At 35.3% G+C, this 288,358-nt stretch overlaps 6 protein-coding genes across 8 annotated transcripts; 4 read left to right on the top strand and 2 right to left on the bottom strand.

The window, feature by feature from the left end:
• Positions 1 to 13,404: 13,404 nt before the first annotated feature.
• On the top strand, positions 13,405 to 42,103 carry LOC123680421. The gene is made up of 27 exons (XM_045618316.1): positions 13,405 to 13,599; positions 13,652 to 13,767; positions 14,115 to 14,251; positions 14,437 to 14,644; positions 15,515 to 15,662; positions 17,217 to 17,461; positions 19,728 to 19,904; positions 21,039 to 21,178; positions 21,234 to 21,446; positions 25,024 to 25,226; positions 25,350 to 25,524; positions 26,772 to 27,008; positions 27,677 to 27,994; positions 28,548 to 28,700; positions 29,307 to 29,405; positions 29,463 to 29,678; positions 32,195 to 32,344; positions 32,402 to 32,547; positions 32,823 to 33,035; positions 33,128 to 33,355; positions 33,417 to 33,494; positions 33,780 to 33,960; positions 35,455 to 35,601; positions 35,656 to 35,864; positions 37,831 to 38,171; positions 39,388 to 39,614; positions 40,653 to 42,103. Exons 1-27 carry the CDS (start codon positions 13,430 to 13,432, stop codon positions 42,000 to 42,002), a joined length of 6,225 nt encoding a protein of 2,074 aa, XP_045474272.1. The 5' UTR covers positions 13,405 to 13,429; the 3' UTR covers positions 42,003 to 42,103.
• Positions 42,104 to 43,933: 1,830 nt separating this feature from the next.
• On the top strand, positions 43,934 to 90,318 carry LOC123680420. 3 transcript variants are annotated; one of them, XM_045618313.1, is made up of 27 exons: positions 43,941 to 44,144; positions 44,197 to 44,312; positions 46,926 to 47,062; positions 47,263 to 47,470; positions 48,920 to 49,067; positions 52,087 to 52,331; positions 54,001 to 54,177; positions 56,600 to 56,733; positions 56,797 to 57,009; positions 57,962 to 58,164; positions 58,881 to 59,055; positions 59,317 to 59,553; positions 64,318 to 64,635; positions 66,721 to 66,873; positions 72,036 to 72,134; positions 72,192 to 72,407; positions 75,154 to 75,303; positions 75,361 to 75,506; positions 78,233 to 78,445; positions 80,037 to 80,264; positions 80,325 to 80,402; positions 81,665 to 81,845; positions 83,657 to 83,803; positions 83,862 to 84,070; positions 86,044 to 86,384; positions 87,614 to 87,840; positions 88,878 to 90,318. In XM_045618313.1, the coding sequence occupies exons 1-27, from the start codon at positions 43,969 to 43,971 to the stop codon at positions 90,225 to 90,227; spliced, it is 6,225 nt and encodes a 2,074-aa protein (XP_045474269.1). In that variant the 5' UTR covers positions 43,941 to 43,968; the 3' UTR covers positions 90,228 to 90,318. The 3 variants fall into 3 exon arrangements, with proteins under 3 accessions (XP_045474271.1, XP_045474269.1, XP_045474270.1); XM_045618315.1 differs by lacking the exons at positions 87,614 to 87,840; positions 88,878 to 90,318 and having other exon boundaries at positions 43,934 to 44,144; positions 83,862 to 84,106; positions 86,044 to 86,175; XM_045618314.1 differs by lacking the exons at positions 43,941 to 44,144; positions 46,926 to 47,062 and having other exon boundaries at positions 44,227 to 44,312.
• A 1,738-nt stretch (positions 90,319 to 92,056) lies between these two features.
• On the top strand, positions 92,057 to 102,518 carry LOC123680423 (exosome RNA helicase MTR4-like). Its single transcript, XM_045618318.1, has 13 exons — positions 92,057 to 92,395; positions 92,720 to 92,962; positions 93,062 to 93,236; positions 93,846 to 94,160; positions 94,704 to 94,950; positions 95,147 to 95,439; positions 96,496 to 96,772; positions 98,287 to 98,459; positions 98,525 to 98,686; positions 99,218 to 99,459; positions 99,617 to 99,853; positions 101,527 to 101,689; positions 101,996 to 102,518. Exons 1-13 carry the CDS (start codon positions 92,223 to 92,225, stop codon positions 102,311 to 102,313), a joined length of 3,018 nt encoding a protein of 1,005 aa, XP_045474274.1. The 5' UTR covers positions 92,057 to 92,222; the 3' UTR covers positions 102,314 to 102,518.
• A 1,818-nt stretch (positions 102,519 to 104,336) lies between these two features.
• On the bottom strand, positions 104,337 to 105,488 carry LOC123680424 (ribosome biogenesis protein BRX1 homolog). The gene is made up of 3 exons (XM_045618319.1): positions 105,287 to 105,488; positions 104,906 to 105,182; positions 104,337 to 104,806 (listed from the first exon to the last, which is right to left on the bottom strand). Exons 1-3 carry the CDS (start codon positions 105,392 to 105,394, stop codon positions 104,412 to 104,414), a joined length of 780 nt encoding a protein of 259 aa, XP_045474275.1. The 5' UTR covers positions 105,395 to 105,488; the 3' UTR covers positions 104,337 to 104,411.
• Positions 105,489 to 107,381: 1,893 nt separating this feature from the next.
• LOC123680425 (exosome RNA helicase MTR4) lies at positions 107,382 to 134,642 on the top strand. The gene is made up of 13 exons (XM_045618320.1): positions 107,382 to 107,593; positions 107,674 to 107,781; positions 107,877 to 108,119; positions 111,897 to 112,386; positions 114,602 to 114,848; positions 114,979 to 115,271; positions 121,031 to 121,307; positions 121,366 to 121,538; positions 121,602 to 121,772; positions 121,829 to 122,070; positions 124,238 to 124,474; positions 129,068 to 129,221; positions 133,307 to 134,642. The coding sequence occupies exons 1-13, from the start codon at positions 107,511 to 107,513 to the stop codon at positions 133,625 to 133,627; spliced, it is 3,039 nt and encodes a 1,012-aa protein (XP_045474276.1). The 5' UTR covers positions 107,382 to 107,510; the 3' UTR covers positions 133,628 to 134,642.
• Positions 134,643 to 138,628: 3,986 nt separating this feature from the next.
• On the bottom strand, positions 138,629 to 205,312 carry LOC123680213. The gene is made up of 20 exons (XM_045618004.1): positions 205,040 to 205,312; positions 167,606 to 167,752; positions 165,958 to 166,126; positions 162,568 to 162,852; positions 160,224 to 160,702; positions 154,817 to 155,001; positions 153,037 to 153,232; positions 150,891 to 151,103; positions 150,440 to 150,833; positions 149,465 to 149,475; positions 149,360 to 149,394; positions 149,091 to 149,286; positions 146,725 to 146,937; positions 145,567 to 145,797; positions 144,511 to 144,691; positions 144,142 to 144,151; positions 143,523 to 143,718; positions 140,443 to 140,655; positions 140,160 to 140,390; positions 138,629 to 139,052 (listed from the first exon to the last, which is right to left on the bottom strand). Exons 1-20 carry the CDS (start codon positions 205,146 to 205,148, stop codon positions 138,874 to 138,876), a joined length of 3,873 nt encoding a protein of 1,290 aa, XP_045473960.1. The 5' UTR covers positions 205,149 to 205,312; the 3' UTR covers positions 138,629 to 138,873.
• Between the last annotated feature and the right edge of the window lie 83,046 nt (positions 205,313 to 288,358).

The raw sequence follows: 288,358 nt of genomic DNA on the forward strand, positions 1-288,358 counted from the left end.
ATATTCGATAAAGTTAGATTTTTCTCATTTTCCCTATTTTTTTTCATTCTGCCTGAAGCAAAGGGTAACAAACAAAGATTTCCTGTCAAAAATATTGCAGTTCAAATAAAGGAAAATATTTGTCTCATTTCCAGAACATAAATTGTTCTTTTCTTGAGAAACCTAGAGGGGCCAAGACTTTTGACGATGTGTGTATAGCAATGAGCATTTGATGGGGAATACATAGACACATACATAGTAGATATGCCAGTTCAATTCAGAAGTTAACAACATCAAGTGAGGTGGGAAATTGAAGGCGAGCAAAGAAAAGTCACTTCTCCGGAAGCATTTTTTTTCAAACGTTTTGAAATTCATAAGACTCTAGAGATCCAACTTCAAATAAGATTTATATTAACAATCAATAGAATTGATTAATCAGTGGAAAATTTTTCTAGTTACAATTGCCATACTAATTAATTTTGACAGATTTGAAGTAAAAAAGTTGATTGTTACCATTGCTAGGCTATACTTTTCCTCCGGCAGATGGAAAATTAATTCATCGTTGACATGGCAACACTTTCCGATGATCTTGTCAGTAAAAATATGGCGTTGTTATTGTACGTTTGAAAAAAAATCATTTTCGATGTAGATTTCATTTGTACGTATTCTCCGATTTGCAAAATTTCTATACTCCCTCCTCCTGTAATTTTATCCAAAGCTACAATGGAAATTTACCACATTGTCGAAGTTCAACTTTTCCAAGCAAAGGTTCTTAAGTTGGTGTGTGCAATCAATATTATTTCCACCTCAGTGCATTTTCAGTATGTTGAGCGGCTTTTTGATATTTCTTTTGAAATACGCTAAAGGTTGAAATCACGAAGCTCCTTTCGAAGTCGAGTAAGCGTTAAGAACAAAATTGGAATTCTTCCTTAGTTCGATCGAAATCGAATTTGATTTTCTTCCCAAATTTTTCAATCAGTAGATATGCTTTTCCGGAGTGAATCATATGTGAAATCGAATCAGGAGATCATTCTATACTCGAGAAATTATGCCATAAATAGGATATCGTCGTTTCCGCAGAATTTCTGACGACATTTTCGAGTCTGTGGATATTTTCCTAGGTCCCTATTTATCAGTCAGCATACAGGTGACCAGAAAGTAAACCACCACACGTTCACCATGAATTCACAATCGAAACATAACTCTATTTGTGGTAATAATTTCTGGAAAAAAAATTAATCTGGAAAATCAAAAAGAAACACCAACTAATTTTTAATGATATTCAATACAATAGTCATATTCACAATAATTGATCGAAATTTCGTCCTTGATTTTAGTTCTGAGCCATTAATTTTAATGCCTATTGTAATTTTTACTGTAATTGGATTTTTCAACCTTTAGAAATTATTTAATAATGATATGATCAATTCAATTTTCAATTCATTGTTGAAAAAGTACCGTTTTTTTAAATTGGATTTTCAATTGTTTTTCAACACCCGCAACGTAGCCTTTTTGACCCCTTGTTTATTAGGAAATCTAGGGATATTTTTCAATTATAAAATCCATAGTTAACATATAGCGGTTTACTTTTTGTTATTGTAGAAACAGTTATTTATGGTTAGAAGTTGTCATATTTTCTTTGTATTTTTGTAACGTTTTTTTTTTCAATCAGTATAAATATATGGGAGATGATTCCCCAATATAAGCGGCCTGTAGCGATCCTGGTACACCTGAGGATTCGAAAAATCATCACTTGGAGAATCGGTCTTGGTTAAATAAACCCTCCCGATTTTGGAGCAAATTTGGTAGCATTTACTTGAATATTGAAGGGATTTCTAAGAACAGGAGTGATTTATTTTGTCGACATTGGTCTTAGACAATTACGCGGCGGTCATCCTTCTTCAAGAAACCCGCAACTGAACATCAACTCCGTGAAAGAGGATTTTTGGCAGGTTATGTATTGATATATTGCCTATTGAGTTCTGTTTGTTCTCTGGCTTATTGTTGGAAAATCATTGGTTAGTTTGTGGCCTATAAATTTCGATATGACTCTTTCTTATCCTTCAATTTATTGTGGTGATTTCAATTGTCATCATTCAATGTTGTATATGATGGAAATTATAACATTTATTGCTCCTTTCTAGTTCTTTTCCTTTTTGTTTTCAGATTTAATTACAATATATGCGTGAAGAAGGATGAAAGAGTTTTCTTTTAATGAAGAAGCCCTTGAATATAAATGTCAGCTTATTTCGTAAACAAACACATAAACCAATCACCACACCTATACGGGGAGACAGAGTTTTTGCTGAGGTTTTCATCTGTTCTCTTGTATCATACGTTGAAATGTATGATGCCTCGTTACATTTCCTCTACTAATACTGAGATTCATAGACACATATGCTTCAATGTTTGAAATTAATAATTTGGATTGCTCTTTCTCGAAAGAATATATATAAATATATATGGTTATTATAATGACAGTTCCATCATTTTTTGCATAGTCATCTAGTTTCGTTTCCCTGAACTGATCAATCAATTATTTCTACACGATGTCTGTTATTCTTGAAATAGAAGAAAAAGAACTGAAAAAATAAAAGAGAATGAAATAACTCATTAAATTTTCGACAGAAATTAGAAAACAACTAGGACAGCACTCAAATCGAATAACTACGATCAACTGGCCTTTTTTTAAATGATCCGAGAAATCTGTTATTTTCGTTTGTACCTTCAATTTAGGTACACCCTGTAAAAAAATCTAATGATGTAGAAACAAATGGTGAGAATTCACAATACAAATGACTGGAATCACGAAAAAAATGAAGTATCTAAATCTTCCCAGAAATCATAGTATTATTTTCCTTCAGATGCCATCGTGGTTATTTCACCAGCATTCGTTCCCTTTTCTCCTTCCCTTTCTGATGATAAATGAGAAAATATTTTCTACTAATTAAAACAATGAATTCGTTTGCCATATTTTCCCAGTAGATATTGTGACTGGCACAACCAATTCTTCCTCCATTGTCTAGAATGATTGATGGTGGTTGGAAAGATGAGAGAGCCAGAAGTCCTAACTAAATGTTGCTAGTTAGGTAATTCCTTCATTTCATTGGAACAAAATATTTTTCGACTGAAGTATGGTGGGAAGAAAGTAAAAATAAGTTTGAGAAAAATACATAGGGTGTGTTATAAATTATTGGCAATATTTCAACTGTAGAAATATTGAGCCCAAAATATGAAGATATATAATATATAATGGATTTGGTCCTTACTTGACATTGAAATTCATTATGATTAAAATGAAAAAATATTTATAAATGAAATAAAACCAAATTAATGATATCCCATCGAATATTTTTCTGCCAACGTCGAATTTTTGTTCCTATATAAGTTTCCGGATAGCTCTGTACAGTGCATCCCATTTTGGGTGAGACAGCCAGGTTTCTCGCTTGTTATTTAAGATAGAGCCTTGCGGTTTTCACGTTCCTGTCCTACTTTTTCGTGAAACTCAAGTTGGTCTAATCAGATTTTGCATAACTGTTTCCGTTCAAGAGATACAGGGCGATTTTGGAAATTGATACTTTTCGGACCCCTCCTTTATCTCCGTAGATATTAGAAATAATGCTGAGGTAAAAACTACGTCATCATTATTTGATGTTTTAGTGTTTTTTTAAAATTTTTGAACATCCTACCTACATAGTATCATACATAATTTTGGAGGGAAAAAAATAACGAATTCAACGAAGTAATGATATATAGGGTGTTCCATTAAAAAAAATATAGGTTTGTGTTGAATCTTCAAAACCATACCCCGAAAAAAAAATTGAGTATGCCACTAGATTCTACGCAGAATTCTGATTCAGACGTAGTTTTTACCTCAGCATTATTTCTAATAACTTCGGAGATAAAGGAGGGGTCCGAAAAGTATCAATTTCCGAAATCGCCCTGTATCTCTTGAACGGAAACCGTTGTGCAAAATCTGATTAGACCAACTTGAGTTTCACGAAAAAGTAGGAACGGAACGTGAAAACCGCAAGGCTCCATCTTAAATAACAAGCGAGAAACCTGGTTGTCTCACCCACAATGGGATGCACTGTACTATTATCAGTCAGAAATGTAACCTGATGAAGCCACAGTGTGGCGAAACAACTGTTGCTAACAATTAATTAATTCAGTGGAAATTATTTCATTTTATTTATAAAATACCCCAAATTCCATTTCGTGTGTGACAATTCATTGAAATCGCTGAAATTAACTACAAAAATGATGAAAATTTTGCAATCACAACTTTTGGGTGGTGAATCACCTTCTCGGACGGCAATAGTGAGACTGGTGAAAAAATTTGAGCTGTTGTGACTTGTGACACGTTAGAGATGTGAAAAATCGAAGCCGTGTGCGTCGCTCAAGAATATTTCTGCTGTAGTCCGTTAGTTTTTACGAAAACCCAGGTTTGTCTCCTGTGGCGACAAAAAGCAATTAGACATAATGCCTGTGTCTAGCCGAAATTGTCGTCACAATACTTAATATAAATATACCTGCATTAGTGTAACGATGGTCTTTTCTGGTACTTGTGCACACAACTCTCTCATTCATAAGGTTCTCAGAAAAATACAATAGAGAATATATTTCCCCTACCCTTATTAGTGTACAGGTACCATGACATCATTGCGCAGGCATACGACTTAGAGAATAAGAAAAGGAAGAAGAAATTCACGGTGTACAATATGATTTTATGTACAAAACTAGGGAAATGAGAGTGATGAGGTGACGAGCTGTTGGGTTAATAGAGTGTTCAAGGGCGTTTCTAAGTACTGTACCACAATAAAGTTCACGTCTGTCGTCCATCAGTGTTTTAATAATCCCCACGAAAATGCGATAACCCAGACTTCGATCTAAGGCATTCCACAAACGACATTACACCGTATTTTGTATAAAGTCTTAGATCTTCACTGATTGTGTCCTTGAAATAATCCGAATTTTCGGCGAAGAATCTTCTTCAGCGATGGAGCCAATGATAAACTCAAAGGTGACACACAAGGAACGAAATGATCGCATTTTAAAAAAGTTTTGTGGTTATTTCTCCAAATGGAGATAACAGTTGGCAACCGAGATCTTGTGATTCAACATCTTCAGGCTTTTTAATGAACGAGTGTGAGAATTAGCCTTCTGTAGTTGTACGTATTATACATTATTTTCTCGAATGAATTGAATTGCTATAGTTAATTATTAATGAAATATTTCCATGAATAACTTTTTTTGACTTTTGTCTTGAAATATGTTGGTTGGTAAAGCTGACAGATAATAGACAAATCCTTGACAAGAGAGATCCGGATACCAACAAATAATAATAAATATTATTATGAAATCTGTGTGAATTTGAGGTATTCCCTCACGATTTTGTTCTACAAGGTATGGCAGAATGAACGGATTCACCACAGAATTAGAGAAAGCGTTTTCTATGACTCGAAACATTCTAAACTAGTCTATCGCTACTCACCTTCGATGACAGCACGTTTCTCCCGTGGTTAGCTTTTAGGTTAAATTGTTTGTCCGAATTTCTTATTCTTTTCCTTAGAAGTGTTATCCTTTCGGTATATTATCTTGGAAATTATTGTCCCAAATGAACCCTTACTACCAAAAAATTTCCTATTCATGTTTATCCACTCTATCAACGAGTGAATATGTCTCCCTTCAAATGAAACTCGATCTGCCAATTCAACAAATTTATTCGAGCAAAAAAAATGTCCAAGAACGAAATTGTCCCCATGAGGTCGTGGGTAATCAACGTAACTTCTTCGGCCAACAAAGCGAACTCCGTCGGCAGTATTCTGAGAGAAATCAGCGATATAATGAGGAACAATTTCTGGTCTGTTATTGAGTTAAATCTATTCAGGATTCGTCTTCGAATATGTGGTTGAATGGCATGTTCATCCAGAAATAATTGGAGTACGGTTTAACTGCAAACATATCGAGAAATCGTTCTTACACAATTGATGAATAAACCAGATTAAGTATATTTAGATGCAATTATTACAATCTTTTATTCCATACAATTTTTCAATCTTGAATAAAATAAAATCAGAAAGGAAGTAGGAAGGGAATTATTGAATTGAGTTCGTCATTTGATTCGAACAGATTTCTTTTTTTCGTAGATACATTTATGAAAGGAATTTAATTCAATATGTTTGTGAATTCATTCTGTTTGCTCTGAATGAATCCGAATAGGTGGGTCCAAGGGGAACAAGATACAGGGTGTCCTATATTAGTTGCTCACTGAAACCATCTCGAGATCCATTAGACTTGTAGACATGGAGAAGAAATCTTCAAGGACAGCCAATCTCTTTTTTTTAAATTATAAGACGTCAGAAAGCAGATCATAGAAATCTTGATTCGTTTTCAAATTACAGGACGTTCCTAAAAAATAATTGTTTCCAATATCGCGCTATATCTTGGTTGTTCGAGATATTCGAAAAATTCTAAAACGTTGTTTTCAGTAATTTTCATAATATATCATAGGAATCAATCGCCGTTTTACATATATGAAGATGAGTTGATGTTTTTGAATGAGACACCCTACATTTTTCATAATTATCCTATATATTAGGTGCTTCCGCTGGTTTTGCAATCGATGGCTGTAGCGGTAGGTAGTAGTCGAAATAGATAAATCGTAGAGGTCATACAATAAGCTTAGGTATCTGTAAACATATCGCCATCGAAATATTAGACGATTTGTGTCTGAATCATAAAGTTTTTCTCGATTAAATATGTCAGCTTACGAGCCTAATTCTCATCATTTTTTTATTTTAATGAGAAGAATTATGTGGCTGAGGCTCATAGAATGCTCTCATTTACCTTTGGTGACGCTATTAGTGAAAGAATGTGCCGAGAGTGGTTTCAACGCTTTAATACCGGTGATTTTGACGTCGAAGACCAGCATAACGATGAAGGAGAGCAGGTTTACGGAGATGCAGAATTAGAGCCTTTACTTGATCAAGACTCGTGTCAAACGCAGCAGGAATTGGCAGGATCATTGGGAGTGACGCAACGAGCCATATCAAAACGCCTGAAAGTTATGGGAATTATTCAGAAACGAGGAATTTGGGTACCGTACGAGTTGAAGTCGGGGGATGTTGAACGGCGTTTGATTGCTTGTGAACAGCTGTTGGCAAGGCAAAGAAGGAAGGAATTTCTGCATCGCATTGTGACTGAACACGAAAAAAATGGGTTCATTACGATAATCCCAAGCGTAGAAAATCATGGGGATATCCCGGCCATGCTTCCACGTCGACAGCTAAACCGAATATTCACTATTCCGAAGTCATGCTCAGTATTTGGTGGGACCAGCTCGGCGTAGTACATTATGAGTTGCTACAACCGACTCAAACAATCACAGGCGATCGTTATCGAACTCAATTAATGCGTTTGAGCCGAGAATTGTGAGACAATGGCACACGGCCTGTCTGACCATCACTTCCTATCTCATGAACAAGTAAAAATTGGATCGATTCGTGGATTGTTTCAAAAGATGACCAGTTTTTTCAACGCGGGATTCGCACGCTGCCCGATAGATGGGAGAAAGTAATGACCAACGTTGGACAATACTTTGAATCATAAATGTATAACCATTTTTTTACCATAAAACCTCGAATTCACGAAAAAACTGCGAAAGCAGCTTATGTATCTAGTATCTACTCTCAATTATATATTTTAAATCATGAAAATAATTGAATAAGGATGAATACTAAAACACTGAAGAAATCGTTGTTTCGTTCTCCAGAATAGGAGACTTAGTTTATTTCTCGCTTTCAAGAGTTCCAAGTATTTTTCAACCAATATTATCATGTCACTTTCCTGAATTCCGAACAGGTGTAGAGCCACCAGAATATAGAATAAACTCAAGATCTCGTCCCTGAAGAACATAATTTCCAACTAAGAGAACAGTTTAGTTAAATGTTGTCTGAAGGGTTCTCTCATTTTTACTCTCCGCACGTTGTGTCTGAAACTTTCCCAATATAGTTTTTGTAAGAAAGGATCTTCACTTGAATGAATATACGATAACTGAGGGAATTCCAGAAATGACAAAACGAAAAAACGAATCATTTTTCGATTACTGTACATTCCGTTTAACTAGGTTTTTCCCGTTGAACATTATTTTATGATTGCCTGTGGTTCTCGCTAGTTTATTTCTGTGTTTGTCTGTTTGACGTCTTTTTTGAACACTCGTTCCGTGAACAGAATGCTAATTTCATTACGAAGTCACTAATTATCAAATTTTTGGCCGGAAATGTCCACAAACGATAGTGTTCGACCCATTGATGACGAATCCGTCCTCGAATTCAACTCTGTCTGTCCGTCCACACAATGTTTTCGCACCCTTGATGATGCAGACTCACGAAATTTCAAATTTTGCCTTTATTTCTTTTTTCTATGGATTTCGATTTATCAATTCAAATAATAACACATGAAATCAAAATATCCGTCTATCGGATGCCTCAGTACCTATAATTGGAATGAATGTGTTGAAGAAGAACTTACCAAAGAAACTATACTCCTGCTTATCATTTTAATGAGGAATTTTGAATTTTTATGAATAAATTAATGTGATGAATCCAGTTTCATTAGAATTTTCAGCATTATACTGAATGACATTTTGGGTTGAATCTATTAAATTTTTGGTTTGTTTATAAGGCGTATGGTATTTGATGGAACACATTTTTCTCAATAAAGAATGAGTGATATTGTTAGATTTTTTTTCTATTTTCTTTATATTTCATTTCAAATTATTATAATGAAGAGCCTTTGCAGGTAACAATTATTTTCAATTAGTTTTTCCATATTTCTGTGATAATCTTGATGCATATATTGAGCGAAATGTTGATAGATCAATAATCATTGAAGGCTTCAAAAAAATTGTTCGAAAATAGTCGAGAATCGTGTATTCAAATCTGAAGTATACGAATTACATATATGTAGAATTTTTAGCTTTGAATAATATAGACTTCAAATTGCTAATGTAAACTTCACTTCTCAGACTAACTGATGAAAAAAATTCATTAAGGTCGAATTCGGAGCGTGAGGTAGCCAATAAATGATATCTTAATTTTAGGCATAGGAATTCCTGTAATGCTGGTGCGAAAAAATTTTCTTGAAATGCATTTTATCGCTTCATATTTATTGAAAGTTATTGGGTATATCAGCAGCGATCTCAAGTTTATCATCGATCTCCTGAAAATTTTTTTAGTTAATTTTTGATAGACTTGCAAAAAAGCTTGAACATTTTGATTTTCAAATTTTCTGGCTATTTTTGTGTTATAGTTTTCATTGAATCTTGACAGATCACTCGATAAAAAACAGGCCTATAATTTTCGAATAATGACTGAAACTATATTTATTTGTTGAAGTTGCTTTTCGTTGCTTATATTCAATTCTAGTCTCCAATCCTTCTGCTGAAATGAAAGCCTTGAAAATTCACGTATCCGAATGAATGAGGAACCAATTTAGGGACTTAATTTTCTATGCAATTACAGGGATCAAAAAAGAAGTTTCCTTCAGTGGTCCAATAACTTCAACGCTGTGTGATGGAAGATTTTAAATTTTCCACCATTCTGCTCGTTTGCCTCCTTTCGGGATATACTATGTTTATATAAAAATCTCCCAATTATTTTCATTCCCAATTTTTGATTGATAAGTTTTTCATTCGTTCCGTTTTCAACAATCAACTATCATTCAACTATTTTCAGCATTGAGGTTAACAGAACCAATATAGGTTCTATATTTGATGTGGTGAAAAATGATATCATAAATTGGAAATTATTCAAAAATATTCGAACTATTTTTATATACGTAATATCCTGTTTGAAAATGTAAAGAGTTTTTTATTAAGAGGTTTCATTTTGAATAACCTACTATCTGGGTAGCTGTCATTTTTGAAGCTGTTATCTTTTGACATTAGACAAGTGAAATCTACGCCATTACTAGAACTGGATTGATACATCGCAATTTCATAAGAATCGTTTCCTGGCAGTGATATTATTTTTTCTTACACCGGTAAGAAATAGGTTTTTGAAATTTACAGGATTGCTCAACCTACATCATTTTCAAAAAACCGTTTGGAAAATGATGAACGTTGATCTCTGCCTTCATTATGGATATTTTTGTACTTCTAGAAATTATCAAGAAAAATAACACATGATGAAAGGTTAGTTAAATCTTCGTCAACCAACAACTTCATTCGAGTATCTCCAACGTAGAACCCCTTCATATTTCTCATTATTCATATCGTTTCAATTTATCATTTGAGAAGAGAGTAATACCTATTAATAACACAATAAGTGGCATATTTTGAAGTCATCCCATTCAATAAGACTGATCTGAAGAGATGCATTATTTCTTCAGTAGAGACCACCCGCTATGAACGCCTCACTAGGCAATTATCAATTAGGACCATAGAATTATGAATTAAAATCGTCTATAAAGTTTAGAGAGCGGTAAATTAACGAACTACATGCAGCGGAGTTAATTCATGCGCATCCCTCCCTTCGCATGGATTCCTGCAGGGAAAACAGGATGACGTCCTGCGGTCAAAGTAACAACAGATCTGAATTAACTAAGCAGCTGGCCACGATATTCTGGTCGCAATGGTGAACAATTTGTTTTATACACTGTGTCTGTAAAATATGGAACGAATTCATTTTTAGCTAAACAGACCATTTTAAAGAAATAATCCTGAAACACGTCGATTTGTTATTTTAATTTACCCTATTTTAAAATAATAATCTAATATACAGGGTGAATTACTTTCGAGTAATGACGTCACCGTAATTTTTTTAAATGGAACACCACCATTTTGTCTCAATTTTCTGATTACTCTAGCTGAGCTGATTCAAAAAATGTATCACATGTTGATTCCAATTGGTACAGGTGGACAAAAATAATAAATTAAATCTGAGCAATAATTAAAATATTCACGAATACCAAAGATATTGTAGTACTAAACTTCCATTGAACACCAATAAATTACTAAACAAATCATGACGTTTCACAAAAAACTAGAAGACTATGTTTTTTTTTTTAAATTGATAAGAAATAATTTCTTTCATATATTGTCTGCTAATCCACAAGTACCAAACATATTTGGAAACAGCTCATTTATATTAATCTAAAAATGTAACAAACTACAGGGTGTTACATTCAAACCAATTGCCGCTAGACAATAAGTATTTTTGATAATATTGTTAATTTAACTAATGAAGAATGTTACGCGTTACTTTATGAGCACACACACAACTATTGTATATTTTCCACCCTGTACCAATTGGAATCAACATGTGATACATTTTTGGAATCAGCTCAGCTAGAGTAATCGGAAAATTGAGACAAAATGGGGGTGTTTCATTTGAAAAACATGATGGTGACGTCTTTACTCGAAAGTAAATCACCCTATATATTAGATTATTATTTTAAAATACGGTAAAAAATGAAAAATCGACGTGTTTCAGGATTATTTCTTAAAATTTCTGTTTAGCTAGAAACGAATTTGTTCCATACTTTACGGACACAGGGTATATTATTGGAACGTTCTCAGCCGTTACTATTTTGTAGTTCATAATTGTTCATCATGTTTAAAATGGGTTTTATACTTTCTATGTCTTTTTTACAAAAAATATGATAACAATTTCGGAAATACAGCCAGAGTTGTGCCTGAAGGTTTGAGGCATTGAATATTGTTTCTATGGCAATACATAACTGGTTGATTAGTTTAATCAAAGTAGTTTGGGAAAAAAAGCTCAAGACAAATCTAGGTGGATCCATTGACAAATACAAAGCACGTTTGATAATCAAGGGGTAATCCAAGAAAAAAGGGGAAGATTATGACCAAACATATATCCCATTGGCCAAAGGTGGGTCTATAAGGTCATTGTTTAGTATTGCTGCTAACAAAATATTCAATGTGTGTACAGCTTTTCTATATGGTGAACTGAGTGAGGAGGTACACATGAAGCAACCTCAAGGTTAAGAAGATGGAAGCAACCAAGTATGTACCAGGCACCAAAGTGTTAGAATCAAAGATTCAGTGATTTTATTCAAAAAGTTAACTTCAATAGATCCGATGTTGTTCCCTGCTTATTCATAAAAAAGAATGGGTAAGACAAGCTGTTACTGGCCCTTTATGTTGATGATGGGTTATAAGGTTCTACCAATGCAACAATTAAAGAACAATTCTTACTCAGTTTAAAGAAAGCATTCAAGATTATTACAAAACCAGCATCTTATTTTCTTGGCATATAAATAAAAAGGGGCTAGAATTATCCAAGCGAATCAATCAGCTTACACTAAGAAGATACTGAAGTGATTTGGTATGCAGGACTGTAAACCTGTTTCAACGACTATAGTCGAAGAAAACATTCAATTAGGGAAGGAAGACGAGGATGAATTGAATGGCACTTCTCCCTATAGAGAATCAGTCGGTGATTCAATGTATCTGATGACCGGCGCAGAAAACTTGAAAATCCTTCCAATTTTGACTATTCGAAAGTAAAAAGGATAATCCGCTACTTGAAAGGCTGAGTCAAGCTTGGAATAACCCACAAAGCAGGTAGCAAGATCAGTTGAAGGACTACAGTGAGGCAGATCATGTTGGCGATAATTCTACGGGTCGATCAACAACAGTTGTCTGAAGTATATACAGATGGAGCTATATTCTTGTAGAGCCAGCGACAAACTTCAGTAGCAATTTCTACCACAGAAGCAGAAATAGTTGCTGCTAGTGAAGCCGCTAAACTTGCTGAAGAAATTGTTTGGTTCAAGCGTCTATTCGAAGAAATATTCGATGTGAGATCAAGCCAACATTGATGCTTGATAGCGTCTAATGGATCTTTTGACCAAATTTATTCATGTATGAATATTGATGATTGTTTCACCGAATTTTTAATAATATTAATTATTGTCTGAAACTAACATACCCTATGAGTTGAGCAAAAGCATGAGTTAAGGAACAATAACAATACAGACCTTCTATTAGTCAGCAAATAGTTAATAATTCAGGATGGTAAAATAGATTTGAAAAACTTAAATCTTTTGACATCTGAAAGAAAGCCAAATTGAATTCAGAAAAATACTGAAAGAACTGAGTTCCTATTATGTCAACTACTGAAGGTTATTCTTCTTCTTCCTCAAACAGCAAACAGACCAATCTGCAGCCAGTATTGCCTCTGGTTGAGAGAGTCTGAATATGGGCTCAGCCTGAGAGACTATGTACACCATTTCGATAGCGTGAATGTCAGTCTTGATCCTGGGTCCTGGGACAACAGGAGTCTTGGGGATCCAATCCCAGGGTTGGTTATGAAATATAAAAAATCAATCAAATACTTACAATTCTTTATGGTCCATCAAATCAAATATTCGGAAATGCCAAATCATAATCATTTCGCTTGTCACAATATACAATGAATAAATGACATATTGCCTATTGAGTATGAGTATTTTTCAAAAATTCATTACATTATCCCTTCTGATTTTCAATATTTTGTTCACCTGTGAAATGTCATTAACAGATACAAATGAAAATACAAAATCGTTGAGGAATACACCGAAATGTGTAGAAACGTTAGAATTTACGAATTGGTAGATAATACCTCTGATAACAAGAAAACACAATTGATGAGAAATGTTTCAGCAAAAATGGGAGTAAATTAATTTATCGAAACGAAAATTTGAAAATAGTAGCCGAATTGAAGAGGTGCAACGATAAAAAATACAAGTTTGATTATAGATTGGTCAACATTAAAACTGGTAATACGTTCATATTCATAAAACATTATCAAGGCCTTTTGAAATGATAGCATTTTCTTGCAATATCAAGAGTAGTTGGTTATTGTTTTCAAAGAATTATCACTATCCACAGGAGTTTATTATACATAATCTTTATTGATTGTATTTTTTAATTTATAGACACAGGTATAGTTTATATTATGAGAGGAGTAATGGTATCTTTGAATGAGAAAGTAGAGCAATAATGTCAAATTACGGTGTGAGTTATTGATTACTTCAATATAATTTATGCAATTAGCAAGAAACTGGTATCAAAGAAATTGGCTTCAGAGCATCTTAGCTCAAATATAATTTTTTTGTTATTCAAGGACGGGCGAGAGAATATCATAATAATCCCTCCGGAGCAACTCTATTTATAAATAAATATGTTCTGGACGGAGGAGTATATAGAGTTGTTCTCAATGTTTATACTGTGAAGAAGGATCTGTCAATTTACAAAGATGATGTGAGAGTTTTATTGATGTTTCAGCAGATTTTCTACTTCACAATACCCTTTAATGCTCTTGTCAATGTTTTTCTTTCAAAATATTCATGTTTCCACATGAATTCCTTTTCAAAATTATTATTCACAGTCTGAATTTTTTTTTCATTATTTCTACTACAGACTTTTATACCAATATTACATTTCAGTGTAACTTGACTGTGAAAGTTTCTCCACCATTTCCAATGATACAGGGTGGATTTCAACGTTATATTGGAGAGGGGAGGGATCTGCTTCTGAATGCATCTGGTTGTGTGGACTTCAATAGTAAAAATCCTCATGATGTAAAAAACTTCGAGTATAGCTGGATATATGACTGCGATAGCTGTGGAGGATTTATAACATCGAAAGAGAAAGGTGTGAAAGTTTATCTTTTGCTCAAGCTGATATGTCAAGGAAATGATAACTATGTTGTCAGACATATTGTCAATTTGCAAGATAATAGTTTTAAACCTATTGTTGTTCTGAGCGTCTCCCTCTTACTACTTGATATTTTTCACATCTTCCAAACCGTATTCAAATAACACAAGACATTATTGACTATGAACAAAAATCTGATCTTATTGGACAATAGTTGTTGGTTTTACTAGGCAGCAAAATAGTAGATTGATTACCGCGGCTATAGTTCTAGCCGAGCGTTGCGAGGCTGAAAATTCAGCCAAGGCAGTCAATCTACATTGCTGCCGAGTTGAACATATAATATTTTCTCCGATTGTTTATAATGATATATGTAGGATATTGCATTTGCAAATTATTACAATTCCCACAATTTTTTATTTTTCCTGTAGTGATAAATTAAAACGAAATTTGATGGAAATCGCAATTAGAGGGTGCTATGGAAATGCATATGTCCATGATAATTATAATTTGACAACTCATGAAATATCTGACAGTTTTCTGGAAAAATATCGGATATATTTATATTATGGAGAGTGATAGTGACTTAGACTTATTCTTCCAGAAATGAGGAATGTGGCCAAAATATTGATTGTCAGGAAATGTCGAATGTTTTATTCGCATTTAGAATAATTACTTTGCTGCCTAGGAAGGAAAAGTAATTCTCTGCTGATTGATATGTGACTGCAAAATCAATATTTGCTGTCAATCGGAGAAAAAAACAAATATTTGCTATAAAACTTGACGAAGCAACTGATGCCCATTTGATTTAATTGAAAACATAAAAATAAAAATTGAATGTTTTTTTTATATGTGAAATATAATCTGCAGGTCCTATTCTTGTTATTCCTGGTTCAGCACATAGAAAAGAGATGAAGTATTTAATCAAACTAGGAATTCGGACCAAATGGTGGAAGGAAATGATTTTCACCAGACAATTGGTGTATGTACGGAAAGAAACTCCTGGAATAGAAATCAAGTGAGAATATATTTCATGAAGAATCTTTATATATATTTTTTTTTATTAACTTTATAGGGTAATCAGTATTGTGCTCCCTGAGTTTGTGAACCACAAAATAATGCATTCGAGTCTGTCCGTTCATCCAGCCGACCATCTGATAACTTCCAAACAGAAGGACCTAAACTCTTGAAATTTTCAGGATAGGTTCAAATCTCTGACTAAGTTCGTTTATGGGCATAATTTCATGTATGAATTTCATGTTGAAATCGTGATCAGAATCATTGGGATATAAGTCCCAAGGCCTCCCCAGCTGAGTTAATAGAACAATGTTGGCGAAAAAAATCAAATTTCCAAGAAAAAATGTGTTTTTACTGGCTGGGCCGGGAGTTAGTGAGTGAAGTGTTATATATACGTATATACAGTTATGTGGTTTCCACGAGTGCAGTTGGCGAATTAATGAATGAGCGCTCAAAAGCTCCTGTCTTCAAGTCAGTGCTTTCCTCATTTTTGATCGATTATTCTCACACTTCTCTTACAAAATTTAATATATCATTGAAAGAAAATTCAATTTGACAACCGTTATAAATATCCTTTATTCTAAAATTGTCATTCTAAAATGACTTTATCATGTCTCTCGATGTATTGCTGCCGTTTTTCGTTCAATGCTCGGCTCGAACAAATTAATTGCGATCGATTACGATCTCCTGTGATTTTTTCAGTCGGTTTCAACAACTCATATTACACTTCGCCGAGCTGGTCCCACCAAATAACTGAGCAAGACCTTGGAACTGTGGATATTCGGTTTGGCCGTCGACATTTAAGCATGGCCGGGATATACCCATGATTTTCTGATCTTGGGATTATCGTAATAAACCCATTTTTCGTCTCCAGTCACAATTCGATGCAAAAATTCCTTCCGTCTTTGCCTTGCAAGCCGCTGTTGACAAGCAAATAAACGCCTTTCAACTTCTCTCGGCTTCAACTTATACGGCACTCAATTTCCTTGTGTCTGAATCATTTCCATGCCTTTCAGGCATTTTGTAATTGTTTGTTGAGCCACTCCCAATGATTCTGCCAATTTTTGCGTTTGACACGAGTCTTGATCAAGTAATGCCTCCAATTCTACTTCTTCGAAAACCTTCTCTCTTCCACCGTTATGCTGGTCTTCGACGTCAGAATCACCTTCTTGAAACCACTCTCGCACCTACTTTCACTAATAGCGACCTAAACATTAGAGGTCATTCGATGAGCCTCAGCCACAGATTTCTTCATAATGAAGCACAAAATCAAAATCGAGAGATTAATCAAGAATAACTTTATGATGCAGACACAAATCGACTAATGTTTAGATGCCGTTATGTTTACAAACACCTGAGCTTATTGTATGACATCTACGATTCATTCATTTCGACTACCACTTACCGTTACAGCCATCTATTGCAATCTATTGCAAAACGGTGGAAGCAAAATTGTACACCTAATGCATAAAATAATCATTGCGTTTTTTCTTTAGTTATTACATCAATATTGTTCTCAACTCATTCATCATTTTGTTTATATTTTTATCCTTAGATGCGTTGACAATTGTAACACAGGAAGGAGTGATCTAACATTGCTAGTTTTTTGCACCTACCGTTGTCCAACGAACCACTCTTGGACATGGAACATCTACAAGGTTCCGAAAGATGACGAAGCTATCATAGATGGCAAAGAAGACTGGAAATTGGTGAACTCTCATACCAGCGCTATGAATATATTAGAGATTGATCGAGATGATAAGGATCCTGATACTGGCTATATGGTGACAGTGTTCTTGAGTAAGTGAAGATAATTCCCAATCCATAATAGACGTAGCCTTGATTATCATTCTGAAGACTTTCATGGCCGAATTGTTCAACACAATTATAGGAGAATTGAATTTTCATCGTGAGATCACCAATAGCCCTACCGAATAACTTTTATAAAAATTGTTGGTGATCCCTCAACATATGTATCACTTATATGAAATAATGAAATCCAGACACAATTTTGTTAGGTACAAACATTGAATCCTTTCTAGAAAACTACCGTTTTTCGTATCGTCATTTCAACCTTTCTTTCCCTCTAACTCATCACTATTTCAAGCACAAATCTGGAGTCAAAAGAAATCATGGAAAAAGTAATACACAATATCATTTATAATGTTCATGCGAGAAAAATAAATGTAAAGGTTATAAAGGCATGACAATCTCGAGCTACTTAAACAGCCCTTTTCAGGAAATATAGCACTACCACCGCGCTCGCTAAAATTATGGATGACATATGTAGGTCATGCTATGGGCAATACTAGTACTTTTGGACAGGTTGCGTGTGGTGGGGTTTTCTAAGCATTCCTTGAGTTTTTTCATCTCTTATCTCAGGTGACGTGAGATACCATTGATTGTAAAACGAAACTCCACTGATTAGGTGAAGACTGTGGCGGGAGTTCCACAGGGCAGAGTTTTTGGCCCGCCCCTCTTCTGCCTTTATGTCTCCCCTTTGACCCATAAAATAAGCTGTAGTTATCACCTCTTCAGTGACTATTTTCAAATCTATCTATATAACAGGATTGAGGAGTTGACTCAGTCTTTTCTGATTTTAAACGAAGATCTTTCAACTATTGCCACCACTCCTCCCCATATAGGTCTCATTTTGAATACATCCAAAACACAATCCTTCGTCATTGGTACTGAAAGATGTTTGGGTAAGGTAAATAGACATGATCATGAAAGGAGGAGAAGATTCCCAACTCGTCAGAGGTGAAAAGTTTGGGTTTAATTATAGATGAGACGCTTTCTTGGAATCCTCATATTACCACCATGAGTGTTCATGTCTACATCAGATCCGATTTTTGAAGAATTTTCTACCTTTTCAGACGCGAAACATTCTTTTCTTCACACTGTTGCTCCCTACTCTGGTCTATGCTGACATGACCTTCTTGGGTCTAACGGTTAGACAGTTGCGACAACTCGACCGCTTACAGAATGTAGGTATTAAATTCGTTTATAACTTGAGAAAATTTGACCACTTCAGCAGGTTCAGAGATGCTCTCAGCCTACTGCCCATTGGGTAGAGTCGTAATTAGCATACTCTGCTTCTGGGCTATAGTGTTTTAAAATATCGCATACCATCTGATCTGCACTGCGATATTCGACCTCTCGGAGATGACGATCGTCATACGAGGACACTTGGTAATCTCATCTTAAGAATAAACGCTCATTCCATCAATTATGTTCGTAACTGTTTCTCAGTAAGATTTCGTCAACCTTGGAATCGCATCCACGTAGAAATATCTCATAAGCCTACCTCAGGTAATTTAAGATGAGCTTAAAAAGATTCTTAAAATATTCCATCGGTCGAAAGATGATGATAGGTGACAGATGATAGTTGTGCTCATTCTGAATCTTTTATAACGTAGATTCTTGTTCGACTCAAGAGTAGGCTGACTAAAAAAAATACCAATTGAAATGACAAGTAGATTTTTATCGATGGTTACTTCAACATCATGCACAAAATAATAGATTCATTTTGCTTGTCATGTGATCTCACGAAGCTCATTTCATCAAGGATGATATCAACTTCATACATAATGAACAGTGTTCGAGCACTTTAAAATTTTTAAGTCAAACGTTTCACCATCACCGTTTGAGGTGGGATTAACATCAAACATCAATGTTTATATGTCATTAGATGTTATAAATGATCGTTTAAATGCAGATTCATATGAATATTTCTTGGAGCACAAAGTTTTTGGCTTCATTGATGATCTACACTAGACCTCAACATTGTTTGAACTTCGAAACAAAAAAGAATCAGACCTAGAATATAAGAAAAAACATGTTCAGATTGATTGCAGCTATCATCTTAAATAATGTATTGCTTCAAAGTACACATCTGTAATTGTTGTGGTGGGTTTCATCAAACTTTTATCGTGGTGATTTGCTCGATCAAATAATTCCTGTGTTCAATTTCAGTTCATTTTTGACACTTCCATACAGTTGAAACTACAATCAACGAGTTGATCGTACAATCAAAGTTTAATGAAACCCGTTGTTAAACTTTCAGATGAATTCAAGAATATTAGAGCTTCATTCAAGTTCATTACGATGCCACCAGTGCCCTTTGATTGTAATATAGATCCTAATGCTGGATACATTTTAGAAACAAAATTCAAATTCAAATGTCATGGTAATTGTTCGGAAACACATTTTTGGGTCACACTAACAGTCGATGAAGTGAAAGGTAATATATAATATGTTTGTTTTGGTATTTCAACTTCCAGGATTTGCTACAGACAAACTTAGCTAAAGAAAATCACAAGTAACTGCTTTTGGTTTATTATTTCAAATAATAGAACATTCGCAACCAATCAATAATAATTTATTGACCACCAATGAATTAGACATTTCCATTTGAGTTCATCATCGCAAAAACAAGTTTTAGGAAATTGATCGGGCCTAAATTACAAAATGTATATTCCTGATCACCCTCATACTGAAGATAAAAATATAAGACACACTTGAGGTATGTAGCTATTGGAATAACATTTTGGGAGACAGAAAATGTACAGATAGATCTAAATGGAATCTTTCAGTTTGCACTTTAACAATCAAAAATGAACTACTACAATACATTTTAGTTGGAAAACACATTTGTGAATCTTTCGGTCAAGTTATACTCTTTTTCCCATATTGTATTAGCAGTACCATCAGCATATAACACTATATTGCAATTTGGTATTACGCTGCCAATTTGATTTATATACGCTAGGAAAATTATAGGACCTAATACCGTGCCCTGCAGTACCCCCGTGATAGTGGATGCATAGTTACTGAATGTATTATCTATTTTCACTTTTTGCCTTCGACCCGTTAAATGTCCCCCCGTTTACCCAATTTTTCCTGCCTTTTCAAAAGAATGCTGTGATCAACAGTGTCGGACGAAAAAGACCATACAATCTTTTTTGTTAATTGAATTATGTATGTAAACATCTATTATTGATTCGAATATTGCATCTTACGTAGATCTTTTCTTTCAAAGTCGAATTGATTGGTGAACAAAATGTTATACCTCTTTGTTTTATGCATTTTTCAAATATGTTGGCTGAGAAACTTATAACCTATATGCGCCATTTTGAAACAAAGTTATCGGAATTCTGTCTTCGCCAGATGCTGAATGAGCTTTCAAAGATATTCTATCACCATTTTTCACCTGAACAAGTGAATTTTTCAATTATAGAGCACCTACTCAATGAAAACCTTGATTGGTCAATGATTTTCAGTTCTCATTATTGACAAAACTGTCTGTAACAAATACTCGTGGGAATGATATTTGTCTCAAAGCAATTGTTATTTACCTAATGTCTGTTTTCTCTAGAACAAATTCTGCAATACGATTCTTCATGGGAATACTTGTTATTTACCGTTCCTCGCATTGGAACAGTTTCTTTACATTTGACAGATTATTCTGGTAATGATATATATTTTGAGTATAAAGCGTCAAATAAATTATTCACGGTGAGTTAATTTAACGTTACTTACTAAATCTTGTATGAACTTCTTTGCATTTCAGCAACCTGGACTGAAGGGTCCTGACGAACTCGACGCTTTGTACCACAAAGGCGAAGAATCTTTGGATAATCTATTAGCCGAAAAGGATTATAAAGCTGCATTTGACAGAATGACTTTAATTTCTAAAAGTGTTGCTGACCATCGGGACCATGGTTCTGGCGATCCTCATAAAATTCAATCGATAGCTGAAAAACTCATCGCTGATTTGAAAAAAGTAACTCATCCGTTCATTGGCGCAGCTGGGTTGGGGAGGCTCTGGAGCTGCAGCCCCAAACCTGGTGAAATATGTTATCACAGAAATACTTTTCTCAATAATATACCTTCAGAATCGTGCGAAGGAAAAATTTCACCTAAATTGCGCACAATCAGTTTCATAGGAATTAAACCGTATAATAACGTTTTGGTTAGCCCAACGCGCACAAGTACATTGATATAATGTTGTGAAAAGGTTGGGTAACTAACCGTTTCTTATCAGTTAAAATGTCACAGTAAATAACGTTTATTTGCTTGAAGTATTATAACAATATTGAACGTTATTTTTGAACGTTCAAAAATGGTTTTATTATGATATCAATAAAAACGTCGATCGAAAACTGAAATACATATTGAGAATTTTACATTACAAAAAATAGATACGTATGAATTATTCTGGTTATATTTCTGGTACATTCTGAATATTCCAAATACAATGTTTCGCGAGACTTACTCGACCCAAGCTAATTTTTGTGGGAATTGCATTGTTTCATCCTCAGATCACTAATATGCGAAAGCCCATCCAAGTCCTAACTGCACTTGAAGCTGCTTGACCTCAGTATTCTAACATGAACTGACAATTTCAGCGTGTTATGGGTGACGTTGCTTTACTAGCAAATAGTCACTACAAATGTTTAATATAGTACCAACCGCTAAGTGAATGTGAATCCAAGTCCTAACTGCACTCGGCGCTGCTTGACTTCAGTATTCTAGCATGAACTGACAATTTCAGCGTGTTATGGGTGACGTTGCTTTACTAGCAAAGTCACTAAAAATGTATAATATAGTAACAACCGCAAAGTGTAGGTGAATCCAAGTTCTAACTGCACTCGGCGCTGCTTGACTTCAGTATTCCAACGTGAACTGATAATTTCAGCGTGTTATGGGTGACGTTGCTTTACTAGCAAATAGTCACTACAAATTTATAATATAGTAACAACCGCTAAGTGAATGTAAATCCAAGTTCTAACTGCACTCGATGCTGCTTGACTTCAGTATTCTAACATGAACTGACAATTTCAGCGTGTTATGGGTGACGTTGCTTTACTAGCAAATAGTCACTACAAATGTTTAATATAGTAACAACCGCTGAGTGAATGTGAATCCAAGTCCTAACTGCACTCGGCACTGCTTGAACTCAGTATTCTAAAATGAACTGACAATTCAAGCGTGTTATGGGGGACGTTGCTTTACTAGCAAATAGTCACTACAAATGTATAATTTAGTAACAACCGCTGAGTGAATGTGAATCCAAGTCCTCACTGCACTCGGCACTGCTTGACTTCAGTATTCTAACATGAACTGACAATTTCAGCGTGTTGTGGGTGACGTTGCTTCACTAGCAAGTAGTCACTACAAATGTATAATAGAGTAACAACCGCTAAGTGAATGTGAATCCAAGTCCTAACTGCACTCGGCGCAGCTTGACTTCAGTATTCTAACATGAACTGACAATTCAAGCGTGTTATGGGTGACGTTGCTCTACTAGCAAATGTATCATATAATATAGTAACAATCGCTAAGTGAATGTATTGATGTTTAAAAATTACATATAAATATAAATAAATATCATTTTTGGACTTCCACGTTATCAAAAATAGCTCTTTGTATTATAGATCTTTTTCCTTATGATAAACATAACAAAAATTCAAATTTTGTACGAGGTGATCCACATCAACGTGTCACTGGATTTTGTGTTATGTGGTAATTCTTTGAGCAGTTGTGTGGTAAATTTTTGAGCAGAATAGAAAAGTTACCCATCAATATGATTAAAATTTTGTACGGGCTATCCAAATATGTTATCGGGAAAACTATCGAACACAGGCATGGAATGTTATCAAGAAATACCGGTTTCTCGAAAAAAAAAAATGTTTTGCAATTTCGACCGATTTTCAAAATTAAATGGTTTAGAAACAATTTCTGGCCAATGTTTTGTTCATTTGAACTTCCGGTTTTCTTATAAATGGAGAATTTGTCAAAAGTTTCTGAGACAATGAGGTAATAACATTGCTTGATAATGTACAAAGAACTTAGGATAATAGCGCATATTTCAACTTGATATAGTAACATGATAAGATCGTAGTTTCATCATCAATTTGAAACGGATATTCCAGTATCACTATCAACAATTTCAATCAAAAAACGGTTGATAGGTTCGATTAAAAGATATATTCAACATGAACGATGATATAATGTTGAACACAAACGTATATGGTAACGAAAAAACCACAGATAGTATAATAAGTCTATATCACTTTGAATGGAAACGTTATTTGATATAGTTATTAGAGAACGTAGAATAAACGTGTTCTATAGATAAGTTACTGGATGGTTTCAATGCAATGTTGAAAGAACGTTCAATATTAGCATATAAATAGTATATACAAAATATACTTCTAAAAAACTAGTTTTAAAAATGAGCTTCGAAAAAATACGTTAAATATTCACCTTTGTTGCTTGCTAATAAAATCAGGTTTCGTTCTGAAATGCACCATGTTAATATTCGTTCAAAGGACACGATTTCTATTCCCAAACACTTCACCGCGCTATTTACTAGATCGTTTTCCTATCAAGTTCCGTATCTTATGAATGGGTTGGGATTTGTATACAAGGGCTTAACTTTAGATAAATTCAAACTACACATATTAAACAACTTTCGTAATGACCCATTGTATTTATAGTAAATCAATTTAATTATTTCAACTAACTAATATATTATGTTTTTTTTTTGTTGTGCTATGGCTGTATCTAGTGAATATTCTACAAATATTTGCTTGTTTTGCTGCATTGGTGAGCTCATTGGATTTAAGTTAGTGGCTTATGTTCGAACATATTTTTCTTTCTTTTTTTATCTTGTTTCTGGTTCAATTACAGAGGGTTAGGTGGAAGAATAGACGTGAGGTCTCGGGACTTTTAGTAGGTTTTATTTTCAAGTTATAATACCTGAGACAGCGCGAACTAAATCTCGCTCTCAATTCTGTTGAATTTTTGTATCAAAATTTCTATAAATAAAGGCCTTTATTATTATTATTATTATTATTAATATAACTTTATGTACACATATCTGAAAAACGTTAGATTCTGAAACCAAAATGACAACGTTGAAAATTCAATCAGTAACGATAATTTCAACGATACAACGGTAAATAATTGTTGAATCGATATACGTGTTTTGTTTTCATTAATTTTAAAGATATTTATTTTATTTATTTATTAAACGGCAAGCCAATTTACAATTGAACAGAAAGATACAAAGTAAAATACACGTGCACACATTAATGTAATCATAGGATGAAAAGAAAAAAAAAACAACAATTACAGCCTTCCAACAGCTCTTCTAAAGGAATTGAAATATTGAATATTGAAGTAGATAATCACATGATTAACGAAATTATCCAATTTTCGCCTATATTCCCAGTGAACTTTCACTATACAGAATTATACAGATTAAATGCTAAAAATATTTTTAGACATCATAAGATTTTATGGGAAATACTTCATGACTATGCTCAAATATAATCGAATTGGTACTTTTTCAGATTCCAATGACGAACACTGTACACATAGAACAAGCTATAAGCATAATGGATGATTTGACACGTACGAAAGTTGCCTTCACACCAGATTATGTGTCAACTGCCACATCGTTTTGCAGGAAGCTTGCATCGAAATATAGGAAATTGGTAAAAGATACTTTCAAAAGTGGTGCAATGACTGATTTGTGGGTACATACAACTGTGAGGTAAGTACCTCAATCGATGAGATCCATAATATCATCACAAAATCCAAGTTTTACTTCTTACAGAATTCACTAAGAACAGGTGGTCCAGAACTTTAACACTGTATATAAATGCTATTTTTACAGTGAGCTGATGGAATGTACCTCTGCAGGTAATCTGCCCAATATGTCAGCAATTGAAGCGAAATATGCAAAGATAGAAGTGACTACCGTCATGTATATCATTGAGGAGGGAAATGTGAATACAGAAGTCTATGATGAATATAAAGACGAAGCTCAAGCTGTTCGGAATAAAGAAATGGTAAGTGTTAAAATCCGTTAACCATGAATACCAGATTGGTACTGACACTTTTATTTTAATTCAAAAGTTTATCGCAAAAATATGCATAAGTTGACCAACCTGCATCGACAAATTGAAAATCAATAAGTCGAAGAATAGACAATCATGCCTACACCATAATCCTTGTTTTATCAAATAAATCGCATGTGAAATCTCAACTGGAACACGACGAATTTGAAGGTTTGTTTAGTCACAAAACCAAGTCTATAACCTTTTTATATTCAGTCTGTTTTTGGTGAATCTGGAATGCCAACCATAGAAATGCACACAAATTGAGCAATATCCTAAGTTTATGTTGTGAATCCTTTACTATGTTGGCGATTCACTTACGTATCTATTGTGCGTTCTGATTGTTCACGATTTAATATCCATCTGCTATATAGTCCGGGAGCCAGTACCAGATATACATGACCAAGTTCCTCTCAAACGGTAATTAGTAGAATGCATCAGGTAATAGTGATAAAAAGCCTCGTGAACGTCAGCTGCGACTCTGCTGGGGGAGAGAGCGGCGGCAGCCCCCCAAACACGAAGAAAAAAATAATAAATTCAGTCATTTCCTCCCAACTGAAAATTTGTCAAATTGTAGCTAACCCAATATCTAGACGAAAAAATACAATCAGCTGGCTATAGCATGGTGGATTATACGTCAGCTGGTGCCTGAAACATGAAAAAAAAATTATATTTTCAATGACAGCTCTGACAGCGACTCTGATACTGAATCAGAGAGTGGAAGTAACTAAATATTATTGTGCAACATGTGGAGAACGTCCTTTTCTCGCGAGTGTGGCACTCTCTGATTCATTATCAGAGTCGCTGTCTGAGCTGTCATTGAAAATATAATTTTTTTTTTCATGTTTCAGGCATCAGCTGACTGTATTTTTTCGTCTAGATATTGGGTTAGCTACAATTTGACAAATTTTCAGTTGGGAGGAAATGACTGAATGTATTTTTTTTATCACTATTATCTGATGCATCTCACCAAGTATCTCTCGAGAGGAAATAATCAACCAAATTTGCACCTGGCTCCCGGACTAATACCCATGTCTGCCATATTTGCTTTGTAAGCAATAAAATGATTGTTTTTGACAGTCCGGCAACGACATTTTACTTTGATCCCTGACGTAATACCGTTGCTAAAATGAATGGAGTATAATACACATATTCTTAATGCTCGAAGGGTTGATATTCACTATAATTTCTTTATATAGTATAAAACCGTATCCAAAAATTTTGTGGATGTATGCAACTACAATGGAAGAATTCTCATAAGAAGAATGAAAGGTACTGATAAAAAAGCCGTAGATATGGTGAGAAATGAGAATTATACCATCTTGGCAGGGTTGAACACAGGTTATGAATTGGAAGAGGCACTCGTGCAAGTACAAAGGGTGAAAATAAGAATGTCACAGGACCTGGTTGATAGCGATGATATTCATGCGATGATCGTGAGTACAAGTTGCATTTATTTTCATCAGACAAACTTACCTATTTTATTATTTATGCAATTTTCAGGTAACTGTAACGGTACACTATAAGGAAGAAATATTTCTTCTTTCAAGTATTTTATGAATTAGACATTTCACGTCCTCCTTGTAAAATATGTATATAGGTTAACAGGGTTAATGGGACTTTCGGTGACAGAAACACTTTTCTAACTTAGCCAACGTTTCGTGGACATATTTTAACTTCCTCAGGGCTGCCTTCTGGGCAGATTGAAAACGGTATCTTTCTTGGGTGAGGTTTAACGTGCCGATGATAATTGTTGGCGTATGATATTTTTCGTGAGACTTTGTGTGTTGGTATGCATGCATTCATGTCTTATATTTTGCGAAAAATATGGAACGATAGTAAGAAAAATATTGATAAACAAACCAACAAAAAAAAATTGTATTGATAGTTATGTGTTTATTATTTACTTCTTTGAATTGAACCTTATTATTTGAAAATATTCTTGGCTCAAATTAGAAAGAACAGATATCGTAATATCTGGGGAAATAGCGTCTAGACCAAAGGAAATTTTGAATTTGTAGGCATCATTGATATATGTATTTCTAACATTTTCAGACCGTTGCCAAAGCAATTATTTAGTTTCGCTAAGCACAACTTATTTCAGCTATGTGCAACCAATGAGAATGTTTTCTGGTGGCAAAATGAAGTAGAAATTTTGAGTGACATCTTAATTTTTTCCATCAGAACGGAAACAACGAAAACTTTCAACAAATTCCATAAACCATTTGAACTTACATTTGAGCTGACTAAATTACCCACAATGGTACATTCCCCCTTAGAAACATCTGTACAAGTGAAAAATCTCTGGAGAGCAGCTACAGATGCTAGTGAGGAACAATTGTCCATTTACATGATAGCATTAGAGGCTGGATATTCTTTTTTTGTTAATTTCATAGATTTTGATAGCGAACTCATGCTGAATGTAAGTATTTTCTTTTATTCCTCAATTTCTGAAAGAAACAAATATATACGGGGTAGAATAATGGGTCTATCAGTATTTAAAGAAGTCCCTGGTTGAAAAGACTGAAAGTATCGGAATTTTCTGTGGAAATCTGTGGTGTGATTACGCTGTTAGAGGTAAGAGGCACTTCAAGTGTTAACAGGAACTTATACTAACTGAAAAAGAAACTGCAACACCCAGAAGGAGCTGTTCAATTTTCCAATTTTGTTTTGGTAAAACATAGATATTATAGCAAGAAGTAAATGATTGAAATTTGAAAAAAAAAACGAAGGGTTTACAATTTTTTATAACAAAATTGTTATTAATGTGCTCGTTCATCGCGACTATCTAAAGACTCTCTAACAGTTTTTTCTACCACAACGGTTCTTACAAAGATCATCGCCTTCAATATGCCGATTCTAAAACTGCAGATTTTCAAGAAGAAATTTTCCCTAGATAACGTATGAATAAAATTTCCATAATTATAACCGATGAGAAACAATAACATTTCCTAAACCAAAACATTCAATTCTAGGTTGTATCGACGACATTCAGAAGGCCCTTTCTGTCTGATTTCAAAGACCACATGCAGATAATTACTGAAGAGAGGAGTTACTACGTGAACAAGGAAGTTTACAATTATGATACTTTTCGTTTACTCGCAGTTATACCAACACCTCCAAATGAGGTTTGTATAAAAACCCGACCTTTAAAGTTAAGTTACACTTAAGAGAGATTACCACCTCGTGGCTTTCCGCAAATAAGTCAGACATTTGGTACCTACTCATTTATATCTCCTCTGGCGCTCTTGCGATGACCAAACTCTGTACGGTGTGAGAAGTTGTACATTGACTTTATCTTCTTTCTCTGTACGGAGCATATGAGTAGAATACAGCAGTAATGATTTTTTTGCAGTTTTTTTTTAAGAATATTTCATAAATATATCAGTGCTTTGTACATAGAACATATCATCAATTATTTCGCGAGTTGAGTGATGCTACATTTGTTATTATTAGATGCGACACAATAACAGAGCCTACACAGAACACACCAGGTTATGCCAAATCTAGAAGAGTCTCGATAGACAACATAAACCATTTCAATATTATGAGGGAAAAACAAATGTTACATTTGTTTTCTTCTCCTTGAAATTTCGTATCAATTTCCAAAGATTCGCTTGAATCTATTAGGATGTTTTTCTGCATTTTTCTTTTTCTTTTTTTATTTGTTAGAGGTTTATACTGCATGTGATATAGTAATACACTATGCCATAATAATCTTGTATTTGATTTAGGATCGAAGAAACGAAACTTTCGAATTTAAAATAAATGCATACGCAGGAACATGTGTAAAATGGGCAGAAGAGCAAGATAAGTGGCTTCCTAAATGCAAGGTAAAATAATTGATATCACAATGTTATATATTCGCTTACTTATCTTGTTGTCCTCAGCCTGAATTTGTTGATATTGAATCAATTACTTGCAAATGCAAAAGTTTATCAACAATAACTTCAAGTGTCAAAAATATTCCTACAAAGCAATTTGGAGAATATATTCCATTACCTGTAGTATTGGAAGAAAAGCTTTTTTACGGAACTTGTATTATTATTGGATTGATATTCTTGGTGTATTGCATATCAATATGTTTCGCAATTAAAGAAGAAGATGTGAGTATTGAAGACTAAGTTGTAACTAAAAAAATTTCAAACCTATATCCTGGAAAATATATACCTAAAAAGTTATGGAGAAAATCGTTTTATATACAGGGTGTCATATTTAAAAGAGTCCACCCACAATAACTCAACAACGAATCAGAATTCGTGAAAACACTCAGACAGGTCGACTTTTTATAACAGGAGGACATGATCTTGGATACAAAGCTTGTTTCTACTAGTAACCTCCTGGAAAGAGGTTGCAACCCCTTCAGGAATTTGAATAGGGAAAGTGAATAGTTTTGTAAGCATGGATTCAAATTTATATGGATCTGCATTTTTCGTTCTATGAAGTGAATTTATAGTAAATTTTTACCAATACTGTTACTGTTTAAAATATGTTGCTTTCAATTAGAAATCATACGATCAATTAGAACATCTCTGGTTCATTTAGTTTTATCGTACCATAACTCCATAAAACACCCTGTAACTTTGTGAATATTCACTTTATAGAACACAAACTGCAGGTTCATACAAATTTGAATCCATGCTTATATTTGTGCTACAAAACTACCCACATTCCCTGTTCAAATTCCTGAAGGGGTTGCAACCCTCTCCAGGGTATCCCAGATCATGTGACCCTGTAATCAAAAATCTGTCTGAGTGTCTTCACAAATTCTGATTCGTTGTTGAGTAATTGGGGGTGGACACTTTTAAATAAGATAACCTGTATAGTATCATTGAAATCAGTAATATATAGAGAATACATTCCATCATCATTTACGCCCTACAAGTGAATTTTGAAACTCAAATTTCTGAGTTCTTCATTTATTTATAAACTTAAAAATCATTTCTGAGAAGAGTACTTTCAAATGAAAATTTTTACAGGAAGAATTAACCTATTTTCACGATGAAAACCAAAAATTAGAAAAGAACTGAAGTGAAGTCAGGAGCTTTCGCTGCTCATTCTTTCATGTGCCAAATACTTCCTTGGGGAGCATATAATATTATAGTCTCCAAGGGCGTTTTCTGTTAATCACATTTTCATGAGTTGCTTTCTGTGGTGGCAATGCTCTGTAAGAAAGACTGGTTCTTTCTTATAGGAGGTTTTGTATATTCTTGCTAAGATATAGATACATCTTAGATCTCACAGTATCAAACTTTCGATCAGATCTTTTGAAATAATCCAACCCAGGAAGATTTCGCTCTTTCTGATTTTTCTTCTCCTGAAACTTTAAGACACATTCAAATATACCACAGAAATGTTGTGGGCCAATGAAAGGCCAGACCTTGTTATTCTTGCCTTTTTCATCGAGTTTCCTCCAAATCATCTTAGAAATGATATATGAGCTCAATGCTTTGATGATCGCCAGAATGTACCACTATATCACATTTCTGATAGTTTCTCAACAGATTAATTTCCACACCTCTTTCGATTGCAAGTATCTCTGACTGAAAAATACTCAGACAGCGGCCTAAAGATAGTGAGTATTTGGTGCCAGTCCCAAATACTCCAGCTACTGTCACCGTCGTAGTTTAAGAACCATCATTAGATTGTATTTTTTTTTAGAACTGGTATTGTAGACTGCCTTTTCCAATCTCATTTTCTACATAGCATTGTAGTGAAGGTTTTTTCGATGATAGTTTTTTGTTTTTGAGAACTAGGATTGTAGACTGCCTTTTCCAATCTCATTTTCTACATAACATTGTAGTGAAGGTTTTCTCGATGATAGTTTTTTTTTTTGAGAACTAGGATTGTAGACTGCCTTTTCCAATCTCATTTTCTACATAGCATTGTTGTGAAGGTTTCCTCGATGATAGTTTTTTTTTTGAGAACTAGGATTGTAGACTGCCTTTTCCAATCTCATTTTCTACATAGCATTGTGGTGAAAGTTTTCTCGAGGATGGTTTTCTCCATCAACTCGTCTCTGTGAAAGCTTGTTGCATGTAATTGGTCAGGGAGGACCAGTCTGTCTAATTCCTAATTCCCTCATTGGCGGTACCTTCCCTAGATAGTCTTAGAGTGGCCTCATGGGCTAATCTATCCATCACAAGGAGAAGAGGTGAGAGATTTGCTCTCCAATGCCCTAATTGGGCACGTTCTCATAGCTCCAGTCATGAGAACAGACTCAACTTTGTATTTGTATCTAGGGGTCTTCTCGTACTGTTCTGACTGGCTTTGTCTAGACTATTGCCCCTCAATTAATTGAGTGGTAAGTAGTTTTCCTCCTGATTGACCATCTACTACAGCTTTCTTTGATTTTGTTATTGATCATGGTTGGGAAGTGGTATGTGTGAGTTAATCCCAAAATTTAAAATTCTCACCTACCGTTTTCCTAAGCTACGAGTAGTGACCAAAAGACAGAATACCAACCGAACAAGTACCAAAAAAATTTTGACTGAGTGTTTAACTAGCACCTGTTGGATTAAATTCATATTATTTAGAGATATTTATAATAAATGAAAGTTGATTGGTGAACCCTATCTTGAATTTTTCCACCAAAAATATTCATTTTTCCAAACTTTTGTAGTACACACAGCAAGCCATATATCTCCTCAGTGATGTGGTACGTGATGACAGATATGGATATCTAATCATAATAAACACTTCATTTCGACTTGGTGCAGGAACCACTTCTAATGTGATGATAAGACTGAAAGGAGTTAGAGGTGACAGCGAAGTAAAAAACACTTTGAAAGAACCTAATTTAAAAAATAATAAAGTTGCATTATTTTAGCCTCATGTGCTCAACTATCCCGATCCACTCATGTATATCTTACAAAGGCATGGAGAAGACTGGTTCCTCCTAGCCACTAGAGATAATCTAGGTAAAATAACAGAAATTGAACTCTGGATTGATGGAGTTGGATCATCGCCATCTTGGTTCGTATGCAATCCGATTTTGTCAGTTTCGAATGGGAAGGACCTAGAATTTAATAAGTAAAATTTGACTAAGGATTCCGAGAAAACCGCTATTCGAAATTTTGTAATCCTGATCATTTAAAAAAAAACTGCTGTGCCTATAAAAAGGAATACTAGCTTTTGTATTACGGCTTAACTTTTCTGACGCATTCTGCATTTCGTTGTGAAAACCTATTCTTCCAAAATTTTCTGGAATTAAGCCGTATTATAAGGCTTAATTCCATTATTATTATCAGGACCTGCAGCACCGTAGCGATTCTAGATCTTCAACATAAGATATGGTACCACTTCAGGATTTCACAAACATTCAATATATACCCTAAGCCGAAAATTTACTTGAAATCACAATCCAACGATGAAACAATGGACCACAGTTCATCTATAAAAGTTATAATAGATCTACTCAAGAAATGCCTGCCTAGTTTCAAATTATTCAATTTCAGCTTAAGGTATGTAAAATTTGCTCTGTTTTTATGTCCAATGAACATCGTTTTTAGAAAGATTGAAGTCACGCCTAACTTACCAATATCTTTTTTTGCAGACAAACAGATGAAACATTGTCATATATTAAGAGACTAACTTTGATGTTATCTATTTTAACTTCTATAGCTTTATGGTGCATAGTCATTGAAGGTGTTCCAGAAAGAAATGCAACTGACACAATTATGAAAACTTGTACTTATACAATCAGCATTTCTGTACTAATAAATGGGATTAGTGCAAGTATTACAACTGCTTTTTATTTTATTCCAATCAAATATCTCTTTATGTGAGTCTCTTAACTCAAGGGTTAATATTTTATGTAAGTCTGATATTCATGTTTTTTCCAGGTCGTCTCGAGTGCAAATTCCCTTCCATTATACTTCACAGAGATCTAAAAAATCTTTAATATTCACTATAGTCTGTTGGTAAGTATCAAGAAAATGAAAATTGGGTCATCCTTTTTAATACAATCCTTATGTTAATTGAAATATGAAACTTTTCAGGTTGATACCGATATTTTTTAATAGTTAGTTATCTAAGAACTATTACCAAATGAATTCTTCAACAATATCTACTCCACAAACCAAGAAAATTTTTCCTAGAATATCCATATCCAAAACATGCAGAGCTTTTTTTATAGTTTGTTTGCAATAATGATGTTTCTTTCAGATTTTCATATGATAATAAATATAATAGTCTTTCATTTTCAGGTTGGTAACAATACTAGTGATTACTTTCAACTTAACTTATATAACGATCTACTCAGTCTGGATTCCAGATATTAGAGCAATGTTATGGATTACTGAAATTGCCATCGGGATGTTTTTTTTCATTTTTGTAATTGACATGATCTATAGCTGCGTTGAGAAGATACTATATGGTGGTAATCGAGTGAGTTTTGAGAAATAATTCTATTATTAAGAAAGTCCGCGGCCGCCTGCTTTCTTGGATTGAAGCATTTCTTACCGATCGAACCTTCCAGGTTCGAGTCGATAAATCTCTCTCTTCGGCGAGACCTGTTGGAAGTGGAGTTCCACAGGGTTCTGTTTTGGGTCCACTACTTTTTCTCCTCTACATCTCTGATTTACCCAAGATCTTCAACTCTCAGTGCTCCCAATTTGCCGACGATACCAAATTATTCGGTAACCCCAACGTGGCAGCTCATCTGATTCAGGAAGACATGGAGAAATTGAACCATTGGTGCCAGGATTGGAGGTTGCCTCTGAACTACGAGAAGTGTGTTGTTCTACACTTGGGTGCTCGAAACCCCCATCGTCAGTACTATATAAACAACAACCCCATCGCTACTTGTAGTAGTCATGCTGACCTTGGTGTAATTGTGTCAGAGAATCTAAGCTGGTCCGACCACATTCTTCAGGCGGTAAACAAGGCCAAAAGAACTTTATTTATGGTTCAGAAAGCTTTTGGTAGATGTGATCCCTCGACCTGTGCTTTCCTCTACAAACTTTACGTGAGACCCATACTGGAGTTTGCTGGCCCTGTGTGGAGTCCATCATTGAGTAGAGCCTCGGCATTGTTGGAGAGCGTCCAGCGACGGGCAACTCGTTTGCCCTACGGCATCTTACGTCCCAGTTATGGTGAAAGACTGTCCATCATGAATCTGTCCACGTTTGATGACAGGAGGCTGCGTGGTGATCTCATCATAACTTTTCGTGCTCTCCACAACTTTTTTGGAGTTGACCTCAGTGGTCTCTTCAAGTTGAACCTGGACGACCGTCTGCGAGGTCACGCTTTCAAGCTGAGGAAGGAAAGTTTCAAAACTTACCCCGTCCACTCTGAAAATCCTTCCCTCCTTCCGGCTTGACCACACCCTCAGGGAAAGTACTATCCCCTAGTCCAATAAGAATTTTGCCGTACCGCCCACAAAGATCTTCGCGGATTCCTAGAAATCGAATATTCTCGAAGGATTAGAACCTGATACACAGATGTGACACATCTGGTAGGACCGTGTTGTCTTCGAACTATCCTGACCCCCCAGTAAATCTCTTCAAGATTAACAACTCCATGACATATCTTCGACACCTCGAAGAATAACACATCCTTTTCACATTATATGTACAATAACAATTCGTTCCCTGTAAATTTATTGAAACTGTCATGCCCTCGACACTTGAAGAAAGTAATAGGTCTCCAAGCATCCGGTTGATCAACTCAATTATTTACAGGGTACAATAACTGGATCCTACATATATGCTTGTCCAGTTTATGATGAACACCCAGTATTTGTCATCAGCGAATCAAACCATATCGTTTGAAATCATTTCTCGGCTCAAAATCCAAAATAATAAAGACATTGTAAAGGTGTTCATAGAACGAGCAATCAAATGAAAAATTTCCAAATAATTCACTAGACTTATTTTGCAGATCAATAAATACCTCAAAAGAGCATTCAGATTGATGCTTGATGATATAGAGAACCAACGGACATTATTGTATGAAGTGTACGGAAAATACCTTCTTAGACCTTACCTGCGTCATTTGTACACCCCAGTACATGGAATGGCACTGAGGGTAAAATAAATATTTGGTTGAAATAGGTAAGCTCAATTCCAAATCATGTTTCAGATTTTATGGCACACTGAGAAGTTGAAATATGAGATAAAAGAGTTGATCGAACATTTGATTATGTTTGTTATGTATACGAGCCTGATGTACATGGTCCTCATGGCCAATAGGGACTACCGAAGTGTATATAGTAACAAACATGTTAAAAAACTTGTTGATGGTTCCGCTTCCAAATCATTTCCATTCACTGATGTGGTCTCTATCAAAACGTGAGTTCTTCATCTCTACAAATTGATCTAATTCATATAAGTTTCATCCCTTACAACTTCATAAGGGATAATTATTTTCAAACTGACAACAGAAACAAAGATGTGGGCAGCCATGGCAAAAGATTTACATGGTTCGCTTCGAAAAAGCTTACACTAACTCTGTCAACATGATTTCATTCCACATTCCAATGTTGACGTTCTCTGCACCATTGTAATCGTTGCCGGCGGTGCTCAACCGTCAGAGGTAACACAATATGGGGTCGATAATGCTGCAGTCCAAAAGACCTTATCCGGCGGTAAACCATTCGGACAGCTACAAATACCTTGGCGTGGTGGTTGACTCTGGCCTGACTTTTATTCCTCACACTACGGCCTTGCATCAGAAGGCCAAGGTGGTGTCTTCCGGGCTGTTTCGTCTTCGACGAGCACTAGGAGGTGATCAGGTTCGGTCTCTGATCATCTTCTATAAAGGTATTTTTCTGCCAATAATTCCTTATTGCGCCTCCACATGGTATCATCGCCTGGGTCATTCCCATGTCCGACGGGTCATTCTGTCGGCTCAGCGGCATTTCCTCCTCCTTATTTCTCCTTCTAATCGAACTGCAGCCTTATCTTCTCTTCAAGTTATGACGCACAATATTACGTCGTTCATCGGGCTACAGCTTATTTTCTGAGGAGAGGATTTGAATTTCGTTTCGGAGAGCTCCATATTCCATCCGCGTCCTTGGACGACCCTGGTAGGGCCTCTGCGATCCGTCGGTCCATGGATGTTTCACTGCGCCATTTCTCTTCTTGTTGGCAGTCGGACTGGGAGACGTCTGACTCGGGTCGTTGTGCCTTCGACTAGATCCCCTCTGGTAATTTTATTTCCAACAACCCTTGGTTTCGCCCAAGTTTCCCTCTGGCCTGTTTTATTTCAGGCCATGGTCCTTTCAAAGGTAATCTGTTCTGGCTGGGTCTAATCGAGGAGCAACATTGTCCATGTGGTCGCTCACAGTTCAGCGACCACATCCTTAGAAACTGTCCCTTGTTCAGTGACCTTAGGGTCATTTACGGTCTATCTATTATGGAGACTCCGGATCTCAAATTGTTCATCTCGAAATCATTTTGGCCCTTTATCTGCATTCGCGGCTGACGCTATATGTCGCCTCAACTCCTGGCATTCGGCCTAATCTGATATTCTTCCCGGACAGCAATGATGTGAATGTGCTTAAGCGTAGTGACGAGCACTGCTCATGTACTACTTTTGCACTGCTGAGCTTAGTTACAGGATGGCCTTGTTCTCCTAACCACTCATCAGCCAAAGATCGAGTTATCGCAAATTGGTCTCTAAAAGCCATAAGTGTTAGTCGTCGATAGTTCGTACGGTTAGCGATTTCTCGAAATGACAATTCCGCCTCTCGTAGACCAATAATTCGACCTCTTTCATTTCCACTTAGCTGGCGATAAATTCCACGTACACGTTCCTCGAACAGCTGGTTTGTTGTAAAATTTAAAATACTTTAAAAAAACTACTACAATATTTAAGTGAGAAAAATTGTTTACATGAAAAAACTTTCACGATTTTTTTCTCCAAATTCAATCATTTACAAAAAAATAATTAAAACTTGAACTGCTCCTTCTGGGTGTTGCATTATCTTCGTCAGTATAAAAAGTGAAATATGCAAAATGGTTAATGATCTGGTTCGCTGGGTACTCTACAATTTTTCGTTTGAATATCAACGGGGGTCATAACATAATAGTACTATTCTGAGTTCATTTTTGTTTGTACTTTTTCACTGGTTTTGTGACTGATGAATAACGATTATAGTAGTAATTCATGTAAAGTGGATCAATACCAGAAACTATACTTGTTTTTTTAGTACAATCCTTTCTCTTCCTGAAAAACACTCTTTACATACCTATCAGTCAATCAGTTTTTACCAATTTTGACATTTCTGTTTAATATTTCCTGTGAAACTATTAGCTTTGATGAATATGTGGAAGCAACCCTGATAGAAGCAACACAATCGAAAGTATGGTATGGTACTTACGCAGTAAAAGATCCAGGAATGACAGTGGATTACACAAATAAAGTGTTGGGCGTAGTTCGCTTGAGGCAGCACAGATCAAAGGACGACAGCTGTGAAATACCAGAAGAAATGCAATTCCTAAAATTATCCTGCATAGCTGACTACTTCACAAGTCAATCTTTGAAGAGTTTCGGCGAGATGTGGAGTGAGAAAAAACCTCCACCAAAGGAAGGAAGAATGAAGAATGTATGGCGGTTCTCTACAAGTAACGATACTGGTTCGTCCACATACATTGGTGAGCGTCTGCTAATGTTTTAGTGCGTTTTATTATTATTATTATTTGAACTGGGGTAGTCGTAAGCCTTCCAGGAACTGCGATCATGTAGATCTTTATTTGTTCTTTACCCTACTCATTCATGGAAAGCCAAGGAGGTCCTAAGGGGCCTTGGACCTTACCTCTCGGGTATTCAGGACCGGCTTCCCCATATGAATGATTCTTAGGCCAGCCAGCTCTGGACATTTGCATACCATGTGTTCAGCTGTTTCTGCTCCTGATCCACAGAGCCTGCAAATCTCATCTGACTTTCCCTTATGGTAAAAATGATGTTTGTGCCGACAGTGCCCCTCAGCAGTCCCACCATTTAGTGCATACTAGAAATAGATAATTTATTATTTTCATTTATATCACTAGAGTCAGACCACGATGAGGTTCCTAGAATCCCATATCTAGGGGTCTCTGCTGACATGGAATTGTCATAATACCAAAAAGCAAGTGGCCATAAGCAATAAAGTGAATTGACTATGGGTACTTGGGCATTGTGGTATCGAAAAAAAAAAAAGAGCCAATGAACTTGGGAAAAGATCATCTGTTAGCTCAAAGCTTTTCTTTGGTCTTAGAAAAGTCCAATATAAGGTGGCGGTTCAACGATAGGAGTTGCAGAATAAAATAAACCTCTGGTTTAACACTCTTGGTCTTGCTCAGGCAAAAAATTTGTTGTGGTTACACCGATCTCCTTAAATTTTGTATGATTCTGATGACGCTATCTGGACGAAATTTTGCAAAAGGCTGAAATAATATTTCCGTGGCAATATGCACGTAGGTTGGGAAGATTAATGAAGCAACAGATAAGAACCTCGTATGACAATGACTTGCAGAATGTTCAATCGATGATTTATACTGATGATAAAATATTTTGGTCTTTTGTTCACTCTTAGGCACGAGTTTCTAGGATTCTAGATCAAATAAACTCTAAGGGCATGAAACTCAGCGAGCCGCAGGAGATTTTTATTGTTAGCAGTGAGTCGAACCTCATCATCTAAGAGCATTCTTGGCTCAAAACTCGATCGTTACAGTCATTTTGATGGAATGATAATACATAGTTTTCTACCAAAGTACATTAATGCCTCAAAGTAACACTTTACCGAACCCCGTTAAAACACTTACTTAAGTGACGTACTATTTAATAATACATTTCAGTAGTAGGAAGATAAATTTGGAAAATATTTTCCAGGAAAACTAGGAATATATCCTGGTGGGGGATATGTCGCATTTTTGGGGAGAGGTATGAAGAACTCACTCATCAACCTAGAATATTTGAAAGATACTGGATGGTTGGATAGTAGAACAAGAAGTATATTCATAGAATTTTTTTTATACAATGCAAATTTCAATATCTTCAACGCAGTACAATATACAATTGAAAAAAGTGCTTTGGGATACTTGAAAAAAGAAGTTAAGGTACAGTATCTATCGATTCATGTCGGGTTTTCAATAACTTTCTGAAAAGGGTGTTTTTTTTAGAGCTATAGAACTTTAAATTGCAATAAAACATCGATGGATTATTCGATTGACATGAATTTTATTTATCCGCAAGAGAATCTTGTGGCATTACATTTTAAATATGATTTCTGGCATATGACCGTCACGGCTGGCTCGGATGTAGTCCACTCTGGACGTCCAGTTTTCGATGACTTTTTCCAACATTTGTTGCCGTATATCGGCAATCACACGGCGAATGTTGTCTTCCAAATGGTCCAGAGTTTGTAGCTTATCCGCATAGATCAATGACTTTACATAGCCCCACAGAAAGTAGTCTAGCGGTGTTAAAGCACAAGATCTTGGAGGCCAATTCACAGGTCCAAAACGTGAAATTAGGCGGTCACCAAACGTGTCTTTCAATAAATCGATTGTGGCACAAGCTGTGTAACATGTTGTGCCGTCTTGTTGGAACCACAGCTCCTGGACATCATGGTTGTTCAATTCAAGAATGAAAAAGTTAGTGATCATGGCTCTATACCGATCACCATTGACTGTAACGTTGTGGCCATCATCGTTTTTGAAGAAGTACGGACCAATGATTCCACCAGCCCATAAAGCGAACCAAACAGTCAGTTTTTCTGGATGTAACGGTGTTTCCACATTCACTTGAGTATTAGCTTCACTCCAAATGCGGCAGTTTTGTTTGTTGACGTAGCCATTCAACCAGAAGTGCGCTTCATCGCTAATGGACGTAGTGCGCGATACGTATTCCGCACAGAACCATTTATTTCGAAATGAAATTGCACTATTTGCAAGCGTTTTTCAGGCGTGAGTCTATTCATGATGAATTACCAAACCAAACTGAGAATAAATCACTTGACAGCTGTTAAATCGGTTGCCATCTTGAACAGTAATGCCAACTTAAAGTTATATACCTCGAAAAAAAAAACCCTTTATATTCTGTATATCCTTCAAAATACGATGTTTGAACATTTTTCATAAAAACTATTTTTTCAGGTTGAAACGTCGAAAATGTTACTCATGTCGAATGAAAACATCATCGCTGTTCCTATACTTTTTGGGCTCTTCATAATTCTCGTATTAATATTCTCGACAAGAACCGCAATGAGAATCAAGAAAACTGGAGTGTGGTATTTTAAAGATTTATGGCATTTGGTAGATATTGCACTAATAATTCTCAGTTTGGGATGTGTGTGTATGTTCTATAGAAGAGAGTCAGAGATCGGACGTCTACTAGCGTCTTTGGAAGGCATAGATCCCAAAGAATTCGTCAATTATTTCTCCCTCCTGGAACTAGAGAGTCTTTTCACCGTTTTATGCACTATTTTAATAGCCGTGACCACTATAAAACTCTGGGGTCTCTTCCGGTTCATTACAATATTCAAGATAGTTGAGAGGACTCTCAAAACATCATTTCTGCCACTTTGTGCGTTATTCTTATACAACGCCATCGTGATCGTAGCTTTTGCCTTCTTTGGGTTTCTCCTGTTTGTCGACCACTCATATAGATTCGAAGGTTATTTCAATACCGTAGAATTTTTGATTCTTCTCAATTTCAAACCTTTCGAAGGCGAGGAGTTGAAGATGCTGGTAGAGCCTAAACTTGGTTTCGGTTATGTCTTCTACGTATTATACGCATTAGCAGTGCAACTTTTCAACTGTATCTTTGCAGCACTCATTATTATTTATTATTCGAAAGCTCAAGAGTTTTATTCGAATTATTCAACAGTATATTCTGTCCGGACTCATATCAAAGATCAATCTGCCTTTTACTACAATTTTTGGAAAACGAGATTTAAGTCTTTAAGACTTGGTGGTGGTGGTGGAGATGAAGCTGAAAAGCATTCTCTGCCAATTTATCCGAAGGCCGATGAAGCCATGTATGCCGAATCAATGACACTTAGCATAGATAAACTGAAAGCAATGGCCTTTATAAGTTTGAGCGTCATCAGAAATTCAAATCCAAAACGAAAACCTCTTACTCAAAAAGATATTCGTATTATGACATACGCTTTATACTACTTGAAAAAGAGTAAAGGCCCTTGCTTTGATGAAGAAGAGACCGAAAGATTCTTCAAAGGCCATATGGGAGGGAATAAAGTGAAATTAATTCACGAGAGTGTTCTCAAGAAAGTTGAAGTAGCAACTTCACTATTATTAGGGAAGAGTCTATCGCATACTCTCAAAGAGCTGAATATCAATAGTAATAAGATTCTAATGGAAGAAAATACTCTTCAGTTGAAAAGAATGCAGGAAAATTTATCACATATGTTGGAAACTGTAAATAAAATCAATGTAAAAGAAATTTTTCCTAAACATGAATCAAATGATTTGGAGGATGTATAACTGATATTCTCAAATATTACAAACAGAAATAAGTGTATTATATATTTTTAAAGAAAGGCAAATGTGTAGGTTAAATCTATCCAATAAATTATTTAAGTTTATATATGTTTTCAATTAGGTGTTAAACTATCAGGAATATTTTTCAAAAGAGAGCCAGTGGCGGCATATGGCGTCAGCGATATCGTCAAGCTTCGAAGGCCTCGAGCCTGAGATAGTCTTTCAAATATTCGAAGAATACTATTGAGGATAGTTACATTAGGTGAATCAAATCAACTTGAGTCTCAGTTGTTTACTTACTAATAAAACGATAAGATAATTGGTACTGATGATCCCTAACAAGGGTGAAATCGGTATATCGCTACTCTCCCTCGATGACATGCATTCTCCTTGGTTTACTTTCGATTATGATTCCTATGTAATAGCGTGGAAATCTTCTGTTTGACAATGGTTATGTTGATGGCATTTTTGTTGATACATTAACCAGATAGATAATATATATAATATCGTATGATATTACACACTTGGAAATCGTACTTCTTTTTCTTTACCAAGTATCAACCATTTTATTTATTAATTGGTTTATATTACGCTGTAGTTACCCCTTTTAGGGAAGATCAAAAAATGTTTCAATTCATGGTTCCTTAGTCTTGAGGGAGCAGCGAATGCAGATATCAAAGTGACCTTGTAATTTTTTATGCTTATGATGAGAATCTACACACAAATTACTGCATATTCGCAGAAGTGAATAGATATCCATGAAAAAACAAATAATAGGTGTACAACTTTGCTTCCACCGTTTTGCAATAGATGGCTGTAGCGGTAAGTGGTAGTCGAAATAAATAGTTCGCAGATGTCATACAATAAGCTTAGGTATTTGTTAACATAAGGCCATCGAAATATTAGTCGAATTGTTTCTACATCATGAAGTTATCCTCGATTAAACATGTCAGCCTACGTACCAAATTCTAGTCATTTGCGAGAGGTTTTAATTTATTGTTCTTATATGAAGAAATCTGCGGCTGAGGCTCATTGAATGCTCTCAAATACCGATGGTGAGACCGCTATTAGTGAAAGAACCTGCCGAGAGTGATTTCAACGCTTCAAGAACGGTGATTTTGACGTCGAAGACCAGCATGGCGGTGGAAGATGCAGAATTGGAATTGGTTTTTCTCTCAAAATTACAATCATTTACTTCTTGCTATACAATCTATGTTTACCAAAAAAACAAATTAAAATTTAAACAGCTCCTTCTGTGTGTTTTAGTTTCTTTGTGATTTAGTATATATTGCTTCAAAATAAACGAACAATAACACTTTGACTTAATGAACTCTTTCAACGTTTTGGATCCTAAATCAGACACATTTATCAAACAAACTCTTAAAAGATTCAGAATTTGTCAATTGGCATTTGTCAACACACATAGACGTTGATCTACATATTTCATTTTGAAATTATCTATTGTCAGCTCATTTTTCAGAAAATGCATCCAAATACCTACGATCTACCCCCATTATAGAGAATAAATATCACTATTCTCTACCTGTATAATACTTATTTTCATTTGTTTTTTGAGCAAGTTCTGCACCTTACTTAGAATAATATATATTGAGTTATTGGGTATAGGTGACCAAATTTATTCCAGCAATGACGACGTTTCGGCTATTGTTTGTAGCCATTCTCAAGTCTGAAAAAATTATCCTACTTTAGATTTTAATAATAAATACTATAATATTTCAAATACTCTTTAAAGCACAAAAAAATTAATACAATAAATACTATACAATTTTAAATACTAAGACCGAGAGTCCAATGTACCAAAAAAAAATTACGTTCCTATTATGTCAACTACTGAAAGTTATTAAATATAATCAATCAATCAAATACTTTCAATTCTTTATATTGCTCCATCAATATTAGGAAATGCCAAATCATAATTTTTTCGCTTGTCACAATATACGATGAATGAATGACATATTGTGTATTGAGTATGAGTATTTTTCAAAAATTCATTACATTATCCCTTCTGATTATCAATATTTTGTTCACCTATGAAATATCATTGACAGATACAGATACGAATGAAAATTCAAGATCGTTGAGACAAACACCTAGATGTGAAGAAAAGTTAGAATTTAAAAATTGGTAAATAATACTTGGGATAAGAAGGAAACACGGTTAATGAGAAATGTTTCAGCGAAAATGGGAATAAAGTAATTTATCGAAACGAAAATTTGAGAATATATGGCAGATTGACGAGATGCAGAGACAAGGAATACAGAATTGATTGGAAATTGGTGGATATTAAAACTGGTAATTCATTCATACTCATAATACATTATCAAGGCCTTTTGAAATGATACCATTTTGTTGCACATTTAAGAGCAATAGGTAACTGAAAATAATAAATCTTTTTTTTTTAATTACCATTATTACACGCGTATATCATACATAAATGCAAATTTTGAAATGAAAAATTATTTTCAAGTTACATCAAGTCAACTGCAGCTCTTCTCGTCGCCTACTGATATTAAAAATAAGTCAAAAACTGAATTTGAAAGGTACCGATAATGCACATAGTTTTGTATCTGGAATTCTCGATAATTCCTTCTACCACATCGCGAATTCACATTCTAGGATTATTTCAATGGCTGTTTGTAAATCCATTTCTCATATTTTTGTTAATTTTTTGATTCAGTCGAAGAGTCACTACTCTGATCAATCAAACACGTGAATGATGATAATACGAATTGATTTTTGAGAAATCTATTACTCAATCGAAAATTTTGAGGCCATATGTTCCCATTGCTCCGGAACCTTTTCCTAGTTGCATGTTTCTTCAAGACCGAGCAATCCCAGCATCCATCGGCATCTTCGGTTTTATGCACGCCACTCAAGAGGCGTTTTTTCGAGCGTTTGGAGTCCAGGCTTCCAAATGGCTGGCTTCCAAATGGCAGCCAGTCTACACTGTCTGCCATCCCAGGCTGCCATCGGAACCTGGTCACAGACAGCCGACAATTTATCAGGTACCGCCGGAACTTCGTAGCGTACCAAATTTTTGTGCAAAATGAAAGAATTTTTGATAGGTTTCATCGAAATATTTACGCAGAAAACCCGTCGATGGAAAATAAAAAGTTCAGCATACGCAAACAGGAATATTAATAATAAAGCCTATGAGAAACTAGTACCAAAATACAAAGGAAAATTACAGAATGAAAGAGTAGATGTGAATGTGAATTTCTATTTGGCTGATATCGTTTTCCATCGTTATTGTCATATCTTCCTCTTTACATTGAAATAAACATTCATTAATTTGAGATCTTTCTCCCCTGAAATGTCCCATTTGAAGGAAGTCTTCCTAGTCAATCAGTATTTTTACCGATTTGAAAACCGTAATCGAAAATTTTTACCCATATCTGTAATGTGAGAAAATGAGCTTTGATAAGTTCGAACCAAATTACTCGAAATAATTTTTTTCATTTCCAATTGTTCTTATTTAATACTCTGGATTTTCTTAAAATGGAGTTTGTAACTTTACAATTGCCCATGAGACTCTAAAGACTAATTTCTAAGGGTGGTTTGGCTTATTTGGCAACAAAACTCCTACACAGGTTTTTACAAATTTAATAAAATTAAAATATACAATGATCGATCCCTTTCACTACAAACAAATAATGGAATAAAAACTTAACTTAAATCGGTTTTGAATGAGTTACTCTGCTATTAGGATGGAACCTTTTCTGTAAATTATTTTCAGCCTTCTGAACACCAGATCTTATCAGGAAGCTATAGTACTCCAATCCCCATTCAACGAAGTTGATGTGATAATGACAGGTATTACGCAGGTATTCTTTCAGATTCAGGAACTAAAGTGGTCTAACATACGTACTATTCCAAATTCTGTATATCAAGGAAGTACTTCTTGATATTTTTCAATCCCAAGAAAGGTTTCTGTTGTTCCACGGGAGGTGCTTTGAGAAAATGAACAACGATATTAGAATATGTTAACTGAATTTACAACTCCTTCTCGGATTTCTAACCAAGAAATTATAAAAAAAATCATTACACTCATTATCAAATAAACCTGAGAAGGAGTTTTGTTGAAATTGTTTGACACAAAAAGAATCCTATCAAACCTGAAATACGTGTCGACAAGATGGATAACTCAAAAAAAAAACGACTGTTTCAAATTAAATTATTTCGTCTGGTGAGATTATTACTTGTTGAATACAAATATTCATGTCACCACTTGCCGAGAACCCCGACACAATTCTTGCCGATAAATTAGATTCCAAATCACAAATTAAATTAATAATGACTGAAATCTAAATCTTAGGTACGTATCCTTGCTGAAGTCTCGACAACTATTGAAAATCTTCCAGAAGATTCTCTCTAGATCCGCGCATCCGCGCTCCGACCGATGGTACACGATCAACTGACAAATTACCGCGTCTTCGAAAATTCCAGTAGCGTAACATGGACCGAAGCGTGCAAAATCGTTGCAAGTTACGAATGAAAATGAGAGATTCCTGGGATAATTTTAAGAATAAACATAAGCTCGCTGATGCATGCATTAGCGAGCTTGTTTCGACGTGTTTCAGGATTATTCCTCAAAATGGTCTGTTCGGCTAAAAATGAATTTGTTACATACTTTACGGAAACAGTGTATAACACGGTACACTCCTTGCACATACTGCTGTGAAAGATGAACGAATAATGTTGTCCTCAGCGAGTTGTGTGACGTACGTGTGTAATTTTTCTCTATGAACTAAGTAGAGTTGAGAATAGAAATGTAGGGCAACAATGTGAAACGGCAATTCAAATCATTGATTACTTCAATTATTATATGCAATAAGTAAGGAAGTGGTATCAAAGAAATTGGCTTTATAATACCTCATCTCTAATATGATTTTTTTGTCATTTAAGGAGAGGCGCAATTATTTACTGATAATCCCTCAGAAGGAGAACTATTTATAGATAAATACCAATTGAACGAAGGCAAATATAGAGTTGTTATCAATGCTTATACTGTGAAGAAGGATCTGTCAATTTACAAGGATGATGTGAGAGTTTTGTTGATGTGTTGGCCAATTCTCTCCTTCACTATCACGATTGGACAATTTCATATAATGCTTTTGTTAATGTTTTCCTTCAAAATATTCATGTTTTGACATGAATTCCTCTTCAAAATTATTATTCACAGCTCTGAATATGTTTTCTTACTATTCCTACTACAGAGTTTTATACCTATATCACATTTCAGTGTAACTTGACTGTGAAAGTTTCTCCACCATTTGCAATGATACAGGGTGGATTCCAACGTTATATTGGAGAGGGGAGGGATCTGCTTTTGAATGCATCTGGTTGTATGGACTACAATAGTAAATATCCCCGTGATACAAACAACTTTGAGTATAGCTGGATCTATGACTGCGATACTTGTGGAGGATTCATAACATCGAGAGAGAAAGGTAAAAATTTGGTTATTTTTTCGATTAGATATGATGATGTGTTGACTGATAACCAAAACAGATATATTGTCAATTCGTAAGATAAAGGTTTTCAAATATTAGGCCAAATGAAGAGTCCCCGGTTTGATACACCGGATGATAGTATTAAATCCATATGATTTTTAGTTAGTACCAACCTTCAAACGATAAGTGTCAAAATTTGACAGCAGTACGACCATTAGTTTGTGAGATATTGCGTTGTGAGTGTAGCTACTTTTGTTATATGATAAAAGATGGAGAAAAAGAATTCGAGTGCTGATAAAATATTGCTTTTTAAAGGGAAAAAATACAGTTGAAGCATTATCTTGGCTTGATGAAGAGTTTCCGGGGTCTGCACCAGGAAAATCAACCATCATTGGTTGGTATGCTAAGTTTAAACGAAGTGAAATGAGCACCGAAGACGGCGAACGCAGTGGACGCCCAAAAGAGGCTGTCACCGACGAATAAATCAAAAAAGTTCACAAAATAATTTTGAATAATCGTGAAGTTGATCGACATTGTGAAGATATCATCTGAATGTATACATCATATCATTGACGAATATTTGTACATGGGAAAGCTGTGTGCAAAATGGGTGCCGCGCGAGCTCACAAAGCAACAACGTGTTAATGATTCTGAGCAGTGTTTGAAGCTGTTTAAGTGTAATAAACCTGAATTTTTGCGTCGATATATGACAATGGATGAAACATGGTTCCATCATTTCACTCCGGAGTCCAATCGACAGTCAGCTGAGTGGACTGCACACGATGAACCGAAGCTGGCAAGGTTATGCCATCATTCTGGAATGCGCAAAGTATAATACTCTTTGATTTGATTACCTCCAAAAGGGTCAGACCATCAACTGCGATGATTATATAGCGTTATTGGATCGTTTGAAGGTTGAAATAATTAAAGAACCCACCTATTTGAAGAATAAAAGGTACTGTTTCATCAAGACAATGCGCCGTATCAAAAATCAATAAAAACAATGGCAAAATTGCATGAATTGGGCTTCGAATTGCTTCTGCAACCACCGTATTCGCTAGATCTGGCACCCAGTGACTTTTTTCTGTTCTCAGATCTCAAATTTATTTTCATTATTAACATTATTAATAAATTTATTTGAAAAAATTGTAAACCCTTCGTGTTTTTTTTCCATACCTTGCTGTACTATCTATGTTTTACCAAAAAAAAAATAAAATTTAAAGAGCTCCTTTTGGGTGTTGCAGTTTCTTTGTCAATTAGTATAATAATAGTAGCAGCTCTTGACTCCTCTTCAAAGCTTGCCTCATTTTTTTGAACATTCCCACGACCTCCTTTCACATTTCAATCTTCTCGTAATATTTTATTGAAAATTTTAATTGTCTTTATTTAATTCGAATACGAAAATAGAGTTGACTGCATTTTTAATCTGTGAAATATAATCTGCAGGTCCCATTCTTGTTATTCCTGGTTCGGCACATAGAAAAGAGATGAAGTATTTAATCAAACTAGGAGTTCGGACTAAATATTGGCAGGAAATGACCTTCGCCAGACAGTTAGTGTATGTAAGGAAAGACACTCCTGGAATAGAAATCAAGTGAGAATATATTTTATTAATTAATATCAATTACTAAGAATAATTATACATATATACATAATTATTTTTTCTGATGAATTTATAGGTTAATCAGTAACAAGCACCTTGAGTTTGTGAATCACAAAATAATACATTCGATTCTGTCCGTCCATCCGTCCGGTCTAAAGATACATTCAAGTCGCATTTTAAAGGCCAAAATTATGAATGCTTTATTGAAATTCTCTGCCTGGTCTAGTGATCAATCTTTGTTATTCAATACCGCTAAAACGAATTTCATCCTCGCCAAAAAACTTTTTCCCCTAACTTTGATATATTGGTTAACAACTCAAACATAACAAAACCTGAAAATGTGAAATTTCTGGGAGAGTTTTTTGATTCGGATTTGTCCTTCAAAACTCACTGTCTAAGTTTATCAAAGTTGTTAAATTCGAAATGTTTTCAAATTAGAAATTTGAGGGAAACACTCAATGTAGATCACATTCGTTTACTTTATTTCAGTGAAATACAATCTAGGATTAGTTATGGGATTCGTATTTGGGGGAGTTCTCCTCAAGTTAAAAATGTGTTTTTGTCACAGAAAAGAATTCTCAGGTGTATTTCAAATGACTCATTTTTACACTCCTGTCGACCTGTTTTTGTCAACCTGAAAATTTTAACTATGTATGGCATTTATATATTGGATTTGATCACATCGGTGCATATCAATAAGAACAGCTATTTATAGTGATATTCATGCTCATGACACAAGATATAAATCAAACGAATAGAAATATGTAAGAAATTACATTTAGTAATGGGAATTAAACTCAAAATACAATGTTTTGAAGGTATTACCTTAGTGCATAAATTTAAAAAAGAAATAAAGAACTATCTTGTTGACATGTGTCCCTATTCTGTTGAGAAATATTTTTAAAAAACTCATTGAACTATGTCCGGACTGCAACATTCACTTTGCTTGATTTTAAATATTGAATTACCTGTGTGTTTCTAGTGATTTTTAGTATTTTCTATATGTTTATTTATTGTGTTACTGTATTTATTCATTAAAATCATTGCTTAGTTCTTGTATTTTAAGGTGATTTCTGGTTTTAGTTTTTAATTTGTTCCTATTCTGACTTCTCTTATGTCATTTGATATTATGAGACCAATAAATTCTCTCTATCTATCTATCTACTCGCAGTTTGATTTTATTCACAAACTTGACTTGACTTGAAAAACAAACTTTTATGTAAAAAAAAGTTAAACTTGACTTAATTTCTGTATCTTTAGTTTGGCTTGAAATTAAACTTCTTCAAACAGTTTGAAGTTTGAATATCGAATTGCGCAACGTGTCTGAACCTGTATTCTGTCATTCCGCAAATTAGTTCATATTTCATGTGTTGTGCGTTGTGTCTGAACTCGAAATGTCTAAACCTGAACTTTTTTCATGTAGCTCATGCAGCTCGGAAAACGTACCAGAACAAAATGGGTGATTTTGAAGATGCCCCCTCCTGAAAAAACTATAAGAAAAAAACAGTAGGCCAGTCAAAATTAATCAACAAGAAAAAGAAATATACAGATTTTTTTTATGTTACGGCAGGCGATTTCAAAACAATGAAAATTGCAAAGTGCAAATTATTTAAAAATAAAGAACAGCGGTATATAATGCCAATAGTGAAACTAGTTATTTAACGACATTTGATAAAGAGCCACAAAAAATTGTATGAAGAAGAATTTCCGCAGGAAGCAACACTTTCTGGTTCAAATAGTATTTGTGGTAGTAACAAGATCAAACGTTGGATCCAAAATTGTCAAAATAGTTTTTGGACATTGAAAATATGCGGTTTCTTTTATTGTACTTGTAAGAAGTACTGAAGTGATAACTTCACTTTTCACGAATAATTTTAAAGTGACAAGTTGATTTAAAAGAATAGTTTAAAATAATGTATTTCTTTCGTTTCAAAAAATGTGTTTCTACTGGTTGGAACCGAGACTTATTGAGTGAAGTGTTAAATACGGTTATGTGATCTCCAAGAATCCCATTTCGCATCAATGAAAGGGCACTCAAGAGCTCCTGACTTTCATTTCAGTGCTTCTCTCATTTTGGAATAACCAATTATCACACTTTCCTTAAAATACGAGGCGTGTATTTAAAGTAAGGTCTCCATTTATCATATTTTTTTCACATTAAATAACATCTATTTAATTTAAGTTTTGTACATTGCTGTGAAGCTTGAAATCTAAGCTATTTTTCTACGTAATCGCCATTCCCTTCGATGAGTTTCCTCATTCGTACGACAAACTTTTGTATCCCCTCCTCGAACCACGATCCCATCGCCTCGCGCAAGAACGAAATGACCGCTTCATGAACTTCTTCATCGTTCGCAAATTTCATGATGAATAGAGTCTCTACTGCACACATCTTGGAGTTTTTCGGCCAACTCATTGAGAGTCAACTTTCCGCACTGTTTTGTCCGAGTGTGACGGCCTGCCGCTGGGATCCTTGTCGTGAACGTTTAGTCGGCCAGCAGAAAATTCTCTACACCTTTTTCGAACGTTTTTCACGTCCATACATTTCTCACCATACACTCCTTCGAATTGACGATGAATTTCTATAGGTGGAAATTTTTTTTCAAAAACTTAATGACTGAACGTAACTGTCGCACCTGGCGGGAGCGACAACCAGCACTTCCATTGAAAATGGCTGCTACGTCAAGACTGAGCGTCCTAATGAGCTCCACCAGGTGTCGATTGGTGTAGGGGAGCCTAACGTATACAACAGTGTTGCCGGATTTCATCTAGCGCTACTTGCGGCGATACAATGGCCTTGGAGACCTTACTTTAAATACACGCCTCGTATTTAATGTATAAAAAAACTAAATTTAATTTGACAGAACTGAAAACCCATTATTTTTTTCAATACCAACCGTCATAAAACAAACCTTCATTTTATATAGATTAAATAATCTTTTTTTCTTTAGTTATTACTTCAACATTTTTCGAAGTTCATTCATAATTTTGTTTGATTTTTTATCCTTAGGTGCGTACAAAATTGTAACCCTGGACGAGATGTTAAAACATTGCTGGCTTTTTGCACCTACCACTGTCCAGCACCCTACAATTGGACATGGAGCGTGTACAAGGTTCCAAAAGATGACCAGGCTATCATAGATGGCAAGGAAGAGTGGACATTTGTGAACTCTCGTACAAACAATACGAATATGTTCGAGATCAATCCAGATATTCAGGTTCCTGATACGGGCTACATGGTGACAGTTCACTTGAGTGAGTGAAGCTAATTCCGAATTCATAATATACATAGCCCTGAGTATAATTCTGAAGGCTTCACGGCCACATATATGTAGCAGAATCGAATTTTTATCATTAGATCACCAATGTTGTAGGTACATGTTGACAGTTTTCTTGAGTGAGTGAATAATAATAATAGATATTAGGCCAATTGAAAAGTCCCTAATCTGATGCACAGATAGCGGTGCTAGTAACGGGTGTTTTTTTTCGAGGTATATAACTTTAAGTTGGCATTACTGTTCGAGATGGCGACCGATTCAACAGTTGTCAAGTGATTTATTCTCAGTTTGGGTTGGCAATTCATCGTGAATAAACTCACGCCTGAAAAACGCTTGCAAATAGTGCAATTTCATTTCGAAAATAATGGTTCTGTGCGGAATACGTATCGCGCACTACGTCCATTTTATTTAGTTTAGCGATGAAGCGCACTTCTGGTTGAACGGCTACGTCAACAAACAAAACTGCCGCATTTGGAGTGAAGCTAATCCTCAAGTTTATGTCGAAACACCGTTACATCCAGAAAAACTGACTGATTGGTGCGCTTTATGGGCTGATGGAATCATTGGTGCGTACTTCTTCAAAAACGATGATGGCCAGAACGTTACAGTCAATGGTGATCGGTATAGAGCCATGATTACCAACTTTTTCATTCCTGAATTGAACAACCATGATGTCCAGGAGCTGTGGTTCCAACAAGACGACGCAGCATGTCACACAGCTCGTGCCAAAATCGATTTATTGAAAGACACGTTTGGTGACCGCCTAATTTCACGTTTTGGACCTGTGAATTGGCCTCCAAGATCTTGTGATTTAACACCGCTAGACTACTTTCTGTGGGGCTATGTAGAGTCATTGGTCTATGTGGATAAGCCACAAACCCTTGACCATTTGGAAGACAACATTCGCCGTGTTATTGCCGATATACGGCCTCAAATGTTGGAAAAAGTCATCGAAAATTGGACGTCCAGATTGGAATACATCCGAGCCAGCCGTGGTGGCCATATACCAGACATCATATTTAAAATGTTTTGTCACAAGATTATCTTGCGGATAAATAAAATTCATGTCAATCGAATAATCCATCGTTGTTTTATTGCAATTTAAAGTTCTATAGCTCTAAAAAAAAACACCCTTTATGTAGGAGAATCGAATTTTTATCATTAGATCACCAATGTTGTAGGTACAGGTAGACAGTTTTCTTAAGTGAGTGAATAATAATAATAGATATTAGGCCAATTGAAAAGTCCCCAGTCTGATGCTCAGATAGCGGTGCTAGTATTAAATCCATATGATTTTTAGTTGGTACCAACTTTCAAACGATAAGTGTGATAAGTGTACGGCACTGACTGCCGTTTACTTCGACACTGTCCTCCTCCGCGGCATCAATTGGTTATATACCGCTGGCATCTCTCTTAGAAGGGACTTGATCTTTTTTTCGAGCTCTCGATGCGCCCGGTACCTTCTAGAAAGAGGCAGTGGCGTAGGGCTTGCGAAATCGTTACAGTATAAATGATAATGTCACACTGTTTCATTTCGTGATGTTATTAATGGTTATCTCTGACTTCATTGTTGACTCGAAATAATTTTGTGCAATTTCAATACCCTACTGTTTTGAAGTGCACATCTATGATTCTTAAACTTTCAGATGAATATAAGAATACTACAGCCTCATTTAAGTTCATAACGACGCCAAAGAATACTCATTCTTGTAGTTTATCACCTGGTCGTGGAACCACTTTACTACAAAAATTTACCATCAATTGTGATCGTGACTTCAAGGAAACATATTTTTGGGTCTCAGTAGCAATCACGGAAAATAAAGGTAATAAAAATATTCATTTGTTCATATATTCAAACTTCAAAGATTTGCTACAGACAAACTCAGCTAAAGAGAATCTTCGGAACCATTCTATGTAAAAAGATGTTCGGTTTACATTTTTAAATGTATCTGAAAATTGAATAAAAATAATAATCTTTCCGGTCACCGACCAGAGCTCCAGAGCTTTTCTCGGAAACTATAAGGAGGCAATTTTTTTTATGAATTTTCGGCATCAACTATTGAGAAGAGAACTGGTATCATAAAATTTGCTACAAACATGGATTGCTGTATCGGATTGATTTTACTAGCTCTATAGAAAACGATTCATTAATTTTCGAAGGAATAAATAATAAAAACGAATTTTTGAATATTCATTTTTCAGAAAATTAACTACATTTAATCATCAAATTGAACACACACAGGGTGTCCCGGAAGTAACTGTACACACTCTTATCAGAGGTAGAGTAGGACTAGGACATTACAAATTGACTTTAAAAAAATTATTTCTTCCTTTCCTCAAAATGACATTTGGAGAAAAAAACGAAGGGTTCACAATTTTTTTTCAAAGAATTTGTTAATAAAGTGTTTTTGTCGACTCTCCAACACGTCTCGGCATTGATGCAATAAGATGGTCTATTTCTTCTTGAGGGATTCTATCACAAGCTACCTGTACTTCATATCTCAGAGATGCCAAAGTTAATGGGGGTTGGTGTAAATTTCCAAGCTTTCTACCCATGATGTCCCAAACATGCTCTATGGGCGAAAGATCGGGGGATCTGGGCGACCATGGCAAAAGATTCACATGGGTCGCTTCGAAAAAGTTCAAACTAACTCTGGCAACATGAGGTCGGTCATTATCTTGATGAAATATTGGATTCTCGAGCCGGTTGATGTATGGGAGAACATATAGCGTCACTATTTCTTGAAGGTAATGCAGCGCTGTGATGTTACCTTCAATAAAGACTAAAGGTGACCTACTTGCATGTGCAAAAGCATCCAATAAAATAACGCCTACTGTCCGGTATACATGAGGTTCAACATCAAACTGAGGTTCACGTCTTTCTGTCCGACGTCGTCTAACCCTTCTTCGGCCATCGTGTGCACCTAAGGATAATCGAGATTCATCATAAAAGACGGCTTGATGCCATTCCACATTCCAATTTTGACGATCTCTGCCCCACTGTAATCGTTGCCGGTGATGCTCAACTGTCAGAGGTAATCCAAGATGGGGTGGATCGATAATGCTGCAGTCCCAAAAACCTTAACTGGCGGTGAATCGTTCGGACTGTTACCGTATGGCCTTGTTCTCCTAACCGATCATCAGCCAACGATCAAGTTGTCGCAAATCGGTCTCTAATGGCCATAAGTCTGAGACTTCGATCTTGAACTTCAATTGTACCCCTTGGACGTCCGGTGCCTACTCTTCTTCGATTTTGGGCATTATCAAACCACGCTTGACAACAAAGACAACATCGCACAACAGTAGTTGGATTTCTGTTGGTATGGTTAACGATTTCGCGAAATGACAAACCCGCCTCCTGTAGACCAATAATTCGACCTCTTCCAAATTCACTTAGCTGGCGATAAATTCCGCGTACACGTGCTCTAGGCATTTCACCAACAACTAACCATTGACTTTGTATCTACTCGAATAGGTGGTTTGATGTAAAATTTCAAAAACTAGCAGAAAACGACTACAATATTTGAGTAATATTGAGTAACGATTTTTTTCTCCAAATTCAATCATTTACTCCTTGCTATATTATCTATGTTTCACCAAGAAAAATTGTAAATTTGAACAGCTCCTTCTGGGTGTTGCAGTTCTCTTTTCAGTTAGTAAATGTTCCATTTAAAATAAGGAAGTCTGTTTCCGGTATAGCCGGAAGTTGTAGATATCTGAAAATATTGTAAGAAACTAGGAAGAAATATCATTGTCTGAAACCCCAACATGCAAATTATCAGCAAAAAATTATGATTAGTTTTCCATAAACGTCTAAAAGGCCATCGCGGTGAATCACTCTGTATATTTTCATCAAAGCCTAATAGGAAAAAATGGTGAAGTAAAAAGTGTTCCTTTATTTGACAGGAAAGGCTCTGTGGATTCTACAATTCCAAAACCTAAACCGTGAAAATTCCAGGGGTGTTTTTCTACAGATTTTCCAGCATCTGTTTTTTTTTTAATGAACAATTACGCTCAAATTTCGTGGGTAGCTTGATTTTTTTAAGTCTATTCTTTACCTGGACGAGTGATTTTTTTTTCTCAAATGTAGATAACTCACTCAATAAGAAAACCTTGATAAGTGGGCAAAAAAATTGCCTTTCAATTCCCATTATTGACAAAAATGTCTGTATCAAATTTTTGTAGGAAAGAAATTTTTGTTAAATCCAATTGTATTGTTATTTAACTTATGTCTGTTTTCTCCAGAACAAGTTCTGCAATTCGATTCTTCATGGGAATACTTTTCATTTATCGTTCCTTACGTTGGGCCTCTTACTTTACATTGGACAGATTATGCTGGTGTTGAAAATGTTAAAATATGGGGTGCTTCAACTTTCTCGGTACGTTAATTTACCGTTATTCGAATAAATACTAAATCTTGCATGATATTTTTTGCATTTCAGGAAATGGGAATGAACACTCCTGATGACATCGTAGCCTTTTATCACGAGGGCGAAGACTGTTTGGATAATCTATTACTCGAAAAGGATTATATCGCTGCATTCGACAAAATGACTTTAATAGCTAGAAGCATCTCTATGCATCGGAGTCATCAGTGTGCGGATGTTGATAAAATTCAAATGCTAGCTGATTGTCTGCTCTATGATATTCGACAAGTAATTCACAATTTCACAAGTAACTAACGCAGAGGGAGGTGGCTTTGGGGCAGCAGCTCCAAACCCGTTGGGATTGCAGTGACTCAATAAGACACAGTGGCGACAATCATGGGCGCCGGCAGGGGGGGGTTGTGCCTCATTTTTCAGCACAACACCCTCAATATTACTCAATCCTAAGGACATGGAAAAAAGGAAATTGATGGATTTACAAAAATTTTCCGGTTTTCAATGACAATCATGGACGCCTTATCGTTTTTCAGTAATTTTCATTTTGCCCCCCCTGAGAAAAATTTCTGCGGGCGCCCATGACGACAATACGTTCAAATTGAACCTAAAAATGGCGAATAGACCTACACTTTGTCCGTAAAGCATGGAACAAATTCATTTTTAGCTAAACAGACCTTTTTAAGAAATAATCCTGAAACACGTCGATTTTTTATTTTTATTATTACAGTGACTTGATAAAATGGGCCTTACATTTCGAATAAATCCCAAAAATCAGGTAAACGGAGAATGTGAACAAAAAGCCGCCATATTTAGGCTCCGAAACCGGTAGCCAATCGGAAACGAAACCACTCGTGTGTTTTATTGAGTAACTATAGGTGAGATCTGTTGTCTCAGGAAAATTATTTTCAATAATAAACCTTCAGTCGTTCGAGGAGAAAATTTTTACCTACACGCAACAAGTTTGGATGTTACCGCCCTTATAGAAAGAGTCATTGATGTCGACTACAAGAGCAACTGACTAAAACCTTAATATTACAAATAGTTGAAAAGATATTGATCGAAATCAAATCTTTAAGTTATTCAATTTTTGCCTAGATTCCCAGAGAAATTTCACTTTAGAGAATTATACAGATCGAATGCTAAGGATATTTCTAGACAATACAAGATTTTGTGGAGGAAGATTTCAAAAATATGTTCAAATATTACAAAATCAGTATTTCTTCAGCTTCCAATAACTGATGCTATGTACGTAGAACAAGCTATGAGCATTATGGAAGATTTGACAAGTGGGATAGTTGTTTTCACACCAGAGTATATATCAACATCTACAGCGTTTTGCAAGGAACTTTCATTGAAATATAGGAAACTGGTAAAAGATAATTTTATACCTGGTAATAAGGAAGATATGTCGTTACATGCATCTGTGAGGTAAGTACATCAAGATTCATTATTATGAATGAAACAAGGATTTTATGATGAAATCTCATCACAAAATCCTAGTTTCAATTTTTACACTATTCACTGTATACCCATATAGCACCCGATGTCCATATCAGGTCCAGTTTAGGTCCTGGACCTATTTCGATAACGTCCATTTCTGGACATACTGAGTACTTACTAATTCATACGTACTAGTTACGTTCGATTCTGGTCAATTATAATAATAATAATAATTGGGGCCGGCGTTAGGGGTGGAACAGTGAAGCGAGTGTTTCAGGCTTCTTTTTTCGATGGGCGGCAATTCAGCCCAGTTTTTGGCCGCCCTTTCATATTTCTGAAAAAATATAGTCAAGATACTTGAAAACAACATGAGGTTGGTCCGCTTTGCTGCGTTTATTAACATTCCCTGCAATAAAAATGTCCAAATCGTCTTTACTAAGCCGCCTGTTCAATAAATAGCACATGGCAACCGAAGGTAAGGTAAGCAGCATTACCTATTACCCTGATTGAATGAGAGATGGAATGTATTTCACAAAGACGAAAAACAACACTTCGAATTACGTGGAAGTTGTTTACACATTCAACATATGGAAAATTCCTACGATTCTAAATTCGAAACTAGTAACTGATAAATGCTAAATCAGATTTATTTTTCACGCAAATATCCCTAATGAAAAAAGAAATTTGAAATGTTATTTTTACAGTCAGTTGATGGTGTGCACCTCTGCAGGTAATCGTGCCAATTTTTCAGCAATTGCAACGAAAGAAGCAATTGTAGAAATGACTACCGTCATGTATATCATTGAAGAGGATAATGTGAATACAGAATTTTATGATGAATATAGGGATGAAGCTTACTCTCTTCATAACAAAGAAATGGTAAGTGTTGAAATCCGTTAACCATGTAGGTATACAATAGTGAAAAATACTGACACTTTTATTCTTATTAAGAAGTTCATCGCAAATTTATGAGTTGTCTAACCTGCATCGACAACTAGAAACTCAATAGTCAAAAAATGGACAATTGTTTTCATCATGCCTACACCATAATCCTTGTTCTATTAACTGAACCGCATGCACAATTTCTCACATTCTCAATACAAAAGGAATAGATATTCACTATTTAATTTTTTTATATAGTATAGAAACGTCTCACAAGATTTCTTGGATATATGCAACTACAATGGAAGAGTTCTCATAAGAGGACTTAAAGGTCACAAAAAAAAATCGGTAGATACGGTGGATAATGGAAATTACACCATAATCGTGGGCATGAAAAAAGGTTATGAAATGGTAGAAACACTTATCCGTATACAAAAAGTTCAAATAAGAATTTCAAAGGATCTAGTTGATAGCGATCATATGTATACGATGATCGTGAGTACAATTTCTATTCATCTTTCATTAGATAAACCTAACAATGGACTAGTTTTCATTTTTTTGTTAAGGATTAATTCTAAAAATTTAAGTAAAATGAAACAAAAATGTGGAAGAATCATTGAAATATCTCTAGAAATGAAAAAGTTATGCAACTTTGAAGTTGTGCTTGGAAGAATAATTTCATAGTACGTGTAAGTGGCGTGACGTCACACACTAGACGACTGGTATTCGCAGAGTGCTTACGAATTCATTGGTGTACAATCACTTGTGCCGTTCGTGTCGTGTTTTGTTCGTTACACGATGGCTGAATTAACTTACTATATACATACATATAAATTACTTTTTTCTCTTTTTACTTTTTACTCCTCACATAAATATGTTTTGCCATTGATAGACTTCAACAACCAGTACTCAACTACAAACTGTTCCTGAAACATTTTTCAAATAAATCATCGTTATAAGTTGAACCATGATGAAGCAAACTCAAAAGTAGATACTTACTTGAAAAGTTTAACTTTTATTTCAGCACTGACATAAGATGGATTTGAAGAAAAAAACTCCATCACTGCGAATATATCTATTTTAGGCAACTTGTCACTTTGTCCTTTCACGAAGCCTTCTTCCATATGACATATGGTGACATAAAAACAAAACTCGAGTTAAAACTACACTGTACAACTACAAACGGCGCGAGAGCCTTGGCGCGGCTAAGTATTTAAACGTAATTTATGGTGTAGCGATCACAGGCAAGTGCCAAAGACGTTCCGCGCTAAAATACGTAAATTTAAATAATCTATTTCTCAGTCATTTATTGATGGATTTTCAAAATTTTTTTATTGATTTATCAGTTTTGCTCTATAGCTTAATTCTATCGTGTCAAATATAGTATTATCAACATCACTAAACTAGTCCATTGTTTGTTTTTTTCTTGTTATTTTCAGGAAAATGTAAACGTACACTATATGGCAGAACTATTTCTTATTTCGATTTATCCTCTTTTTGAGCATTCGTGCCTCAAAAAATGCACTTTGTTATTATGTCACGGTGTCTGTATTTTATAAGGTTCAATTCACTGATGAAGAATCCTTGGTTCAATTCGATGATATTCGTCCGGCTAGCTGTCCAATTGAAACATCTACCTAATAACTTTTCATGGTAGTTTCGGATCTCGAATGCCGCGGTTGATTTCGCTAATGGGCTGAAACTAACTTGAGATTACAAAAATATCGACAACAGTGGAGGCTTGTGCTATGGGCAAGTGAGGCAGTGCCTAAATAAATAAATTCTGGAAATTGCACGTATCAATCTAAAATTAATTGAATATTTTGTTACATATTCGTACAGGCTCTAAAGCCTCTGCGATTAATATTTATGTAGGATCCAGTTATTGTTCCCTGTAAATAATTGAGATGGTCGACAGGATGCTTGGAGACCTATTAGTTTCTTCAAGTGTCGAGGGCGTGACAGTTTCAATGAATTTACAGGGAACGAATTGTTATTGTATATATAATGTAAAAAGGATGTGTAATTCTTCGAGGTGTCGAAGATATGTCATGGAGTTGTAAATCTTGAAGAGATATAGTGGAAGGTTGTGAAAGTTCGAAGACAATACGGTCGTACCAGATGTGTCACATCTGTGTATCAGGTTCTAGTCCTTCGAGACTATTCGATTTCCAGGAATCCGCGAAGATCTTTGTGGGCAGTACGGCAAAGCTCTTATTGGACTAGGGGACGGTACTTTCCCTAAGGGTGTGGTCAAGCCAAAAGAAGGGAGGTCGATATTCGAGTCAGGGTAAGTTCCAATCGGCAGAGAGACAGTTCAAGTTCGAGTCGAGAGACAGTTCAAGGCAAGTCTAAGACGAGTCAAGTTCGGTCGGTCAACTTAAGACGTAAGACGAAAAGACGGTTCGCGGACTAAATTAAGACGAGTCGCGAACGAGTTAGAGACGAGACGACCGAAAACTTGAAGTACGACGAAGACGTGATAAACGAAGACGTTTCGAGTAATCAACAAACGAGTTGAAGACGAAATTCAGTACCGTAGTGAGAAACTTGTAATTAAGACGTAATTAGGATCTTCTCAATACTGAGTTTGTACTGTATAAGTGTGGCTTTGTAAATAGAAGTAAATAATTCAAAAGAGTTCAATTATTACAAATCCAACAAAGTCACGGAGAAAAAGACGAAAGACCAGGTAATCGAATCATACCTCTAGACGATCGATTAACCAAGCCTACATTTATGCTACAATAAACTACATCATTATTATTATTATATTATTATTCCCGACTTTTGCCTACACGCTTAGGATTTCTCCTCGCCGTCGGCTTCACACTCACTGAATCCCAGATTTTTAAAATATCAGAAGGGTAGAGCTCGGTCCCCTTGGTTCTCGTCGAACTTCTGGTCCCCTTACACGTGGTCCTTGGACCTGTCCTTCGCTTCCTAGGAATTTTCTCACCGTCCTTGCAGTACCTAAAAGAACAGCTTTTTGCATTATATTACATATATACTCAGTCCCAGTTGCTTGATATTACTCTTGAGATTTTAGGGCACTATTCCAGTTGTTGAGATGATAATTGGAATAGTTTTCGTTGATATCATTCCCCACTGACGCTTTATCTGAAATTCGAGGTCCCTATATTTTGAAATTTTTTCGACCTCTTTTTGACGCATCAGGTTGTTGTTATTTGGTATTGCTACGTCGATGAGTATTGCTGTCTTTTGATGTTCATCGACTAGCAGTATATCTGGCCTGTTGTGAGGAACTGTTTTATCAGTCAAAACTGTACGATCCCAGTACAGTTTATAGCGTTCGTTTTCCAGTATGGTTTCCGGTTGGTACTTGTAGTATGATACTTTTTCAGAATGAATTAGTTTTAATTTGGTTGCCATTTCTTGGTGTAGTATCTTTCCTACTGCATCATGTCTCTCTTTATATTTTTTTCCTGCAAACATTTGACATCTTCCCGTGATATGTTGGATTGTCTCATTCGTTGGACACCCATAACGGCATCGATCGTCAGTAATAGTTCGATCCTTTATGATATGCTTGCAGTAATTTCTCGTTGAGATCACTTGATCTTGGATGGCTAAAAGAAATCCTTCCGTTTCAGGATACATCGCACCTGATGTAAGCCAATAGTTCGACGCTTCAATGTCAACATGATCCTGGTGCACCTCGTTGGAATGTCGTCCATGTAGGGGCTTTTCCCTCCATCTTTGCAGTTTTTCTTGGATTGTCTGGTGGTTGTATGACAATTGCTCCTTGTGCAGTTGTAAAGGTGTTGATTCGTCTGCTTCACACAGTGCTTTGTAGACCTCTGACGTGTCTGAATTGTCTTTGAAGTATGTTCGTAGGCATTCAATTTGCCCACGGGCAAGTTCCATATTGTCTAGCAGACCTCTGCCTCCTTTATGCCTCGGCAGTGACGTACTCTCAATGATACTTTTCGGATGGTGCTTGTGTGCTTTTGTCATCAAGGTTCTCATTTTGCGTTGCAGGTTTTCTATATCTGTTTTGCTCCACCATGCAATCTGTGCATCAGACCGGGGACTTTTCAATTGGCCTAATATGTTATTCATTTTTTTGAATTGAACCACCGATTCGTCCTCAGTGATCAACCTTATTGTTCGAAAACATTTCCGCCTCGAATTAGCAAAAACAGACTTCGTGAAGATACATTCGGGAAACGAGCGCCGAAAAAGGAAACCAAGGAAAATTTTGAATTTGTAGGCATTATCGTTAATATCGATATAACGGGTGTTTTTTTTTCGAGGTATATAACTTTAAGATGGCATTTCTGTTCAAGATGGCGACAGATTCAACAGCTGTCAAGTGATTTATTCTCAGTTTGGTTTGGCAATTCATCATGAATAGACTCACGCCTGAACAACGCTTGCAAATAGTGCAATATCATTTCGAAAATAATGGTTCTGTGCGGAATACGTATCGCGCAATACGTCCATTTTATCTTTTATCACTTCTGGTTGAATGACTACGTCAACAAACAAAACTGCCGCATTTGGAGTGAAGCTAATCCTCAAGTGTATGTCGAAACACCGTTACATCCAGAAAAACTGACTGTTTGTTGCGCTTTATGGGCTGGTGGAATCATTGGTCCGTACTTCTTCAAAAACGATGATGGCCAGAACGTTACAGTCAATGCTGATCGATATAGAACCATGATTACTAACTTTTTCATTCCTGAATTGACTTACCATGATGTCCAGGAGCTGTGGTTCCAACAAGACGAAGCAACATGTCACACAGCTCGTGCCACAATCGATTTATTGAAAGACATGTTTGGTGACCGCCTAATTCCACGTTTTGGACCTGTGAATTGGCCTCCAAGATCTTGTGATTTAAAACCGCTAGACTACTTTCTGTGGGGCTATGTAAAGTCAATGGTCTATGCGGATAAGCCACAAACCCTTGACCATTTGGAAGACAACATTCGCCGTGTTATTGCCGATATACGGCCAAAAATGTTTGAAAAGTCATCGAAAATTGGACGTCCAGATTGGACTACATCCGAGCCAGCCGTGGCGGTCATAAGCCAGAAATCATATTTAAAATGTAATGCCACAAGATTATCTTGCGGATATATAAAATTCATGTCAATCGAATAATCTAGCGTTGTTTTATTGCAATTTAAAGTTCTATAGCTCTAGAAAAAAACACCCTTCAATAGTATATCTTACATTTTCCTACCCTTGACCAAGCAATTTTGTAGTTTCGCTAAGCACAAATTATTTCAGCTATGTGCGACCAATGAAAATGTTTTCTGGTGGCAAAATGAAGTAGAAATTTTGAGTGACATCGTAATTTTTTCCATTAGAATGGATTCAATGGTAACCGTCACCCAATTTCGCAAACCATTTGAAATGACATTTGCGCTGCATAGATTTGCCACAAAAGTACACTCATCGTTAGAATCGTCTGTACGAGCGAAACATCTCTTGAGAGAACCGAAAGATCCTTATGAGGAACAGTTGTCCATTTACAAGATATTATTAGAGGCTGGATACTCTTTCGTTGTTGATTTCATGGATTATGATAAAGGCGTTTCGCTGAATGTAAGTATTTTCTTTTCTTCCTCAATATCTCAGAATACAAATAGACAGGGCCGTCGCTAGCCAAACTGGCGCCCTAGGCAGAGACCCATGTTGCCGCCCTAACCGAAACTTACTCTGAAGAATGTTAAAAATTAATATTGGATAATCGATGTCCAGTGCCCGCAAAAATACATATCGGAACCCTTTCATGTTCAATTCAAATTTTAATCCAATAGATGATTTAGGATAAATGGAATGCAATAAAGAATTAAAGTGCTCAACTGAATTCTAATTAATAAATTCAGGTTCCTTCTGCTGAGTTTTGTCTACATATAACGCTAGAACATTTCGTTTTTTTCTTTGATATGATTGAATTAAACAACCGGATGATGCGAATGAACAATTATTTTAAAATTCGAATAGAAGTTACTGATATTCACGATGCAAAGATGTTTAATATTAGTGAATTGAAATGGAAAATTATTAGTAAAATTCGTTTGAATCAAAAAAAAAATTTAATTCGTTCTTCCAGTAATCCAGATTTCCCAGAAAAAGTAGATAATGCCCCTCCCATTATTTGCCGCCCCTCTAGAGTGGGCCCTGCAGTTTCAGGTTCCTAGCTCAGTTTCGATTTTAGAAAAAGCTTGGAAATTTGTTTTTTTTTTGTTTAAGATTATCGAGTAAAATAATCGGATGATGCGGATGAACCATTATTTCATTCGAATGCGCCCACGCCCAACACAAGATAATTTGATATAAAAAATGAAGAATATTATAATATCATGGAATCTGGTATCAAATAATAAAACTTCTTATATTTCTTCACAAGGATCAGTTGGAAGTGATGAAATGGAATTGTTTTCTTATATTTTGCATTTCATTCTGAGGAATCAACATTCTGATAAGATAATTGAAAAGAAAATAATCCAGAACCCCAAGTGGCAATAAAATTCGGCAGTATAAAGCGAACGCCGACAAGCCTGATGAGTGCATGTGTTTTTTTGGTGTCAATAACTCGTAAACAGCACTATGAGGGGATTTTGCCACATCTGGATATTTAGGAGTATAATGTATAATCCGGCATCTTTGATGATTTTTTATGTTAATTAGTATTCCTTCCTGTTGTTGATGACTGAATCAAATCTCATTTGGTACTCTGAGTTTCTACACATGTATTTTTTGTTGATCAAGCTTGAAATGCCGCCCTTGAATTTTGCCGCCCTAGGCGACCGCCTACCCTGCCTACCTCCTAGCGACGGCCTTGCAATAGGTAAGGGGTAGAATAAATGGTTTATCAGAAAGAGTATTACAAGAAGTCTCCGAATAAAAAGGCTGAAAGTATCGTAATCCTCTGTGGAAATCTGTGGTGTACGGTATTTTAAGTATTCACAGAACTTTATGCGTTAACATTCAGCGTTTCTTCCTTGGTGTTTTGTTCCTTGTTCAACGAAAGTTAATTTAAATTTTTTGTGTGGTGGTCTGAATATTGTTTAATAAATGGTATTCAAATCTCATCCTTGTAATCAATCAACACAATAGGTCATCACAGCTTGAAGACCGGTGAACAGCAAAGAAGAAAAAAAAACCTTTATTAAATTTTTCAACGTTTCGAATATTTATCAGGGCTCTTTATAAGGTTTTATAGATCTCTCCACCAAATATCATCTCAGACTTCTTTAGACCATAAGTCTGAGATGATATTAGGTCAAATTTTCTGTTTCAGTTACTGATTTTTCATTATTATTGTATTCATAACTATTTTCTGACCTTTTCTATTCAGTCTGTTTTAAAGAAAGAATGGCATATTATTATTATTATTAGGAATTATTTTTTTATCTTTTTCTCTTACTTCCTTTTACTTCAATTCAATGGTACTCGAATCTTCATGATTTTGTTTCGAATTGTAAAGAATTCCTATGAATTTTCTCAAAACATTTCTACCTTAACGGTTCCTACTAAGATCGTCTGCTTCAAAATGCCGAATCTAGCACTGCAGATTTCCACGAAGAAATTTTCTCTAGATAACGTATGATGGTGATTTGTATATCTATTTATAACCGACGAGGAAAGAGATAACCTTGCTGTATCCAATACTTTCAATTCCAGGTAGTATCGGCGACATTTAGAAGACCACAACTATCTGATTTCACACACCACATGCAGATAATTACTAAACAGAGGAGTTACTACGTGAACGATGAAGTCTACGATTATGATACCTTTCGTTTACTCGCAGTAATTCCAACTCCTCCGAATGAGGTTCGTATGAGTGATATTTCACGAAAGCCAGCTTTAAGATGGTTTAGTTACACTTATAGCTTATTAAGTATTATTTGGTAAGAGCCTCCCTCAAACAAATTAACCCAGCGAATAACGATATTCGTTTAGTGATAACATATTGTCCTTCAATGAAAAATTAATGTGCAAGCAAAGCAAAGGCTCAATAAGTGTTCTTCAGGCTCTGCTCCATCGACAACAACGTCCAAGAGGTGGTAAATTGACTTTTAACGTCTGGTCTGGTTGAATGATCGTAAATTGAAGATATCAGAAGGCAGTGCATCCACTATTTTTCGTGAACATTCGGGGATGAGAAGGCTTTGCTCTAAATGGGTGCCTTGCTTGCTCATCTATGATCAAAAGCAACAAAGCATCCTCGATTCCAAACGCTGTTTGAACGATATCAACAAAATTTTTTGCGTTCATATGTAACAGAGAATGCTACATAGATTCATCACTACACACCTGAATCAAAAAGAACGTCATCTGAGTGGAAAGCAGTCAGTGAAGGCCGTCCGAAGCCACCAAAATCTCAAATACCAGTCAAGAGTTGGGAAGAGTTGGATTTGGGGGACTGACACTGTTTGGTAAAAAATTAACAGTTGTGTGCCTGAAGTGGCGATGCGACACAGCAATAAAACCTAGACAGAACACAACTGGTTCTACCAACTCTTAGATCTAGGCTTCTGAGAGGCATCACAGAGCATGGAAGAGTTGTGGTAGAAACCATAAACCATTCCAACATTATGTAATTCAGTACCTACATTAGATTTCCCGCAATGGAAATCCTTGTCCGGGAAACTGGATTAAACAAATGGGGATATTGAATCAATTAGATTCAAACCTCTTGGCAAAACCCTCGGATGTGATACCAACTATATTCGATTTCGAAGTACCCTTTGAAATGGTCATTGATGAAGGTATCAGTGCAATAGACTTCAAAATTGGCTTGTACAAAAACTCTTCCATATGGTGTACCGATGAATCAAAATCTGAAAGAAGAACAGGTATTGGGGTATACGGGCCCTACACAAGGATCTCTAGATCCCTGAAAAGTGATCTTGCAAACTGAAACACTAACTGTCTTTACTTGCGCCCAAGTGTGTCTCAAAAGAAACCTCAAAAGGGAGCGTATTCACATCACTACGGATAGCTAGGCCACGCTGAGATCCCTGGAATCATATAGCCAGGGGTCTCTACTGACATGGGAGTGCCGTAATACCATTAAGCAACTGAGCAGGGGGAATAAAGTAACTCTTCTATGAATATCAGGGGTTTGTGGTATTGATGGAAACTAAAAAGCCGATGAACTTGCAAAAAGAGCATCAAGGGTAACACCTATTGGTCCTGATTCCTTCTGTGGACTGGGAAAAGACCAATATATCAAGCTGAAAACTAAATCGCTACCCACGAGAGGTTTGCCGTATGGACCCCGTGAATCCAGGATGTGCAGAGCTGGTTGCGGTAAGGTGGAGTCCCATTCCCACATGCTCCAGCAATGTCCACTTGGTCATACCAAGCGGATCAACAGACACAATTTTGTCGTGAAGAAGATCGTCGAGGCTGCCTGAAAGAAGGGATTGGAGGTTGTCGATGAGCCTCACATCAGAGACACCAGGGGCAGGCTCAACAATATGGTCTGCACTAAAGGTACGGATGTGATAGTTGCAGACGTGGGGGTGTCATGGGAGGCCACTAGGTTGTTCTCTGAAACATATCATCTGAAGAGAGCGACATTTGATCAGCTAGAGCTGTTGGAGGTGATGGCAGCAAGGAATCCGGGCAGGAGCATCCGAGTCCTACCCTTCATCATCGGAGCAAGGGGGTTCTGGTGCCGAGGAAGCAGTGCCCTTCTGCAAGCCCTCTCAATAGACACCATGCAAATTAGAAGGGACCTCGTGATGACAACTCTACGAGGAGGATGTTCCATCCACAAAAATGTCAGTCGCAGAGCGTGGAATTAGCATTTCATTTTTAGCTACCTCTGGCAAGATCCACAGAGCGTAATTGATCTTTTGTGCGTGTTGCATGTGTTCGTGTTCGGGATTATGGCATTTTCCGCTCTAAGTGAGTGAACGGTTGAGCGTTATCAGAAACAATTTTTGATTTTCACTTATACCATTGTTCACTGCCTACATTCCATTTGTTACCTTGTGATATATACTTATATGAACCATTGAATTGTGTCCTATATACGCTTGCACTATTTGTAATTCACACTGTTCACTTGAATAAAGATCTTTAACAGCAGTCCAACAATGGGAGTGGGATAATTGCAAAACCCTCTGGAGAAACTCCCCAGTTTTTGTGGTGCTTTCACCGACCTATACCAGGAAGCTCCTGAAGCTACCACGAGCTGATCTTCGGGTAATGGTTGGATTGCTGACAGAACACTGTAGGTGCAAATATCTTTTGTAACGCATGGGTTAGTCAGCAGATGAGATCTGCAGGCTCTGTGGAAAGGAGGTAAAAAGAGCCGAACACATAGTGTGCAAATGAGGGACTGACTGGCCAAAGAATCACTCACAAGGGAAAGTCATATCTGGATACTCACGAAGTAATAGCCAAGTCTCCTAAGGATGTCGTCGGATTCGTTAACCGTATCGACGGCCGCCCTGGGTTTGTATGAATAGGTAGATTAGAGAACAAAAAAACAAATTGGTCGCATTGCGGCTAACGGTATGTACAGGGTGGGCAAATTTCGATGTTTTAGCACTACAACTTTTGAACCAGAGGAGATAGACAAAATCTGATACCCACTTCTCGATCCCTTTTTCTGAGAAACTAACAAGGGTAGTATTCATTTTTGGCCACCTTCTTTTGTTTTCGAGTTATAAGCGAAAATTGGAAAAATGGCGATATCGAAAAACATTTATATCTCCGCTAATACTGACGATAGAGCTCTGAAATTAAGACATTATACAGGCACTTTTTTACGTAGAATCCAGTGGCGTGCTCGTATTTTCAAAAGGGTTTTTAATTACGAAGCTATGACCCAAAGTTATGTTTTTTTAAATAGGAACACTAGATTTTTGTGCCATTTTCTGAAAGCTTAATTTTTCCTGATTTCAAAAATATATAACATCGTATGATTCGTATCAAAATGAATAACAGAAAATGGTCAAAAACCTTTTTTTCCTTAAGAGTCTCAATATTTCTATGGTTTCAACTGTTGATGAGCCTTCCTATAACAAGAGCAGTGTCCTTCCGTCAATCTGATTATTTCTATGCTTTTCACTCATTTCTACCAAATTCGAATCTATATTCATTTTATACAAATAGTTTCGAAAAGATAAACGAACTTGGAAAAAGGTTCCTAGGTAGCTTGAACACAGTTTCAAATATTCATCTATTGAAATATCGAGAAGATGTGTCGACTGTGCATTGTGCAATTGTTGTCATTATTAGGTTAAATATTATTTCTTGTTTGTCCCTTCGTAATTAAAATGTTGAGTTCAATCAGATATGCATTGTTTCATATGCTGTTTAAAATGGATTGGTACTTGTGCGTATTGATTCTGGAGTCCTATGTAAATAATCTCCTGATACATGCATCTCATTACAACTCTTTCGATTGAAAAATTCGAGCTTGTGGTTTCTCCGTTATTTCCAAATCAATTTTTAGATAAAAAATTTATAAAACATATCTAGATTCGAATTTTGTAGAAATAAGTGAAAAGCATAGAAATAATCAGATTGACGGAAGGACACTGCTCTTGTTATAGAAAGCTCAATTTTTCTGTGTTCATCAACAGTTAAAACAATAGAAATATTGAGACTCTTAGGTGAAAAGAGGTTTTTGGCCATTTTCTATTATTTATATTGATCCGAATCATACGATGTTATATATTTTTGAAATCAGGAAAAATTAAGCTTTCAGAAAATGGCACAAAAATCTAGTGTTCCCATTTAAAAAAACATAACTTTGGGTCATAGCTTCGTAATCAAAAACCCTTTTGAAAATACAAGCACGCCACTGGATTCTACGTAAAAAAGTGCCTGTATAATGTTTTAATTTCAGAGCGCTATCATGAGTATTAGCGGAGATATAACTGTTTTTCGTTTTCGCCATTTTTCCAATTTTCGCTTATAACTCGAAAACAAAAGAAGGTGGCCAAAAACGAAAACTACCCTTTTTAGTTTCTCAGAAAAAGAGATCGAGAAGTGGGTATCAGATTTTGTCTATCTCCTCTGGTTCAAAAGTTGTAGTGCTAAAACATCGAAATTTGCCCACCCTGTACATTGATAGTGGCCTAAATAGGATGAAACATATTGAAGAGTTAATTAAGAAGCGTACCTCCGCAATTTTCAGCCTAAGAACCATCAAGACGGTTGTCACTTTGGAGGCTCTTCATAGTCACGCCAACTATGGCATAATGTTCTGAGTGACGACATCGGGGTCTCAAAGCATTTTCATCCTGCAAACAAGAGCCATCAGAGTTATGTTTAACTTGGGTTATAATGAATCCTGCCGAAAGGCATTCAAAGATCATGGAATACTTACAGTTCCATCACTTTTCATATACAACTCACTGTGTTATGTGCCTCAGAACTGGAAGGGTATTCCGACCAATTCTGTAAATCATGAATATCAAACAAGAAATGAAAACTCCTTGCAGATTCCAATGCATCGTCTGAAGCGCACACAACGGGGCATTGATTTCTGGGGCCCCAAACTATATAATAAAATTCCTTCTGAGTTTTATGACAGGCTCCTGATGAACGTCAAGAGGAAGGTAAAAAGGTTGCTTTTGGATTAAACTATATATTCCATAAAGGAGTTCTTGTTAAGAAAGAAAATGTGATACCTAATGAATGTTTTTTTGGTTTATTGTGTTTGTTTGTATATTGTTACCTTGTTACTACTGTAATAGTTTATATTTATCACTGTTGACACCATTTGTAATTTTTATTGCAAATAAAAATCCATCTTATCTAAGCAGAGCTGAAACTATTCTGTGAAGTTGATAAAATAATATTTTAGATGTCTTCTCATAAAATTTCATATCAATTTCCAAAGCTGCGCTTGAATTCTATTTGGAGATTCTTCGACATTTTTCTATATCTTGTTGCATTTTTCGATTGTTATACTGCAGGAAATACAGTAATAGACTATGCCATAATAATCTCTTTATTTGATTTAGAAACGAAGAAACGATAGTTTCCGATTTAAAATGGATACATATGCAGGAACATGTGTAAAATGGCATGAAGATGTAGAAAAGTTTTATCCTCACTGCAAGGTAAAATAATTGATATGACAATGTTATAGATTCGCTGACGTACCTTGTTGTCTTCAGTCTGAATTTCTAGATATGGCAACAGTTAAATGTAGATGCAAAAGATTATCAACAATAACTGCTAGTGTCAAAAATATTCCTATAAAGGAATTAGAAAAATATATGCCATTACCTGTAGCGTTAGAAGAAGGGCTCTTCTACGGAGTTTGTATTATTATTGGATTAATATTCTTGGTGTATTGCATATTAATATGTTTTGCAGTTAAAGAAGAAGATGTGAGTATTGAATACTTTGTTGTATCTAGACAAATTTCAAAACTATGTCCCGGAAGATACAGAGGTACCTAAAAAGTTATATAAAAACTTCGACTGAACTCGATGATCCTTGTTGAACCAAAAATCGTTTCAACATCATAATTTCCTGCCCACTAGTGTTTTTTGAGACTCAAAATGAGTTTTTTAATTTGTTTATAAACTTGTTTGTATGAAAAATCAGTGACAAAGTTGAGTATATTCAAATGAAATTTTTCACAAAAAGAGTTAATCATGATAAAAACAAAAAATGAGAAAAGAACTGAAGTAAAGTCAGGAGCATTTGAGTTCTTATTCTTTCATGTGGCAATTGCATCCTTGGGGACCACATAATCTTATATAATATTATATGGTCTCCAAAGGAGAAAATGGCGTATAAATTAATGAACACTTATCGTTTTCTGTAAGACACATTCTCATGAGATGCTTTCTGAGCCAGCAATACTCTGTGAAAAAGTGTCATTAGGAGGTATATCATATTATTGCTAAGTCCTAGATACCTCTCAAATCTCGCAGTAACAAAGTTTTGAAGAAAATTTTTGGAAGAATCCAACCCAGAAAGATTCTGCCAGAGAGATTCTCTTTTGGTTTTTTCCTTCTCCCGAAACTCTTTCTTGTAGGTACATTTACCAATACCACAGAAAGGTTCTGGGTCAATGATAGGAGTTTGTGCTCCTTCTTTGACAATTATGTTGGCCTCTTCATTTCCTTTAATTCCCATGTGATCGGGAACCGAGGCTGAATGAACTTTGTTATTCCTGCTTATTTCATTGAGTTTTCTTCGGCACTCCAATACATCTTAGAATGGATGGATATGAGCTCATTTTTCTGATTGCCCTTACTGTCAGAATATATCGCTATATCATATTTCTGATATTTCTAGGTTCATTTCCAGACATCTTCCGATTGCAAGAATCGGAGTTTTAGTTTTACAACCATCTGTGTACCATTTGATGGTATTCTTTTTGAGGAAGGGATTGTGGACTGTCTTTCTCAATCTTCTTCTCAATGAAGGTTTTCTCGAGTTAGTTCTCTTTATAATCTCATCACTAGGAAATCCCGCTGATGGTATATAGTTGGATATAGGCTCTCTGATCCATAATTCCTTCATTGTCAGTAGATTCCCTGGATAGTCTTAGAATGGCCTTATGGGCTAATCTATCCATCACAAGATGAATAGGTGGGAGATCTGCTCCCCAATACCTGTATAGAGCACGTTCTCATAGCTACAGTGATAAAGACAGGCTTATCTTTGTATTGTATCTAGGGGTCTTCTCTTACTGTTCCGACTCGTCTTGGCCACTTAATTTATTAAGTGGCAAGTAGTTTTCCTACATATTGATCATCTACTACAACTTTCTTAGATTTTGTCGTTTTTCATGGTTGGGAAGTGGTATTCGTGAGTTAATCTTAAAGTTTAACATTCGCACCTACCGTTTTCCCAAGCTGCTGATGGTGGTGACCTAAAGACAGAAAACCGACCGAACAAGTACCAAAAAAATTTTGCCTGAGTGTTGAACTAGCAGCTGTTGGAATGAATTCATATCATTTAAAGATTCAACCATTCTTACAAATTGGGGATATTCCCGTCCAACTGGAAAGTTGCAAGAGTACAACCAGTCCCCAAAAAAGGCAAAAAGACCCTACCTAGCAATTACAGACCTATCGCACTGCTGTCTGTTATTTCAAAAGTCATGGAAAAAACTATCAACATCGAGCTCATGAAATATCTGGAATACTCACGAATTATCAACGATAGGCAATATGGTTTCCGTCAACAAAGATCAACTGGTGACCTGCTCGCTTACGTCTGACATTTATGGCAACTATCTATTGAAAAATATGGTGAAACCTTAGCCGTGGCACTAGATATCTTCAAGGCATTCGATCGAGTCTGGCACTAGGGACTCCTCGCCAAACTTCCATCTTATGGCTTGCCTCCTTAGCTTTGTTTTCTGCTAGCTAGTTTTCTCTCAGGCAGATCTCTTCATGTGGTTGTCGATGGAGTTTCATCTGACTCTCTTATCATAAATTCTGGTGTTCCGCAGGGATCAATTCTAGCACCAACAATATTTCTACTTCATATCAATGATCTGTTGGGAGCAACTTCATGTCCAGTAAACAGTTTTGGAATACTGTTCTCATGTTTGGAGTGCGGCACCTAAGCATATTCTGAAACTGCTGAATTCTGTCCAAAAAAGGGCAATTCGTCTCGTCGGTGATGCCTCGCTTACAAACTCGCTCACCACTTTGGAACACCGTAGAAAAGTTAGCGATCTGTTTCTATTTTATAGATATTTTCATGGGCGACGCTCTTCTGAAATATCAACAATAGTTCCTCCTTTGGCAGTCTCTTCTAGGTTAACCCATCAAGTTCAGTCTTCACACCACTCTGTGGTGTGAAGACTGACAGGTTGGAGACCTGCAGAACATCTATTTTCAAAGACTCGTTCATCCAACGAACAGCAACGCTCTGGAACACATTGCCTAGGGAGGTGTTCCCCAAGGCATATAACCTTCATAAATTCAAAAAGAACACCAATTCCTACCTTCTTTCCCTTGGTTCTCACAATGTTCTTTGAACATTACAGGATATTTCCTTTCGTGGGAACCAGAACAAAAAAAAGATACATACAATAAATGAAAGTTGATTGGTGAACCCTATCTTGAATTTCTCCACCAAAAATATTAATTTTCCCAACTTTTATAGTGTACACAGCAAGCCATATATTTACTCAGCGATGTGATACGTGATAACAGATATGGATATCTGATCATAATAAACACTTCATTACGTCTTGGTGCAGGGACCACTTCCAATGTGATGATAAGACTGAAAGGAGTTAGAGGTGACAGCGAAGTACGAAATACTTTGGAAGAACCTAATTTAAAAAATAATCAAGTTGCATTATTTCAGCCCCATGTTCTCAACTATCCCGATCCACTCATGTTTATCTTGCAAAGGCATGGAGAAGACTGGTTCCTCCTAGCCACTAGAGATAATCTAGGCAGAATAAAAGAAATTGAACTTTGGATTGATGGTGTTGGATCATCGCCATCTTGGTTCGTATGCAATTTATGAAATAATTTAGTGCATTTGAAGCAATGATAAAGTAAATGCCGATGAAATTTTAAAAACTAGAGCTCGAATAGAAATTCGAATAGTCGGTTATGAAAATTACTAAGGATTTTCCAATAAGATGTTTCAATTTGATTTTGAAAAATGAGTATATTTTGAGAGAAATGAATAGATATTTATTTCATTGTGAAGAGAAAGGTAGGCCTTTAACGATGGAAAACAACATCAGCCAAATAGCCTATGGTTGCAACACCATATACTTATTCATGAAATTTTCCATGACTAATTCGCACATTTGCGGTTATATGTCCTCGATAACTTCACGAATTCCAACATCAAGATATTGAATCGATTGTAGAGCAATGGCATAGACCATTTCTTTCACATGAAAAAGTCTAAAGATGCTGAACCACAAGATCACGGTTGCTAATTTTTTTTTTATGTTTTGGTTCCCACGAAAGGAGATATCCTGTAATATTCAGAGAACATCGTGAGAACCAAGGAAAAGAAGGTAGGAATTGGTGTTCTTTTTGAATTTATGAAGGTTATATGCCTCGGGGAACACCTCCCTAGGCAATGTGTTCCAGAGCCTTGCTGTTTGTTGTATGAACGAGTCTTTGAAAAGAGATGTTCTGCAGGTCTTCAACGCGACCACAAAGGGGTGTGAAGACTGAACTTGACGGGTTAAACTCGAAGAGACTGCCAAAAGAGGAACGATTGTTGACATTTCAGAAGAGCATCGCCCATGAAAATATCTATAAAATAGAGACAGATCGCTAACTTTTCTACGGTGTTGCAAAGTGGTGAGCGAGTTTGTAAGCGAGGCATCACCGACGAGACGAATTGCCCTTTTTTGGACAGAATCCAGCAGTTTCAGAATATGTTTAGGTGCCGCACTCCAAACATGGGAACAGTACTCCAGGACAGGTCGGATCTGTGCTTTATAAATCATAAGTAGCTGACTGGGAGTGAAATAGCTCCTAGCACGAAACAGAAAACCAAGTTTTTGGGATGCACTTTTGGCAATTGATCTCACGTGATCTTCCCAAGAAAGGTTTTGCTGATAGTAATAACAAGCATCGAGATGGATGACTTCAAAGGTATAGTTACTTCCGACCAGCTTATGTTGGGCATACTGAGATCGGCCTCTCTAGAGAAAAGACATGCTTGTGTTTTGTTTGCATTGAAATCCACCAAGTTATTGGATCCCCATTCAAGAATTATTGCCAAGTCCATATTTATGTTATTAACATTTCTTCCTCGTTCGTTACTGATTTGGCGGGCTGGTATTGGAGCCCTGGAAGAGAAGGCGGTATGGGGGGTACTATCATCCGCAAAACTGTGTACCGGACATGAAGTTGCTCCCAACAGATCATTGATGTGTAGTAGAAATAGTGTTGGTGCTATAACTATAACTTCGAGGAATAACACGATCAGGAATCTTTTTTTAAATTGCTATCGTTTCGTTCCTTTTGTGACACGTAGCGCCGTCTTGCTGAAAATAAACGTCATCCACATCAATATCTAGTTGTTTTTCCTGATAATCCGGCTATAGCGGTAAGTGGTTAATGCCCTCAAATACCTATGGTGAGGCCGCTATTAGTGGAAGAACGTGCTGAGAGTGGTTTCAACGCTTCAAGATCGGTGATTTTGACGTCGAAAACCAGCATGGCGTTGGAAGTGAGAAGGTTTTCGAAGATGCAGAATTGGAGGCATTACTTGATCAAGACTCGTGTCAAACGCAACAAGAATTGGCAGGATCGTTGGTAGTGACGCAACAAGCCAATTCAAAACGCCTAAAAGTCATGGGAATGATTCAGAAACAAGGAAATTGGGTGCCGTACGATTTGGAGCCGAGAGATGTTTGCTTGTGAATAGCAGCTTGCATGGCAAAAACGGAAGGGATTTCTGCATCGCATTGTGATTGGACTGATTGGAGACGAAAAATGGGTCATAAAGATAATCCCAAGCGCAGAAAATCATCGGGATATCCCAGCCATGCTTCCACGTCGACTTCCAAGTTGAATATTCACAGTTCCTAGGTCATACTCAGTATTTGGTGGGACCAGCTCAGCATAGTGCTTTACGAATTGTTAAAACCGACTGAAACAATAACAGGTGATTGTTATCGACCGCAATTCATGCGTTTGAGCCGATCATTGAAATACAAACGGCCGAAAAACAACGAGAGACATGATAAAATGATTTTACAGCATGAATATGCTCGGTCCCATGTTGCGAAAGTGGTCAAGACATAACTGGAAACTTTGAAATGGGAAGTCCTACTTCACTCTCCGTATTCTAAAGACGTTGTTCTCTTAGACTATCCCTCGTTTCGATCGATAGCACACGGTCTAGCTGACCAGAACTTCGGATCTTATGAAGAAGTAAAAAATTGGACCGATTCGTGGATTGCTTCGAAAGATGACCAGTTTTTTTAAACGCAGGATTCGTTCGCTGCCCGAAAAATGGGAGAAAATAGTGGCCAGCGATAGACAATACTTTGAATCATAAATGTATAACCAGTTTTTCACAATAAAGCCTCGAATTTCGGTAAAAACGCCTAAAAAAAAGTTGTACACCTATTTCAAATAATGAAAAATACTGTCATTTCATAAAGGCTCAACTTTTTCGCCGCATTCTGTATTTCGTTGCGGAAATCTATTTTTCCTAAATTTTCTTCAGCCTTATAATACCTAATTGTTATTAGGTCTTGCAGCAGCGTAGCGATTCTAGATCTTCAACATAAGATATGGTACCACTTCAGGGTCTCACAAACATTCAATATATACCCTAAGCCGAAAATTTATCTGAAATCGAAACCCAATGACGACAGAAAAGACCACAATACAAATATGAGAGTTATATTAGATCTACTCAAGAAGTGCCTGCCTAGTTTTAAATTATTCAATTTCAGCTTAAAGTGAGTTGAATTTGATCTACACTGCGCAAAAGAATAAACGCACATTATGGAAATCTCAAATTTATTCTACAACTGAAGGAGTTCTCAATGATAATTATTTTTATCAGAATTATGCATGCATATGTTATCCACTTTCAACGTTTTTCTTCAATGCATATGTTTTTTCCCAGCAGGAATAAAAAAAGATGAGATTATCATATTTTGAATGTATTGGCTCCATTCTGAAATCAGTTGTTCTCGATCAATTCTAGTGATCAATAGTTTTTCTTTCGTTTGATTTTCTACACTCGATCGCTATGCAACGCGAAACACTCAATTTGACCCAAGAGTAATGTGTCCAAGCGGTAGTTTTGCGAGAAGAAGGGTGGACATACACAAGAATTGCAGAAAGGTTTGGAGTTTCCCATACAAGTGTGTCCAGAATGTTGCAGCGATTCAGGGAGACAGGTATGAATGTCCGAAGACCAGGACAGGGTAGACCACGGGTAACAACTGCCATTCAAGAACGTTACTTGAGAGTTTCTTCGTTGAGACAACGGTTTGCAACCGCTCGCCTCCTTCAAAATCAGCTTGAGCAAACTCATGGGGTGCAAATTAGCACTCAGACAATAAGAAATCGCCTCAGAGAATATGATTTAAGGCCTCGTGTCGCGGCAAGAGGCCCAGCTCTTACCCCAGCCCATCGAAGGGCGCGTTTGGATTTTGCGAGAGAGCATATCCATTGGGAAGAGGCTGATTGGGAAAGAGTTCTCTTCACAGATGAGTCTAGATTCTGCCTCTACCATTGTGATCGACGTTCCCTTGTATACAGACGTCCACATGAAAGATATGCTCAGTGCAATTTCCTGAATACTACTGATTTCGGGGGAGGACCGATTATGATATGGGGTGGAATATCTTTGACTGCTCGCACAGACCTAGCGGTCGTTGATAATGGAGCTATGAATGCTGATTGGTATATAAGGAACATTCTTGAAAAGCATGTAGTGCCATTTGCCTCATACATTGGTGAAAAGTTCATTTTTATGGACGATAATGCCAGACCCCATCGTGCGCGCATCGTTCAGGAGAACCTTGAAGAGGTTGAAGTCTCTCGAATGGAAAGGCCAGCAAGAAATCCAGATCTCAATCCGATTGAGCAGGTTTGGGACAACCTCAATAGAAGGTTGAGAAGTTCAGAAAATCATCCAGTTACTCTTAATGACTTAGGAATCCAACTCAGAGAAATCTGGGAAGGATTAGATCAGAACATTTTAAGATCACTCATTTTGAGTGCCGAGCTGTAATTAACGCAAGGGGTGGAAATACCAAGTATTAAATCACTTATCAGCATTCCAGTATTTTGAAAATTGTTTATTTCTCTTCTTTCACATAAAATTCGGTGAAATCCTGAATTTTTCTTCCATTTAATGTGTCTTGTTTCGTTCAAAACCTTCCCCAGAGAACATAAAAAATAAGTTATAAAGTCAATGTAGAGTTAACTTTCATTGAAATTGAGATGTTCAGAATGTGCGTTAATTTTTTTGCGCAGTGTATTTGCATGTCTGTCTGAGTTCACACCTAACTCCCTATCATCCTAATTTTTTTGCAGACAAACAGATGAAACATTGTCATATATTAAGAGACTAACTTTCATGTTATCCATTGTAACTTCTATAGCTGTATGGTGCATAGTCATTGAAGGTGTTCCAGAAAGAAATGCAACTGACACAATCACGAAACATTGTTCATATACACTCACCAATTCTGTGCTAATGAACGGAATTGGTGCAAGTATTACAACTGCTTTTTATCATCTTTTAATCAAATACCTCTTTATGTAAGTCTTCTAACTCGATGGATAATATTTTATGTAAGTCTGATATTCATATTTTTCCAGGTCGTCTCGAGTGCAAATTCCTTTTCATTCTATCTCACAGAGATCTAAGAAATCTTTGATATTTACTGTAATCTGTTGGTAAGTATATAGAGAAAATTAAAATTGGTTCATTCTAACTTAATAAAGGGTGTTTTTTTTGAGCTATAGAACTTTAAATTGCAATAAAACAACGATGAATTATTCGATTGACATGAATTTTATTTATCCGCAAGATAATATTGTGGCATTACATTTTGAATATGATTTCTGGCATATGACCGCCACGGCTGGCTCGGATGTAGTCCAATCTGGACGTCCAATTTTCGATGACTTTTTCCAACATTTGTGGCCGTATATCGGCAATAACAAGGCCAATGTTGTATTCCAAATGGTCAATGGTTTGTGGCTTATCCGCATAGACCAATGACTTTACATAGCTCCACAGAAAGTAGTCTAGCGGTGTTAAATCACAAGATCTTGGAGGACAATTCACAGGTCCAAAACGTGAAATTAGGCGGTCACCAAACGTGTCTTTCAATAAATTGATTGTGGCACGAGCTGTGTGACATATTGCGCCGTCTTGTTGGAACCACAGCTCCTGGACATCATGGTTGTTCAATTCGAGAATGAAAAAGTTAGTAATCATGGCTCTATACCGATCACAATTGACTGTAACGTTCTGGCCATCATCGTTTTTGAAGAAGTACGGACCAATGATTCCACCAGCCCATAAAGCGCACCAAACAGTCAGTTTTTCTGGATGTACCGGTGTTTCGACATACACTTGAGGATTAGCTTCACTCCAAATGCGGCAGTTTTGTTTGTTGACGTAGCCATTCAACCAGAAGTGATGAAAGATAAAATGGACGTAGCGCGCGATACGTATTCCGCACAGAACCATTATTTTCGAAATAAAATTGCACTATTTGCAAAAGTTGTTAAGGCGTAAGTCTATTCATGATGAATTGCCAAACCCAACTGGGAATAAATCACTTGACAGATGTTAAATCGATCGCCATCTTGAACAGTAATGCCAACTTAAAGTTATATACCTCGAAAAAAACACCCTATACAATCTTGATGCTTATTGAAATGAAAAACGTTTCAAGTTTATACTGATATTTTTCATTTTTTTCAAAAAACAGATATTGGTAATCTAAGACTTTTCACCAAAAGATTTCTACAACTACATCAATTCCACTGACCCACACACTCCTTATAAGGCATTCCTAGAAAATTATCCAAAACATGCAGAGCAATCTTCATAGCTTGGTTTTGCAACTTAAAAAATTCTTTTGAAACCTTTTATAATGATTAGCGCGTTTCATTCAGATTTTCATATTACATTCTATTATTTTCAGGTTGGCTATAATACTACTGATTACTTTCAACATAACTTATATAATGATCTACTCAGTTTGGATTCCAGATATTAGAGCAATGTTGTGGTTCACTGAAATTGTCGTCGGGATCATTTTTTTCATTTTCGTGCTAGACGTGATCTACAGCAGCATTGAGAAGATGCTATTTAGTGATAATCGAGTGAGTTTTGAGTTATATTAATAATGTATGTTGAAATAGGTTATAGTCTCGTGATAAATATGTACTTACACTTACTATGGACATCCTATATACTTACTGACAAAGAAACTGCAACACCCAGAAGGAGCTGTTTCAATTTCAATTTTTTTTTTTTTTTTGGTAGAACAGATATTATAGCAAGGGGTAAATGATTGAAATTTGGAGAAAAAAAAGGGTTTACAATTTTTTTCAATAAATTTGTTAATAATGTGTTGGTCCACCGCGATTATTTATACACCCCCCAACACTTCTCGGTATCGATGCAATAAGATGGTCTATTTCTTCTTGAGGGATACTATCCCAAGTTACATATACTTCATGTCTCAGAGCCGCTCAAGTCAGTGGGGGCTGGGGTAAATTTCTAAGCCTTCTACTCATGATGTCCCAAACATGCTCTATGGGCGAAAGATCGGAGGATTTTGGTGGCCAAAGCAAAAGATTCACATGGGTCGCTTCGAAAAAGTTTAAACTAACTCTGGCAGCATGAGGTCGGGCAATTTCTTGCTGAAATATTGGATTCTCGAGCCGGTTGAGGTAAGGAAGAACATATGGCTCCACTATTTCTTGAAGGCAACGCAGCGCTGTCATGTTACCTCGAACAAAGACTAAAGGTGGCCTACTTGCATGTGTAATAGCTCGCCATACCATAACGCCTATTGTCCGGTGTACATGAAGCTCAACATCAAACTGATGTTCAGGTCTTTCTTTCCGACGTCGTCTAACCCTACTTCGGCCATCATATGCACCCAAGGAGAATCGAGATTCATCAGAAAAGACGACCTGATGCCATTCCACATTCCAATGTTGAACCACATCGTTACCGGCGATGCTCAACCGTCCGGGGTAACACAAAATGGGGTCGATAATGCTGCAGTCCAAAAAACCTTATCCGGCGGTAAACCTTTCGGACAGTTACAGGATGGTCATGTACTCCTAATCACTCAGCAGCCAAAGATCGAGTTGTTGCAAATCGGTCTCTAATAGCTATAAATCTTATACGTCGGTCTTGAATTTCATTTGTTCCCCTTAGACGTCCGGTGCTTACTCTTCTTCGATTTTGGGCATTAGCAAATCACACTTGACACATCTCATAACAGTAGTTGGATTCCTGTTCGTACGGTTAGCGATTTCTCGTAATGACAACCCCGCCTTCCGTAGACCAATAATTCGACCCCTTTCAAATTCACTTAGCTGGCGCGTACACGTGCTCTAGGCATTTTAACGACAACTAAACATCGACTTTGGATCTCCTCGATCAGGTTTGTTGTAAAATTTGAAAAACTTGCAAAAAACGACTACAATATTCGAGTAACAAAAATTGTTCACATGAAAAAACCTCCACTCTTCATCATATTAAATTAAGCGATCGCATAACTTCATGAGTTACTTTTGAAAATTTGGTTCAAAAGTAACTCATAACAAAAAAATGAAAAGATTAAATTTATGTATGTATTGTGGGCATATAGCAAGAATATATGATTTGAAATGTTTCGTTTGTTGTTAAAAAAATTGTTTATTGTAATTGAGATGATATACATATGTTGTTCAGCTTTAGCTAAATCCAACAAAAATTTCTCTTTACTTCTCCAAAGCGAAAAAACACTTTCACCCGAAACGAAATTACTGAAATGTTCTACGATTGAACTTGTTTTATGCCTAACACCAATATGAAAACAGAATCGAAGAATATAATAGATAATAGAGTGAATCTGATCCTAGAATAAGCAATCAAATGAAAAATTTCCAAATAATTCACTAAACTTATTTTGTAGATCAACAAATACCTCAAAAGAGCATTCAGAATGATACTTGAGGATATAGAAAACCAACGGATATTGTTGTATACAGTGTACGGAAAATACCTTCTAAGACCTTACCTGCGTCATCTGTACAAACCTTTATATGGAGTTGCACTGAGGGTAAGATAAATAATTAATTCGTTGGAATAAGTAAGTTCAATTCCAAATCATATTTCAGATTTTATGGCACACTGAAAAGTTGAAATATGAAATGAAAGAGTTGATCGAACATTTGATTATGTTTCTTATGTATATGTGCCTGATGTACATGGTCATCATGGCAGATAGGGACTACCGAAGCATATATAGTAACAAACAAGTTAAAAAACTTATTAATGGTTCCTCTTGCAAAACATTTCGATTCACTGATGTGATCAATCTCAGAACGTGAGTTCATAATTTCAACAGATTAAGCCTATTCATGTAAGTTTCATTACAAAAAAGTTCATAAACTATTACTATACTTCGCCAATAAATCAACACACCACTAAAAATTAGGCAGAAATTTAAGATAAATGTTAGACAAAACAGGTTATTTTTTCTAGATCGTTAGTGTGTAAACCTTATACGCATAGAAACCTCTATTTTACAAATACCGGGTGTCGCAATTATAGCCTGCTTTGTTTTTGTAACAGTTACATTATCAAGTTGGAATTGAACGTTCTCTTCGGGCCTTCGGCCATATCGTTTTTCCACATTTTGTTTTTATTCACTTCATTATCTCTCTTATTACTCGAGAAACATCATATTATATCATGACATTTTATTGAATTTAATTATTATTATCAGCATGGAAGTAGAAGGATGTAGCTAAACTTCTAGACCTAGTAGCACGATATGGAAAAGCACACACCGCCATTTTTGGTTCTCCTGTCAGTATTCGGAATCCAAACAAATAAATTGTCATTCAAATTAGTACGGTGTCGTTGAAGGAATTCGCTTATTTTCATAAATAAGAGTATTTGAGGAAAGATTTCAGTATTAATTGAAAGACAGAAGGAACAAGGTTAATACCAGTAAGTTTAAATCCTGTATCATTCCCCAGATTTTGTAAAAAGCCGTGTTTATTAGTTGAACTACAAGTTCGAACTTACTGGCATTAATCTCGTGCCTTCTGTCTATCAACTAATAGTAAAATCGTTCCTTAAATAATCTTATTTATCAAAATAAGCCAATTTCTTCAAAGACGACGTACTAATTTGAATGACAATTTGTTTGTTTGGATTCCGAACACTGACAGAAGAACTAAAATGGCGGTGTGTGACGTCATCACTAATAGAGCGTATTGTCGAATGTAAATTCTTAGGGTTAGTGTAGTATTTTTTGCAAATTCTTCTATAAACGAATATGCAACGAGAAACACAGAAATCTTATATACGAAGAATGTGCTCAAAACAGTAATATGTAACTTAATTATGTTACTGTAACAGTCTACAGAGAATTACAAATTTCATGAAAAAATCAGGCTATAATTCCAACCCCCGGTATTTATTAAGTAGAGTATTTATATTATACTCGAGAACAATGAGACTTTTATAGTGGACATTTTTCGCTTCAATGAGGGTCATTTCTGCATAATGAGCAGTAAATTATTTTAAGACATAAAAATTATCTTCTTCTTCTATTCAGAAATGAACATGTCGCTTAAATAAAAAGTGAGGTATACAATGGCCCTCAGAACATTAATAAGAGGAATGAAAATCGCCTTGTAACTGATGCATTTGTTTTGATGCCAACATTCGTCACTGCTTGTCTGACGGGACACTATAGCAGTAGCGTAACATAATTTGATTAATTTCGAAATGATCAATTGAAAATAATAGTTTACAATGCGATTTATTCATAAAAATTCTTTCTTGTTTCAAAAGTGTCAATGTGTTTCTCCGTTTAATGATTTAGCTATTGTGAAATTATGAAAAAAGGATTACTGATAAAGCATTGAACAATCAAATCAGGATTCTCCACGCTTGTGGCTCGCACACACAATCGGCTAGCTCGATTGTGATTGGCGACACTAAACTTCCATCTCTCTTGTATTCGGGATCGAGCTCAAATGTTCACTTTCCGTTCCTTCTATCTATATTCTAAGACAATGGCCAATGATCTATTTGCTGCAATTTTTCAATGGAGTGCTCAAAAGTACGATTCTGAGATCATTTTTAGCTGTTTCTTAATCATTGGTTTTGAAATTGATAAATTAATAACGATTAAAGTAGTATGTGAAGTGGATCGAGGCCAGAACCTATACTTGTTCTTCGTCGTAGAATCGAACCTCTTCTTAAAAACATCGTTCAGACCTATCTGCCATTCAGTTTTAAAAATTTCGAGATATCTGTTTGAATTTCCTGTGAATTTATTAGCTTTGATGAATATGTGGAAGCAACTCTGATAGAAGCAACACAATCGAAAAAATGGTATGGTAAATTCGCAGTAAAAGATCCAGGAATGTCAGCGGATTACTCAAATAAGGTATTAGGGGTAGTTCGCTTGAGGCAGCACAGATCAAAGAACAAGAGCTGCGAAATACCAGGTCAAATGCAATTCCTAAAATTACCCTGCATAGCTGACTCCTTCAAAATTCAAACCACGAAGACTTATGGCGAGAAATGGAATGAAACAAAACGTCCACCAAGGGAAGGAAGAATGAAGGATGTATGGAAGTTCACAAACAGTAAGGAGACAGGTTCGTCCACATACTTTGGTAAGTGTCCGCTAATGTATCAGTTTGTACTGAAAGTAGATAATTTATTATTATTATTAATTCATGTGATAGTTAACAGGCCAATTGAAAAGTCCCCGATCTACCATAGTAAAACACATTTTTTTGGCAAAAAAATACAACATAGTTGCCTTCGAGGGACATACAGCGATTATAGCGATCTTCCAACTTTTCGATACCATTTTTGTGGTACGATTCGTCTTTCGCTTCAAAATAGATCTCAGTTTCGGCGATTACTTCTTCATTGGCGCTAAATTTCTTTCCAGCGAGCATTCTTTTGAGGTTTGTGAACAGGAAAAAGTCGCTGGGAGCCAGATCTGGCGAATACGGTGGATGCAGAAGCAATTCGAAGCCCAATTCACGCAATTTTGCCATTGTTTTCATTGATTTGTGACACGGCGCATCGTCTTGATGAAACAGCACCTTTTTTCTTAAAATAGGGCCGTTTTTTAAAGATTTCATTCTTTAAACGATCCAATATCGCTATATAATAATCGCTGTTGATGGTCTGGCCCTTTTGGAAGTAATAAATGAATATTAACCTTGCGCATCCCAGAATACAGACGCCAAAACCTTGCCAGCTGACTGTTGTGTTTTACTCGCTTTGGATTCGGTTCATCGTATGCAGTCCACTCAGCTGACTGTCGATTTGACTCCGGAGTGAAATGATGGAGCCATGTTTCATCCATTGTCACAAAAATTCAACCATTTTGCACACACCTTTCGGTACATACTTGGAAGCTGTTTACAACTCCGATCCTCGACTTAATTTCCACCAATCACAAAAGCTCAATTTTGAATAAGAAATGGTTTCTAGTTGGAAAAACTGTGAGACAGCACTTGTCGGCAGATTTTTCGAGTTTACCTGCGGCAAAACTTGACAGCTGTTTCCATGAAATAAACACTTTTTTTAATAGCATAAGACCTTTTTATGAGCATATTTGATAGGTTGAGTACAAAGAGTATAGATATTGTTAACAATCCCGCATTCTAGCGGATCCGCGAGATTGATAATTTTTATCCCACGACTTCGCGGGATTGATATTTTGGTGCGTGATTGGATTCCTTAATTGTGAAGGAATAATAGAGAAAAATTAGTTTTTCTACCTCTGTTCATTTGGGCTATAAAACCCCATTAAAACACTTCAGTGATGTACTATCTAATAATGCATGTCAGTAGTGGGAAAATAAATTTGGAAAATATTTTCCAGGAAAACTAGGAATATATCCCGGTGGAGGATATGTCGCATATTTGGGGAGAGGTATGAAAAACTCACTCATCAACCTACAATATTTGCGAGAAAATGGATGGTTGGATAAATATACAAGAAGTATATTCATAGAATTTATTTTATACAATGCAAATTCTAATATCTTCAACTCAGTGCAAATTATAATTGAAAAAAGTGCTTACGGATACTTGAGGAAAGAAGTTAAGGTATAGTATCTATCGATTCATGTCGGGTTTTCAATTAAAGGGTGTTTTTTTTTAAGCTATAGAACTTTAAATTGCAATAAAACAACGATGGATTATTCGATTGACATGAATTTTATTTATCCGCAAGATAATCTTGTGGCATTACATTTTAATTACGATTTCTGGCATATGACCGCCACGGCTGGCTCGGATGTAGTCCAATCTGGACGTCCAATTTTCGATGACGTTTTCCAACATTTGTGGCCGTATATCGGCAATAACACAGCGAATGTTGTCTTCCAAATGGTCAAGGGTTTGTGGCTTATCCGCATAGACCAATGACTTTACATAGCCCCACAGAAAGTAGTCTAGCGGTGTTAAATCACAAGATCTTGGAGGCAAATTCACAGGTCCAAAACGTGAAATTAGGCGGTCACCGAACGTGTCATTCAATAAATCGATTGTGGCACGAGCTGTGTGACATGTTGCACCGTCTTGTTGGAACCACAGCTCCTGGAAATCATCGTTGTTCAATTCAGGAATGAAAATGTTAGTAATCATGGCTCTATACCGAACACCATTGACTGTAACGTTCTGGCCATTATCGTTTTTCAAGAAGTACGGACCAATGATTCCACCAGCCCATAAAGCGCACCAAACAGTCAGTTTTTCTGGATGTAACGGTGTTTTGACATACACTTGAGGATTAGCTTCACTCCAAACGCGGCAGTTTTGTTTGTTGACGTAGCCATTCAACCAGAAGTGCGCTTCATTGCTAAACAAAATAAAATGGACGTAGTGCGCGATACGTATTCCGCACAGAACCATTATTTTCGAAATGAAATTGCACTATTTACAAGCGTTATTCAGGCGTGAGTCTATTCATGATGAATTGCCAAACCAAACTGAGAATAAATCACTTGACAGCTGTTAAATCGGTCGCCATCTTGAATAGTAATGCCAACTTAAAGTTATATACCTCGAAAAAAACACCCGTTACTATCTGCGTATTCTGTATGTCCTTCTTGTAAACATTTTTCATGAATACTTTTTTTCAGGTTATAACGTCGAAAATGTTACTGATGTCAAAAGAAAAAATCATCGCTGTGCCTATACTTTTTGGGCTCTTCATATTTCTCGTAATAATATTGTCGACAAGAACCGCAATAAGAATTAAAAAAACTGGAGTGTGGTTTTTTAAAGATTTATGGCATGTGGTAGATATTGCACTTATAATTCTCAGTTTGGGATGTGTCTGTGTGTTTTATTGGAGAGAGTTAGAGATCAAACGCTTACTAGATTCTTTGGAAGGCATGGATCCCAAAAGATTCCCAAAAACTTATTTCCCTCTCCTGGACCTAGAGAATATTTTTCTCGTGTTATGCACTATTTTGATAGCCGTGGCCACTATAAAACTCTGGTATCTCTTTCGGTTCATTAAAATAATCAAGATAGTAGAAAGGACTATCAAAACAGCTTTTCTGCCACTTTGTGCGTTATTCTTTTATAACGCCATCGTGATCTTAGGTTTTGCCTCCTTTGCTTTTCCCATGTTTGTCGACCGCTCGCTCAAATACGAAGGTTTTCTTATTACCTTGGAACGTTTGATTCTTCTCAATTTCAGAGCTTTGCGAGGTGAAGAGTTGAAGATGTTGAAAGAGCCTAAAGTTGGATTAGGTTATGTCTTTTACGTATCATACATATTAGCAGTGCTATTTTTCGACTGTTTCTATGCAGTAATCATCATTGTTTATTATTCGAAAGCTCAAAATTTTTATTCAAATTATTCAGCAATATATTCGGTTCGGAATCATATCAAAGACCAATCTGCTTTTTACTACAACGTTTGGAAAATGAGATTCAAGTCTTTTAGACTTGGTGGTGGTAGAGATAGAGCTAAAAAGCCTGCCCTGCCAATTTCTCCAAAGGCTGATGGAAGCATGTATGCTGAATCATCAACTCTCTGCGTAAATAAACTGAAAGCAATGGCCTTGATAAGTTTGAGCGCCATCAGAAATTCGAATCCAAAACGGAAACCTCTTACTCAAAAAGATATTCGTATTATGACATACGCTTTGTACTACTTGAGAAAATGTAAAAGACCTTGTTTGGATGATGAAGAAGCCGAAAGGTACTATAAAGGCCATATGGGAAGACATAAAGTGAAAGTAATGCACGACTGTGAAATCAAGAAAGTTGGAGTAGCAACTTCAATATTATTAGGGGAGGGCCTAGCACATACTCTCAAAGAGCTGAATATTAATATTAATAATATTCTAATGGAAGAAAATATTATTCAGATGAAAAGAATGCAGAACCATTTATCACTTATGTGGGAAACTGTTAATAAAATCAGTGTGAAAGTAATTTTTCCTGAAAATAAAGCAAGTGATGTGGAGGATATATAACTGATATTTACAAACGGAAATGAGTATATTATATATTTTTAAAGAGGCAAATGTATTCGTTAAATCTATTCAATATATTATATTCAACGTTGATATATGTTTTCAATTAATTGTTAAACTATCAATCAGGAATAGAATAGAATATAAAGAATAATATCAAAGAAATTTGTCTCAAATTGCGCCCAATCTGATATTCACAATTAAGGACCAAGGCATCTGTTTGCAGTAGAAAAAATTTCAAAATTCGGCCTGCTGTTAGACTATTTTATCGTGGTGTCAACTTATCATGGGCGTAGCCAGGTTTCAGTTTCGGAAATGGGGGAGGTGGTTTCTAGATTCAGATTACCGACTGCGGCTGCGCAGAGATTGGTCGACAGTTATCCTGCATACCAACTCGCTTCTTTTTATTTTAATAAATGGAGAAATCTTCACATTTCGAGGGTGTTTGAACCCCCTAAACTCCCCTTGGCTATACGCCCGTGCAACTTATGTATGCGGTTTGAAAAGAAATTCAGAAAATATGTTCCTATGGAATACAAAAACAAATAATTTCATGAGAAATAATTCTGAAGTACCATGACCATCTCTTATGTTATATGTATATGAAATACTTCATATCTCCAGAAAAAATCTTTTTATGGTAAAAACGAAAGAGACAAAATGTTTTGTAGTTTTTTCGAGAAGATTAATATTCTGCAACGAAAAATGTTTATTCCCTTCTAAAAAATTGTACTCGACCTTGAAAGTAAACTCCAAGGTCACATTGAATGTCTCCCTGAATACTAAGAAACTCGTTTGAAACACTTTTTGAATTTTTGATCCAGGCTCTTCTCAACTAATTATTCCAATCGACCTTCAAACGTGGGTCACCCTGTATAGATATACATATTCAGGATTTACCACCTGTTTTGAAGGTGTCAAAATAGGAAATAATATTTGTTGCATTAATACATTGAAATTTTCCAACTTCACTGAAAACTTTCCTACTTGCGATTTACAAAAGTTGTACAAAAACTTCACTGCGACCTGCTTCACCATAGGTATTTGAGAACATTCAATGAGCCTCAGCCGCAGATTTATTCATATTGGAGCAGAAAATTGAAACCTCACGCAAATGACGAGAATTTGGCTCGTAAGTTGACATGTTTAATCGAGAATAACTTTATGATGTATACACAAATCGACTAATATTTCGATGGCGTTATGTTTACAAATACGTAAGCTTATTGTATGACATCTACGAACAAGAAATGTTTTCAATCTGGGTTTAATAATGTGCATTAACATTTCCATTTCAACTCTCCAAGAGTGCAATCCTACAAATATTTTGTTTTTATTGTAATAAACTGTTGGAATTATATGTCTTGTAATTTTTTTACCTGCATCAGAAAAAAGTCTGTTCAGGACAAGAATTCCAATATTTCATTATCTTTTCGAATATTGCGCCTTCGCTATTGATTTTCTAGATTCAAAATCCTGTAACACACAATCCACCTACATGTATTACAGGAACCTACAGGCAAACCATTTCGTTAAATATTAACGCTAGATGGCAGCCCCAGCGAAACCATATTGCAAATGTTAAATTGGGCGTTCGTTGTCAACCAGAAAGAGCCAGTCAGTGTTTACTTTAACTTGACCGGAAAATATCCAATTTTTTGAGTTTTTTTAAATAATATATTGTTCTATGAACTAGCGGGTTTTTTTCGGATTTTTTTTCGGATGGCGCGGATTTTTTCGGATTTTTCAGTGAAGTAGCATTGGTAACACTCACTGCCTACTTTTTAAAGAAGAAATTTTTTTTGTGCGATATCGTTTGACGTTCTATGACTTAACCTAAATATGCTGCACCTAACCTAAAATTAAAATCGTTCAACTTTTATTTTTATTATGTTCTAAAGTTTATTTAATGAATTATTGTTCGACAGTTTTAGTAAGACATTTATTGTGACTTATCTTTATTTTAAATATTAATATCGAAGGGATCAATTTGAAATGGATATTGATGATCTTTTCGACTGTTTTAACCAAGTGACAAAACTTGAGGTTGCAAAAAAATCGAAAGGTGTTAAACGATCGAAAACCAATAATTCAGATGACCATAATACCTCTAAAAAAACAAAATTAGATAATGACGAGGAAGAACTGGAACAATTCAAGCAGAGCATGTAAGTATAAATGTTGATATAGATAAAATAGGAAATAAGAGTGAATAAGAAAAATCAAATAGTGGGGACGAATAAGACTAACATAAGCAATTTTCGGAAAGGACTTCATACCACAGGATGTGAAAGACCAGACATGAAAAAATCTGAAGAAGGGATGAGAAAATATAATAATTATCGAAGAAAAGGCAATAACATGCTACCATATATTTACCTTATGATTGTTGGGAAATTGAATTTCATACATATGTATACTTAAATAATTAATTTTTCCTTCTGCAGTTCCTTTAGCGGACACCGTCCTAATTATATATCATTTTGTTTCAGTACTGAGGATTTGAAAAATAGGATACTGGTATACTCAATTGATACTATTGAGTCTTGCTCACATGAAGCAGCTTATCCTTCCAATCAGGCAATCAGTCCCCTTGTGCCAGCTCAAGGGGAACCAGCTAAGAAGTATAAATTTGTTTTAGATCCATTTCAGAAAGAATCTATTTTATGTATTGAAAACAATCAATCAGTTCTAGTTTCCGCTCATACTTCTGCAGGAAAAACAGTTATTGCTGAGTGAGTACCTCCATTTTATTAGTAAACATTGGTTGTTTCAGTTTTCTATCAGACTTGAAAATTATATTTTGAGAGTATTTTCAAATAACTTTTTTATAGGTATGCTATTGCATTATGCTTGAAAAATAAACAGAGAGTTATATATACAAGCCCAATTAAAGCATTATCTAACCAGAAGTACAGAGAATTTAACGATGAATTTGGTGATGTAGGACTAATGACTGGAGACGTTACAATCAATCCAACAGCATCATGTTTGATCATGACCACAGAGGTTAGTTTGAATTATGTGATACCTGTTATTTGATTTGAAAGGTCTTTGTTTAGTGTGAAGGTTCACCCTCACTTAGGGGATTAGTCAAAAAGTGAAGATTTTCAAAGCATATTGCTCTTTTGTCTAATGAATTTGAAATTCTAGCTCTTTTTTGATATTCTCAATTTCCATTTTTGATTGGAGATCAAGCATTAAAAATTGTCACAGTATAAAGGCATACTATACTGTGATCATTGTTTCGACAGAAATACCAACAAGCACGCGAAAATCTCTAGAACTGTGCAGTGTTGCCAGTTATAATAGAGCATTCAATAACCTTCCACATGGAATGCTCGTTGCACATGAAATGAAATGAATCTCAGAAAAATATTTAACCTGGTTTTACTTAACCCAGTATTAATAAACAAGTCAGTTCACACGGCTGTCTAACTTCTTTGTGATATCTCGGAGTTGGTGCAAATTAAGAGATTTATTTGTGTTCTATCAGCTTGACTTCGCTGAGGTTGAAATAAAGACCTCTTATTATTATTATTATGATATTTCCACAAAAGTTTATTTAGAACCACAATGAAGATAATAAATATTGAATTGTATTGGATATTGTTTCAGATTCTAAGAAATATGTTATATAAAGGCTCTGATGTGATAAGAGAAGTTGCTTGGATAATTTTCGATGAAATACATTACATGAGAGATAAAAATAGAGGAGTAGTCTGGGAAGAGACATTGATTATGTTACCAGATAATGCACATTTTGTTTTTCTTTCTGCCACAATTCCCAATGCTAAACAATTCATTCAGTGGATAGCACATATTCATAAACAGCCTTGTCATGCAGTATATACAGATTATAGACCAACACCACTACAACACTACTTATTTCCAGCAGGTGGTTGTGGAATTCACATGATTGTCGATGAGAACGTAAGTATAAAATTACTCAGAATGAAATATTTAAGAAGGAACTCCACCACGTGACGTGACGTTAGTTCAAAATGGAGATATTTCTTGAAACAATACTCTACATTGTAGTATTTCAATATTTTCAATTTGTGAATAAAAAAATAATTATAATATTACTAACTTTTCGTGTTTTGCGAAAGAAACATTTTTTTTGTGAAATAAAGACGTCATTTATTTATTAATTGGTGATATGATATCCTTACAAAGCACTGATGTATTTTAAAATTATTTGTAAAAAAAATCTTTACAAAATCGGCAAAATTCTAAATTTGTGAATATTCATAAGAAGATTCGTTAAGTAGACTTCCTTTGGACGAAAGTTGGAACCATTGTAATATTTTTAACTTCTTCTGATCATCCAATCATTCTGGCAACACCGCCCATTATTTTTCTCCCTCCTACTCTGGGCAGATATTGACAGATCCTGAGAATGTCACATAGTGGTGTTCCCTTTTAACAATAGTTTGGTGTATTATCAATTAATACAATCCTTATTCCCTGTAGGGCACTTTCCAAGAAGATAATTTCAATGGAGCTATGGCTGAGTTGCAAAATGCTGGTGATGCAGCAAAAGGTGATCAAAAAGGAAGAAGAGGTGGGGTTAGAGATAAGGATCCCACGCAAACAGACATTTATAAGATGATAAAAATGACTGTTGAAAGAAATTTTGCGCCTGTTATTGTTTTTAGTTTTTCAAAAAAAGACTGTGAGCTTTATGCTAAACAAATGACTAAAATGGATTTCAACACCAGTGAGTATGATTAACTATTTTAGTTTAATTCACATTAGGAATAATTTTGTTGAATTCTCCGAGTTGGTTTGGGGTCAACTTGTTTAAAATTTTCAGTTTTTTTTTTTTGGTTTTCTGGCTTTTCTTGGAAACTATTAGTGTGTTCTTGAGAATATTTGACAATATAGCTTTTTCTATCATATATCGTTATTTTCAGCAACTGAAAAACTAGCTGTTGATGAGGTTTTCAATAATGCTATTCAAGTTCTGTCAGAAGAAGACCAAGATCTGCCATATATCAAGCATATGATACCTCTTCTCAGAAGAGGTATAGGTGTTCATCATGGAGGGTTGCTTCCAGTTATCAAAGAAACTGTTGAGATATTATTTGGAGAGGGTCTTATCAAAGTGTTATTCGCAACTGAGACTTTTTCCATGGGTTTAAACATGCCTGCAAGAACAGTCATCTTTACTGATATGAGAAAGTACGATGGACAGCGACATAGATGGGTAAGAGAAGTAGTTTATGTCTAAATATAGATTAGCCCGTTAACAGGCCAATTGAAAACTCCCCGGTCTACCATAGTAAAACACATTTTTTTTATTATAGCGATTATTGTCTTTCGCTTCAAAATAGGCCTAAGTTTCGGCGTTTACTTCTTCATTAGCGCTAAAATTTCTTCCAGCGATCATTCTTTTGAGGTCTGAGAACAGGAAAAAGTCGCTGGGGGCCAGATCTAGCGAATACGGTGGCCCAATTCATGCAATTTTGCCATTGTTTTCATTGATTTGTCACGGCGCGTTGTCTTGATGGAACAGCTCCTTTTTTTTCTTCAAATGGGGCCGTTTTTTAAAGATTTCATCCTTTAAACGATCCAATAACGCTATATAATAATCGCTATTGATGGTCTGGTCCTTTTGGAGGTAATCAATGAATATTATATCTTGCTGATCTCAGAATACTGATGTCATAACCTTGCCAGCTGACTGTTGTGTTTTTCCTCGTTTTGGATTCGGTTCATCGTGTGCAGTCCACTCAGCTAAGTGTCGATTGGACTCGGGAGTGAAATGATGGAGCCACTTTTGGACGTCCACTGCGTTCGCCGTCTTCGGGGCTCATTTCACCACGTTTAAACTTAGCATACAAATCAATGATGGTTGATTTTCCTGGTCCAGACCCGGGAAACTCTTCATCAAGCCAAGAATTTGCTTCAACTCTATTTTTTCCCTTCAAAAAGCAATATTTTATCAGCACACGAAATTATTTTTTTCCATCTTTTCAAATAACGAAAGTACTAATGGTCGGACTGCTGTCAAATTTTGACACGTATCGTTTGAAGGTTGGTACTAAGATGCACAGAAAACCGTTGGTACTAACTAAAAAATCATATAGATTTAATACTAGCACCACCATCTGTGCATCAGACCTGAGACTTTTCAATTGGCCTAATATAAGCTCATTAAGCAAATCATGGCTGGTATTTCATGAATAATTCAGTAGAACAAATTAACTATTTAACTTCTAGAATAATATTTATATTAACATGAAAATGGATATTTTTTCAGGTAACTTCTGGTGAATACATCCAGATGGCAGGTAGAGCAGGTAGAAGAGGTTTGGATGATAAAGGTATTGTCATATCTATGATAAACGAGAAAGTGCCTTCAGCAGCCTGTCGTGATATAATCAAGGGTTCACCAGATCCACTGAATTCGGCATTTCATTTATCCTATAATATGGTGCTTAATCTTCTAAGAGTTGAAGTAATTAATCCAGATTATATGTTGGAGAAATCATTCTTTCAGTTTCAACACCAAACTGATGTTCCACGATTATTTGAAGGTAAATATTATAAAGTTCAATTGAATTTTCAAGCATTTTATATTTTATCTTTGTATGGATACTGCCCCAAGAAATAAGCACTTCACAATTTGATTCCAGAATGAAAATATTCTTGAAACAAACTACTTATAGGTGTCCCAAATTGTAGTGTCTAATAGGCATTATGCGGAACTGACCCTATTTGAATTCTGAAAATTAGGATTATGATATTATTCGTATTTTCTATCAGGTGTGTGAATAAGTCTTTCCCGTTTTTTTTCAAATTTTGAGCCTTTATTGTGAAAAAATGGTTACAAATGAATTATTGAAAGTATTGGCCATCGCTAGCTACAACTTTTCCCCATCTTTCTGGCAACATACGAATCCCGTTGCGAAAAAATTCGACCCGGTTTGGCCTCTATCCAGTCATCCACCCATTTTTTGGATTCCTCGTAGGAATGGAAGTGCTGGTCAGCCAGGCCATGCGTCATCGATCTGAAGAGATGGTAATCAGACGGAGCAATGTCTGGACTATACGGCGGGTGGGGTAGGACTTCCCATTTGAGCGTTTCTAAGTATGTTTTCACCGGCTGTGCAACATGTGGGCGAGCATTGTCATGTTGCAAAATAACTTTGTCGTGCCTGTCGGAGTATTGTGGCCGTTTTTCTAGCAGTGCGCGGCTCAAACGCATCAATTGTCGTCGATAGACCTCGCCTGTGATCCTTTCATTCGGTTTCAGAAGCTCATAGTAAACCACACCTAGCTGGTCCCACCATATACAGAGCATGAGCTTGGCGCCATGAATATTTGGCTTGGCCGTCGATGATGATGCATGGCCGGGTAGTCCCCATGATTTTCTTCGCTTCGGATTATCGTAACGGATCCACTTTTCATCGCCAGTCACGATACGATGCAGAAAACCCTTTCTTTTATGTCGCTGAAGCAGCTGTTCGCAAGTGAAAAAACGCCGTTCTCGCCGTAGTCGATCTCCAATCGTGGGATGGTTTGTAAGACCATATCAATTGAAAATAACACGACAATTTTATTGCATTTTATGCAAGGAATTCATTTGCGACAACGAAAGACACAAATTATTCCCTCTGTGAAAATAAGTACTTAGGTTCTTTTTCGCCATAACTGGTTTAAAAATACAACAAATTTTATTTAATTAAAGAATCTAATGGAAAACAGAAACGATTTCGGAAAATTTAAATTATAAAATGGTACTTTGGTGGTCTTTGAAGATAGATCGATACCTTCAAGTTTTGCTATTTCTGGAATAATTACAAAATTCGAGAAATGTGGGTATCAACATGCAGTAATTGGAAGATTGTTAACCCACCAAAAATCATTAGTGAAAATCGTCTGAAAAAAAATAGATGAGTGTTAACACCAGCCCGAACCTTCGATTAAACAAATTGATGAACAAGCTTAAGTAATTTCAATAAAAGAATGATTTTTGTATTAGTATGTTGTTCTTGAAATTTTGTTTATTTGATAATAGCATATTTTCATGATAAATTATCTTTCACAGAATATGAAGCTAAGTTGAAACATTATAATGAAGTGGAAATTGAAAATGAAGAAGAAATTTCTTCATACCACGAATTGAAACAACAGGTGGAAGCATTGTACGTTCAAACCAGAAAATTCATACAAGAACCAAAAGTACTAGGACGTTTCCTGAAAGAAGGAAGGGTCATGAAGGTAAAATTGACATAATTGAATTTACACACTCATTTTACTCAATTGAAATTTTTCTATTTTTCCAGGTATCAACTCCTGATGGTGAATATGATTGGGGTGTAGTTGTTGGTTGTAGATGGGTTAAAAGCCTCAAAAAGAAGGATAAAAAGGTTGAAATTGATATGCTTCTCAATGTAATTCGAGAGAATGAAAATGACGTGGCAAAACCAGCTCTTTTGGAACATAAGGTAAATGAAATTTTTTTCACTACAAAAGAAAACAGTAAAAATTATAACTATATTTCATTGAAGGGTTTACTCTTATATCTTACAAGATTTTTTTTTTGAAAGCATAAGAAGGGTTTTTCAATAAGATGTTTCATTTTTATATTAAAAAAAGAGTATATTTTAAGAGAAATCAATGGATGTTTATTTCATTGTAAAGAGGAATGATGAGAAAAGATATCAGCCAAATGGCTACCATGGGTACGGTTGAACTTCACGAAGTTCAAGATCTTGAAAAGATTGATCTTTTCTTTCACGTGGTCCCAAAGGAAAAAGTCAAAAGGTGTTAAATCACAAGATCTCGGTGGTAATTATGATTACCTCTTCATGAAATGACATAGTTAGGAAAGTTTGGCAAAGTTGCAATTATATTATACGGTGTAATGTTCGTGCACAGATAGCGGATGTTCAAAATGAAACTTCTTATTGAAAAATCTTTTATTTATTGTTGGTGATAAAAAAACATTGTCATTAATCATAATATTTGTTTCACAGGAAGGTCAAATGGAAGTTATTCCCATAGACTCAACCTGTGTCACCCATATTTCATCAGGTAGATGTAATTTCTCAGGCGACTGGAAGAGTAAAGAAATTAAAAAAATGATCAAACCGTGGCTGCTGAAACTAAAAGAAAACCATCCCGATGGTATTCCTTTACTTGATCCTGTTAAGGCTATGAAGATCAATGATCCTCAACTGAAAGAAATTATGGATCAGATTGCAAATATAGAAGCAGAGTAGGTTGATTGTTATATTACTAGGTTTTTTCTATCTTACAATAACTTTTAATTTATTTATTTCATATTCTAAAGTATCTACGACCAATCTCTCTTCTTAAGCCTAAATTGATATATTTTCCTTAGTTGTAAATATAAATCTAATTTTTTTTTCTAGGATTAAAGCACATCCATTTCAAAAAAATCCATCGGTGAAAGAAATATATGAAAAATATAAGGATAAAATGAATTGCCAATCAGATTTGGAAAGACTCAAAAGTAAATTGCTGGAGGCTAAAAAAATTTTACAAATGGACGAACTCAAATGTAGAAAAAGGGTACTAAGGAGGCTTGCGTATTGTACAAGTGCCGATGTAATCGAGTTGAAGGGCCGAGTCGCTTGTGAATTGAGCAGGTAGATTTTTTTAAATAAACACTCCAACTAATTTTTAGATTCATCTCTAATGTTGAATACCAGAGACTGGATTAAATAAATCATAAAAACTGTCGAAATGTTCAAAATATGCCTTTTAAAATTCATTTTTCAATAATATAGCGGGTATTTAAAAATACTTAGAAATTGTCACTTCGTGTAAATGAAAATAATCAGGTATGATTCCAAGTACTCAAGTGTCTTTTACGTTATTGTATGTATAGAATAGTTATTTATAATACAAGTGCAGAAGGCATTGATATTCTTCCACGAGTTCAAAATTCAAAAACGAGCCACGAAGTGGCGAGTTTTGAATGAACGAGTGTTAGAATGAGCCTTCTGTACGAGTATTATACATTATTTTCTCTAATTCCTTGCATTTTTATTGAAATTAATGAAATATTTCCATAAATACCATTTAGTGATTTTTGCATTGAAAAATGTTGGTTGGCAGAACTGATTTCTTCAAGGCAAATTGATGAATTGACAGATAAAGCCGTGGCGGAAAGTTCGGAGTACCAACATATAATATAAAATATAACTATGAAAACTGTGCGTTTCTGATATATTCTTGCACGATTTTGTTCTACAAGATGTGGAAGAATGAACGGAATAATCACAGAATTAGAGAAAGACTGTTCTACATCCACTGAAATATCTGGCCGCCAACTTTTCCTGGAAAAATCTCTTATTTTCTTAGGAATGGTTATTTATAATACAAGTGCAGAAGGCATTAATATCATTCCATGAGTACATGAAGTTGTGTGTTTTTGAATGGACAAGTTTTAAAATGAGTATTATATATTATCTCTAATACGCTCTATTAGTGATGACGTCACACACCGCCATTTTAGTTCTCCTGTCAGTGTTCGGAATCCAAACAAACAAATTGTCATTCAAATTAGTACATTGTCGTTGAAGAAATTGGCTTATTTTGATAAATAAGATTATTTGAGGAACGATTTTACCATTAATTGATAGACAGAAGGAACGAGATTAATGCCAGTAAGTTCGAACTTGTAGTTCAACTAATAAACACGGCTTTTTACAAAATCTGGGGAATGATACAGGATTCAAACTTACTGGTATTAACCTCGTTCCTTCTGTCTATCAATTAATACTGAAATCGTTCCTCAAATACTCTTATTTATGAAAATAAGCCAATTCCTTCAATAACACCATACTAATTTGAATGACAATTTATTTGTTTGGTTTCCAAACACTCACAGGAGAACCAAAAATGGCGGTGTGTGACGTCACACTAATAGGGCGTATTCACTGAATTTTTATTGAAATCAATGGGATATTTCCATAAATATTATTTAGTGATTTTTGCATTGGAAAATGTTGGTTGGCAGAACTGTTTTCTGTATCACAAATTTGACAGATAATTGATCAATCTGTGACAGGAGAGTTCTGAGTACCAACATATCATAGTAATGAAAGATACCAATGAAATCTGTGTGAAACTGAGATATTTCCTTAGCATTTTGTTCTACTGGGTTTTATAGTGAAAAATATTGTTAATACTGCAATAATCTCTAGATTTTCGATGGAATTTTCAATAACTGGGGAGGGTTAGCAGAATGCAGTCTCCATTGATTACCTAAAGATTTCCGAACCCCTAATTATTTATTTCTTTTGTTATTTTACAGTGCAGATGAGTTACTTCTAACAGAATTACTTTTTAACGGCTTATTCAACAACCTCAGCCCAGCGGAGGCAACTGCTCTATTGAGCTGTTTTGTGTGCACAGAAAAATCCGATAAACCGCCCAAGATTAATGATGCTTTAAAAGGTCCTTTCAGACAGATGCAGGCAAGTTATTCATTTTCAATAATTCTTTCATTGTTTTTGGGACATAATATTCTCCAAATGTTTGTGATATTCGAATTTTGAGCCAAGAATGTTTTTTTTTTGTTATTTTGCATTAGATTTCTAAATTACAGTTTGATCAGATGGGTATTTTTTAATTTATTATTCAGTTTTGTACTTGCGAAATTTCATTAAAAAAATGGCATGTATACGAATTCGTACAAGATCACAATAGCTGCTAACATTAAGTTAGTGCTTTTCTCTTTTTTCATTTAACTACAAATATTTAAATATGCGTTTTTCTTTCAGGACATAGCAAGAAGAGTAGCCAAAATTAATATTGAATGTCGGTTATCTATTGATGAGGAAACATATGTGCAATCATTTCGCCCATTTCTTATGGATATTGTATACCGGTGGTGTAATGGAGCTACCTTCAGAGATGTCATTGACCCAGATTTTTATGAAGGTTCTATTATCCGTTGTATGAGACGTTTAGAAGAACTATTGAGACAGATGGTGCAGGCCGCAAAAGTAGTGGGGAATCAAGATTTGGAAGATAAATTTAATGAAGGCATCAGAATGATAAAAAGAGATATTATTTTCTCGGCCAGTTTGTATTTGTAAATACAAAATAACAATTTTTCAGAGAAAACATTACTCTTTGTATTTGTATAAAAGTTTGTATTATCATTTGTAAATAAACAATTTTTTTTTATTTAATTATTGTAAATATGTTTTGAAAATTAATTTCATTCTAGACATTGAATCATTTTTATAAATTCATTGTATATAGCTTGAAGATTTTCTAAAGATTATAAAAGTAAGAGAACTGGTTGTGTTTTATATATCCTATCATCGTTTCAAGCAAAGCACCAGGACTGGAATTCCGATCTGTAGTTTGAAAGACTGCTAGGTTACTCAATGAAAACCCTAAAACTAACCTTTGAAATGAAAAATTGAATATATCGCTGCTCTTTCAGATTTCCTTATCATTGGTTGAAATTCATGGTGACGTGTCATGAGACTCAATCTTTCTCTCTCTAATGTTGGCGTCAATGCTCTCCGCGACCGCTCAAGAACGCATCTATGTATTATAAGATCGTTGATTAAACTATTCCAGAAAAAAGTTATTCTCTAATTCTGTGGTTATTCCGTTCATTCTTCCACATCTTGTAGAACAAAATCGTGCGAGAATATATCAGAAACGCACAGTTTTTATGGTTATATTTTATTATTATATGTTGGTACTCCGAACTTTCCGCCACGGCTTTATCTGTCAATTCATTTGAAATTTGCCTTAAAGAAATCAGTTCTGCCAACCAACATTTTCCAATGTAAAAATCACTAAATGATATTTATGTAAATATTTCATTGATTTCAATAAAAATGCAATGGATTAGAGAAAATAATGTATAATACTCGTACAGAAGGCTCATTCTACCACTCGTTCATTCAAAAACTCGCCACTTCGTGGCTCGTTTTTTAATTTTGAACTCGTGGAAGAATATCAATGCCTTCTGCACTTGTATTATAAATAACTATTCTGGCCCTAAACCTCCACATATGTAATTACACCATTCGGTTAAATTTGATCTACTCAAGATCAGTAGAATTTGAAATGGTAAAATAACGAATTAATAAATAATTACGAAATATATGCAATAATTCACGATAGTCCGTCTATTGAAAAAAATTGAGATTTTGAGCGCTTGTCATTCGTGCGCCGCATAACATAACTGAATATAGGCGTTAGGTTAAGTGGAATAGCTTTGCTAGACTTTGCCCTGGATATTATGATTGTCAGACATTGTTTTGTTTTCTGAATAAAGAAAGACACTATTCATTTATTTAACATGCCATATTTATCGATTGATATATCTAGATCAGGAGTTCCAATAATAAAGTATTTTATAAACGAAAATTGTATATCAGATCTATTTTTACGGAATTACTAGAATTTTTTTTTCATGTTTGCTTGGATTTTCTGAAGCTCAAAAGACGTGATCCACATAAAATGGTTCAAAATCGTTATTGTTCATCTACATGCAACTTTAGAACAAGGTTCTTTCTGTTGTCATTTGCCTGAATTTTGTATTGATGATGCGATCAAAAAATTCTTCATCAAGCTTAAAACTGTTATTTTTGATTTGCTCACAAAATCTCAATTCAGTTAGATGTATTGAATTTTTTAATTCTTCTTATTCATGTAATGAGATCAACATTAAATTGGTACTGTTGAAATTATTAGGAAAGTAACATTTCAAACAGACATATTTACGGAAAACTCAGTTAATTATTGTCAATTGATAGCGGAAATGGAAAAACGTTTTTTCCTGGTTGAGCTATTCAGTGAAATTTTTTATAACCCTAAGTTATTAAATTCTTACATGATTTGTGTTCAAAAGACTGAATTAATAAATCCCAGAATAATAAACATAGTTTGTTGTCCTCTGCAGCCATAGTGTAGTTACAGACAAATGCTAAGGGGTCACCTGACATTTCACATAACTGGAATAGGCTTGATTGGTCACAACTACATAAAATCAGTGGAACTTGACCAATACGCAATGCATATCTTTAGTTACATGTCCTCACAGCTGCTGATTGTACTATAGATTTCCGACTTAAATAATAAATTTTTTCCTCAAACGATTCCAAAGTTTTATTATCAAATAATACAAAATGTACATAAGTTTATATATTAAATTAAGTTAATTACATATTATTTTTTCTTTTTTGCCATCAAAATTGATTTTCTATATTTCGATGGTGAAATATATGCCTTGTTTTCCCACAAAGGGGCTCCTCCAAAACTATTAGAAAATATCTTGATAGGGTTCAAGACAAATCGGGGCCCTATTTCTGAGAGAGCACCATCTTCTGATAAAATCTGAAAATTTCTAAACCATATTGTGTTATCTAATATTGTGAAAGAATACACATGATCAAAAAATGGTTGACTTTTTGGATGTTTATTGGGTACTCCAAATACTTGAGTTAATAATTCCTTCATCAACATATAGTGTGGACTCTCTGTAAACTGTTTATCAAAGCTCAATAAAGGTCTGGAGCCTCGTAAGCAATTCCCTGTGAACTTTAATTCTGCCATAGTGTGTACTGAAAAAAAATTGTTCATTAGTTACATTCCAATTTAAGATACTATAATTGAGTTTAAGGATTATGGCTTGGTTTAGTGATATCTAATTGCTGACATACCGTTCTCCACTAGAAATTTTATTGATGGACCATTTGGAATGTTTGATAGCCACATATATAAATCTTGTTTTTTCCTTCCTTCAAATAACATAACCTTAGAACAATTTTTCATTTCAGCTACTTCGTTGATTACTGACAACGTCTTCTGTCTTTCCATTTTGGCTTCTGTTTTATGATGAGGCATAATTGTTTTCAAGTCTGCCATGAGATGCCTATGCCGGTGATTAATACCTCTCGTAGCAAGAACCAACACTCTTTGTCTGTTGATCCATTTTGCCTTAAATGAAATAATTTTTACCAATGAAAGATTATGACTGTGAAATTTAAATGTAGTTGTATAGGCCTCAGTCTAGTATACCTATTTGAATCAAAATTACTTACCTTCTTAGGTTCCGGTTCATCAATTCTTGTGGATGGTAGCGGTTTCTCTTCCTCAGTTTCAACTTCTCTATTTTCGGACCTCTTACGTTTTTTCGATAGTTTTGTCATATTGAATTGATAACACTCGTGCTTTCTGTTCAAAAAATTTATTATACTACGACAAGCATGGAAATTCTTCGACCGAATTGAGGTTAATGTACTGTTAAAAATATAGAATGTCCGACGAATTTTTCTTCTTCTTAATGAAAAGACCTTTCACGCGGTCCGAACATCGCCGGAAAACAAAAGTAGCCACTAGTTGTTTTTAATAATAATGATAATGAACAATCTATGACAAATAGCAATTATTCAATTCTTACAATAAAAAAAAATACTTCTGTATGTGTATTAGAATATTTCTTCTCAACAAGTCAACAACGTAACTGATTTCGTTTTGTTTTAATGCAGCAGATACGAGCGAATTCAAACTTTGCATGTGAAGGTGAAAAATAGAATGATGATCGCTTCATCATAACAATAATTCAATAAAAATATCTCAATATATTCTCAAGGCATCTGAGATTAAGAATGCAGCGCCAAGGTGAGCAAACGTAAAACTATAAATGTTGACATTGGAGTGTTTTGTTGTATTAGTTGTGTGTGTATTTGCGTTCTTAAAATTCGATTTCACAATACATATAAAAAGTTTTCAGACTTCTATAATGAACAAGTGTGTTACTGTGTATATTTTATTTTCATTTTAGGTAAAGGCGGTAGATATCATCATTTGTTTCAGTTCAGTCTAGTGATATTGAAAGTTATGCAAGGATGGAAGACTTCGAAAAATGACGAATAACAATCGTGTGCATATAATATGTGAACGGTTCAATCAACATTATTATACTACAGGATTCTAATAGTACCTTTTTTAGGTCCAAACTGGAATCTGTAAACGATTATTATTATTATTATTATCTCCATAAATATAATCTAAAATTTCATGTGCTATCAGTGCTTACCTCGATAAAAATAATCATCATCGATAAAATGCAGGGAACATACTTTCATATTTCTTGTCACTGGTTTATCGATTTTGAATTTCAGTTGCCAAGCTTTATGTTGATCCATCAGCACTTTACTCCCCAATTTCTCTTTCATCCAAACACGATATTTATTACCAGTTTGAGGGAAAGCATGGAACTTGATATTTGACCTTTTTTTTCCCAGGAAGAACACTGAGGAACTGAACAATAGCGATTCGAACGACTCATAACTATTGAAATGATTCAAAAAATATATAAATATTTGTTAGAATATCACACAAAAACAAAGCAGAATGCTAGAACCTCAGAGGAATGACTACCTCTGAGGCAAACCATGTCAACATTTCTAGTTACTCTGATTGTCACCAGGTAGCGTAGCGCTTATCTTGATTCGCCTATAGGCCTGAATAGATAAAAATTTAATTTGTAATGTAAATTTTCAATTCGTATGTTCATCTCAAATTTTAAGGGGATCATATCATCAAAACCCGTCATCTAGATAACCTAACCGACAACAACGACGTCATGATTAATTACATTTCTTATAAACCTATATTCAAATTCCACCGTTTATAAGCTCCTGATGTGCTTTTATCGAATTTTGATTCAATTCTTATATTATGAAAGCAATGTCTTAGCATGTTTGTATAGTATTGATAACTATTTGAATCAATTAGTTTGATATCAACTAAGTATGAATGTGGTAGGAGGATCAATAAATAATATTTTGTAATGATTGTATTATTTATGTTTGTGATTTCCGAAGTTTGAGCCGGTAATGGTCTTGAACGATAAGTTTCGACTCACTAATCACGAATTCGTGGTGAAATTGGATTCTGTCCGGCCGACTGACGTCCGTAAACACGATAACTCTCGAACGAAAAGACCAAGAATCTTAAAATATTCATATTCATATTCATTCAATAAACATGGATTTTCGAATTTTGTTTTCCCAAGATGCCTAAAAACATCTTATTTATTATGTTGCGTACCTTTAGCTAGCTATTCTATGTTATTCTGAGACTGTCTGGAAAACTGTCACATTTGACATTTGACAGAAATTATTTTGTGGTGTCATCAAAATAGCAAAGCTGGCATAGCATTCAGCATTGACATTTTCCTTCCATTTTCGGTTATTGGAAAAGTACCACGTTTTCTCACCATTTCATTTTTTAAGTTCTTTCAAAATAAAGTATATTAAAATGACTGACATCGATGAATTATTCAGTTGTTTCGAATCTGTTAACAATAAAGACTCTCAGGATACTGAAAATCTTGATGACAAGTAAGATTACGAAATTAACCTATGAAAGACTCATTACAATAAATTTTTTGTAACTAATAATAGAATTTTATTTAACGTAGGTTTGTCCAGATTGATTTGAAAGGCGTTAAAAGGGGAAGTAGTGACGATATAATTTCGTCCAAAAAAAGTAAACAAGAATCCAATGTGGTGGATGTCAAGGACATAAAGTAGGTACTTCTTCTTCAAACTATCATCATGCAATTGCTGAGTTGATAACACTTTTTGATATTCCTTATTGCTCATTTTCTTCACCATGTTACAGTTTTGAAGAACTGAAAAACAGAATAGTAGTTCATACGATAGAATCAAAAGAATCATGTTCACACGAAGTTGCTTATCCTCCAAGTCAACCATTTATTCCACTAAGGCCTCCCACTAGAGAACCAGCAAAAACCTACAATTTTGTTTTAGATCCTTTTCAAAAGGAGTCAATTTTATGTATTGATAATAACCAGTCAGTTCTAGTTTCTGCTCATACATCTGCGGGAAAAACTGTCATTGCTGAGTAAGTATGAATATGAATTTTTGAGAAATAATTTATAATAAGTTATTTGTAGAATAACTTTACATTTGAGGTGAATGTTTATATCACATGACAATCCCTATTAACTGATCAGTAGCTATTGAAGGTTGTATATACAACCGTCAATAGTATATATATGTTCTAAGTTCGCTTTGTGCCTTCCATTCATAGAGTAGATATGCGAATTATTGCACTTGTTAAACTAGGACCAGCAAACACAATTTGCTTTGAAATATTTTTAATTTATCAAAATCCATTTGATTTATTGAGAGGAATATGTTTAATGACATCTAACCTAATACATTCAGTCAAGTTTGTACAGGTTGGGCAAAATTTATTAGATAGTGAGGGTATCTTGAGAACTCTCAAAACTTGAATAAATAATGTACTTTATACCAGATGAAGTAAACATATGTAAAAAATATAGTTGAACGCTTGAGGTGACATAGGGTCATAATAAAACTGTATTTCAACTTGAATCATTTTATCAGACTAAGTTAAAAAGTTTTTTGTTTCGAAGTAGAATTTTGAGTATTTCTTGTAATGAGTTGAGATTTTGGATGTTGATATAAAATATCAATTTCAAGCTCTATACGAAATTTTAAGCTGATCATATAAGAATCATCAAAATTGAAAAATAATAATAGAAAAGAAATACCCAATATTTCAGATTCATCACATATCAGGTTAATATTTTTTGTGTATACAAAGTATAACCATTTCAAGCATTGTCCAAAATTTTATGTTGATAGCTCAACCAAAACTATAAAAAAATCAAGAATTGCCACTGAAAAACGGTTTATAATATGCAACTTATGCCAACTGAAAGTTATCTTTCAACTTGTCAGTTTGCTGATCATATGTTGTACCAAAGCTTTATAATACCGCCCCTAAGAGGTGTAAAGATATGTTTACGCAATAAAGTCTCAAGGTTTAAATTGGTTTCATAAAAATATGTCTGAAGTCTACACTGTTCTGATGCCTCCTTCTATAGGGTTTCCAATAGGATATAAAAAGAGTTTATTTTAAGAGAAATCAATGGATGTCCATTTCTTTTTGAAGAGGAGAGTATGCCATTAAAGATGACAATCGATATCAGCCGAATGGCTAAGGTTCCAGTGCCATATATCCTTCTTCTTCTTCTTCTTCCACTTTGAATAGGACTATGTCCTGTGTTTTCTGCTTTCTGCCTGTTATTGTGTTTCCTGGGACAACGAGTTCCAGCTCTCTTTCCAACGCTTTGGAGGGCGCCCTAATGGTCTGCGTGTACTGGGTTTTTGTGTTTCCGCCCATTTGGCTAGTCTCTCATCCGGCATCCTCTCCACGTGGTCTCTCCAGAACCTCCTGCGTGCTCTCACCCATCTGACGACATCCTGCACCTCCAGTTCTTTCCTTATGTCTGAACTCCTCACATGGTCTCTGAGTGTTATCCCTTTGATTGATCTTAGTATCCTCATTTCGGTTGTTCTCGCCATTCTCTTCGTTGTCGACGTTTCTGCCCTCGTTTCGGCGGCGTATGTGAGCACTGGTCTCACACACGCTTTGTATATGCGAGTTTTCGCTTTGTGACTCATGGTTTTGTTGTTCCAGACTATATCTCTGAGGCTGCCTCCTATCTTAGCTGCTTTGTGCGCCTGTGTTCGGACTTCTTCTACGATGCATCGTTCACTGGATACTGTCACTCCTAGGTAGATAAATCTTGACACTTGCTCCAGGATTTTTCCGTTAATTACTATCTTGCATCGGATAGGCTCTTTGGCGAAAACCATGGTCTTGGATTTCTCGCATGAGATAATCATATTCAGCTCTTCTGCAGCTTTTGTGAATTCGTATGCAAGGCGCTGGAGGTCATCTTCATCTTCAGCTGCTAGAAAGACGTCGTCAGCATAGCACATGATGTTCAATGAGCGGCGTCCCATCTTATAGCCTGCCCGTATCTTCTTCACTCTTTCAACAATTCGGTCCATTACAAGATTGAAAAGTAGTGGACTCAGGCTGTCCCCTTGTCGTATGCCAGTGGATATGCTGATCTCCTCAGATAATCCACATTGTGTTTTTATCCTGGTGGTGTTGTGGGTATTAAGATGTTTAATAATTCTGATGTATTTTTCAGAGATATTCTTAGCTTGAAGGGTTTCAAGAACGTCGTGGAGTCTAATTCTGTCGAAAGCCTTTGTTAAGTCGAGAAAGCATGTGAACATTGGTTTGTTGAACTCGATTGATTTCTCTATCATTTGCCGCAAAGTAAAAATCGCGTCCACCGTTGACCTGTTGCGTCTGAATCCTTGTTGTTCTTCGGATATATTAACTTGGCTGGAGATTTTATTAGTCAATATCTTAGTGAACAGTTTGTGTGTGGAGTTCAACAGTGTTATGTTTCTATAATTATCAGGGTCCTTTCTTTTGCCCTTCTTGTATATTGGTACGGATAAGCTGGTTTTCCATTCACGAGGCACTTCACCGGTTCTGATGATATTTTGGAAGAGTTTTGTTATTTCTTGATGTATTTCTCTTCCTCCGTATTTGATCATTTCATTTGTGATGTTATCCGTTCCGGGTGATTTCCGATTTTTGAGTTGTTGTACGGCTGTCTGAACTTCTTCCATAGTTATAGTGTCTCCCTCGTCATATGTTTCCTGATACTCTTGTCGTTGTTCCTCTCTATTGTCCGTGCAATTGCTATATAGATTCTGATAGTATGTTGTCCAAGTTTCTGTTGTTATATTGTTCATCTGTACTTCCTCTGTTACATTCTTCTTCCTTTTTCTAAGCATGTTCCATATTCTCTTCTGGCATCCGTATAGATCATGTTCCATCTCGACAGAAAACCGCTCCCAATACTCTTTTTTTAGTTGTTTAATCCCATCATTCGTTCTATTTCTTATTACCTTATATTTCTGGTACTCTTCGGGTGACCTATTATTTATATACCTAATGTATGCCATCTTCTTTTCCTTTGACAGGTCTTTCACTTCCTCAGTAAACCAAGGTTTGGTATTTTTTCTGCCGTTGATATTGATTTTTCTTTGCCCTATTGCTTCCTTCGCGCTGTGTATTATGTTTTGTTTGATTTTTTGCCATATATCCATTTCATGAAATTTTCTATGACTAATTTGCACATTTTCTGCTGTATGTTTCAAAAAATTCACAAATCCTATCTTCATTATCTAAAAAAAAGACTAAAGGTGTCAATTCACAAAATCTCAGTGGCTAATTGTGATTAACTCTTCAAGTAATAACGCCGTTTTTTTGAAAATAAAAGCTGTTCTCATCAAAAATACGATGGAATGCCTAATTCTCAAGATTCACAAGGAATTGACAAACCTAGGTTTTCATCACCACTATTGGCTACAGCAACAATATTTTGAGTTTTTTTTGAGCGACGCACATGCTTTTGATTCTCCTTATCATCAACTTGTCCCAATAGTTCAAATTTTCCTACCAGTTTTACTATTGTCAGTCGAGAAAGTGCTTTAGTTTTGCGAACTGTGACTGCAAAATTTTTGCAGTGAATTTGAACAATTTCAATGCGTTGTTGAAGCGTGTATCGTTCCATTTTTAGTAATGACGTAGTTTTTACGTGTCAAATGTCAAAAGATGACAGCTGTCCAGATAGCAGGCTATTCAAATTAAAACATCTTATTGGAAAACCCTATAATTGTTGTAGGAAACAGATTCATTGTCAGAGTCTTGATGAAATTGATGAGAAATTGATTTAGTTTTTTATTTTATTTTTTTGATATGTTGAAATTTTTTCAGGTATGCCATTGCAACATCATTGAAAAATAAACAGAGGGTAATTTATACAACACCAATAAAAGCTCTGTCAAATCAGAAATATAGGGAGTTCATGGATGAATTCAAAGATGTGGGGTTAGTAACAGGAGATGTTACAATTAATCCTACAGCCTCATGTCTCATAATGACCACAGAGATTCTCCGTAATATGTTGTATAGGGGCTCTGAAATAATGAGGGAAGTAGGATGGGTAATATTTGACGAAATTCACTATATGAGAGATAAGGAGAGGGGGGTAGTTTGGGAAGAAACGCTAATATTGCTACCCCACAATGTACATTTCGTCTTTCTTTCTGCCACAATACCAAATGCTAGTCAATTTATACAATGGGTGGCCCATCTGCATCAGCAACCTTGTCATGCAGTATACACAGATTATCGACCAACACCCCTACAACATTTTGTATACCCAGCTGGTGGAACTGGGATTCATATGGTTGTAGATGAAAATGTAAGTTAATTTTTTTTGCCAATGCATATGAGCTATTCTCTAGCGCATATCAATTTATTTTTCAAAAAATTAATCATTCTTCTGCATCATTGTCATAGGGTGTTTTTTTCGAGGTATATAACTTTAAGTTGGCATTACTGTTCGAGATGGCGACCGATTTAACAGCTGTCAAGTGATTCATTCTCAGTTTGGTTTGGCAATTCATCATGAATAGACTCACGCCTGAACAACGCTTGCAAATGGTGCAATTTTATTTCGAAAATAATGGTTCTGTGCGGAATATGTATCGCGCACTACGTCCATTTTATTTTGTTTAGCTATGAAGCACACTTGGTTGAATGGCTACGTCAACAAACAAAACTGCCGCATTTGGAGTGAAGCTAATACTCAAGTGTATGTCGAAACACCGTTACATCCAGAAAAACTGACTGTTTGGTGCGCTTTATGGGTTGGTGGAATCATTGGTCCGTACTTCTTCAAAAACGATGATGGCCAGAACGTTACAGTCAATGGTGATCGGTATAGAGCCATGATTACTAACTTTTTCATTCTTGAATTGAACAACCATGATGTCCAGGAGCTGTGGTTCCAACAAGACGGCGCAACATGACACACAGCTCGTGCCACAATCGATTTATTGAAAGACACGTTTGGTGACCGCCTAATTTCACGTTTTGGACCTGTGAATTGGCCTCCAAGATCTTGTGATTTAACACCGCTAGACTACTTTCTGTGGGGCTATGTGAAGTCATTGGTCTATGCGGATAAGCCACAAACCCTTGACCATTTGGAAGACAACATTCGCTGTGTTATTGCCGATATACGGCCACAAATGTTGAAAAAAGTCATCGAAAATTGGACGTCTAGATTGGACTACATCCGAGCCAGCCGTGGCGGTCATATGCCAGAAATAATATTTTAAATGTAATGCCACAAGATTAATTATCTTGCGGATAAATAAAATTCATGTCAATCGAATAATCCATCATTGTTTTATTGCAATTTAAAGTTCTATAGCTCTAACACCCTTTATATAGGGTGATTCACCGCGATAGCCTATTAGACATTTATGGAAAACTAATCATAATTTTGTGCTGAAAATTTGTATGATGGAATTTGAGACAATGATCTTTCTCCCTAAAATATTTTCAGATCTCTACAAATTCCAGTTGTACTGGAAACAGTCTACTACTTCCTTATTTTAAATAGCACACCCAGTATATTATTGCTAGATACCTGGGGTAAAAACTCAACGGTTCATGAGTTAGTGGGTTTCTTATGAAAAAAAGGAAAGTGACAGGGAATATTTCTGCAGAAGAAGTTTGAGTTTTTTCGGAAAAAACCTTTTTCATTATTATAAGACTGTCAGCAGTTTATTTTATTTTTATTTATTTTATTTAAGACAAATAGGAATACAAACAGTTTGGATCAAAAATGAAGGTCATGAACTTGGACAACTCAAATTCATCGAAACTCAAGATTTTCAAATTAGAATCTATATTTTTTATTATTTCAGTCAATTCAACGTATAAAAAGGGGGGATACTTAAGCAAACCCTATGCTTAAAATGAATACTTCAAGAGTTATCGAGGAAGAACTTGAAATGAGGAAAAGCCGCAATTTGTAACTGTGTGCAGTAGTCTGTGACATTTATATCTCCGTTAATACTGATGATAGAGCTCTGAAATTAAAACATCATACAGGCACTTTTTTACGTAAAATACAGTGGCGTGCTTGTCTTTTAAAAAGGATTTTTAATTACGAAGCTATGACCCAAAGTTATGTTTTTTCAAATAGGAACACTAGATTTCTGTGCTATTTTTTGAAAGCTTAATTTTTCCTGATTTCAAAAATATTTAACATTGTATGGTTTGTATCAATATAAATAATAGAAAATGGTCAAAAAACCTTTTTTTTACCTAAGATTCTCAATATTAATGGTTTCAACTGTTGACAAGCACAGAAAAATTGAGCTTCCTATAACAAGTGAAGTGTCCTTCCGTCAATCTGGTTATTTCTATGATTTTTACTAATTTTTACTGATGCACTAATATGCTGGGTGTGCCAGTTGAAATTGACGTCTGTTATTTAAGTAATGATTTGATTGTTAATCTTATTTTCTAAATATTCATTTATTCAGAGGCTTCAGTTTTTCTGCTGTGTTTCGTTGGCATTTTAATTGTCTGAGTTTTTGTAATTTCAATCTTTTTTCCAGGGTATATTTAAAGATGAGAATTTCAATGTGGCCATGTCGGTATTGCAAGATTCGGGTGATGCAGCCAAAGGTGATCAAATAGGAAGAAAAGGTGGTTTCAGCAACAAGAATTCATCTGAAAGCGACATCTTCAAAGTACTCAAAATGATAATGGATAGAAATTTTGCCCCTTGTATAGTTTTCAGTTTTTCAAAGAAAGACTGTGAACTTTATGCCACGCAGATGACAAAACTTGATTTTAATACCAGTAAGTACCATCCGAAGCGTTGGTATCCTATCATCCATCAGCTGATGGTAGAATAAATAAACCGATATGTGGTTTTTTACTTCTTCTTACTCATATTGCCAACTTAAAAAAAACTCATGTTGATTTTCAGCTGCGGAGAAACAACTGATTGATGAAGTTTTCAACAATGCAATGAATGTTCTGTCTGAAGGTGACAGAATGTTACCCCAGGTTCAGCACCTCTTACCGTTGCTCAGAAGAGGAATTGGCATTCATCATGGTGGGTTATTACCCATTCTCAAAGAAACCATAGAAATACTTTTCGGTGAGGGACTCATTAAAGCCTTATTCGCAACAGAGACTTTTGCAATGGGTCTGAACATGCCCGCTAGAACAGTACTGTTCACTGGAATGAGGAAATTTGACGGCCAACAGTACAGATGGGTAAGCTTTTGAAAATTATATTCAGTCATTGTATAAGGAAAGGATAGTAAGCCAACCGCCGTTTGACGGCAAGGAAATAGTCACCAGGGGTCGCTACTGTAGTTGGATTTGGAGGAGTAACTTGATAATAGATAGCGCTGAATCATGAGCTATAGATGGCGCAGAAATAATACGATAATTCATTCAGTGGCGTGGTTGAAAAGGGGTCGCATGATATTGCCAACAATTTTTATGTTATTATTAAGTTATCACAAATACACGCCACTGGCGTAAATGCTTATTACAGAGCAGAAAAAATATCAAAATATAGAAATCTTCTGACCACTCTATTTCAAATATTTTAGTTCTTCAAAATAACACCGATTTTTTCAGAGGGCTCCACTTTACGGACCATTTTTTGACAGTAAAATTCGAGTAAAACGTGAGTACAACTAGATGGCGCTCAACATCATCAAAATCGAAAAAAGCACTACACTGGCTTACTATCCTTTCCTTATACTATGATACAGTGAAACCTCTCCTTGTGGACATCCCTATTAACCGGACACCCTCTTAAAGCCTGACCCCTTAGGAGTAGAGTTCACTAGCATACTTTTTTTTTTTTAAATATTCTACTATGCTAATTTTGTAACTATTCAGATTTGCTAGTTAGCAATTTAAAAAGATAGTTCTATTTAACATACGTAAAAATTAAGAGTCAAGTATGTTAAAAATGTTTAGTACAAGATGCAGATAGTAGCAAAATTTGAGGTTGAACTTTTAACTTAAAAATGGCACACGAGCAGCTAGAAAAACACACCATCCTCTGCTAAAACCAAACTTGTGTTTGTTTACATTGGTATAGTCAGCAAACAAACCTACGGCGGATTTTAGCAATTATTTTTTTCAAGAGAAGAGCCACTACAAACTTCGTTGAGATTTCGTCTGTTCTAATATTGCCGGTGTGTATACAGAATGTCCCAAGTTCGAGGGCCTAAAAGAAGAACTGGACCTATTTGAAATCTGAAAATTGTGAGAATTATTGTTCGACATAGTTTTCAAGATATTATCTTGATTTTTTTTTTTCATATGTCAAAATCTGACATTTTGGTGGTTTCAACTGAGATGCATAGAAAACCTGGTGTGTCTACTTATATCTGTAAAACTTTCAGACAAAACGGGAGATTTTTCAGATTTATACCTACTTGATTTCGAGGGATCATGATCTGTTTCAGATGGCGCATACATCGTTTACATTTGACATTTCTCTTAATTCTCGACTCTCGTGAACCAAGGGCGTAGATATATTTTTTCTTGGGGGGGGGATAATCGACAAAAAAAATTTGACGACAACTTTTACTCATATCTGTAATGTTAGAAAAAGAAGTTTGATAACGAAGTTTGGACCAAATTACTCGAGATAATTTTTTTCATTACTAATTCGGTTGTTCTAACCTTATACTGGGTGTTCTCAAATTAGAGTTACGAAGGAAAATGAGAAATTACTTGGATAATTTTGAGAAAAAAAAATTTCATGAATATGAGCCCACAAATGCTTTGCTTTCAATATACAGGTTGCTTCTAGTGTGTCGTACTTTTTGTGATGCTTATCTCAGTTTATCAAATATTTATTAATCTTTGCTACAAATTGGGTAAATAAATACCAAAACTTATAATTAATGCATTCATTAGAGCTTACTAGCTGGATCTTTATAATCATTTGGATTTTCCTGAGGATTACTACAGATTTTTTCTCGAAATCCATAGCAGATACGACAAAACTATAACAAACCAAAATGTGTAGTACTGGACCAGAGTTTTTTCTACATTTTTCTAAACTAACAGCCATTCACCAAAATATAGCTTTGGAGGAAGGAAGCAAGCATCGTACCAGAAAAAATATCACCCTGTAGATTTGCATTCAATATTGTCATATCATATTGGTGAAAACTTCAAACTCAAATATCTATGGCCAATTCAAATTAAATATCTTGTGAAGGGAAGGTTATACGAGAAAAAAACTTAAACTTTAACACATGTATCTCAAAACAAAATGTTTGGGGACTCATATTATAGGACTTTTTTCTTAAAATTATCCGGAAATCTGTCATTTTCATTTGTATCTCCAATTTAGGAACACCGTGTAATTACCTCCAGTATCCTCCCATTTCTACACTCTTGTGGTGAACTTTGAGTATAGAACAATAATATTTTATATTCTATGGTCTGTCATATTCCATTCATTTGATTAAAAATTTGATATGAACTGAATTGTTATTTATTGTGAATGTTTGCAGTGTCTAAAATCAGTATTTCCTTTTTAAACGGCACCCGGCAGATAGCGGGAATTCGAAATATTTTGAAGAGCGCCACCTTACAGAACTCTGGTTAAGCTGAACACCAAAGCTACAGGTGGATCTCTCAAAAAGTCTGAAACAAAATCGAATCATTGCACACACCAGGTATTCTATGCATCTTAGTTTCAACTAATAGCAATGCATTATTCCAGCCAATCATTTGGGATTATACTGATAATACTACTTCTTCATCGATAATACCCTGTTTACATTGAAACGTCAAAATTTCACTTTGAATTCGTCATTATTGACAGCTTAAAGTGCATTATTGAATAATGAACACAAACCGATTCAATGCCATCGCTCAAGAGAATATTGAATATTTGAATTGTTGAGAGAAAAAGTCTTCTCAAATTTTATCAGATTATTTTTTTATTTTCATCACTCAAACTTGTTTATTTGAGACAAAAACATTCAAACAAATATTCAAAATATAGATAAATAAATAGAAATAAACAAGTTTTCGTGGAAAAGGAGAAATTATCGATAATATTTGAAGCACTTGTGGTATTACCTTTGAAAATTATTTCAACGAATGCAACAATTTGAATAGATACCAGATACCAAATAGTTCCAGTTCCCCAGAAATGTCTAATAGGCATTCGAACTTGAGACACCTTGTATATTTAATATTTTCATATTTTACTTCCTACTTTGAGATAGGTATTTTGCATAAAGAAGGAAATGATGAATCATACTGTAACAGTTGCAGTGTTTTTTGGAATTTTTATAATATTTTTATTTATGTTAATTTTTTCATTTATTTATTTATTTATTTAATAATAATAATAACTGATCTTTATTGATAACAAGTTATTAAAGGGCAATCGACCGAGGTCCTTCAGCCCAAGTTACATCAACATAATATTTAAACAGATTTACAAAAAAAAAAATCATTATTTTTGCAATTTTACAAGATATCAGTTTTAATAGGTGTTCAGTTTCTGTATTGACGTTTGGGTTGGGAATTTTCTTCGGGGATGTTCTACCGGTTCATTGTGCATGAGAATCTTTATGTCCTCGAGTTCGTCAAGGCGCTTCAGTTTCTTCATTCGGTCTTCAATAGGTTCTATCCTGGATATCTGGTAAAGGAATTCGTTGAGGGGGTTGTACAGTCTGTTATTTGGGTGTCTCATTTTGATAATAGCTCTGAGGGATATTGTCTCAGCCACCTTTAAAATTTTCATCACGGATTCTTTGCAGTTAGCATAAAGGGGATGTCCATATTCAATTAGTGGTCTGCATATGGATTTATAAATGATGGATGCTGTTTTCATGTTGATTCCTTCGTTCCTGTATGTCAATTTTATGGAGTGTTTGGCTCTCATGATAATTTTCTTCTTTGTATTATTTGCATGTATTTTTAGGCTAGCTTTATTATCAATTTGAATTTCCAGGTATTTTACCGAATGTGTTGGTTAGACTAATTTATTGTTTATTGATACAGTGGGAGACTGATTATTAATTTCATGGTTGAAGATTATCAGTTGGGATTTTTCCGGGTTAATCTTCAACCTCCACTTGGAAAACCATATTGTTAATGTATTTATGTACTCTTGTAGATTATCAATGCATCTTTTCAATGATTTCTCAAGTGATATTGTAGTGTCATCCGCATATTGTAGTATGTATGGTTTTTGGTCGTGTATTGTGCCCATGTCACCATTTTCAGGTTGGGGTGGCACTGTACTATACTATCGCCTCGAGTATTGGTAACTGTATGTCCTAGCTTCTGAATAATATCCCAATCTCTGTAGGAGATGTTGTGTCCCTTTTTTATTTTGGCTTCTACGGACAGAGCACATCGTATCTCATTCTCTTCAATGAAGTTGTTGATCAGAAATTTTTTAGGTAAATAACTATTGATATTGTTGTAGAGAATTTTAATATTAGAGTTGAATTTGGCGGTTTATTTTGTTGTCAATAGGTTCTGTTGGTGACGGTTCGTTCTGATCTTCCTCATCGAACATGAGTATATACAATCGGTTACCTGAAAAAACTGCAGTAGTGTCTACTTTAAATTGTGTCAGGAATCTTCTTTTTAGTTTCTGCAGTAGTTCCTCCCTGTTGATGTTTTTGGGCTTGTTCAATTTTCTTATATATGTATTTACGATTTCATCATGTATAGTTATAGGTGCATGTATTCTGTTATTTTTTATATGTAAGTTTTCTATTTCCCTGGTCATTTTATTAAGAGGTCTTATGGTTGCATTCGGAATACCTTCGATGGGTTTTTTAGTATGTTTTGGACATTTGTCTGACCATGCCTGGTGTTCTTCAGAACCGCAGGCACTGCACTTAGGTGGTAGATTGGTTCTGCACTGTGATGTTTTGTGGGCGCCTTGACATTTGCTACATTTTGCTGGTTGGGTGCAGTTTTCTGTGATATGATCGAATTTTTGGCACTTGTTGCATGGAATTAGTGTGGGCTCAGGAGGATGACTTGCGTATATTAGATGGTGCCTATTTTTGAAGAACATTTCTTCATTGAGTAGTCTCTCGGATGTTGTAGCTTCACCTGTGATGATTCTTATGTAAGTAGTGGGCGTATTGTAATTCCTAGATATGATTCTCTGGCAAAATCTGTGCTTTAAATTCAATTTATTAAGATGTTCGCCAATTTCTTCATCTTGTATAGATTTTTCAACGCCGGTTAGTACCACTGAGAAAGTTTGCTGTGGTTCTGGTCTTTTTTTCCCTTGGATGTACGGTTTAGTCTGTTTGAATTGGGTTATGGTTTTCTGGGTTTTCATCTCTTCTAATGCATTTACGATTTTTCCTTTCTCATTATTGGATTTGATAAGGTAGACGATTTTGGTTTTTATGACAATATCTGAAGATTCTGGGAATTTCTTGTTCCATTCATCTGCCATTTTGAATCTGTCTGTTATCAAGTTTTCATTTGCTGTTAGATAAAATAGTTGTTTGTATTCTGTTTTGTTCAGTTCGTTCATTCTTACTGTGGTTGTACTTTAGTGTTTTCTTGACGTGTATGGTTTCCTTTAGTAGTTGAGATGTTTTGTGTGGAAGAATGAGATGGGATGTCTGTTTCCATAGCGACAATGTTATCTTGGATGTTTTTTGTGGTTCCAGATGCGGTTTGCTAATTTCTGCCTCAGGAGTTTTGTTATCGTTGACTTTTTTGTTTTCGTTTTTAGTTATTCCTTTCTTCTTACGTTTCCTATTGGAAGGCTTCTTAAACGATGGATCATCGTCCACAGTTTCATCCGAACTTTTTCGGTGGATTTTTGATTTGAAATCATTCTTGAGAAAAATGTCTCGAAATCTGCGGCACCGTATGAAATTGATCGCGAAATTTTGTACCGTTGTCAAAAATAATCGTTTTAATCAAAGAATGTGTTCACCATGAAGGATTCCACTAAACTGTTTTCTCATTTAATTTATCATTGTTTTTCATTTCAGCTTACTTCTGGGGAATATATACAAATGTCTGGAAGGGCAGGAAGAAGAGGTTTGGATGACAAAGGTATTGTCATATTTATGGTCGATGAAAAAGTACCACCAGAAGCTTGCCGAGATATTGTTAAAGGATTACCAGATCCTATCAATTCTGCTTTCCATTTAACATACAACATGGTTCTCAATCTACTTCGAGTGGAAGAAATCAATCCCGAGTACATGCTGGAAAGATCTTTCTTTCAGTTTCAAAATCAGACAGCAATTCCAGGTCTACACGAGGGTAAGTGACTATAAATTTATGCAAACTCAATATTACATATACGCTCATTTTTTTTTAGAATATGAAAACAAACGTCAAGAGTACAACGAGTTTTATATTGAGAATGAAGACGAAATTGCATCTTACTACGATATAAGAATGCATCTTGATAAATTGGTGGAAGAATTCAGAAAAAATTTGACGAATTTTAAATCTTTACTTCCTTTCTTACAACCTGGTAGATTAGTTAAGGTATGCTGAAAAAAGTCAAATATAAATTTAACTTGCGTAATAACTACATAAATTTTTTTTTAGATTAAAACTGCAGACGCAGAATATGATTGGGGAGTAGTTGTAAATTATAAAATTATTAAGCCTCCTCCTAGTAAAAAGAAAGAAAAGGTCAAATGCCAGATCGATATGCTCCTTCATGTAACTCTTGAAAACTCTAAAGATGATTTTCCTAAGCCAGCTGTCGATGAAGAAGTATGACTGAATTTTTGTATTTATTGTTTCCCAATTGATGGAATTATTTATTTTAGCATGGGGAATTTGAAGTTGTGGCGGTTGATTCTCAGTTCATAACTCACATCTCTTCAGTAAGATTGTATTGTCCGAGCGATTTGAGAACCAGAGAAGTTAGGAAAACTGTGAAAAAATCACTGAAGGAAGTCAAAAAACGTTTTGCTGAAGGTCCCCCATTGTTGGATCCTGTGAAAGACATGAAAATCAACAATCCAGAGTTTTTGGAAGTTATTAACAAGATAGAAAATCTAGAGAAAGTGTAAGTTTCTATTTCAACTTTAAAAAAAAAAAAAAAAAATTAAGACGGATTGGTATTATGTATTTGATTTCTATCCTTGACTTTTATCATTGGCCAACGTTATAGTTCAGTTATTACATATTACTCGTTATATTATACTATAGGTCAATGTACTCCTCATGATGATTTTTTTCTTCTTACGCAAACAGAAAGAGTAACAGAAAGTAATTTAGATTCGAAATAAGGAAGACAACATAAATAGGTTTTTTTTATAAATTGTCTGTTATTATTGAGGATACATGGTTTTTTTTTATCTTTCCTCAGTTCAACTCCTAGTTATACATGGTGAGTCTTTGACTTGTATATTTATTTTAACAGTAGATTTTTGAAAGGAACACTTTTTTCCTTAACCATTTTTTCTGATTCCACCTAGATGAAAAGATATAGCTATTTTGAATTTTCATATTGAGCTATGCCACCCCTGGAAATGAGCTACTATATTAGAAAAACCACCATGAACTCACTTTTAACATTCCATTTGTTGAACGAATTAGCATTAATAACACAAGATCAAAACTTTGTTGACGATAAAGATTGAATATTTTTCTCTCGATTTTCTATTTCATTTTCGATAATAATAAGGAATTGAGCTCGCAACCACCCATATTAGCTCAGATATTCATATCCATTCATTTGTTATCGTTGTTTATTTTATTTCCTACAAGAGTAACCATTTAACCTTACATTTTCAAATAAATGATATTCATCTGTGAAAGTTGTAAGTTTGAATTTCAAATTTCGAATGTTGCCAAATTTTTTTATGTTTTTATGGTTTATATGATACTCATAACATATCATAAAAATTAATTACTATTTTAGAGATATAGAGCTAAGTTGGTGTGTTTTAAATGGGACAGCCTATATTTTCCAACTCAGTTTTTTAGCCGCAGATTAGTCATCGGTTTTTCTAAAAGATACATATTGAGTTTTGTTACTTGAATTCTTTGATGAGTCATCTTATATACATATAATTATTTTTCATTTATTTCGAGATTTAATTCATTTTGTGTCCATCGTATTATTGTAATCTAGTTATATACAGGGTGTTCCCATTTAATTAGGAATTAATTATCGATTCAGAGGTATAGAGGAATGTTGGGGTTTTTTAAATAGGACACCCTATATGACTATATTATAGTTATACAATGAACACAAAGTGAATCAAATCCTGAAATAAATGGAAAATATTTATATACAGGGTGAGTAGGGAGGAACGGGCCAAACTCCAGGAGCGTATTGTACACGTGAAAATAATTCAAAAAAACTGATATGTTCTTATACGTTTCTCATTTGTTTTCGAGAAATAGTGTTTCAAAGTTGAAATTTTTTTCAAGTTTTTCTCTTATTGTATCTACACTACATAAGATATTCAACTGAAATTTGGCATAAATATTATCATTGATAGTTCAGACCATGTGACATGGCAATTTCGATAGCAAATCCACAGGGTGATATTTTCTCTGGAACACTATCCCTATCCTAGTTCTGGAGGAAAACAGTGAATAGTGTTCCAGAGGAAATATCACCCTGTGGATTTGATATCGAAATTGGCATGATATCAATGATAATATTTATGCCAAATTTCAGTTGAATATCTTGTGAAGTGTAAATACTATAAGAGAAAAACTTGAAAAAATTCTAACTTTAACACACTGTACCTCGAAAACAAATGAGAATCGTATAAGAACATATCAGTTTTTTAAAATTATTTTCACGTGTACTATACGCTCCTGGAGTTTGGCCGTATATGTATATGGTGTTCCGTTTAAAAACATCAATTTTGCTCTTTATCTCTAAAACGGTATTTAATTTTTACGATCTGTTATGTGTCATATAAACCATGAAAACTACTGAAAAAAAAAACGTTTTAGAATTTTTGAACAGAAATCAAGATATACCGAAATATTTGAAACAGTCATTTTTCAGAAACGACCAGTAACTCGAGAACGAAACGAGATATCTATGATCTGCATTTTGATATTTCATTATCTCGAAAAAAGAACTCGGGGATTCTTGAAGATTTTTCTCCAAGTCTTACAGATCTCGAGATACTTCCACTGAACATCTAATTTGCGACACCCTGTACATAAACTGCTTGTTTAAATGCGATTTGTATAATTTTTTCCAGCATGAAAGAACACCCCTTGCACGACAGTGCCGTGCTGAACACGTGGTACAAGAAGTACGAGGAGAAGATGGAGGTCCGAACGAAATTGGAACTGGCCAGAACCAAGCTGCTGGAGGCGAAATCGGTGCTGCAACTGGACGAGCTGAAGTGTCGCAAACGCGTGTTGAGGCGGATGGGCTATTGCACCAACACAGACGTGATACAGCTGAAGGGACGGGTCGCCTGCGAATTGAGCAGGTAGGTGATTCATTGTTTCCTCGGGTACCATTGTTACTGCCCTGGGACCGGGCCAGAAACGGTTTATCTCTACGAATATGTTCCCTGGTCGGCGCCTCTGATCCGTCCCCGAAAATTTCTCCGAATGGAAGTTATTGTTATTTTTGTTAAGGGCGACGGGAAGTCGACATTGTGATTTATTACAACGGTACGTGAAGAATGCGACGCAAATGGTCGTTTCGAGGACTCTGTGCGAAAATGTCTCTCTAATTGTAGGGTTTGAAGAATATGCGGTCGTGGATTTTGAGTTTGGGTGAAATTGTTTTTTCGATGAGACAAAAGGTGTCACTATTGAATTATGTTCTTTGGTGGGTTGTACCTTGTGCTTTAGGTCTTGCGATTTTATCTACCTGTTGAATTGCGTTGAATGTTTGAAGAAGAATAGAATTATGATAGGTTTTTTTTAGGGTTTTAGGATGAGATAGTGGGAATTGAGCTTATAATTTTGAATTGAGGAGAATTGTTTGATGTTGAGGGAAAGGTTTGTGTAATGTTTTTAGTTTGTTTGTACCAGCATTCAAAGGTTCATTCAAAGGAATCAAAAGTAAAATAAAAAGTCACTTCGGATCTTAGTAACATTCTTTATTGAATGTTGCCAACCTTCCGGCCATTCACATGGCCATATCTAGGGAAAATCGAAAAAACACAATGCAAAGGTATATTTTTTTTTACAAAAAGCATTCGTCAGGTGCAAAAATCTCGTCTTCGATTCCGATTTTTGTTGCCACTAGAAAAACACAATGCAAAGTCATATTTTTTTTTACAAATTGCATTCGTAATGATTCGGATTTTTGTTGCCACTAGCGCTCATGATTTTTGTTGAAATATTACTTTGCAACGTGTTTTTTTAAAATTAAAACATTATAAAGGCACTTTTTTACGTAGGATCCAGTGGCGTGTTCGTATTTTCAACAGGATTATTAAATTACGAGGTTATAGCCCAAACTTAGGTTTTTTCAAATGGGAACACTATATTTCTGTGCCATTTTTTGAGAGCTGAATTTTACTGATTTAAAAATATGTAACACTGTATGGTATCAATATAAATAATAGAAAATGGTCAAAAAGTCTCTTTTTATCTAAAGTCTCAATATTTCTGTGGTTTCAACTGCACAGAAAAGTAGATAGTAACTATCTTGTAGTTTACATGGTGACAGTAGCTGCGATAGTTACTATCACTATCGCACTATCGTGATAGTACAATATCATCGTGAAAATGAGGATTGGGATAAATTGAGTAAAAAGCATTGAAAAGAAAAGACTAATAGAAGGAAACAGTGGTAATTATGTGATATTAAATTTTTCTGTGCTCATCAACAATTGAAATATTGAGACTTTTAATGAAACAAGTTTTTGATCATTTTTATTATTTATATTGATACAAACCATATATATTTTTGAAATCTGGAAATATTAAGCTTTCAAAAAAATGGCAAACAAGTCTAGTGTTCCCATTAAAAAAAAACATAACTTTTGGTCATAGCTTTGTAATTAAAATCCCTGTTGAAAATACGAACACGGCACTGGATTCAGTATTAGCGGAGATAAAAATTATTTTCGATATCGCCATTTTTCCAATTTTCACTTAAAAGTAGAAAACAAAAGAAGGTGATCAGAAATGAGTAGTACTCTTATTAGTTTCTCAGAAAAAAAAACGAGAATATCAGATTTTGTCTATCAGATTTTGCCCACCCTATACATATAATCCATAATGCGACATCTTCGATGGTTTGTGATGTTAATTTTTTTTGTATTTCTTCCCGTGCTTCTGAATGAGAATCGCATTCTCGGTACTTTGAATTTCCACAAATGGGATTTTGTTGATCTAGCTTGAAATGCCGCCACTGAATTTTGACGCCCTAAGCGACCGATTACCCTGCCTACCCCCTAGCTACGGCCCTGCTTTAGTGCCTAGGTATATGATCACGCTGAACCTGTTGGTTAAAGATTCGAAATTTACGATCTACGGATTTTAGGGTGAAATAAATCACCCTGATGCTTGCAACAAGCGGTAGAAGCTATGTTGCCGCGTATTTTTGGATAAAGCCGTATATTTCGAGGGGGGGTCATTCTATCTCCGATATTACGTACGAGGAGGAACGAAAAGTCGATAAAAGTGTAGAACGGAAAGACCCCTCATTCTCGTACGCTAACGGAGATACAGACGCGGTTGGCTTTCATTCAGTGTACCGGAGGTACGACCTCTTCGTCGAAGGCAACAACAACGACATACACACCACATACCACAGGAGGAAGACGCAAGAAATTCCGTTCGGTGTTGCCGAAACCCGGAAAGCGATATCGGTAGAAACTGCAGCGAAAATCGGTAGATTCCAAACAAGACCTTCGTGTGTATACAGAGTGATTCATCGCGATAATAGGAGTTTATGGAAAACTTATCTTAATTTTTTACTGAAAATTTGGATGTTGGGTTTGAGACAATGTTTTTTTTTACCTACAATATTTTCAGATCTATACAACTTCCAGTTATACCGAAAACATACTACTACTTAATAAAATGGCACACCCATCCTATCATTAGATGTTTGATGACAATTTCAGCAATATATCATAACTTGGTTAAAACTCAAAAATTCATACGTTGATGGGATTCTTATTAGGGATTCACGGCTTGACTTCATATTCAAGCTACTTGACTTGAATGAAATTAACTCAAGTTCAAGTCAAGTAGTAGCTTTTCAATGTAAAGTCAAGTATTTATTTATCAAGTACTCAAGTAACCCCCTTCTTTTTATACGTAGAATTTACTGAAATAATAAAAAATATGGGTTCTAATTTGAAAATCTTGAGTTTTGATGAATTTGAGTTGTCCAAGCTCATGATCTTCTGATAAACACCCTGTACATTTTTGGTTTAAACCGAGAACAGTCTTATACTACGTATTTGCTGAATCGAAAATGAAAAAAGTTTTTTTCAAAAAGCTTTTTTTGCAGAAATAGTCAAGAAAATGCTGTGATAAATTGCTCAATTCAAGAAAATGTGATTCATTTTTTCATGAGAATCCTATTAACTCATGAGCCGTTGAATTTTCACCCAAAGATATGTCATATTGCTGAATTTTTCATCAGAAAAGCAATAATGCAATAATATACTGGGTGTGCCATTTGGAATAAGGAGTTCATAGACTGTTTTCGGTATAACCGGAGTTGTAGAGATTCTGAAAATATTGTAGGATGAAAGATCATTGTCTAAAACTCCATCATGCAAATTTTAAGCACAAAGTTATCAAGAATAAGAAACATTACAGGAATTCATCCTATTCATAAATAAGAGACTCAAAATCATTCAAAATATTTAGATATAATATTTCTTTCCTTCACGGTGAAGTCAAGAAAACACACTACGAAATTATGAAAAACATGTGCAAAAAATATACCTATATGGTGGATGTACAGGGTGGGCAAATTTCGATGCTTTAGCACTACAACTTTTAAATTAGTGGAGGTAGACGAAATCTGATACCCCATTTTCGTTCTCTTTTTCTGAGAAACTAACAAGAGTGTATTCATTTTTGGCCATCTTCTTTTGTTTTCGAGTTATAAGCGAAAATTGGAAAAATGGCGATATCGAAAAACGTTTATATCTCCCAAATGCTGATGATAGAGCTCTGAAATTAAAACATTATACAGGCACTTTTTTACGTAAAATCCAGTAGAGTGCTGGTCTTTTCAGAAGGGTCTTTAATGTCGAAGCTATGACTTCTTAGCAGAATTTTTTATTATCCCCCATCCCCAAACCATACAATGTACAATGGCACAAAAATATTGTGTTTCCATTTGTAAAAAAAACATAACTGTGGGTCAAAGCTTCGTAATTGAAGAACCTTTTGAAAAGACGAGCACGCCACTGGATTCTACGTGAAAAAGTGCCTGTATAATGATTTAATTGCAGAGCTCTATCATCAGTATTAGCGGAGATATAAATGTTTTTCGATATCGCCATTTTTCCAATTTTCGCTTATAACTCGAAAACAAAAGTAGGTGGCCAAAAGTGAATACTACCCTTGTTAGTTTCTCAGAAAAAGAGACCGAGAATGGGTATCAGATTTTGTCTATCTCCTCTGGTTTAAAAGTTGTAGTGCTAAAACATCGAAATTTGCCCACCCTGTACATCACCAATGGTTGTTTGAATTGAAGTATCCAATTAAAGTTTAGTAGATTATTAAATTAATTTTTAAACATATTGGGACGAGACTGCCTGGGGAATACTCAAAAATCCACGATACTCATTCACAATTCGGCAGATCCACCGAAAAATCGCCAGTTATTGCAACGCCGATCCCGTCCTTGTTACTCTTACGCTCGGCCCGCAAACCAGCTCGTCTACGTGCCCCGCTCGCGGATTTCTCGGAAGTGTGCACTGTGCAGTCCCGAGAAAGGGAAGACGGCCTTTCGCGTGTGTAACGTGCCTGTGTAGTATTCCGATACGATTCCAGTACCCGCGCGCGTACCGTAGGTACTTTTTTTCGCGGAGATTCCGCGTCGTCTGGCGCGATATTTCGCATGTTAGTTACACACTTCGTTGTTTTTCCAGTGCCGACGAGCTGCTCCTGACCGAGATGCTGTTCAGCGGTATCTTCAACCCCCTGAAGCCGTCCGAGGTGTGCGCCCTCCTGAGCTGTTTCGTCTGCGACGAGAAGAGCAACGACAAGGACGAGTATCCCAAACAGCTAATCCTACAGATGCAGGTACGTGGCTTTTTCTCGTCCCTTTTTTTTGTTCTTAATTGCGTCGGCACTGACCGTCTTGACCACCCGTAAGCCCGGGTAGGTAGAATTATCTGGGACCGGTCGAAATATTATACCTCTTGGTCATCCCTAGAAGACCGTCTTTCGGACCCTAACCCTGCTCAACTTTGTCTTAACGGAAGTTCTGGCGTTTTGTGGGAGTTTGGAAAAAGCGCGGAACTGGTTTGAAAGCTTTCGGCTCACGTGTTTGTGGAATGTCGGACTCGATAACAAGCGGCGTTGCCGGATCTTGGGTTGTAGAAAGGCTTGTTTGTCTCGTTCCTTCTGACCGACTTCACGTTTTGGTATATAAACTGGCAATTATATGAGATTGAGGTTTTATATAACCTTACGTTGGTTGTTTATAGAAATAAATGTCAATGTTTTTAATGTTTTGTTGGTGAAAATTGAATTGTTTGAGTGGAGTACATTCCTAGAAGCTGTTTCAGTCTTTCTTCTTCAGTTACCTACATTGAAATATATAAGATTCCAACAAACATTGCAAATTTTACAGTATGGTTATATGAAAATATTATATATGCAGGCTGTTTCCAAATCAGACGTGAACCTTGAAAGAGGTGTTAGCATCACTCATTTGCTGTCGATTTATCCATATTTATTGATAACCGAAGATCAACAGTTTCCGAGATATTTGAGTTCTTGTGTTTTTAAAAAAAATCCCACATTCATTTTTTCTCAATTTTTTCTACCTTGACCAAGTTTGATTTAAGTCTTGGGTTATTTTCATCAGAAGAGGATATGATATGTATGGAAAAAGCAAAACTATGCTGTATTACATGTTGAATGAGAATTAGAATGATTTGAGGGTTGGTATGTGAAGAAAATAATACTAAATTTCTAATATAAATTTGCCTGACGAATTCCACAATTTATGTATGACAAAATTATTTTAGAAAATTGCCAAATTCCTTCTTTATTCACTGAAAAAGTTTTCGTTAAAATGCAGGCACTATTTTCGTTTCAGCAAATTTTAATTTGAAAGGGGAAAGAAGCAACGAAAGGAGAGTAATGAATTAAATATTTTTTTATTGCAATTAAACTCAAAATTTCATTAAAAAATGTATTCATAAATTATGTTTGAAATGATCTCCGTCATTCCTTATACTAGCTACTAGCAAGTGCCCTCTTTCTTATTTCTTCAGCTGTTACTTTCCTCCTGAAAATTACTCTAAATCTTCTCACTGCTTCGTCTATTTCAACGGTGTTAGATCCGGACTTCTCGCTGGTCACGAGAATAATCCAAAATTATAATCAAATTAGGTCAACGTAGAAAAAATTTACAAAAAATGGCAAGTAAGGTAGAAATATTTTTTAAATAAAATCACTCAAATATCTCGTAAACTGTTGATTTTTGGTTATCACTTAAAATATCTCTAACTACAGTAAATGAGTACTAACACGTCCTCCAAGGTTCACGTCTAATTTGGAAACAACCTGTATACACACCGGCAAAATTAGGGAAACAAACAAAATCTCAAAGAAGTTTGCAGTTCCTATTGTCTTGTACCTTTTGGCCTACTTTAGCAATTTTTTTTTTTGAATTGTAGCTTGATTCATCGGAAACATCACTGTCCAAAAACCGTTCTCAGTTATTATTTTTTGTTATATACAGGGGTGAACAAAAAAATCAAAAGTAAGCTTTCATTCCTAATACCCTATGGAGTCAATGATTGTCAGATGATAATGTTCACAAATACTTAGACGTTGCCTTATATTTTCAGACATTTCTTAAAATTCGTAATTACGATATCTTAATTTTGAGAGAAATTACAACATTTTTAATGATTTCAGTATAGTGAAAAAATTTTGTTCATTGTAGAATGACAATAATTAACTTTATTTTATTGTTACAATCTACTTTTTCATCAATATAATGAAATTTTATTATTTTCATTGATATTATGAATTCCTATTCATCAATATCACGATTCTGAAGTTGATGTTGGGTGTTCATTGTTTCAATGAAATATTCATTGGATGGAAGGACTTTGTTTATTAGATGTTTAAAGTTGTCCATTAACTTCTTCAAATAATTTCAATGAACAGTAATACATTATTGATACCAAGTACAACCGATCGAATAATTGACCGAACATTGTAATGATGATCATTTCATTGGTTCAATGATTCAATGATGTTCATTGATTTAATGAAAACAATTCATCTATGCGATGAATGACTTTTCGTTGTGTTCATGTTTCTGCTGATCGCCTGGAAAAACACTGAATTCATCAATACTTTCATGGAATTTATGTATACTTTTGGTTTAGGGTGTTAAAAGAAATTAATTTTGGGAATCGAAACATTAATTTCTCATTCAACGGTACTATATGAGTGCTGTTATTTCTATCAAAATCAAGATATCGCAATGACTAAAAAGAGGAAATGTTCAGAAAATGCCATAATCTGATTATTCGTAAACATTCTCGTCTGTCAACGAATCACTTCTCATGATGTTCTGAATAAAACCTTACTACTTATTTTTTGATAACCCCTGTATATAGCAAAACAGGAAGTGAATGAGCACGGTATCTGAACAGTTATGTTTCCGAGGAATCAAACTACAATTAAAAAAAATCATTGCTAAAATCGGCGAAAGAGTTCAAGAGAGAACTACCACTAATTTTGTCTGTGTTGTTCCATAATGTGACTATGCAAAAAATTTTTTACGATTTTTAAGCAAATACCTTCGTGATTATAATTGATACAAATTCTGAATTTCAAAGTCAATTGATAAATCGCATAAACCATAAACTTTCCACTTTTTTTTTAAGTTTATCGTCAAAGAAAAGGTTTCTTCATTCCACCAAATATTTCTGTTCTTATTATCAGAGAACCATTTAGGAAATTCAAAATTTCTGCCATATCTACAGCTTTTGAGAATAATTATGAATGTTTGCCGAATACTACTGTAATTCTTTTCACTGTTGCTTGGTATAAAGGAATGGACAAATAATTGATCTAACAATTCAATGATCTTACATTTTTGGTCATGAAGATCGCAGAAAAATAATCTTTGGAATTGATAAAAAATTTAAGAGAAATTAATGTACATTTTTTTCTTCGATAGTTTCGCTCACTACCTGACGAAAATTTCATCTTTTATTAAAAGTGAAATATTTTATTTCCGCATATCATTTACTCAGTTTTGTCAGCTGGCGAAACTTAACCACTTAACAATTGTGTGTTGAATAAATTTCAACAGAATGCATTATAAGTACTCACCAGTGGCGTTCATATTTTATTTATTCATTGAAAGGCCATTTTTCGAAGAAAAAATGATACTAAGAAAAATTCTTTTTCTCAAATTTATTCAACAACAAGAAATCTGAAAAATTTTGTCCAATAAATTTTTTATTTGAAAATATGGAAAGCAGTGGACTTCTGAACGCCACTGGTGATTTCTTACGAATATATTTTATTGAAAAATATGCACTCAGCTATTCAATACGTACTTGATATCAATGGAATATCTAAGGTGGTTAAAAAATTGAAGGATTTAAATTTTATTTGATCATGAAATTCCAAGTTCTTGATATTTTGGAGATGTAATTCTTTGAAATTTTTACTCGAATTATTATTCTGGATTCGAATTCCGAACGGATAGCAACATTAGCAACCAGTTTTTCAACAGAATTTTATTCCAGTTTAATTAGTTTACCGAGAAGAGATGCGGTGACCGAATTTTTTTCCAATTAGATTTTCGGATAACCATTCATGAAAGGTAAATTCGAAACATCTCTGACAAAATCCAATTTTTAATATTTTCAACTGTAGTTTCGTCTACGTTTGGAGAGTTTTTTTATGTTTGTTAATGATTTTTCATCAAATAAAGAAATATTATTATTTTTTATAAGAAAATGGCGGCTACTCATTCATTTCCTATATCTTGCACTTTCGGAATTCAGCCAACTCAATTCCAGGTGTTGTCTAGTTTCTGTTTTTTTGTTTTGTTGGATGGAACTGAAGAAACCGACAGGTCGAAAACGTTGATCATCATTTTGACTCAATTTATTATTATTTAGGATATCGCTCGAAGGATAGCCAAGATTAGCACTGAAGCTCGCTTGCCTCTGGATGAGCAGGCTTACATTGATAAATTCAGGACTTCGCTATACAACATAGTGTATCAGTGGTGTCAAGGGGCTAGTTTCAGCGATCTTTGTATGTCTACAGAAATTTATGAAGGTTCGATCGTTCGTTGTATGCGGAGACTGGAAGAACTTTTGAGACAGATGGTACAAGCTTCAAAGACCATAGGAAATAAGGACTTGGAAGACAAGTTTAATGAAGCGATAAAAACGATCAAAAGGGACATTGTTTTTTCGGCTAGCTTATATCTGTAATATAAGACCCCCTCTACACTTTCTAATGATTTGGACTTGATCGGTCTGTAATATTTTAACATCCCAGTTTCCCTTTTATATCATAAAATTGTAAATACAAATGTGTGCAAAGATTTTTGAATGTACTTCATAAACTGAAAATTTTATTATATGAGAAGTATTGAATAAACTTTTTTTTATGAAAATAATATATAAAAATGTTGGTTACTTTTGCTTTACTATTTTTCTGATATTTATTCGACTAAGACTGAATGAATGTTGAACAAAATCGAGAATGAAGTAGAATTAAATGATTGATTCTTAATCAGAATTCCATTTTTGAAATCGGGATCTACAGAATTAAACGTATTTTTGAGAACAAATATTTACATGCTTTTGGCAGAACACGTTGTTTCTTGGTTACAATGTGCCTAATTGTCAACCCACCCCCACCTCAGTACTATTAGTTCATGTGCAGGTACTGAGCAATTGTCTGTACATGTCTTTTGGCATATAAAAAGAGCGCAGTTTTTCGGAATATTCAGTTTCAACTGAGAGTTCCTGAAGATTGCTGCTTTGTGGGAAAAAAAGAAGCTAACGTTTCCGTTCATATGATAGAGTTTAGTTCATAGTACGGAATAGTTGCTTCTATTTTTCCCACATCTATCTTCATTTGAATATCCCTAAGTCGAAGTTGCGTTCTGTGATCCCAGTTCAAAAATGGAATTTAAGTTTGTTTCAAGAAGATGAAACCCTTAATCATCAGCGAGATTTCTTCGACACTATTCCTATTTCTGCAGAATAGTACGAGGAAATATCGCCATTGGTTTAGGGAATTCATACTTTATTTTCGATTCTATTTCAATCTTCATTCATTATTTAGGTGAGATTATTTTTGTTTTTTTTTTCAACATTTATATATTTATTATGTAAGTCGATATATTGAGTGTTTTGTTATAACATTTCGATGTCCAAATTTTCATTTGTTAGTGTCTAATGTTTATAAATTCATATTGAATAAATAACGTCTATAGTAGTTTGATAACACGCACTTATTATTTTGCAATCTTTAATCAATTCTTTTGTGGATTAATTTTGAGTTTATCTTGTGGCAATTCTACTTGGAAACGACAAATTTTTTTACCGTAACAGGATTGTTTTCTTAGCAAATCACTGGACAACGTGGAAGGGCATGTTCAAGTCGATCAACTAGGTAATTATTTGCATTTCATCTCATTTTGATTCGTTATTTTCAATGATGAACTTCTTCAACCCCTGATATATTTTTCGAAAAAAAAATTCTCTGATTGAATCATTTCTCTAAAATTTGTTTCAATACCGCTTTGATCCTTCTAGCTAGGGAACACGTTACATTTATCTTTAAGTAAAATATACAAAAAAAAATTTAAATAATGACACAGAACTTCGCAAAGTTCTAAGTTTCGGAGCTCTGAATTTTTGGGATGTGCTTCATAACCAATGAATCCGGCTTCGAATCTTGCTCCTATAAATTACAACATTTTTCTTTGATATTCTTGTATATAAATATCTACTTCCTTTCTCAACGGCGCAAATATCTCGACATGTGTAGAAAATAAAAATAAATCATTGTAATAAAATTTTGATGCATCCGGAAAAGCGCTCAAAGATTTTGCGGTAAATATATCAAGGTTTATCATTGAGAATAATACACCAAAAGATAGAGGATGCACTCTGTAATCAAGGTTTTACTTTTTCCGATGTTACTTCACTTCGCCACGTAATTGTAATGAAACGAAATTTTTTAATATTTTTCGCCAAATATTTGCTGCTGCAGTTTTTAATTTTTCTGGGTAACAAGTTGCTGAGAATTTCAAATCCATTTCATTCTATTCTTCGTTAAAACATAGGGCTGCTAGGGGAGGTGAATCCATTGAGGAATTTTATGTTTCCGTTCAGGTAAGTTCTACCTTACATTCTCTTGGGTTACCACCACCCCAGGATAGGTGGAATTGGCGCGAACGAAGCTGTGCGCAGGAGATACCTGGACCTCTCACCCCCTCGAAAAAGCTTTTTATAGGCGTTCCACCCTACGTACCATAGCTTTGTGGTGCCTAACAGCAGTCCTAGTTCGAACGTTCTACAGTAGTGTTGGATATAATGTACTCGGAAATAATTTTTCATTGTTAGTTTTTTTTCCATTTTGTAAATTTATTGTGAAATTTTTCATGTCTTTAGTATGTTGATTGTGGTAAGAAGTTTTAGATCAATGTAATTTGTTTCTGTTCACATTTTGTTTAGTTCGTGTATTTCCACATCTTTGGTGATCTAGCCGTGTGAGTGCGCTTGGAGATCAGATGGTTTTTTCACCAATATGTGACGATACATTTCTCACCCTACCAATTTCTGTTTCAGATGTTAAAACCGATTGCGGTTGTGGAGTAGCTTTTGGCTGTGTGTGCTGTAAGAAAGTCATATCACAGCCTCAAGATACTCGACAAAAGCGTTTGGTTATCTGAATTTGCAGGTTTGTGTCGTTAGTGAGTTTCGGCTGGAGATGTGGACAGTCTCTTGAAAATGTTCATATATTTTTCGAGTGTTAGGTAAAGTCACAAGTGTATATTTATGTGACTAGATCGAACATTCGCAAGAGGTATGAGCCTTCATCGGTCGTCTGTTCAAGCAGAGTATTGAGATGGCATTTTTTCCGTTGCTGACACAGCTTCTCTATGGTGGTTGTTCCATAAAGCTATATCAGCAATAAAAAACGTGCCAGTATTACAACAAACATCTTCTCGCCTCTTTAACCTGAAAGTTGCAACGAGAAAGGAACTAAAGGTGTGAATTGTCGTTATTGTCATATCACAGCCTTTTGTTTCTTACTTGTTGAACTTTTCACCTACTTATTTTGCAGCTCTGCCAGCAGTACTATTTTCAATTTTATTATATAGAGTCATTGCCATTACATTGAAATTGTATGTGTTCATTAGTTTTAAAATAATTAGTTTTATTTATTTTTGTACTAGGTGAAAGAAGTTTATTGAATAAAATTTTTAATAAGTATTGTATTTCATTTACAATAATAACCTTCTTGTGCGTTTGTACCAGAAAAACACAAATTTTGAGAAAAATAATCACTTATTGTGTTCGACTCGCTGAAGAAGTCGAAATGAAATCAATTCGGTCTGAACGTCCAGTCAAAGTGCAGAATATAGAGTTTGTGCAAAATCCAATTAATTGTTCTGAAGTTGCACCCATATGAAACGTTTTTTGTCAGAATATGAAAAAACACTCAGTTAGATTGAACTGAAATTCAGAGATCACGTGTAAAATGTACATGCAACATTTTGTGAGGATCGTATAATTGAGAAAAAAAAATTATAAAAAAATGATAAATCACATTTCCCCATTTTTTTTTGTTTTTGATCATTTTGATCTTATTTTCGAACCATGTCATACACAATGAGGTGAATCACCAAGAAAGAATTTTTTGGCTATCAAATTGATAGTTTTAATAGATCAATCAACGATAGGTGTCTGAAGATGGGATAACTTTTAGCTCATGTACACTGGGCCTTGCTACAAATACTCTTGTAAATACTATTATCTGAACTTACATTCATTGAACAGGGTGGGCAAATAAGCGAGATAAGCGGCTATATCTCCGAATCCACTCATCGTAGAGAATTGCGGTAAAAAATTTTACCACTTAGGTATACAAGAAAACACACTGGAAATTGTTTTGAAGTTCATACCTCTACCGCTAGGGTAGCGTAATAGCTACCGTCGAGTAGAAAAATGGATATTACTCGAAAATGTTTCATATAAAGTTGAAGAAAAAAATCATCACTTCTCTATCGTTTTGAATTGTCACTTCCGATTTGACATCAAATAAGGGTAGGGGAAAGGGAGAAATCTGACTGATTGAAATGCCTCTAACTTCAGTTTGGCTCAACATTTTTGAGCAAATTAGATATCATCTAAGAGATAATATCTTGTCGATTGAGGACAAAATATACTCATGATAAATTTGTTTTTGCTGCTTTCGATAGAGGGTGCAAAAAGCAGAAGGTTGCCTTTGCAACCTTCTGGTTTTTCAGCTTCAGGCGTTCTGGAGTCAAGGCCGAAAGAAGACACAATTTAGTTTTTCAGTGCATCAGTTGAAGAATATATTTTTTCGGCCGTAACTCCAAAACGCCTGAAGCTATCACTTTGCGACCTTTTGGGTTTTTCATACAAATTTGATGGGATGTCTGTTTCTGTCAGAACTTGAAGACACAATTTGGTTTTTCGCCGTGCATCAGTTGAAAAATATCTTCTTTCGGCCATAACTTCAGAACGCCTGAAACTATCGCTTTGCGACCTGCAAGTTTTTTCATGCAAATTTGATGGAACTTCTGTTTCTGTTAAGAAAATCGTATCATTACATTTGAAATTTCGGAGTAAAATGAACAAAACAATGAACTTCTGACTTAGCGCCCCCTATCGAAAGCAGCAAAAACAAATTTATCATGAGTATATTTTGTCCTCAATCAACAAGAAATTATCTTTCAGAAGAGATCTAATTTGCTCAAAAATGTTGAGCCAAACTGAAGTTACAGGTACTTCAATCAGTCAGATTTCTCCCTTTCACCTACCCTTATTTGATGTCGCAAAATCAAAAGTGACAAATCAAAAAGATAGATAATTTTACAAGGATTACATTGATGATATTTTTTCTTCAACTTCATATGAAACATTTTCGAGTAAAATTCATTTTTCTACTTGACGATAGCTATTACGCCCCCTAGCGGTAAAGGTATGAACTTCTAAACAATTTTCAGTGTGTTTTCTTGTGCACTTTAGTGTTAAAAATTTTTACCACAAGTCTCTACGATGAGTGGATCCTGAGATATAGCCGCTCACCTCGCTTATTTGCCCACCCTGTACATCTGTTTTGCAAAGCCACTGGTACTGAGGCCATGATAATGTTGAAGAAATATATCCATAATAATTTCAAGATAAAATTATATACTAATCTAGAGTGGACAGAAAACAACAATCAGTAACAATAACATTTATTTTCCGTCATACAAAAAAAAAACTTAAGGCACACTTGATTTATTTTTGGTATGTCCTAAAGAATTCGAAATAATAAGTGAGACTAGTTGGTCCAATCACCTGGACCATTCAATTACAAAAATAAAGACCTCCAACATAAGTAGGCGACAAGTTTATAAATAAATATTCTATGAATCACTGATTTTTCATCACCTGAGAGTTATTAAACATACTTATTCACAAGATATTCAGTGGAAAGGGTTGTGATGAAGGTTGAAGTTATCGGTTGTAATTGGAGGTGTGAAGTCCCCGCATCTAGGGAAGCCTTTTGGCACTGGAGGTACATCTGCATGTGATCCAACATGGAGAATAAGGTTCATTCCTATCAATACGTGGAACAGGAAATGACAATGGAAGAGCCAGTAACCTAGAATTTGGAGAAAATGTTATTCCACCAGAAATTTTTAGGTTGTAAAAAGCTGATTCTTGAATTTATTTTTGTCCTTAAGTTAGCCATAGTATAAGGAAAGGATAGTAAGCCAACCGCCGTTTGACGGCAAGGAAATAGTCACCAGGGGTCGCTACTGTAGTTGGATTTGGATTTGGAGAAGTAACTCGATAATAGATAGCGCTGAATCATGAGCTATAGATGGCGCAGAAATAATACGATAATTTATTCAGTGGCGTGGTTGAAAAGGGGTCGCATGACATTGTCAACAATTTTTATGTTATTATTAAGTTATCACAAATACACGCCACTGGCGTAAATGCTTATTACAAAGCAGAAAAAAATCAAAATATAGAAATCTTCTGAGCACTCTATTTCAAATATTTTAGTTCTTCAAAATAACACCGATTTTTTCAGAGGGCTCCACTTTACGGACCAATTTTGGACAGTAAAATTCGAGTAAAACGTGAGTACAATTAGATGGCGCTCAACATCAACAAAATCGAAAAAAGCACTACACTGGCTTTCTATCCTTTCCTTATACTATGGTTAGCATACTCTTCTCTCAAGGTTTATAGATTTAGACAGGTTGTCTCGTAACTTTCAACCAATCAGCGTTAACCATTCCTGACTCGGTTTACACATTCAAATAAATAACATTTGATTACAATGAAATCGTGAGTTTTCACGGATTTTCTTAATAGTTTGATCGCGTATATCGTTCGTAGTCTATCCTAAATAGTCTTTAATATCTTCAATCATAAAATAGCTTCGATAAAATGTCAGTCAATGATGGCCAATGGCGATACAGACATTCTATAGACCTTGACAGACACCGGGTGACGCGTTACCCCACTCTTTAACCCAAGTTACGAGGCAACCTGTGTAATCTACAGACCTTGCTCTTCTCTATACTGACATATTTTATTAGTTTATTGTTTGTTCATCTCGAGTGATTTAAGATATTCACAATACAATGATCCTGGACATGAATATCAAAATTTTGAATGAATAATTTCCTCATGTGGAAATTTTTGGATGTCTTAAATTGTCCTGAATTCAATCTGTTATCTTATCTGTTCTAACCTGGGTTATCTGCTCTGAACCTCAAAATGACGTATCCATTATTTGGCACAGCAATGGTATCTTTGAATGGCGGTAGTTTGAAATGCCTGTGTAAAAGTCCTCTTCTATCTAAATCAAGAGCATGTTTAAGATTAATCTTCTTAATATTAGTATCGGGAGATCTTCCAATCCCAACAACAACAAACGAGTATCCATGAAGATGGAAAGGATGACTCAAGTTGGTAGCTTGAACTGAAAAAAAAACTTTCTGTATAGATTGCAAGCACAAAATGCACAGTCTTACCTTCGTCAACCAAAACCACTTCTACTATAGCGTTTAGAGGCAAATCAACTTTGTGAGTACACATGCAGTTTTGTTCGCAATTTTCTGGCTTGTTGTCTCCATTGCAGAATTGTTCTGCTGGTATATCATCGATTTGTGATAGCGGTGGGGCTGGTGCTGATCGGTAAGAGATTTCGTCGATCAAACTTATAACATGATCACCTCCAGGAGCAGCTGAAAGCAGAAATACTTAATATAAAATATTTCAAGTTCACAGGGGACTCCGCATTATAAGTAAGGTTAGAGAAACCACACTCTTGTTGATGGATTCCTATAACCTTTGGTTTCTAAATTGATAACATCTTTCTCGAAAGATGCTGAAGATTCCTTGGACGAGAGTGTGGGTACTTCAACCTTAAGCAGTAGGTACTTAATTTTGGGAGTTTCGATATCAATACCAGTACATACACTGTGTCCGTAAAGTATATGGAACAAATTATTTTTTAGCTAAACCCCCATTTTGTCTCAATTTTCCGATAACTCTAGCTGAGCTGATTCCAAAAATGTATCACATGTTGATTCCAATTGGTACAGGGTGGACAAAAATACAATAGTTTTGTGTGTGCTCAAAAAGTAACGCGTAACATTCTTTATCAGTTAAATTAACAATATTATCCAAAATACTTATTGTCTAGCGGCAATTGGTTTGAATGTAACACCATGTGTTTTTGTTACATCTTTAGATTAATAAAAATGAGCTGTTTTCAAACATGTTTGGTATAATACTTGTGGTCTAGCAGACAGAATATGAAAGAAATTGTTTCGTATCAATTTAAATAAAACATAGTCGTCTAGTTTCTTGTGAAATGTCATTATTTGTTTATTGCCGCTAGACAATAGGTATTTTTGATAATATTATTAATTTAACTAATAAAGAATGTTACGCGTTGCTTTATGAGCACACACAAAACTATTGTATTTTCGTCCACCCTGTACCAATTGGAATCAACATATGATACATTTTTGGAATCAGCTCAGCTAGATTAATCGGAAAATTGAGACAAAATGGAGGTGTTTCATTAAAAAAAATGACGGTGACGCCATTACTCGAAAGTAATTCACCCTGTATATTAGATTATTATTTTAAAATACGGTAAATTAAAATGAAAAATTGACGTGTTTCAGTAATATTTTTTAAAAGGGTCTGTTTAGCTAAAAATGAATTTGTTCCATACTTTACGGACACAGTGTATATTATTTCATAAGGAGGAGTAGTAGTTAATTCTTTGTTTCATTTTTCGTTCACAAAATTCCCACTCTTTATGATATCGATATTCATCAATTGAAGGGGCTCATGCAAATTATCAGTAATTTTGAAAAAAATAAATTGAGAGCAAAAGCTTGAAAGTTCGTTTATTTCAATATGGATAGTTAATCCGCCAGCTTTCAAAAATAGAGGGGGCTAAGGAGGGGCTATGATTTTTTAAGGATGGGCCAGATTTCCAGGTCCATCTGGTTTACATTGAATTCATATTGTATTTTTTTTTTTGGTTTTGGCGATATTTCGTGGGCGAAGGGCAGCAAAAGTTTAAGGTGGGCTCGGTCCCCTTTCCTGCCATCTCCACCAAATGAAACTTGTATATTCATACTTAACTCTCATTATAAATATAATGAGAATGGTATTCATTCTAACTTGTATATAAAAGTGATGTCACCGTTATGTTTAGTTCAAATACTGACGATAAAAATTACTTCAGAGGGCTTTGAAAATGTTCGCGTTGAACCATTACAAAGATTGAACATTATAGAGGCATTATTATATCAGGGTAAATGGGCAAAAATCAGTCAGTGTCCTGAAAATGCAGGTCAAATTATGAATTATAATAGCTTCTACTGAGTCTCTATTCTGGCAGATGGTTACTATTATTTGAACGTCGGTACCTCTATAGGTTCTATTGAATGTACCTTCATGGACCTAGTAAAGGTGCGAGTTTGGGTGAATTTCACAAAAAATCAAGTCAGTTTGCCCTCATATTATTGCACATGTTCCTAGATTTCTTTGTAACCTACAGTCAACTTCAAAAAGTGTCATTTGAAGTGCATATTTTGTGAGGCCTTCAATGAATGAAACCATAATTCTTAGGAATCAAATAAAATAATTAAAAGAACTTAAATGCTGACTATTATGTGAAAATCTGTAGTTTTCAAATCATCAGCACGAAAACTTCAATTTCTTACTACTCCTGAACCTCTAGACAACCTGTCCTATAAATAGGATATCTAAGATTTCCACAAAATTATAAAATTTGTTACCAACCCTTATGGAATTGATAGGTCTATAATTCCAGGACCAATAATTGATTACATGAAAATCAATTATTACTGAAAGTATTATAATAAAATATAAAAGATTCAATTCACACTGACAATATACCGAAAATTCAAAATAAAATATACCTATATGTATTATGCTCATCTATTAAGATAATGACCCCACTAAAATTTTGACTTTCTGGAGAACGAAAACATTGTTGTTATTAATGTGAAATATTTTCAACAATGTAGGAATATATCAATCCTATTCCTACAAAATATATAGAGTGTTCCTTTTCGAATACGAAACAGATATCCAACATCTAGTCTAACCGAAATTTGCATCACATTTTTATTCTATTTATTTCAGCCCTAAGATCACGTGCCAGAACTAAATCATGTTGTTTTCAGAAATGCCTAATGATATCAATCTTTCGTAGATGACCCTGTACCCTCAGTACATTGTCACTGTAGGAAATGATCTCAGGCGACATCTATGGCCATCAAACTTGATTAGAAGAACGTAAAATAGTTTAAGTGTTATGCATTAGATGTCACCCTAAGATGGTAAATAAAGTCACTGTATAGAGAACTACAGTGACTTAAGTCACTGTATGGAAAACTACTGTGACTTGATGAAACATCGACCACTGTATGGAATGGAAAAACCTTAGAGTAACAAAATACATAGATAATGTATTAGAATCTGACCGATTTAACGTATTTCAACGAGAGGAAGATGTATTTGATTATTAAAATAACATATTGCGATTAAAGTAAAAATGTACCTAAGAATTTCTTATAGGTGTGGGGTTTGAATAACGCATCCAATTGATATACCAAAAACTTGAAGGGCAAAAAGATTTTCACATCTGGTCTATCTTGCAACAGGCCTTCATCCACTTTTTTGGCATTTCTGAGTTGGCTTACACATATGGCATCCTTCCTGGGCTTGTTGCATATGGCATCTAGTGGATTCAAAACCTGAATAGGAAAGGTGAGGTTTAAAAAGAGGACAATACCAAAATATTCCCCATATAGGTCCAACTATTTACATCAGCATTTTCTGGCAATAACCCTAAGCTTCGGGGTGCTAAGGCAATACCATTTTTGAATCGACCAAATTGATTTCATACAATAATTTTCAAGCTTTGGAACCCATTACAAATTTAAATAGTTGCTAATAAATACTCTATGAATATAGCCCATTCCAAAATATAATGGAAATAAAAAGAAATGACCGGCATACTTCCCTTCAAAATTCCACCATAACCTTCTGAAATAAAAAGCTTCTTCAATATGTACAAAGCAAATTTCAAATTTAACGTTTAATATAACAATATTTTTCATCAATATACTTTTTCACATCTCAACAGTTATATGGCAAATTAAGTAATTTAAAATTACATTATAAAAACTATTTTAAAAGAGCGAATTGCAAAAGAATTGCTTAACAAAGATTGAAAGACGTCCAAAATTATTTCCTTTCGAATACATTTGAGCAATCAATAGATATTCAATGAAATGAAGGGGAACAGTTTTTATGTAAGTCTTTGAATTGTTCTTTTTATTCCGAAAATAAGGCCAAAAGAAAATAATTTTGAAATGAATGTTCACGTATTTTTTTCAATTTCCTCATCCAGAAGAACTGTAAAAATATTCGAGTATTCTCAATAAATAAATAAATTAATATGTGTGGTCACTACAGTCACCTGAGAATTCACATTAAACTAATTATATAAATAATATTGCATTGCAGCACAAATAACAGACAGCTACTTGTGATATGGATTCTCGTAATAGTTCTTATGCTCCAGTCTGATGGGTGGTGTAAAATGACCACATTTTGGAAAACCTTCAGGCACAGGAGGCAGATCAGACTGCGTCCCAACATGGATTATCAGATTCATTCCAATGAGAACATGAAATAGAAAATGACAATGGAAGAGCCAGAATCCTGAAAACAGTTAAAAGTTATATTGAATAAACTGTGATCCTCTCGAACAGGATTGCCATCTTTTGTTTATGAAGAATCAGGACAGCCCTGGCACAAAATTTCAAGCTTATTAAATCATCAGAACCAAAAATAACTTTTCCGAGGCCATAATAATAAAAACAAAGATATTTAACTATTGCGTGTGAACTAAATTCAAATTGGTACTGTCTGATTTAATCGGGACGGGTGGCAACCCTGCTGTCAAATACAAAATATCTTTCTCAAGAAGGAACACCACCACGTGGCTGCTCAGTGCTCAGTTCAAAACGAAATTATAGATAGGTATTTCTTCTTACAAATCACTGATTTTTATGGGGTTTTCACGTGATTTCCTTAAACATGATCTATATTGTAGAAAGTAAATATTTTTAATTTGCGAATGAAAAAAAAAATGGGAACTTCGCAAAAGGTAATTCATAATATGTACATAGCACTGATATATTTTTACAATATTTATGAACAAACTCACCAATAATAATTACAAAAGAGGTAAAACTATAATTTTGTGAAAAAGATTATCAACCGTCGTACACTGCTGCCCTCTATTCATTTGCTTCGAAAAGAGGAAGAATGCACAATTTTGGACATCGCAGGAGCGCCAGAGAGGAAATGAATGGGTACCGAAGTTTTACTTACAAGCGGAAAGCCCAGTGGTGGTAATCCCTCTTGAACATGCTAAATGAAGCATATCTCAAAAAAAAGATCTGGGGGTATTGCGGACTCTGCTACCAAAAATTAACCAGGAACAGTTGACAATCACGGACATACGAATGTCTGTTGTACTAGTTTTTTTTTTTTGAGCATTAGAATTTCTGAATATGGTTTCATATAAATACCTGGATTATCAGCTCTAAACCTCAATATCACGTAACCGTTATTTGGCACAGCGATGGTATCTTTGTATGGAGGTAGATTGAAATGTCTATTTAACAGACCTCGTCTATCCAAGTCCAAGGCATGTTGTAAATTAATTTTTTTGATATTTTTGTCAGGGGATCTTCCGATTCCAACTACAGTAAACGAATATCCGTGAAGATGGAAAGGATGACTCAAGTTTGGTGCTTGAACTGAAAAAGATCAAAAATGTTTTTAATTTTGTTGTTATTTCATTCAGATTAAAAAAAAATATTATCATCTTTCAAGAGGCTATTTATACTTCATTTCACAAATGCACAAGATGATGAGCAGCAATGACAATGACCAAAAGGTTTCATAAAGGTTTTATTTTGAGTAGCCAACTATCTAGGCAGCTGTTAGGTACTTCTGAAGCTGTCATCTTTTGATATTAGAACAGTAGAAACTACAACTACAATTCAACAAACGCATTAGAAATGTTAAAATTCTCTAGAAAATTGAAATTGTGCAAATTTTGCAGTTAAGTGAAGCAAAATTTTGAGCTAGTAGCTGGGAGAGCTTCAAGAGTGACAGCTGCCCAGATAGCGGACATAAAAATGAAACCCCTTATTGGAAAACTTATTTCCAAAGGAATAGAGAAGACCAAATAGAAGGTTTTCCTGAGATGTCTGAAATGCGGGTGTGTTCACTGATTAGATTTCGTTTAATATAATTCTGGTGATTTGGCTCGGCACGGGTCTCTTTTCTTTTTTCTTCCTTAAGGTGGTGCTGTATAAAGAATTGACCGATCAACGGCATCATTTCAAAATTTTTATTTGTTCTGTCAAAAGCTGATCGACTTCAACCTCAAAACGATAATGACAAAAGACGACGTCAGCGCCTTAAGAAAAGATGCGGAAATTAAGTGGAAAGGGACCAATACCATTAAAATCTAAGAAGGCTTGTCCCTTCGAAAGTAGCCACTGTAATCTCAGGGTTTTTCAAGAGCCAGTGAACACACTAGTGTTTAGGACATCTCAAGAAAATCTTTAATTTGGTCGCAAGACAGTGGGGTCTTCTTCATTTCTTGGAAATAGGTATAGAACCATTTATTTCATTGGTTCCAGAACGATTGAATATACATAAGATTACAAACTCACCTTCGTCCACTAATACAACCTCCACAATTGCATTTAGAGGAATATCTACTTGATGTGTACACATGCAGTTTTGATCGCATTTTTCAGGTCTATTATCTCCATTACAAAATTGTTCTGGAGGCAAGTCATCCAATTGAGACAGAGGTGGTGCAGGAGGAGATCGATAAGATATCTCATCTATTAAACTAACAACATGATCGCCAGTAACAACGGCTGTGGAAAAGAATTTTTTATTGACCCAAATGTAAAATAGCACAGGATGAGTGTTATCTTTGTGAAACTTTTGAAATATTACCACTAGGTATCTACTATCAACCTTTGGTTCATGGAAGAATAATCTCACTATGTATCAGCTTATTATTTTCGAGTGAACCTTTGGAATGGTTCGAGAAAAATATCAACCCTCCTCGAAATTATCTTCCTAAGTACTATACTTTCTAAGTTTTAGATTGATCGGAATTCGGAACAAATGATTCTCCATACAAAATACGCTGGATTTTAGTTTTTTTTTCAATAAATTGAGATTTTGTGTTTTATGACTAATATGAATAGAATCCCTGGTGAGTATACTGATTCGATTTTATTTCAGACTTTTGAGATATCCACCTGTTGCTTTGGTGTTCTGCTTATGTAAAGTATAAACGCTGTATGCGCCATCTGAAACAGATGCGATCTCTCGAAATCAAGTAGGTATGAATCTGAAAAATCTCCCGTTTTGTCTGAAAGTTTTACAGGTTTATACTTGTAAAACTTTCAGCCTACTTATGTAGACACACCAGGTTTTCTACGCATCTTAATTATGACCACCCTCTTCGTGCGATACTTTAAGGAATAGAGTCCTTCGACTTTTTAATTTTGAGTTTGATATGGTCTTCTACATCTAGGAGCTATGTTTTATACAAAACCGACTTTGAATGTCACCATCAGAGAAAAACATTTAAAGGTGTCGAGTCTGGGAAGCTTGGTGGCCATTCAATCGGTTCTCTTCAACCAATTTATTTCTCGTAAAAGTTATTTTTGCAAAGCCATTGCATTACGTTCCAAGCGATGTCACTCAACTCCCCAAATTTGAGATTTTAAGGGTTGCTGCCATCATGCTTACATGGTAGATACAAATTGATCAGAACCAACCGTATAGAATGTCCCCTTAAGAACCAAAATTTACCTTCTGATTTTGCATGGAGACCGATATATTAAAGGTGGTACCTTTTCAAATTGACACACTGAATATTTTTTTCACTATAATACACTTGGTTTGATATGCAGCTACTTGTTTAGAAAATTCAACATATTTTACAATCATTCTGTGTTTCTCTTCAGTATTTGATATTTTTAACATTTTGTAATAATTTTCCTCATTTTTGAACTATTTCCTGAATAAACCTGGGATCTTCAGATCTTGAGAAGAGCAGTTTTTCGATTAAGCATGTTCATTTCTTCAACAACTCTATTCGGCCCAAAAAGATGGATGAATTAATTGATTCATTCCAAAAAGTATTTCAAAAAATTTGTTTTACACCTCAATATCTTATGTTCCAAATATATATTACTTTAATGTTATGTTTTGTTTTGTGTTTCTGAATATTTCTTTCGGATTACAGAACGAAAAACATCGGGATTGAACCATCAGCTAGATATTCAAAAATTATCTTATTCGCAATGAGTGAAATTTGAAGTTTCTTTTAAAGTACAATTTTTTTTTCCACATGTTTGAAACTCTATTCATTTCAAGTCATTTTATCGTAAACATATTTTATCTAATAACACTCATGACTCTTGTCAATAGAAAAAAGAATAATCCACTATTGTTGCTCTTTATAATCGAATCTTTAGGAAGTTGATGAGTATAATACTGGATGATTTCTGGAAAGCACTATGGCAGAACGAAAACTTTAAGAAAATGGAAATAAAAGAAACCGGCGTATTCGCCATTTTGTAACGCTTAGCTCTATTTAAATTAGGTCACTTATTTGAAATATGACAATGTTTGAGTTCCAATGAAACTGATACCGATAATTGAATGAATCTCCTTAAAAATCCCCTTTCTTATATTCTCTAACACTGCCTTCCTATTTTTCCTCTCTTGATTACATAATATCTCAACTTTCCGAATTGAAGAGTAAATTTAGGAGGGTATGGATTTTTTTTTTCGGAATGATCCAAAGGTTCACTATAGAAAAATTTACCGAAAAATTCAAACAAAACATGTTTTTTTGGAATTCCAATAATCTTTAAGCAATAGGAGAAACGCAGTGGAGGTACGAGTCCTCCTTATAGAATTTGTTGTCTTTTGAAATTACCGAAAAAATAATTTTGTAAATCAATGCTTTCTTTCAGCAGAATAATAATTTGTCAGTTATATTTACCTAAATACTTGTCGTAAACATTCGGCCTAAACAATTCTTCTGGTCTATAAAAAAAGAATTTGAATGGTAAAAATATTTTGACGTCTGGCCTCTCCTGAAGAAGAGCTTCATCTACTTTTTTGGCATTTTTCAGTTGACTAACACATACAGCATTTTTTCTCGGTTTATTGCAAATGGCATCCAGTGGATTCAAAACCTATTTGGAAGATGAATATTCTGATGATTTCCATTCAATGAAGAGTATTCTCGAGATAGTTACAAATATTTACACGATTACGAATATTTTTGTTTATGACTGAAGGATCTGAATTGGGAATATTAAAAGGTATACTTACATTTGGTATTTATTCCTTTTAGTAATTTGTTATACCTACCCCTATAAAGGCTAAAAGAGGGATTGAAATGATGGTATTTGTGTCCACCAACACCAAAGTCACCAAAGCAAATATTTACAAAAAACATTTATACATGCATTTATTGAATCATGTACATTTACATAATTACATCTAAAAATAACAGTAACTTCGACAGGCTCAAAGATAAAAGACATAAAAAGACTAGTATACAATCTCATCTCTGTTGAATGGTAACATTTTAACGAAAACTGGTTTCAATTGCATACGTATATTCTATACAAGTGTTTGCTTCGGAATTATATAGCAGAATATAAGAATTTTAGAAAATTAAATCAACAATAAAGGTTTCTTATTCGAAACCCTCTTATAACACTTTTCAAAATAACAAAAATACACAATTCGGTTGTGGTAGCCTTTTCAACAAACCATCGTATAGATATGTACAAAAATTTACAATTCTCTATATTTCTACCGCATATACAGGCAGCACCACAAGCAAATAAAGGTGTTAGGAAGGTAATATGGAAACAATTTCCAAGGTTGTACGTTTTCACGTTTCGCTCACTTACTTACCTTAAATAATTATGGCGAAGACCGTCATATATAAATAATTAGCTATAAATTATGAATTACTGAGGTTTATACAATTTCGGGAAGAAAATGGCAAGATCGAAACAAATAGAAACAATTTCGAGTATAGTAAGTATATCAGCATCTCGTGCTTGTGAATTTGGTCAAGGTAACTCTGCATTGAGCTTGAATCTTCCTTCAATTATTTCAGTAAACACAGAAAATACCGGAAAAGATTCCCTATCCATCATTAATAAAAATTTCCTTGATTAAATGTTAATTAAATTGGAATGTTGATTTCTTCAATTATTGTTTGGTTATCCTGAGTAATTTTAGGACTCATTTTCGGTCGACTTTTCTGTGTATATAAAATGGCAAAAAAATCACGAAGAAACATTCAAGCTTGTCGTTTAGTAGTCTCACTATATAACTTTTGTCGGGTCTAACGATATGGGCGGTAAGTGATCTCCGCAGGTTGGGAAACCTTGTGGTACGGGCGGTAAATCGGCATGTGTGCCAACTTGAAGGACTAAATTCATTCCAATAACGATATGGAATAAGAAGTGACAGTGGAAAAGCCAGAAACCAGGGTTATCTGCCCTAAGTCTGAGCACAACGTAACCATTATTTGGCACAGCGATGGTATCTTTAGCTGGTGGTAGATTGAACTGTCTGTGAAGCAATCCTTGCCTGTCAAGATCAAGGGCGTGCTTCAAATTGATTTTCTTGACGTTCCTGTCAGGAGATCGGCCAATACCGATAACGTTAAAGGAATAACCGTGAAGATGGAAGGGATGACTGAGATTGGGTTGTTGAACTGTAAGAAGAATCGAAATTAATGATGATTAAAGATTTGATTTATAAATTAACATACCTTCGTCAACTAACACAATTTCAACAATTGCGTTCAGTGGAACGTCTACTTTGTGAGTACACATGCAGTTTTGCTCACAGTTTGCTGGTTTATTGTCTCCGTTACAGAACTGTTCAGGGTTTATGTCATCGTACTGAGAGATCAGTGGTGCAGGGGCAGCCATGTATGATATTTCATCAATCAAACTGAGGACGTGGTCACCATTGGGTGCAACTAAAAATGGAAGAGGTGAGTAAAGGGTGTTTTTTAGCTGCCTGATAGTTTCGATGGTTGTGGTCTATGGTTTGAAAGTTGAGAATGTATTGACATTTTGGTTCAGTGAGGTTTGGCAATTAATCATGAATCTATCAACGCCAGAACAACGCTTCCAAGTTGTGGAAATTTATTTTGAAACGAATAAATCTGTTCGCGATGTTCATAAACTATTTTGTCAATTTTACGGCCAACATTATTATTATTATTATTATTTGAACTGGGGTCGTTTTGGTTCGGTAAGCCTTCCGGTAACTGCGACCATGCAGATCTTTTGTTCTCTACCCTACTCATTCATAGAAACCCAAGGAGGTGGTCAATGACGTTAATAAAACTGACAACCTCCTTAGGGGCCTTGGTCGTTACCTCTCTGGTATCCAGGACCGGCTTACCCATGTGAATGGTTCTTAGGCCAGCCAGCTCCGGACACTTGCTTAACATGTGTTCGGCTGTTTCTGCTTCCGATGCACAGAGCCTGCAAATCTCGTCTGCTACCTTTTCCATACGGAACAAATGATGTTTGTACCGACAGTGCCCCGTCAGCAGTCCCACCATCACCCGAAGCTCGGCTCGTGACAGCATCAAGAGCTTTTTGGCGTAGGTGGGTGAAATCGTCACGAATTTCTTTGCCTGAACAAGTCTAGGAGTGTTAGTCCAGTGGATTATCCTGTTGTTCAACTCCCATAGCTGGACCGCAGCTTTATATTGGTCTTTTCCTAGTCCACAGAAAGGCTCAGGTCCAGCAGGTGTTAACCTTGATGCACTTTTTGCAAGTTCATCAGCTTTTTTATTTCCTTCAACCCCACAGTGCCCTGGTACCCATAGTAGAGTCACCTTATTTCCTCTGGTCAGTTGCTTTATGGTGTTACGGCACTCCCAAGTCAGCAGAGACCCCTGGCAACACGATTCCAGGGATCTCAGCGTGGTTTGGCTGTCCGTGGTGATGTAGATATGCGACCCCTTGAGGTTCATTTTGTGACACTCCTGAGCGCATACATAAACAGCCATTATCTCGGTCTGTAGAATCGAGGGCTCATGGTGTTACGGCACTCCCGAGTCAGCAGAGACCCCTGGAAACACCATTCCAGGGATCTCAGCGTGGTTTGGCTGTCCGTGGTGATGTAAATATGCGCCACCTTGAGGTTCATTTTGAGATATTCCTGAGCGCATACATAAACAGCCATTATCTCGGTCTGTAGAATCGAGGGCTCATGGTGTTACGGCACTCCCGAGTCAGCAGAGACCCCTGGAAACACCATTCCAGGGATCTCAGCGTGGTTTGGCTGTCCGTGGTGATGTAAATATGCGCCACCTTGAGGTTCATTTTGAGATATTCCTGAGCGCATACATAAACAGCCATTATTTCGGTCTGTAGAATCGAGGGCTCACTTCCCAGGGCTTTAGAGATCCTCAGTTTAGGTCCATACATCCCAATGCCGGTGCCCTTCTTTGTTTTTGATCCATCTGTGAACCATATGGATGACTTTTTGTCCAGACGATTTACGAGACTTATTGCACTAGGACGGTCATTTATAACCGTTTCAAAGGGCGTTTCAAAATCGTAGGTGTTTGGCATAACATCCGATGGTTTTGCGAGGAGGTTTGAATCTAATTGATTCAGTATCCTCATATGTCCAACCCAGTTTTCAGGAAGGATATTTCCATTGAGGGAAATTCTTATTGCTTCCAGCAGGCTACATTTCCTCACATGTAGATGTAAGGGAGGCAAGTCTAGTATGACCTCCAGTCCTGCTGTGGGTCATATAATTATGTGGTCTCTAATGGTGCCATTGTCAAGTGAATTAACGCGCGTACAAAATCTCGATTTCTAATCAGTGTTTTCATTTACTGCTATGAAATGTAATAACTTAGAGAAAGATTTCCTCCTACATACCTAAATGTCTGTTGTAAGTGTTTGGCCTGAAAAGTTCTTCTGGGGTGTAGAGCAAGAATCGGAAAGGTAAGAAAATCTTGACATCTGGATGTTCTTGCAAAATGCCAGGGTCAATGCTCTTGGCATTTTTCAATTGACTGACACAAATTGCGTCATCTCTTTGCTCGTTACATCTTGCATCCAACGGGTTAAGAACCTATAATTGATCGATATTAAGCCTAGAACTATATACAAATATACAACACTGAAACGGGGGATCTAAAATTTTGAAACTGTTTTTCTGTACAAAATTTACAAGGACATGCAACCAATGGAGAAGCTGTATCTTAAGAATTACTGTACTATGCTATAACTTTTTACAACCAAAAATACTAATACAAAAATATTAACACAACTGCTCGAAAAATATTCCAAATCCAAAAAAAGTAAATAGTGAAATAAAGAAGAAGCATTCAACGTCTTCTGATTCGAACATGTAACCTTTAGATCGGTAGGGTATTAACTCTACTCATTGGCGTAGGCTAAAAATAATAATGTATATTTATCCTTCAAACCACATATTTACATTGAAATAAATTCGGCATAGGACCTGTCACCAGAAAAAAATCTAATGTGATGCTGTTATCAGCGTTATATTCGAAAAGAAATATGGAAAAATTCTAACTCCAAAACTGAGTGATCTAGAGCATGATTTTGCCTAGTCGATAATTAGAAATTCTTCAAAAATGTATTCCTTGATATTTTCATGAAGATTTATGGATCGTAATCACAAGCTTGAAGCTTATGGTGTCACTACTGATTTTTGTACCAATTTCAATGTAATTAGCTCTCGTATTTTTTGAGAAAAGCTTTTAACGGCGTATCCGGATGGATTTTTGGATTCTATACATTCCAAAACATCAACTTAGATAAAGTTATAGGAAGGGCTAAGCATTTATTTTCCTCCAAAGATTCCAAAAATTGATCATTGAAACTAATAAACCAAAATCAAGAGAAGTTTATGCTGGCCCTCAACCTACAACTTTATCGGTATGAGGGACTTTGATATACTATCCGAGATCTAAGATAACTCTCGCAATTTTTCAATAGTCAACAATGAAACCATTCACCTAGTTTTTACGATATTGTTCAACTTTCGAGGAATTCCGAAAGAGTTATAATTCCTTGCTTATATTACGTAAAAGAATGTACGAAAAAGACAGGACATTGCCTAGCCTACATCATTATTATTGCAGCGTTGACATTAAACTATTTGCCAAAGGCCCCTTCAAGAGTAAATCACAATCATGGTTACCATTACCGTGAAGAATTCACAACACAATGCCACGTATGAAACGATTGTTATGAAATTGTCTATTGGACTGAACGGTTATTTACTATACAATCAACACTATTTACATATTGGTATGTTATCCCTAATGATCGAGCTCTTGCACGATTTTGTATATGTACTGGATAAATATTCAAAAATGAGATGACAGAATTGGAACAACTAATTTATATTCAGATTTTTCTCTAGATTTTTAACAATGCTAATTTTTTCATTGTTCTTTCTTCTATAATATTTTTCATTATGGAATCGCGATGTGAAATATTACTATTACTAAACAAACTGAAATGTTTGTTTGTTTGTTTATTGAAACCAAAATTTTATGAGTCCGAGTTGAATGCGCTGGTAAACAGGTCTGAAATCTTTTATATGTCTTAGAGAGAGCAGGGTTTTTTGTACAAGGCTATGTGACATTTATATACAAGCATTCATCTAAAGAATTGCACTTACCACTCCCTGAGGAATACCGAAATCGTAGGTTGGTGGTTGTGAAGATGGCTGGTATGGACCTCTAGCGTATCTCAAGATGGCAAGTTGTTGTACTCTACGAACACCGCATTCTCCTAGACCTCTCAATTGGATCCAGTAGGCACCTGGATTTCTATTGGCGTGTATGACGAAATCGTATCTTTCACCTATAAAAAAATTCATTCATTAGTTCTACTTCATTGTTTTTGAAACTGAAGTTCATTTAATATTCAACAAATTTCTCAATATTTCTAATGTTCGTTTTTTTTGTTCTAACTATTTATTCATTTCTTATAATAATCAATTGTGAGGTACTCTTTAGTTCAATGGATTGTCTAATGTTTCCATGTTTTAATTAATGATTTTGTTCAAATTGATCTCCAAATTCATGAAAATAGCATACTAATGCTGCTTCCTATCAACATCAACATCAATCGATGTTGTTCAATCAAAAGTTGATATTCGAATATTGTCTTATTTCTGTAGGGAATCTATCGATTCCCTCGAAAATATTCCGTCCGAGAACGAAAATCCTATAAACGGAAGAATTCAGTGTGAAAACTTAGAATAGCGAAACCACACCCCTAAGTGATCCGTAGAAAGGCTTTGCTAATGGTCGAATGGAAAACGGCCTGAATGCCCATAAAACTCGGCATTTCAGGGCGAATAATTCAATCGAGTTCAGAACACTCCTCGAGAAAAAAACTACATCTACAACATATGTCCAACACTTGCACCGATAACGAAGCGAGTAAAGATTTTCACATCTGTTCTCGAGCCCGGCGAAAAAATACCTGAGACCGAGCTTCAACGAGTCAACGACCCAAGTGACTAGCGACCCTAAGAATCGATTGGACAAATTATCATCATGACAAGTGCGTAAGCTTCTTCAGTTTCTTTGAATCAACAGCGATAAGGAACCCAGACTAAACAGACCTTGTTATACTTGCCTATTTCATTGAGTTTTCTTCGGCTTAGAATCTTAAAATCGATGATATGTGAGCTCAACGCTTAGTTTGCTGCCTGTCTGCCAAAATGTATCGCTATATTACATTTCTTATAGTTTCTTACTACTATTCTTATATAGATATCCAATATCTGATTTTTTTTTGTTCAGAAATCACTTTATAATATTTGTTAAGTTTAATACTTAACACCATTAGTTTTTATCAGATTCTTAACTGATACATTATGGCACGATTACTGAAAAAACGGTTTTTTTTTCCCAGAAAATTTCATAAAAAATTCATAAAAGAAGTATATTACAGGAGATGAATGAAAAATTTCATGAAAAACTGTTCTCAAGACATAAGTCTTGAGAACAGTTCTCCTGGAATATACTTCTTCTAAATGAAGCCAGAAATTCTTTCTGTCTAAATATAAGATTCATTCGATTTATACATTATTGAATCAATCATATACATTATATTATGCGTATTTTGTTCGATGTTATTCATTTGATATTTGTATATTGTTGTGATAGTAGGTATTTATTAAACAGGAATTTCATTTCACCTTTCCATCTGATTAATCTCTTTTACGCTCTAAATGCCAGTTCAAAGAACAATGATGTCGAATGATAAATTAACTTTTACAGATTAGCATAACTGCGTTTTCTTGAACTACTGCGAACATTCACGTAGGTAGGTACTGAAATATTCTGTTTCAACAGACTCATTAGTCCATTTATGTTTTTAGAACATCATAGCTTATGAAGTCACTCAATGAATTACTCGAGTTTTTGCATTTTTCAAATTCAACATTATCATCATTATACCGTTGCATAAAATGACAATCATGTGAAAATTCATGAAATCTTATCGCGTAACTGGGGTTCAATAATTGTCCTTTAATTTATTCAAATGACAAGTTGTTGGTATGTAATATTTCGGATTATGTAAGAATCTTGCATTGCAATGCACGTATTTGTCATAACGAAGAAATTAGTTAAAAAACAGCGTTTCGAATGAGAGCTAAAGAGAACAGAGTGGCCCAAATAGATTACTACGCATAAACTCGAGTTTTTTTTTTCGGCTCATTTAATTTGCGTTCTAATCATATGATTGTATACAAGACTGTTATTTGTCAGATAATTTGGAATGGGAAATGCTTGAAATGAAATAGCTATAGTGGCTTGAAAGTGTAATTCATTGGGAGATTTTAGTTTTAAAATACGGAGGAATGTATTTGTAAGTAAATTATTATTGGGGTTATCCAATAAGAAGTTTCTTTTGGATAGGTAACTATCTCAGAGTAATAAACATAGATGGAGAGAGCATATGTCATTTTGTCCCCAACATGAACTATCAAGTTTGACATGAAGAGCGCGGAAATGAAAGCATATCAGTTATACAAAATTTCACCCAATTCGCGAGTTTCTCCACGAAGAACGCACTTCTTATGTCCCATAGTGAATCAACGTTTCACATTCACTCAAAATATATTGAAATAAATACCTAAATATATCAGTAATTCAGAAAACAAACTTCAAGCGCGCCAAACGACGTGAAACAACCGATGACACTAGGAGAGCAAAAGTTGCCAAACCTTGGATTTCAGCAGGTAGATACAGAAAATAATAAATATTCTGTTCATTATAAATTCGACAATTAGGAAAAATATCGGATTCCTAATATTCAAATTTGCATATTTAATCGGGAATCACTCAAATAAATATATTTCATAAAATATAATATACATTCATAACGATATAGTAAAATTGTGGATTTGAAAATATATCACAAAATCGAAAACGTAATCTAACCATGTTGGGGACGTAAAAATTGCGTATAATCCCTTTATCTTTATTACTCTATGGTCACTATTAGGGTAGCTGTCAATTTTGACATTTGCCAAGTTACAACTACGCCACTGTTATTTTCCTAGTGTGAAGAGATCGATTTTCAAAGTTCATTTCTTTGAAGAATTTTTTTTATTTCTTCTCTATTATTGCAGTTTGTACCGGGTGCTTCACTAGTCTGTAGCGGCCGTTCTAATCGCTCCCCGGTCGCTACGCCACTGACCAAGAGACATAAAATATTAACTTTTCTAGATCGAGCCATGATTAAGTTTCTAACTGACAACGTTACAAAATAACTGAATCCGTATCTGTTATTCAGCTGATTTCCCATTCCACCATAGCTCTGATCTTATTCCTTGCAATTATTCGCCTGCATACGCTCTTAATTTATCTGAAATCGCCTTCGAATACTGAATAAAAAAAAAGAAAAGCCAACAAACTGCTAATTACGCAGTGAGGTAGATAATTTTGAGACTGATAAGGCAGTCGAAAATCACGTAGGATTTGTTGAGTGAAAGATAACTGAACGTATTAAAACCGAGAAGCCAAGTGGAACAGTTGGCCAGTAGGCACAGAGGAAGTTGAGTGATTTATTTAAATTGATATGGAAATCGAATGTTTGCTTTACGTTGGAATTATTCAATTACCTGTGCACATAACCACGTTCCGAGTTTTGCGATTTTGGATATCGACTTCGTGGTTGGTAACTTGCATATTTTAGAAAGGGTCTGCACATTGTTGATTATGTAAAGATGCAGGGAAATGTGCGATTTATTATATCATTGGGAGATTGAATGAAATTTAAAGAACTGTTGGAAATGATCGCTCATTAAGATAATATAATATTTTATTATTGAGTTTACCTAGTTTTTTTGAAGAGCTATTACATATTTATTGACGTGATAGTTTCGATAATGAATTATTCGTGAAAGGATTATTTGGACTATTAGGTATCATTTTCTATGTGGTTTTTCGTTTCCGAAGGTTCGTCAAGCTTTCACCTGCGTCTTGCTTCTGAGAAGAATCGATTGCAAACTTTGTTATGTCTGTATCGAACACATCTATATACAATTCTTTTGTATGTAACCACTCAACTCATGAATGAGGAGAGCCTATAATCTGCTGACATCAAGTCAGCTCTTTTCTAGAATTTTTCAGTACGTTATTTCAAAAACAAGTCACTCGCTTTTTCTGAAATGTCCATAAGACCCATTTCACAAATGGAACTAATGAAGATTTATTGATATATCATTGTCGGAAAGCACATTAATTTCATTCGATAAGAACTTTGTCATGGAGTCTATAAAATTGCGAATAATAATCAGAAAATTTCTATATTCACATATACTTATTCGGATTCATGTATGTTTGCCCTTTTTGCATTGCTGAACTATTCATTCGATTATCATGAAATTTAAAGAAGTTGTTGTGTGCAATTCCACTTATGTTTTTGATTCAGTGAAATACCAGAATGACAATTTTTTAGGAATTGAATGGATGAAATCTGAAACCGGCGAATTCGCCATTTTGGCGTGCTCAACTTCTTGTATTGGATCAAAAAACTTTGAAATATGTTTCATTCTGGATATCCATGTCATGGTCCGTACTTCACATAGAGTAATAAACATAGGTAGAGGAAATATACGCAATTTTTACATGTCCCCAACATAGTTAGATCACGTTGTCTGTTTGTGATATATTTTCAAATCCACAATTTTACTATGTCATTATGAATGTATATTATATTGAATGAAATATATTTATTTTAGTGATTCCCGATTAAATATGCCAATTTGAATATTTGGAATCCGATATTTTTTCTTATTGTCGAATTTATAATAAGCACAATTTTTAATATTTTCTGTATCTACCTGCTGAAATCCAAGGTTTGGCAACTTTTGCTCTCCTAGTGTCATCGATTGTTTCAAGTCGTTTGGCGCGCTTGAAGTTTGTTTTCTGAATTTCTGATAAATTTAGGTATTTATTTCAATATATTTTGAGTTAATATGGAACGTTGATTCACTATGAGACAAAAGAAGTGCGTTCTTTGTGGAGAAACTCGCGAATTTAGTGAAATATCGTATCACTGATATGTTTTCATTTCTGCGCGCTTCATGTCAAATTTGATGGTTCATACTGGGAACAAAATTTGCTTACTGAAAATGACATATGTTCCCTCTATCTATGTTTATTACTCTGAGGATTATTCGAATGATATTATTTATGCCGATAACCATCAAATTATTTATTATCTGGGAACCAACATCCGTCAAGTTATTGGTGAGGTATTCCTCGAAATGTATCGGCGAAATTACGTCACAAAGATCAACTCCTGCGAGTGATCACACGGAGGACACTTGAATGAAGTTGTATTTTACACGTTATGTCAAGGTCTAAACATTATTATAAAAAAAAATTGATCAATATTCTAAATGAATGTGTTTTCTTTACGTTTACTTTCAGAACCATAAAATGGATAACTCTTCATGATAGTAAATGAGAGTTTTAGCTATCAACCTACACCCCCTGATTTATTTCATATTATCAAAGTTTATCAATCAAGAACTATCAACATAGAAAGTGACTCACCAGAAAATGAGATGATCGTGTTCACAGTCACAGGTTGCACAGGTTCACCATCTGTAGCAATAAGGATAAGATCGTGTCCTTGAATCGTGAGTTGAGCTGGACAAACGGAAGCAAAGGAATTGATTATCCTGAACCTGTATTTGTTGCCTGGCGTCATGGTGAAAACTTCCAATGGAGTATTTGTCATAAATCCAGTATTTGGATCTCTGAATTGACCCTTGCCGTTGATGAGTAAACTCTCAGGGTCTTGACCAGTGTTCACAGCTAATCTACCTGGGAACCTTTCCGCAGCATCTTCGTGCATCCAGTCACTGAGCAACATCACGTGGGTGGTCAAATCGTAGTCGTAAAGGTGGCTGTTGGGGTCTTTGTTAGGTGGTTGACGTACGACAATGCTTCCATAAAGACCGTCCATTTTTTGTAAACCTGTGTGCGCATGCCAGAAATGGGTTCCTGCGTTTCCTGCCACCCACTGGTATCTGGAAAAATCGTCAAATTTGCTTTATTGATAGCCGGAAGGTTAGATACACTCATTACAGTGCAATCAATGAGAGTTGCATATCAATGTAAGTTGATAATCTGTCTATTTAAATTCGAAGGTTAGCTGTAACTCGGATTTTGAGGCACACTTAATTTATATGAAGGTAGGTTCCTAAATTGCTTTTAGCTGGAGAGAAGTAATATTAGTAGGTGTACAACTTTGCTTCTACCGTTTTGGTAGTCGGAATAAATGGATCGTAGATGTTATACAATAACCCTAGGTATTTGTAAACATAACGTCATCGAAATATTAGTCGATTTGTGTCTGCATAATAAAGTTATTCTCGATTAAACAGTTTACGATCCAAATTCTCGTCATTTGCGGGAGGTTTTGATTTTCTGCTTACATATGAAGAAATCTGCAGCTGAGGCTCATCGAATGCTCTCAAGCGGTGAGGCCGCTATAAGTGAAAAAACGCGCCAAAAGAGGTTTCAACGCTTCTAGAATGGTGATTTTGACATCGAAGACCAGCATGGTGGAAGAGAGAAGGTTATCGAAGATGCAGAATTAGAGGCATTACTTGATCAAGACTCGTGTCAAACGCAACAAGAATGGACAGGATCATTGGAAGTGACGCAACAAGCCATTTCAAAACGCTTGAAAGTCATAGGAATGATTCAGAAACAAAGAAATTGGGTGCCGTACGAGTTAAAGCTGAGATATGTTGAACGGCGTTTGTTTGCTTGCGAACAGCTGCTTGCAAGGTAAAGATAGGAAGGGATTTCTGCATTGTCTTCTTCTTCTTCCTCTTGTAATAGGACGGAGTCCTGTCAATTCTGTATTCCAGCCTTCTGCATCGTATTGTGACTAAAGACGAAAAATAAGTTCATCACGATAATCCCAAGCCCAGAAAATCATGGGGATATACAGATCATGCTTCCACGTCGACGGCCAAACCGAATATTCACGGTTCCAAAGTCATGCTCAGTATTTTGTGGGACCAGCTTGGCGTAGTGTATTATGAGTTGTTAAGACTGACTGAAACAGTCACAAGCGATCGTTATCGAAGGCAATTAATGCGTTTGAGCAGAGCATTGAAAGACAAACGGCCACAATACAACGAGAGACATGATAAAGTGATTTAACAGCATAACAATACTCGACCCCATGTTGCGGAAGTGGTCAAGATATACTTGGATTCGCCGTATTCTCCAGACATTGCTCCTTCGGACTATCACTGGTTTCGATCTTATGAAGAAGTAAAAAATTTGATCGATTCGTGGATTGCTTCAAAAGATGACCAGTGTTTTCAAGGCGGTATTCGTACGCTACCCGAAACATGGGAGAAAGTAGTGGCCAATACTTTGAATCATGAATGTAAAATCAGTTTTTTACGATAAAGCCTCGAATTTCTGAAAAAACGGTAGAAGCAAAGTTGAACGCCTATGTACAACAAAAGTAGGTAGAATTTCCGAGTTGATATGATGATAGAGTAATGAATAGATACCGTAGAGGTCTGGTACCAAAGTAAAATTTGCAGATTGCTTCGGTATGAAAAAGAGTGTTGCATTTGACGTTTTATGTCGAGGACTCTTTTACTCAATAGGTTCTCAAAATAATTGACAATGGGTTGTAAGCACAATAATTTTCTATAGAATATACTTTTTGGGAGGTAGTTTCCAGTTTGGTCATGAAGGCAGCAATTTGTGGTGCCATCTGTTGGTCCGTTAACTTGATAAGCAGCTGAGTGCGTTAATGGTAAAAATCGGACTGGAATGCTCCTATTTAGGACTGTTTGATTTATGTTCCTAATAATTTCAAAACTACCAACTTGATCGAGATTAAATCTATCTCACAACTCACCTGAAGGTATTTCCTTGCTGGATGGGACATTGGGTCACAAAAGGAACACCATCATAGTATTGAGATCCTCTCTGCCAAATTCCGTGCCAATGGAGGGTTACTTCCATACCTTCCATGTGGTTTTCTACATCAATAACTACTTTGTCGCCTTCGCATACCTGTATGCTTGGACCTGGTACCATACGATTTGCTGTCAGAATACCTCTTTCTACACCATCAGCTAATACACACTGGCAATTGGACCACACTGTATTCGTGGCATTTGGTGTACAAACTTGGCAAGCACTGAAAAAAATGATATTGATTCATTTTGGTAATGGAGTTATGACTAACTACTACTACTAGTGTTTTTGGGAAATTTTGGAGAATTAATGGAATGGTTTCAAAGACTCTTTGATGCCAAATTGAACCTAATAATTGAAACCTGCAGCAGTGGAGCGGTGTTCATATCTCTTGTTAGGAAAGTGATAGAAATCTAAATTTTTGATGGGGTAATTATGGTATTTAGGTATAGGGAATATTATATGGAAAATATTCAGTATATTCAGGATTTCAAATTGCAAATACCTAACATACAGGGTGATCTATTTGAAATTCGTTCAACAAATAATTTTGAATGACCATAAAGTGAAGTTGATCGAGATAGCAGACATTGTGAAGATATCATCAGATCGTGTACATCATATCATTCACGAATATTTGTACATGAGAAAGCTGTGTGCAAAATGGGAGCCGCGTGAGCTCACAATCGATCAAAAGCAACAACGTGATTCTGAGCAGTGTTTGAAGCTGTTTAAGTGGCAATAAACCTGAATTTTTTCATCGATATGTGACAATGGATGAAATATGGCTGCATCATTTCACTCCGGAGTCCAATTGACAGTCAACTGGGTGAACTGCACACGATGAACCGAATTCAAAGCGAGGAAAACATAACAGTCAGCTGGCAATGTTATGTCATCAGTATTCTGGGATGCGCAAGATATAATATTGATTGATTACCTCCAAAAGGGCCAGACCATCAACAGCGATTATTATATAGTGTTATTGGATCGTTTAAAGAATGAAATCGTTAAATAACGGCCCCATTTGAAAAAAGGGGCTGTTTCATCAAGACAATGCGCTGTGTCACAAATCAATGAAAACATTGGCAAAATTGCATGAATTGGGCTTCGAATTGCTTCTGCATCCACCGTAATCGCCAGATCTGGTCCCCAGCGACTTTTTCCTGTTCACAGACCTCAAAAGAATGCTCGCTGGAAAGAAATTTAGCGCCAATGAAGACGTATTCGCCGAAACTGAGGCCTATTTTGTAGCGATAGACTAATCGTATTACAAAAATGGTATCGAAAAGTTGTAAGATCGCATTAATCACTGTATTACCCTCGAAGGCAACTATGTTGAATAATAAAATCGAATTTCGCAAAAAAAAATGTTTTTTACTATGGTAGACCGGGGACTTTTCAATTGGCCTGTTATATATCTCTAAAACGAAGCTTGTTATGATATATAATGTTTATATAAACTTTTTTTTCGAAAAGTTATTCAACTATTTCTGGACCACCACTGTTCCACTGTTGTATAAGAAAACAATCAAGGGTATATCTACTCAGTGGCGTAACTAGAGTTGACTCATGGGGGGGGTTATGGGTAGTGGCAAGTTTAAGCGAGTGACCTGAACTGAAGTGAAAAGCGGGGGGAGGGGAGGGTTGCTAGATATCGTTTCCATTCGAAGATTTGTGTGAAAAAAAATTATTTCATCATACAGGCACAATATATATTATACTATTGAATGCTACACTTAATAAACAATGAGATGCCTGTCGTTTCATCTGCAAGAACAGTAAAACATGTCGCGGAATTGATCATCTCAACCAATTTCTTCAACATTATATCGTTAATAGCCAAAATAATTTCATTTTGTGTTTATGGTGAGAGGTAAAGTGCATTTTTCGATCCTATTTCTAAATGTTTTTTCAGAGCCTCATCTCCAAAATTGGCTCTGAATCTCAGAAGAGCTCTGAAGTTTCGCTCATTTTCAGCAGGACAAATTTCCAAATTAAGCTTCCCGTGGTTCTGGGCGAGAAGACTATGCAACTTGTAAAAGTAAGAAATAATACTAAAAAGAGAGGGAATTTTGGTATCTTGCTTAAATAGCTGATGAATGAGAAAATTGCTTACACTCAAATAAGCATTTTTTCATGTAGTACAATTTAAAAATATTTTTTTTCTCACAATGATACTTCTGTAATTCCACAATAACAACTTTGAAAAAGCAAAATCTTCCAAGTTATTTTTTTATTGTTCTGCCAAAAAAAATTTTCCTTCTGATCAATGGGGGGGGTTACGTCCCCAATAACCCCCCCCTCGTTACGCCCATGTATCTACTGTATAATTAATCTCAATTTCTTGATTTCAGTGAGTGATTTTCTCGAATGTTTAATTGAATATGTTGAATGATTATCAATTAATATTCATACATTTCCAATTCAACAATTAAACCTATCCATTTCCATAACATACAAATATGTATTTTGAAAGTGATAATAGTTACCGCACATTAATTTATATTATGAAATGATAATGCCTCGATGATGGAAAATCGTTGCTATTTTAATTAAACTGAATACCGATACCGTTCTTTCAACATTGTAGAATTTCTTATAAATGCCCGTACGCATTTTCTCCAAGAAATTTATGAACTATTTCTAATTGGAAGAAATGATGAAATATTAATCCATATTCCACAGCAATTATCACTTGGAAACATTCTTAGCTTCGACCTTGATCTACAAAGTCATTCGTAGCACCAGTAAGATAATAACAATAGTCTGTTAAAATGTAATATTTCCTAAACAATTGCCAATTATTCGACAATGTTATAATTTGGCGTTGAATAATTTCCTGGGAATTTTAAACGATACTCAGAAATTTGGATGTTGTTCGAAGTGTTCTACTGACAATAGGTAATTTTGTGATATGGGGTAATACCTTGGAATATTTTGTTAATTTAATTCAGATATTTAACAGTGAAATAAAAAATAAAGTAGATTACAACTTAGTTTCAAATTTTCCATTGAAATTATTCCATAACTTCAATAACAACTCTTGGAAATTGATAGAAAAACGATTTCTTATTCAGACAATTCAGACAAAAAGGGCACCAAAGCACCAAAACATCTCCACACTTTAATTCAATATAATTTTAATTACAGTAACTGTCATGAATTTTTTCAATAGAATGTTTGGTTCGTTTTTATTCATGAAGGGAATATGTGATTTCTTCAAGTACTTTAGATGTGTAAATTTATATTTAATTTCCATTTTTGAATGCGGAAATTTCCTTTTTCAAGGAAATTTTCACTTATTTTAATTGCATAAAATACTTACGCTCCAAGTACGGTATACAATTCAAGTGTAAAATGATAATAACAGATCCTTGGTGGATCCCCTTCTCTACAAGCCCTAGCACATTCCTCTGGTGCTGATAGAGATGGGTTGTTCCTCAATTCTGCTGTTGCTGATGTTTTATAATCCAAATGTTTGAAAGGTGGTCCTCCTGAAATAATTAAGGTTATTAATTCCCTCTTTGAAAGAGTAATTGAAAAATAATCTGTTTAGTGTAGAACCAGACATATCTATAAATTGGTCACTTTTTTCGGCACATCCTGTACCTTACCACTTTATTTTCTCATTAGTACCAAGCTTCAAGAATGAATGTGAAAATTTCGAAACATTAAGTTGAGTAGGATCGAGATATTGAAGGTTAAGTGATGCTACATTTGTTGTTGTTTGAGAAATGTATAAAAACCAGTTTCGTCTATTGATAAAATACGCAATTCTTTGATATGTATTATTCAGACTTTATTTCATTGGTGAAAATGGTTAAAGGCGGTAAACTGACTTTAAATATGGTTCTTTTGAAGAAGTGACTGCATATTTCGACAGCAAAGACGAATCGTTCTACAGAAAAGGTATTGAAATGTTAAAGGAACGTTGCATTACCTGGTGTCCCAAATTATATGCTCTCCGAGAGCACCTCGAGAACTGTCTATTTCTTTTTTCGAAAAAATAATAAGAAAAAATCAGAGTAAATATCTTGCTTCGTTTTCGAGGGCGTTTCTGAAAAATGACTGTTTCAAATATTACGCTATATCTTGGTTTTAGTTCGGGACACTCAAAAAATTCCAAAACGGTTTTTCAGTAATTTTTATGATATATTTCATATTCATAACATATCATAGAAAGTTATTGTTTTTAAAAGGGACACCCTATACTTTCCAACGTAGTTTTTTAGTCGCAGATTTTTCGAAAAGCATCCCATCATCGATTCTCAAAAATTCCATCTGTTTCAAAAAATATATAGAGCTTTTCTTGAAATGGGACACCTTATATACAGGATGGTCCAACGAAAACTCACCACTTCGATTTTCCGACGATTTCATTTTCATCAGCCAGAAAATCGAGCTGTTAAGTTTTCGTTGGACTACACTGTATAAATACTTTTATTTATTTCGTGATTAAATTAATTTTGTATCTATTGTATGATTGTAATCAAGTCATGTGTAGAATTCCCATTTGGAAAACATCAATTTTCCTTTACATCTCTAGAACGGAACTAATTTCTATGAACTGTTATGAGTATCATATAAATCATGAAATTGAAAAAAATTTTGGAGTATGTATATCGAACAGAAATCAAAATAAATCTGAATATTTGAAACACTAATTTTTCCTAAAAGTCCTGTAACTTGAGAAAAAAGCAAGATAATCTATCTGATTTCTGAAATCTGATTATTTAGAAAACAAAAGATCTGGAATCCTGAAGATTTTTTTTCTAAGTCTTGAAGTTTTCGAGATGCTCTCAGTGAGCCTTGAATTTGGGAGAAGAAAAATTTATTGTTTTTTTTTCTGGTTGGGCCCGGAACCTATTGAATGAAGTGTTACAGTTTTGTGGTTAACAAGGATGCATAACTTCACGAGTGCCCAAAAGCTCATTTCGCCAAGTTAGTCGAATTTTTTCAAATTAATCTCTCACCTAAACTTGTCCTTTTACCACCATTTCCCCTGAATCTGGATCCCACCGGTGGATGGGACTGATGAAGGGTGTGTCCTGTAGAAAATACGTCACTTCCCAAATCTCCATCCCAATACGATGCGGCAGCCTGTTGGTCTGCAACTGATGCTGAAACAAAAGAGCTTAATGAGAAAAAGACATACTTGGCATTTTAATTTGAGTACGAAATTGGGTTTCCCTAGAATTCGAACATTGGTCTTGTTATTTTTCAAGACGTCCTTATATGGACTCATCGTGGAATCCAGGACAAATGAAGCATAAACATTTTTTTGCAACTTCCGTTCTGTTCGCACGTCTGTATCGATGTGGCGCAATTAGAAAGGCTTCAAAATTATATAATTTGATTTTCAAGATCATTTTGCGGCTCGGTAATTTGTGTTTCAGAGATTTGGTTCATTGGTTGGTGAGAGTTGTCATCAGTTCATTTCGATAAAAGGTTTGAGTTTGGTCGGGAACCTTGATGGAGAAGATTTATTATATCCGAATTCATCATTATTTCGATTAACCCACACACCGGAATATCAATATTTAATAACTTGAAACTGCTTCACGTTTCATTTTTTTTATCTTCAATCCGTGTTATCTCAAGTGTAGATGCTGCTTCAAAATTGTATCAGTGTAACTGCGTGAAACGAAATTAAATCCGTGAAGCAATTTCCGAGACAAACATTTTGAAACATATATTTTTGTTACTAAATTCGTATCGGTCACGCTAATTTTGTCATAAATTCATGATATGTACAGACAAATCGGTATCTAGTCCTTCACTAGGTATAAGTATAGATTTCGAATTCCAAAGAATCTGACAATCGAAAGAAGTAATTTTCAATTTTAGAGAATGTTGGTTTATTTTGGGAATTATCCCAAAAGGTATCACATATTATAGAAAATTTGAACATTAAGTAGTGCATAAAAAAGAAAGAAAGCGAAAAAAAAACAATAATACAAACGAAAAAAAGTTCTAATTCGATATTTGGTTTCTAAACATTCCAAAACCTGAATTATGAAACTTCTAATTGAATTAGAAATAGCCAATTAAATAGATATCAAAACGAAGGTTTCATGATTCTTCTTATGATACTGTATTTGAAGGAGTTTCATTTTGAACAGCCAGCTATCTGGCAGATGCCACTTTTGAAACTGTTATTTTTCGAGATTTGGCAAGTTGAACTCTTTCATTACTAAATATGGAACAATACACGCATCAACAGCACAATGAAATCGTCAAGGTTCACTAAAACAATAATGAAAGTACACTTGGTTCGTCGTGAAGCAAATTCTCGGCCGGCAATAGTGAAACGGGTGGAAAATTTTGAACTATCGTGACAAGTGATGTGAAGAACCAAAACCGTGTGCGTTGCTTTAGAACAACTGAGAATATTGCTAATGTGTTGACGAAAACCCAGGTTTATCAATTCCTTGTGGATCTTGGGAATTAGGCATTCCTCAAACGACTTTAGACTCTATTTTGCATAAAGACTTAGGTCTTAAGGCTTTTAAAGTTCATTTAACATAGAAACTCAAGCCAGTCAATCACCAGCAACGTCGTATCTTTACTGAATAGGTCTTTGAAATACATCAAAATCGGATCGGATCGGATTTTCATCTAAAAATCATCTTCAGTGATGAGGCCCATTTTCACCTAAGAGATTACGTTAAAATGCAGAATTGTCGCATTTAGAGCACTGAAAATCCAAGAATGATTGTTGAAAAACTTTTCCATCCTCAACGTGTCACTGTTTTGTGCAGTTTTTGGACTGATAGTGTGATTGGACCTTCCTTATTCGAAATGAGGCAGGTGTTACTATTGCGGTCAATGGATTGCGTTACCGAGTTATGATTAATGATTTTTTTTGGCGGAAATTCAAAGATTTTTACAGATATCTATTGTACTAGAAACAAACTCTCAGTATTTTCAAACTGAAACATAGTTTTAAGATAATTGAATTGTGGATTATACCTATTTTTGAGATTTTAATTGTATGACCAGGAAGTTTTATTGAAAGGTGACTCTCATTGTTATGGTTCTGCCTAATTTTTCATCGTTAGGTTCAGATTAATTTGCCCTAAAGATGGCCATGTAAATGACCGAAAGCTAGGTCAAATTCAATAAAGAACTTAATAAGATCTTTGAGTGACAAAGTCGATAATTATTTTCTTGCAAATCGAAGATATTGGTTTGGACGATGTTTATTTCCAACAAAAGTGCAGTACGTGCCACACAAGCAACGAAACAATCGCAATTTTGCAAGAGAGAGAGAGTTTGCAAAGTTTCCTGGCAGTGTTATTTCACGAAAGGGAGATCACCATTGGCCACCGAGATATTGTGATTTAACACAATTAGACTTTTTCCTTTGCAGCTACGTGAAAGACAAGATCTATGACAATGCTTCAAATTCAATTCAACACTTCCTACGAAATTTGTGCTGTTATCGAGGACATACAGCAACTAATATGCGAATTGGAAAATTGGAAAAGATATGGTCCGGAAAACGTATATCCGTTAAAGGCATATCTTTCTCGTTACAATGAAATAATCATCCATTGATTTCCCTAACAATTTAACCATTTTTTTTTCAATACCAGAATGAAACCTCTTATTGAAAAACCCTTTATATCAGTATTATGCACCGAATACCAGAAAATTCCCTGAAGATTGTATCAAATCATTTAACGAAGATTATAGATTAGGAGATATCGAATCAACACTGTATTTACCTCAGTTTTCGATACATAAATGAACGGTTTCCTCTATGAAACAATGCATGACAAAACGATCGGTTCGATAAAACAATGCGATCAAAAATCGACCTATCATAACCTGCCATTTTCGACTTTCTCCTTCGTTTTCGTGTTGTTCCAGCCATTGTTTTCGTATACCTTACACCCAAGTTCGGTGCCAATTTAACATAAGGTACTCGCTTCCTTGTATCCGAGAAAATAGCAGGTTTTCTGCTCAAGTAACCTCGCATCGTGGTTTTTGTTTTCACCTGAAGTAATTGGCGTTCAAACAGGAAGGCCTTTCTTTATTTTCCGCCATGCTTCGTCACGATCGGAAAACGAATCGAAGATGAACTGATCTTCCTGAATTTTATCGGCGAAATGTTATGAACCTATGAATTTGCACACTAGGCCTTTTTTTCGTGACTATTTTGAGTTTTGTCGCATTTGTATTTTTGTAGTTAAAATTAGATAATGTTTTCAAGCGATAAGGCTCGACCATAGAGTAATAAACATAGATAGAGGCAGTATACACAATTTTTATATGTCCCCCAATATGGTTAGATTACGTTGTCGGATTGTGATATATTTTCAAGACCACAATTTCATTAAATCTTTATGAATGTATATTATATTGAATGAAATATATTTATTTCAGTGGTTCTCAATTAAATATGCAAATTTGAATTATTGGAATCCGATATTTCTCCTAATTGTGCAATTTATAATAAGCAGAATATTTATTATTTTCTGTATCTACCTGCTGAAATACAAGGTTTGGCAACTATTGCTCTCCTAGTGTCATCGGTTGTTTCACGTCGTTTGGCGGGCTTGAAGTTTGTTTTCTGAATTTCTGATATGTTTATGTATTTATTTCAATATATTTTGAGTTAATTTGAAACGTTGATTCACTATGGGTCATAAGAAGTGCGTTCTTTGTGGAGAAACTCGCGAATTGAGTGAAATATCGCATCACTGATACGTTTTCATTTCCGCGCGCTTCATTTCAAATCTGATAGTTCATGTTGGGGACAAAATTCGCTCACTGAAAATTATTCAATATTTTCGTTTGAAATTTTGTTATCCTATTAACTTCAAAACTGATGGTTCGATCGGGATGAAAATAAGCATTTGAATTTTGAATGACAATTAGATACCTTGTGAAGAACGCATCATCAGATTTATAAAAAAAAATTTAAGCATAAAATACAAGAAAAACTATCCGAAAGCACTGAAGGCTTTTGAGCGCCAGTTCATTCATACTCCAATTTAACCCTTGGAGACCACAAGAGTTTCTCATCTGGGAATGACCGTGACACACTATTTCTATCACATAGACGGCATGATGAGCTTATTGTTCTGATATTACTTCTGCAAATTGCGAAAAATTTATCATGCACATCATCATTGTCAACTTTAAACAAAAGCATGTCATTTATCGTCTAATCTTTGGTTTTGCAACATTGGAATTGGCATTTATGTTTTATATTGAATAGATATTCAGCAGAGATTCTGAATCGTCTTATTAATTACATGCAATTGATATCGTCTAAAATGTTTGGAGTTTCTCTGATGCAGTGACATTATTGAATATTAAAAGCTTTTCAAACAAGGTGTTTCTGAATTGAAGGTAAAAAAATGAGAGATTCCTTTGCTACAGATTGGGTAAATAAGTACCAAAACTTGGAATTAATTGATTCATCACAGTTTACTCACTGGATCTTTACAATCATTTGGATTTTCCTCAGGATTACTGGAAAATTATTTGAAATTTTTCCTTTTTTCGAAACAAGAAGAAACCAAAAAGAGTACTGAGTAGTACTGTCGTTTTAAAATTTTTCTAAACTACCAGTGGTCCACAAAAACATAGTTCTAGAGGAAAGAAGCGGACACTGTTTCAGAAAAAATATCATCCTGTAGATTTGCATTCAGAATTAGCATATCACACACAATACATGATGAAAACTTTGAATTGGAATAGCTATGTCAAATTTGAATTAATTATCTTCCCATTTTTATAGGACTTTCTTTTGCTGAATGATCCAAGCAATCTGTCATTTTAGTTTGTACCTCCAATTTAGGAACATTCTGTATACATATTCGACATTATTAGCGGAAATTACATATTTCAAAATGGTGCAATACTTGGTTATTGCTCAAAATCAAAATTGCGAATTTCGAATCAAATATTCAAATTGCAATGTAAATTTTTTTTATTGTCATTAAATTATTACATGTTATCATCTTATAATGTATGATTCGATATAAAAGTGTTGATTTTCACTTCCGAGATTTATATCAGAAAGTTTGGCATTAGAATGAATCCGTTTTTGAAATGATTTGCATCATCCTCTATTAATTTATTTGTTTTTTGTATAGTTTGCATCATCCAACAAAAAAATAACATTATGAAAATGCCTTGTCGAAAAGAGCTGCAGTTTGCCTTGTGAAAATCTTCAACATCCGTTCATCTCATTGATGCATCTTGAGAAATGTTAATTCTGTATATTTTTGCTCGCAAATTATTAAGCAATCGTCTCAAGGTGACAAATACAAATCAAATTTTGTTGTTTAATTCTTTTAATTATAATCATTACTTAATAGCTCATGGTTACTCTACCGTTCACTCTAAAAGTAATGCAGAATGCACTGTAATTAACTGAAGAAGCTTCACTATTTCCCAAACTATTAAATCCCAGGAAGATGAAATTATTTTTGACATTATTCAACCGGTGCATATGAATGAATAGTTGTTAATCGTATGAGGTAATGTATGTTCTCAATCTTATCATTATTCTGCGCTGGTGTAAGCAGTTTCCGTTCTATAGCAATTTGAGCGCAGTTGAGATCCATCATTTGCATTGTCAAATGGTATTACATGCAATAATTATGAAAGAGCATAAAGTTATGTCAGATGTTCCTTACCATGCGAATGATTATACTCATTGAATATGTATTATTATTACCGTCTCATTGTTTTTATAATACTGGGCGTATGTCGTCCTCTTACAATTAAAAACGTGTTGATTAAATGTGAAATGAAACAATAACCTCCGTATACACACAAGTCTACGTAATAATAATTTCCCATTTTATATTCGGGAAATTTTATATGGCTAATTACTTTTAATAACATAGGTTGACTAATACGTGGTATTCTCAGAATTTATTGTACCGAGTAGGTCAGAAAATTTTCATTTGATTATTCATTATTAACTTTCTTTAACTTATCGACTTTGAAGTTTTTAAGCTTTGCTCAAATGTATGTATAAATTCGTAAATATCGAAAATTTTGAAATTATCAATCAGTCAATCAAAGGTTTAAGAGTTGAAGCAGCTCAACAGTATTGCCATATGATTTTTTCTGGGTGTAATAAGAAAAATTTACAGAATTAGAATAGTTGTCAGTTATCAGATGAAAAGCGATAGCCAAACTGCTTTTTATACGAAAAACTTTTCTATGCTACAAATGGTTCTATATTCTGTTCAACTATGAACAGAATAAAGGTCCTATATTCCGTTTGATTAAGAACAGAATATAGGAAGATTTTAGAATATGAAAAGTTATTCTAGTGAATTAACTTATATTTTAGGAACGAATCAAAGAAAACCACGTTCTGTATCAAGCTTTTCAGCCTTTAGCTGTTATTCCAATTGGAAAATCATCATTTAATTATATTGAATAAGAATAATAATAATGTACCGAGTTTCAGCTTTTGATTTCAAAACTGTAAATTCCATTGAAATGAATGAGAATTTGTTTGTGGATGTAGAATGCCAATTTCAAGCCTCTTGTTGATAGCGTAACAATAATCTTAAAAAATTCAAGAAGAATAGAAAAAAACACGCAATAATTCTGTGACTACACATCCGTTGGAGTTGAGATTTTGAGTATTAATATCAAAACAATATCGAGCTCATGTCGAATTTTGAGCAGGACACATCATAATAATGATGAAAAATTCAGAAAAATATTGGAATAGAAATACCCAATATTACAATGTTTACAAATCCGATCGGTTTGGGTTTTTTATATGAATAATACCTAGTCGTATTAAACTTTGTGCAAATTCAGTATGGATAGCGTTATCAGAACCATAGAAAATCCACACAGAATATTTAGAGAAAAAAAATATAATATTCCACTGACAAAAGCTCCGATTGAGTTGAAATTTAGCATGTATCTGAAAAATGCCAATTATAGGTTCGTGCAAAGTTTGGTGTTGATGACTACGACAGAATCATAGAAAATCAAACAGAATAACTCTTTCATGAGTGTGCTAATTGGACTCTTAGAGGTCACATAACTCTGTAGAGGTATATGGGGTTTCTAAGGGTACAATAGGCTCATGAATGAACAAGCACTCAGAATGCTGTCTGCACCTGTGTTGAAATTTTTGTGTAATGACAATAAATCTCAATTTGCTGTATCGAATATTTCGTTACAATAATTGCCTATATTTTTTATAAGCTATGATGAGGTATATCGACCGAAGCGATACTTCTATAGTTCCTGACTATTTACGATAAATTATACTTCATTGATATTATATCAAATTATAGCCATTTGATCATCGACTGGAAAAATGGAGTGAAGAAAAATTGAAGTATCTTTTAAGTGTTGAGATAAGTACTTTTCAAGCTCCTAATCATACTTAAATGGAAAGTAACAAGCATAATGAATTAATGCATATGTTTCAACTATCATTACTTAGCAGGTCAGTTGATTGAATTGAATTATAGATTATACTATCATTTTGCTGGCTGCTTTCTGTGTTGAGGTCGATTGTTCGAGTAAATTGAATTAAAGTCTTCTCTCGATTTTTAGGAAGACATAATTTTTTTTATTTCTTCATACAAACAACTCTCAAACAATTGAAGATGAACGATGAGAGATATTCTGTAGTGTAAAAAATTTCATTGTTATAGTTATCTTGAGTTTGCTTGATTTATTTTCCATGAAAAAATTTCTTTTCACGTTTAAAACCAATTTTTACTCAAATTATATGCAAATATGATTCGTGGAGGATGAATTATTCTTTTTATTATATTTGGTTATTGTTGTTATTATATAGATATAAATTCCAAAGTATTGACTCAGAACCTTAGACTTTTATTCTTCAAGGATGCCAACTGATCTGAACTGAATTTTTAATGCATATATACAGGGTGGTCCAGATTTTAGTTCATCAACTTTGGCGTCAAATAGAACAACTCTTTTCATGAAAAAAAGTTCATATAAACATATATCCTTACAAGCTTCGTTTTAGATGTGTTAGATAGTTCATATAAACATATATCCTTACAAGCTTCGTTTTAGATGTGTTGAAGTTTAAAAAAAACAGTTTTTCACTTTAACTTAGTATTATTACATTCATTGTTCTGATTTTTTGGTTTTGAAGTCTAGATAATGTAATGTTTGGAATTAGGTAAGTGTCTCCGACCAACATTATCCAACATGGCGCAGATGTAGAGGTGCGATGATCCTTTTCCTATCGAAAATCTACACCCCTGTCTTTTTTTCGAGAAAATCATTAAATCAGAAATCAACAAAGCATTAACAATAGAGAATATATTCTTTATTGTTTGAGTGTCTGACAAATATTCTTTCTGAAATGTTCAATGGGAAAATTTTAAAAATTAATTTTTGTAGATTTTAGACCATCCTGTATTAACTATTCAGTGTGTCATCAGGCCAATCTCGTTTTCTTGCAATAATGAATGCAATCTTAATGCAATTTTGCTCATCGGAAACTGGTGAGACGCCAGTGAAAGGCTGTAATAGGTTATAATGCAGTTCAATGGGAAATATATTACATAAATTGTATTAAAAAGGTACAAATCAATTAAGCGTCGTTACTGGACTACTAGAGTAACAACAAATCTGGACCAGCCCTCTGGCGCATTCTCATTAAATGATCATCTTGCGTGACAGCTAACGTGGAAAGATCAGTGGTTTTATGTTTTATCATCTCTAAGAACTGCTCCAAATACCGAGCAAAAGTTTTCATTGGACTGTGAAAATTGAACAGTTTGTTTTATTTCAATCTATTGTTTTTTATGAATAAGTGAAAGGTTCAGGCCTACATTGTTATCAAAGAAGCTCAGAATGAAGGGAAATGGATTATTGGTGATATTTTTTTTCTCTTTTCGATTTTTTTTTAATATTTAGTGGTATTTTGTCAAACTATTTTTGTTCAGCGAAATATTTAATAATTCTTGAATATTCATAGAATGAAGACTAGAGTTGTCAATAGAATTTGGTATCAGCAGTTTTCACTTTTCCCAAATTTCAATAACAATTACGAGCATATTTCGATAGGTTTCTCTCAAATATTCTCATTTTTTAACAGGCCAATTGAAAAGTCCCCAATGGCAATTTTGCTATTGTTTTCATTAATTGTGACACGGCGCATTGTCTTGATGAAACAACCCCCTTTTTCTTCAAATGGGGCCGTTTTTTAACGATTTCATCCTTTAAACGATCCAATAATGCTATATAATAATCGCTGTTGATGATCTGGCTCTTTTGGAGGTAATCAATGAATATTATACATTGCACATCCCAGAATACTTATGCCATAACCTTGCCAGCTGACTGTTGTGTTTTTCCTCGCTTTGGATTCGGTTCATCGTGTGCAGTCCACTCAGCTGACTGTCGATAGGACTCTAGAGCGAAATGATGGAGCCATGTTTCTTCCATTGTCATATATCGATGCAAAAATTTAGGTTTATTGCACTTCAACAGCTTCAAACATTGCTCAGAATCATTACCACGTTGTTGCTTTTGATCGATTGTGAGCTCGCGCGGCACCCATTTTGCACACAGATTTTTCATGTATAAATATTCGTGAATGATATGATGTACACGTTCAGATGATATCTTCACAATGTCTGCTATCCCGATCAACTTTACGGCCATTCAAAATTATTTGGTGAACTTTTTTGGTTTTTTCGTCGGTAACAGCCTCTTTTGGGCGTCCACTGCTTTCCTCGTCTTCGGTGCTCATTTCACCACGTTTAAACTTAGCATACCAATGAATGATGGTTGTTTTTCCTGGTGCAGACCTCGGAAACTCTTCATCAAGCCAAGATTTTGCTTCAACTGTTTTTTTTCCTTCAGAAAGCAATATTTTATCAGCACACGAAATTCTTTTTTTGCCATCTTTTTTCAAATAACAAAAGTAGCTACTTTCACAACGCAATTTCTCACAAACTAATGATCGGACTGCTGTCAAATTTTGACACGTATTGTTTGAAAGTTGTTGCTAACTAAAAATCATACGGATTCAATACTAGCACCGCCATCTGTGCATCAGACCGGGAACTTTTCAATTGGCATAATATTATGGGAAAACATAATTTCTTCAAGTTTTCAAATACGAATGATTCACTAGAAATATCTATCATCTCCTCTGGTCTCTTCATATTTATTTAAATTTTCTGTTTTGAAAAAAGACTGTCAAAACGGCAAGAAAAAACTTCGGTAGATACCTGCTCAATAGTTGTGTGAAAATACAGATACTTCCTTATAAAGACAAAACAGGACTAACAAGCCTCAATTTCCTCACGTAAAATAGATGATATCATCGATACGATGGTCAGTTATTAAGTCGAACACCTGAATATTCATTAGGCGAGGTGATGAAACTTCAGTTCGTTGATCTATCGTTTTAGCTCCTCAGATAATTAATAGAACCAGATTTCTGACACTCCCCAAATTCGAATAATCCGTACATAACACAGCCTACCACAAAACGATGATGATATCTATCCTAAATTTCCTAGTTTGTTAGCTAGAACCACTTTCATGTCAGCGATTTCGAAACAGTAATTTATATATTTCAGAAATTGGAGATAAGTAGGCGCAAATACACACGCATTCACATATGTTTAAGTGTTTATATATTTATTCAGTTTTTCAATGGCCTTTATTGCTTCGATCTGAATTCAGGAAAATGTACACATGTCTTCATTTCGTCTCTTGGGTGAGTCGAATATCGAATGCATTACTGATCAACATTCTTGTTTGGTATTCGAATTATTTACGATGAATATATCCGCAAACCTACCTTAATTGATTGAAATTCTATGGAATTGTAATGAGTTGCTTATTATTAACACAATTTTTATAGTTTGCGATTGAGATTGGATTTCTCAAATCCATTAATAGTCATGACTTAAAATATTCACTTCGTTATTGAATCTTTTCCAATAAGAGGTTTCACTTTGAATAAGTCGCTATCTGGGCAGCTGACACTTTTAAAGCTGTCGTATTTTGACATTTGACAAGTAAAAACTACTCTGTTACTAAAAATGGAACGATACACGTTTTAACAAAGTATTGGAATATTTGAAATTTACTATAAAAATGGAAAATTTGCAATCAAAATTCGAAAAGTTAAAGCACTTTAAGCTCGTCGTGAATCACCTTCTGGACCAGCAATGGTGAAACTGGTGCAAAAATTTGAGCTGTTAGGACAAGTAAGGGAGGTTCAGAAACGATACCGTGTGTCCCTCAAGAACAACTGAGAATATTGCTGCTGTAGCCCGTAGTGTTGGCGAAAACCCACGAAGAAAGAAACAAAATCGCAATTTTGCAAGAGAAGTTTCTTAACCGAATTATTTCTTGAAGAAGGGATCACCAAAGGTCTTGTGATTCAACACCATTAAACTGTTTTCTTTGGGGTCACGTGAAAGATGAGGCCTCTATACCAATGCTCCACAACGGGTCAAGACTTTGAAGATGGAATTTGTGATGTTATTGAGGAAATACAGCCGCAAATATTCAAATTGGTCATGAAAGATTTTATGAAAAAAATATGATGCTGCAAGCGTAGCCATGGCAACCATTTGGATGATATCGTTTTACTGTTAATGGCATACATATGCGTTGATTTATCTTAAAATATACTTGTTATTTTGAATATCAAAATTTTCCTTTGTTTGGAAAATCCTTCAGATTAGCAATGTCAAGCTTCGTCCAAAATTCCATGTTAATAGCCGCGTCAAAACCATAGCAAATTGAAGCATAATATCTAAAAAAATGAGGAAAGTCACTATTATATTAAGCAACACCTCGATGAGAAGAGAATAGGTTCTTGGATATGAGTTATTCAAAAGATATTAACACCAATAATATAATATAAAAGCACATGTATGCATATGAAGTATGGATGCTTGATCTCAATTTTCCCTTCAATCTAGCGATTGCCATTTCAATACGATTTTATTGTTATAGTCTGTCAAAAATACCGTTGAAATGCTTGTTAATTAAGATAAAAGATAATAAAATTCGACTTGCCTGACCGATATGTTTAATGGTCTACATCGTTAAGTAGGGCAGAACGTTGATTATAATGACAAAAAGTTATTTGAATCAAACGTTCAGATCAGACCCGTATATGTTGTCGAAACAAATCAGTATTCTCTAAAATACAATTATTCAGATTCTACATGATCCAATGCTTCAAGAGAATGAAGTAAGTATCACTTAAATCTGCATGTCGGTCAAGAACTTTTCACAGCTCAATACGATTATCATGAGAATTATCTCAGGTAGTGTTAAAACTATGCTGTAGTTCGCTTTCTTTATATATGAACTGAATCCGAAGATATGCGAGTTAATATAATGATATACATGTATTTTCTTCTTTCTGTATCAACCATCTGTTTTCCAAGAATGTAAAGTAGCATATGGAGACGATAAAAATATGTCAACGACAGAATGTTTGACATATACAAGGGAGGGTCGAAGATTATTATTCCTACAACGTAGAATGGAATGAAGAAAATCGAATGAATTCTTTTCGTTCAATATGAAGAAAATTTCAATATTCGATTAAGCTACTTCAAGCAAATTTATTAGAGAAAACACGAACCTTCGTCAGTGACACTTTCCATTTTGTAGAGAATAACTTGAATATTAACATCAATAAGGATCTATGTCAAGTTTTATTGTGCATCAATTTTGTTAAAAAACAATTAGAACTCGAACAACAAAAGTCCAAATAAATAACTTAAAACGAAATTTAATAGCCTGGAGTAGTGAAATTCAATTATTTTCAACCATCAATCCATTAATTGTACTTACAAAGGTTAAAAAACAATACGCTGGAAAACTATATGATGGAATTCGGATATAATAACATGATTGTGGAGATTAGAATACGGTAGTAGCAACATGTACTTTAGTGGTTTCAAAATGTGGATATCTACGCATTAAATGATACCTATTTACCGTTTTATAGTACTTTTCATGGTCTTTAATGGAGGAAGACAAGAAATTGGGTCATATTTGGTAATGATGATCCCAGATTCAACTCAGTTCGAAAAATAACCGGTTCATAAACCGTTAATATATATCGAAAAATAATTAGGAGGAATTAAGCAATAGTTATCTGATGAAAGATATACCTACTATTTTTCACCGAATAATTTCCGAATCAAGATCTTTTATCTATTTCATCAAAAGTAAGGATAAACTTGGAAGACAAGTCATCAAAAAAATTTCAGGTCTTCTCTTCTTCTGAAAATGGTACTTGTGTCGAATTGAAAGATAGGTGGCACTCAAATTTCCTTTTCAATTATCAATTCCCATTATATTCTTGACATCATATCAGACAGAAAACTGGTTGTTAGGAAAAAACGTGGAAAACAAATATCACTTTTACTTAACACCTAAGTTCAAACATAATTTTCTCAAGGGATCCAATATTTCATTGTGAATTGCAAATTAGAGGAAAATGCAGAAACAATGGAGTAGGTACCAAATTGACGCAACTATCTCATGCAAATATGAATTTTGTCACTTGAAAGTAAAGACTTGCATCTCATTGTGTATGAACGATGAACAAATATGTTATTTTTCATTTCCTGGGAATCAGGTTATGCATAAACAAGGTTTTTATAATATTATTTGTATTTGTTTATTGTTGAATTTTATCTGAAAATTAGGTTGGTCTACACTTTTTTCCAATTGAGCGAAGAAAATTGTTTATGATGAAGAATGAGTTCAGAAGTTACATTTATCTTATGTTGAAATTTACACAATTCATAAAACGATAAAATTGAAAGAGTTCAAGGAACTATTACATGTTCTTTGAAGAAAAATGTTAGGAAAGTACTTTTTCGTCTATGTGGACCTGCAGGAAAGGTTTGAGAGAACAAAATATAACATAAAAGGGATTGTCAATTTTTTGTTTCAATTTGTCTTTAAACATTCCGTACTAAAACGCTTGAAAAGTTATAAAATCATTGAATATAGAAAAAGGGAAGTTTTGTAAGGATTGTATGAATTTTTCAGGTTTAAGAATTTCTGGACAATACTAAACAAATCACTATACATCCCTGATATGGCCACTGTCTATATTTTTCCTTTAAAAAACTGAGAACAGCCGTTTTCGGCTGATAAGAGACATAGGAGAGATCATTTTTCTTATACCTATTGAACCCTTGCAATTGGTAAAATGTTGAACTACTCCAAAAATTTTCACTGTTTACGTTTTTGAACGTGTAGGATACAATTAGTTTTGGTACAAACATCTCTTAACGAAAACAAAGAGGTCGTTTTTTTAAGATAAAGATGAAACCACTTGTTGGATAACGCTTTAGTTTCGGAGATATAAATATTTGAAAATTTATTGGGTCGATATTATGCATTGTAAAAGGAAATACTAACAATTCTGGCAAATTTGTAATGTGTAATATGTTTGATATAATTGTACCATAAAAGTTTAAGGGTTTTAAATGTTTATGAATACTATGAAATTTATCTATAAATACGATAATACTAAATGAGATATACCTATTTTTATGGCAGAACTCGTTCACGAGTGTGTAAAATTTGAGTGAAAACTGAAAATATTAAAACGGAAAAGAACCAACATTACTTTTACGTGAATATATCTATTAATCAATTTTCTAGAATCCACGCTCAAACGCCGCTAAATGTTTGTTTTTATGTTGAGCGGTGTTGATTTAGTGTAAATAATGAGTTTATTTAATTACACTTCTATAGACGCACCGTTAAACTATGTCTACATGGGTATTATTATTATAGCATGAATAACCAATTATGAAAATGAAAGCTCAGCGAAAATGCATTCAGATTCCGATATGCCCCCGCGTAAACCGAGCCAGGTGCTGTAATTACATCCGACTGAATGAAAAAGACTTATGGGTCTCCGGGAAAAATGAGTAGAACATACATTCACAATTCGCGAGTCCTTGACTCAATAACAGGGCCGGCGTTAGGGGTGAAACAGTGAAGCGACTGTGCCAGGCGCCTCTTTTCGATGGGCGGCAATTCAGCCCAGTTTGTGGCCGCCCTTTCATATTTCTGAAAAAAATATAGTCTTGATTCTTAAAAACAACATGAGGTTGGTCCGCTTTGCTGCGTTTATCAACATTCCCTGCAATAAAAATCTCCATAACCGTCTTCACTAAGCCGCCTGTTCAATAAATAACACATGGCAACCCAAGCAATATAAGCAGCATTGCCTATTACCCTAATTGAATGAGGGATGGAATGTATTTCACAAAGACGAAAAACAACACTTCGAATTATGTGGAAGTGGTTTACACATTCAACATATGGAAAATTCCTACGATTCTGAATTCGAAACTAGTTACTGATGAATGCTAAATGTTTTCAGCGGAACATATGTTTTTGATCCCTTTTAGTTTTCGAAGCTTCGCATGCCTTACCGCCCTTTGTATCTTGTGGTGTAATAGGTAATCTTTCATCGATCGTATGTGATCGATTGTGAATGTGAGAATCAGATTTATTTTTCACGCATTCTTCATCTGCGACGAAGAAATCAAGGAATTTATTGTAGGTAAAAATGTCCGAATTAAAAGAAACCCAGTGGAAACGACTTTAGAAAGAAACGATTAGCAAAAACGCTAGAGCAATCAAAAATGGCGAATTATCATCGAGGCAGGTAATGTTTTTTGTTGGGTGGGGGGATGTTTATTGATACTTTTTCAGCAGGAGCGCCAAAAAAATTCTTTTTTCAGGCGCTAAAATTGCTCGCACCGGCCCTGCTCGATAAAACCGCCGATCTTAATCATCATTATCATTAGAATGACGGTAACGTAATCAAAGTATTGAACCGCCTTAGGGACCGTCCTGTTCGATATGATATATTGTTGTCTGTCGCGTGTTTATATTTCAAAAGGATATTGTATGCAAGTCATAACTGAAAGTTGTATAACACGGCATTCAAGAGTTTGAACAATAGTTTCACGCCTGATCGTTTGGTTAGTTGAAGGTATTTTGCATCGAAATTTAGCATTCATAAAACGAAAATAATAAGAGGAAAAAAGAAAAGTTATTTTGAAGGTTCGAGTATCCGTTCAAGGTTCAACTGAAATGATAGGTGTTTGTTCTTCATATAATATTAGGTTCGAAAATCGCCAACAGTTGTCATATGCAGGACATTTTGGCGCCACGGAAAAATTGAATTTAGCTGTCCTGCTTTGCCTAATTAATCTGAATTTTCTTTAAAAATATTTCATTTGAAATTGAAAATGAATAATCCCAAATTGAGATCCTGTGAGATATTCTCTGGACTACTAAAATCATTTGTGAAGTTTGCAGTGCTTTCTGAGATTCTTGTTCATTTAAATTCATCTATAAATTCATGAGAATGAAAATTATTCAAGTTAATCACTGAATTCACAAAAAAGAAAGTTTTTTATTTACCGCTACAGTCCTCTATTAAAGTAAATGTAGAAGACTTGCCTTCTGCTATAGGTAGAGCATATGGTTAGCATTACTTGATGCTCTTCCGTATGAATTATTCTTGAATTAAATAACATCTATTCAAGAGGAATATTTCTGACGGTACTCAATAAACTATCAAATAAGCTTGTAAACATTGAACCATTATATATGAAAAACAACGAGAGATTTCTCCTTCAGGCGATAATGGAATATTTTTTATTTTTCTCTCATTTTTCGAGTACTGAGAAACCAAATGAATATGGTACTTTCAAATTTTAATTTTTATATGACACTCCTTGGCCAGCATCATAAAAGACGAAAAAATCGATAAAACAATTCATATTTTGAACAGGAGATATTCTATGTTTTTCTGTTTCATGATATTCCATGCAGTAAAATTAACACTTTTGAGGTCCTGAAGAGGTTATAATATACATATTGTCAATTGAGTTCGATATAAAGAGTTTTTCAATAAGAGGTTCAATTTTAATATTGAAAAACAACGAGTTCATTTTGAAAGGAATCAATGAGTTTGACCTTGAAACTCTGAATATTCCGTTTGGTCTTCGACGTGAAAGCATGGCAGTGATATCCCCATGATTTTCTGCGCTTGAGATTATCGTAATGAACCCATTTTTTCGACCCCAGTCACAATGGGATACAGAGATCCCTTCCTTCTTTGCCTTGCAAGCAGCTCTTCACATGCAAACAAACGCCGTTCAACATATCTCGGCTTCAACTCGTACGGCACCCAATTTCCTTTTTTCTGAATCATTCCCATGACTTTCAGGCATTTTTAAATGGCTTTTTGCGTTAGTCCCAATAATCTTGCCAATTCTTGTTGCGTTTGACACGAGTCTTGATCAAGTAATACCTCCAAGTCTGCATCTTCTCTCTTCCACCGTCATGCTGGTCAAAATCACCAAGCTTGATGCGTTGAAACCACTCTCGGCATGTTCTTTTACTAAAAGCGGCCTCGCCATAGGTATTTGAGAGCATTTGATAAGCTTAAGGCGCAGATTTCTTCATATTGAAGCAAAAAATCAAAATCTCTAGCAAATGACAAGAATTTCGCTCGTAAACTGACATGTTCAATCGAGAATCTTAATGATGCAGACACAAATATACTAATATTTCGATGGCGTTATGTTAACAAATACCTAAGCTTATTTTATGACATCTACGATCTATTTATTTTGACTGCCACTTACCGATACAGCCATCTATTGCAAAATGGCGGAAGCAAAAGTGTACACCTAAATATTGACTTAACATCGTCAGAAGATGCGTGATCAAAGTTTTCATATCAATAAAAACTTTTCGGGTTACAAAAATAGTGCAACACATACTGATAATTGCATGTAAACAGTAGAAATATTGTCGACAAGTCCCTCAACCGTTTTGCCCGACCTATTATCCATATTTAAATGAATTATGCACTTTATCTTAACACTCATCTGTTGCTATAACTCTCGCATTAATAATTCATCTTGTACCGACTGCATTGTTCGTTCGTACCACCTTAAATGGCTTGAATTGAAGCGATAAATATCAAATTAACGAAGAACACAAGTCGGAGTCTTCAATCAGGGGGAAATTTTGCCTTGAAGAGATACGAGAGGTGAGATGTCAACTCGAGGGGCTTTCGAAGAAATTGTTGGGTGTTGGTCAGTTTGACGGTTTAATGAATGATAGTTTTAGAGATTAACACTGCTCAAAGTGACTGTCGGAGAAAGGCGTCTTTTTTCAGTGGCTGACAAGTATTTATGACGTGGTGCACGATTTTTAAATAGTTAATTTTCTTCACGGATCTGGACGGTTATGACAACTGCTCATCAATTTGATTTGAACCGACCTCATTATTATTATCCCCGACTTCAGCCTATGGGCTTAGGAGAGAAAACTCCCCTCGCAGTCAGCTTTCACACTCCCCGCTGAGAGGAATATTCACTCAAACCCACCTATTTAAAATATTCAAAGGATAGAGCTCGTGCCGTGTCGTGTCCGGTCCTTGTGGTTCTCCTGGTCCTCGTCGAACTTCTGGTCAAGGATCCCGCCGATCCTTGGACCTATCCGTTGCCTCCTTGCAATTTTCACACCGTACTTGCAGTACATAAAACTACAGCTTTTTAAATTTTATTACATATGTATTCTCCAAGTCCTAGTTGCTTGATATTTCTCCTGAGATTTTGGATACTATTCCAGACGTTGAGATGATAATTGGCATAGTTCTCGTTGATATAATTCCCCACTGGTGCTTTATCTGAAATTCGAGGTCCCTATATTTTGAAATTTTTTCGACCTCCTTCTGACGCATGTTGTTGTTATTTGGTATTGCTACTATGGTATTGTGATCTATCTTCTCTCACCTCGTGTGGATTTATGATATTCAAGCTATGCAAATTGTAGAGATTCATGTACCCATCCTTGGTACAGGAAGACTCGTCGGTCCAAATGATCTTATTAAAAAAAATCTGGATCTGCATGATGTTTTCGCAACATTTGCCGGAAAAATTGAACTTTGTTGGGGTGAAGAATTATACGAGTAATATTTTGGCACGTAACAATTGCCATTTTTCACTAGGTAATGCAACATCAAAGATTTCTCAACAGAATTGACAAACTTGATTTTGTCAGAAACGTACCCATTTGGATAAAAACAGCCATATCTTTTTTCTTTGAATAACAAATGACTTGTGTGATACCTTGTTGAAATCACTATAAAATAGACAATTTATTGGTGTAATGTGCAGCAGTAGCTCAGTAAATTTTGTTCTACTACGATGGGCTAAACTTCATGAACCAAAGAATCCACTACCAAAATTTTCAATAAAAATATTTCTCACAGCCCCCCTTCAAAATTTTCGGAGAATGTTTTCAATGTAAACGTTGAAATCATTCTTCAGCAATGTTTTTCTGAAAAAATTGACCAAAAAGGTGTAAAATTGTACCAACCGTAAAGACAAAACTATTGAAAGGGACAAAAATTCATTATTTTCGAAAACCGTAAGACTTTTATAATGGGAATTTTGTCATAGCAGGTGGGTTATCCTTTGATCTACATTCTCCCTCGGTTTGACGTGGTCTTTACGGGACACCCTGTATGTAATCAATATTTTCTATTGCATGAAAATTTGAAAAAATATTATTGAATGTGCAGCCCGGTGAAATGGGAGTATTTAGAATATGCCTATAAGGAAGTGAATGAGAGCTTGTATCGAAAAAGGTAACTCGATAACCCACTAGGATATACCTGCCATCCGCAACAATACATCTATAAATCTTTCTGTGAATAATTATAACCTATTAGAAAGAATAAAATCGCAGGCGAATAATGTTGGTATTTGCATATTATAATAATAAATAAACGGCGAACACAACCAAACAATCCACAAGACTTCATTTTTATCCTTCGTACTCCTGCAAAATAGATAGGCTTGCAATACGAGAGATTGCAAGTATATGTCGAGTGATTTGGAATGTATTGAACTACTCGGAATTGTGGGAACACCCTGCTGTAGAATATTTCGAATGAAAGTTGAGTCATTGTTCATTATTCACTAGGGTGAGTTCACAAATGGGCAATTCTGATACCAATAATTCAATATTATCAAGGATACTATTTTATATCTCCTCCAGTCTAGTATATTTCTGAATAAATTCTAATTAGGGGATTTTCTTGGATTTTTTGAATTTGTTATACCTACTTGTCGTCTTTGAGAATGATTACAGGCAAAAAAGAATATTGATAAGGTCAGCTAGATACATTTTATGAGTTTTTGCGATAATAAAATTGCACGTAGCTTTTGTGCCATTGTTGAAAAACAAAAAAAATCATGACCAATTGAAGGGACATGATTGTCAAGAATAAACTCATAGCTTTCATTGTTCTTATGTATCCTAATTCATATTCTGATATTTTAATGTTTAAATTTACAATAATTTCTTTTCTCTATTTCAGTATCGTAATGAGTTCATTACAGTTCTAAAAACAGTGCTGTAATGGACCCATTACAGCATCGTTTTCAGTTATATTTTTAATTTTATGGTTGTCTACACAGACTTCCAATCCTGTCAAAATTCTATACACATCAATTGTCAATTTGATATAAATTGGATTAAGTGAAATGATTTGCGACATTATTCGCAATTTCTCTTAATTTTGTTGATGTTAAATCGATTTCGGCTGAAATAATTCACGAATTCAATACATAATTATAAATTATTTCAAAATTCGAAACGAACGATCCATATTCAAATTCCGTAATCTGTCAATTTTCGTAACAGTCACACCAACTGCCAAGATACAATACAAATGTCACTAAGATGTATAATATGAATTTTTCATTAATTTCGTCAATATTTCACAAAACTTGAGTGAAATAAAGAAAATATCGTCTAATACTTCTTGCAGAAGGCAATTCCGACACTCATGCGTTCGAAAAAAATTTCGCATTCGTGTTGGAATAGGAGCCCATTCTGCAACTTATTTTAGGATATACTAATAATATCGTGATATATTCCTCTTAATTGAAATGAACTGAAGACAAGTTGATAGGTGATGTCAGTTGGTTACAAATTAAACAATTCAAATTAATCTTTTGATGTTGTTAAGATCGAAAATATATACGGAAAAAATGTTTGTGTTGATGTGAAATTAAATCTTGCAAATCATTTATATATCGTTTTCAACTCACTGTGATTATTACCATGGATTTAAATGCAGAGGGCAGTCTGTCTATATTTACCTGAAAAAAAGTCATCAATTAGTCGGTAGATCAACAGAAAAAAAGGATATTTGAATAATTCCTACGGAAATACAGAAATCACTAGCGATAGATAGTAATTAAGTTAATTTTGCAATACCCCAGGAAACTAAGTGATTATAACTATGAATATTTTATGCACACTGATATATATGAAAATATAACCACATTCCAAACAATATAAAATAATTCAGTCTGACTGTTACGCCCATAATTCATTTTCGTACTATTATTCATGCAAAATACTTCATTGAATTTATATGATTACAATGTATATCCAGTAGGAGCGAATAATAAGTCATGTATGATCGAGTTGATCTGCGTTTGTGAAGAGACAGTCCAAGTTTTCAGTTTTCAGGCTGATTTAAATACTATATTGTGGAATGGGAGAATCATAATGTTATAGTTATTATAGTACTTTTTCGCAAGAGTTTGCACCAAACGTTCCACGTTGTCTTCACCGTTGCTTCTTTATATTTGGTCCCGTCTTTCTTTCTCAAATTGAATGCCCAATCTTTTAGTAGGTATCAACGTCAATTCTTACAAGCTGCTATGTTCATTTAATTCATATTCGTTCGCAGAAAAAATCCATAAATATTCCCCAAATATAATTGTTACTAAATATTGTATTTATGGGAATTTTCCTCTGATTAGAGCATTACTTAATACTTGTAATACTCTTAACATACACATTGCCTAAACGTGACGTTTCGAAATTTATTTGGAAAGAAGTTGTCAAACTGAATCGTGTTGTCATAGTGATTGATAATTGCACTGAATGCAATTATTAGTATGTTGTTGACATGATTGGGTGAAATTGTTTCATATGACACAATTTGATTGGTTGTTAGAACTGTCCAAAAATTTCCATATTAACTGACTGATATGATTATCTGAGGGGTTGGACTAATGAAATATTGAAAAATAATCTTTTTCCAAGATTCAACTTTCTGAATTATTTATGAATAGAACCTATCTATTGTCAAGGCGGTATGTATCTATTCATAATTCATGAAAAAAAAGTTTTTCGGGGAGTTTAATCCTTAAATTCATGTAATGTGTTTCTGGTTTCTTTCAATTCCATTTAAATAAAATATAAATAAATCTTTAAAATGAAAAATGGTGAAAATCTCATATGAATCGGTGGTGTCTACTGTAAAGGGTGTTATCTTCAGAGCTATAGAACTTTAAATTGCAATAAAACAACGATGAATTATTCGATTGACATGAATTTTATTTATCCGCAAGATGATCTTGTGGCATTACATTTTGAATATGATTTCTGGCATATGACCGCCACGGCTGGCTTGGATGTAGTCCAATCTGGACGTCAAATTTTCGATGACTTTTTCCAACATTTGTGGCCGTATATCGGCAATAACACGGCGAATTTTGTCTTCCAAATGGTCAAGGGTTTGTGGCTTATCCGCATAGACCAATGACTTTACATAGCCCCACAGAAAGTAGTCTAGCGGTGTTAAATCACAAGATCTTGAAGGCCAATTCACAGGTCCAAAACGTGAAATTAGGCGGTCACCAAACGTGTCTTTCAATAAATCAATTGTAGCACGAGCTGTGTGACATGTTGCGCCGTCTTGTTGGAACCACAGCTCCTGGACATCATGGTTATTCAATTCAGGAATGAAAAAGTTAGTAATCGTGGCTCTTAACGATCACCATTGACTGAAACGTTCTGGCCATCATCGTTTTTGAAGAAGTATACGGACCAATGATTCCACCAGCCCATAAAGCGCACCAAACAGTCAGTTTCTTTGGATGTAACAGTGTTTCGACATACACTTGAGGATTAGCTTCACTCCAAATGTGGCAGTTTTGTTTGTTGACGTAGCCATTCAACCAGAAGTGCGCTTCATCGCTAAACAAAATAAAATGGACGTAGTGCGCGATACGTATTCCGCACAGAACCATTATTTTCGAAATGAAATTGCACTATTTGCAAGCGTTTTTGAGGCGTGAGTCCATTCATGATGAATTGCCAAACAAAACTGAGAATAAATCACTTGACAGCTGTTGAATCGGTCGCCATCTTGAACAGTAATGCCAACTTAAAGTTATACACCTCGAAAAAAACACCCGTTACATATACCGTAAAGACCTCTCTTAACCATTCTTGAAACTCAATAAACTATGAAAACTCATTTAAATATCTCGAGAAAAATATGATTATCAGAATTCATAATCAGTCTTCAATTACTCAATCATGTCACACCAATTCCTCCGTTTACAATCTTAATCAGTCAAAATGCACCATATTTGTGCAACAAGTCATTCCTTTCAACCTTCGTGAACCGAGGTTAAAATTCTCACATTTGCTGAACCCATAAGAGAGGGAAATTCCATCTCGCCATTTCATACAGCTCAAATCAAGTGAATCATATCTCAATTACCATTATGTAACCTGATATACGAGTGAATTGTTTTAGATTATGAACTGGTTACTGAAAGAAAATTAATCTTGTGGTCGTAGGTACTGTCCAGTTGGACTGTTTTGTAAGAGCGAGAAAGTTAAATGTCTCATTTTCAACCATTTCGTGCTGGGTTACAATTTAATGTATGTAATTTTCGAATAGTGCTATATCATGGAATAGAAAACAATGAGGTTGTTGATGGACACATGTCGTAGTTCATGCGATCATGACAGACAGTTTCGAAATCGTAAACTTCCGCTCCGTACAATTGGAATAAATCCATCGTAAGGAATTTCCGTTATAATTTTTAAAACCCATATCACACTATTACTTTTTCTTGTCGATTTCTTATATTAGGGGAGGTAGCGTCAATTTTTTAGTACAGTTTCTCATGATATTACTTAGCCAATAAACTCCCTATTAACTGCCCTGATGCTGAAAATGTTCAGATCAGATCAGTAGTTAATGAAGTTGTCAAAAAAAAATGGAAGGAATTATGTGACCTGAAAGGTTAGTTGCCCACATGGACAGCCTTCTTTCATCAATTGAAAAGTTGTCGAAAGAATCATATATCCCGTTTGACGGACATCATCATACTCAAGAATATCCTCCCAGATGAACAGTTTGAATTCCATCTCAAACATTCCAACACAGATCAACTTCTCAGAGTCGTGGAATATGCGTCGACCGGTATCGAATGGAAACTGGAGCAATTTTTCCCGATGTTTCAAACGTTTTCAAGAACGCATGGCTCGAGGTTCTCGTTTTCAAACTCCATAAAGTTCATTTTCCCCTTCTGATTTATCAAATCATTCGTTTCTGTCTTCAAAATCGCTCCTTCAGAGCAGAAGTCTCTCTGACCCGAGAGATCTCCAAGCCGGAGTCCCCCAAGGTAGTGTGTTGTCTCCTCTTCTATATTCAGCATCCACAGCCACATTCCCAAGTTTGTCCGCACGTCCCTAGCCATGTAAGCAGATGACTCTGCTTTTGACAACTAAATACCTTCAGGATGACTTAAACCATCTGAAAGAATGGTGCAGTCAATGGCTAATCAAAGTGAACCCAGAAAAGAGCGCGGACCTTCTCTTATCACAGAGATTATTTGCTCAGCCATATCTAAATGTACAAACTTGATATCCCTTGGGAATTCCATGTACAATACTCGGGAGTCATTTTGGATAAGAAACTCTCATTCAAGCAGCACCTGGACTATACCTTCCAAAAGTATAAAATGGTGCGTGCCAAATTCTCAATTTGTCCATTCAAAACAAATTTATCTTGTACAAAACCATTGTCCCTTTCACTTTATCTTATGCTAGAACGTGTTAGCCTTTCGCCATGAAATCGCTCTCCAAAATTTTTGGGAAGGTGATAAAACACCCCAATCGATTGGTCAAAGAATCCCTCGACAACGTCCAATCTTCCACCAGATACGAGGGTTCAAATAAGGAATACAATCCCGCACCAAAATATCAATCCCGCAAATCTTCGGGATGAAAATGATCAATCCCGTGGATCCGCAAGAAGGCGGGATTGTTGACTCAACCTATCAAACATGCTCATAAAATAGTATTTTGCTATTAAGAACATACTATAGTATAAAAGTGTTTATTTCATAGCAACAGCTGTCAAGTTTTGCCGCGGGTAAACTAGAAAGATCTGCCGACAAGTGCTGTCTCACAGTTTTTTCACCTAGAAACCATTTGTTATTCAAAATTGAGCTTTTGTGATTGGTGGAAATTATGTCGAGGGTCGGAGTTGTAAACAGCTTCCAAGTATGTATCCGTACCCCTATTCCGTCTGCGTTCAAAAAGGTCATTTCATGTTGAAATAACTGTTCAAGTGTTGTTCGTACTAGTGCTCATACATCAATAGAAGATACCTTCGATTCTGGTTCCCACGCAGTACGAATACCATGATTCTATTCCTCTTCTAAATTCAAAGACGATGGTTCACGTCTTTAAATTAGATAAAGGAACCTTATCCTCAGTAGCATAAGTGAGATGGTCTTCGGTTTGGGATTGTGTTTTGTCTTCTAAAGACGTCTCTATTTGCAGCCTGCCAGTCAAACTCTGAATTTCATTTCTTAATGTTGACTTGCTATGAAGTACAAATGTATCTTCTTGGCCAATTGTAGACATTGACTGTAATCCCCGAAATTCCAGATATTTGCCTGGATTTTCTAAAAACGGAACCATAATAATATAATAATATATGTTTATTCATTCAAAAAATTTACAAAAGAAAATAAACTTAATGAATATATGCTGAAACAATATCAAAATAAAAAATGTCCATGAACAGCAATAAAAGTCACTCAAATGGCAATGAAAAAGAAAAAAGACATTCTGGTACTGAATAAACATAGTTTCCCCCAAAAACCGAATGATTGCACGGAGGACCATACTTGTCATTAATGAACGACGCTCTTTCATCTTAGAAAATAAAGCTTTAACCATTTCTTTACTCAATGTCGAGTTATAAAGATCTTCCAATTTGCTGATCATGAATCGTAGGTTAGTTCATGCAGTAACTAGTGTTGCATCTTCGTCCATAACTTATAGGTGGTTTATTGCTTTTTGGGATGTTTCAAAAGACGTTTGCCCTTTCATTGCCTGATATTGAAAATCAATATTGAATGCTGCAGATCCAGCATTTATCTTAGGTCCAAAGCTTACACTTCAAATCGAGTCTTTCGATGACCGTCAGTGAATTGTGCACTGATGTATAATTCAATTTCCCAAAAAGGCCCGTTCAGCCGATCTATCATTTCTAAAAGGCTCCCGAAGGAGACAGGCTATACCCATTTCCAGGTTAGATTCAGTGTGAGTAAGAATCTCACACTGTTTGACCTTCACAAGGCAGTGAGTCTATAAGGATTTCCCTGCTTTAACAAAAAATAGAAAAATCTCCATCCAGTTCCATGGAAGGTTTTTGAAACCACAAAGCATACACGGGAGCAGGAGCAGACAGTTCTAATATTGAATATACTTGATCATTCGCTGTCACATCCTTTTAAAGTAGTTTTCGATCTAAAAAATTTAAAAAATCTAACCGACTTCTTGAAATGTACACGTGATCTAGATCAAGTTATTCAGATCGGAAGTTGACAAACGAGATAATACCATTATACAATATGCATCCTAGAGGATTACCTGATCTCGCTGACATCATTATAGCAACTATGCTGATGATGTAAAATACTTCATTCAATTAGGTGCATTACTCTTCCGTATGATTGCTATTTCCTTTTACGGACAGCCTGACGGTATGCGCTCAGACGTGCTAACGATCTATCGTCATCAGGATGTCTTTTCGTTCGGATTCCACGAGATTTCTAAACATTTTCGGCAATATAAATAAACTGCCACATACCGTTGAAACTAACCTGTTTTGCTTAGAAATATATAGCATCATCTTTATTTCGTAGATTATTCAACTTTCACCGGTTTATATTGCCATTTTGAAGCATCTGCGATGCCTCGGACATGTCTTCTTATTGACCGCGTACTTTCACATCAGTTTTTACGCTTTAGTTGATAAAAATCGCTGGTGTTTATTAAAGTGCGATTCGCGCTGCCTACCGCTTCATTGAAACGAAGGTGAACACTTCAATGCTCTGTGGTTTGGAGGAAGTTATATTTCAATTGGACTTGCTCAATCTCGGTCTCATTCATTACGATCTTGAGATTGAATACAAGGAATGGAATAATTAGCATGAAGGTGTATTTGGTCCAATGTTTGATACTTTTACTTGTTCCCTATTGACACTAGCCATTTATTTTCGCAAAACTTACACGGTAATAGGAGGACACTGGATATTTTACTATTGGAGACATTGGGGATCCGGTTTACATAAACAATTTTTTGGAAGGTGTAAATTTCCGGTACAATAGAGGTGAATGACTCGAATGAGACAGAAAACCTAATCGAAAGGATAAATAATGAAATGGGCATATTGGAAATCCTGCTTAGGTGGACTGGCAAGGGGAAACTCTATCCAAAATAAGAAATAACTGCAGTAACCAGTAGAAAACTGATGCAAGTCTAGCTTACCTGGAGAGTAACTAGTGTAGAAGAAAGTGAAAAAAAAATGAGAAGAAAATAGAAGAGAAAAAAAGAGAAGAAATTTCGGTTCAAAATGATCTCTGATTATGATGAAGACTAAAGCAATTTATTGCAATCCAACTTATTCATGAAAATAAAGAAGATATCATATAATTAGAGAAAATCAAAAAAGGGAGGTTACTTATACAGTAGTCTGCGACTTTTAGAAAATAGAGAAATGAACTAAAACTCGGTGTTTGGATAACTGTAATTAATATTTCATGAATGACTTTCCATTCATATTACTTTGAGATTTATCCCAACGTGTCGAATTTGGTTATCTTTATACCGAATTTCAGATTCTTTCTGTGTTTTCCGGAAGTCTCAGACTTCTTCAATTCAGTTTGAAATTGCGGTTTTTCTTTATTTCAAGTTCTTCCTCGATATCTGCGGTTTAATTAGTGAAATTTGAAAATCCCTGTAAAAAAGGGGGGGTTACTTATGCAAACCCTAAACCTAAAATGAAAAGAAGAAGAACTTTAAATGAGGAAAAACCGCAATTTCTAACTGGAACTGTAGTCTGTGACGGAAAACTCAGAAAGAAACTATTCTTCGGTGTTTCAATAACTGTAATTAAAATTGCATCAATGAGTTTTCATTCATATTACTTTCAATAATTAATTGCAATTCATGGAATGTCAAATTTTATAGATACACCGAATTTTAGATCCTATCTGTGTTTTCCGGAGGTCAGACTGCTTCCATTCAGTTAGAAATTGTGGGTTTTTTTCTTCATTTAAAGTTCTTCCTCGATAACTTTCAAGTTTTCATTTTAGGCATAACATATAATAGGGTTTGCTTGAATAACCCCCTCTTTTTATAGGTAGAATTAAAAAAAAAATTACAAAATATAGGTTGTAATTCGAAAATATTGAGTTTTGATTGATTTCATTTCTCCTAATTCATGATATTCTCATATACACCCTGTACATTTTTGGTCCAAACCGCAGACAATATAATAATAATACCTATTGGAAGGATCGCAAATTAAAAGGGTTTTTCGAAAAAACTTTTTCTGCAGAAATATTCAAAAATTGCGAAACTCCTCTAAACCATTTTTTTATAAGAATCCCATTAACTAATAAACCCTTGAGTTTCTACTCAAGTTATGGCATATTGCTGAAATTGTCATCAAAAAAGCTAATCTAATGATGCAATATTATACTGAGTGTGACATTTAAGATGAGAAAGTAGAAGACTGTTTCCGGTTATACCGGAAACTAACTACCGGATAAGTTGTAGGAAACTGAAAATAGTTTAAGGAAGAGATATGATTTATTATGTTTACGACCGGACTGGAAGTAAAAGAATTAAATTCAACTACGGATTCTTCATCAGTGAGATGAACCTTACCGTGTATGATCAAAATTAAAAAAAATATAGACAATGGTAGAAATAGAACATTTTTTCTTGGGAATGGGCGCATTTTACGAGATTTACATTGACGAGAAATTGAAATGAGCAATTCTGTGAAATTTGCATCGTTTGGTGTCGAGTTGTTGACCCGATTTGCAATACGATAGAAATGGATATAAATGAACTCACTTCTTTACTTGTTACTCAACTTGTAACTGTTTCGAATTTTTAATTCAAACCAGTTTCTTGGAATATCGGAATCACTTTTGGTATGATGATTCAGTACATAAAAAACCATTCCTATTATCACACTCAGAACCCTATATATTTTTCATTATAAAAATGATTTATTAAATTTTTTCGTTTCTTCACTCTTCCAAATTTATTGATAGGGTAGGGAGATCAATACAAATCACAGTTTCTGAAAAATACTCTAAGATGACGGACGGTATTTTTGATTGATATATTAGGCTCAACCTAAACTATCAAATTATAGTAGCAGTTATAAGGAAATCCATTTCAGAAAACTAGTTCATAAATCTTAACATTGATATTGTATTCATTTCAAGCTGAATTTATCCGAAAATTGCAGTTAGTATTCTGTAGTTCTGGCCGTCCGTTAATACAATAACTCTCAAATAGAACAACCTAAAAACTTTGGAGTGACCATAAAACGCCTTCTTTGCCTCTTATATGACTCTTGCAGTTTGTTTGGGAATGTCACTCTATTTTTTGTTTTTACAGTAGTTGAGAATAAAGAATCTAGTCGTTCGAAGGTCGAAGACTATCGCAAAAAGTTGAAAATGACAATGTCTATCTGCATCACGCATATAAAATGAAAGTGCGTTTTATTATTAGACGCCACTACAAGTTGCTAGTTAGACGACTGGAATGAATTCATTTAATTAGGTATACTGCAAGACTGAAGACAATTGGATGAAAAACATTTACACATATGTTCTAACGTTTGCAGCTCCAACGGCGTGAAAATGGATGCATTTTAAATGGATTTTAGACTTTCCCTTGTTGAAAGATAGTGATTCAAATCTACATAATCGTAATTCTATGAGAAACATTCTAGAGTTTTCATTTCGTGGTGATAAAATGAATGTCACTTTTATTTACATTTACTGTTTATTATTCAGTGAAATACTAAAATCTGAACGGCGGCGCTCTGAATGTTCTCATAAATGCCTTACAACCTAATTCAATCGTTGATGGAATCGGAATTGTCCTATAGATCCACAAAGAATTATAAAATTTTTTCTCTATTTCAGTATCGTAATGAGTTCATTACAGTACTAAAACAGTGCTGAAATGAACTCATTAGAGCATTGTTTTCAGTTATCAATATTTTTCGTTTTGTGGTTGTCTAGACTGACTGCCGATCCTATATAATTTCAACATACTTCAATTGTCATTACACTATAATTTGGATATAGTGGAATGATTTGTAACTTTATTTGCAATTTCTCTTGAATCAGGTGGTGTTGTATCGATTTCGTCAGACATGATTCACTAATTTAATGCGTTATTATAAATTATTCCAAAATTGGAAACGTACATTTCAAATTCAAATTCCGTAATCTATCAATTTTCGTAACAGTCACACAAACTGCCAAGATACAATACAAAAGTCACTAGCATGTATAATCTGAATTTTTCGTTGAATTTTGACAATATTTCTCAAAACTCGAATGAAATAGAGAAAATATTGTCTAATACTCGTTGCAGAAGGCAATTCCAACACTCATGGCATTCGTATTGGAATAGGAGCCCATTCTGCAACTTGTTTTATAATATACTAATTTTCAGGGGGGATCAAATATGATCAAAATAGTTATCTATAATACAGAAGGCATTGATATTCTTCCACGAGTTCACAATTTTTGAATGATCGAGTGCTAGAATGAGCTTTCTGCCCGAGTTTTATACATTATTTACTCTAATTCACAGAATTTTTATTGACATAATTGGAATATTTCCATAAATATCGTTTAGTGATTTTTGCGCTGGAAAATGTTTGTTGGCAGAATTTTTCTCTGTAACACAAATTTGACAGATACTCGATAAATCTGTGACAATAGATTTCCGAGTACCAACATGGAATAATGAAATATAACCATCTGTATGAAATTGAGATATTTTCCCACGATTTTGTTCTACAAGGTATGTCAGAAAGAACGGATTCACAGAATTAGAGAAAACTTGGTATCACTCTTCTCAACTCAAATCATCAGTGGCTCCAACCTAACTAATTGTTTGGTCCAATATCCGGCTCGAAATCGGAAATTACAATCATCTGTTCTACATGATAGTGCTTTGTCGACCAGAAAGAGCTGGCAATAATGAATTGTTAGACATTCAAAGACGAAAATACGAAATTGAAATTAATTCCTTCATTCCAATCAGAAACCGTAACCAATATTCCAACTATTTCCTTATTTATCCGATATTCCAAATGCCTACCACTTCGTTTTTGCCAGATCTACGTTCAAATTCGACCTAGTTCATTTTTTTTGTGATTATTACAGTGACTTGCAATGTTTGTACATTTCTCAACAGTTTATGGCTTTTATCCCTTCAGCAGATTGAAAAAGTGAAGCAGGAAATGAGTGAGAAGTTGCCATTATTCAACCATAAAAGTTGCATTATTGCTCGTAAATTTATCGTTTAGACTATGAATTGAAAGTAATTCATATTTTTATGCGTTCCAAAGCGATGTTTGATTTATTTTATTATTATGAGCTTCGGATTAAATGCATTCTATTCTCTATGATTCATCTACACATACGTGGAATTCTATACATCTTCAAATTTAGACAGTCAAAGTTTCAATGGAGTTCAAAAATTATTTCCTTGAATGATTCGAACAGCTTCTCATGTAAAACATTTATATAAAAATGAAATTATTTTCTATTATTTTGAAAACTATTCTTAATCCAAAGATTGTTCAATAAAAATCGTCTCAGAGTAAGACAAAGCCAATAGAAAGTGTCGATGAATGATATTTTATTGCTCATAAAAAGTTTAAGAGGTTTCATTTTGAATAGCACGCTACTTGGACTGCTGTCAGTTTTGCAGCTGTCATCTTTTGCCATTTGACAAGTTAAACTACGCCATTAATAACCATTGAAAGAAACCATTGAAGATATTTTGGATCTGTTATCACCAACACGCTCATCTCTAAACAACGCAACTTTTTTGTAATAAAGGGTGTTTTTTTTTTTAGAGCTATAGAACTTTAAATTGCAATAAAACAACGATGGATTATTCGATTGACATGAATTTTATTTATCCGCAAGATAATCTTGTGGCATTACATTTTAAATATGATTTCTGGCATATGACCGCCACGGCTGGCTCGGATGTAGTCCAATTTTCGATGATTTTTGCCAACATTTGTGGCCGTATATCGGCAATAATACGGCGAATGTTGTCTTCCAAATGGTCAAGGGTTTGTGGCTTATCCGCATAGATCAATGACTTTACATAGCCCCACAAGAAAGTAGTCTAGTGGTGTTAAATCACAAGATCTTGGAGGCCAATTCACAGGTCCAAAACGTGAAATTAGGCAGTCACCACACGTGTCTTTCGAAAAATCGATTGTGGCTCGAGCTATGTGACATGTTGCGCCGTCTTGTTGGAACCACAGCTCCTGGACATCATGGTTGTTCAATTCAGGAATGAAAAAGTTAGTAATCATGGCTCTATACTGATCACCATTGACTGTAACGTTCTGGCCATCATCGTTTTTGAAGAAGTACGCACCAGCCCATAAAGCGCACCAAACAGTAAGTTTTTCTGGATGTAACGGTGTTTCGACATACACTTGAGGATAAGCTTCACTCCAAATGCAGCAGTTTTGTTTGTTGACGTAGCCATTAAACCAGAAGTGCGCTTCATCTCTAAACAAAATGAAATGGACGTAGTGCGCGATACGTATTCCGCACAGAACCATTATTTTCAAAATAAAATTACATTATTTGCAAGCGTTGTTCAGGCGTGAGTCTATTCATGATGAATTGCCAAACCAAACTGAGAATAAATCACTTGACAGCTGTTAAATCGGTCGTCATCTTGAACAGTAATGCCAACTTAAAGTTATATACCTCGAAAAAAAACACCCGCAATACATAGTTTTGAAATTGAGTAAGCTATGAAGAATATGCTACTTTACATAGCAGTTGTAGGAAAAACAATGAATTCAGCACGAACTGGCTGAACCTTTGCAGTGAAGAATATTCCATTTACTCCACAGGTTCAATACTATTGAAAACAATAAACCCAATCTCTATGGACCCAAACGAACAAAAACACCAGGCAACCAAACAACCAATCCTACGAACCTTCTCGTACGTATACGTTTTCAGAATGAGAACGTGACCTACGATATCAATCAAAATAACGCATCAATCATCGAAAAAACAGTTAGCCGTATCGCGCATAGAACCACTCTAAAACCTAACCAACAATCAACCTCATGAATAAATTCAAATTTGCTGCGGAAACTGGAATCCGGTTCCAGAGGAACACACCGCTTCTTTTTTTTTCTGGTCAACATTTTCGGCCACATCTAACACACATGGGTCAGTTTCAACACCGGCGATCTAATGCAAATCGCCAATGCCTGAAAACGAGGTGAAACAGGCAATAATGGAGGCGAGGACCGTTAGGATTGTATAACAGCTAACCCCGTTCAATAAATCTCGTCTAGCTTCTACGGAATTATTGAACCGATTTAGATCTCACGGCAAGAGCGAGCCCGTTCGTATGTAGGTACGGTTGGACTGTTCACTGTGAACCATAACCGTATTATGTCGTATTGAAAGTGAATTTGTGTAGACGAGGCCGCTGATAAAATCTATCGGTACTGCTTTGAGGTACGCGGAGTAATGTCTTCCTATCTTCTGACCGGCTTATAACTGATTGTTGGTTCTGTGAATGAGGTCTATCGATTTATTGATCTTGTACCGTTCCGCAGATTGAGCAAATTGCGCTAGAACAGGTGTGAGTTACGTTGCCAAATCTGATGTGGAGCAGAATTTGTTCAAGTTCAAACGGGTTGTGGAAAGTGGTGGATCCAGGAAGGAGGTAATTACCCTCGCAAACCTCCTCCATAAATTCATACGCATATCGCCAAAATTCTTGGACCACCCTCGTAAATTACATTACGTACAATTTTGCTTCCGTAGTTTTTTTTTAGATATTCGGAGATTCATTGCAAAAAACTGGTTATACATTCATGATTAAAAGTATTGTCCATCGCTTGCCACTACTTTCTCCCATCTTTTGGGCAGCGTATGAATCCCGCGTTGAAAAAACTGGTCATCTTTTGAAGCGATCCACGAATCGATCCAATTTTTTACTTCTTCATAAGACCAGAAGTGCTGGTCAGCCAGGCCGTGTGCTATTGATCGAAACGAGTGATAGTCCGAGGAAGCAACTTCTGGAGAATATGGCGGGTGGGTTAGGATAAGTATGTCTTGACCACTTTCGCAACATGGGGCTTTGTCATGCTGTAAAATCACTTCATCATATCTCTCGTTGTATTTCGGCCGTTTGTCTTTCAATGCTCGGCTCAAAAGCATTGAATGCGTTATATAATGATCGCCCGTGATTGGTTCAGTCGGTTTTAACAAGTCATAATACACTACGTCGAGCTGTCCCACATAATACTGAGATTGACGTTGAAACCGCGAATACTCGGTTTGGCTGTCGACGTGATAGCATGGCCATGATTTTCTGCGCTTGGGATTATCATAATGAACCCATTTTTCGTCTCCAGTCACAATGTGATGCAGAAATCCCTTCTGTCTTTGCCACGGGAGCAGCTGTTCACAAGCAAACAACTAGTTCGGAATCTAATTTTCTTGTTTTTTAATCATTCCTATGACTTTCAGGCGTTTTGTTATGGCTTGTTGCGTCAATCCTAATGATCCTGACAATTCTTGTTGCGTTTTACAAGAGTCTTGATCAAGAAATGTCTCCAATTTTGCATCTTCAAAAACCTTCTCCCATCCAGCCATGCTGGTCTTCGATGTCAAAACCATCGTTCTTGAAGCATTGAAACCACTCTCGGCACGTTTTTTTACTAAAAGAGGCCTCAGTATAGGTATTTGAGAGATAATTTGGCTCCTTAGCTGACATGTTTAATCGAATATTTCACTCGTGTCAAAAATTCTATGTATATGGAGAACAATTATCGAAAATTACAGCGATAATTACATTATGATGCAGGCACAAATCCACTAATATTTCGATGACGTTTTGTTTACAAATACCTAAGCTTAGTGTATGACATCTACGATCTGTTTATTTCGACTACCACTCACCGCTGCTGGCATCTTTTGCAAAAAGTCGGAAGCAAAGTTGTACACCTATTATAAGACACATATTTATCATGGATGGTTTTTCATACATTTTATCTTTATTTATTTCACACGTGCTAGACATACAGAAATGTATACAAAAAGAATTTCCTCTAATTTTACATACCAATGTTTTAAAAGTGGTTCATATCGATTTAACGTGTTTAAGTGATTATTGTGTTTTTCTTTGTAATTATGCCTGGCAATAGATTGTCAGTGTTCAATGAAGCAAGAATAGTGACTTTGCATGATCAGGGTCATTCGAATTACGGCAGAGTTTCTTCTGATAAACTTATTTGTTTCCTAAAGCCTGTCGATCAATTTGATTTCAATTTTTAAATTTATAGAGAAATTTAAAACAAAAGAATCAATTTTCAAATACTATATTATATGAAATTGGAAACGTATCAGTTCAAGTTTCGGTATTAACAATTTTTTTGAAATGAAATTCAAATGAAAAAGTCCCAGATTCTGAACCCGTTTTAAAATATCAGTCAAGATGTGAAAAAAGAAGATTGAACCATACTTGAAATAATTTCCCTAGTTTCCTTAAATATCTTAGGTGCTTTAAATTCGAGGTTAAAAAATTAAGAACTGATATAACAAATCGAAACGAGTTTGAATATCATTATCATTTGTGCTGGATTTTTTTAATTTTTTTATGTAGGTACGTTACGTATGATTCAAAAATTTTTTAATGTAATGGAATGATTTTCATCGTTATATAGAATTTGATTTTTGTATCTACTATGGGAATCCTTAATACACATATGCAACAAATTCAAAAATGGAATCAAGAAATTCAAATTGAAATTTCACTCATTAGAAGAATTTATACAGAAAAAAAAATAGTCATTTATACAAAAACGTTGGAGTATTATGGTAAATTATGAAATATTTTACACCATTTAAATATTTGAATAATATTAAAAATTATCTGGTTAGGGTTATGTTAATTTATTTTTCAAAGGAAAAGTGGAAAATCGACGTTTCATTATTGATAAACTAATAGTGCGAATTGAATAATTATGAAAAGGCAATATGAGAATCTTTTCGAAATTTGGTAATATCGAAGAGTTGTGCTGAGAATTTCAATTGATTTTTTGGTGTTTTCTTATCGTTATAAATATTCTCTTTGAAGTTTGATTTCAAATCGATATTTTTTGAATGATTATTGTGGATTATTTATTTTAGCATTTTTCATAATTTTAATTCCTGTGTTGTCTGATGCACATTTTCTAATCATTGGGAAACTCAACGTAAACAACTTGTTATCAATAAGGAGGAAAAATTAATCAGCAATTTTTTTTGGGGATTTTAATATTCAGCAAATGTATTGATATTTTCAAATTGAGCCTAAATATTTATATTTTTTATCAGAATAATGAAACAAAATTGGATTTTGCTATCATTGGGAGTTTTTCGAAGGGTAGAAATGATCTGAAGAATTTAACGGTTTGTAGTTGCTACAAAGAAGCAATACTTGTAGTTTTAAAATTCAGCCCTGGAAGTTTATCATTAATTTGGAGTGGGTTATCTTTGTGCGATAAGGACAATGAGCTATAACAATTATTTTTAAAGACACCCAAATATATGTCAAGAACTTTTTTTCCCTTTAATACTCAGGTGCAGTTGATAGTAAACGTTTAACGATTTTAATATCTCTTATAAATGCATAGTTCTATCAAAGAACGTCTTCTACATAAAAACCACAACATATACGCCGCCTCAGAGATCCGTCCACTGCGTCATATACACACTGCATTCACCGCCGATGCACATAAACACAATTGACACACAAAGCTACAACAGATCCTGTTAGACGATGCGCACACGACGTAAAACAATAATCAAAAACCGTCTTAATCCCATCGGTCATAGAAGAACACATTTGACCGCACTATACTTCGACTCACCTTTTCTCTGTGCTCCTGACTGGCCAACTCTCACGGCAAGGCCTTCTGGGATGACGAACAACGCTGATGCGAACGCGACAAGGCAGTACCGTACTGCCGCCACCTTCATGGTGCTGATGACTTGCAACGACTGATACTCGAAGACACAACAAGACAGTTCTTCACCGTCGCTTATGCTGCCTACTACTGCTACTTCTGGCACTTCTCATTCAAGCACGACGCGAGATCTTTCGCGTTGCCCTATTTTTATCGCGCTTACCACAATCCTGCCCGTTCACCAGACTTTATAAAACCTCTGGGCTCTCCACTACCGAGAGATTGACCGCCCCCGTTGGAGAGGGGGTTGGGGGCTACCTTGTGTTCAGACTGCGGTAGACGGCGTCAAGGTCGCTGTCAATTGGAGCGGTCTCTCTAAGACGGCGGCGACGGTCAAGGAAAAAGGTTGAGAATTCGGCTTGTATTGACGTAAAAATGAATGTGGATATCACACTGTGTGTACACACTTCGTTAGACTATTATCGCAAGGTTGAATTATGTAGTTCACACTTGGTGAAAATTGCTTGCCGATTTCGTTTGGCGTTCGGTGTTGAGGTGACGGGCAAACAATGTTGTAACGTTACAATTGCCCATGAGACTCTAAAGACTAATTTCTAGGGGTGGTTTGGCTTATTTGGTAACAAAACTCCGACTCAGGTTTTTACAAATTCAATAAAATTGAAATGTACAATGATCGATCCTTTTCACTCTAAACAAAAAATGAAATAAAGACTTAACTTAAAACAGTTTTAAATGAGTTACTCTGCTATTAGGATGGAACCTCTTCTGACAATTATTTTCAGCCTTCTGAACACCAGATCTTATCAGGAAGCTATAGTACTCCAATCACCATTCAACGAAGTTGATGTGATAATGCCAGGTATTACGCAGGTATTCTTTCAGATTCATATGTTAACTGAATTTACAACTCCTTCTTGGATTTCTAACCAAGAAATTATAAAGAAATCATTACACTCATTATCAAATAAACCTGAGAAGGAGTTTTGTTGAAATTGTTTAACACAAAAAGAATCCTACCAAACCTGAAATACGTTTCGACAAGATGGATGACCTTAAAAAAAAACGACTGTTTCAAATTGAATTGATTTGTTCTGGTGAGATTATTACTTGTTGAATACAAATATTCATGTCAACACTTACCGAGAATCCCGACACAATTCTCGCCGATAAATTAGATTCCAAATCTCAAATTAAATTAATAATGACTGAAATCTAAATCTAAGGTACGTATCCTTGCTGAAGTCTCGACCACTATTGAAAATCTTCCAGAAGATTCTCTCTAGATCCGCGCATCCGCACTCCGACCGATGGTACACGATCAACTGAAAAATTACCGCATCTTCGAAAATTCCAATAGCGTAACATGGACCGAAGCGTGCAAAATCGTTGCAATGTAACGAACGTTTCTTTGTAAGGAGGTTTCATTTCTATATAAATTTAAAAAAAAAAACGAGTAAATTTTAAGGGAGATCAATGGATGTTACAGTTAAAGCACCATATCCTTTTCATGAAAGTTTCAATATCTCATTCGCACATTCGCGGCTGTATGTCCTCGATAACTTCATGAATTCCACCCTTGAGGTCTTGAATCGATTGTGGAGGATTAGTAACGGGTGTTTTTTTTTTCGAGGAAATAACTTTAAGTTGACATTACTGTTCAAGTTGGCGACCGATTTAACAGCTGTCAAGTGATTTATTCTCAGTTTCATGGCGCTTTATGGGCTGGTGGAATTGTTGGTCCGTACTTCTTCAAAAACGATGATGACCAGAACGTTACAGTCAATGGTGATCGGTATAGAGCCATGATTACTAACTTTTTCATTCCTGAATTGAACAACCATGATGTCCAGGAGCTGTGGTTCCAACAAGACGGCGCAACATGTCACACAGCTCGTGCCACAATCGATTTATTGAAAGACACGTTTGGTGACCGCCTAATTTCACGTTTTGGACCTGTGAATTGGCCTCCAAGATCTTGTGATTTGACACCGCTAGACTACTTTCTGTGGGGCTATGTAAAGTCATTGGTCTATGTGGATAAGCCACAAACCCTTGACCATTTGGAAGACAACATTCGCCGTGTTATTGCCGATATACGGCCACAAATGTTGGAAAGAGTCATCGAAAATTGGATGTCCAGATTAGACTACATCCGAACCAACCATGGCGGTCATATGCCAGAAATCATATTTAAAATGTAATGCCACAAGATTATCTTGCGGATAAATAAAATTCATGTCAATCGAATAATCCATCGTTGTTTTATTGCAATTTAAAGTTCTATAGCTTTAAAAAAAACACCCTTTATTTGTATATGATTACTATAATAGATTGTTTCAGATGATAGGATTTTCGTAAAATGACAATAAAAACATTCATTTGTACAAGACTACTGGTTACTCTTGAAATATACGGATTTTGTGTCATTTAGAACATGGTTTCTCTCCTAGAAGGGGTTTTCATCCCTGACAGATGTTGAGGAAGAAGTATTCTCAGTATTGCCAATGGATTTAAAGAAATAACAGCACATCGTAAAAACCCCTGATCAGGTCCAAACACCAGCAGGAAGACGAACTAGATATTTCCCCTTTGAAGAAATATTCCCTAGAGCGGGGAGTGTGAAAACAGATCTTATATCAAAAGGCTGCAGTCTTGTTACCATAATAAACATATTATTTTCCAATGCAAATTAGGTGCACAGTCCATCTACGTTCCAAAGTATATGAAGAAATAGCTGCGGTGGCAGCATCTATCAATATTGGACGTTTTTCTCTAGAATCAGCCCACTACATATGATGCAAGATTAAATCATACATGATCATAGATATCTACCCCAAGTCTATTGATTTCGCAGTCATGAGTCATTTAGATCAATTGATGATAATTGGTATACCTATACCTATTTCCATAGTTGTGCGTCTAGTCTTTCTTCATCAAAACCGGATAGACGGACAGTAATATCATATGGTTCATTCGAGAAATGCTATAAACTCCAGAAATGGATTAACAATGGGTAATAAAAAATCAGTGTCGTGGAATTGCATTCCAAACTACATCTGGGATGAATGGCTTCCTATGGTGCATCACTCTGATTTTTAAGCTTTTTGCTCAATATTCTATGAGTATGAATGAATTACCTTTTTACTACTGTGGCGGCTTCTCATAAAGCCCCACATAGCAACAATAAACACAGCACTCGGTGGCCTAGAGGTTAAGAGTGTAAACTCCCTCACCGAGTTGCGACAAGGTGCCGGGTTCGAGTCCCGGCGGCTCCCGATAATAATAAATTCCCCAAGCGTCTGTGACACGGCACACACAAATATACCAAGTCACACTGATGAGTCCGGTGTGTGTGCCAGGGACGAAACGCATAAGTAGGCATATGTGAAATCCTACATTTCTATGGAAACGATTATGAAAATCTTCCCATTTTTTCCAAAGGAGGCGATATGTAATGAAATCCTGATATTTCCATGGAAACGACATCAGAATTTGATGTGAGAGCCATAGGAAACGAAAATCAAGGCAATACCCATGAAAATGCTGGTTCCTTCAATAGTCGCCAGTTTTACCTCAAACTTTTTCAAGAGTTACTAGGCACATCAGTATTTTTAGACATTATAAACACCTCCTTTGACCTTCATAATTGAACCCCGGTGGCCCGGTAAGAAATCAACTTGAAAAATATTTTGCTTTTTTTTATTGACCCAACTCTAATAATATATGAGGTCCCATTCTGTTTTCTATAAGAAAAAAATTCAGGTGTGGTAAAACCAGAATACTGAAGAGGTATTAATGAATATGGGATCGTATGTAAAATTCCAGGATTTTCCACCAATCAGGACACCAACTCATTCTTTCGAAATTCCCAGTCAAGTCACTTTGAAATACGAATTGATGGTATGAATAAATTTCAATCATTAATGAGCTTTCTGTACAGATGTGAAATAGGGACCTATTAGCAAGATATTCAATCATGTCAACTTTTGGAGAAATCCAACATCAGCATTATTTTTGGAACATTTACAGTTTACGAATAGATATTACTTGAAATTAATTTTAAAATCCTTAGAAAACTATCAAAAGAGAGTTAATATTTGCTTAGCTTATGTGAACATAATGATTCGAAGATAAGAGTAATGAACATGGATAGAGAGAGCACATGTCATTTTCAGTGCGCAAATTTTGTCCCCAACATGAACTAAGATCAAATTCGACATGAAGCGCGCGGAAGTGAAAACATATCTGTGATACGGTATTTCACTCAATTCGCGAGTTTATCCACAAAGAACGAACTTCTTATGTCCTATAGTGAATCAAGGTTTCATAATAACTAAAAATATATCAGAAATTCACGAAAGGAAACTTCAATCGCTCCAAACGACGTGAAACAACCGATGACACTAGGAGAGCAAAAGTTGCCAAACCTTGGATTTCAGCAGGTAGATACCTACAGAAAATAATAAATATTCTGCTTGTTGTAAATTCGACAATTAGGAAAAATATCGAATTCCAAATATTGAAATTTGCCTATTTAATAAGGAATCACTCAAATTATTATATTTAATTCAATATAATATACAATCATAACGATATAGTAAAATTGTGGATTTGAAAATATATCACAATCCGACAACGTAATCTAACCATGTTGGGGACATGTAAAATTGCGTATACTTCCTCTATCTATATTTATTACTCTATGATTCGGAGGGACGGAGGGGATATGTAAACGAAATCATATATTCGCATATGGATTAACTCGCTGTGTAGCGTTTCTCGGGAGAGAATAGCGCGTTTTGCGTACGCGAATGTTACGAAAATTTTTGACAAATATTTGACACTTTCTTCACTTAAATGATGCCCCTATCATTTCTCATGAGAAATGGGTGAAAAAAATTGAGGAAACCGGTTCAACACTATCCAACTGGGTGCCCAAATATATTGAGAACAGAAACAAACGCGGAAAGAGATGATCAATATGTTCGTGATGATCCCGACTTTTCCATTCGGAAAAGTGCAAGTACATTGAATTTGTTTCCTGCACTGCAGAACTTTCTTGGTTTCAACCCAAGAATATGGTTTCAGCAGGATGGAGTTTGAAATTTAATTAAATTCTTTCAAGCAAATTAACCTTCAGGATAGATGGCATTCATTACTTTTGGGAAATAAATTCCAAAATAGAGTATTTCCTTAATTAAAGAACCTTTTTTCGACAAACGACACATTTTTTTAATTTATTTTTACATATAAACTTCCTTATGGGACACCTTATATATAATTCCACATAAATTTATTTGATTTAAGAATTGTATACCCTAACTCTTTCTGATTTGTCTATTATTTGTGAGCTTCATAACTGTGTCCTTACTCCACCCATACACAGAGTATTCGTGAAAAACGAAAAGAACCAGTTGCATAGAATTTGGTCATTATCATTGAGGAACTGAAATGTTAAGGTATAGTATATCCAAAGTCACTTGGAGGAAGCCAGAATATTTGGATTATACAAGGATTGTCCAAGTTTCCAGAAATTTCTTTGGGGCCAGTGAATTTATGACCTAACAATACTTTCAAATAAACCCCGGTATTTAGCGAATCGCAGTATCCACTTCAAAGGGACATCTGGCCAAGCATTTTTATGGACTAGTTCGAGTGACTTTGGATATACTATACAATCATATAACTTTATTACTTTATTGAAAAATTACCGGTGTGGAGATTTTTGGGTAAATTATCAAGATAATAAATTGTAATGAATACTCTTAACACATATTCAGAAATGCAGATTATCGTATAGATGAACCACCTTGCATTTCTCGTCTCAACCACGTAAATATTATAATTAGTCATCCGAATTGCATGATAAAAGGCAGTCATTATTCAGTTTGATTGAAAAAAAAAGGTGGTCAACTGTTTGTCATCCAGAATCCCCAATTTTTTTCACGGACGGAAACTTCGATGCTCCTCCATTATTTTTTTTTCGAGTCTTGATCATTGTAGTCATGATCAATTGTTTGAGAAGGAGGTCACTCCTTTTTTATAATAATTACTCAAATTATGGTGAATCGAAAAATCCAAGTTTATATTTCCAGTTTGCCTACAGTAAATATCAAGTACTTTCACTTATTGGAAATTCAACACGAAATGGAAAATCCTCCTATACTATTAGTAGTCTAGAATACTACATGATGTCAACATAATCGTTAAACGTACAACATACGTAGATAGTGAAAAACAATCGACGTTGACCATTCAAATGCGAAGAAATCAACACTAGTATTCTACTTAAAATTTAGAACATACGTAGTGAGAACATGAGATATTGTTGGAAAAATGCGCTTTTTGAAAGTGCACGTAGGAGTTTAAAACGATGGCATGCGTTGAATATCAATTGATAGATTACGATAAGAGGATTAAAATATTCGAACCATAAAAGATATTTCATTAGGATTCCCATATCTTGTATTTTATTATTTATGCTAATTATGGCCAGGTAAAAATGCATGTTAGACTGTTGAAGATTCAGCCTTGAACTTGTCGAAAATAATAGCTTCGTATAATTTTATTGTGGGGATTTCACATCAAGATGAACTCTTGTAGATATGTTAGTTCTTTTGATTTTTTTTAGAACTTTCAGGACGATTAGAGGTCGATGGAAAACACAAAATGTTTCGGAGGTATTCAAATTTGTCTTTCTTTTTCTCTTTCTGAGATCGAATACGCAATTTTTCAACTCAATCTTGATTTCTTGTAACACAATAATACTAGATAAAAATTGGAAAATCACTGGCGTGAAGTCAGGAGCTTCTGAGCGCATATATATTCATGCGCCAATTGCATCTTTGAAGAGCACACAACTCTATATAGGTCAAAATGTTTCCAAATGTTTTGATGAGTTTTTTCATTTGGCTTACCTTTGATATCACTAATAGTTATTGAATAGAGTTGAGTTATATTATCTATTTTGCAATTGTATGCGAAATGCGACGCATTTTGAAAATTATTCATTTTAGGCACATGTCAAGACAAAAAATGAATACTTCTCATTAGGGTATCCGTCAAGCAAAAAAAAAAATTCAGGGCATGCCATTTGAAAAGATGGACTTATTGACATTTTTAAAGGTCATTTTTAAAAAATTCCCATGTCTTTCGGACCATCTCTAGAGTGATCCGTAAATTTGCACAAGACTTGAGAACTTTTCGGGAATTGAATGAAAAATATATCGTTCAATTATCTGGAATGGTTTTCAACACAATAATAATAATGGATAATAATAACATGGACGATTTGAAACTGATAACAGCCAATAAGAACCACCTAGAAATTATGGTCAAACTAGTTCTTTTCCGAAAGATGTAGGTATGAAATTCGAGATGAACCGATTACTCTTGCAAATGGACAGGAAATAGAAGCAATGAAGTCCGATGATCTTTACAAATACCTTGGAATGAAACAGAACCGACGAATCAACCACCTAAAAATGAAGCAAGACTTAACTACTGAGTTCATTAGGAGAACCAAAAAGAAATTAAAAACAATCCTCAACAGCAAGAACATGAAGAGGGCTATCAACATATATGCATGTTCAATTCTAACATACTCATTCAGTATAGTTCCATGGAGCAAAATAGACATCGAGAACTTGCAACGCAAAATGAGAACGCTGATGATAAAAGAAAACAAGCACCATCCGAAAAGCAGCATTGAGAGGACTACGCTGCCCAGAAATATAGGAGGCAGGGGTATGACGGAGATCATGGTCTTGCTAGTTGTCAGATAGAAAGCCTACGAAAATACTTCAGAGATCAAGCAAGTACATCAGAGGTCTACAAAACACTGTGTGAAGCAGACGAATCAACACCTTTACAATCCAAGAAAAACTGCAAAGATGGAGAGAGAAGCCCTTGCATGGAAGACATTTCAACAAGACGAACCAGGATCATGTCGACATTGAAGCATCGAACTATTGGCTCTCATCAGGTGCGATTTATCCAGAACAAGGTTTTCTTCTAGCCATCCAAGATCAAGTGATCTCAAAGACGAGAAATTACTGCATATTATCATAAAAGATCGAACTATTACTTACGATCGATGCCGATATTGGTTTTCAACAAATGAAACAATCCAGCATATCACGGGAGGATGTCGAATATTTGCAGGAAATTAATATAAAGAGAGACACGATGCAGTAGGAAATATACTACACCAAAAATTGGCAACCATATTCGAACTAATTCAGCTGGAAAAAGTGCCATACTACAAGTACCGATCGGAGACCATCCTGGAAAACGAAAGCAATAAACTGTATTGGGATAGTACGATTTTAACTGATAAAACAGTCCCTCACAACAGACCAGATATACTACTAGTCGATAAACATCAAAAGACAGCATTACCAAATAACAACAACTTGTGTCAAAAGGAGGTCGAAAAAATTTCAAAATATAGGAACCTCGAGTTTCAGATTTAGCGTCAGTGGGGTATGATATCAACGAAAACTATTCTAATAATATTATTCATTTAGCACCAGGCTAGTATCTTTAGTTTAAACCATGAAATGTTTCGAAAAAAGTGTCCTATGTCACAAAGTACCAAAGATAAAATGATGATAAGATAATGAGTATGATATGAAAATTGGGCCATACCATTTGAAAAACAGAGTGGTGTCGTATTTCCACCAATTTCGGACCAGTCTGTAGAGTCAAAAATAATTAAGCTTATGCGCTGAGTGCTGTCGATTCCTTTTAAATTTGAATCATTTTCCTAGCCTTTAATTTACAGGAGTTATCAACCATTATTGACTCACCCTGTATATTTCTTGGAATATAATTCTCTCGGAAATTGGAAGAAAAAAGATTGGTAGATAATTTCTCGTTATTTTTGGTCTACAATAATGCCGGATGAAGTGTTAAACCGAAGAAAAAAAAATCAAACCATGAATAACTTTTGAATAGTTCCTGCACAGCAGGAACCGCTCTTTGTCCTCACTTTCTCATTTTCAAAAACCAATTAGCTCGATAAGAAACTCATCCATGCGCAAACAGACCTCTTAACACCAAGTAATAAATCTTAAGGCCTTATGGATTGATTTCAATTGGCTCGGTTTGGAAGACCAGATGTCACTTGGAACATCCATTTGCTTAATTGATACTTGAATGAACATGTGATAACCATACGCAGGTAATCACCGTTATAAACAGAAGTAAATTGGTGAAATTCAACACCTGTCCTCCAATGATTCATCATTATGGACTTAGAAGCACGGTGCTGTGTATTGATTCTGGATTTTATATGACATAAACATTATTATTAGTAAATATAAGCAAATTTCTCATGCGTTAAAGTTTTTTTTCTTAAGTTTTCTGTGTTAGAGGTGTGTTACAATTAATCCCTCCAGGATTAAATATCGACGAATATCCCTGAGGGAATAAATGAGAAACGAATGAATGTAACAACTTTTATTGAGAACAATTACCTAATCAGAATGATAATTAACGTTAGTGTTTACATTGATGTTGGTAGAATGTGTCATATTTAATAGTCTTTCTTTTTTTATTGAGTATTCAATATTTATTTGGGTCATACTGGAGGATTGTTGATTTTTGCTCCTGAATATGCTAATGAAGACTCATATGTGAGACAAAAACAATGTCCTGTTGAAACTCTGCATTTTCAAATTTTGAGACAGCTGCTTTTTTTCGTGGGAACATGCCAAACATATTTTGGCCTACTTTCAAATAATTCTGATTGGTATTTGGATTCCACAGATTTCAAAACTGTGAAAACTTCAGGAGGTATTAGAAATTTTCATCGAGAGTTTCCAAATGCTCAGTAATGAAAATAGGGAACCAGAAGCAGGAAGTTTGTTTTATTTCTATAAAAATAACACAAGTCAACAAACAATTTTTTTTTTGATGCCAGGACTTTCAGAGCTGATTGCAATCATATGTGGACACTAAATCTGTACATGTAATTCATTTTTGTCTATCAGCTCTACTTTTTTAAATACATCAATTTAGCTACCAATGTGGGTTACATTCAGCATATTCATTTATGAGAGTTCTAAAATTATCATATATTCATTGATGTAGATACAATGGTTTTATTGTCAGCATGGTATTGACTAAATTCCAGGTAAATCTATAAATAGTGGAATCAGGTACCTGAACTGACTCTTTTGATACCTTAACTAGGGTAAGTAAGAGAAAAAATCATACTTCCTCCGTTACATATAAAGTTGTGATTAATGAAACAATTTGTGAAGACTCTTGTTAAGAATGGGTTCTGTTTTGCATATACAATTACAGGGGTGAAAATGCATCAGTTGAGCACAAAAAATTTCAAAGGAGGGATATTTGAGGGCCCACAAATGAGACCATTAATTAAGAATTCATCCTTCATGAATTCAATGAATCAAGTTGAACGAGAAGCTTGGACATCATTTGTTGCAGTTGTAGAAAATTTTCTAGACAAACATAAAGCTCAAAACTATGTTGAAATGGTTAACAAGATGTTTAGTAGTTTCAAATCCTTAGGGTGCAATATAATAATAATAATAATAAGGCCTTTATTTCTTTATAGAAATCCCAAGGGGAAGTTCACCCATAGGTGTTCTACCACTTAACCCTTGTTGATACATGAAAGAAAAAAAAAATCAAATACATATATACATTGTGTGCAATCCATCCAATAACATTGATAAATAAACAATAATAGAGCATAAAAAATTGAAAAAAAATAATAATTTCCCTTTTTACCCTCTCGGAGATAGAAGGTGAGCTAGGAGGAGCTGAGCAGGTATTCTCTGATTTTGTTCCTGAATCTGTGATCATTAAGTTGTTTCAATTCATAAGGTACAACATTGTACAATTTACAGATGTTGTATCTAAAACTTCTTTGAAAAGTTGAGGTTCTATGATGAGGACATGTAAGCAAATTTCTATATCTGATATTAACATTGTGAACATCAGCTCTGTATTGCAACTTATTGAAGAGATAAGGTGGTCTTCTCTTCACAACTATTTTATGAAAAGTACAGAGAGCATGATAGTTGAAACGAATATGAGTACTGAAATACACTATTTACACAGCCACTTAGACCGTTTTCCAGAAAGTTTAGGAGACATGAGTGAGGAATAAGGTGAAAGATTTCACCAAGATATTGAAGTTATGGAGGACCGCTACCAAGGAAGATGAGACATGCACATGACGGCAGATTACTGCTGGAGTTTGAAAAAGGACTGTTTAAAAAGAAGCTTCCGAAGTATCGAGTGACTACTTGATTTCTTCAATGTGTTTTTTTGTTTTTGAGTACGTCATAGAATTGGATTTTGTATAACTGAAATGAAAATGTTGTATCTACTTTTGTTTACTATACTAACGAATGTGAGTTGAAATTATGTAACTTATATTATTATTTATTGTTATTATTATTGTATATCTTAAAAATTTGAGCTCCTGGGTAGAAATGAATACGTTATTTGAATGCGGGATATCAAACTGATATAGAATCAGCTCAAAAATCCTGTACACCAAAACAGCTGTTCCCCTGTGAATTAACTAGAAGTACGTATAGGTCATTGTCCTTGACTTAATCCTTGAAATTTCCATGAAAATTTATGGCGGAGTTTAAGATTCACAAATTTTCCCTGTATTTTATAAACGTATAGACAGACAATTTTGGAAACTAGTTCAGACTATCCTAATTTTTCCGCATTAGCACTGAAAGCATGGCAGAAAAGTTTTTCATGGAACACCCTTTATGTATAACTAACCATATATCTTCATGAAAATAAAAGCTCAATTAGACTTAACTGCCAAAAAATTAGGAAATCAACTGAATTATGGTCCATCTCGTTTGAATTGGGATAAATTCAACACAAAAATCGTTAGATAAAGCTTAAGAAGTATGAGTATAGCAACACCAGTATTCCTAGACATTCTAGTGAAACTTAGAATTCGATGTTGAAGTTAATCAAAGAAATACGCTCCAAAATTCTAGCAGAGATGATTGGCGAATTCACATTGATATATTATGGGGAAGTTCCTTGTCTATAATCACTTCTTCAATTGTAGATTCGTGTTAGCTTTTCTTCAATACAATATTCAAACATAGATTCATAAGTTACAATTTCCGAATATTCATTCATTAGTCTTCCTAATAACCCAATAATTTCTCATAAGGAACTTCTCTTCGATTTCGCTTTCTCCATTGATCAAAATTATCATCATTACTGTGTACTCTTCATCAAAGAAATCATTTTATTTACATAACCTTACCACGGTCTTATTGATCATATTGATCAGAAAGAATTTGAATTCCAAATGATGCTGGCATTGTTTGATAAGGGAAAGTCTATATTTATATCATACAGTTCTTTTCCGTTGGTATCTGAAATTTTCATACCAATATGGACTTATCTAATTAATGCAGAGGAAAGTTGTTTACCCAACTAAGGTGATTAATTAACACAATAAAAAACTCATATTCTTGGAGATGTTCATGTACACAAAAACATTGCATGAACGAATTGAATCATGTTATGCAAATGAAGTCGTTCACTCATCATTAGCTATCTTTATTTTCGGTCATTCAGAATAATCTTGGCTGGAAAGATAAAATTGCATCATACGCTACAATGATGCTTGTTACATTTAAAGACAGTCGAGAGAAGAAAATCATTTTTGTGAAGTTTCATGATATAAATTACCAGTTTAATTGAAGTGAATGCGGCAGGTTATACCAGATTATCGACTACCAAGTTTGGGCTGTAGCAGAGGTGAATGTATTGTCGTAATGTGGTGAAATATTGAATTGATATATGTATAGGGTGTCTTTTTCGAGGTATATAACTTTAAGTTGGCATAACTGTTCAAGATGGCAACCGATTTAACAGCTGTCAAGTGATTTATTCTCAGTTTGGTTTGGCAATTCATCATGAATAGACTCACGCCTGAACAACGCTTGCAAATAGTGCAATTTTATTTCGAAAATATTGGTTCTGTGCGTAATACGCATCGCGCACTACTTCCATTAGCGATTAAGCGTACTCCTGGTTGAATGGCTACGTCAACAAACAAAACTGCCGCATTTGGAGTGAAACTAATCCTCAAGTGTATGTCGAAACACCGTCACATCCAGAAAAACTGACTGTTTGGTGCGCTTTATGGGCTGGTGGAATCATTGGTCCGTACTTCTTCAAAAACGATGATGGCCAGAACGTTACAGTCAATGTTCAAATAAATATTATTATTATTATTAATGGTGATCGGTATATAGCCATGATTACTAACTTTTTCATTCCTGAATTGAACAACCATGATGTCCAGGAGCTGTGGTTCCAACAAGAAGGCGCAACATGTCACACAGCTCGTGCCACAATCGATTTGTTGAAAGACACGTTTGGTGACCGCCTAATTTCACGTTTTGGACCTGTGAATTGGCCTCCAAGATCTTGTGATTTAACACTGCTAGACTACTTTCTGTGGGGCTATGTAAATTCATTGGTCTATGTGGATAAGCCACAAACCCTTGACTATTTGGAAGACAACATTCGCCGTGTTATTGCCGATATACGGCCAAAAATATTGGAAATAGTCATCGAAAATTGGACGTCCAGATTGGACTACATTCGAGCCAGCCGTGGCGGTCATTTGCCAGAAATCATATTTAAAATGTAATGCCACAAGATTATCTTGCGGATAAATAAAATTCATGTCAATCGAATAATCCATCGTTGTTTCATTGCAATTTAAATTTCTATAGCTCTAAGAAAACACCCTTTATAAACGTCAACTTATCAAATCAAAGTTTCCCTGATGTTATCGTTTTCTTGTAATCAGCTTTCATAATGCTAAATCTCAACGATGTTGGATCGTTTGTTACGGAAATATTGATTAATTTTTTTTCTAGATTTTGCTCTGATGTTCAGATATTATTGAGTAAGTTCTAGTGACAATACTTCGTGAATGTTCTGAAGTTCTGTTTGGGAGAATAACATGAAAATTTTTTATTTTCATTCTACATCCAAATGCAAATTTTCATTTCAATCAAACCTGCAGATTTGAAATTAACAAGAACACAAAATTTCGAAAGGCCTTATCAACAGAACTCCTAGTTGGATATAGTCCATTAACAATTAACATTAACTTAACTATGGCATTTGAGATAATATTTCTAGGTCCTTTCGTTCGAAAGTTATTCTGTATAATAGACCAACGAACTCACACAATCGAATTTGAGGACGTATTTATCGTTTGAAACCATTTTCGGCTCAAAATGCGAAAAAAACATTGGGAGAAATTGAAGAGCGAAAGATCAGAAGAATGAGCGCCAAGAAAAAAATGAAATTATTAGAATGCATTTACTATTTTTATATCTATTAAGAAAAATGTGTGGAAGTATCATTCTATGTTTTCAAAGTAAGTCACCGAAAGGTCTTGACTTCAGATTTCTATTCAAAAGACTGGATTAAGAATATGGCAGCAAAAATTGAAAAAATACATAAATTTGAATTTAACTCTGATTCTGACGCTAATTCAATGCTTTTCATGCTTTTTTGTCCAATGTGATATTGACTCCTAAAATATTGAGAAATAATTGAACAATATCTGATTCAATTTATATTAACTTGAGTTCTATCAATAATAATAGTAATTTATTTCAAACAGCCACATTTACAACAACTGTACAGTGGCTTGAAAAACGTCATAAAAAACTAAATAAGCACCTAAAAATTAACAATTGAAGTTTAAATATTCCTCTAAATGAATACCAACAAAAAAATTAAATATCTGTCTCTTAAAAACTTTCAAACAATCCATAATTCTCATTTGCACAGGCAGCTTATTGAAAAATTTCAAACTCGCATAATATGGCCCTTTTTCATATCTACTCAACCTATGTAAAGGCAGTGAATACAAATTGACATTACGGGACGGGTACTCTACGAATCACTCGATGCAGATCTTGAAAATTTTTGTTTATACTTAAATATAAAAACTAGACACTCGTATATATAAATAGCATATACTGTTAATAAACAATTACTCCTTAACATTCCTCTACAGGATTCCCTTGAATTTATGTTGTAAATTATACGCAAAACCTGCTTCTGAACTACAAATATCCTATCAACATCATGATTTCTTCCACCACCCCAAAACAATATACCGAATCTTAGTTTTCCAATAAAACAAGAAAAATTAACAGCTCTCAACGACTTCAAGGACAAATATTTTTTTGGTGTTTTTATGCTATAATTACGCTATTCAGTTTCAAAAAAATATATTTTTGATCTCTATTGTATTCTACCATGAACAAAGGGAAATGAAAGATTCTTTGGACGATTTTAAGAAAAAAAGTCCTATAAACACGTGCATCCAAACACTTCGTTATAGAGATAGAGGGTGTTTCTTGCAGTCGTACTTTTTTGTGATTCTTTTACCATTTTTTCAAATCTTCAATGATCTTCGATACAGATTGCGTAAATAAGTACCAACATTTATAACTAATTTATTCATAACAGTTTAGTAACTGGGTATTTATAATAATTTGGATTTTCCTGAGGATTGTTTGAAATTTTTCTCTTGAAATCTGCAGCAGATACGACAAATATACAAAAAGTATAGCATTGAACAAAGTTTTTTTTTACATTTTTCTAAACAATGAGTAGTGCACTAAAAAAAAGTTCTGCAGGAAAGAAGCGGCCACTGTTCCAGAAAAATTATCACCTTGTAGATTAACATTCGAAATTAGCATATCACATGATGAAATCTTTAAGTTTATATCAAATTTGAGTTGGATATTTTGGGAAAGGAAGATGCTATGAGAAAAAAAAACACCATAAAAATTCTGAATTTTAACACAGTGTATTTCGAAAACAAAGAGTATGCGGGCTCAAGTTTATGAAACTCTTTTCCTCAAAATGATCTGAGGAATCTGCCATTTTCGTTTGTATCCCCAATTTAGGAACAGCCTGTATGTACTCACATTCCAGAACTCGCGCATTCGCCATTTTGTACTAATTCTGTATAAAGTCATATTCTAATATTAAAGTTTGAAGATTTATTGAGTATCAAAATCATATGCGGATGATATTGAGTATCAAAACCTTGCTCCCTTCAGTTTATTGTCCTTTTTTCGGATGTCCTTTCAAATTCGAGGAATTTTGATATACAGTGTTTTTTTGTTTAATTTTACTCATCAATTTTTCCTAGGCTGAACCTGAAAAAAATTCATATACTATGTATGTCTGCAGTAGTTATCGCAGAGAATTAACGTACCAAATATCATGAAATTATATGGGGTGGTTCGAAAATTATGAGTAATTGAAGAAATTGACAAAACCAATAAAACACTTTGTATCTTGATTATGAAGAGATATAGACCCTTCAAATATAGGTTTTTCTGACTAACTTCAGAGTCCTCTATTTACCCTCGGCTTCCGCCTATTTATCAATGAATCACCCTGTATAGCAAAAACACTGTGTGTCGCAAACTTACACCTGTCATAAAGTTTGAACGTTTACGTTGCGTTTCCGAATTACAGCAGATTCACGCATACGATATTCAGACCGTGCATAACACCATGATATTGTTCGTTAATGATTTCAAATTGCAAGACCGCTTACGCAAAATGATGTAATTGATAGTAATTTCTAATGTTCTTTCACGTTTTATACGATGGAAGATTGAAACATTTGACAATGAATGGAGTGAAGAAACCGTATATTATTTCAGCAGATGAAAATCTGCTTTATTATTACCTCTACTCCAGACTTCTGACAGAACGGTTGATTAACCTGTGTCCATGAACTTCTGAATAGCGTTAATAATCGTCTGGGTTGCATGTTTTCTTCGACCATTTATCAGAGTTATGAAGTTTTCAGTTGGTTTGGATATAGGAGACACAATAACTTGAACTGATTGCCAATAAACTTACATACATCGTCAAAAGTTTTGGGCCCCATATGTTTCTTAAGAAATAAATAATCTGTGTTCTGGAAATGAGAATAATATTTTCCTTTGTTTCAAATGAAGTATATTTGATAGAAAATCTTCGTTTGTTACTCATTGTTTTATGGAGGATGAAACAAAATAGGAAGAATCTGAATTTATCGATTATTTATTTGTGATTGATTATAAAGGATGTTTTTTTAGAGCTATAGAACTTTAAATTGCAATAAAACAACGATGGATTATTCGATTGACATGAATTTTATTTATCCCTAAGATAATCTTGTGGCATTACATTTTAAATATGATTTCTGGCATATGATTGCCATGGCTGGCTCGGATGTAGTCCAATCTGGACGTCCAATTTTCGATGACTTTTTCCAACATTTGTGGCCGTATATCGGCAATAACACGGCGAATGTTGTCTTCCAAATGGTCAAGGGTTTGTGGCTTATCCGCATAGACCAATGACTTTACATAGCCCAACAGAAAGTAGTCTAGCGGTGTTGAATCACAAGATCTTGGAGGCCAATTCACAGGTCCAAAACGTGAAATTAGGCGGTCACCAAACGTGTCTTTCAATAAATCGATTGTGGCACGAGCTGTGTGACATGTTGCGCCGTCTTGTTGGAACCACAGCTCCTGGACATCATGGTGGTTCAATTCAGGAATGAAAAAGTTAGAAATCATGGCTCTATACCGATCACCATTGTAACGTTCTTGCCATCATCGTTTTTGAAGAAGTACGGACCAATGATTCCACCAGCCCATAAAGCGCACCCAACAGTCAGTTTTTCTGGATATAACGGTGTTTCGACATACAATTGAGAATCAGCTTCACTACAAATGCGGCAGTTTTGTTTGTTGACGTAGCCATTCAACCAGAAGTGCGCTTCATCGCTAAACAAATTAAAATGGACGTAGTGCGCGATACGTATTCCGCACAGAACCATTATTTTCGAAATAAAATTGCACTATTTGCAAACGTTTTTTAGGCGTGAGTCTATTCACTATGAATTGCCAAACCAAACTGAGAATAAATCACTTGACAGCTGTTAAATCGGTCGCCATCTTGAACAGTATTGCCAACTTAAAGTTATATACCTCGAAAAAAAAACACCCGTTAGATACATCGTCAAAAGTTTTGGCCCCCATAGGTTTCTTAAGAAATAAATAATCTGTGTTCTGGAAATGAGAGTAATATTTTCCCTCATTTCAAATGCAGTATATTTTATAGAAAATCTTCGTTTGTTACTCTTTGTTTTATGCAGGATGAGACAAAATAGGAAGAATCTGAATTTATCGATTATTCATTTGTGATTAATTATAGTTATTCCACAATTGAATTTGAATTAAATAGTCCGTATTACCACCTCTTCTTTCAATCAACTGCCCAATACGCCTAGGCATCCCACGAATCAAGTCATTAGTGAAAATTTCCGGCATATCGTTCCATTTTTCCTGAAGGGCTGAAGTCAATTCTTGAAAAGTTGAAGGTGAGTTTTGGCAATTGGATATTGCTCTCCCTAAGTAATCTCATACGTGCTCAATTGGATTCATGTCTGGTGAGTTTACTGACAAGTTCATTCTCTGGATATAGTTCTCTTGAAGAATGTTTTGAACCCTTCGTGTGCGGTTTGCTGGGGCCTTAGCATCCTGATAAACGAAATTATCCCCAAATTCATTGCGACGAATTGGTTCAATGATGTTTTCTACGTAGATAGCACCAGTAATTGTTCGTTCAACGATAATAAGAGGGGTACGGCGAGCGAACATAATACCCCCAGCACATTATTGATCCGCTTCGAAAGGGCACAACTTCCCGGGCGAAATTGAGTCGCTCTAGTCTGTCTGGACCTCCCCAAACCCTTTCTCGTCGACTATCACTTTATAAACCGAATCGTGACTCGTCCGAAAAGAGTAAGTTGCGCCATTGAGGTAAAAGTCAGTCTTGGTGGAGTTCTACCCATTGCCGCCGGGTCTATGTCCAGGTGATAGCCAAGGTATTCTTAAAGGTCTTTTTGACCTTAAATTCGAGGTATGCAAATGTCTCCTTACGGTACTGGTTGGGACTATCCGTCTATAGCTCCTCAAAAAATTACTTCGATAGGCTGTTACAGATACCGTTTGATTTCTTCGAGTAAAATTAGCGATAAAATGGTCTTCCCATGCAGATGTTACTCTGGATCGACCAGGCAGCGGTCTCCGGGCTACGCTGCTGGTTTCCAGGAAAAGGGCCACTATGCTCCTTTCTGAAGGCCGTGGAATAGTCAAACTTTGCGCAATCTGGTGGGGCTACTGTTCTTGCCCGGTCAAACTGATAAATTGGATGTCCCGGCATTTTCTTCGGAATATTCTAAATATGAAAACTCATTAACTTCGAATACACTCTTATTCGCCATTTTTTTCTGGTTTATTGTTATCATTTGAGTGCTAAGATAGTGAAGGTTCCACAAACAAAAAATTTTCATGTTACATCAACAAGTTGGGAGTTGATAAGGGGCCAAGACTTTTGGCGATGAGTGTACATTATGTCCAAAAACAAAAATTAACAATGGGGATCCAATAATTTGGTGGATTTCAATGCAGACAAAACACAAGCATGTCTTTGGAGTCATCCATCTCGATGCTTGGTATATATTATCAGCGATAACCTTTCTTAGGAAGATCACGTGAGATCAATTGCCAAAAGTGCATCCCAAAAACTTGGTTTTCTGTTTCGTGCTAGGAGCTATTTCACTTCCAGTCAGCTACTTATGATTTATAAGGCGCAGATCCGACCTGTCCTGGAATACTGATCCCATGTTTGGAGTACGGCACCTAAGCATATTATGAAACTGCTGGATTCTATCCAAAAAAGGGTAATTCGTCTCATCGGTGATGCCTCGCTTACAAACTCGCTCACCACTTTGGAATACCGTAGAAAAGTTAGCGATCTGTCTTTATTTTGAAGATATTTTTATGGGCGATGCTCTTCTGAAATATCAACAATCGTTCCTCCTTTGGCAGTCTCTTCGAGGTTAACCCGTCAAGTTCAGTCTTCACACCCCTTTGTGGTCGCGTTGGATACCTGCAGAATATCTCTGTTCAAAGACTTGTTCATCCAACGAACAGCAAGGCTCTGGAACACATTGCCTAGGGAGGTGTTCCCCGAGGCATATAACCTTCATAAATTCAAAAAGAACACTAATTCCTACCTTCTTTCCCTTGGTTCTCACGATGTTCTCTGAACATTACAGGATATCTCCTTTCGTGGAAACTATAACATAAAAAAAAAATCATCAATGAATGATCCAATGTAATACTGTCTGAAAAATAAACGAATAGCAGTTGATAAAATCCAGACCTTCCACATCAATTGAAAATTTTTCCGATCTGACTGATATGAACAAGTAGACTCTAGATTCTTTACAGTAGGTTTAGATGTTTTTTCTTCCAATGATTCAATGAACTATTATTGAATAAAATTGATAAGGCTATAATATAATATAGGATTATATATGATTCGAAAGTATCAAGCCTCTATACCGAATAACAGTTACTATATTTCTGTCATTTGCGTTGCACTAATTCTTTAGAATGCATATTTACACTAATTGATATAAACGTTATCTTGTTGGTTTTTATGATACAATCACTAATTTGGCTTTCCAGAAATGATTGAAACAATGACGAAAGAAAAGCTACATAACATATTGAAAATGGAAGTACATATACCAATTCATTAATTTTTTTACGATTACAATTGCGTCTAAGGAAATTCACGTATGTTGAAAAAAATTATTTGCATTTTTTCCGATAAAATTTTCCACATGCGTAACGATAAATTCTTCCATTCACCCTCAAATATCGTGATAACGAAATGGTAGGTATGCGAATATTATGTCGATAATCATTAAAAACTTTTGGATGTGAATGTGACGTGAATGCGCTGAAAATTTATGAGTTGCTCAGATAAGATTCGACAAATAATATTTCATTGGAAATTTTTGGACAAAACAACTTTTACGACATTTCTTGGAAGCCACATTGTTTGAATTCGAGGATAAAGTGCAGTTAAAAAACTATTAGACATCTAGTAACAAATTGAATTTCGTTTTCATTTACATGAGAAGAAGCTGATTGACTTGGTATTCAATGGCAGATATTTAATTATAAGGTTTTTCAACTTTTTCTATGCGGAATACGTATCCCGCACTACGTCCATTTTATTTTGTTTAGCGATGAAGCGCACTTCTGGTTGAATGGCTACGTCAACAAACAAAACTGCCGCATTTGGAGTGAAGCTAATCCTCAAGTGTATATTGAAACACAGTTACATCCAGAAAAACAGACTGTTTGGTGCGCTTTATGGGCTGGTGGAATCATTGGTCTGTACTTCTTCAAAAACGATGATGGCCAGAACGTTACAGTCAATGGTGATCGGTATAGAGCCATGATTACTAACTTTTTCATTCCTGAATTGAACAACCATGATGTCCAGGAGCTGTGGTTCCAACAAGACGGCGCAACATGTCACACAGCTCGTGCCACAATCGATTTATTGAAAACACGTTTAGTGACCTCCTAATTTCACGTTCTGGACCTGTGAATTGGCCTCCAAGATCTTGTGATTCAACACCGCTAGACTACTTTCTGTGGGGCTATGTAAAGTCATTGGTCTATGCGGATAAGCCACAAACCCTTGACCATTGGGAAGACAACATTCGCCGTGTTATTGCCGATATACGGCCACAAACGTTGGATAAAGTCAACGAAAATTGGACGTCCAGATTGGACTACATCCGAGCCAGCCGTGGCGGTCATTTGCCAGAAATCATATTTGAAATGTAATGCCACAAGATTATCTTGCGGATAAATAAAATTCATGTCAATCGAATAATCCATCGTTGTTTTATTGCAATTTAAAGTTCTATAGCTCTAAAAAAAACACCCTTTACTAACCTCCGTTTGGGGGTTGCAGATGCAGGAATGCGAAGAGCGAATTCCCCCTCGAATCAGAAATTGACCGGTCCGAGTGATTTTCCACATTTTCATTTTAAAACTGGAAAATCGAGGTGTTAAGTTTTCCTTGGATCACGCACTGTATTTTCAGGAGATTTAAAATTATTGGGAATAATTAAACAAAACAATTTTTTCAATAGTAAACAATATAGATTAGATCAAAAAAGTGTTTATTCATCAAGAAATGATCAGAAGCCATTTCGTCCATAAAAAAGCAACTATGTGATATCCAAGAAAGAGAAATGAAGTAAGATATAATTCAGTATAATTTTGTGACATGCTTTGGTATAATTCTTTCTTAATCGACGTTGTTTGAGTGACATAACGTGAATTATGAGGCAACTTCACCGGACAACATAGAGTAATAATCATATCAATTCGATCTTCTCGAAACGGCCAGACCTATCAATCAAATCAAACATGGGGACAAAAACAGAAACAGGCGATACGAAAAACTAATCAGACGACATGTGTAGTAGGTCAATTAAGATTCTTCAGAATGGATCTCAATTATAGTTTGTTCCATGTGAATCGTTCAGATGCGATCGAATTACATTGAAAAAAAAAGTACACATGGCGAAAGTTATTTAATTCGATTTCGATAGCTTCATTTTATGAATTTCCTTGATATGCAATAGAGCGGCTATTGATCTTGATAATTATAGGTGTAAGACATGCGAAGTTAAACGAATTGCGTATTTCTTTTAGGGAGCTCCTGAAGTTTATTAGTGAGGAATGTGTTTTTGATGGCGGACGTTTTTTAATGGTTGAAGAGGTAACGGTTTCAAATATTCGGTTAATATGCGATTGTCAAACAATGTAAATGAAAGCATGTACTGGGTGGGCGAATTTCGATGTTATAGCACTACAACTTTTAGATCAGAGGAGACAGAATGTGATACCCCATTCTCGTTCTCTTTTGCTGACAAACTAACAAGAGTAGTATTCGTTTTTACTCACCCCATTTTGTTTTCGAGTTATAAGCGAAATTGTAAAAATGGTGATATCGAAGAAAAATTATATCTCGGCTAATACCTACTGATGATAGAGATCTGAAATTAAAACATTTATGAGGTATTTTTCACGTAGAATTCAGTGACGTGATCCTTTTTTCAGCTTGATTTTTGATTACGACGTTATGAATTGAATGGAAATACTAGATTTCTGTGCCATTTTTGAAAGCTTAATTTTTGCCCAGGGTGTCCTAAATTTGATCCTCACTGGAAGCATCTCGAAGAACTATAAGACTCAAAGAAAAATCTTCAGGGACCCCCGATCTCAGTTTTTCGATATAATAATAAATCAGAAAGTTGATCATAGATATCTTGATTTGTTTTTGAAAGATTACTGTTTCAAAGTTTTTCTCAGTGATTTTTATGGTTTATAACATATTCATAACAGATAATAGAAAATAAGTACTAAGTATTAAATTTTAGAGATAGCGAGGAGCGTTGGCGTTTTTTGATATTATTCAATAGGTTTTTTAGCCGCAGATTTGTCGGAATGCAACCTGTTTATAAGATATTGAGAAACCAAGGTATAACGAAATATTTGAAAAAGTATTTTTTCAGCCACCCTTTTAACACGAGAACAAATCAAGATATTTTTGATATGCTTTCTGATATCCCATGATTTTGAAGTCGAAGACCAGCATGGCGGTGGAAAAGAGAAGGTTTTCGAAGATACAGAATTGGAGGCATTACTTGATCAAGACTCGTGTCAAACGCAACAGGAATTGGGAGGATCATTGGGAGTGACGCAACAAGTCATTTCAAAACGCCTGAAAGTCATGGGAATGATTCAGAAAAAAGGAAATTGGGTGCCGTACGAGTTGAAGCCGAGAGATGTTGGACGGCGTTTGTTTGCTTGTGAACAGCTGCTTGCAAGGCAAAGACAGAAGAGATTTCTGCATCGCATTGTGAATGGAGACGAAAAATAGGTTCATTACGATATTCCCGATCGCAGAAAATTATGGGGATATCCCGGCCATGCTTCTACGTCGATAGCCAAACCGAATATTCACGGTTACAAGGTCATGCTCAGTATTTGGTGGGACCAGCTCAGCGTAAGTGTTTTATGAGTTGTTGAAACTGACTGAAATAATCACAGGCGATCGATATCAAACGCAATTAATGCGTTTGAGCCGAACATTGAAAGACAAACGGCCGCAATACAACGAGAGACATGATAAAGTGATTTTACAGCATGACAATGCTCAACTCCATGTTGCGAAAGTGGTCCAGACATATTTGGAAACGTTGAAATGGGTGTTCTTCCCTACCCGCCGTATTCTTCAGACGTTACTCTCTCGGACTATCACTATTGCACTAGGCCTGGCTGACCAGCCAAAGAAGTGAAAAATTGAATCGATTCGAGCCAGCAATGGACAATACTTTGAATCATAAATGTAAAACCAGTTTTTCACAATAAAGCCTCGAATTTTTGAAAAAAAACAGCAGAAGCAAAGTTGTACGCCTTTGTAATTGATTTCTTAACATTTTCAAGCATGTAACTCCTTGATTAAATGATATAATTCACTGAACTCAAATGTCATAAGAAATGTCAACAAATAATTCACAGTAATTCCATTCTGAATTGTAAAATTTCTGAAAATCCTTTATTTTCAATTTCGGCTGAAGATTCAAAAATAAAACAGACTGAGTAAACAATATAGCTGACAGCTGTTAGGTGAACGACCGCTCATAAAGTAATATTCGAAGCACGAATGAAGTATTTCATTAATACACAGCTTGAATTATAATCAAAAGAGATCATTTTTTTCTCATTCAAACTCCATATGAAAAGTAATTTTTCTTGTTGCAATTATAATTTATTTCGGCATAGTGCCAATGCATGACTTCAAAGATTTTATCACACCACCGATCCAAACTGAATTCGCCGAATTTTCAACAGCTCGTGTGAAGGAATATCATGAACAAGTAATTATGTCACTGTTATTATTTATTTTTAACGTGCCCGTTTACAAATCCCACGATGACGAAAAAATTCTGATTTATAGGTTCATAATCTGTTCACGAGTCCATTTACGAAATTCAACGTGAGGTAGTCATGTTATTTATTGGATTTATTCACTCGACTTGAGAGAAAGAATACACAGCAAATTAATACGATACATTATTATACCCCGGTTTCACATAATTATTCAACTTGAAGGAAAAACTATAACAAGGTGTTGTTTGTACATGAGAATTATACATCTCAATGCATAGAAAAAGTGTAAATTTCATGAAGAAATGCAGTTATAAAAAATTTCTCGAAACATTTATCAACCATAAGATTAGTTAGGATCCTTCACGATATTCGTTAATATTTAATTCTTGTTTCCCGAAGGCAGAAAGCCAGGAGACTGTAAAAGAGAATTTTTTGAAAAAACACACACTGCAATTGAAAGAGTTGCACTACATAATTTTCTTCTTCGTATTTCATTCATTTTTCAAGAGAACTTACCGTAGAATGTCCAGTGAATCTACTATTACACCAACGTCAAGTAAATACTACAATTTCTTCTCGAATCGAAGTATCTGGTGTAAGGAGTCAGTGCTTCAAAGTGTAGTTGAATACTTCAGTTTTTCACTATAGTGCTACTCGATGAAGTAGCTTTTGGAAAAAATTATCCACTTCGAAATGCATGTCCTTTTTTTAGTTTTGAAGTATTTACTCTGTAGCAAATGTCAATTATTTTAGTATTAGCATGTACTTCATTTTTATTCATACCACTCAGTGTAGTTTTCGAATTAATGTATTCTTATTTGAATACTTAAATGTCAGATATATAGAAATTTAATTTTACTATATTAATTTTCGATAATAATAGATATAGTTGTCTCCATGCAGAAAAATACGCAACGATTAAGCAGAGAAAGCGAATTGTGATCTAATTATTTAATCGATAGAATGATTCAGGAATAGCCTTAAGAACAAAACTTCCTCCGAATAAGAACATTTATGTAGGATGTATGAAATTGCGTGGAAGTTATTAAAGTCTCTCTAATGAGTTAACTGGGCGTTCAAAAGTGTTAATCATGAATACTTAGCCGAAATTGAAGCCTTTCATATCCGGAAACTGATGATCGTCACAAGAGTCTGCAACATTGAGGGCAGTAATGAGCAACCATAATGTTCAAGAGAAACCGACATAAAATGCTTCGGATATCGGAGGATTTGAGACTGTGTCAGAGATCAACACCACTTTACGAGCCATAATATTGTGAATCATCGATGCTTATATAAAATTTAACGAAGAGAATCTATTGTAGGTATCCATAAAAGTCAGTTCAGAGAAATTCAAAGGAAAACTTGAAGTTGCTTCAACATTTTATATACAAAAACAACAGTCTTTACGGAAATGGTTGCTATCTACGGAAAGCGATGCGTGAACTCTTCTTAACTCTGAAGACATCGATTCGTAATTCGCAAGAAGGTAATAAATTTAGATGGAATTATATTCGTTTTGAAAAATTGATACTTTTTACTACATGTATTTGGTTTATTCCATTCAATTTCAGATAAATTTATATGAAATACACTGCGCAAAAAAATTAACGTACATTATGGAAATCACAAATTTATTCTACAACTGAAGGTGTTCTCAATGACAATTTTTTAATCAGAATTATGCATGCATATGTTATCCACTTTCAACGTTTTTCTTCAATATAGATATTTTTTCCCAGCAGGAATAAAAAAAGATGAGATTATCAGATTTTGAATGAATTGGCTCCATTCTGAAATCAGTTGGTCTCGATCAATTCTAGTGATCAATAGTTTTTATTTCGTTTGATTTTTTACACTCGATCGCTATGCAACGCGAAACACGCAATTTGACCCAAGAGGAATGTGCCCATGCGGTAGTTTTGCGAGAAGAAGGGTGGACATATACAAGAATTGCAGAAAGGTTTGGAGTTTCCCATACAAGTGTGTCCAGAATGTTGCAGCGATTCAGGGAGACAGGTATGAATGTCCGAAGACCAGGACAGGTTAGACCACGGGTAACAACTGCCATTCAAGAACGTTACTTGAGAGTTTCTTCGTTGAGACAACAGTTTGCAACCGCTCGCCTTCTTCAAAATCAGCTTGAGCAAACTCATGGGGTGCAAATTAGCACTCAGACAATAAGAAATAGCCTCAGAGAATTTGATTTAAGGCCTCGTGTCGCGGCAAGAGGCCCAGCTCTTACCCCAGCCCATCGAAGGCGCGTTTGGATTTTGCGAGAGAGCATATCCATTGGGAAGAGGCTGATTGGGAAAGAGTTCTCTTCACAGATGAGTCTAGATTCTGCCTCTACCATTGTGATCGACGTTCCCTTGCATACAGACGTCCACATGAAAGATATGCTCAGTGCAATTTCCTGAATACTACTGGTTTCGGGGGAGAATCGATTATGGTATGGGGTGGAATATCTTTGACTGCTCGCACAAACCTAGTGGTCGTTGATAATGGAGCTATGAATGCTGATAGGTATATAAGGAACATTCTTGAAGAGCATGTAGTGCCAATTGCCCTATACATTGGTGAAAATTTCATTTTTATGGACGATAATGCCAGACCCCATCGTGCGCGCATCGTTCAGGAGTACCTTGAAGAGGTTGAAGTCTCTCGAATGGAATGGCCAGCAAGAAGTCCAGATCTCAATCCGATTGAGCAGGTTTGGGACAATCTCAATAGAAGGCTGAGATGTTCAGAAAATCATCCAGCTACTCTTAATGACTTAGGAATCCAACTGAGAGAAATCTGGGAAGGATTAGATCAGAACATTTTAAGATCACTCATTTTGAGTATGAACCGTCATTGCCGAGCTGTAATTAACGCAATGGGTGGAATTACCAAGTATTAAATCACATATCAACATTCCAGTATTTTGAAAATTGTTTATTTCTCTTCTTTCACATAAGATTCGGTGAAATCCTGAATTTTTCTTAAATTTAATGTGTCTTGTTTCGTTCAAAACCTTCCCGAGAGAATATAAAAAAAAGTTATAAAGTCAATGTAGAGTTAACTTTCATTAAAATTGAGATTTTCAGAATGTGCGTTAATTTTTTTGCGCAGTGTATATATGAAAATGAATTTGTTCCATACTTCACGGGGACAGTTTATATCCAAGAATTGTTTTGTCAAGGCTTGGCGCTCTTTCCAAAAAAAGAACTTCGCACTTCACCCAAAAATATGGGTTATATTCGGCTCGTTTGGACCAAAATGTCTGTACACTTATTATACAATTAACACGGAAACTTAGTACTTTTATTCTTCTATTTTCATTTGGCATCAGAGCCCCCTGCTGCGGGCCAGAGAAGGAAAACTTTCATTCTTCAAAAATACATTAAGCTTTACAAAATCATGTATGCCATGCTTGACGTTTTTGTTCTTCTTCTTCCCCTATTCGGTGTAGAGATGTTGCTACTCAAGGCGATCTAATAAATTAATTAAAATCAATATTTCTAAATTAACAATAATATTATTCGTCCAAAGTTATCAATTTTGCCGCCCTGTATCTTTGTCTAGATTCCATAGCAATATTTAATTGAGGCCATATTTGGTTCTATCGTTATATTTTGGCCACGCGAGTGCTCTTCTCATATTAAAGTCACGTAAATAAAAATATTCATAAATTCTGTATTCTAATTGGTATCGAATTGGATATAAGTTATGGAACGCTTCAAAATATTTGGTCCTGTTTAATTTATTGGCGCATTTTAGTAGCCTGATTTCCTACATTCCAATCAATGCCACGCACTTTCCTAAAATCCTATTCACACTTGTATTTTCCGCATGAAATGAATAAAGTGATAAATATGTATAAAAGTGAATGTTGCTCATCTTGTAAATTTTTTTTAAGACTTTCAAATTAATACCGTTTTTTGTCGCCTGTTATTCAAATGCAGCTGAGCAGATAATTTCGAATCGGTTTGTTTTTTCGCGTCTCTAGATATCACAATCTAATTAAGAGGAATTCTTCTGAATTTTTGAATAAACTTCTTCCGGAGCACAAATCTTGCCAATCGTGAAGTTTTTTGGTGATGAAACTGCTGATTTTTTGTTATCTTTTGGCGGCGTCGAATCATATCCTGGTTATTTATATTCGTATGTAATATCACAAAAAAAATATATTCAAATCAAATTGATCTAGATATTAATTTTGAGAGAAAAAAAAACATTTTCATGTCATTCTTCAATCTTGTTGATGTTACTCGCCTCTCAATGATATCAAATCTGAGTTACTGTGTTTATTTAGCATTATCATACATTGTAACTCTGAACTGGAGAAATTCGAGTAACTATATATACTAACTGGCAAAAAAAAAACACAGAAGGAGCTGTTTAAAACATGGATAGTATAGCAAGGAGTAAATGATTGAATTTGGAGAAAAGAATCGTGAAGATGATTAAAAAGTAAAATAACTTATTTCCGCTTTTTTCGCAATTGTTGTGAAAATAAATATATAAAGCGGAAATAAGTTATTTTACTTTTTAATCATCAAGATGAATTTCCGACAAGTAAAGACTGAGACAATCAAACACTAGAATCGTGAATGTTTTTTCATGTAAACAATTTTTGTTACTCGAATATTGTAGTCGTTTTTCAAATTTTACAACAAACCAGCTGTTCGAGGAGATCCAAAATCGATGTTAAGTTGTTGTTAAAATGACTAGAGCATTGTGTACGCGGAATTTATCGCCAGTTAAGTGAATTTGAAAGAGATCGAATTATTGGTCTATGGGAGGCGGGGTTGTTATTTCGAGAAATCGCTAATCGTACGAACAGAAATTCAACTACTGTTATGAGATGTTGTCAAGCGTGGTTTGATAATGTCCAAAATCGAAGAAGAGGAAGCACCTGACGTCGAAGGGGCACAAATGAAGTTCAAAATCACGTCTAAGACTTATGGCCTTTAGTGACCTATTTGCGATAACTCGATCTTTGGCTGATGAGTGGTTAGGAGAACAAGGCCATCCTGTAACTGTCCGAACGGTTTACTGCCGGATAAGGTCTTTTGGACTGCAGTATTATAGACCCATCTTGTGTTACCTTTGACAGTTGAGCATCGCCGGCAACCATTACAGTGGTGCAGAGAACGTCAACATTGGAGTGTGGAATGGCATCAGGTCATCTTTTCTGATGATCTCGATTCTTCTGGGATGCACATGATGGCCGAAGAAGGGTTAGACGACGCCGGGGAGAAAGACGTGAACCTCTGTTAGATGTCGAGATGTACCCCGGACAGAAGGCGTTATGGTAAGGTAACACAGCGCTGGCATGTTACCTCGAAAAAGGACTAAAGATGACCTAGTTGCATTTGCAATGGCAAGATGACCTAGTTGCAAATGCAACTAGGTCATCTTTAGTCCTTTTTCGAGGTAACATGCCAGCGCTGTGTTACCTTCAAGTATTAGTGAAGTCAAATGTCCTCCCTTACCTTAATCGGCTCGAGAATCCAATATTTCAGTAAGATAATGCCCGACTTAAAACCAGAGTTAGTTTGAACTTTTTCGAAGAGACTAATGTGAATCTTTTACCATGACCGCCCAGATCCCCCGATTTTTCGCCCATAAAGCATGTTTAGGACAACATGGTTAGAAGGCTTGGAAATTTACCCAAGCCCCTACGGACTTTGGCGGCTCTGAGACATGAAGTACAGGTAGCTTGGAAAAGTATCCCTCAAGAAGAAATAAACCTTATTGCATCAATGCCGAGACGTGTTGAGAAGTGTATAGATAATCGCGGTGGACAAACACATTATCAACAAATTTATTAAAAAAGGAATGGTAAACCATTCGTTTTTTTCTCCAAATTTCAATCATTTACTCCTTGCTATACTATATTCGGTTTACCAAAAAACAAATTAAATTTAAACAGCTCCTTTTGGTTGTTGCAGTTTCTTTGGCAGTTAGTATATTTTTAACCTGAAGACGCTAGTCACAGTTGTTGGCAAAACGTTGAGTGAAAAATTAATTAAAACACGCATAGAAGGCACACTCTGTTGGAAAATCCGACCATGACAACATCCAGCATGTAAGCTATGGAAAAAGCTACTCTGCAAACTGAACAATTATTATCTAGAATTCTTTGAAAGTTTTATGCGGACTAATTTTATTATAGGATTATGGTCTGAACATGGTGTGATTTTGGGCCCAATTCTCTTCATTTTGTTCATGAACGATATATTTTATAATATAACATGTAGCAAGTGCTGTAGTTATGCCGATGATGTGGTAATTCTGAATAAGTCAGGCAATAAAACTGAACTTCAAGAAAAAACAAGTACAAGCGAAACGGAAGTACAGAGATGGTTTTCAGCCAATGGATTTCTTATGAATTCGACAAGAACCCAGAAGCTTTTGTTCACAAACAGAGAGCCCTCTGATTCATCGCTGTTATATTTGGGATTCGAATTTCAACCATCACTGAATTGGAGTAAGCATATAGACAATCTTTGTAAAAAATTATCAACCTCCATCTTCCTAATCAGACGAATGAGGCAAATAAGCGACATAAAAACCGCAAAATCAACATATTACTCGAGTTTCCATAGTGTGGCCACGTATGGTATATTGTTCTGGGGACAATGTGCAGATGCTCAAAGAGTTCTTATAAAACAGAAGATTGCTCTAAGGACCTTATACCAGATGAAGAATACAGGCAGCTGTAGAGAAATATTTGAGAGGGAGAAAATACTTACCATCACTTCATTCTTCATACTGGCTTGCGTTAAATATGTTCATCAACACCAGAACAACTTCCCGAGAAATGAAAACTATCATAATTATAATACTCGGGGAAAAAATCATTATGCTGTCCTATATGCAAGAATAAAGAGGACACAACAGGGTCCGAATCATACATGCCTGAAACTCTATAACAGGCTCTCCAGCGATGTAAAAACATTAAGCCTACCTGCATTCACGAGACGGGTAAAAAGTTTGCTTCTCGAAGATACAATTTATAATATGACTGAGTTTTTTTAACTCACCTTTTCTGTCAGTTAATGTTGCATATCTGTGATATGTTTGTATACTTCATATTGTGTAACTGTAGTGTCTACCTAAATATTAGTGTTCTGTTCTATATTTTTTTGACAGGCCATATAATTTTTAATGGCGAATATTAATACATGTAATCATTAATTTGTAACATGTGAGAATAAATATTATTATTATTATTATTATAACTATTTCGACTTTGCTAGCTTGGTGGGCTAGCTGCTTCAGGTTATTCAATATCCACCTGATATTGACGTCCCTAATCAAATTAAACGATGATATATTTTAAAATTATATATTGAATAGAAATTTATGGCTAGATTCGGTAACCAGACGGAACGGATGATATACATTCTGTCTCGGTCAATACAGCTTTCCCTAAGAAGAGAGTAACGAGAATATGACACGGTTTTACGCAATTTTATCTTACGAGATCCAACTTTTCCCACAGAAAAAAACTGCATTCCGCTGGGTCCCAATATCTTAGATCGATTTACATTATTTTGACGTAATCTGAATATATATTTGCATCTTAGATCGGTCCAAATGATCGGAATTGGAATCAGAATTGGATTCTGGGAATGGTGAAAGATAGAAATACGCAAATTTAGCGGAAAAATATGAAGATGAAATCGGAGAAAGCATATCACTGGATCTGATGATGTATTAATTAATTGATAGTCAACAGTTCAATCAGATAGGTGGCCTATCAACAGATTGAACAAATAGTATGTGGATGAGTGAATGAATAACTTTTTCAAATCGATTCGATCGATATTTTTGCCAACTTTCGTGACTCTTGTCAGCCTGAATTCTTCATGATGATTCTATAGTTTATAACTCTGTTATTAAATGTTTTCAAGAAAATGGCTCGGACAGGTGAATTTAAGTTTAACTTTTTGAAAATATAACGCATATACTGTTATAGTTGGAAATGAAATGTCTATTGAGGAAAATTTGTATTCAACAGATCGCTGCTGAAGTCCTTGAGAAAGTGTATAAAGTGTATTGTAGTGTGTACTTGTAAAGGTCACTGCCAAATGGTTAACGGACCACAAATTGAAAATTCGCCTTAAATTTCATTTGTTTTTTGGGTTGAATAAACATATTCCTCCTTAAAAATTTCATTTTCAGCACTCACAGTTATTTCCACAAAAATGTTTTATCTATAGTACCAATTATTTCACACCTTCAATTAGGTAAGTTTTTCTGTCTAATAAATTAGGAAAAAATGGGTAGTCAAAAAAAATTTAATGTCGTCATAAATAAAATTTTTATGTCTTAAAGTAGTTGTTATAAATGTTGTATTGACCGGTCCGAGCATTTTGCTTGAAAACATTCAATAACAGAGTTATGAATTTTGTTCCTTACCTTATCCAGATACTCTCCAAAGTTACACAAGAGTTCTTTTCCTCTTCATTTTATTTTGAGGATATGGTCAACCGAGCACAGTGCGAATGTTGCCATTATAATTATATATTAATATAGTATATACCTACTATGATATTACATATAATGATATATTCACTTTTCAGTATGATTGGCTTCTTTTATTCAATGAACCTTTAAATTTTAGTAACTTAGTTTATTTTTCAATTCCAGTAAAGGCTTCAAGTTGACATTCGGGTTCAAATCTTCCTTGAATTTCTTCTGATGGGAATTCAATCAAATGAAATAGAACAAAATTAATTTCCACGAATTCATTCATATTTTTTCATTTCAAAACAGTTGTTTCCACGCTTTTTATGTCAATATTACATTTCGACTGATGTCGTCATCAGAGTATGATCTCTGATGAAATGATTGTTCCTATTGTAGAAATGGTGTCTAATTTAATATTGTGTCCTCTGTCCTTTTTTTGAAGTGAATGAAATAATTATTTCTACCCCGATTGTATAGGTATTCATTCCATATGAAAACAAAAAAAAAACAGAGCATGAACATTTGTTGGGCAGCTACATGATCCAATAATGTTTTTTGAAGTGTATTTTAATTTGCCTATGTAGGTGGTCCTTCTTGAAACAGATATGTCGATGTTTCATTTTATTGCTAGAGAAATATTTTTGATTTTTAATTGTTCTTACGTATTCGAAAATACAGAAAATAATACTTTTTTAGGTTATAGTTTTATTGGTTATTCAAATCGAGCATATAAAATCAATGAGGTAATATTTATTTTATGGCGTAAGTATATGACTATAAAAGAAGACTATGAATGTATTAAGTCTATCAAACTGCTAGCAAACAGATTAAGTATTACGAAAGTATTGGTCGTTTCAGGAATGTTTCTTCCAAATATTTCTGATCCTTCAATCGCAAAATTTTACAACCCATTTGAAACCACTTTCATATGTCATAACATAAGCCTCTTTTTTCAACAATTCAGATTTAGTGTTAATTAATTTTCAATGCAAAACGCCTTCATGTTACGTAATAGTTACCGCAATTTCTAAATTAAAAAACTTTCATTCACACCATATTTTGGACTTGTTTTTGCGACGTTTCAATATCCAATGAAAAAACTGAACCAGTGAAGAAAGTGTTCAACATCCTCATGTAACAGATGCATCCATGTAAGCTCCCTATCTTTTTCACCATCACTCCGTCGCAATTCATGAATTTTGAGCCATGCAAAAACACAAAGAAAAAAACATGGAAAATCTTCAATCTACGTTCAAATCAAAAAATAAATATTCAATCATAAAATTGAAAATGCTTGTCCATCGAAAATAGTGCATTTTATGATGTTGCACTGGTTTGTTTTTAGATATTTTTCACCAAAAAAATAGTTTCCGACAATTTACCTAGCGGTCTTGAAGACTTTTGAGAAATCTTATACAAATAAATTATTACTGATATTTGTATTGACTCATATTCAAAATATTACCAGAATCGTCGTTCGGAAGTTACCACAAAAATTTAATTATACTGGGTGTCTCATTCAAAAGTGTCAAACACTAAGAAAGGTCAATTTTTTATGACAGGCGAACATGATCTGGGATACAAAGATTGGTTCTACTAGCAACCCCATGGAGAGGGTTGCAACCCCTGAAACGAAATTTTCTGAAAGCAATAATCTTTTTGCATATTGCTTACACCTGGTAGTAGTGTAGATTCTGATAAGCATGCCGAGAAAAATGGCATTTAACACTTTTTAATCACCTTATTGTTTGTTTTTGCTTGGTCTTCGAACAAAAGATAATCACGGTTTCATCGCTGCATGCAAGCTAATGGTGAGAAATTTGAGAATTTGTGGTAAATTTTTACTAATACTGTTTGTGAAAAATATTCTCCTTTCAATAGATATTATACGATCAATTGAAACATCTGTGTTTCATTTAGTTTTATCGGTACCATAATTCCGTAAAAAAACCCTGTAACTTTGTGAATATTCACTTTATAGAACACAAACTGCAGATTCATACAGATTTGAATACATGCATACATTTGTGCTAAAAAAACTACCCACTTTCCCTATTTAAATTCCTGATGGGGTTGCAACCCTCTCCAGGGGGTTGCTCTAGAACAAGCTTTGTATTCTAAATCATGTCTGAGTGTTTCCACAAATTCTGATTCATTTTTGAGTTATTGAGGGTAGACACTTTTAAATGGGACACCCTGTATAATAGCACCATTTGGAGGACATATCTTCTTAGGGAGGCGTCGTAAGAAAAATAAATTAAAGTATTTCTGACTAGTTTTTACATATTCCGTTCAAAACTGAGAAAGAATCTTTTAGTTCCAAGACACCGTGTATAGTATAATAATTTCAAGGTTCTCACATCATCAGAAACATAGAAAACTCAAGCAGAATATCTAAAATGCGTGGATGCCATACTGACCTGAATTTAAGAGTTTTTGAACTCTGTTCATTAATGCGCTGATTGCCCCTCGAAGATACATATATTTGTAGGATCCAGTTATTGTTCCCTGTAAATAATTGAGATGGTCAACGGGATGCTTGGAGACCTAATAGTTTTTCAAGTGTCGAAGGCATGACGGTTTCAATGAATTTACAGGAACGAATTGTTATTGTACATATAATGTAAAAAGGATTTGTAATTCTTCAGGGTGTCGAAGATGTGTCATGTCGGTTATAAAACTTAAGAGATTTACTGGGGTTGGGAAAGTTCGAGAACAAGATGGTTGTACCAGATGTGTTGCATCTGTGTATCAGGTACTAGTCCTTCGAGTATATTCGATTTCCAGGAATCCGCGAAGATCTTTGTGGGCGGTACGGCAAAGCTCTTATTGGACAAGGGGATGGTACTTTCCCTAAGGTTGTGGTCAAGCCGAAAGAAGGGAGGTCGATATTCGAGACAGGGTAGTTTCAATCGGCGGAGAGACAGTTCAAATCAAGCCGAAGACGGGTACAGTTAGAATTAAGCCGAAGACGGGTACAGTTCAAGTTAAGACGAAGACGAGTAAAATTCGGTCTAAGTCGAAGTAAGAGTATGTTCTGTCGGTCGAAACTCAAGACGTAAGACGAAAAGACGGTTCGCGGACTAAATTAAGACGAGTCGCGAACGAGTTAGAGACGAGACGACCGAAAACTTGAAGTACGACGAAGATGTGATAAACGAAGACGTTTCGAGTAATCAACAAACGAGTTAAAGACGAAATTCAGTACCGTAGTGAGAAACTTGTAATTAAGACGTAATTAAGATATTCTCAATACTGAGTTTGTACTGTATAAGTTTGGCTTTGTAAATAGATGTAAATAATTCAAAAGAGTTTAATTATTACACATCCGACAAAGTCACGGAGAAAAAGACGAAAGGCCAGGTAATGGAATCATACCTCTAGATGATCTATTAACCAAGCCTACATATTTATAAACAGTTTTGTGGTCTTTATAAGAACGCAACGAGATATCAAAAGCATCTAAATCTCAGAGTGATAAACATAGATAGAAGGATCCTATGTCATTTTCAATAAGCAAATTTTGTCCCCAACAAGAACTATCAAATTTGTCTTGAAACGCGCGGAAATGTAAACATATCAGTGATACGATATTTCACTCAATTCGCGAGTTTCTCCACAAAGAACATACATCTTTTGTCAATCGTGAATCAACGTTTCATATTAGCTCAAGATACATTGAAATAAATAGCTAAATATATCAAAAATTCAGAAAACAAACTATAAGTGCGACATGAAACAACCGATGACACTATAGGAGAGCAAAAGTTGCCAAACCTCGGATTTCAGCAGGTAGATACAAAAAATATTGAATATTCTGCTTATTATAAATTCGATAATTAGAAAAAATATCGGAATCCAAATATTCAAATTAGCATAATTGATCGGGAATCATTCAAATAAATATATTTCATTCAATTTAATTACATTCATAACGATACAGTTAAATTGTGGATTTGAAAATATATCACAATCCGACAACGTAATCTAACCATGTTGGGGACATGTAAAAATTGCGTATACCTACTTCCTCTATCTATGTTTATTACTGAATACTCGTCAGTGCATTTTCAATTTTCTTCACTAAAACTTCATCCTCTTATCTTACCTCTTCTAGATACACTAAATGCATTCACTTCACAATTTTCTGTCCATAATTGAATTATACTTTATCAAACAGCACATAATGAAGTCTCAATTGTTCCTTCATTGGTTCGAAAACGCTTTGCATAATTTATGACAGGAATTGATGGATTGATGACAGGAAAAAACCTAAACTTTAGAATAATTATTAAGCATTTTAATACGAATGAAACGTACAGTTCGAAATAATTAGATCGTTGTTCAAGTAAGAATTTATAGGGCCCTTAAGCTATTCGGTCATTATAGTGGGTTGATAATTTCTCCTCTCCATATCCGCACTTATTTCCGAAGTATGAAATTTATAGTCAGAAGGAGCCATGCATTTCCTGTTCCACTTAATTGATTCAATCAGTACCAATTTACGCTATTTCCATTTTTTTCTTAAATACTTAATAAGAGAAATTTGAATTATAGCGAGCCTGTGTTGAAATCGCAAGTGAAGCATAAAATGAAGTGAAAAATCATTGGAATTCTCGAGTTATTCTTTGGGCGTAAATGTTTTGCATGTTTCATTTCCGATTTCAAGCTCAAGCGTACCGTGACCAAGGAAATTGGTCCGAAATAAATCAACAACGTGCGATCAAGATATGATGATGAGTTCTCAATTTGTTGATATACTCCTCGACAAAATTTTGCGCTCTCTGAATTCTCAGGGGAGCTTTATAGGTGGCTCCCTCCGTATTAAAAACTGTCTCATAGTCTCTTATTGGGTATATAACTTTGCTTCCGCCGTCTTGAAATAACGGGTGTTTTTTTTCGAGGTATATAACTTTAAGTTGGCATTACTGTTCAAGATGGCGACCGATTTAACAGCTGTCAAGTGATTTATTCTCAGTTTGGTTTGGCAATTCATCATGAATAGACTGACGCCTGAACAACGCTTGCAAATAGTGCATTATTTCGAAAATAATGGTTCTGTGCGGAAAACGTATCGCGCACACGTCCATTTTATTTTGTTTAGCGATGAAGCGCACTTCTGGTTGAATGGCTACATCAACAAACAAAACTGCCGCATTTGGAATGAAGATAATCCTCAAGTGTATGTCGAAATACCGTTACATCCAGAAAAACTGACTGTTTGCTGCGCTTTATGGGCTGGTGGAATCATTGGTCCGTACTTCTTCAAAAACGATGATGGCCAGAACGTAACAGTCAGTGGTGATCGGTATAGAGCCATGATTCCTAACTTTTTCATTCCTGAATTGAACAACTATGATGTCCAGGAGCTGTGGTTCCAACAAGACGGCGCAACATGTCACACAGCTCGTGCCACAATCGATTTATTGAGAGACACGTTTGGTGACCGCCTAATTTCACATTTTGACCTGTGAATTGGCCTCCAAGATTTTGTGATTTAACACCGCTAGAGTACTTTCTGTGGGGCTATGTAAAGTCATTGGTCTATGCGGATAAGCCACAAACCCTTGGCCATTTGGAATACAACATTCGCTGTGTTATTGCTGATATACGGTCACAAATGTTGGAAAAAGTCATCGAAAATTGGACGTCCAGATTGGACAACATCCGAGCCAGCCGTGGCGGTCATATGCCAGAAATAATATTTAAAATGTAATGCCACAAGATTATCTTGCGGATGAATAAAATTCATGTCAATCGAATAATCCATCGTTGTTTTATTGCAATTTAAAGTTCTATAGCTCTAAAAAAAACAAACTTCAGGTGGCTCCATCCATATTAGAAACTGTCTCATAGTCTCTTATTAGGTATACAACTTTGCTTCCGCCGCACGCTTATGCGTGCTAGCTTTCATTTCATCTCACTTGTTTTCGGGATCGAGCACAAATTTTTACTTTTCGTTCCTTCTATCTATATTCTAAGGTCGAAATAAATAGATCGTAGATGTAAGCTTAGGTATTTGTAAACATAACGCCATCGAAATATTAGTCGATTTGTGCCTGCATCATAAAATTATTTTTGATTGAACATGCCAACTTACAAGCCAAATTCTCATAATTTCCGGGATGTTTTAATTTTCTGCTTTAATATCATACGAAGAAATCTGCAAATGAAGCTCATCGACTGCTCCCAAATACCTATGGTGAGACCGCTATTAGTGAAAGAACGTGCCGGGAGTGGTTTCAACGCTTCTAGAACGATGATTTTGACGTCGAAGACCAGCTTGACGGTGGAATAGAGAAGGTTTTCGAAGATGCAGAATTGGAGGCATTACTTGATCAAGACTCGTGTCAAACGCAACAAGAATTGGCAGCATAATTCGGAGCGGCGCAACAAACTATTTCAAAACGTCTGAAAGTCATGGGAATGATTCAGAAACAAGGAAATTGGGTGCCGTGATGTTGAACGCGTTTGTTTGTTCGCAAGGCAAAGATGGAAGGGATTTCTGCATCGCATTGTGAATGAAGACGAAAAATAGGTTCATTACGACAATCCCAAACGCATAAAATCATGAGGATTTGCTGGCCATGCCTTCACGTCGATGGCCAAACGGAATATTCACGGTTCCAAAATCAAGCTCAGTGTTTGGTGGGACCAGCTCAGCGTAGCGTATTATGAGTTGTTAAAACCGACTGAAACAATCACAGGCGATTGTTATTGAACGCAATTAAAGCGTTTGAGTCGAGCATTGAAAGACAAACGGCCGCAATACAACGAGAGACATGATAAAGTGATTTTACAACTAGGTCAAGACCTTCTTGGAAACGTTGAAATAGGAAGTCCCACTCCACCCTCCTTATTATTCAGACGTTGCTCCCTCAGACTATCACTTGTTTCGATCAATGGCACACGGCCCGGCTGTCCAGTACTTCCGGTCTTATGAAGGAGTAAAAAATTGGATCGATTCTTGGATCGCTTCAAAAGATAACCAGTTTTTTCAATGATTAAAAAGTAAAATAACTTATTTCCGCTTTATATATTTATTTTCACAACAATTGTTTCGTCATGATAACATGACTTCCTCAGGTGAGCATGGTAACTGGTTTGACGAAACAATTGTTGTGAAAATAAATATATAAAGCGGAAATAAGTTATTTTACTTTTTAATCATCAAGATGAATTTCCGACAAGTAAAGACTGAGACAATCAAACACCAGTTTTTTCAACGTGAGATTTTTTAAATTTTAAAGTTTTTTAAAATGAAGCCACAAATTTCGGAGAAAAACGTCGGAATCAAAGTTGTACGCCTATGTATCTGAGCATCAAATGTGATCATAATATATGGGAATTGTGAGAACAATATTGAAACCATTTAAAAATCATAGATTTTATGAATTTTCATCACTCAGTCTGTGGAATTCGTTTAAAATGGATGACCATACTCAAGCATTGGTCTACGTATGATTTTTAAATGATCTTTGCTGTTTTCACGTTGATTCCTTTGTCCTTATACAGTGAGGTATACTTTGAAACAGTTACACAATACAAACTTGGTCTTTTTCCATTCATAATCGTTAGTTTTTCCTCAATTTTCTTCGAATTTTTGGCTTTTCGTCTCTCTTTCTCCAAGAGATTTCCCGAATAATCCATATTTGTACAAAAATATTGATTGTCCAAACCTTCCTTATGTCTTTCTGATGATCGGTTCGCTTATTTTCAAATATGTATGTCATTTTTGTCGCCGCTGTCTAACATAATATTGACATGTGAAGTGGAGATCTTTCAGATGCCAATATTATCGATAATTTTCAATATTCCGAAGAACTATTTCAATTTCGTCCTCAAGTTCTTTGTCCGTCAAAGGGAGGTAGAGATCACCCCTTCCCGAACGTGAAGGGCCTATAAGCAAAAAAATAAAAAAAGACGCTTTTCGATTTACTTGAAATTTGAAATACAGTAAATGTTTCACGGAGATCTGATGGTAAGATTTGTGAACACGTTCAAATCACAATAAAGACCTAATGGTCACATTTGTGTACATCATAAACAAACTCATATTTTGTGGAAAAAAAGGATGGCATAAGACTTTTGATTATAAAAACTGAAAAATTAACTCTTCTTATCATTTATCAGATGAAATGAATGAAGAAAACGCATAAATTCTGGAAGAATATTGTGTCAAACTAAATACATATCTGCAATGATGTATTTTGATTTCATGTGAATGATGTTGCAATCATAATTTTGAATCCGTAACATTTCCATTGTCAGCTAGTGTAGACAAGCATCCTATTCGTAGGAGATAAATACGGATCAGTATATTCCTCTTGGACTTCCCTCTTCGTCGAGCAGCCCATGTCCACTACATAGTAATGACTCATTATCTGATGTTTATCTCACACATCCTTCTATCAGTATAATCGATCAGCCTCTGACTTTGCCACGAATAGGATGTAACAAGTTCAGCTCTCGTTTCAATCTCTCAATCCGTTGTGCAATTGTTCTACGCTATTATATTACGAATATAACATGAACTGATAATGTTGGAATGTCTTAAATTAGGTTCTACCCTTCTAAAACCTTGCTCTAGCTTCGATGTTTGCATATTCATGAGTAATAGGCGAACGCTCGCTGAGAGTAATCAGCTCGAGTGAGGTGATAATATTTCTGTTTCCTGCTTGATAGCAGCGCTAGATATCTATGGCATGACTTCTCCTAGGACAATTGAACGGTTGGCTATCGTTCAAGGTCGACAGAGGTACGTGAATCAGGATTCAGGAAAATTTCGATAACAGCTGCAGATTTATGTGTTTGGCTGCGTTTGAGGATATCGTTTTCTTATTAAGATCGTTATCTTGAATATGATTCAATAAGATTTAATGGTTTAAAGAGAGAGTCGAGAGATTTTGGCTTAACACCGCTGGAAGTTATCTTCTTTGTCAAAATTACACGGCGATCTCTTGAAGTATAGTTGCTCAATATGGAGATTACTGCTTCAACTCACGAATTGATTCAAATTAGGGTAATGCAGAAAAAACATTGTCATAAATGAATCGAACCTTGTGATTTCAGACCATTCACGGCTCCGCTAGAAACATACAGACATCGTGATCATATAATATAGTGCATTGTTTGGAGAAATAGTCTCCAAAAATAAGTAGGGTTTTCCAAAAATCTTGTTTTGAAAAAGTTAGTATATTTCAAGGGAAATCAATGCATGTTTATTTCATTGTAAAGAGGAAGGCAACAGGCCAATTGAAAATTCTCCGGTCTACCACTCTAACACACTTTTTTTTTGGTAAAATTCGATTTTATTAGCAAAAATAGTTGCCTTCCAGGGCGATACAGCGATTATAGCGATATTCCAACTTTTCGATACCATTTTTGTAGAAAGATTTATCGTTCGCTTCAAAATAGGCCTCAGTTTCGGTGATTAATTCCTCAGTGGCGCTAAATTTCTTTCCAGCGATCTTTCTTTTTAGATCTGAGAACAGGAAGAATTCGCTGGGAGCCAGATTTGGCGAATGCGGTGGATGCAGAAGCAATTTGAAGCCCTATTCATGCAATTTTGCCAATGTTTTCGTTGATTTGTGACACGGCGTATTGTCTTGATGAAACAGCACCTTTTTTTCTACAAATGGGGCCGTTTTTTAACGATTTCATCCTTTAAACGATCCGATAACGCTATATAATAATCACTGTTGATGGTCTGGCCCTCTTGGGGGTAAACAATGAATATTATACCTTGCACATCCTAGAATACTGATGCCATAACCTTGCCAGCTGACTGTTGTGTTTTCCTCGCTTAGGATTCGGTTTATCGTGTGCAGTCCAGTCAGATGACTATCGATAGGACTTCGGAGTTAAATGATGGAGCCATGTTTCATCCATTGTCACATATCGACGCAAAAATGTAGGTTTATTGCACTTAAACAGCTCCAGACACTGCTCAGAATCAACACCTTGTTGCTTTTGATCGATTCTGCTAAAACCTTGCTCTAGCTTCGATGTTTGCATATTCATGAGTAATAGGCGAACGCTCGCTGAGAGTAATCAGCTCGAGTGAGGTGATAATATTTCTGTTTCCTGCTTGATAGCAGCGCTAGATATCTGTAGCATGACTTCTCTTAGGACAATTGAACGGTTGGCTATCGTTCAAGGTCGACAGAGGTACGTGAATCAGGATTCAGGAAAATTTCGATAACAGCTGCAGATTTATGTGTTTGGCTGCGTTTGAGGATATCGTTTTCTTATTAAGATCGTTATGTTGAATGTGATTCAATAAGATTTAATGGTTTAAAGAGAGACTCAAAAGATTTTGGCTTAACACCGCTGGAAGTCATCTTTTTCGTCAAAATTACAAGGCGATCTCCTCAAGTATGGTTGATTAATATAAAGATTACTGCTTCAACTCACGAATTGATTCAAATTAGGGTAATGCAGAAAAAACATCGTCATAAAGGAGTCGAACCTTGTGATTTGAGACAATTCACGGCTCCGGTCGAAACATACAGACATCGTGATCATATAATATAGGGCATTGTTTGGAAAACAAGTCTCCAAAAATAAGTAGGGTTTTCCAATAAGAGGTTTCATCTTGTTTTAAAGAAGTTAGTAAATATAGTTGACTTCGAGGGCGATAAAGCGATTAAATCGATCTTTCAACTTTTCGATACGATTTTTGTAGTACGATTTGTCTCTCGCTTCAAAATAGGCCTCAGTTTCGGCGATTACTTCTTCATTTGCGCTAAATTCCTTTCCAGCGAACATTTTTTTGAAGTCTGAGAACAGGAAAAAGTCGCAGGGGGCTAGATCTGGCAAATGCGGTGGATGCAGAAGCAATTCGAAGACCATTTCATGCAATTTTGCCATTGTTTTCATTGATTTGTGACACGGTGTATTGTCTTGATGAAGCAGCACCTTTTTTACCTCAAATGGGACCGTTTTTTAACGATTCCATCCTTTAAACGATCTAATAACGCTATATAATAATCGCTGTTGATGGTCTGGCCCTCTTGGAGGTAATCAATGAATATTATACCTTGCACATCCTAGAATACAGATGCCATAACCTTGCCAGCTGACTGTTGTGTTTTTCCTCGCTTAGGATTCGGTTTATCGTGTGCAGTCCACTCAGATGACTATCGATAGGACTTCGGAGTTAAATGATGGAGCCATGTTTCATCCATTGTCACATATCGACGTAAAAATTCAGGTTTATTGCACTTAAACAGCTTCAAACACTGCTCAGAATCAACACCTTGTTGCTTTTGATCGATTGTGAGCTCGTGCGACAACCATTTTGCACACAGCTTTCTCATGTACAAATATTCGTGAATGGTATGATGTACACGATCAGATTATATCTTCACAATGTCTGCTATCTCGATCAACTTCACTTTACGATAATTAAAAATTATTTTGTGAACTTTTTTGATTTTTTCGTCGGTGACGGCCTCTTTTGGGCGTCCACTGCGTTCGCCGTCTTCGTTGCTCATTTCGCCACGTTTGAACTCAGTATACCTATTAATGATGGTTGATTTTCCTGGTGCAGATCCCGGAAACTCTTTATCAAGCCAAGATGAGGCACCTAGTGCCGTCTTGGTGACAATAAACATTGTCCACATCAATATCTTCCATTTCGACCAATGAAAATCACTGATTATATCTCGGTAACACAATCAATTCAACTTAACAGTTGCACTAGCCTCATTTTTGAATCATTAAGGTCCAATCACACCACCAGCTCAAAAACCGCACCAAGCAGGAATACTTTGAAGATTAAGAGGTTTTTCAAACAATCATTCTTGGATTTTTCGAGCCTCAAATGCGACAATTTTGCTCATCAATGTCGTCTCCTCGGTGAAAATGGGCCTCATCACTGAAGATGATTTTTCGATAAAAATAAGGATCATTTTGATACATTTCAAGGACCCAATCAGCGAATATACGATTTTGCTGGTGATCAACCGGCTTGAATTTTTTGTTAACTGAACTGTAAGAGCCCTAACACCTAAGTATTCATGCAAAATATGATGTACCTAATGTTGTTTGTGTAATGCCTAATTCCGATTGACAAGAAATCGACGAACAGGTGCTCGTCAACACTACTGGCAATGTTCTCATTTGTTCTTGAGCTACGCACACGGTTTCGATTCTTCACATCACTTACTTGGTCCCAACAGCTCCACTATACTTTTCCACTATAACCGACTAAGAATGTGCTTCACGACAAGTGTGACTGCAAAATTTTGAAGTTTATTTCAACAATTGCAATGCGTGGTTAAAGCATGTACCCTTTCATTTTAGTGATGGCCTAGTTTTCCTGTGAAACATCAGAAGATGACTGCTTCAAAATCAATAGCTGCCAAGATGGCTTTATATGATAACTCTTCATTTTCGTATATGGAAGTGATTCTTTGTTCGATAGTTCTCCCAAAATTTGTATCGTATTCTTGAACAAGGAATTTCAATGCAGAAAAATAATCCCTCAATAAATATTCATTCAAATGGTTTTTTTTCCTCTTTGAACTATTTTAGAAGGTAGGTGTCTATATGTTTCGAATTGAAGAATCGAAAATGCATCTTTAAATTCAGCTTAAATAAATATATATATCCAATGAATTTTCCCATACAGCTCATAGGTATGAATAATATGTTCTTATGTTATCAGGAAACTCAGGTGATGTTATACCAATCATTTTACGTAAGCATTATCCATTAATTTCCATATAGGTATGTGTCTATTTTCAAAGGAAAATTTATGAATTTTTATGACATCATTGGCCCATATTCACAAGTTTTCACAATGTAAAAGATACTATTTTGTGTGATGGAAATAGATATACGTATACCTAGTAATGATTCGCTTTCAGTTTATAATCAAATGTGAAATATGAATCTCAATTAAGAACGGAATATGTAGGTACCTAATATAATTTATAGGAAATTATTACTTTTAGAAATATGTAATCTTGGGTTCGTATTTATCAATCACAGAAAAAAAAATTGATACCACTGTATCAATTACAATTTCGCCCAAAAGCGAAATAGTACCACTGTAGGTACTATTTCGCTTTTGGGTAAAAAGGTATAATACTGAGACTGATATTGTAGTAAGACAGAGTAATAAAAGTCTATACAAGAACACTGATTCTCCTAAATCGCTTAACTTAGTGAGGTTGTGAAGAGTTTCAAAAGGCCTTGGAGAAGATCAGCATTCAGCATTAATATCAAATTCAATGTAAATTTTCAAATTTATCGACATTCTTATAATGCGACTCTTAAGAATGATATACATCAATTATATAATGTATATGATATAAAATCTGAATTTAATTTTTGAATTGAAAATTATTGTTTGGAACTCAAAGTGACATCATCACTGATGCTATTTGATATAAATTTATGTTTTGGCTCAAATTTTGCTTAATTGCTTGCTTGAGAAAAATGAAAATTCGTGACAAGATTCGAATCTCTGAATAGCTTCAAAGTGGCGTCATTCACGAAAAAAGCACCCAACATTAAAGTGATACCAAGGACGGTAGACAAACTCTTTTTAAGATAAAATTTAATCGATAGAAATGTGTTGGCTTACATTTCTCTCGTTTGTCAATGTCTATCGGTATGAATTCATAGTTTCAATGTGACATTACCTGCCTACCTTATCTTAATTGCCATCCCTGCTTTATTGTTGACAATAGTTGCGTAACGCGTAACTAACATAATCGTTTCATGTAGCAATGGAGATTGTGGGAAAATACTGACAAGTGATTGTTGTGACCAAAGGACCAAATTTCATTGTAGTAGGAGTATTAAGAACATTCTTGCAATTGCGTTAATTCTAACGTCACACAATATCGAAGTCACAATTAATAATACATTTTATTTCAAAGGTGACAGATTGTGGGAATTGGATGTACAACATCACAACAAAGTTGTGAAAATTCCATCAGTCCTCTCAATGGCTTGACTAGAAAGATTATGAAACATTTATATTTAATAAGTTAATGAGTGAGTATAGAATTTTCCAATGAGATGATATTTAAAAAAAAAGACTATATTTCAAGAGAAATAAAAGGATGTTGATTTCATTGAGAAGAGGAAGGTAAGGCAATAATAATGGAAAACCAAAGGGTGTTTTTTAAGAGCTATAGAACTTTAAATTGCAATAAAACAACGATGGATTATTCGATTGACATGAATTTTATTCATCCGCAAGATAATCTTGTGGCATTACATTTTAAATATGATTTCTGGCATATGACCGCCATGGATGGCTCGGATGTAGTCCAATCTGGACGTCCAATTTTCGATGACTTTTTCCAACATTTGTGGCCGTATATCGGCAATAACACGGCGAATGTTGTCTTCCAAATGGTCAAGGATTTGTGGCTTAGCCGCATAGACCAATGACTTCACATAGCCCCACAGAATGTAGTCTAGCGGTGTTGAATCACAGGATCTTTGAGGCCAATTCACAGGTCCAAAACGTGAAATTGGGCGGTTACCAAACGTGTCTTTCAATAAATCGATTGTGGCTCGAGCTGTGTCACATGTTGCGCCGTCTTGTTGGAACCACAGCTCCTGGACATCATGGTTGTTCAATTCAGGAATGAAAAAGTTAGTAATCATGGCTCTATACCGATCACCATTGACTGTAACGTTCTGGCCATCATCGTTTTTGAAGAAATACGAACCAATAATTCCACCAGCCCATAAAGCGCAGTCAGTTTTTCTCGATGTAACGGTGTTTCGACATACACTTGAAGATAAGCTTCACTTCAAATGCGGCAGTTTTGTTTGTTGACGTAGCCATTGAACCAGAAGTGCGCTTCATCGCTAAACAAAATAAAATGGACGTAGTGCGCGATACGTATTCCGCACAGAACCATTATTTTCGAAATAAAATTGCACTATTTGCAAGCATTGCTCAGGCGTGAGTCTATTCATGATGAATTGCCAAACCAAACTGAGAATGAATCAATTGACAGCTGTTAAATCGGTCGCCATCTTGAATAGTATATACTTCGAAAAAAAAACCCGTTATAATGTGAGAAAAAGGAGTTTGATAACGAAGTTTGAACCAAATTACTCGAAATAATTTTTTATATTACCAATTCGATTGTTCTTATCTTATACTGGGTGTTCCTGTATCGAAGTTACGAAGGAAAATGAAAGATTCCTTGGGGTATTTTAAAAATAAAATGGCCCATAAACATGAGCCCCAAACGCTTTATTTTCGAGATACAAGGTGTATCTTGTATTCCTTCTTTTTTGTGATGCTTCACCAGTTTTTCGAATCTTTATTAATCTTCGTTACATAGTTGGTAAATAAGAACCAAAACCTATAATTTATTTATTTATTACAGCTAACCAACTGGATCATTATAATAATTTGGATTTTCCTGAGAATTAATATAGAGAGCTGTTTAATTTTTTTTTCAAATCGATTGCAGATACGACAAAACTACAACAAAACAAAAAGTATAGTACTGAACCAGATTTTTTTTTTGAATTTCTCTAAACTACTAGTGGTTACAAAAAAATAATTCTGGAGGAAAGAAACGGGCACCCATCCAGAAAAAATTCACCCTGTGATTTGCATTCAAAATTAGGATATCACATGATGAAAACTTCAAATCAATCAATATTACACCTTGCGCATTCCAGAATACTGATGCCATAACCTTGCTAGCTGACTGTTGTGCTTTTCCTCGCTTTGGATTCGGTTCATCGAGTGCAGTCCACTCATCTGACTGTCGATTGGAAGTAAAAAATCGATTCAAAAGATGACTAATTTTTTTAACGCGGGATTCGTACGCTGTCCGAAATATGGGAGAAAGTAGTGGCAAGTGATAGACAATACTTTGAATGATAAATGTATAACCAGTTTTTCACAATAAAGCCTCGAATTCCGGAGAAAAGCGGCGGAAGCCTATATAATAAATAAAAAATGAGAAAAGCATGAAAGACATGAAGTCAGGCTATTCAAATACCTTTGAATGATCTCAATTGCTCAATAAACCTCCAAAAAGACATGACATTAAAACACAAAATTCTACTTCCATTATTATCATATTTTTGTAATTTATTTGAAGTTGAGTAGCAATATTAGTCACATAAAATGAATTGACCTGCTGTCGTGAAAATTTTTCAAAAAGGAAATTTTTTCTATCACAAAAGTTACGTGATTCACACAGTAAAATGCCCAATAAAAAACGATATAATAAACTCCAGTGTTGTGACCAGTTACCCAACACTCATTATGTTGATAAAAAAAATTGAAATGAGCGATAATGAGTGTCATAACGAGTAGTCGCCTTTTTCAATTAGAGTAGGCGACTTAATTATGGTATCATTGCCGAAAAAGCCGAATATCACTATCAGAATTAGATCGTTTATCGATAAACTGAAAGCACTGGTAAGAAATCATCGTTACATAAGTCAATCAATTATGGAGGCTTGCTTTTCATAATTCCTCCGGCTAAACCTAATAGATTATCCTTATCGTAGCTTCATCATCAAAACGAAAGCGTTATTTCATCAATTCGTTCAAGAACAATTTTTGATGATTAAAATTCTGTTAAAATATACCCGGAAGAATGAGTCCTCATCGCCATGTTTCATGCCGCAATGACCGCCAATTTTGGCCTGCTAAAACCATTGAAAATCAGGCACATTATCTCCTTATGTAACTTTCTCGATAATTCGCGCTTAGGAGTGTCAATTTTTCGATATGGAAATAACAATGAGTTGATCCCGGAATAAATTGAGGAAGGTTTCAATTGTATCACATTCTTTTTTTTTGCAAATCACCAAGTGGGTACTTTCATAACGAAAATAGTTCCCGGAGTAAATATACTGCTCCACAAGAGTTAGGGATATCGTATTCAATCGTTTTGAAAAGTATGTAATCTTCGAGAAAATCATTTAAAACTCAATAACAACTTGAATCGATCCAATAAAAATCAGTATGAGACATTTTGTCAATCTGATCGCCTTTTTTCTGAAGTTTGGTTCTTTGCATATGCTTCATGAATGTTCTTATTTTGAAATGGAGTCAGTTTATCAACGGCTTTGATTTGAAACGAGATTTTTGAAAATGCCAAGACGTAAATTAACAATCGCTGAGGCTAATAGGGCTATCGGAATGCTACAGGGTGGCCTTACTCAGGTTGTTGTTTGTAGCGGAAAGGCTTCAAGTAATAATAATAATAAATCAGTTTATTGTTCATCACAAATACACCTGTGTTACAAATTTTGAAAACTCTCAGATTAACAATTGGCACTTGGTTCAGACACTTTGGAACAAGGGTCTGCTCTACCACCAATGGCACAGCCAAAGTGTGATATCTCGACTTTGGAATAGGTTCAGGGAGACATGTTCAGTGTTGGAAAGACCAAGGCTTGGTGGAAGACGAGAAACAACACCTGCTCAGGATCGTTTCATCACTGTTTCGGCGAGAAGAAACCCTACATTTACGTGTAGAATGCTAAGGCATACTCTTCAAAATGCAGATGGGGTCCAAGTTTCCATCGAAACCATGAGACGATGTTTGAGAGAGGTGAATCTAGGTGCTAGACGTCCATTAAGAGGAGTTCCATTAACACGTGACCATAAGTGTCAAAGACTGGAATTGGCAATGCAACATATCAATTGGAACGATCATTGGCGTAGTGTCCTCTTCACTGATGAATCCAGATATGGACGATTTTCAGATTCTCGAAGAATGAGGTTATGGACAATCCCACGCATACCTCGTAATAGTCGCTATGTCCAAGAAGTCCATCCATTCCGAGGGGGTTGTGTTATGGTATAGGACGGGATACGTTTCAAAGGGCGCACTGATCTACACATTTTTTCTGGGAATATGATCGCCTCACACTATAGGGAGCATGTCATTGACAATGTTGTGCCAAATTTTCACGCTGCTATTGGTGAAACTTTTCAATTTCTAGACGATAACTCTAGACCGCACCGTGCCGCCATAGTTGAGAATGCGCGCGAGGAGCTTGGTATTCCACATTTACCAATACCTCCGCACTCACCAGATTCAAATTGCATAGAACAAGGATGTGATATGCACCAAAGAAGATCAGATAATCATCAACCTACTCCAGAATCCTTAAATGATCTGAGAGAGCTTCTGCCCCATTTATGGAACCAAATTCCTCAAGAAATGTTTCACACCCTTGTGTGTAGTATGCAAAGAAGATGTCAAGCTGTAATGGATGCCCGTGGAGGCCATACATTGTATTGATAGTCTTAAAATGCTTGAATTCTCTGAGAATAAAATTCCGTTATTTTACTCGATTTTTCTTAACCACCCTGTATACGCTGCAGACCTACAGGCTAAAATTAATTTTATTTTCTGCAACTTGAAATCATATTAATATGAATTTTCATCACAAAAATCTCATTTGAACTATATAATTTTGCAATTTAATTCAATATCCCTAACTCATGTGGAGCAGTTTAGAAGGATGGGTAGGTATACACTTGTAATATTTGGCAAACGACCAAGCACTTTTGTGGCTTTATTTGAGCCAAGATAATAAAAATTATCTATTGGATTAAGAACATCTTTGAAGGGTTCTATTTTAACTGAGAATTCGAGCGTTATTGAGTCATGCTAATTCTTTGTTTCCAAAAATGAATAAGCTAAACATCGACGACACTTGGTTTTAACAAGACGGCGCAACTTGCTCAACCATCAATTTAATGCAAAATGAATTTGGTGACAACTATATTTCCAGAAGTGATCCTTTCGATTACTTTTTATGGGGCTATGTTAAGTCATTGGTTTATGCCGAAAGCTAGCAACTCTTGAAGCATCGGAAGTATTGAAAAATTGGACTGATCGAAAAAACTCGTAGCCAAGAATCATATTTATAAAATAAATACCATGATATTATCAACCAGATAACAACAATAAAAAACTCATTCCGACAATATTCCTATCTTGTATTTTTATTTAAAGTTCACAAGCTCTTAGAAAATCACCCATTATAATCATTTTTAAAAATAATTAATTCTTTGTCGCACTTACAAGGGGTCATGACCATGAATATTACAATGAGGTTGCATCTCTACACTGAGATAGACTTCTCTTTCTATTTCATCTTTCCTTCAATATTTCAACATTTGATTATATACATGAATAACCATCAACCGAGTTGAATGGAGTAATATTTTCAAGGTTGAATGAAAATTGCTAAAGAGAGTAACTAGTAGGAATCTTCATTCTTGCGAGATGAAGCAAGATCACCTTGTTCTAGGTCAGTAACTCGCATCTTCCCAGTTCATCGCAGTTCATCTCTATATCGACGTTCAACTCGTTGACAATAGGAAATCCATAAAGTACCTGATGGGAAAACAATAATTATTCTGCTTTATTTTCTATGGTTCTGGTAATGCTATCAGCATGAAATTCTACACGAAGCTAGAAATGATTGATCTTTATGGATTGGCAAAATTTCAATACAATCGGATGGGTTATCTACGATAAAAAAAATTGCTTAAGGCTTAAAATTGTTATTTTAAATTCAGTTGCAAAATCTCAACTTGGTTTGTTTATTTTTTTTTATATTGTTTCGAAAATTTCTATGGTTCTGATGACGGTTAAAACACGAAATTCTAAATATTTATATTAATTTCTTCTTATACATAAAACCATGGTATGATAACCCCAATCTCTATAAGCAAAATTTTGGAAATTTCAAGAAGAAGTAAAAAAAAATGAAATCTGTTCGTGCTCCACTGACCTCAGAAGCTATAGGAACGAATATCCATTACATCCGGTGTGAAAATCAATTACCATAAATATCGAATAGCCAATTTCAGGTACCTACAAATCATTACTAAGAACTGTTCAACGTGAAATGACTAAATTTTATAGGTTTGGTTAGGTTCAACGAATCATAAAGATGATGAATCTCAGTAAAACAGTTTTAATGAGGTAGATTCTGTCTCATCATATTAGTACCAAATGGTTTTTCTCTATAATCTCAGTGAATCAAACCTAAGCGTTTGAGATCATATCCACCTCAAAATTCGAAAAATATGGACATCGTGATCAATTGGTAATATATTGCCCTGTTCGGGGAACAAGATTTCCAAATATATAGGGAAAAATTCCAAAGCATATCTAAGAGGCTCTTCTAAATATATTTTTTCTTTCGAGATACAGCAATATAATTAGTTATTAACTTCAAACAATAAACCATGTCTAGATAAAATCTCAGTATCAGCAGAGAAAATGTAAATGGAGCATCATACATTTAGGGTATGATAGAATAGTACAGATAAAAATCTCAGGAAAAACTTGTAACGTTACAATTGCCCATGAGACTCTAAAGACTAATTTCTAGGTGTGGTTTGGCTTATTTGGCAACAAAACTCCTACCCAGGTTTTTACAAATTTGATAAAATTAAAATTAACAAAGATCGATCCTTTTCACTCTTAACAAACAATGAAATAAAAACTTAACTTAAATCGGTTTTAAATGAGTTACTCTGCTATTAGGATGGAACCTCTTCTGTAAATTATTTTCAGCCTTCTGAACACCAGATCTTATCAGGAAGCTATAGTACTCCAATCCCCATTCAACGAAGATGTGATAATGCCAGGTATTACGCAGGTATTCTTTCAGATTCAGAAACTAAAGTGGTTTAACATACGTACTATTCCAAATTCTGTATCTCAAGGAAGTGCTTCTTGATATTTTCCAATCCTAAGAGAGGTTTCTGTTGTTCCAATCCCACGGGAGGTGCTTTGAGAAAATGAACAACGATATTAGAATATGTAAACTGAATTTACAACTCCTTCTCGGATTTCTAACCAAGAAATTACAAAGAAATCATTACATTTATTATCAAATAAACCTGAGAAGGAGTTTTGTTGAAATTGTTTGACACAAAAAGAATTCTACCAAACCTGAAATACGTTTCGACAAGATGGATGACTCTAAAAAAAACGACTGTTTCAAATTAAATCAATTCGTTCTGGTGAGATTATTACTTGTTGAATACAAATATTCACGTCAACACTTACCGAGAATCCCGACACAATTCTCGCCGATAAATTAGATTCCAAATCTCAAATTAAATTAATAATGACTGAAATCTAAATCTTAGGTACGTATCCTTCCTGAAGTCTCGACAACTATTGAAAATCTCTCAGAAGATTCTCTCTAGATCCGCGCATCCGCGCTCCGACCAATGGTACAGATCAACTGACAAATTACCGCGTCTTCGAAAATTCCAGTAGCGTAACATGGACCGAAGCGTGCAAAATCGTTGCAAACTCTTTCTCCCCGTATAGGTGCAGTGAATAAGTTTGCGATAAAAAATAAAAAAAATTAAAATAATGAAATAGAAAAAGACTTTTTTCAGTGAAATTAGAATCCTGTATTTCTGAAAACATTCCCGGAGAGGGGTGTTGGTCCGGACGCCATCGACCCATTTCAAAGAAAGAATCTGAAACTAAATGAATTGCTTGGAAACCACCATGTAATTTATAAATTGGACAAGTATTCATCAAGTGATCAATGTTTTCTTCTACACCATACTCGCATAGCGGGCTTCCAATAGACTGTCATTTGAAATCATGACCAGTCCTAAGTCGATTTAAAATATACCAAATTTCCCTAGAAGATTGAAACTTGAAACTTTCTTTGAAGGATCAACGATTAGACTTTTGTTGAAGACATAACAAGAACATATCCACACACAAGTAGCACTAACTGCTTCTGTGGAATTATTTTATTCACAACAACACTGTATTTTATTAATAATCTGTATCTTCATTGTATGTGAATAAATCCCCCGACTTTTGCCTATACGCGTAGGATTTCTCCTCGACGTCGGTTTCTCACTCCTCGCTAAAGGAACATTCACTCAATCCCAGATATTTAAAATATCAGAAGGGTAGGGCTCGGTCGTGTCCGGTCCTTGTGGTCCCCCTGGTTCTCGTCGAACCTCTGGTCCTCTCACACGCTATCCTTGGACCTGTCCTTCGCTTCCTAGGAATTTACTCACCGTTCTTGCAGTACCTAAAAGAACAGCTTTTTGCATTATATTACATATATACTCACTAAGTCCTAGTTGCTTGATATTTCTCTTGAGATTTTTGGGTACTATTCCTGTTGTTGAGATAATAATTGGAATAGTTCTCGTTGATATCATTCCCCACTGGCGCTTTATCTGAAATTCGAGGTCCCTATATTTTGAAATTTTTTCGACCTCTTTTTGACGTATGTTGTTGTTATTAGGTATTGCTACATCGATGAGTATTGCTGCCTTTTGATGTTTATCAACTAGCAATATATCTGGCCTCTTGTGAGGGACTGTTTTATCAGTCAAAACTTCACGATCCCAGTACAGTTTATAGCGTTCGTGTTCCAGGATAGTTTCCGGTCGGTACTTGTAGTATGGCACTTTTTCATAATGAATAAGTGTTAATTTAGTTGCCATTTCTTGGTGTAGTATCTTTCCTACTGCATCGTGTCTCTCTTCATATTCATTTCCTGCAAACATTTGACATCCTCCCGTGATATGTTGGATTATCTCATTCGTTGGACACCCATAACGGCATCGATCGTCAGTAATAGTTCGATCCTTTATGATATGCTTGCAGTAATTTCTTGTTGAGATCACTTGATCTTGGATGGCGAAAAGAAATCCTTCCGTTTCTGCATACATCGCACCTGATGTGAGCCAATAGTTCGACGCTTCAATGTCGACATGATCCTGGTTCACCTCGTTGAAATGTCGTCCATGTAGGGGTTTTTCTCTCCATCTTTGCAGTTTTTCTTGGATTGTCTGGTGGTTGTATGACAATTGCTCCTTGTGCAGTTGTAAAGGTGTTGATTCGTCTGCTTCACACAGTACTTTGTAGATCTCTGACATGCCTGATTTGTCTTTGAAGTATGTTCGTAGGCATTCAATTTGCCCATGGGCAAGTTCCATGATGTCTAGCAGACCTCTGCCTCCTTTATTGTGTGAATAAATTATTATTATTATTATAACAAGAACTCCATTCCGACCACCAGATTTCCTTTTCACTTTTATTAGATTGAAGGAAAGTATTCATCCATAAAAGTTTGCGTCACTTTAACCTGTCAGTTCTAGTATCTGGAAGATAAGATACAATTGGAAATAAGTTGATAATTCTCATAGAAACTTTGAGATGTGTATCAATTTTATGAACATGAGCGCTACTGAAACAAGTGACAAGAAGACAGTGAATAGTTTTAAAGACAAAATAGACAGTTGCTTATTTGGTTGATTTGTTTCTATGCATATATTAATTGTTTTTTTTTTCTCTGCATGCATTCAGTCAGCTTATTGATTTCTTTAGTTTTTAGGCTTACATAGGACTTAGTCCTTAGCCTTCATTTATATGTAATAATAATAATAATAATAATAATAATAATAATAAAAACAGAACAATAGTATTCAGCAGCAGAAAAGACGCAAGGCCAAAGCTGCCATATGAAGAGTGTTGGCATTAGTACCCCATGAAGAACCAACTAATTTTTGAAGAATAATATTCCTCGACGTGTGAACAAAAGAAAACATTCAACAGGTGACTTATAATTTTTTTTACCCTATCTTATGTAAAATAGAAACCTGAACCTATCAGTCAGACCACTAATCTTCCACCTGTTAAACGCTAGTTATTCATTCATAATTATAGTACATGATAATGAAAGCTAGTAAACGAGCAAGATGGACGAGTTACCTTAATTCGATTACACAACTCATTTTAATAGTCGATAAACTCTGAGCTTTTGCTAGCTTGGAAAAAATTCATAGGATGAAATCTCATCAATCAAGTTATGTGGTCGGAAAGAGTTAGGTGTACTCAATGACATCAGAAGAGTTATACCCAGGATTAATTAACTTGGTTTTTGTGGCAATGGAATGACTATATTAGATGCTAGCTATCCTAGATAATAAATGAATGTTTTATGTCTGGTAATCTCTTCCGAATGAAAAATGTAATCCTTAATTTTTTTTAGGTAAAACCGGTTAGAGACAGCTGACTGAAAAAGAAGAAGAAATTGCTCATTGTCGTCATCAGCGTTGAATTGCGATTCTTTCTTGGTATGGATCATGACAATATATATTATATGATAAAAAATTCACTCGCGAAGGGAAGGTTCTTGGAATAATGGTTTTGAGAGATCTTACTTCGCCCAATTACTACTTCTCTTAACTTGAGACAGAACGACAGCTGTCAAATTTCTAGTTTGACTGTTGAAGGAAGGGTTTTCCAAAGAGAAGTTTCATTTTTACTAGCCCGCTATCTTGGCAGCTGTCTCTTTTGAAGAGAAAATTTTGCAGTCACAATTCACAAAACTAAATCACTTTGGATTCGTCGTGAATCACTTTCTGAGCCAGTGAAACTATTGAAAAATTTGAGCTGATAGAAAAAGATAGTGTTGTGAAGAATCGAAACCGTGTAGGAAAATTGAGAATATTGCTGCTGTAGCCCGTAGTGTTGACGAAAACCCAAGATTGTCGGTTCCTCTCCAATCTTGAGAATTAGGCATTCCATAATCGATATAACTATATTTTGCGTAGAAACTTGAGGCTATAATTCAGTTACCACAAGAACTGAATCCGGCGATCACCAGCAACGTCGTAACTTCGCTGATTGGGACCTTGAAATGCATAAAAATAATGCGTATTCTCATCGGAAAATCATTTTCTCTAATTCTGTGGTTATTCCGTTCATTCTTCCACATCTTGTAGAACAAAATCGTGCGAGAATATATCAGAAACGCACAGTTTTCATGGTTATATTTTATTATTCTATGTTGGTACTCCGAACTTTCCGCCACGGCTTTATCTGTCAATTCATCAATTTGCCTTAAAGAAATCAGTTCTGCCAACCAACATTTTTCAATGCAAAAATCACTAAATTATATTTATGGAAATATTTCATTAATTTCAATGAAAATGCAATGAATTAGAGAAAATAATGTATAATACTCGTACAGAAGGCTCATTCTACCACTCGTTCATTCCAAAACTCGCCACTTCGTGGCTCGTTTTTGAATTTTGAACTCGTGGAAGAATATCAATGCCTTCTGCACTTGTATTATAAATAACTATTCTGTGATAAGGCTCATTTTCACCTCGGAGGCTACGTTACTATGCTTAGTAAATGACTCATTTGGGGCTCGGAAAATCCATAAATGATTGTTTGTTAAGCTTCTCCTCAATGTGTCACTATTTGGTGCGGTTTTTGGACTTGTATTGTGATTGGACATTACTTATTTGAAAATGAGGTGCAACAGAGAATGTTTTCGAAGATGCAGCATTGGAGGCATTATTTGACAAATACTCGTGTCAAACGCAACAAGAATTGGCAGGATCATTGCAGAGACGCAACAAGCCATTTCAAAACGCCTGAAATTCTTGGGAATGATTCAGAAACAAGGAAATTGGGTGCCGTACGAGTTGAAGCCGAGAGATGTTGAACGGCGTTTATTTGCTTGTAAACAGCTGCTTGCAAGGCAGAGATGGAAGGGATTTCTGCTTTGAATTGTGACCGGTGGCGAAAAATGGGTTCATTACAATAACCCCAAGCACAGAAAATCATGGGAATATCCCAACCATGCTTCCATGTCGCCGGCCAAACCGAATATTCACGGTTCTAAGGTTATGCTCAGTATTTGGTGAGGACAGCTCGGCGTAGTGTATTATGAGTTGTTAAAACCGACTGACACAATTACAGGTGATCGTATTCGAATGATAAATGCGTTTGAGCCGAGCATTGAAAGACAAACGGTCGCCATACAAACAAACACATGATAAAGTGCCTTTACATCATGACAATGCTCAACCCCATGTTGCGAAAGAGGTCAAGACATTCTTGGAAACGTTGAAATACGAAGTCTTACCCCACCCCGCCGTATTATTCAGAGGTTGCTCGGCTATCACTTTTTTCGATCAATGGCATACGGCCTGGCTGACCAGCACTTCCGGTCTTATGAAGAAGTAAAAAATTCGATCGATTCGTGGATCACTTCGAAAGATGATCAGTTTTTTCGTACGCTGTCCAAAAGATGGGAGAAAGTAGTGGCAAGCGATGGACAATACTTGGAATTTTGAATGCATAACCAACAATGCCTCGATTTTCGGAAAAAAAACGTCGAAAGAAAAGTTTAACGCCTATGTATTAAATCGAAACTTTTTATCAGAAAACCCTGTATTTAGTGTTAGATATTTTCGGAACCGTTTTGAGATATTTCATGTGAAAGGAGGAAGTACCCAACGAACAATTGTTCGTTCGTGCAAATTTGCAGTTTTAAAATTCAGTACAGCCATTTATAAAAACTGAACATCCAAGGTCTTGTACAACTTTTAACTGATTGAGTACAACAATCGACAACAATATAGCACCTATCCTTTCGCGGTTCAAATGTCGACGATTACACCCAAGATAATTATCAAATAAAATCTTCGAACGTTAACGATTACTCAAACTTGTGGGTAATGCACTTGACAAATATTCAACAACAATTGATCAAGCAGATAACTAGCTCCCCCAAGAAATCAACCGACCTCATTTCCATTGCTAAACACTCGTTTAAAACACTTTTTACCTCACTTAATGCATAATCAGCACCACTCAGTGGAATGTTTAGACGTTAATAAGCTATAATGCGATACCGATTGAAATCTCGTATAGAAATAATTGTGCAACTGTACCAGCCAACTACTTCCATCTCCTTGTATGACAGAATTGTGATGAAAGTCACCACTGGGAATATTTCAGAGACAAAAGAACTACTTTTTGCGCTCTTCGGTATGTCATTAGTACAGGTGCTCAATTTCACGGATGCAAAAAAATTGGGTTAGATGGGAAACTGTAACGAAGCGGGCTCTTTGAAGATACTCCGAGTGTTTAGTTGCGCACAATATACAGCATACAGGCGAACAAAATGAAAATAAAAACATATTTGGTGTCGGAAACCTAACAGTTGATTTCAAACGTTTTCCATGCGCTGATTTCGAAACCGCCACCAAATTTGTCTTCGCTCGTTTTTGAAATACCCATTAATTCAAGTTTATTATTATACCTACTAGACTGATATAAAGACAAACATCCACCCATCGTCGAAAGGTATCCCTAGGCAGGGCCGGCGTTAGGGGTCAAAGAGTGAAGCGACTGTTTCAGTCGCCTCTTTTCGATGGGCGGCAATTTAGCCCAGTTTGTGGCCGCCTTTCATATTTCTGAAAAAATATGGTCTTGATTCTTAAAAACAACATGAGGTTGGTTCGCTTTGCTGCGTTTATCAATATTCCTTGCAATTAAAATCTCCAAAACGTCTTTACTAAGCCGCCTGTTCAATAAATAACACATGGCAACCCAACCAATATAAGCAACATTGCCTATTACCCTAATTGAATGAGGGATGGAATGTGTTTCACAAAGATGAAAAACAACACTTCGAATTACGTGGAAGTTGTTTACACATTCAACATATGGAAAATTTCTACGATTCTGAATTCGAAACTACTTACTGATAAATGCTAAATGTTTTCAGCGGAACATATGTTTTTGATCCCATTTAGTTTTCGAAGCTTTGCATGCCTTACCGCCCTTTGTACAAACACCATTTGTTCCGTATGGGAAAGTCAGCAGACGAGATTTGCAGGCTCTGTGGATCGGAAGCAGAAACAGCCGAACACTTGATATGCAAGTGTCCGGAGCTGGCTGGCCTAAGAACCATTCACATGGGTAAGCCGGTCCTGGATACCAGAGAGGTAACGGCCAAGGCCCCTAAGGTTGTCAATTCTATTTACGCCGTTGACGACCTCCCTGGGTTTCTATGAATGAGTAGGGTAGTGAACAAAAGATCTGCATGATCGCAGTTCCCGGAAGGCTTACCGAACCAAAACGACTCCAGTTTAAATAATAATAATAATAATACCGCCCTTTGTATCTTGTGGTGTGATAGGTAATCTTTCATCGATCGTATGTGATCGATTGTGAATGTGATAAATCCAGGAAATTATTGTAGGTAATAATGTCCGCAAAAAAAGAACGGAAAATACTTCAGAAAGAAACGATTAGCGAAATCGCTACAGAAATCAAATTGGCGAATTATCATCGAGGCAGGTGATGTTTTTTGTTTGGAAAGGGGGGCTGTTTATTGATACTTTTTCAGTAGGGGCACCAAAAAATTCTCTGCTTCAGGCGCCATTGACGACGGGTAGCTCTATGTCCAGGTGATAGCTGAGCCTGAGATACTCTTAAAGTTCTTCTTGCCTTTAAATTTGAGAAATGCAACCGTCTCCGCAAGTTACTGGTTGAGACTAACCCTCCATAGGTTCTCAAAAAATGACTTCAATGGTCTGTTACAGTTCGATTCTTTCGGGTAAAATTTGCGATATAATGGTCTTCCCTTGCAGATTGTGCTCTGGGTCGATCAGGCACCGGCCTCCGGGCTTTCAGGAAAATGGCTTTCAAATGGATTTCAACAATCATTCTTGTATTTTCTGAGCCCCAAATGCGACAATTCTGCTTATTAACATAGACTCCGAGGTAAAAATGGGCATCATCGCTAAAGATGCATTCTGATGCATTTCAAGGATACAATCGGTAAAGATACGATGCTATTGTTAATCGACCGGCTTAAGTTCTTGTGTCAATTGAACTTTAAAAGCCTTAAGAACCCAAGTATTTATGCAAAGACGGTGTTATATCGTTTGTGGAATTCCTAATTCCCAAGTTAGACAAACCTGGATTTTCGTTGACACTATGGGCTACAGTCAACTGAGAATATTACTGCTGACAGCAGCAATATCCTCAGTTCTTTTTGAGCGACGCACATGGTTTCTATTCTTCCCATCACTAACTGACCTGACTTAGTTTTTAAAATATGTACCCTCAGAGTTTCATTCTTTCATAATAGTATGATTACTGTAATAATAGAATGATAAGAATAATAGAATCTGCAATTCAACATTCAAACATTGAAGTATGCTTTCAACAGAATAGCTTTTATAACTTTTTCAGAAAAATTGTCTGGAGAACACGAAAAAGTATATTAAAGGAATAAAAATATCTGAAAAATAGTCCCACCCTCAAAATTCGACTGTTATAATCGTTTAGACAAAATTTTGTTTCCGTGGAACAATTGCGAAAAAACAGTCAGTTCACTGTGCGTCATTTATTATCTAGAGCTTTTCTCAAAAGCTATAAAAGCTATTTTCATAAAAGTCCATACAGAAATCACTGTCAAACAATAAAGTTTGGAGGCAGAGAAAGCAAATTTCAAAAATTGAAATCTCTAAGCACTGCAAAGAATTATTTTCCACATAATTCTTACATATCTATTAACTCCATAAATTATGTTTAACATCTTTTTTCCATGTATGAAAGGAATTTTTACTTCTTTGAAATTCCCCAGATTTCTATATGAATTATTGCGTTCACTCTAAGTATTCCTGTCTAGTACACACATTCAAACATTCAAAACCAGTGTTAGTTTCAACTTTTATCACATGATGCATTTCTTTCACCTTGTACACCGTGTGTAACCTGAAATTTTTAAAAGCAAACCCGTTACCCTAGATCTTGCCGTTGAAATGCAATGCTTGAGCAACAAGAAGGTCGTTAGTTGCTTTTTGCGCGCATATTGTTTTTATTTTAATGTACGCACAAAACTAATTATGCACGGATAACTTTTACTTCATTCTTGCATTTCATGATATTATGTGAAAAATATTTAATTATAGAAATCATTGCCCCTAACCGAATTGATTCATAATTCAGAGAGTTAGTTAGCATTTTAAAATGGATATTATGAGCAAGCGGGTCAAGTTGAAAAGTGAGGTTGGGATTTGTGAAACAAAACATCGCCTAGTTATTCATGAAATACTAGTTCTCACTTCGTAAATATGAGGAAGCGGGTAAATGAAGGATTGAGTTGGAATATTTATTTGACAATCGGTTTCTATACACCGGGTGATTTTTTTATGTTGAATCATGAGTCAAATATTTCGATAACGACATATCTTACGGAAAAATGCTTCGAATAAAAGCTTAGAATATAGATAGAGTCCACTTATGCTAGAACCTCTTCCATACACATAGGCGTACAACTATGCATCCGCCGTTTTTTTCAAAATTCCAGGCTTTATCGTAGAAAACTAGTTATACATTCAAGATTCAAAGTATTTTCCATCGCTGGCCAGTGGCCACTACTTTCTGCCATTTTTCGGGCAGCGTACAAAAAAACTGTTCATCCTATGAAGCGATCCACGAATTGGTACAATTTTTTACTTCTTCATAAGACCGGCATTCCTCTTATAACATGGAAACAGTTGAATTTATGAGGATGCGATTTTCAACCAATTAATTCTCTCAAAAATCGAGCCCAAAAATGTGCCAATCAATCATTTCTTTTTGTCTCGGAGGGATTCTGATATCCACTCACTAGACAAAGAATTTGGGATACCTGATACAACAAGAGGCCTAATAACTGAACGAGTTGAAAACTTGCGGTCGTTCTTCAATGGTTTTACTCAACTGGTCTAGAAAGTCAACTCGTCCAAACTTTTTTCTTCACTTTTCAGGATTCATTTCAAGACATATCACAGCAGCTTTTTCAACTCGTTGTCGAATTGAATTCTCAAATCGATTTGTTTTATCTATAAGAACTCTTCATAATAATAATAATAATAATAATTTATTCAGACATGGTAAAGTAATGCAAACAGAGAAAACCCACTTATACAAAAAATTTGACATCAGGAAATTTCATGGCTTGTCAAAGGCTATTTAGTTATATTAACAGATAAAAGTACAACAGGGGCGGATCCAGGCGATGTCTGAGGGGGGGGGGCATAGAAAGTCACGGCTCATATCGATTAGCAAAAGAGCGAAATTTTTTTTGGTACCTATTGAGTCGAGTATTTTTTTTTTAGAAAGATATATTTTAGTAACTCATTTCATATCCAGTTTCCAAAATTTTGGTACTTAGTACAACAACAAGTTCAAACAATTTCATGAATATATGTAGATTTATTTTATAAGAGAACTCGGACACAAGCAAGTATGAGGTATAGATATCATCCATTTTTCATCACCAGCCACCAACCGATTCGCAGATGGAAATTTGGTCCAAGTGGTTTTTTGCGGTAACTCGTGTGGTACCTCACATCTAGCTTCTTCCTGAGACCAGCCTTATGCAAATGGTTCCAAACGGTTTTTTGTGCAATCTTCAACTCTTGAGCAATGGAAACAGGACGCGACAATGTCCATGATTTTGTCGATATTTTCGACAATTGGTCTTCAGTGCGTGATGTATCTTTGACATAGAAATTACCGGAACGGAATCAACGAAAGCAAAATTGCTCGTGATTGGCTATTACAGTATCAAGACCATAAAACTATTTAAAATTTCAGCCGCTTGGCTTGCATTTTCGCCTTTATCGAAGAAAAACTCAAATATAACATTTTTTTTTTTTGTTATAGTGTCCATTTTTAACGCGCGCTCAAACTAAACTGAGTAAACTAATCACAAAACTGTCGCGAAATATTATGTATTACGAAATCTCATCTTTCTAAGGCCATTTAGTGGAACCCGATCGGACTCATGAAACGCGAAATGCAGATAACTAAAGCTATTTATTGGAAAAAAAACTAAACTAAATGAGTGCATATTTTTCGGTAATGCAGGACACATTTTTATATTTCTTAGGTCCGCGAGGGGGGGGGCATGGCCCCCATGCTTCCATCTTGTCTTCGTAGCCCATTACCCAAAAACCAATCACCAGGGCCGCCGCCAGAAATTTTAGCGCCCCGGCAAAAAAAAATTTTACCGCCCTGCTTTGGCTAATTTATATGAATTTTCTTTCAAGAAGCCTCTGCTATTCACCTAAGGCAGCTTCTCAATTTCAAATGAAATCTTATTTGTCAATTTAAAAATCTTAAAGGTGCAAAAAGTCTTGTTTTATTAACTGACTTTATGCCCCAACAATTTGGCGAACCGGCAAAATGTCCGGTATGCCGCTCCTGAGGGCGGTCCTGCCAATCACGAGCACTGGCCTCATTTCAGTCTTCTCTTGCAAGTTGGATCTAAAGGAAAATTTGTTCAGGAAAGAAATGAAAATTTACATTTATGTAGAGGATGAACAATATGAGGCTTAGGATAGAACCCTGTGGTACACCTCTTTCTATCGTTTGACGGCCAGAAATTTCGTTCTTCCATTTTACCGCTTGTTGTTGTATATTGGACAGAAACGATTTAAATTTTGCCAGGCATTTCCTCTTATACCATAGTATTGTGATTTTACTAAAAGCAGCCCACGATCAACATTATCAAACGCCTTGCTTAAGTCAATACATGTTATCTCCACATCTCCACAGTTGTTCATTATACAAACTATATTAGAAACTATTCTCACTTTTACCTAACGAAAGTTTTCAGAACGTATTGTATATTGTATCAAACTTTTTCATTCTTATTGATTAACGAATCCACGCTCTCTACGCTTTCCTCAGTTCACGGATAGAATAATGTTAAGAGTCACGTTGCTATTTCAACCAACATATCTTTTACAATCTGCCATGCCTCCTACAATCACAGGCACACCGCCCTTGCTTTTCATGGCTCACTTCAAATCGATCAGATCGAACTTTCAACACCCACTCAAATCTCATTGTAGTTATTCCATGAGGGGTTTCGGTTCCACCACAATATTCCGTCTGTAAAGATTTAATTAACTAGATATTCTTCAATTTGTTGGGTGTGTCTCATGGACCAACAGTCGAAAAATGAGAGGTCCAACAAAGTACTGTGATTGAGTGAAGGATTATTGTGATTGCATGGACGTAATGATTATATGTTACAGATTTAGATCGATAGGTATCCAATTATTTTAAATAACAAAATTCATTATAAAGTATTTCGAATGTACGAAAATTCATATTGGTTGCTTTGCGAAATATCCTGGTTGCGTATATAGAAACAAGAAGTTTTTTTATTCATGTTTACAAAATCGTGATTTATTATTATCTTCGAAACACGACAATCGTCTAAGCTAATAAAATAGGAGTAGACTTTCAATGATTTTCTTATCGATAGGAACAAATAGTAGGCTGTTAAGGGTTGGAATTTTTTGGTTCAAAGAAAACTGATTTGGGTCCAAAAAAACGACGAATCACTTTGCAAACTAACTTGTCCCAACAGCTAAAATTTTCGCATCAGTTCCACTATTTCGAGCTGAGAAGTTGTTTCACGACGACCAAAAAAGCTTCAGTTTTGTGAACTGTGACTTCAACATTTTCACCTTTTTTGTAGTGATTTTTAGCAATTTCAGTGCATTGTTGAAGCGTGTATCGTACCATCTATAGTAATAGTGTAGTTTTCACTTGTCAAATGTCAAAATATGGCAGCTTCAAATGTGACATTTTCCTTTATGGCTTAAGCATTCAAACGTAAATCATTTGCTAGTGTAAATTCAATAAAGGAAGACAATAAGGAATTCAGCTTTTTATAGCTGAAATTCGATGTTAAAAAGAAATATTGACATTGAGAAGATAGCACACCACTGAGCATAAAATTATGAGGCATTTTTCAATGCCCGAGGGAATATTCGATGGAAAATTTTGTGATAAAAATATTTATGACTTTATCGAAATTTAACATCAGTTCTTTACTATAGATGATCTATTACTATTGCATCGTGGGCATCTCGGGCTGATTTAAATACTATGTTGTTAAACAGGTCGATTATAATGTTATAGTCCTTATAGTACTTTTTTTCAAGAGATTTTACACAAAACGTTCCACATTGTCTTCATCGTTGCTTCTTTTTATTCGGTCCCGTCTTTCTTTTTCATATTGACCTCCCAATCTTTTAGTATGAACGTCAATTCTTCTAAGCTCCTATGTTCATTCAATTCATATTCTCGTTCGCAGCAAAAATCCATAAATATTCCCCAAATAAATTTGTTAATGTATGTTGTATTTCTGGGAATTTTTCTTTGATTAGCGCATTTATACTTAGTTATACTTTGAACATACGCATTATCAAAACGTGATGTTTTGAAACTATTTAGAATGTCGTCAAACTCAATCGTGTTGTCATAGTGATTGATAGTTGCACTGAATGCAATAAATTCAGCACAGAATGCAATTATCAGTGTAATGTTGACATGATTGTGTGCAATTTGTTTCATATGACACAAAATGACAAAATTTGATTGGTTGTTAGATCTGTCAAAAAATTTTCTTTCTGATGCAATTGAATATTTGCCAAAAATGATTGCTTAGTTTTTAAAGTTACCAAATTCTTGTTTGTAGACTGATGGTCACTAATATTTATAAAAAAATATTATTAACGCATTGAAATTGAATAAATTTCATAATCTTCATAATATGTGGTACATCAAATTTAATGACAGTAAAGAGATAGTTCAAGTCTTAACAATCAACGACGAAATATACTTTTCATCAGCAGTTGCAGTGGCGAAATATGTTACTTCTGGTAATTAGTAACCAATACTTAAAAGCCTCTAAATGTCAATTACTTTTAAAAAGTATGACTTCAGGTATATGTCAAAATAAGAAAAGAGAATTTATGTAACGCCGTATTTGTCACTCGAAGTATCCAACGATGAAGCTAGGTATCCCATTCCAGCCAAGATAAAGACCCGCTTGGTTTGGAGATAAATCTAACAAGATCAATTTCGGATGTGATCGCATTTTTAAACGGTGAAGAAATCTCTTTCTTAATTCCGTCCACGTTCTGTCCTTACACAAGACTTTATTCAATCATACCCATATTCAGGGCCGGCGCGAGCAATTTTTGCGCCTGAAGAAAAGAATTTTTTGGCGCCCCTGCTGAAAGAGTATCAATAAACAACTCTCCCCCCAACAAAAAACATCATCTGCCTCGATGATAACTCGCCATTTTTGATTTCCATAGCGATTTTGCTAATCGTTTTTTTCTAAAGTCGTTTTCCCTGGGTTTCTTTTTTTTTCAGACATTTTTACATACAATAAATTCCTGGATTTTTTTGACGCCGATGAACAATGTGTAAGCAATATATCTGATTCTCACATTCACAATCGATCACAAACGATCGATGGAAGATTACCTATCACACCACAAGATACAAAGGGCGGTAAGGCATGCAAGCTTCGAAAGCTAAATGGGATTAGAAACATATGTTCCACTGAAAACATTTAGCAGTTATCAGTAACTAGTTTCGAATTCAGAATCATAGGAATTTTACATATGTTGAATGTGTAAACAACTTCCACGTAATTCGAAGTGTTTTTTTCGTTTTTTGTGAAATACATTCCATCCCTCATTCAATTAGGGTAATAGGCAATGCTGCTTATATTGGTTGGATTGACATGTGTTATTTATTGAACAGACGGCTTAGTTGAGACGTTTTGGAGATTTTAATTGCAGGGAATGTTGATAAACGCAGCCAAGAGCTGTCATTTTGATATCAAAGAAAACGAGTATATTTTAATAGAAATCAATGAATGTTTATTTCAATTTAGAGGAAGATTTGTCAATAACGATGGAAAACGATATCGGCTAAATAGAAATTTACATCTACTCTTTCATTCTGTAATTTTCCTTTGGAATATTCTACTAGTTCCCATAAGCTTTATTTTTGATATTCCTGTTTGCGTATGCTGAACTTTTTTTTTCCATCGACAGGTTTTCTGCCTAAATATTTCGATGAAACCTATAAAAAATTCTTTCATTTTGTACAAGAATTTGGTACGCTACGAAGTTTCGACGGTACCTGATAAATTGCCAGCTGTCTGTGACCATCTGAAATCCGACCCGGATACTCAATAAAACAAGTAAACAACCTCTCGAGTGGCAGGTTTCGATGGCAGCAAGGGATGACAGACAAGCTACCATTTCGGAGCAAGCTACTTGAACGCTAGCTACCAAACGCTAGAAAAAACGCTTCGTGAGTGGCGGGCATAAAGAAAGCACTTCCCTTTGAGGGACCGTCCTTATTCCCTTTTTTTGTTTAATGAACAAATGAACAGCGCCTGAAATAGTCGCTTCACTGTTTCACCCCTAACGCCGGCCCTGTCCATATTTATTATATCATTAGGTGTATCTACTAGTACTTCAAGAGCTGGCCATACGACGCACTATCGGTTCCTTTTACGTCAAATCGAATCGTCAGGATTTATCTGATCCTCAACAATGGTCAATCTCGCACCACTTATACGTATTTTGTCAGAACTCGCCCAGAAAATGCGCTGCTGGGTGTTGTTCATCAATGAAACCCATAAAGTGCTGCGTTGCGAAATTGTGTCGGAGAATGTGAACGTTTGGAATTGTTGCCCATGCCAAGTGCTACTTGGAGTGTGCGTATACACCAATCCGTGGAAATTTTTCGAGGATATCGGATCCCTGAAGGTATAGGAAACGTCGATAATAGATTGATTTCTCCCCCATAGAACTAATTCGTGAAATATTTATTGCTGTCTGTTCGATTTTCTGAAGGTAATCAACAATTGATTTTTATGCGTTTGTGTTGGCTCGATGAATGTGTTAATGAGGTACTTATTCGGCAAAGTATGAATATGGGTCATTAAAGCAATAAAATACGATGTGATTAATATGATTTCAATTTTTCACGAGTAGCGGGAAATTTGAATATTACTGACAGATTGATTTATTGGTCGGACAACATTTTCAGGAGAAAAATTGTTGATAAGAGCGAAATTATTGATATATTCTGCTATAGAAGTAGATAAACCAGTTGATTTCTGAAAGTGTATGAATGTGATTGTTGGAGGTTTTATAGAGACATAACATAATTAATAAGCTGACAAAGAAACTGCAACACTCAGAAGAAGCTGCTTGAATTTTAATTTTTTTTTTTCGGTATAATATAGATAGTATAGCAAGGAGTAAATGATTGAAATTTGGAGAAAAACCGAAGGGTTTACAATTTTTTTTAATAAATTTGTTGATAACGTGTTTGTTCACCGCGATTATCTATACACTCCCCAACACGTCTCGGCATTGATGCAATAAGATGGTCTATTTCTTCTTGGGGGATACTATCCCAAGCTACCTGTACTTCAGGTCTCAGAGCCGCCAAAGTCCGTGGGGCTCGGGTAAATTTCCAAGCCTTCTACCCATGATGTCCTGAACATGCTCTATTGGAGTCTCAAACCGGTTAAGGTAAGGGAGAACATGGCTCCACTATTTCTTGAAGGTAACGTAGCTCTGTCATGTGGCTGGCTCGGATGTAGTCCAATCTGGACGTCCAATTTTCGATGACTTTTTCCAACATTTGTGGCCGTATATCGGCAATAACACGGCGAATGTTGTCTTCCAAATGGTCAAGGGTTTGTGGCTTATCCGCATAGACCAATGACTTTACATAGCCCCACAGAAAGTAGTCTAGCGGTATTAAATCACAAGATCTTGGAGGCCAATCCACAGATCCAAAACGTGAAATTAGGCGGTCACCAAACGTGTCTTTCAATAAATCGATTGTGGCACGAGCTGTGTGACATGTTGCGCCGTCTTGTTGGAACCACAGCTCCTGGACATCATGGTTGTTCAATTCAGGAATGAAAAAGTTAGTAATCATGGCTTGACAACATCTCATAAAAGTAGTTGGATTTCTGTTCGTACAGTTAGCGATTTCTCGAAATGACAATTCTGCCTCCCGTAGACCAATAATTCGACCTCTTCCAAATTCACTTGGCTGGCGATAAATTCCGTGTACACATGCTCTAGGCATTTTAACAACAACTAAACATTGACTTTGGATCTTCAGATCTTCTCGAACAGCTGGTTTGTTGAAAAATTTAAAGAACATGCAAAAAACGACTACTTACTCTATTAAAGTTGCAAAATTGCAAGAATTGTTTACAGGAAGAACCTTCACGAAATTTTTCCCTAAATTCAATCATTTACTCCTTGCAATACTATCTATGTTTTCCAAAAACAATTAATTCAAATTGTTCCTTCTGGGTGTTGCAGTTTCTTTGTAACCTAACATCTATGAAAACTGAAGCTACCTCAGTCAAGAATAGGCAATTGTAAAATATTTGCAAATAATAAACGAAATGGATATAAATAGATGCGCGTATTCAGCCTGTCAAGGATTATATAATAATTTTAGGAAGATCGTGAGGTTATTCAAAACACACCCTAATATATGAATTGTTTAACTAGTGATAGAAATCAGTAATTCTCCTCCGTGAATAATGTGTCCTTGTCCTTCGACTATATAAAAATATATCTCAAGACACCGAAGAATGGTCACTATTTTCGATTATGTCTATTGAGATTCGAATGAACTATCTGAAAAAAATTGAAATATTATATTTTTGTACGCCATTTTCAATTAACGTGACAGCTTCTTTTCATTTCAGAATATTAGAAGGAAATTGTATATATTGATAAAGTGATATAACGGTTATTATAAGTTAATGACAAATGTATCCTAAATTTATAGCAGCAGATTTAGAGGCTGCATTATATCGCTAATTTTTGCCTTTTCTCTTGTGAGTTCCAAGATCCTCCAAATAAACCAGTAATGATGTGCTAGCCTCATATGATTCTAATAGAGCTGATTATTCATTTCTGTATTGTTTGGAACAAAAATTATTTTTAAAGATATGTTGCAGGGTGGTTGAGGCTGCTTTTAAGGGAAATATCAGATTTGTATTTTCATTGGATATCTAATTGAAAATAATCTCTCCAGTCTACGACAAATCATAGTTGATCCAAAATTTCAGCTGAAATGAATATATCATTTAACTTGTATAGCGGGCGTCCCTATTTATTCTATACAGGCCAATCACGCTTATTTGATAAGATAATGAAAAAATGAAAAATTGCATTGCATAACATCAAGGTGTATAGGTACCTGCCAATGATGTATAAAAAAGGTTCTTACATTTGACAGTCCTGTGGTAGCTACCTCTGTATATTGTCAGTGAAAATTCTGAACATTAAGATTATTATTAAGAACATTAATTTTTTGTGACTTCTTTCACGTTAAATAACGTGTCATTTAAAAATAAAAATGAGGGGTATCTACCATAGGGTTGTCAAATGTAAAAACTTTTCTTATACATCATTGGGAAGGTACTTTGATGTTATTCAAAGTTTTATTTTATTTTTTTAGTAGCTTGTCAAATAAACTAGATATTGCCTGTATACGATAACTTGGGGCACCCGGTATACTTATCTTACTCTTAAGATGGTAGGCCGTGGTTTGTGATGGAGTAGGAGTGAATATAAGGCATTGGTGATTTCCTGTTCAATAGTGACTGGAAAAAATAATACGTATAATATGGTGATGTTTTTTTGGTTTGTTGAGAAAGACATGCGAACCAATTTCTCAATAATTATAATATATTAGGTATATGGTACAAATATTTGAGCATGTTGAAATGCTCATTAGAATTTCCGTTATCGGTTGTTGAAGGTCGGTTTGAGATTGTGTACACATATTCGTTTCACCTGATTCAGTTGCAATAATAAATTGTGTTATATTCGAATAGTTCGAGTCGATCTTGCGCATAATGAGAACAGCATTGTAGCAATTATATCAACAGATTTTCTTCTGGAATACGGATTCATATTTCTTTATTTGTGTTTTTGGTACCTTTTTGCTATGTACAGCAATGATCATCATTATTGGTCTTAAAATAACCTATGCATATACAGGGTGTGAAATGAGTGGTTGGCCATAGCCTAGTAGTGAATGCATGATATGCCTTTCAGAACAATAGCTCATTGTGTATTCTAAGAATGTTATTTTCGGAGATACAGACTATACAGAGTGAATCATGAATGTTGGCCTAAATTTATAATATCTTCAACTTAGGAATAAGCAGTCCGAATTTGTTTGAATTTTGTGGGTTTGTTCACTTCATATAACCCCTCAAAACAATATTGTAGAAAACTGGTTCTACATTTATGATTCAAAGTATTGTCCATCGCTGGCCATCCCTTTCTTAAATCTTTCGGGCAGATTACGAATCCTGTGTTGAAAAAACTGGTCATCATTTGAAGCGATCCATGAATCGATCCAAGTTTTTACAGCTTCATAAGACCGGAAGTGCTAGTCAACCAGGTCGTGTGCCAATGATCGAAACAAGTGAGTCCAAGGGAGAATACGGCAAGTGGGGTAGGACTTCCCATTTTAACGTTTCCAAGTATATCTTGACCACTTCTTCAACATTATCATGCTGTAAAATCACTTCATCATATCTCGCGTTGTATTGCGGCCGTTTGTCTTTCAATGCTCGGCTCAAACGCATTGATTGAATTCGATGACGATCGCCTGTGATTGTATCAGTCTGTTTTAACAACTCATAATACACTACGCCGAGCTGGTCCCACCAAATACTGAGCATGGCCTTGAAATCGTGAATTTTCGGTTTGGCCGTCGACGTGGAAGCATGGCCGGGATATCCCAATGATTTTCTGCGCATGGGATAATCGTAACGAACCCATTTTTCGTCTCCAGTCACAATGCGATGCAGAATACCGTTCGTCTTTGCCTTGCAAGCAGTTGTTCACAAGCAAACAAACGCCGTTCAACATCTCTTGGCTTCAACTCGTACGTATCATGACTATTCTTGTTGCGTTCGACATGAGTCTTGATCAAGTAGTGCCTCCAATTCTGCATCGAAAAGCTTCACTCTTCCACCGCCATGGTAGTCTTCGACGTCAAAATCACCGTTCTTGAAGTATTTAAACCACTCTCGGTACGTTTTTTCAATAATAGCGGCCTCACCATAGGTATTTGGGAGCATTCGATGAGCCTCAGCAGCAGATTCCTTCATATCCAAGTAGAAAATTAAAACCCCTCCGGAAAGACAAGAATTTGACTCGTAAGCTGACATGTTTAATCGAGAATAACTTTATGATGCAGACACAAATCGACTAATATTTCGATGGCGTTATGTTTACAAATATATAAGCTTATTGTATGAAATCTACGATCTATTTATTTCGACCTCCATTTACTGCTACAGCCATCTATTGCAAAACGGCAGAAGCAATGTTGTACACTAATATTTTCAGGGCAGTACTTACCTTAGTACTGAAATTATTGAGTTTATTGTTTCAGACAAAAATTATATTTTTTAAACGTTTCAGTGGTATGTTTTGATTACCACTAATTTAGTCAAATGAATTAAATTCTGAGAGTAGGTTCAGACACAGACTCAGGAAATTATATTTTTGATGTTATATTGAGTGAAACTCCCTGTATATCGGTTTTCTCAAAAATAAGTGTACGCCTATAACCTACATTTAAAACAATGAACATTATTTTTTTACAATATTGGCGTCGATCACCAAAGCTTTCTCTCATAGGTAAATCGATCTTGATAAGAAAAACCACAATCCATATAAATTGAGAGGAAATTAATTCTGAAAATAATCACACGATCACAATAATTTAACATAATCAATACCACTTCGTGAATTTCAAAATAACTGTATCAATTAAGAGAATATTTGAATTAATTTAGTTGTGAATAAATTCTAATTTCTAATTCGTACCATAATTTGTGATAATTCAAAACAACATAGCTTTCTTGTCGAACCCACCTGTTATTTGTCAGAACATGGTAGAAATTGTTGAGATTCTTCATAACATACACAAATTGTTTAACTTGCTTCGAGATATAATTCTCTGTTGTTGATAATATCAAATGAATTTACATTTTTCGATAACATAGATGGAATGCAATTAAATGAAGAAACTAAAAACCATGTCATTAAGATTTTAATGATCAAGGATGTGCATGTTTTCTTGTGTAACAGTTTGTTTATAATTTATTATAGGTGGAGTATTTTTGTATTACTTTCTTTGTGAAAAATCGAGAATTAAGCAAACCAAAATGATTATGAAAATAATGCATGCATGCTTAAAAGGTCCGATTTTTCCTCTATCAATAGGTGTCGAAAGGGGAAAAATAATGACATTTTACAGTGGTGCAGAGAACGTCAACATTGGAATGTGAAATGGCATAAGGTCGTCTTTTCTGATGAATCTCGATTATCCTTGGGTGCACATGATGGCCGAAAAAGGGCTAGACTACGTCGGGGAGAAAGATGTGAACCTCAGTTTGATGTTGGGCGTCTTGTACACCAGAAAGTAGGCATTATGGGGTATGGGGTGCTATTGAACATGCAAGTACACCTTTAGTGTTTATTCCAGGTAACATGACAGCTTTAGGTCACCTTCAAGAAATAGTGGATATTTCGCCCATAGAGCATGTTTGGGACATTAAGGGTAGAAGGCTAGGAAATTCAACCCAGCTCCCACAGATTTTGGCTGCTGTGAGACATGAAGTACAGGAAGCATGAGATATAATCCCTCAAGAAGAAATAAACCACCTTATTGCATCAATGCCGAGACGTGTTGGGGGTAAAGATAATCGCGGTGGACACACACATATTCAATGAATTCATCGAAAAAAATTGTAAACCCTTCGTTTCACCGAATTTTAATCATTTACTCCTTGCTATACTTTCTATGCTTTATCAAAAAATTTTAAAATTCAAAAGCTCCTTCTGGGTGTTGCAGTTTTTTGTCAGTTAGTATATGTTTGAATTATAAACATTTCATCGACTTTATTCAACACAAAACAATAAAAGTTATCGTGAATGGAAATAAAAAATTTTGAAATTATGAAAACATTTCGAAATACTCATCTAGGATAGAATGCAAGCCTAACATCGACGACCAAAAGATTATGTTACAGGGCTGATCAGATTTCGTTCATTTTTTATTTGGTTTGAAGCATATGGAATTCAATCAAGTACTTGGTTGATTGAATGTGATTACAATACGAAAGACAAGATGCTTCATATGTGCCCATAAATAAAATATAACAGATTGAAATCCAGCGAACGAGTTGGCCATGGCATTGGTCTCCTTTGTCCTATCCATTTATTCGGGCAATTTCCACTTAATCAAGCAATCACTTGTCTCCCTCTATATGTTTGTGCACTAGCGTGCTGATACCACATATTTCCAGCACTGTTGAGCTCTAGATGATTAATGATGTCAAAAATATTGGGCTCTTAAAATTGTATGCGAATCTGCATTTAAACGATCATTTATAACATTATATCAGCATCATATCGTTGAAATTATTTTTGCGTTATAGCTTATGGATTTTGCAGTACCTATTCATGTTCATTATGGGAGTTATTAATACCGTCTCAAGTGAAACAAGCCTCATCAGACAAAATGACAAGTGAAATAAATGTATAATGTTGCTGCAGTAATGATCGATAAAATTTTAAGGGTTGTGTTGTGAGGCATCGCCAGCATGTAAAGTACATTTTGTAACGAATGAAGTTTAGTAGAGAGATAGCTATTACATTTTTTTTTATATGCATTTCAATTGGGTGGATGGCTTTTTTTTATAAGTATTGCCTATTTCCCAATGTCGTCAAAATGATGCACTAAATACTGTAAATACTGTGTCTATTCTTATATTTTCTTCGGTATTCTCGAGCCGCTCTTCTGGAGTATACATTAGAATACCTATTTTCAAACACAATATCTGAATAATCCTGAGTTGTGAAAGAATGCATTGTTTTTCAAAACGTGCACCAAGTAGCAAATGAATAATCGAAATAGCACTAGTTGCCATATCGAGAGGTATTTTATTTTGTCGGCCTGCTTTATATTCAAAAATGAAAATATTTATTCCATTTTTAGATTCTATTCATTCCTGAAGGTAAATGGAAAATTACAGGAATGGTGGAACAATTTTTATTCTGAAAGTTGAGCAGTGAAAGTCAACTTGAAAATTTGAAAGGGAGAATTACCTTCGTTAGACAGTGTTACTATTCAAAAACATTCAATTAGAGGAGTATTGGTTAACCTCATACCAATTTTCGTCAATACTACACAATGTCTATAGATTGTGCATTGACGTGAATAGCCTCATGGAATTATACTTTTCTTTTTCGGAATTCATTACTGATAAATGGTCTAGTGAAATTTTCAAGGGCTATCAATATGCATATATGCTATTAACTCTGATATAATTGTTCTCGAATACTATCATTTCTACCCAATTATATACTCAACTTTTTTCGCTCACACATTAGTTGGTGGGACTCCACCAAATTTTAACACCCTCCTAATCGAGGACAAAGTCCCTATTAATCAACATTCCATCTAATAAGGAAATCATTTAATGAAAAAATTTGTTCAACCTTCATCATTGTGAGAAATGATTCATTAAATCGGTCGAAAGAATTGCGAAAAGAATAATTTCGTTGTTGACCCCTAAAACATTCCATTTATTCACAGCAGGAACTGCTATTCTGCATTCCCTTTCGAATTTAGATTTTTTTCACATAATTCTCGAAATAAAAATAATTTTTATCTATTTCGATATTTTTGAATGATCATTTCCTATCATTCCATCAGAATTTCTGTAATTTTCGAATTTTGGGTCAATAATTCCCGAATTGAAAAACTTAGAAGCTTATAATGAGTTCCATAAATATTTGATAAATATAATTCATACATATCAATCAAGTATGAGTTGGTGAAAACTTCAAAAACCCCAAACATGTTATGTTTCAAATTAGACAAAAAAAAATTACCTGAAGTTGATCTTAGCTGAATTATTATTATTATTTCACTGAATCGGGGTCGTTACGGCCCTGTCAGCCTGCCGGGAACTGCGACCAAATTGATTACTTGTTCTTAACCCTACCTTTTCATACACCAGAGAGGACATCGTTGCTGTTAAGGACACCGATGATATCCTTAGGAGCCTTGTCTATTACTTTGTGAGTATCCAGAACTGACTTTTCCATGTAAGAGCTTCTTAGGCCAGTCAGCCCCGGGAATTTGCACACTATGTGTGCACAGAGTCTTTGCACCGACAGTGTCCTGTCAGCTGTCCCACTATCAACCCAAAGCTCAGCTCGTGGTAGCTTCAGGAGCATTCTGGTATAGGTCAGCCCAACAAATATCGGAGTATTCCTCCAGAAGGTCTCTCTCTCATTGTTGGACCACTGTCTTTTATAAGTACTTTCCAAGCCCACAGAAGAGCTCGGGACCAAAAAGTGTCAACTTTTTGCAAGTTCATCGATTTTTTTCATTTCCTTCGTTACCATAATACCCCGGTACCCATAGCAGAGTTTCTTTATTGACTCCAGCCAGTTGCTTTATCTTATTACGGCACTCTTATGTCAGTAGAGACCACTGGCTATTTGATTCCAGGGACCTCAGCGTGGCTTGTCTGTCCGTAATGATGTGAATACGTGCCCTTTTGAAGATTCTCTTGAGACACTCGTGGGCTCAAGTGTAGACAGCTAGTGTCTTGGTTTGCAGGATAGAGGGCTCACTTCCCAGGGATCTAGAGATCCTCATTGTATAGACTCATATACCCCAATACCTGTGCCTTTTTCCGATTTTGATCCATCAGTATACCATATGGGGGACTTTTTGTGCAAGCGCTGTACAAGGTTTATTGCACTAAGACGGTCGTCAATGACCGTTTCGAAGAGTGCTTCAAAATCGAAGATAGTTGGCACAACATTTAAGGGGTTTTGAGTTTGAATTATTGCTTCCAGCAGGCTACATCTAGCTAAATTAGATTGAATTTGATTTAAGGAGGTTCCAAGCACTACAAACAAATGGTCTATTGTGCCCCCTTAGAGCTATTCTTGACATTACGTGATCTACAGCTCAGCTCATCTTTCAGTTTTAGAGCCCTAATGAACTTCAGAGTTTGGGACGGCTTCAAGGAGGCTTCTTCCTCTCTTCCATAAGTTTCTTGTCCAAAGCATATTTTGCGTTGGGGGCGAGACATTTCGTCACTAGCTGATTCGGAGTTTCTTCCTCCTCTTCACAGAATCTGCACTCGTCGTTTTCTGCTAGACCTATTCTCATGAGGTGTTTCCTGAGGCGACAATGCCCTGTAAGGAATCCAGTGAGAAGGTGGTGCATTTTTTTGCTAAGATCCAGATAATTCCTGGATCTCGCAGTGACAAAGTTTCGAAGAAACTTTTTGGAATGATCTAACCCAGGATGATTTCGCTAGTGTTTCTTTTTCGGTTTTTTCCTTCTCCTGGAGCTTTTTCTTGCAGGTAGGTTTGCCTATACCACATAAAGGTTCCGTGCCATAGAAGGAGTTTGTTCTTCTTTTCTAGGAAGTGTGTTGGACTCTTCATTTCCCTTGATTCCCTAGCGAATGGAAATTTAAAATTCATTCCTGAGAATATGGCAATTATGTAATGAAGAACATTCATTACTTGGAGTTCAAACTTTTATAGTTTCGCTATCATTTCGGAAGGACATTTATTAATTTGACCGCGAACTCGTCATCAGTAGATCGAGCCTTGTAGTCGGATACTAAAAAAATTGATAATTAAGGATATTGTGACGTTGTGACGAAATATGTAGAAAAATAATTTTCAATGGCTCCCAATGACTGCTAGCATATCGTTTAAACAGTGGTAGCAAATTAGGTGGACAAAATTCCAGAAATCACATAATAAAATCACAGAAAGTAATTGTCAATTCACGACAATTTTTTCGCTATTTAATCGATTCATTTCGGACCACCAGTTTTGAAAGTAACGTGAGTTGAACGTTTTCGGCTATTATATAAAGGCATTGAGCCATGAAATCTCTCGTTTTTTCAGTTCCGACTTAAATTAAGTAAATTTCTTTCTATTGTGTCGAACGGATTTCTATGTATCGAACCAATAGGAAGTCAACTGTTGGGTATACTTTCGAAAAAAGATACAGAAAACTACTACCGGAAGGAAAATTATTCATAATTAGAGGACTGTTTTTCGTACAGAACCTTATTGTATTTGGTGTGGAAACAATTTCTTTAGTTTGGTTTATTATTTTCAATGGGAAACCATTAGAATCGGTCTTTGCACCCCATTGATTATACAAGATGGATAAATCGAACAATCAAGAAAATAAAACAAGTCCCCCGAAACTTAGCAACAAATAAATAATAATTTTGAAAAAATATATTGCCAAGATGCTTGTGATTATGATATTATTTACCGTACTTGAATATCTAGCTTTTTTTCATGATTGTTCTGATAATAACAATATGTAACTGTGGGAATCTGCTTTCTACCACAAGTACCCGTGGTGCAGTGACTAACTAATTGAGAATTAATTTCCAAATATTTACTTAATTGAACATTAAAGGAATCAATTAGACTAACTGATAGAGAAACTGCAACACCTAGAAGGAGCTGTTCAAATTTTTAATTTTTTCTAGTCAAACATAAGTAGTATAGCAAGGTTTTTTCATGTAAGCAATTTTTGTTACTTAAATATTGTTGTCCTTTTTGTAAGTTTTTTCAATTTACAATAAACCAGCTGTTCGATGTTTAGTTGTTGTTAAAATGCCTAGAGCACGTGTACGCGGAATTTATCGCCAGCTGAGTGAATTTGAAAGAGGTCGAATTATTGGTCTGCGGGAGGCGGGGTTGTCATTTCGAGAAATCGCTAACCGTACGAACAGAAATCCAACTACTGTTATCAGATGTTGTCTAGCGTGGTTTGAAAATGCCCAAAATCGAAGAAGAGTCGGTACCGACATCGAGGGGGCACAAATGAAGTTTGATCGACGTCCAAGACTAATGGCTATTAGAGACTGATTTGTGACAACTCGATCTTTGGCTGATGAGTGGTTAGGAGAGCCATGCTCTATGTTACATCCTATAACTGTCCGAACGGTTTACCGCCGGATAAGGTATTCTGGACTACAGCATTATCTACCCCATCTTGTGTTACCTCTGACGGCTGAGCATCGCCGGCAACGATTACAGTGGTGGAAAGAACGTCAACATTGGAATGTGGAATGGCATCAGGTCGTCTTTTCTGATCAATCTCGATTCTCCCTGGGTGCACATGATGGCCGAAGAAGGGTAAGACGACGTCGGGGAGAAAGACGTAAACCTCAGTTTAATTTTGAGCGTCATGTACAACGGAGAATAGGCCTTATGGTATGGCGTACTATTGCACATGAAGTAAGTCACCTTTAGTCTTTATTCGAGGTAACATGACAGCGCTGCGTTACCTTTAAGAAAAAGTGGAGCCATATATTTTCTCTTACCTTAACCTTTCAGTAATATAATGTCCGATATGTTGCCAGAGTTAGTTTAAACTTTTTCGAAGCGACCCATGGGAATCTTTTGCCATCTCTCCCTGATCTCCCGATCTTTCACCCATAGAGCATGTTTGGGTAGAAAGCTTGGAAATTTACCCCAGCCCCCACGGACTTTGGCGTCTCTGAGACATGAAGCTTTGGATTTTTATTATTATTATTTCAACAGGGGTCGTTGTGGCTCGGTAAGCCTTTCGGGAACTGCGACCATTTAGATCTTTTGTTCTCTACCCTACTCATTCATAGAAACCCAAGGAGGTCGTCAATGACGTTGATAAAACTGACAACCTCCTTAGGGACCTTGGCTGTTACCTCTTGGGTATCCAGGACCGGCTTCCCCATATGAATGGTTCTTAAGCCAGCCAGCTCTGGACACTTGCATACCATGTGTTCAGCTGTTTCTGCTTCTCATCCACAGAGCCTGCAAATCTCATCTGCTGACTTTCCCATATGTTTATACCGATAGTGCCCTGTCAGTAGTCCCACCATCACCCGAAGCTTGGCTCGTGACAGCTTCAAGAGCTTTCTAGCGTAGGTAGGTGAAATCATCACGAATTTCTTGGCCTGAGTAAGTCCAGGAGTGTTTGTCCATTGGGTTGACAGCTTGGGATAGTATCCCTCAAGAAGAAAGAGACCATCTTATTGCATCAATGCCGAGACGTGTTGGGGAGTGTATAGATAATCGCGGTGGACAAACACATCATTAACAAATTTATTAAAAAAAGTTATATACCCTTCGTTTTTTCTCCAAATTTCAATAATTTACTCCTTGCTACACTATGTTCCACCAAAAAAAAAATTTGAAAATTAAACAGCTCCTTCTGGGTGTTGCAGTTTCTTTGTCAGTTAGTATATGATACATCAGAATTTATGCATATACATATTATCAATAACAAGCACTTTCAGCTAATATAATTAGCTGATTCGAAAGGTCCTTTCATGCAATAAGGACTATGATCAATATGGGGAACCTTATGAATAAAATCATAATATCATGAGAGTAATCCTATTTCAAACTGCAAATTCACCATTGCCATATAAGTTCGGGCCTATCTGGAAGGAGTCAATAATCATTTTATTGTTCAGATCATTAAATATAATTACAATTTCCATAAATTATAACATGGGCGTGATACAAATAATACCGTGGAAAAGATTATATTGAACTTTTTATGATCTATGTGTTACTTTTTCATCCATTTGAATTGAGAGTACCTCATCAACGTTTACGAATCGTTTTGAAATACAATAAAATGATAATTTCAGCACTAGGAATAGTATATGTAGTGGAAAAATTAATGCAATTATATTAATGCTGAGTTATTTATTTTCTATGATATATTGCAAAATTTATGCAGAATGAGTAATGAGGGATAATTGTTTGACTGAAATGCATGAGTTATTCTGTCAGAATACGTCATGCACTCATATTCGAATTGAGGTTCATTATTTCCATTATTCCGAAAAGCCAATAATTGTCGGACAGATGATTAATCATGAATTAAAAAAAAATCACCATTGACGAGTTTCTTAGTTCCTATAGAAGTTGAATATATACAGGGTTTTCCAAAAAAAAAAAGATTCAGTGTTGATATTGAAAAAACACGAGTATATTCTGAAAAAAATTGATGAATTTTTATTTTATTGTAGAGCGGAAGATATGTCATTACAGATAAAAACGATATCAGCCAAA

Source organism: Harmonia axyridis, chromosome 5, assembly GCF_914767665.1.
Source record: "Harmonia axyridis chromosome 5, icHarAxyr1.1, whole genome shotgun sequence".
NCBI lineage: Eukaryota > Metazoa > Arthropoda > Insecta > Coleoptera > Coccinellidae > Harmonia > Harmonia axyridis.

Coding starts and splice junctions, on each gene's coding strand:
- LOC123680421 (XM_045618316.1), top strand. CDS start 13,430: ATGACATATTGCCTATTGAGTATGAGTATTTTTCAAAAATTCATTACA. Junction 29,679..32,194: donor TCGCAATTAAAGAAGAAGAT/GTGAGTATTGAA, acceptor AAACTTTTGTAG/TACACACAGCAAGCCATATA. Junction 33,961..35,454: donor TACTATATGGTGGTAATCGA/GTGAGTTTTGAG, acceptor CTTATTTTGCAG/ATCAATAAATACCTCAAAAG.
- LOC123680420 (XM_045618313.1), top strand. CDS start 43,969: ATGACATATTGTGTATTGAGTATGAGTATTTTTCAAAAATTCATTACA. Junction 44,145..44,196: donor AAGTTAGAATTTAAAAATTG/GTAAATAATACT, acceptor GAAATGTTTCAG/CGAAAATGGGAATAAAGTAA. Junction 56,734..56,796: donor GGGGTGCTTCAACTTTCTCG/GTACGTTAATTT, acceptor TTTGCATTTCAG/GAAATGGGAATGAACACTCC.
- LOC123680423 (XM_045618318.1), top strand. CDS start 92,223: ATGGATATTGATGATCTTTTCGACTGTTTTAACCAAGTGACAAAACTT. Junction 92,963..93,061: donor GGAAAAACAGTTATTGCTGA/GTGAGTACCTCC, acceptor ACTTTTTTATAG/GTATGCTATTGCATTATGCT. Junction 101,690..101,995: donor GTCCTTTCAGACAGATGCAG/GCAAGTTATTCA, acceptor TTTTTCTTTCAG/GACATAGCAAGAAGAGTAGC.
- LOC123680424 (XM_045618319.1), bottom strand. CDS start 105,394: ATGACAAAACTATCGAAAAAACGTAAGAGGTCCGAAAATAGAGAAGTT. Junction 105,183..105,286: donor ATGAACCGGAACCTAAGAAG/GTAAGTAATTTT, acceptor ATTTCATTTAAG/GCAAAATGGATCAACAGACA. Junction 104,807..104,905: donor AAAATTTCTAGTGGAGAACG/GTATGTCAGCAA, acceptor ATTTTTTTTCAG/TACACACTATGGCAGAATTA.
- LOC123680425 (XM_045618320.1), top strand. CDS start 107,511: ATGACTGACATCGATGAATTATTCAGTTGTTTCGAATCTGTTAACAAT. Junction 107,782..107,876: donor GTGGATGTCAAGGACATAAA/GTAGGTACTTCT, acceptor ACCATGTTACAG/TTTTGAAGAACTGAAAAACA. Junction 121,539..121,601: donor AACCTGGTAGATTAGTTAAG/GTATGCTGAAAA, acceptor ATTTTTTTTTAG/ATTAAAACTGCAGACGCAGA.
- LOC123680213 (XM_045618004.1), bottom strand. CDS start 205,148: ATGAAGGTGGCGGCAGTACGGTACTGCCTTGTCGCGTTCGCATCAGCG. Junction 150,834..150,890: donor AATTGTGTTAGTTGACGAAG/GTATGTTAATTT, acceptor TTCTTCTTACAG/TTCAACAACCCAATCTCAGT. Junction 140,656..143,522: donor CACCTATAAGAAATTCTTAG/GTACATTTTTAC, acceptor TTCTGCTTTCAG/CTGCTCCTGGAGGTGATCAT.